This window comes from Mastigoproctus giganteus, chromosome 7 (assembly GCF_048544385.1).
Source record: "Mastigoproctus giganteus isolate SK-2022 chromosome 7, ASM4854438v1, whole genome shotgun sequence".
NCBI classification, from domain to species: domain Eukaryota; kingdom Metazoa; phylum Arthropoda; class Arachnida; order Uropygi; family Thelyphonidae; genus Mastigoproctus; species Mastigoproctus giganteus.
The window spans coordinates 25,880,143-26,117,088 of NC_143581.1; the positions used below are offsets into that span (position 1 = coordinate 25,880,143).

Here is a 236,946-nt window from a genome sequence, read left to right on the forward strand (position 1 = left end):
GCTTCAAATTGTCCAAAGTGATGTTCTCGTAACTCGTGTTTTTATAGGCCGGAACAAGCTGCATAATGTTTGGCTCTATAAGGTGGTAGATCGATTTCTATTGGATATTTGGAATTTGCATGCCATGATGCCTATTATATCAAATATTCGACTTCGGAGGCACTATTCTAAAAAACATATTCATGAAACATCGTTTTGTTTGTTTTTTTTTGTATCTGAAATGATATTGTTGAGGGAATACGAAACTGTCAACGTCTGTTGAAGTCTTAAGCGTTGGGAGAGTGGTTAACGATCACAACCAGGTTATACTACTTAAAAAGGATTTGGACCGATTTCATGTATGGTCTGTAAAATGCAAAATATTGCACTTGGGGAGCAGAAATGCAGACGTATTTTTAGATTGGAGGAAGCAATTAAAGGATGTTCAGGAAGAGAAAGACTTGGCGAATATGATTTAAAAAGATCATGCAGTGCCATAAGGCGGCGAGAGGGGCACTTGGTAATCTGCCTGATTTATTAGAATTTTGCATGTACAGAAGAGGTAATTATCCCTCTGTATAAGACGATTGTCCAACCTCAGATTATTTCGCTAAGTCTGCATCTAAAGAAAGATATAAAACGTCTGCAGAATATGCAGAGCATGGCAACTAGATTGGTGAAAGCATATAAGGACCGTCTTAGGAAAGGTGGACTGCAGAGCTTAGCAATTCGATACCTCAGGGGAGGTGTCTGAATGAAGTGAATGCCCTGAGGGGATCAGTAAAATGAACGAGGGAAACATTCTCGCGGGGGAATGACACAAGCCTTCGTGTGGGTGTTAAGCTCCAAAAGAAACTTGTGAAGTCTGTGAGGTGTCAGTATATTGTGTCTGTAAATTGTGTGTATTCTGAGGTCGATTTTCCGTCGCCTCAGATCGAATAACTGAATCACGTTGTAGAAAAAAAATCACGAAAGTTTCTCATTGACGAGATTCAAACTCGGGTCTTTTCTACCTGGTGTGGGGAGGAGAGTGATTAAATTCACTGTGTTACTGGCGAGGGTAGTGAGACAAGAACCAGAGGGCACAGCTATAAAATCTTGGACATGCGTTGTGACGTATGTTAGGCAACTCCTCTTGAACATTAGTTCGAATCCGCTGCAGTACAATGTGACTATACAAAACTATAAAATGGTCAGAAATGAGTCTAGTGCTACATTTGTGCGATGTGTGTACGTGTCTGTTGTTGTGTTATTCAGTTGTTTCTTCCCGGTAGCCCCTCCCCCATGTTCTTTCATGGGTAATAGTTCGTTGAGTTCGCACTAAACTTACGCCGGCACTGTTGTGGTTGTTGCATGGTTTTAGGCGCTGATGCGCAAAAAACAATACAGAAACCACAACATCTAAACAAAGACGACCAAACAACAATCACTACATCCAAACAAAGATGACTATGTGGTGAGGGACAGAAGGGGTTTGAGCCACACTTTAAAAGTTCCAGATGGAGACTGCAAGGATTTCCATTTTATGAAGAAATGATTTGCAAAAGTTTGAACTCTTGAAAGTTGTTTTGGTAATCAAAGAAATTAGTTTCGTTTCCAAAGACAAAAGATAAAATTCAGAGTGATAAAATGTCAAACGGAAGCCCTTATAAATAGAATAGTAATACATGATATGTGACCGCCGTCCTTTCTACTGCAGATACACAGATCGAACTTTTCAATTCCGAATTCAAATAGTTTTACTTTTAAAGAACAGTGTCCGGTTAGAAGGTATGTAGTGGAGACTTATTTAGTATACATTGGTAGAAGTATTTCATCTACTGTGCAATAAGTTAAGGAGCTTGTTCCAACAGCGAATCTTCTCCTGATTTACGTCACTCTTTATGAAATTATGGTAATGCGGAAAAATTCAGTGGGAATGTTGTGCTTAATTCGATAACATAATCCGCTGCAAGCTAGGTGATGGTCAAGGGGCCAAAACCCAGCAAGAATCCGTAAGGCAGCGACGGATACGGTCCTACAGGCCTGGACCATGGCTAAGAGTATGAAACTTTACAGTCGCACAAATCTGAGCAATGTTGACTGAATTTTGACTTTATTAACCCTATGAAACCATGCGCCAGCTGTCTACGTGACCAACTCCCTATGCAAGAAGAAAGATAACCTTTTGGTATATAGTACGGAGGGTTTTTTTGTAAGCTCATAATCTTTCCAGGAAATTTATTAACATGCCAATAATTTTTTTTATTGTGTATTTTTATCATCAAGTGATTAATATGAGAGAAAAATTTAACGATCATCTATGATAAGACCTAAACATTCAATTTCTGGAACAAGAGGGACTTTGAAGTTGTTAATCTTTTGTAAACTATTACAGGCTGTTAATCTATTACAGGCTGTCTTCCGGAAGCTTGTAATAGTCAAGTTTACCCTTTAAAGATATGCAACTTGTTTTAGTGGAAAATGCATGTAATTTATTGGCTAAGTTATGTCACAATGATGCAAGAAATTATAATATTAGTATTTTAGTGATAAATAATGCAACGATGCAAGTTTATGCAACACCAGACGAAAAAAAAATGCCATCCACTTCATTTGTCCATCTCTATATCTCTCTAATAATTAGTCTGATCCTTAAATATATTCAACCTACCCGCTTCCAGAAACACACGGAAGGTTGTCCCAATAATCAATTACTTTCTAGCTGAAAGCAAAATTTTGGACCTCTATCTGGAAACTTTTTTTTATTTCTAATTAAAGCCACAAACACTTCAGTCATTTCGATCAGGTCTAATCGCAGGTGCCTGGTCTCCAGACGCCGCAATTTGCATCTCCTTGCAGCAGCAGTCAGTAAATTATAATTGATCAGGTCCAACAATGACATTTATAACAGAAAAGCCTCGAAAGATTGAGACATGATTATTCTCAAGATGAACGATCACGTCCACGAAAGGCTACACCTAGTTAGTGAACATGACACGCGACCTGTTCATAAGTGATTCCTTAAACATTGAAAGCTGCGTTGTAGAATGATTTGGATCTGGCGAACGTTATATTTACCTTAGTATGTTGTTTCAATTGGGAAGTTTGGCAGAGGGATTGTTTCTCGTAGTTTAGGGTTGGATCATTAGTGGTCGTCCCTGGAGCAGTGAATGCCAAACAGTACATTGATATTCTTTCAATTCGCTTTTTTTTTTACGGTGGCAGCATTATGGAATGGCCTTTTCTGTTTCAGCAGTATACAGTGTATCATATTAAACACAAACCTGCTTGTAAGAACTTGGTTTGAAGATTTGGGCGTAAAACACTCCAGTGAGAAGCCTTTGCAAGCTGCTTAGAGCTCGAAACTTAAGACCTCTTGATCATCATCACGATGAACTGGAACTTCGGTTTCGGGACAGACCAACATGGCCGCCATCGGCAAACGAATAGCCTCTTAAGGAGGAATGACTAAAATACTGCCTGCTGTTGTTAAAAACTGCTTTGGAATCTACCTATGAGAATTACGCAATTAAAGGCAAAAGTGGAGTGACATGTTATTAAATATTGTGATAATAAAGGCTTTTTGAAACAAGAGAGTACAATCCGCTCTAAATGTTTGTCCAGTTTCTCCTTATCCAGCTAATTTTGGCAATATGGCATATGCTAAATCTGGAACAACTGATGCTCAGGTTCATCAACTAATAAGATTCAGAGAATGCATACATGACTTCCATTACTTTTTCAGCATCCAAAACATTGCTTACTAACTTGAAATGGTGATGTGAGAAGAAATTATCTACTACTCCTTGATGTCCTAAAGCAAAACACAAAAATGAATGCCACACCATCACATGCAGAAAATTGGCTGAAATTGGAGAGTTGATCTATTTTAATAACATAAAAGCAGGCAGTTTAATAACATAAAGCTGACAATTATCCATGCTGATAACGAACAGACTCTCAATACTTTACTTATAAGATAAGAAACATTATTGAATTACTAGTTTGCTAGCAATTCAATAATGTTTCTTGAAGTAATGGTGATGTGAACGTAATGGTGAAGTTTACATCAATAAGATCATAATAAAAGCAATCGCCAGGCTTCTATACACACCGGTGATTGTGGATGACCACAAGTTTCCCACAAGGCGAAAAGGAAGAGGCACTGAACCTTATGTTATTATTTTATATGTATCACAAAGTAGCGAAAAAAGTAGCCAGGTAGTCCAGGATTATATTTAGTTGTATGTTTTTTGGAAGAGGCGACTAGAAAACTAAGGTAATGAGGTATCAATATAGCATGTGTGTAAATTCTATGTATTCTATAATTGGTATATCTATTTCGCTGGATGAGAGAACTCGCCGAGACCGATTTACTAGACTAACGTTGTTATAAAAAGGCCGCAGAAACTCTTCTTTGAAAAGAAGATTCAAAACCACTTTTTTTCACGCATTCTGAAAGGATGGTGATCCAAGCCCACTGAAGGAGGAATGAACCTTTCCAGAAAGTTTTGAATAGCACTCGATGTCGCCCTGCTAGCCGTGCTATTCACGAGGGCGATGTAGTAGCAGTGGCATGTGATGCAAGAAAGCAAATGTATGAGCTTATGCAGCATCAGCAAAAAAAAAAAAAAAAAAAAAAAAAGCACACCATTCCCTCCAAATGCTTGTCCAGTTCCTCCTTAAATCTATTTAACCTATCAACCCCCACAACGACAGAGGGAAGCCTGTTCCAGCAATCAACCACCCGCTGGCTAAAAGCAAACCTCCGCACATCCACTCTACATCCGCCCTGTCCTAATTTCAATCTATGCCCCCTCAGGTTCGTAATCTGAACAAGTGGAAGGATCCCATCAGAATTCAGCGTGCTCAACACATTCAAGGCCACTAAGAAGAAATTTCATGTCCTTAAAATTCTGAATTCCTGTTTGCCTTACTTTATATCTTTATCTCACTACCCAGTATGACTAGGGTCTCATAAGAATCCAGTCATATTAGTTATCATGGTCAGTTGGGTCGGTTCTATATAATGGAACCATGTTCACTTGAGCAGTGGGGAAACAATAAATTTTGGTTCCCCAGCAAGTTTTCCGAATGGCCCATGTGATCTTTACAACCATATTAAACGAGCAGTCAGAACCCCTGATTCTTCAGTCCCTCGCAGTTGCTGCCTGGCAGTATGGTAGTTTCACCACTGACTTTGAGCCTGATTAAGGTTTGGAAATAAATTTTCATTTTGTAAAACATCACTAAACACTCTTTAATGGAAGAACTCTTGTAAACATGAACTATCTTTTGTCAATGGTGACAAAAGATAGTTCATGTCTTACAAGAGTTCTTCCATTTCTGGAACAAGAGGGACTTTGAAGTTGTTAATCTGTTGTAAACTTGACTATTACACCAACTGGAGCAGAATGGGAGGCGACTAGAATAAAATTATCCTGATTTGTCAGCCATTTCTGATGGATGGATGAATGATTAAGTGGAACATTCTGAGTGTGTCTTTGTGTCTTAAGCACTAAAGCATCTAAAAAAATTTTATGGGTCTTTTTCACAACATGGCTGAGTTAATTAATCTCAGGCGAGAGTAGCATTGTTTTTTCTTCCAGAAAGTCGGATTTTTCGTCCAGCAAACAGCAAATCGATCAAAGAACACACACAATTTACAGACATATTAAACTGAAACGACAGAATTCATGGGACACTGGATACCTGGTTCCTGAGCAACGGGACGCTGTCACTGCTCTCGCTAGTGGACGACCCCACCGCTTGGCAGGTATATAGTTACACTGCATCATTGCATTCATGTAGTTGGTAATTCGATGTCAGTATGGATAAACGTCATGAGTTAACTGACTTTGAAAGAGGGATGATAGTGGGTTCCCCACGCATGAATCACTCGATCGCGGAGGTGGTACAGAAATTGCACTATCCCTGTTCCACAATAGCAAGAGTGTATCGGCACTACGCCATTTCGGGAATAACATCTCATCGTGGACAGCGCTATGGGCGGAGAAAAGTGGTGGAAGAACGTGGCCCTCGACGTCTGTCTCGCGTTGTTTCAGCGGAGAGCGACAGTGGCACAAATCAACACCGACTTCAACGAGGGAGGTGCCAGAAACGTCTCCACCAAGACCATCAGGCGATCATTAGCTTCAATAGGATATGGGAGCTGCCGACCCACCACAGTCCCATTGCTAACACCATGACACAGGACTCCACGACGCCTCAACTGGGCGAAAGAGCATCGGCACTGAACCTTGGATGATTGCGGACGGGTATCTTGGTCCGATCAGTCCCGTTTCCAGTTAATTTGAGTGGACGGGAGGATGCGTATCTGGCAGAAACCGCATGAAGCTATGCACCTGTCATGTCAACAAGGAACTGTTCAGGCCGGTGGATAGTCGGTAATGATCTGAGGCGTGTTCAGCTGGCACACGTTGGGATATCTAATATGTCTAGACGCATCTCTGAACGTCCAGGTTACGTATCCATCCTTGCAGTATCCATCACGGTCATCGTGCACCCACAGGGCAATGGACTCTTCCAGCAGGACAATGTGCCATCCCACAGAACCGTGGTGACTAGAACGTGTTTCGAAGAGCATTCCGATGATTTTACCACCATGGAATAGCCTCCCCATTCACCAGACATGAACCATGTGGAGAATTTTTTGGATGCTGTGGAAGGGTCTGTTCGAGCTTTGGATCCTCCACCCAGGAATGCGACGGAATTATGGACAGCAGTGCAGCAAGCATGGATGGAAAAAACCTGTGGAACGCTTTCATGAAGTAGTGGACTCAATGTCTCGGCGTGTTACTGCCCTTATCCGGACGAAATGTGGGCCTACCAGTTACTAGGTAGGTATCTCATGATCTCTGTCCACTCAGTGTACATACGGTTCAATATGGACTAAGTGTGATCTTTACAACCATATTAAACGAGCAGTCAGAACCCCTGATTCTTCAGTCCCTCGCAGTTGTTGCCTGTGTTAGGTGGGTCGTAAAACTGCTAGCTTGGGGGGAGACAAATACCAATAGATTGACAGTAGCCACTGGCAGAGGTGAAAGAGATTCTTGCACTGCTTCTATTGGAATGAGTAGAAGCCTGAAAAACAAGATGCAGGATATTTCAGAGACTGCTGGGAGCCATTGCGGTACAAGTAAACACATGGGTTGTGTTAGGGTAGCTAAGAATAGAAACAGGTGCAGGTATACTTGCGTGTACACCAATGCTAGGAGTTTAGTAAATAAATTTGATGAATTTGAGGTATTGCTCAAAACATCAAAGGAAGATATTGTTGGGATATCAGAGACTTGGTGTCACACAGATATAAGGAATGCAGAACTGGAATTTGGGAAGTACAACGTCTACAGAAAGGATAGACAGGATAGGAAGGGGGGGGAGGGGTTATGCTATTAGTTAAGAAACACATAAAAACCAAGGAAGTGAAGCCAGTCGACATCGCTGGACAGTGCAGTGTTGAGTCAGTTTGGTGTGACATAAGCATTGGGAGATCAAAATTGAGAGTAGGAGTGTGCTATAGGCCTAATGACTCTGATGAGTATAATAAGAAACTGTACAGGGAAATAGAGTGGGCCAGTAAATCAGAGAGTCTTATAATGGGAGATTTTAATTTCCCAGATATTGACTGGAATTTGGGGGCTGGTCACTCACAACACTAGCAGGGCTTTTGTGGATTTATTGGATGATTGTTTTCTACATCAGCATGTTCGGGAGGCAACTAGAGGCAGTAATACTCTTGATTTGATTATCAACAGTGATTCGTCATGCATTAAGAATCTGCAGATAAATGAACCACTAGGTGGCAGTGACCACAGTGTGCTGAAATGGGATTTACTCAAAGAGGTAACTACCATTAGGGGTAAGGGGAAGGGTTATTGCTTCCGTAAAGGCGACTACGATGGACTGAGACAGTATTTAAATTCTATACAGTGGGACCAACTGATGATGTTACCAACAGCAAATTCAAAATGGGAAGCATTCAAAGAACTTATCTTGGAAGCTACTAGGCTTTACATACCAACTAAGAAATATTGTTCAAGGTTTAGGCCAAAATGGATGTCAGATGAACTAATGAGGCATATGGAAGAGAAGAAAAATGCATGGGATACTTACAAATTAACACATGACACAGAAGCCTATGATAGATACAAGTTGATATGCAACCAAGTTACAAAGGAGGTTAGGCAGGCGAAGGCAGATTACGAGAAATCCTTGGCAAGGGATGCAAAGAAAAACAGCAAAGAGTTCTTTACTTATGTAAACTCTAGAAGGAAGGGGATGAATCAGATTGGTCCACTTGATATTGATGGGTCAACTGTTGATGATCCTGCTCAGGTAGCTAACAAACTAAATGAATATTTTGCATCGACATTCACACATGAGGAGTTATTCAGCGAGGGGAATGCCAGAGGTGTATTCAACTCTAGCAGTAAGCTACAGAATCTTGAAATAACTGGGAGTAAAGTGGAGGAGAAACTGTTGAAGATAAACACAAGAAAGGCACCCGGGGTGGATGGGATCTATCCAGTTATATTAAAGGAGGCAGCAAAGGAAGTAAGCAAACCCTTAGCCATAATTATGACAGCTTCCTTGGACTCAGGGGAGGTACCCATAGACTGGAAATGTGCAAATGTGACCCCAATTCACAAAGGAGGATCAAAGGCTGACACAAGTAATTATAGACCTGTGAGCTTAACTTCTGTTCTAGGAAAATTAATGGAGGCACTGGTTAAAGCAGCACTGCAGGATCATTTAGACAAGACTTCAGTTATAGCTCAGACACAGCATGGTTTTGTTAAGGGGAAGTCTTGCCTGACCAATTTGATTGGATACTATGATGCAGTCACAAAAGAACTGGATGCAGGAAATAGCTTTGATATTATATACTTGGATCTTAGAAAGGCTTTTGATACTGTTGTACATGGAAGACTGCTACACAAATTGGAGCAGTGTGACATTGGAGGCAAATTGCTGCTATGGATAAAGGGGTGGTTGAGGGGGAGAAGACAGAGAGTGGTAATCAATGGACACTGCTCATCGTGGACTAATATTATTAGTGGAGTCCCTCAGGGCTCAGTGTTGGGTCCAATATTGTTTTCTGTATTTATAAATGATATTGATGATGGTATATCAAGCTTAATGTCCAAGTTTGCAGACGATACAAAGGTTGGCAGGGTTGTCAAGGACACTACTGACACTATGCTCCTGCAACAGGATCTGGAAAGGTTGAGCAGATGGGCTGAGAGGTGGCAAATGAAGTTTAACATTGACAAATGTAAAGTACTACACATGGGAAACAGCAACCCCAGAGCAACGTATCAACTCTGTGGTACTACACTGATAGTGGTAGAGAATGAAAGGGACTTGGGGGTGGTTGTGCAGGCAGATATGAAGTTCTCTGAGCAGTGCAGACGGGCTGCAAGAGTAGCTCATGGAGTATTGTCAATGATATATAGGAATTTTTCTAGCAGGGATAAGGAGGTGATTATTCCCTTGTATAAGGCAATGGTCAGGCCACACATAGAGTACTGTATACAGGTCTGGAGGCCTCATTTCAAGAAGGATGTAGAGCTGCTGGAACGAGTACAGAGAAGGGCAACAAAATTAGTGAATGGAACAAAAGGGTGCTCTTACGAAGAAAGGCTTAAATTTTGCAAATTACAGTGTCTGGAGACTAGGCACCAGGGAGGTGATCTGATAGAGGTGTATAAAGCCTTGAATGGTTTGAGCATGCTCCATGCTGATGGGATTCTTTCTCTAGCTCAGAATAATCACCTGAGAGGGCATAAATTAAATTGAGGAAAGACAGATGTAGGATAGACGTGCGGAAATTTGCCTTTAGCCAGCGAGTGGTTGGTTGGTGGAACAGACTTCCATCCCTTGTAGTGGAGGTTGATAGCCTAAATAAGTTTAAGGCTCAGCCGGACAGGTATTTTGAACGAACAGAGGGGTGAAGTGGAAGTGGGTTTTTTTTTTTTGGCTGATGCTGCATAAGCTTGCTTTCTTGCATCAAATGCCTCTACTAATGCTAATGCTAAAAAATGCTAAGTTGCCAATGTGCCTGAAACCCCACACCAACCAACCAACCAACCAACCAAGAGTGTTAGGAGACAATATATTGCTTTATGCCTGTTTGCTGGAAAAAAAATACGAGTTTCAGGGAGAAAACTTGAAACTCGTAGGCAAACCATTCATCCATCCGATCAAAAAGCCCATAAAAATTCCTCACTTCATTGATTTGATTCGAATTGGGAATTTTTCAGCTGGTGTAAGTATGACGGTGGTTATATCCACTGTGCAACACGCCAAGGCACGAACCTGTGTAGTAAAGTGATCTTATTACAGAGGTTCTCTTAGAACCTCTGTAATAAGATCATTTTATTTTTAGTTTATTGTCCACCTGTTATATTGCATCTATTGGATAATGACTTCTGTTGTGAGGAATGAAAAATCAAAGTTTCTAACAAAGATTTTGAAATCCCGCGACAGGCTAATTGGCCACAGTGACCAAGAAAAATGAAGATGGTGATAGAAATCAAACCAAGATTTTACCATAGAGTTTTTAAGAATATTATTTGAAGCCGCTCTGCCAGGAAAGGCTTAATTTCTGCAAATTGCAGCGCCTGGAGAGTAGGCACCTCTGAGGTGATCGGATTGAGGTGTATAAGGCCTTGAATGGGTTGAACAAGCTGAATGCTGATGGGATTCTTCCTCTTTTTCAGATTAAGAATCTGAGGGGGCACAGTTTCAAATTGAGGAAAGACAGTTGTAGAATAGATGTGCGGAAATTTACCTTAAGCCAGAGGGTAGTTGATTGTTGGAACAGACTTCCATCTTTTGTTATGGAAGTTGATAGCCAAAATAAATTTAAGGCTGACCTGGACAGGCATTTGGAACGAATGGAGGGGCGAAATGGGAGGTTTGTTTTGTTTTTTTATTTTTTATTTTTGGCTGATGCTAAGCTTGCTTTCTTGCATCGTATGCCTCTATTATGCTAATGCCAGTCGTGAGGACTTAATATTGTACAGTACTTGCTATATGGGTATACAATATGGAATGGAGGACTCAAGATTCTAAAGCCTTTCAAAATAATTTTGTTTCATTTCATATAATTGCACTATCATACACTGACTTTTAAAAGCTACCAACGTGGAACGACCTTTTGTATGTATGCGCATCTACTAGTATAGGATAATGGTGCTTAATGTTAGTGAATGTAGAATAAAAACTGTATACTTTACTTGTTATTTTTATTTTATTGTCTTTTTTTTTTAAATTTTGACGATTCGATTCAATCAGATGCAGCTCTTTAAGAATCATAGGCGTAGTCAACAGCATATCATTTGATGGTGCAGTGCTTACACCTGCACCCAGGGGCATCAAGAGGTATGACTACAGATAGAGCAGCTGCTCTTAGTCTGGACATAGCGTGTAGGACTCGATCTTTGAAAAGCACTGTAATAAGTTATATAAAAGAAGAATTCTAAGGGAAAAGTAGTCCCCACGAAGCTTTCTTGGAGAATTATGCTTCTTCTCGACACTTATGGTAACCTTAGGCCAAGAACCAGAGGGTGGAAAGGAACAGTGAAAAATTTGCCTTTTTATTTACACAAAAGAGACCTTAGCTCATAGGCACACACACAAACACACACACACGCACACACACACGCACACACACACACGCACACACACACACGCACGCACGCACGCACGCACACACACACACGCACGCACGCACACACACACACACACACACACACACACACACACACACACACACACACACACACACACACACACACACACACACACACACACACACACACACACACACACACACACACACACACACAAGCAGTCCCAGGATTTTGTAAAGGGGTAAAAGGGAGAACTAAGCAGTTTAAGGGGTTGGCTAATGAAGTGATCCAGGAAATCGTTGACCTTTAATGATCATGTGGCATTAAAAAGTCCACATTATACCCTTTTAGCCTCTACCCCCAAACCCTCGTGGGTAGCACAGTTTGAAGAATCGGCGTCCTACGAACACCGGGCGGAATTTTTATAGGCCTTTTTTACAAACGTGGCTGAGGTAGTCGGTCTCAGGAGAGGGTAGCATGGTTTTTTTTTTCCCTCCCAAGAAACTGGGGCTTTTCGTTTAGTAAACAAAAATTCGACCACAAAACAAACGCAATTTACAGAGTTTATACATGGAGTAATATGATCTTAGTCGCTAATGCTTCTGAAACTCAATAACAACAACTCTATCCCCCAAACACACTCAAAAGGAAAAAATAAAAATTACGCGGAACCACAGAAATTTTTTTATTATTATTATTAGCTATATGGTGAAAGAAAGCCTGAGGCTTATGCTGCACCAGCCAAAAAAAAAAAAAAAAATTCCCTAGTTACCCTGAGAGAGAGAGAGAGAGAGAGAGAGAGAGAGAGAGAGAGAGAGAGAGAGAGAGAGAGAGAGAGAGAGAGAGAGAGAGAGAGATCAAAAGTAGAAGGAATCACCAAGAAAAAGAAGCATGATGATATCCAGCTCAGGACCCTGGGTGTGCCAAGCCCATACTCACCAGATGTGAGCCCCTATTGTGGAATGTTTGCTTTTTGATTAGAATCTTTATATCCAGAACTACTTCGCTACACGTCAGTTATATTTTATCAGGAAAAAACAAACTTTAGTATTGTTGTAATTTATAAACGATGAAAAACTTCAATTACAGTATTATGAATAATACTTGCAGTTTTTCCTGTTTATTAAGTTTTATTATCTTTGCGCGTTTTGAAAGATATGGAGAGATTGAAGAATACTGCCCTCTTGTGACGGGTTGAAAAATACACTTCAATAAATATTATTCATTTTAATTGTTTGAAAACAAACTTTTAGCGAGAGTTAATAATTAGTAGTTATCAATATTTTCTAGATATCGATAGATTAAATGTGAGAAAATATTTATCTTTGTTTACAGATGCTACTTTGTGACGTCACACAAGAAGATTGAGCAACCACCTTAAAATGGCATAAATGTTGTCTGTGTGTGTGCGTTTAGTTGTGGTTGTGTAATTTGTTAACCGGTGCCGTGTGTTTAGTGTTAAAGTGACTGTGGGCGTTGTTTAGATTTTTCGGATGCAGGAAGAATGGATCTCTATGATGATGAGCTAGAAGAAGATGCCTCCCGCATTATGAAAGATTTAAATTTGTTTGAAGTGCCTTCCCGAGAATATTTACTAACTACTTCTACTACCCCGAAACGTTCAGAAACATCGGCTGGAGAAGACTTTGAAAAGAAAAGGGAGCTCTATGCAAACTTAAATTTAAATAGTAAGAATTACTGTTTAGGTAAGTCTGCTCCTACGGAGTGTAATTATGGAAAATTGCTTTCAAGTGCAGCGAGTCAAGCCCAAGTTGTTGCCAATATTAAGAACAATAATACAAACACTCAGCAGAAAAGTTGTTCTGCTCTTCGCAGTGAGTTTCCTGCAACCAGCTTTCTAGCTGGAAGGCGGAATGAAAGTGTCATTGCCAGAAAACTAAATACCAACGCGGTTAGTTCTAAGATTTCGGATAATAAACCCGTGGGAGCAATAGAAAGCTTTCTAGTGCCAAGTGGAATGAAGCCTAAGGAGCCGCCGGTATATGCAAAAATTGACCGAGCTAGTGTTATAGCAGCTTCGCGTTTTGCTACTCCCAAACAACCTGTTTCTGGAGCAATTCATGGAATTCCCGTTAGTATTGCACAAACAAATAGTATGAATTCAAATATTAATAATGTCGGATATATACCAGCCGTTCGTGCTACACCTACAGTGGTTGCGACTTCCCAAGTGGATGATAATGCACTTTCACGATTATCACTTGGTGCTAATAAAAGTATCCCACTCTCTTCAACACTTTTAGTTCAGAGGACAGGAGGCGGTGGTCACGATTCTACCCATTCTAGCCCACGTAGTAGTCTTAGCAGTTCAAGCAGGGAGTCTCAGCATTCTAACTCGCCAAGAGCAAGTGTAACTGGTCCAATATACGAAAACCTACAGAGTATTCAAGCAGGCAGAATAAGTTCAGTAACCGAACATCGTCAAGTAAATAATATTCATCCTTCAACACATATCACTTTGGAACTTCAGCAGAGTCCCAGATCCTCCATTAGTTCTCAAGATTCAAAGCACTCAAGTCCAGGATCAAGCATGGTGAATGTTCCAAAATCTGTTAGTGCCTTAGCTGACCTTCCACCACCTTATCCACACCCTTCGAGTGCAGAATATCCAATCTATGCAAATATTCAAGACTTGCAACAGAAGCTACATGTAGGGAACACTGGGGCCTTGGGTGTTGGTTCGAATGTTAATTCCCTACCAGTTGAAAAAACAGTACATAGTATAGAGAAACCAAGCATAGTTTCATCCACACCTCATCCAGTGTCATATGCTACATCTCTCAATACCATGTCTGCCTTAACAAAACCAGCAGTACCTCACTTACAGACAAGTGGAGTTCCTACTCGAGTTCTCAATTGTAATGCAGTTCCTCTCTGTGCTGGTTATAGTTGCCAAGTTGTTGGTTCTACTAATACGTATAAAATTTCAAGTGGTGCGACACCCTACGATAGTAATCATCCAGTGCAAACACTGACACCAGGGGCCCCAAGAATTTATCATCCCACAGCTACCATCACGACTAGTCATCAGATATTACCTAGCTCATGCCCACCATATACGACAGCATTTCACCCCCAAGCAGCCAATTCCAATACTTATTCATTAGCAAGAGGGCAGCAGATCCATCCCCAGCTGCCAAATATTACTGTATCTAGTTCAGTGTTGCCAGGAGCAAACGAAATGTCTCCCCATTTTCCTGTAACCACGTCACATTCCTTACATTTAAGAGGTTCACCACATTTGCCACAGCCTGTTGACTCTCAGGTATTAACATCAAATAATAATATCAGAGTGCAGCCTTTGGGTAATTGTTCACCACCACCACCTTATCCAGGCCTAGGATATAAACCAAATACCCTGAACAGCAAAACTTTGTTACCATATAATGTTACGCCACCAAGGCCTAAAGGTCCTACAGAGGCAGAAAAGAAAGTTGAAGCACTAACAAAACAAATAGAGGATGACCTAGAATCTAACCCAGAAGGGGAATTTTTTGGTAAGTCTTTAGTAGTCGTTTGGTTTATAGAAATAATTTAAGTCTTTATTTCAGATATCAAAAGAAAAATTTTTAGTTGAAACTTATGTTATTGTGCAAATATTTCATTCAGTTTTCCAAGGAGTGGATTTTGGAAGACACTTGTATCTGTTAAAATGTTTTCATACAAACAAATTAAACTAAGACATTTATTTAGTTATGTGAAAAATATACTATTCATATTTATTATATGAAAATTATTATTATATAATTTGCTGCATTGAAAAAAAACATTTATTTTTATATATAGATGTAACGACTTCCTTCAATTTTATGCTTTCCAAATCATTTTGAATGGAAAGCATAAAATTTAACTTTGAAGTATTTGTTATAATTGTTTCTTGCTTGAATAGTTTGTGCATGACTGCGACATATTTCTCTTTAAAGCATTAGATATGAATGATGTGCTTTTTGTTGATTTGTAATTTATTCTGCACTATTTGACACTGAAGTAGGTATTTTTCTTTTATTTTTTGTAAACTTTTATTGTAGATTTTTCATTTATTTATTTTATTTCTTTCCAATTTATCCTCAGATTTGCTGTTTGAATAATAATACTTTGAATTGTTGCTGCAAGAACGAAGCTGGCAAATGGATTAGTTTTTGTTTCAAAACACAATTTTGAACTTTGTTCTGATGTTAGTATTTTATGTGGGTCCCCTTGTTTGGAGATACTTTAAACTTGGAAATTCGGTGGCTATACTACTGTAAATTTTGCAAAGAGACATGTGACTGTGTCGAAAGTGAGTGCACATAAATTTCTTATTTTACTCCTTGCCCTGATAACAGGCATTTATAGTTTATTCCAAATTGTGAAAGTAAGGCTGACCTTGAACAATCCCTTCGAATATCTAGATTAGCGATATCAATGACACTTTCCATATTACTGAACTCTTTTTAAGATTTCCTTTTAGCTTTAAACCTGTCTTTAAATGTGATGTGTTCTTCATGAGTGATATGAAGAAATGAACTATTTTAACACTTTATAGACCACGATACTTATTTTAATAAGTGAACATTATTATAAACACTAAGCTAGTTTGAAAAAGACATTTGAACTCCTTGTTTCTCATTTTGCAAGTGAGCAATAACCTGTAATAGGATTTTTAACATGATGCTAATTTATTATAATATTTATCATGGTGTATAAAGGTTGGAATAGTTAATTTCTTGATTTTCTTTTAATTTGCCAGTGCTAAGAGGAAAATGGGAAGGCTGACTGCTTAGTGTTTGTCTAGTGGTGACCTTACTTGGCTTTTATAAATAGGCAGTTGCTTATGGCACCAAAATTTGAAGGCACTAGATAAGTTCCACGAATTTGCCTAGATGAGTCTAGAGTAGTGCAACTCATACCGGGGATTGGAATGTGCACCTGTCATAATTTTATCATCCTGTAATAGCAGATGTTTGTCTACCCTATTACACGGCAATTTCCTGTGGGGGAAGATTAACAAATAACTGTTCTGTTGAAATGCTTCTACAAATGAGGGAATTTATAATGGCAAAAAAAATTTCTTTCATTACCGTACTTCCTTCGCTGTTTCTCACCCCTTAACTCCTGCATTCCATTTTGACATTTCACAGAGCCACCAAGTGTCTTTGGCAAGTTTTTTTTTTTATATTCTACTTGCTTCTGTGGAACATTGCCTTAGGTATAGAAGCTTGACTCTACAGTTAGCGCTGGTGGCTTTGTCAGGTATGGCTGTTTCCTGATTAGCAGCAATTTGGAGAACTAAAATGATGTTGCAGGACATTTGGTCAGAAATGCTTTGGGTAGCTTACAATGCATGCAATATATAATCCATGCCAAGGATTGGTTAACTCACTAGAAAAAAGAGAAAAAGATATTAGAAAACCAAAATATTAAGTTACTGGCTATGGGAAGCTCCAATGTAAATAAAAGATATTACTTTAAACTCCCCATAAGTTGATGAGAATTCGTACTTCTTGGAAGATACAAAAGTACAAGCAGTTTGAGTGACTGGTTCAAGCTTGCATAACTACTAAATATGGCAGTGTTCTTGTATTTCTCTATCTTTGTATGGTTGCCCAAGAGTATAAACAGAATTTATTTTAGACCTCTGCAGCTGAGTTGTCAAGTATGAAGGTACATAAGTACACTTGCTTGAGTGACCTTGGTTCAAGCCATGTGAATACTAAATATGGTTGTGTTCTTGTGAACTCTGACTTTGTGATCATCCCATAGCATAAAAAGAAAATTTTTTATATTTTTTATTTGCATGTTGTATGGACTGAAAAACCTGGAATAGTTTGGAGGCTTTGTCTCCCCCTGCCTGAAATCAGCTAACTACAGCCCCATTGAAGATGCCTTTAGAAATTCTTTCAGCCATCAACAGGAGGCGCCTCTGTAACCAGGTGGTAAAGAGCAGCAGTGCGTAGCACACGCTTCTTGATTAGACCGGGGTTCGAGTCCGTCACCACCAAATACGGAGGATGCGGAAAGGTCAGGGAATGACCACCCCACATCCCAGGAGCAATATGGCCTTAGTTGCTAATGCTCCTAAAAACCAAATAACAACAACCATTAACAGGATTCAAACCTAGATCTCCAAATGAGTGATAGATGTCAAAACATCTATGCTGCCATGGAGGACACTAACAAGAGAGTTAAAGCTCTGTTTAAAAAAATAGTAAACAGTGTAGTGTATTTGCTTCCACAGTATGTATACAGTGGATGCCACTTATTGCAATAACTTTGAGATAACAGCTAAAGTGAAAACAATAAGAATGCAGCTGTTTGGTATTGTTTATTGATGTAGTGCAGAAATATGTATATAAAAAATAAGTGGATAGAAAGAAAACATGAAAATCAAGCAATATGATATATTTTAATTTGACTGTCCCTGTCTCTCTAAGAAAGTCATCAGTAAAAGTGAAACTGTCATTATTTCTGGAAATCCATTAAAATCAAATAAAGAAAACACATACACTGACCCAAAAAATACAAACCTTTTGTATTAAGACCGTCACAGATAAAAGAGATGCAAAGAAAACTGACATGGGGTGATGTGTTGCCTTGTTGAGTATAAACACTGTATAGGCTCTTTGACTGCAGTAACCTGAAGCCAAAATGAGGAAAAAGTGAAGTCTATCAGACTTAAAAAAAGGTCTTATGAGTGCATATTTAGCAGGAGCCATGATTCAAGAAGCAAAAGACATAACTGATTTCTCAGAAGCATCCATCTCAGAGGATTTTAATGACTAGAAGGCAAGAAGTTTTTCTACATCTCAAAGGCATAAATGTGGAAGAAACATAGTACTTCAAGAGAGAAACCGTAGTACCCAAAGGAGGACTTTACAGGAAAAATAGGACATTCAATGTGCAGCAAATAACTTCCGAATTCAACCAAGCCCAGAACTTCCCAATTTAAACCTGTAACGTGTATAGGGAATTGAATAAATTGGGTACTGGCAGTCACCTGCCTATTCGGGAGCCACTTTTTTTTTTTTTTTTTTAAGAGAAAAATAGAAAAATCTACTCTCAGTTGTGCTGAGAATATAGTGATTGAACAGTGGAAGAAAGTCATGGGATAGATGGGGTCAGACAAATCGCACTAAACTTTATTTTATTTTGCACTGATGGTAGTCTAAGAGTATGGGGAGAACCTCACAAAGCAATGTATGCTGTTTGCCATGTTAAGACAATCCAAGCTTCTGGAGGTGGTGTGGGGAATGTTTTGTTGGCATAGATTGGGTTTGTTGATACTGGCGGAAGGCTGAATGTCACCCAGAGGAGTACCTGAATTTTATCAGTTCTACTGCATCCTGCAATGTTACACTTTTATCCTGATGGTGATGGCACTTTATGAATGACAATGCGACAGCATATCATAGTCACCCAGAGGAGTACCTGAATTTTATATCAGTTCTACTGCATCCTGCAATGTTACACTTTTATCCTGATGGTGATGGCATTTTATGAATGACAATGCGACAGCATATCATACCAGAATCGTGCAAGAATGGATCAGAGAACATGATACAGATTTTTACCATCATTCCTACTCCCCGCATTCACCCAATTTCAGTCTTATTGAGAATGTGTGGGATATGCTGGAGAGAGCTATTCGGCAACAAAGTTCTCTTTCTTCAACTCTGATGCAGTTTTGTGATATTTTGCTGGAAGAATGGTTACAGTAGACCAAAATGCACTAAAACACCATGCTGCACTGCACACTTGCTGTTATTCAAAACAAAGGTAACCAATTCGATACTGAATAAGGGTTCATTTTTTTTTTTGGCCAGCATGTATGTTAAGATCAGGAATTAGAAAAGGCTTAATGCTCTACTGTAAAACAGTCAGATTGATAGGAGTACAAATACAGTACTTTCCTTCATAGAGTAATGACACTGGCAACCATACAAACAGCACAGAGCAACGGTAGTAATTAGCCACATAACATATCAGTTTAAGAATAAATCTCAGTGTACTTGCATAAGCTACGCAAAAAATTAATAACATAAACCAATGTGCTGATTACAATGAACAGCTTTTTTTTTTTTTTTTTTTTTCTCTCTCTCTCTCTATATATATGCTAATATATCTCTGATCAAGGATATCATAAAAATGGTAACATTACTAGTATTGGTCATATGTTGCAAGGAAGCCTAAGGCTTATGTTGCACCAGCAAAAAAAAAAAGGTTATTCTACTTGTTGCAAAATCAAATATTCATTCCTTTTCCTCTATAATTCTTTGTTTCTTTTCCATTTCTCACAGTTTTCTTTTATATTCAACCCATGTTGTGAGAAAAATATCCAATGATTCCACCAAATGTGGCATTATTTGGATCAGTGGTCAGCAGCTTTTTTAGATCATGGATCAGTATATATGGTTTCTGCAATGTGTTGGGTCAATAAAATGTTTAATGGAAAATTTTAACTTTGAAGCATATCATCTTGGCTGTTAGTTGAACCTAAACAGTGATTCATGCACCAAATCCCATGTATAGTGCACATCACTTATTTTAAGTATGGATAATGTATTTGTTTAATTTTATAGTTTAGGATAGTCATGTTGGGTTGGGCATGACTATTTTATAGTGCATGGTGTCAAAACTGAGAGATTTTACAAACATGTTTTATTGATTTACCTGAAATAGGTGGGTGACTTGTTTTTAGATTACTCAGTTTTAAAAACAATTGTTTTTGCTTGCACTGAACCACATCTTGTGGTAAGAGATAAGAACAAAATTGCTGGTGCTAGTTTATCTTTATAGCCTAGATTAAATTCTCATAATATGTCAAGGTGATCTTGTAAATATTCTTGAAGCTAATCAACAGCAGTTTTTTTTTTTTTTGTGTAATCCTTCAGTGATGCCAATATGGTTTGGCTGGTATCTAGCATAAATTTTTGGGCAGTGGAAAAATTTCCTAGCTATTTTGGGAGTTTAAGCTTAGCTTTAAGAATTTAAATGTCTGCTTAAAAAAAAAAAAAAAAAAAATGCATAGTGAAAGATCCCAGAAATTTTTCATCCTCTGGAAGAAAGGGCTTTTTTTGATGATGCAACAAACTTCACAACCTTAGTCAATAATATTATGTTTTGATGTACAAATGGGTTTAGAGAAGCTGTGAATATGTGCAATGACTCTTTAGTTTAGCAATCTGGAGGAAAGTTGTTAATCTTATGGCCATCCTTAATATAAGATATATTTATTCTTTTTTTGGAGTATTTTCAGTTTAGTAGCCAAAAGATGGTGCAGTTTATTTAGAATTACACAAAATTGCATATTACTTTACTTAACTCTCACTATTATCATTTCATTTTATATATATATATAATTTATTTGTAAAATAATAAGAGAAGTTTACCTCAATATAATACAACACTTGTGTATGATACTGTCCAAGCCAACCAGACTAGCAGGGTGGGTAATCAAAAATCTTACATTACAATAAAAAATAATTAATCAATTAAAAATCAATTGAACACAAATTAAGCTAATGCAATTAATTAAAATAAATTTAATGAAAAAATTTGCAAATTACGTATTAATGTTTGCCAGCCATTTCTAATCTGATTCGTGGGCTTTTACACAAAAACAAATAATCCCTATTTAAGTTTCATGCTCACCCCTATTTGGTAATTTTCGTTCCTGTGATCATGACATATGGTCGAAAAGCGTTGTCAGCTTCAGGAAGGAAAATCGTTTTTGCAAATTTTTTTTTTTTTTTTTTAATTAGTTGCGTTAGATTGATTTTTTTTAATTGTTTTTATTTTTTACTGTAATGTAAGATTTTTGATTTTTTTTTTCGTTTTAATTGCTGGAGAGTATCATACGGAAGTGTTCTACGTATTATTATATTGAGGTAAACTTCTCTTGTTATTTTACAAATATTGATATCAACGTAGGACATATTGAGCATTACAGCTCTGGTTCATACTATCAAAGTATATACAGTATATATTACATGTTGGAGCACTTGAACAACTTTTTAGAATTTCATTTGTGAGTAGCAGTCTTTCTTTTCTGATAAGAAAAATCAAAGATTAAAAGATGTTACCTGTTAATCTTCCATTGCTAATATGCCACTTAATTTTTCTGTTATTATTTTAAAAACTTGTAAACTAAGTCATTATCCCATGTAACTTTGCCAAGCAATATTCTCTAACTGGTTATACAGCATTTTCTGTTTTCATACCAATATGCTCCAAATTATGAGACATTTAAATTTTTCTGCAGTGTTTAACAGATTCCAGGTGAGAAAAAGCATCTACTTTTTTTTTTTTTTTTTTTTTTTCTAGGCAATTCCCATTCTCACGTGCTGTCTGTGAGATGCCAGTAATTGGTGTCTAATTTTGCTTCTTCAAAGATAAACACAAACAGCTAACGAAAGTAAAAATATACGCATTGCATTTGTGTCTCTCAGATGCCAGGCATGAGTCTGGGTTTCGGTGGGGTAATTGGTGACCTGGAAATATTCAAAAAAAAAAAAAAAAAATGATAAAAACTTTTATTATTGGTTTCTCACTTATTTTCATTCAATATTTTTAGCAAATGGTAATTAATGATTACCATTTTGAATTTGGTAAAAAAGGCTAAAACGTAATGTTTTTAAATTAAAACAAAAGGGGATCAAACAGATGCCATGTGCTTTCCGAAAACTGAGAGTAATAGTTATGGAAGGTTAATCATTTCTATCAAAATACATTATCTCATAAACTGCTTTGCAATTTACTGATTGCTAAGCTGACCGGGCTAGCCAGGTGGGTAAAGTGCCTGCCTGGAAACCCAAAGGTCGCGGGTTCGATTCCCGCCTCGGGCTTGGATCAATGTACTGCAAAAATCTTGGGAGGTGCATTATGGCCACAGAAGCCTATGCGGCAACAACTACCAAAAAAAAAAAAAAAACTGATTGCTAATATGCCTTATACCGAGATAAAAAAAAAAAAAAAAACACTTGTCTAGAGCAACTTAACTAGCAGTTCAGCTGGGAATTATCTGGAGGATGGGGGATGACCTTTTTAAGAATAAAAATTCTTCCTACATGGAGATAAAGATCATTGAATCTCTGGCTGGGTCTGGACTTGCCTGTGCCACAAAGCAGGATGTTACTGGATCTGTTGAAACGTAAGAATTTAATAAAGTTAGAAACTTGTATAAATTTTTTACTAAACACCAAATTATTTCAGGCAGGGTCAGATTAAGGATGAAATAGGCCCTCATCCATATTTAAATTTGAGACCCCTTTAAATATATATGCTAAGAATAACTAAATTATTGAATCTCGTTTCTGTTATTGGTAGATAGGGAGGGTGGAAACAGGTGTGAAATTCCTGCTGAAAAACTCGGACAATTTATCTCGAACAACATTCCTTCATTAAAACTTGTCGGATAATTGAAAAAACTTGTTTTTGGAGAGCTTTATTCATCCATACATTGATACATATTTTTCCTTATCCGTAAAAAATTATTATTAGAAATTTTTATCACTACTTTAGAAAATATTTACACTGAAAATGAGGCCCCTCTTCGGGTGGGGTCCCCGGCAATGGCTGGTTTGGCTGTACCATTAACGCGGCCCTGATTCCAGGTAATAAAATATACAGTTTCATAATGTTAATGAATTGAAAAGACATATGTCAAATCATGGGAGGGGGAAGGAAATGTATTTCTGAAAAAAAATGTGAATGGTTCCAACAGTACCATACTTGTATTTTTATTTATCCGGTATGCTACAACTAAGCCTTTTTAAGTGTTCTTGACTCTGTGTACTGAGTAATTAGTAATCACTGGCTCTCTGTTCTTAATCTTGCAGACATTTTTTTTTTTCTGCATGCTTTTTTTCCCTTGGATATATTCACTAATCATGGTTATTCTGAATTTATCTGTAAGGCCTTTTTCTTTCTTCTCTGTTATATCAAATCTCAAGAGCTTGGTTTAGTCTCACCTTCTTAAGTGGAAGGGAGTTTCTTTTCTAACTAGTGTATCTTGTTACATTCTCTGCAACGTCCCAGAAAGGGACAAGTTGATGGTTGTAAATTGCATATACCCATAAGTTTGTTTATGGAATAAAGAACATTGGATATATTTTGTTGGAAGCAGGCTCTACCCTTCCCAGGAACTAGTTATATTGCCAGACTACCAGTTATTTTAATGTATTAAGATGCGACTTCATACTCTCCAAACTAACTTTTTTTTCTTTATTCATTTTCTTTAATTTTGTTCTCATATTAATATTCTTCCTCAATGTACATTCACTTAAAATTAGGCTTTGGATATTAAAATATAATATCAGTTAAGTTTCTTTTCTTTGCAATCCTCTACCCATCTGCAGTACTAAGAACTAATCAACCTTTTGTATTTGAGGTTGTCACAAAATATATGGCAATAGAGTTCTCGTGCATTTTATTTCTTCTTTGTAACTTTATTTATAATTATACAACTTTTATATTTGCTTCAATTATTGTGGATATGCACATATGAATGAAAATTAGACTAGAAACCAGAAATAAGTTGTTGCAAGTTTTATATTTATTCACTAAAACTTTAAAAAAAAAAAAAAAAAAAAAAAATCATTGATTGTTAGGTCTTTTGATAGCTTGTGATTCATACATAATATAAAAGTTATCTTTAATGTTTTTAATTAATTTTAAAAAATAGTGTAATAAGAAAGAAACCATTTCCATAACTTAACTTTTGAAAAACTAGTAAGCTATCAGACTTTCAGCAATCCAAGTTATAAAATTCAATATAATCCAAGTTATGTTCTTGTTTATAATCCAGAAATCACTGGAGTATAAAAAAGTACATAACTCACAATAGAGTACAATTGTTAATCATATTTAGGTAGTTCCTATTTAGGTAGCTTAAACTACCATTCACTCAGTGTATGCTAATGCATTCTTGCTTAACTTAAATTTATTTTAATTAAACTTACTTTCATATAAAGTCATTATTACATCTTGGCAAGTATTTAAAATATGTTAAAATTCTTCTGTAGTATTTACTGCTGCCATTAAATTTTAGGCTTTGCCTGCAAATTATGAAAATCCTTGAATTTGGATCCTGCTGAAGTTTTATGTCCCACAGGAGACGCTGTCAAACCTAAACAATATTCATATACATTCCTAAGTTAATTTGAACAACCCAACCTTTAAAAGTTTCCACTGGTCAGAGAGCATAATTTTGTTGCTAATATTCTATGACAGTAAACTTTTCTGATTTGTTAGTAGAATGGTAATTATTAGGAAGTAGCTTATTTCAACAAAATTTAGTCGAATGACAGTTGTTTATTACTTCTACCAGTCTATGCTCGCTATCATTATTATTGAAGGCCTGGCTCTGACTGACTATAATTAGTTATCTTACCTTTTATCTTACAATTGGTGTGGGCAGGAGCAGCAGTGCATAGTCACACGCTTCTTGATTAGACCGGGGTTCGAGCCTGTGACCACCAAATACGGAGGATGCAGAAAGGTCAGGGAATGACCACCGCATATCCCTGGAGCAATATGGCCTTAGTTGCTAATGCTCCTAAAAACCAAATAACAAACAATTTGTATAATTGCCGTCCATCCCACACAGAGTGAAAAAGACCCAAGTTTGAATCCCATCAATGATGCAAGGAATTTTCAAAAGCCTTTTTCACAGTGTCTGAGTTGGTTTCAGGTGAGGGTAGCATGGTTTTTCTCCCAGAAACTGATTTTTTTTTTTTTGTCCTGCAAACATCAAATCAACCACAGAACACTCAATTTACAGATGTTATATACGTCGCAAATATAATCTAAGCTATTGATGCACCTAAAAATCCTACAACTTATCTGTTGTCATTTCAGCATCTTTCTGGTTTGATAATTGACTAAGTAATGAATAAAATAATTTAGTAAATGTTTTTCACTACTACATTCATTTGCCTTTTGATGTTTTCTACAAAGATGCCCTCAAACTTTACTTTTTATATTTACAAAAAAAAAAAAAAAAGTGGACCGTTAGACCAATAAAAATAAATTCCATAAACATTTTTATTTTTTCTCACTAATTCTGCAGTAATTTTAAATCAAAACTTCATAAAACAATACAGAAATGATTAATATAGCTTAACTACAAAATATAAATTAAATAATATGAAACGTTTCATATAAAATAATAGCTACTAAGCAATGAACCTAGTATTATAACTAGGCAGTAACAACATTCTTTGAGAAGGATGGGTTTCTTTTATCTAATAGAACTTTCTAACTTGTTTTGTTTCTAACTTGTCGAAAAATTTGTCTTGCATAATTATGTTTTTACAAAAGAAATTTAATATTTTTAATCAACTTTTCTCATGTAGAAAATGGTATTGCCTGGACCAACTAGAAATCAGTTAGTTAAATCTAAATTGCAGAGAAGAATTGGTTGATCAGTTTTCTCCAGTCACTGTTATTTAATACATCAGTTTTAGAAAAATATTTATGAAAATATTTTTTCAATGACAAGTGATCAAATTGCAGTCATTCACCAAAAGAGGAAGTTCACAGTTTTATTATCATATAAGACTTCATTGTCAGAAGGATTAAGATTTTGTTATTATTAACTCCTCCTAACCACAGATCAAGGTTTTGGAAGAGCATGCTAGTTCTTTTGTTCCAAAGACAAATTTTCTTCCCCAAATCATGGCGAAGAACTTGGAATGTTTAGCTTGTGAAATGGCAGTTAAATAAGAAACCTTGATGAGGAAGTTGACATATAAGCTTACATAGTAGTAATTTTCTTCTTTCAAAAAGTACTATAGTTCATTTCCAACTTCATGCACGAGCAACACTTTTTTTTCCTTTGGATAACCATCTTGCAGCACTGTTGAATAACAAAAGCCCAGATGTCTGGTCCCATTTTTTTATGGTTCTTTGAAAATTGCCAATGGCCAGGTTTTGATTTAAATTTTTATAATGGTTTACTAGGGGGCTTTGCCCCCTGCTTGCTTTGGTCACCAACCCCCATGCACACATTTTCTATGTAAATGTAGAGGTATGACAGAATAAGTGATATCTTTTCTATGTAAAAGACACCTCTCAAAATGCAGTGATGTTCTTCCTCCCCCTTTTTACTCCCATCCTTTAGCTATCTCCCTCACTCATGCTTGCTTTTTTTTTCTTTTTTTCTTTTGTTCTCTGTGAGGAAGCTCAGGTGACCCCTGATGGAGAGCAGCCAAAGTACTGTGGATAACCTGGCTCACCTCCCAGTGCTGGACAATGTAATGTCCCACTAGGGGGGTCTTGCAGCCAAGACGTTAGCACAAAAAACAGAACCCAACACTAAACTACACATGCACCACAGAATACTTTTCTGGCTTTGTACCACGTGACCCACATCATTGGCTACCCCCCCATGCGGCATTCTCAAGGTCAAATAAATATTACCATGTAATTATTTACATGCGTTTACGTAGGTCACTTGGGAAAAGGCCTTTGCTTCGGGTTCCATAATGCATGAGGAATATTGTTGCATCCAAAAGAGCAGGACTAAAATATTTAGCTAAAATACAGTATTTACAAACTATACAAATATTTAAAAAATACTAAATGATTTACAAATATACAAACTTGTCTGGTCTCTTCATCAGCTGATGTTATAATGGAACATCAAATGATGCCATGCGTGGTCGTGTATTACAGAGTGAAGCATGTGCACGAAGTTGGTGAATGTTGTGCGGATAGTTGTCTTTCAATGGATAACAATGTAATTATTTACCTGCGCATTTGTAGTGATGTAATTGCCTCGCCCTAGTCTCCTATTGGCTCGAATAAATATCACTTCGAGGAAAACTTTTAATGTATAGAGAGATGAATTCAATTCTTTTGGTGCTAATGCTTTGAGTATACCACCCAGGTTGTCCACATGGTATCAAGAGCTAAAATACACTGGAAGAACAAGTTTAGTGTATGCATGTATGATATTTATTGTTAACACAAGGTCAAGTAGAGCTATGAATGTTAAGATTTATGTTTTTTGGTGGCCTGGCCTGTATCTGGGGTAATGTTTGTGCAGCCATATGAGCTTCACAAGGTGAAGCTCATATTGCTGCACAAAAAATTTACAGGCCATGTATGACTGTTACGCTGATATATTGGCAGCAACAATGCCTAACAATGAAAATGTAAACTTCGCTGGTCTTGGTGTGGGGGGGGGAAATCTATGGAGTATAAATAAATTTTATTATGTACTTTGTAAGCTAAAATTGGTCTCCCATAGTGCCCAGATATTGAGAATGCTGTGTTGGTGCATAATTCCCCTGTAATTTGACCAGAATTAAGTGTTCTCTTTTCTGAAGGAGTTACTATTTTAATAGTGACTCCTTTTTTTTTTTGTTTGCTGATTTTTTTTGCCAAATTGAGTGTAAAACAGTAAGGAATTCTCAACAAGGACCATCAGATTGTTATACAGCACACCTAGATAACCTCAATTATATCTTCCAAATAGCAACCAAAAAATGACTGCAGGCACGTGCATTAACCCTTCATGCCATTTTACCCATTTAATATTGCAAAAAAACTAGTGATAATAGATTGTCACAATTTCCTTTTTTTGTAATGACTGAAAATGATGCCAAATAAATAACCTGTTTATGAAATTTAGTATTCCAAAACAGGATTCTGTTTAGTAGGTAAATATAAACATAAGTTTTTAGATTCAGAAGTGTGTATGTAACAAAATATAAAAGCAAAACATTACAGATGATCTGTAAGAAAAGTAATTGTATTAGTATCACAAATCAGTACATTTTATACTGACCAGCAGTGCCACACAACTCCTGTATTAGACTCTCTTTACTAGGTATTCAGGTGACTGGAGCAAAATAAATTTTGCACTGGTTAGGCCAGCCCCTATTAATAACAAACATAAATATAACAATGAATAAATCCATAATGAAATACTACAAAATGTACCTTGTTGTCATTCAATTTTTTTTTGGCAGAATTTTAAAATTTTTCATTTTCAATTTTTCATATTTTTGAAGTTAGAAAAGTAATAGTAAATAAATAATCCCATGTTTTTATTTCCCCAGTTTTGATATGCCCTGGGCAGGACCACATACAGATTTTTACAAATAAAAACAAAGGGATTTTGACCCATTAAAAGTTTGGGGGGCTGGGATTGTGATCTATCAATATGGGTTATCGAGTTTTTCATCCAGTAAGATTCAATCATGAAACTCTCAAAAACCATTCCTATCATATTATTAGCCATATGGTGAGAGAGAGAGAGAGAATAGGCTCCAGCTCAGGACCCTGGGTGTGCCAAGCCCATACTCACCAGATGTGAGCCCCTGGGGGTATGGCCCTGTATGCACCCTGCTTATAGGCTCAGCCTGAAGTTAAGATTCTCAGAAATATCCAAAATTTGCTGGGATTTTCTGCCATGTTAAAAGTTGTCTTGCTGCATTAAGTTTCAAAACCCTCAAACTGTTGGTATTTCAGAGTTTTTAAATAAGATCATAGCAGAGTTCACTCTTAACCTGTAAACTTTCCACTCTTTGAGAGAAGGGGGGGGGAGTCATTGCTTACTGGACAGGTCAGCATGTTTTGCTTCTAAATAACATTAATTTCGTTTTTGCATGTGCGCAACTTTTGTACCTTGCAATAAGCACGCTACCACGCAAAATAGAGCACTGTATTTTTGTCATTTTTAAAATGCTTTCCATAGTTTAAAAAAATACACTTTTGGGTTCCACACAAACACTGAGGCAAATATTATGGAATGTGATGACCTTATTACGTTTGAACGAAAGCAGTGTTTATCGATTCTTTCTGTTTCATTCAAGGTTTCACTGCGCGATTTCGTTACGTCTATCGACCTCATTTTTTTTTTTTATTTATTTTTTAAAATAACATATTAGGAAAGTGATGGTTTGTTTGAACAGGTTTATTTCTATAAGGTTTACTGGAATGCGGCTTGAATGTTCACAAATGGGTATGCTTTATTTTGAGGCTTTATTTCGAAATATCTCTATGGAAATTATGAAAGGAGCGCATGAGTCATGCAGGTGTTAAACTGTCGCGACGTGTACGAAATGTATATGTATGCTTAGGAAAGAACGAAAAACAAAATGTGGCCATTTCTTTTAGAAGAAATTAAAGGGATTCAGTACAATGGATTGACGTCGGTTTTAATACTAAAAAAAAAAAAAAAAAAACTGAAAAACTCCCCGATTTTATGAATGGCATTTGTGATAATCAATTTGATTGCCAAAAGACAGGATTGGAACAACGAAGCTCTGAAACAGGATCATATTTCTAATTATTCAATTGGGGTTGGGAGGGGAGGATTGCAACTTCCTAGCTGTACGTCTAGCACAGATTGTGGTGGTCACTGACGCCGTATTTTGTGACGAAACTGCAGTTTAGCTTTCTTTCACACTGAAAGCGCAGCGTATCTCTGGAATTTGATAATGGTATTGTTTTCAGTCTGCGTATCTGAGTGCATTTTAATTCTTGTTGGTCTCACCAAATTCCACTTGCATTAGTTTTTACACACTTCGAGAAAAAAAAAAAAAAAAAACAAAAAACGGGTGAATGTCACTTAGATAACCGGGAGGGAGAGGAAGGTTCAGTGCACTGATTAGTCCCTGAATAAAATGAATTAGGTAATTTTGTTTTTCTTTTATAAAATTATTATTGAAATGTGACCTAGTAAAATGTAAGTCGGTTATTATTTTCCTGTTCATTTATTTAAATCTCGTATTTTATTCACAAAAATATCGTTTATATAATCCTGAATATAAACAGAAAGTTTAATTTTAAATCGAAGTGTAGCTAGTACAGGAGATAGCATCATCTCTCTATTATTTTGATTTTTCATAAAGTAATGGTGTTGTCGAGGCCTCCGTATCCGAGTGGTCAGGAGCGGGAGTGCAGCATCACACGCTCTTTGAGTAGACCGGAGTTCAGCTCCCTGACCGCTAAATACGATCGATCTGCCCACCCGCACTGGACCAGCGTGGTAGATTACGGTCCATTTCCCTCAACATGAATTGTTGTGGAGGCTTCCATCCTACAGTGGGTTGATAATGGCTGCAGTTTTAATGGTGTTGTCTTGAACATAATGACGGCAAAAAATAAGCGAATGCATTTTTCAATATACAGGGTCAGCATCGGGAATGATGGCTTGGGGAAATGGCGAAACTACCATACTGCACGTCTACATTTCTTTGTTTTGTGATGTTTATAATGGATTCGCTGTGTCTGAATTCGAATCCTGTCGGGGTCAGGAGGAACTTTCAAAGGTCTCTTGTCAGGCAATCCTGTAGTTAACCGATTTTGGATTAAAGGAGTAGTACAACAACATGCGAATCATCGCACAATGAACAACCAGTTATGCAGATATATGAAAAATATTTTTCTTTTCCTTTTGGTATTATCAAAACTGACTCTGACGAAAGTAGCGGTGACAATAAGGAATTCCCCCGACCAACCGTCATTTATTTCATGGTGTTTCAGGTCTCAGCCTTGCGCCCAATGATTATAATCGGTGGCTTCGACAACGTGTGAAAAAGGTCTGCGTTCAATTCTCGTTTAGATCGGGAAATAGGTTTCTTAAATTTATTTTTTACAAAGTGTCACATAAAATCATGGAGATGAAAATCTGATTTTTCATCCAGCATACAGGAAAACTTATCGAAGAATATGCACTTATCACACATACATTAGCAGAAATGTTATCATACGTTTACTTGTAATTGCATAGATTTTAAAGAATATTCTTTGTAAGCATGATTATTGTTGTTTAAAAAAAAAAAAAAAAAAAAAAAAAAAAAAGACTCCGAAGTGAAACACTAAGGAAGCAAACTATCACACCACCCCTGAAAAAATAAAAATTCTCTTTGCTGAGAGTTTAAAAATTTGTAGACATCCAATAAATAGGACCCTTTTCCCTCTACAAAAAAAAAAAGCCCGAAGCCCAGAATTGAACACTTCGATCCCACCATTTGATTCTACCATGTTAGCCTTCCTAATAGTGAAAAGGAACCGAAATCGAAATCGCTGTTATAACGATAACAAAATTCTGCCACTAGTGAATTGAAGACCATTCTACAAAAATGGTGAATAAAATCAGGAGTAGCTACATTAAATTAAGTGGGTAGCGGGTCATTGACCACAGCAGGTTTTTTGTTGTTGTTTTTTTTCATGGCCAATTAGACACAGCTTCTTGGTGTTTAGTTGGACTACCACCGAAAGGCTCCCAAACCACTGAGGGGAAAAATTTAGCTCATTGTATAGCGATCGTGGATAATAGATGCACTTCTCTTGATTATATTATGCAGTTTAGTATCATTTATTTCATTCAAGTGGGCTACGCTTGGCGAGCTATATTTTTCATGGTAGTCGAGCAACCACTAGACCTAGTTAAAAATTAACTGCTTGAGAGAACCACTCTGATAAATCATTTTTACACTGCTGACACATCAGTGAAAACAATACGCAAAAAAGACAGTACAGTTACTGCTGCCGTATAATAGAGTTACTTTGCATGTAATGAAATAAATTTTATGACAAAATATTTGCCAGTTTTATATTCACTTACATATGTAAGTAAGAGCTTCCAAAGGCTCAGTATATTCCACGTTACATTTAAGAATATACAAAGGAATGTACCTTTATTCTCTCTTATAGGGATTCTTATTCTACTCTCCTGTAATATTGATGAATTAACGAATGATAATTTAAAACTGAAAATGTGTTCCTTATCTTCAGCCCATGAATGATTCAGTACCCCAGGATTGCAGCTGAAGATCCGAACCCGACCCCAGAAATATCAAAAATATACGTCTTCACTAAAATTCACTTAATCCACTAAAATTCCTCCCTTTTGAGCAGGAATTCTAGTGGATTATTATTTTATTATAGTAATTTTAACGTATATTTTTAATGTCGCGGTTTTTCTGACATAATGGCTTCCATTACTAGAAGTCGCATGGGGGTTGATATTTCTGGGGTCGGGTTGAGGTCATTTGCTGCGATCCTGGGGTACTGAATCATTCATGGGTTGAAGGCGAGCAACACATTTTGAGTTTTAAATTATCATTCGTTAATTCATCGATATTTCAGGAGAGTAGGATAAGAAGAATTACTATAAGACAGAATAAAGGTAAATTCCTTTTGTATTTTCTTAAATCACGTGTGTATACGTGTATGACTTCAAACAAATTTGTTTGCTTTGTTCTTCATATTATACATTGTGGTACACTGTAGATGTATAGTTAATTTCATTTGTTGGTGAAAAGTTTATTTACAGTGTTTGAAGTTGGCGTACCAAACTATTCATTGTCTTTTGCTTTGCTTTCTTGTAATGCCCACTTCGGTATAAGAATGGCTGTTGTAGGGTTTTAGGCCCATCAGCAACTTAGGCCATATTGCGCGTATATAATAAATCTGTAAATTGCGTGTTCTGTGGTCATTTGCTTAACGAAAGCAAATAGACCACAGAACGGCAGCATGGTTTTTACCGGGAGTGAAAACCATGTTGCCTTTGACTGAGACCGACTAACTTAGCCACTTCTTGAAAAAGACCTATGAGAATTTCACGCGTCATTGACAGAATTAGATTTCCAGTCTTTTCCATCCGGTGTGCTGAGGACGGTGATTTATACTAACTGAGCTACCACGAGGGTGATAGATGTCTAGACATGTCCAGAAATGATATTTAAGTTAAAATTGAACTCTCCAGTTAAAGATTTTGCCCCGTTTCAAAGTATTACCTTGGGCAGTTCTACATGAAATCGGACTTTTTTTTTTTTTTTTTTTCTCTCCATGATTTTTGAAGATATTTCTGAAACTCGTTTACTGATATCGAATTTATGCCATAAACTACTGGACTTCCTTCTAAGGCACTGTTTTGTCCCTTTCAGCGAAGGATTGATAATAGAAGGAATTTAGATGAAGCCAAACCGGGAAGTATGGAGTTTTTTTGAGAGAAGTTGCCTTACTGATAATGTAGTACAAATCTGTCGTGTTCTCGGTGAGGCAGTTTCTCTCGGTTACACAGACCCCACATACTTTCGCAATTTGGCTTCATCTGATCTCTCTATTCCCATATCAAAAACTTGTTGAAAGGAATCTGTGTACTGTTTAGTGGAAATTCAGTATGTTTGAGAGAAGTGAAAATTGACATCAGTAAATCGATAAGGGAAATTCCTCTAATAGGGGAAGAAGAGAATGACTTCTTGTGGAGCGGTCCAACGGGGAAACAAAAGCAAATAATTGGCAAGCGCAAATTAACTTGCATATAAAGTCATTCTTTGGACTTTCTAGCACATCACGCATTCCAGGTGCTTGGTAATAGAAATCATTCAAGTTGTTCTTTGTCATTTCTATTAATCAGAAAATAAATCTAATTTAAGAAAAACTTAAAACATTGTCCAGCATCTCCAACCTGGGGATCATGTTCAACGACTATAGTCTATAATAATAGAATATAGGGCGAATCCTGGACGGACGTACGTCTTGTTCTTGGGCGAAGCGTAATTCACGTGCGACACTCACCGACACCGTTAGTGATTGCTGTGCCTCCATTTCGCTATGGAAGTGTCAGTGTGTGGTGCGGTATTTTCGACGACAGTTGATTGGCTCCTTTTATTTTTTTGAATGTCTTACAGGTGACATTTACTAGAGGAGCTGATTGCGGCAACTGTTAAATAACGTGCCTTTGGCTACACACGACTCCGTATGTACTTTGACATGATGGGACTCCTCCACATTTTCCCATGCAGTGAAACTGCATCTAGATCCTTTTCCAGACAGGTAGATCGATCGCATGGGCCACAAATTTGGCCATCCAGGTCGTCAGATCTAATCCCCTTTCGATTTTTGTATCTGGGATTGGATGCAGGAGATGGTGTGCTCGGTAAAAGTGGAAACACAAGCGATTCGAGCCGTTGTGCATTGAGGCCGAAGGTGAACCTTAAAACTTTATTCCATGTTATTCCAGATCTTGTAAACAAAATTTAAAGAATAAACACTTTACTAGATTCATGTTGCCTTATTCTTATTTTGTAGTAGTATTGTAATTGTTAAATTTTGAACAAGCATAACTCCAACCTTTTAGAATCGCACTCATTGAAATAACTTTTTTTTCTTTTTTTTTTTTTCACTCTGATTGACTTCAGAAATCACATCTGAATGAATTCAAGTAAAGCTTGTCATTCTTTCATGAGAAAAAATCAGAGCGAAATTAGCAGCTCTAAGTATAAAAGCTGTTTAAGATAATTTTTATGAGACTAATTAAAAATGTCAAGGACGTGGTAGTCCTATGAATTCCTTTATACTAGGTTACGGTCTCAGGAGATCACAGGAGTTCATAACATTTACAATCTACTATGATCACCGGGTCAGAGGACTCACATGGCCTCAAGTTCATATTTCTTCGCTGGTAATATGATTCATTTAAAAAAAAAAAAAAAAAAAATCAGTTTTGTTTTTTTCGCTTTTGAACCGCCTGGGGTCAGAGTAGTTTACAAGATAGATATGACGATAATATTTCTTCATTTCTTAGTATCTGGCGTGTGAAAGGTTTCTGAATTTTTTTTATCATAAATTGAAAATGCGAGCATCGTATGAGACGAAATTTTTAATGCTTCTGCTATGATTTGCATTTGCCTAGAATTGGTTCTCGTTGGGACATTTGGACGCCATGATTAATCACGGAAGTGTCCAAACTTGTAATCGGCAATGTCCATCTTAACATTTTCAAAAACCTTTTTCTGCTAAGTTTAACAACTAGAACCCTGAGGTAATTTCGAAAAGTTGAACTTATTAACCGAAACAACATACCAACAGATTTTCATCAAAGTCGTGCTGATAGAAATTTGACATTTGTGTTATGCATACAGGTGTATTTTAATTTAAACTCCTCCTGGTGTTTATCTCGCTTATTTTTAAGTTTAGATATCGTTAAATACACACTGTTTCTTATTTCGGACCTCTTTTTGTCACATTTGTGCTAAAATTTGCACCGTTCCAAAATGTATCGTTTAGATTACGATTTTTAATTTTAAATCTTGCCCAATTAAATTTCAATTAACTCTTTCCCCTGCTTTTCTCTGATTGGGAAAGTTGTTCCCCGTCCTCAGTTTAGCCTAAAATCTCTTCGGTGTACTTCTGAATCAGGCGTTAACCGATTTAATTGAGGGGGTGGAGACATAACGGGCGTGTGTAACGTCATTCTTCACTGCATTCGTTTATCTTCACTGGAGTCCTGCATCGGATCAGGTACCCGAGGGTTACCGGCAGTGAGGGTCGATTGCGGTTCCAGGTTTTGAATGTAAATAACGTAATACAGTAATGATAAAATTAATATATTAACTTATTTATTTTTATTTTTGGTAGTTGTTGGCGCATCGGCTTCTGTGGCGATAATGCACTTCCCAAGGTTTTTGCAGTACTTTGATCCAAGCCCGAGGCGGGACTCGAACCCGCTACCTTTGGTTTGCCAGATGTGAAAATAAGACGAAAACACGACACTCGTAGACATCGTTTTTCGATTACTGAGTTAGTTCTGATTATGACGGTTGGTTGTTGTAGGGTTTTAGGCGCATCAGCAACTTAGCCATATTGCGCTACACACACACACACACACAGTCTAGTTACAATATTATGACCATCCCCAATGCAGACATCACACACGCCTAGCAAATCATACAGCGCACGTGTCGAGTTCACACACCGCAAGCATATAAGACTTGATGTTCGGCATCTATAAACACAGTAACAGGCTCTGTCATGGGCAAAGCACGCGACCTACCAGACCTGGAAAAAGGCATGATCATCGGCTATCTTGCCAGGGGTGCTAGCATTTCCGAAACAGCGGACTTTATGAAATGCTCACGTGCTGCAGTGGTGAAAGACTGGACGAATGGGACAGTTTTGACGACCCGATGTGCCAATTGTGGAGCCCCATGCGCCATTGATACCAGAGGTGAATTTCGGCTGAAACGGTTGGTCAGGACATCGGCGCGCTACTGTTGCTCAACTGGCTGTCCAAATGAACCGTGGGGCTACCAGAAAGGTCTCCAACATGACAGTGCAGTGAACCCTGTTACGCATTGGGCTCCGGAGCAGACGCTTGGTGACAGGATCCATGCTGACGGCCGTCCATCGCAATAACGCCATCAGTTTGCACAGCAATACTGACACTGGACCCCGGCCGAGTGGCAACGGGTGGCCTTCTCCGGTGAGTCACGGTTTCTGCTCCACCGAGTGGATGGATGGTGGCGTATTAGGCGTTAAACCTCCGGACACGATTATTGGCAGAATTCAGGTTGGTGGGGGCGGCGTTATGGTCTGGGGAATGTTTTCATGGCATGGCTTGGGTCCGCTGATGCCTCTGGAGGGCACGCTGAACGCAAATGGTTACCTATCGATCGTGGACGATCATATACACCCGTACATGTTGACAGTGTTCCCTGGGGACGATGGTATCTATCAGCAGGACAATACGCCATGCCATATCGCCAGAATTGTCCGTGAGTGGTTTGAAGAGCACGATGGAGACTTCAAGCTACTCCCTTGGCCACCGAATTCTTCGGATCTTAACCCAATTGAAAGAATCTGTGGGACCACCTCAATCGATACATTAGACGGATGGATCCTCGACCAAGAAACCTACAGCAACGCCGGGGTGCCCTGCAGTCTGCATGGTCACGGATACCCGTAGCAACCTTCCGCGGATTTATTGAATCCCTTCCACGGCGGCTGGCTGCGGTGCATGCTGCGAAAGGTGCATATTCTGGATACTAGGTAGGTGGTCATAATAATGTGACTGGACCCTGTATATACAAATGTATGTAATTTGTATGTCTGGAAACTGCATGTGTACAGTGGTCGATTCACAGTTTCCTGGATGAAATACCAGAATTTCCGTGAGTGAAAACTATGCTACCCTCTCCTGATACTAACTCAGCCACGTTGTGAATAAAGACCCATAGAAATTCCTCCCGTTATTGATTGGATTCAACTCTAAGTCTTTTTCACCCGGTGTGGGGAGTTCGACCGTTTATTTCAACTGTGACTCCCACGAAGGCTCTAAATATGAAGTTATTACGTAATATTGCTTCTTATTATGAATTTTGAATTCAGTGCTTCAGAATTAGAAATCAAATCGACAATAAAAACGAAATCTCTCAGAACAAAACCTAAAGAAGAATATCATTAAAAGTTTCCAAAAAATGCAGATATAAAGAATACTAACGTATGATTGCATTCATAGTGGTAAATTCAAAATAATTTAAGTAGATTATCATCATATATACAAAATTATCTACATTTTCACTTTTTGCCGCTCCGGTTAAATTCTTGTCAAGGTTGCCAGTGCAGTAAGCAAAAGAGTTTTCTCTATCTGGATTTCTCATCCAAGGAGTAAAGAGGTTTAATTATAATATCAAGTTCGTTCTCTCTCTCTCTCTCTCTCAGTGCAATGAATATGCAGACAAGCAACATCCACAACTCTGCTTTACTGTGCTGTAAGACATGTGTTAAAGTTTACGCAAACTCTTTCTTGGTCTTCGCAGCAAGATTTCCCGATATCATCAACCCTCTCTGGCGTTCTTAATGACCGTCGGTCTGTATAATTTTTCTTTTTCGTTTAAACACCGCCTGTTCTCTCAATTGATTCACCAGTCACTTCGCTGACAGTGCCGGATTAAGGGACGGACGGGCTAGCAGCGCCCTTACTCGGGGCGCCATCCTTTAAGGGGCGTCAATTTACAAATCATAAAAAAAAAAAAAAAAAATATATATCCTTATGGGGCGCGGAAAAATCTTTCTGCCTGGGGCGCAAAAATACCTTGGTCGGGCACTTCTCGCTGAAGTGTTTGTTATTGGTCTTCTTTGACCCAAAACAGTTGAATTCCCACTTCTCTGATTTTCTTTTCAATAAGCACTTCCTCCTAATGCTATGTGCCGCCATTTTCTTCATGTCAGCCGAAAAGTGTTCAGTGTTGCCAGCCAAAATAAAGTATGTTATGTGACCATCACCTATTTTAAAAGGTGACGGTCACTACTTTCACGATGTCCGGAGAGGAGGGGGGGTGAAGTATTGCTGGAAATCTTAAGGTCCACGGTGTTCCTAATTTAGCACTCTTATGTCAGCTGCTAAAAAAGTGATGTAAACTCATTTATGCAAAATTTCTGCATGTAATGTAAAAAGGAACTTGCCCAGAGTAAAAGTGTTTTGCTTCGATTATTTAATAATTTCGGCCACACTTTTTTAAAATTAAAAACAAGCTTATTGTTAAAATATGGATAAAAGTAATGATTTTCAAGAGTATTTTTTAAAAATAAAAATTTAAATTACAAGTTACAAGAATTTTTTTTTCAGCTTTCAAAAGTGGCATTAATAATGGTTTTTCACAGCTCTCATTCCTACAGGTATTATTATGTCTACTTAAAAGTCCACTCAATTAAGTGGGCGATGAAGACGACTCACTCCCATTGCCAATGAGTCAGCCGACCTAACAACCAGTTCTGTTTTGTCGAGAGGTGGAGCACCAATTCCAGAATCGTTGCACCCACTTATTGCTGACATTACTTCGTAAAAGGAGTCATATTCGGATACTGTAGTCTTTTGAAATATTTCCGGTCTGAATTTCTGGTTGGCTTGTCCTTTTATAGAACTTTTCTAAAATAATAATTAAGCACCAAAAATAGTGCGCCATAGTCTATGGAAAATGTGGAATTTAAATGAAATACCTAGAACACGTGTTTATCAGGTCACTGACCAGCCTGGAGTATTTAGTAGTGGTGGAAATAACTTGTACGAACACTTTTTTTTCTTTATTTTAACTCTTAAGCTTCATTGTAATAATTTCCTTTCTTCTTTTTGGATTTTGTTCTTTCAAGAAACTTTCTAGGTGAAATGTTGTATCCTTGAAATGGGCTAATTCGATATTGACAGGCGGAAGTCTGTCCTGACGGCAATACTGTAGTATCTTCCCCTACCTCTTCACTAAACAAAGGAAGACTTTAGCTCAGTTGTTAGCCCCTTTTTCATGCAGTGAACATTTCAATGAGCATATACTTTCTATTATTCTTCCTCTTTGGTTTGAAATGCGAGACGAATTTGTTCCCCTTCCAGCTGTTAAGTTGTTCAGAAGACAGATACCACCATAGCAGGCACTCCACAGCAAATGCTAAGTTGGTTTTGCTTTTGTAATTGCAGTGTCATTACAAAAACAACTGTGACTAGAAAGTATTTGTGCTTTTCTACCATAAAATACCTTTTTTATTTTTTTATATAAGAGATGCACAAGATGAGACAGACAGAGCCAAAGAAGAATCTTTAAATTTATGTATTTTTAAATATCAACGTAGTTTAGAAAACGTAGCATCTATTTCTAAAATATCAGAAAACAGTGGCGCCCTCTGATCAAACGACTATACATATTGGTGTATCTAAAAGTTTATTGGCTAAGCAGAGCATAAGAAAATCTTTTGTATTTTAATTTATTATTATTTTATTTATTTTTTTTTTTTGCTTTTAAAATTCGTGTATTAGTACTCGTAAATGCTATACCATACCATATTATACTATATATTCTATTAACCCCCCCCCCCCCTTTGTATTATCATAGTACGGGATACTTTTCTTACCAACTTGATGTCGAGATTCATTCCGAAACCTCTTATGATACCGTAGCCGAGTAGCTAAACGGGTACAGTAGTACACGTCTTTGTGCCGACCGGGCTAGCCGGGTGGGTAAAGTACCTGCCTAGCAACACAAAGGTCGCGGGTTCGAATTCCGCCTCGAGCTTGGATCAAAGTACTGCAAAAACCTTGGGAGGTGCATTATGGCCACAGAAGCCGATGCGCCAACAACTACAAAAAAAAAAAAAAAAGTCTGAGTGGAACACGGTTCTAGGTCCGGTTCAGTGGATAGTCTGTTGGCGTTCACAGTAGAATTTACTTAATCCTTCAAAAATTCTTGCATCAAATTAAGATTGCTGAAGACAGATAGCAGTCATGTAACATGATGCTATGTTATGGGAGAGGTGCTGGGTGCATGGTTTTAAACCCCCTTTTGTATCGGCTTCTTCGTGTAGCACAGTTGGTAAAATCGCTGTCCTCCCCACAGTGGGTGGAAAAGACATGAGCTTGAATCTCGTTGGTGACGTGAGAAATTTTTATAGGTCTTTCCCAACGTGGCTTAGATAGTTGGTGTCCGGCGAGAGCAACATGGTTTTAACTCCTTGAAACTCGGGTTTTTCGTCCGCCAAGGAGGAAAATCAAGAACAGAATAGATGCAATTTACAGATACAGGGTGAGTCAGGAGGAACAGTAAATGTTTTGGGAGGTTATAGTATCGATTATTCTGAGTAAAAAAGTTCATATAAACATGTGGAATACCGAGATACATCTGTTTGAAACTGGCGCGCACAAAGGCATTATGAGAGGTATTAAAGAACGATAAATTACTTATTGTTTGTATTTATTGACTTTTTGGATGATACAAAACACAAATAATTGACAATTTTTTTTTTTTTTCACAGTTCACAATAAATGTTCGAAATTCCACCGCCAACCTCAATGCACTTTGCAACTCTTGTGGTAATATATGTTGTTCCGAGGTCTTCTTGGCGTTCCTTTATGAGGGCAGCAGTATCCAAAATGCTAGCGAGCAATTCGTCTATTGTATTTACCTTTTCTTTGTATATTGCGCTTTTCATCCATCCTACAAACCAAAATCTAACGGAGTGAGGTCTGGAGACATTGGTGGCCAGTGAATGGGACCACCGCGGCCGATCCATCGTTCAGGGAAAGTTCGATTTATATATTGGATCACCAGACGGGTATAATGTGAAGGAGCTCTGTCATGCTGAAAGTACATGCCAATCCTTGTAGCCAAGGGAACATCTCCAATAATAGTGGAAGTTCGTTTTGCAGAAGTTCTAGGTAAATGAGCCCTGTAAGACGATTTTGTAACACAACAGGCCCAATCAACTGGTTGTCGATGATACCGCACCACAGAGAAGCGAAGTTGAAAATTTGTTTCTACAGTGGCATGTGGATTTTCGTCTGATGAGAGTTACGGGTGTTGTTGATACCGTCACAGGTGAAAGTAGCTTCATCGCTGAACAGTATTAATGGAATTAATCGGCGATTAGCATTTACCCACCGCTGGACAAAATTCCAATCGTCTCCTGGTTGAAGGTGTTCCACCCGCTGTATGTGAAATGGATACAAGCCGTGCTCACGTAATGTTCGCCATACTCTTGCCTGTGGAACACCGATACGCTTAGAAATTCTTCGTGTGCGAATAGGACTACGTTCTACCTACTGAAGAATGTGTTCTGTTTCATCCACATTTTGTTCCTTTGCACGTTCCGAAGAAATATGAGCGCTGGGAACTGTACTAGTCTCACGCAGTTTGGTGTAAACACTCTTGAATGCGGTGAGGAAACCATCGACGGTATTCTCTACAAGCAGCAGTAGCACTTCTACCACAAAAACCGTAGACAAACACCATATCCGCATGTGTGAAGATGTGCGCCATTTTTAACAACACTTCTAACACCAAACAGCGTCAGGTTTTAAGTGTTTCTTGGTCACATCCGATTCAGGGTGCTGTATCTCCGTATCCATTGAGAATTGGACACATATGAACTTTTTTACTCAAAATAATCGATACTATAACCTCCCAAAATATTTTGTTATTCCTCCTGAATCACCCAGTATACAGCGTAATATGGCCTAAGTCCCTGATTCGCCTAAAATCCTGCAACAAATAAAACATTCTGAGTAGGGGTTCGGAGTTTAGCAATCAACGTACTGCCATTTGCACGGTCCTCTCATGAATACTCGGGTATACTTTCGTGCCGTTTGAATTATTATTATTTTGGTCCATACTAAAACATTTTTGCAAATTTAGAATATTAGAATATATACCCCCACATAATTCGTTAGTCATAAGATATGCTGTATTTTCAATCAACAATGATAAACCAAAACAAAAAGGAGGGAAAACTGAATAACAATGAAGCAGATGCCTATCATTATTCGTTCAGCAATGACTGAACGAGAAACGGTCGAGTACAATACGTTTTTGTTATTTTTCCTTGCATTTGCACTCGCACTCAACAAAAGCATAGTAATTCCTAGGCGTTAGATCGTATACTTCCCTTGCGAATTTTCTTGCATTCGATTTCAGATGGGACAGCGTCTTGTCAGAGGACACTAACCCTTGGTTTTGCTTTTGAGCTAGGAAATTGTCAGGCGATGTAATGGAGTTTCGCTTGGTTCTCTCTCTCTCTCTCTCTCTCTCTCTCTCTCTCTCTCTCTCTCTCAACGCACCACTGAAGTTCTTGTTTCTGTTTACGTTTGCTTGCCCATTTAATCTCTTAAGTTTTTATCGGCCAGACCAGTTTTGGAAATTTGATCTGGAGAAGTGGGGCGTGTGGTGGCGAAGGGAAGAAGTTTGCCTTGGCCTGCTCTTCTACCCTATTGTTGTTCGCAGGAAATGCCACAGATGCTTTTTACAGTCTAGAGAACACGTGGTAGAATTGTAAGTAAACATACTCGCGGATCCAGTCATTGTCTGGCTGTCACTAAGAGATTACCACGTAACTGTAAAAGAATGATAGTTTTTTTTTTTTTTTCTATTTATTATTATTTTTTTTCTTTTGCTACACAATTGGTTGGAACTTAAAAGAAAGGGAAGAATATAGTCTTTTGAGTCATGACATGTGTCACTATACTGAAATGGGTTAGCTCGGCGAAGATGATTACATAATTAGTTCTAGACTGTATTCCTCCTCCCACCATTATTGGTGTTTTCAAAAAAGAAAATAGACGTTTATTTCGTTCTTTTTTAAAAAGTATCCGTCCAGTGTTCCATATTTGAGAGCTCGCAGTTAATTTAAAGTAAAAATACGATCGAATAGACAAATATAATGCATATTTGTCCATTCAATCGTCTTTCTAGAAACCATGCACGCTTTGAGAATTGAATCTATCCGGATTGGAACAGTAGTTTCAAATTGTCAGCAATTTTTTTTTTTTTTTTTTTTTGTTTTGTTTGTGCTGATATTTGTAGGAGAAAGTCAACAGGCGTTATTGATAGAGCACGCAGTTGCTGAGTGGAAAATGTGCTTCTGAGGTCATGGCGTTTCTTAAAGGTTTTTTTTTTTTTTTTTTTCTTTTCAACTCTTAAAGAGCAGTATTCAGTTCTAAGTGTCACCAACTCCTGAAAAAATATTTATAGCTAGAAAATTTACCGACAACTAAATTTTAAGGACCTGATTTTTAGGTAATATCAAGATAGGTCAAAATGACATAAATCGGTGAAATTTTAATTAAATAAAAAAAGAGGGGGTAGATTTTTAAAATCTACACTTGATCATACGCGCGACTTTCAAACAAGTACTGTATAATCACCTGATATATGAGGGGAAGTTGAAGTTTCTAGTGTCTCATAGAACGAATGCTGGGAAGTTGTGAAAACCAGTTTATTTTTCAACATAGCCCACACTTCCTTAAGTCAACATACTTTCTGGCACGACCCACTAGCTTTTATAAAAAAAAAAAAATAAAATAAAATAAAATTCAGAATATTTTGACCCAAACCAGTTGATTACATTCATCGCACCATTGCCAGTGTCGAATTTCTGTCCTTTCAAGTCCTCAAGATCTAGCGTGTTTTCCCATTGTTACAGATTGGCAGTATTGTCTTTCCAGAAAACCTTTGCGATCTATATTTTGATTAAATACTTTTCAACCCCACCCCCGTAGATGTATTTATTAAAGTGCTGGGGAGCCTAGAAGTAGTGGAAAAATACCACCTCTAATATCCACTGTGTATAAAGCAGCCTACAGCTTCAAGACGAGATGAAAACTTTTAATGCAAAAAAAAAAAAAATAATAAAAAAATAATAATACATTTTCTTCGTGTACAGTTTTAGCTCTTTTCTTCCGATTGTCCGTAAATTTGCGAACAGACAGCAACCCAGACTTAGCTCTGAAGTGGTATACCACCGAAGCAGCAACTGTCAGCCCAGTGACTTTTTTAAATACGTGTATTGAACTTTCTCGTCATCGGGAGTGCTGTTTATTCGAAAGTATCTTAATATCTAACTCAATTGATAATCGAAATTTGGCAACTTATGAGAGAGAGCTAACACCATTAATAATAATAAAATCTTCTTGCAGACTTTGGAATGGTAAACAAGCTAGATAACGGTTCACATTTCTCGAGTGTTTTCGTTTTTACTCACGTTAAATTAATTGAATGTTTCCATTGAGTATGCCCTGTTCATTTTTAAGTAAGTCAATCTTGGTAGCCCAAAGATTCATCATCAGCCATTTTCAGTCCACTGCAGGATGAAGGCCTCTCCAGGAACTTTCCAGTTCCTTGTGTTTTGTGAAAGGCTATCCATGCACTGCCCACGAACTCTTGAATTTCATCTGTCCATCTCTGTTTTCTTTCAGCTCCTCTTGGGTACCGATATGTTACTTTCTTAGTCCATCTGTCACCATGTCTTCAAGCTGTGTGTCCTGCCCAAATCCATTTCAGTTTTTTAGTTTTTGATAAGAATGTCCTTTACTTGAGTTTGCTGCCTAATTCACGCGTTTCTCTTCTTATCCAACGGTGATTCCAAAGGCCAAAGCTTAGGCATTCTTTAATAAGGTTTTATTTTTTATTATAGGCTACCAGACTTTCAGTTTTACAAATATACTTCACCATATTAATGTTCTAAATATTTTTAATTAGAATACGATTATAATTACATAGAAACCATTTAATGTGTTATGCAGGGCAGATGGCTAAAAGTGCCGTTTAGCCACTGCACTGCCAAAATAATACTGAAAAAATAAAACGCCTTTTGTATTTATTACTGATTTATATATATTTTTACTGATTCGTGTTGATTTTGTATTTGTAACAACCGATGCTCTAAATGATTGAATGTTACTTAAAGTAGTCGTATCCGTTAGTCAATCCCTAAAAGGGACGTGCTGATATATCAGATAACCCACACATACAAGTAGCCACTATCTTAACTCTTCGTTCATTCGAAGAACGAATGAAAGTGCCACAGCACGACTTTAGCAAATCTCCACCAGATTTAAATATTATGAAAAAGTAGTTTATAATTTAAAAAGAAAAAATCTGTTATGTAAAAAGGCCCGAAATCGGAAATACCTTAGGATTTACCAATTCTGAAATTTGACTTTTACCACAGTGAACTGATGGAAGTTTTGAATTTTTTTTTTCCCATTATCTGACTGAAGTTGTATGTGAAATGTGTTTATTTTGAACTTAAAAGCCCGAAATATCAGCACATTCAAAACGAAACATCGCTCAGTACAAATCCTTACATTAATTGTGCAAAATAACGGAACCAAAAATAGAAAAAAATATTACAGAAATTTAATTCAGTATCTTAAAAAAAATAAAAAAAATAATATAATACAAGTTGCAGTGGAAAAAAAAAAAGTTGTACAATTGCACTAAATTAATGTACTACTTTCTTCTTGAAATAGGTGGAGTTCTGTTATTTTTGGTTTTTAGGAGCATTAGCAGCTAAGGCCATATTGCTCCGGGGATATGCGGTGGTCATTCCCTGACCTTTCCGCATTCGGTGGTCACGGGCTCGAACCCCGGTCTAATCAAGAAGCGCGTGCTATGCACTGCTGCTCCTGCCCACCTGGCTACGGAGGCGCCCAGGTGGAGTTCTACAATTTGCTAGGATAGCTAAATTCTCAGATGTCTGCCCGTCTGAAGGCTGCTTAGATACAGGATAAAAATAAATTTCAGTTATTGGAATTGGATCCAGCATTGAAGTGGAGAAATTATTGAATTTGGAATTAACATTGTTTCTCTTACCTGCTGTAGTTCTGGGGTATTAGACATATTTTAGGCTCGCTGGCAAATGCTTCAAAAGTGTTTTTGATTCGCCATGTCCGTCAGTTCGCATCTAATAATAATTCTATTTGCAGTGGATCGATTTTTTATATATATATATATATATATATATATATATATATATATATATATATATATATATATATATATTTGCCTCTCTTAAAGGTTTTATACTATTCTAAATTTCATTAAATTTGAATGAATAGAAATCCGACATTTAAACTTCTTTTCCCCATACATTTCACATATACAGTATATACATGTTATCGATATGTAACGTCTCGCAGTCTACCATAGGCCAGACCTTCAACCTTATAGCGTACTTCAAAACCATTGGCTTTAAGTTAAATCTCACCAGCCCACTCACTTTTGCTTTATTATTTATTTATTTATTTTGCTTTTTTTTTTTTTTCAAACAGAAAGCAGAGAAAACAGCATTACAACCCTCCTAGATTGCCTCCCTATCAACGGAGTCGCGCATCACTCTGGTTTAGGGATCACCTGGGATGAACAATTCTTGTTCTCGCACTACTTAGCAAACACCAAGAAAAAGGACCTTGCAGCCCTCTGGAGAACAAAACAAGATCTTACCGGTGTTTAAAGAGAACTCCGTGTCTCTTAAAGAAATATATGTTAATGAGATACATCTCTCCAGTTGCCCTCTACAGGTCTGTAGTTTGGTTTTCCGCGTCTTCCACTCTACTCTAGTTTCCTTGCATCGGATACTGGATCCTTTGGAAGCTAAACAGGACAGTTCAGTCGGTAAACGCCTCTGTACCACCAATAACCGGATCTCCCTCCGAATTAAACATAATCGGAACCGCCATCATAACACTGGCGAAATGCTCACATCGAGGATAGATGCGCCAAACATTTTTGGAATTATTTATCTTTTTCGCAGCCAAAGAATTACTACAAAACTGAAGTGAGGCTGCTATGCTCCAACTTTGACGAGCTCAAAAGACTAAAGGATGTTATTGTCCAGTAATCTAAATCTGAACCAACTCATATATTAGATAACGAGCATCTATATAAGAATTAAGAAGTATAGAGCTGCCATTTTTCAGCAAACGAATCAACCGATTTAACTCCTGTAAACCTAGTGATAATTCTGGTATCGTTTCTGCTTTAAAGTTTAGGATATTATTCCTAGGAATGAACATCCTAGTACCTGCTTGACATTCGCCAGTTAACTTGTCACCAAACTTACTTTTAGTGGCTGTCATTGTCTCTATTCCACTGCGCCATGTATATTTTTGTTTCAATATGAGCTTTCATCATCATCAGCTATTTTAAACCAGCAACTTTCCGGTTCCTTCTGTTTTGTGCAACGGCCATCCATTTACTGCCTACGAACCCTTGAATTTCATCTATCCATCTCCGTTGTCTTCCAGGTTTTCTTTTAGCTCCTCTTGGGTACCATTGTTTTTTCTTGCTTCTATTTTCTGTTATTTCTTGTTTTATAGCTCCCCTACTGGGACTATCGTGCTAGAGTGTAATTGTAGACTTCGAATTAAGTAAAATAAATTTATTTTTCCGATATATATCAGTATTGGAAGAATGAATGGGCAACATGGCTAATGCCCAAAATAGAAATTAAGTCCAGTCACTTTGCATTAAAAAAAAAAAAAAAAAAAAAAAACTAACTCGTTTGAAATGCAGATTACCTAATTTGTTTTATGTACATATATTCGATGGTCAGTGTCATCTGTGACGAATTATATTGATTAGAACTGAAATGAGAGGTGTTTATTGGAAGAAAGTGGAAGATCTAAACTGGACGTATTTCGTCGGATTAGTTCGGATCATTATCGTGGAACTAATTTAAGGGGAAAATTTTAAAAACCGTGATAGTTGCAAACGTACCACAGAGCATACTAATGCTTCATATCATGGCATCTATTAGCCATTAAGAAACGAAGTGATTGAGTGATAAGACTGTAGAATGTCTTATAAGTACACTAGAAATTTGATATTGTGATCTTTACAGAATTCAGTGGTTTGGCCTTGGACGCAGTGTAAAATCGAGGAGTGGTGCACAAAGCGAGATAGCGCTTTGAAGGACGTACAGAGATAATCTTTCTCGATCTCGCTAACAAAATAACATATTCCATATGGAGTTCTTAACGTAATTGTTTTTATATTTAAATATGCGAAGAAGTGGTTAAAACCATCGTTACCATTTTTGTTTATTCTCTGCTGGACTTTCTGAAAATCGAAAGACTTGGTACATGACCAAAGAAATCATTTTGCAGTGTTTTATTTTCCTGTTTCAGACGAACCGCTGGTTGACAGCGACAAACCACTAGAAAAGGGTAAAGAAATATAACTGCAGTTAATGTGTTATGATTAATCGGTAATGTTACGCTTGTCCTGAACCATTTATCTAATTAAACCTACAGTTGCATCCTTCCAGCTCGTAGTGACGAAGTCGGTGCTCTGAAATAACTCGCTTTATTGCTTGTAATAGCTGCAGGAAAATTTTGTTATCAAGTTAGGAATTTTCACAGCCCCTTTAGATTGTATATATTTCCTTCTTAAAAACCTAATAATATCGCTCAATTGTGAAAAGTATACGCAGTGTTACCCATTTTAATTCAGGAAAAATCAAAGTTTAGATTCGCTGGTAGTTAAAAAAGCAAAGCCCAATTTTTCCTTTTTATCGGATGTATTGGTGTCTGTTGCTGAGTCAGGAAATCGAGGGGGCACTTAGGGTATGGGAAGCGATATCTGCTTGTTCGTAAATGTCCTGTCTAGCCTTGAAGTCTCGCTAGCTTTATAATAGAAATGGCATTTTGTATTCCATATTTTCATCAGCAGACGATAGTTTATTAGAAACAGACAATTTTTTAAAAAGGAATATTTAAGGATCATCCGTCGTATGCTAGTACCAGCTGTCAGACGATAGAAGATCCTTAAATATTTTTTTTTCTTGTGCACCGAATTTTTGACAAGTCTTTTTTTTTTTCCATAAACTGTTAGAAAGAACTCAAGTACTTCAATTGCAAAATCATTTAGATACAAGAAATAGTTTTCTATGTTTAAAAGTGATATTAATAATAATAGAGTAATTCAGTCTCTCGTAAACTAGAACTGAATTCGGTGAATGATTTTATTAAAGGGTGTCCAGTATCAAATACCGTAAAAAATCTGACGCTGTACGCGTGTGGACGGCTATGGCGAAGCTAATAGACGCTATTGCGTTGCTGTGAACTGCGCCTAAAGAAACAAACGAGCAGAAAAATATTGTTAATCAATGGGATACGTGGAACATTTTTTTTTTCCCCTTTGCTGTACTAGTCTTCATTTCTGCCAATTATACAAAGGAAGGTCTACGTCGGAATAATTTCCGCTCTTTGCAAATAAGAAAAAGAAGAAGGGAAAAAAATATTGTCAGTGGCGCTCCGATGTGTACTGATGATGAAAAGGAAGCCTGCTGATTCACTTTGAAGTCGAACCTTTGACACCGAGTAAAAACACCTCTGGCTATGGGAAAGTGTTTGTCTTCTACCTCGGAGCACTTTCCTGAATGTTTCCCGAGCAAAATCATCAGCAGCTTGTCGTGCATTCCGCGCTTTAATGACTGACACCAAGGTCGCGGTTTGCTGACCCGTGGAAGCGTTCATTGCGTGTATAGTTTGTTGCTCAGCAGCCACGTGGTTGAACCGAGCAACAGATGGTGTGTAGTAATGGGGAGTGTTACGGACTGCCATGTGTAATCATAGATGGCGTTTTCAGTGTGTAAAGGATGATAGGAATTTTGTTTATTCGTGGAGGCCTAAATCTCGTTTGCTTTATTTCAATTGAGAAATGTTACATTTATCTTTCTGGAATGCCCGGCATTGAACAGTGCATCGTTCGTATAGCGTTCAGGATCGATCCTTAATTAGTGTTTAATTGTTATTTAATGTTTGTGTGTTAACTTGGGTTGAGACATTCGTGTACGTAAAAGAATTACATTTGAATTGAATTTAAATTAAAACTTGGGATAAACAAAAACAAAAAAACATACTACTAAGGGTGATCTTTATAAACTTCAAAGAAGAGGCATCTCAGTACTGTGTGGCCGGACTATAAATACCTGGTAACAGATGTAGTAGAAGATGATAATTTTAAAACAGTATCATGATTTTGCGAATAACTCCAAGTAAAAGAGTGCTAGAAACAAAAAAAAAAAAAGAAAAGTATTTTTTTATTTTCTGACGTTACTTAACTTTTTTTTGAAATATGTTGGAAATGATCATCGTGTGCATGATGACATATGTTCGAAAACGCTTCATGCACCATGTCGTAAGCGTTTATGTTGCTTTTCATTTCTTCCAGAGTGCGTGGATTATTGGCAGTCGCTTTGACATAGCCACATAAAAATTCTAATGGTGAAAAATAGGCGAGCGCGTTTGTAATACTGTATTACTTTCGAAATTTGCGATCTCCAAACAAGAGGGGTATAACTCGGCCATAGATCATGAAGTGCGACTTGTTGTGCTGTCTTGCTGCAACCATGCTTTAACAACCTATGACATCCTCCCAATTGACATGTCGCAGGAATTCATGGATTATGTCAGTATATCGCTGAGAGATCATGGTTTCTGTCACAATCTTCACAGGATGTAAGAGAGATTCATGTGCTATATGGGGATTTTCCGTACATAACAGATGAGTATTCTGAGAGTTTACATAACCAATCAGAATATAGGCAAAAAGTTGCTGCAAGACATGCACTTTGTATGAAAACAGTTTAATTTCCTCAACCCTGCATGAAAACTGCTGTTTGACATTTCCCGTTTGTTGTCTCAAGTTTTCATACTACAGACTTTGATGGTGCGTTACGACATCGAAATTGTCTATAAAAGGCGACGTTGAGTAGTTTTTGAGGTGATGTTCCACCAAATCACACCGCCCCTCTATACTGTACTGTACTCAGTGTTATTGCTTTCGCTGCTCACCTGCATTTATAATTCTACAAGTTTTCAACAGATGGAGAAACCATGAATAGAACGAAGAACGTTATGCAAATGACATATTTCTGGCACTCTTTTATTCACAGTTATTCATATTTTCACCTGCTCATTTAAAATGACCCTATGTTATTGTAGTTATGCTCTCTGTCCTTCCTGAAATTTTTTGGAATGATACAAACCAGGCCGCTGTTTATAAAGATGGCGTCGTGGGTAACGCATTACGAGGTTTAATATTATTTTCAAATATAAAGTTTCAAGTCCCCCACCAGTATGCGTACCACTGGTTGAAAAACAGTGATTTAAAACTGATATCTAAGGCTTTTCTCGAGAAGAATGAAATCGCGAGCTATATGTGTACTTCATATATAGTAGACTCCATATATTGAATTGTAGGGAAGTTTGAGTAGTCTGAAGAAAATTTGAAAATTACTCTTTGGGCAATTTCCCTCTGAACATTATTTTCAGGTCTTACTCTCCAAACATTGTCTTCTGTAAATGAATTGCTGTGATTTATATTGTATATGAATGGCTCTCTGAGACTTAGGAACCTTTAATGTGATTACGATTTTTCAGTACAAACAACAGTGTAATATGCTAAGCACTCATGTTACGGTATTTAAAATATAAGGTGACGGTGTAATGGTTTTGCCTCTTATTCTTTTGGAGAGGTCTGGATTCGAGTACCCTCGTAGACCGGAGAAATTTTCTAATGGCTTTTTAGTCGGAGTTGTAGTTAGCCGGTCACAGGCAAAGGAGGTGATGTTTCCTTTGTGAGTAATTCCGGGTTTTTCAGCCCGCACAAGATGTAAATCGGCCCGTGAACACTAAATCTCTGATGCGCTTAATACCTACAACAGCTTTTCGATTTCGAAGAGGTAATTCAGACAGCCTACAACTCATTCATATCACGGCCTTGTCTTCAACAGCACTTCATAAAAATCCTAACCAGACCAGTGCTTGACTTCAGAAGATAAACTGTTGTGATATATAATCCAAAAAGCAAACTGAAAACATACGATCTGTCATCAAGGGATTTTTAACATGACGTACATTTATATACGTTGACAACACTTGAAATGTAGATTTTCAGGTTTTTTCAGCGAATCTAGATACGCATATCAAACGTTAAAGATAAATATCTGCCAAAAGACCGAAAAAAACCAAAAGACATCCCGAACTTCATGCAAACTTTCAAAAAAAAAAAAAAAAAAAAAGAAGAAAAAAAGGAAAAGTTTTGCAATTGCATCTGACGCTGACTTTTTCCTCCCGAGTCAAAGCTGGATTGGTGGCTGTACTTTGATGGTTGAAATCGTTCCAAAAGACACGCTGTGCGCGCGTTAATTAGCTGCCGAGTGCAGCGACTAAAGTTCTCTATTGCTCTGAAGTGCTCATTTGCTGATTATACTTCCAGTACTCTTTTCAAAAAGGGCGTTAAAATTGTTATTGTCGGATTAACTCGTGCCACTTTACCTCCGTAAAGTGCGCAGCAGTTTTTTTTTTTTTTATTAAAATTCAAACATAGTACAGCCAAGAACTGTGGTTAAAGTAAAATTCTATTTGAAAGCAACTATCAAAAATTGAAATAATTAAACATAAATCAAACGTTCGGTTTATGTAATGCATTTTCACACATGCAGTGTGACATTGTGCAATTATAAGCACTTCAGTTCAAAACTAGAACCGAGATGTTATCTTTACATCTTATTTTCAAATTAAGTAAAAAAAGAAATAAAAGGCAATAACATAAAAACACGCCATAGGCGAGTAAGAATGATTGTCCCAGATACGCTTCTAGTAATACGCATAAATATATGTTATCTGTACAAATTCTTGGTTTTTTTTTTTTTTTTTTTTTTTAAGAACTTTTTTTCCTGCTACCTCCCTAAGACTGTAGTCTTTATGCAGCAGCTTCCTACTGACTTGCTTAGTAAATGCTACTTTATTAAGAAAGTCTGTCCTGTTAAAGGATCTCATTACCCTATTAAAGTATTAATGAATACAAATGGTTGGTACATGGAAAACACGTTTTAAAAAGAACAGGATTTCTTTCCTGTCGAGGTTAGCAGTAAAATTTACTTATTCCAGAAGTACTTCATTGGATCTCATTATTCGTTACTTTAAAAAGTTGAAGTGTAAAAGTATTCTTTCCCTCTAATGTAAGAAGTTTTAAAGTAGGCGCACCGTTTTTTACAATGCTTAGCGTGGTAGTTTAGGTGTTTTTTCTGATAAAGGCATCGGTAAGAAACTTCTGTACTCTTTCGATATCTTTTACAAGTCCTTAGTGCTTATCGACAAAATGATCGAGACATACTCCAGGATTGGAGCTATGACAATCTGTTAATTTTGATCATGTAACTGATGTTGGAGAAATTTCTGATAGAACATTTAAGTACGCCTAACATTCTGAACTCTTTCTGACAACTTGACCAATATTCTTGGCTGGACTGGTATGATTGACGAAGGTTATCCCGAGATCAATCACCCTATTTGAACGTGGTATCAAGTTGCCACCCATTTTGATCAAAACTTATAGCGTCTCTTTTATGGTAGTCTGTAAACGTAATTATTGCACGTTTATTGATGTTTATAGTTAACCTATAGCTAATAATCCAGTGGTTTGTTTGTTTATTTATTTTTCAGTTGATTGTAAGATGCAATCACCCCTTGTACGGCGTGCAAGCCAGAAGGGTATATTTACAATGCTGAGGATAAATTTACAAAAATATTTACAGTTTAGCAATAAAGGAAATGTCTATTAATATAAAAATTGTTCCTCATTTCTGGATGTCTTCGTAGAGGAGCATTCGCAACACTAAAATTTATTAACTTCGTACTCGCATGTCGTGATGACGGCATAACTCAGAATACTAAAAGACTGTGGATTCCAGCTAGTAGCGTTGCAACTCAGTTGTTTTTTTTTTTTTTTTGGTAGATTAGTCTTTCTGTAGGCCTTATTGGAGCACAGTTTTTCACAGTTAACCTGAAATCGGTGTAGAGTTTCTATGGTATTTAGTGGGATCATTCTGTTTAAACTTTTCAAAGAGTTTAGATTAGAGCGAGCGACGTGGCTTAATTTGCAGGCTGCATGATTGCTTCTGACTTCTTGGGTGCGAGATGATGCCTGTAAGTACTGGCGCATCATATCTTCCTGTCAATAGCTTGGCCAGTATATGAATATTTGTACAAATTACAAACATCCACGGTGTCCACTCCATATTTGCATACAAAATGCCTCTGGAGACAGTGAAGGGGAATTGGAAAAACATGTTTAACCACCTGAGTATTCAATATTCTGTGTTTTAAGAAGGTTTTAACGTACGTTTCAGGAGCTGAGGACCAGATGACCGAAGCGTATAAGGCCACTGGGGCAATGTACCTAACAACAATTTCCTTCACCATTTGAGCATTTTGAACCCCATCTAATCCTTGTCTTGAGCACCAGATGGCGAGTAGTGTTTTCTTCCTGGTAGTAGTGAAATGCTCAGTGAAGCATAACTTGTTCTCCCAGGTAATTTACAGATCCTTTTGATGATAGACTATTTTGGATGGGTTAGCCATTTAAGAGAATGGTGATGTTATGTATTTTATGCTTTCTGGAGAAGGACATCTGTGCAGTTTTAAGAGGATTAATTTCAAGCCCAATCGAGGAAAGGAAGTTGGCCAGATTAGTTAACTGCTGTGTAGCTTGTAGAGCAACGTTATGCTCACTGTCATTACTTCAGGATAGGAAGAATATTTTCAGGTCGTCCGCATAGGTTAGGATGTTATTGCAGGTTGAGAGGAAAGGATCGAGGGCTGTGGCAAATAGTGTTGCAGAGAGCACCCCTCCTTGGAGAACTCCTCTATTTACTGTGTTGTTTGTTTGTTATTTGGTTTTTAGGAGCATTAGCAACTAAGGCCATATTGCTCCGGGGATATGCGGTGGTCATTCCCTGACCTTTCCGCATCCTCCATATTTGGTGGTTACGGGCTCGAACCCCGGTCGTCTAATCAAGAAGTGCGCACTGCTGCTCCTGCCCACCTGGCTACGGAGGCGCCATTTACTGTGTAATTGATGCTAAATCTTCATGCTTTACTATTATGATCCTCTCTGTAAGTAAATCTCGCAATAGTGTGAGTAAGTTTTCTGTAATGCAAAAGCGAGATTCCAGAGAATGGAGGAGAGGTTGGATCGCTATCCTGTCATAAGTGGCTTTGATGTCCAGGAATAGGATATCCATCTGGCTTTTACTGTTCAGGGCGGTTTGGATCCTGCAACTTGTCTCTAGGACTGAGTGAAGATAGGATGGATAATGGCTAAAACATTGATTATTTGTTTGATTATGGATTTCTCAAAAATTTAATAGGTTGCATCCTATAGAGATAGGTCTGTAGCCTTTCCAGGTTTTAGGTATTGGTTTTGTGTAGTACGTTTTCCAGGCATTAGGGAGAGTGGCTGTTTCAGTGATTCTATTGAAAGTATGGGAGGCGCCTCCGTAGCCAGGTGGGCAGGAGCAGCAGATTAGACCGGGGTTCGAGGCTGTGACCACCAAATACGGAGAATGCGGAAAGGTCAGGGAATGACCACTGCATATCCCCGGAGCAATATGGCCTTAGTTGCTAAAGCTCCTAGAAACCAAATAACAAACAAACAAAGAATGGGATAGTATGTCCACCAGGTAAGGACTACATTTCTTAATAATGAAAAGGGAATTTGTCTGGGCCTGAGGTGCACGTGTTTGGTAGGCCCCTGCTGACTGCTTCTATTTCTTTACTAGAGATGGATAGCTTCTCCAGGGGGCTCTGATTGGCTATTGGGTTAAGAGGTTGGCTTGAGTTGGTTAGTTACAGTCATTTATATTGTTTATGCTCATATACAGTTTGATATCATGCATAGGTTAACAAACCTATGTCGCTGTTGAAAGGGTTATCCACATCGTTAAAAAAAAAAAAAAAAAAAAAAAAGCAAACAGCAGTGGGCCAAGAGAAGAGCCCTGAGGAACATCTCTGCTGATGGCAATTGGAAAGGAAAAATCTCCAGAGTTGAAGACTGCAGCAGTCCTTTCAGTTAAAAAGCTGTTTAGCTAGTCAAGTGCAGAGCCGGCAGTTCCAATGTTGCTGAGCGTGCTCATGAGTGCTAAAATGTGGACAGAGTCAAAGGCTTTGGCTAGATCCATGTATATATCTGTCTGTTTATTAGTATATAGTTTTTTTTTTTTTTTTTTTCTTTTAGCTCGATATCAAGCATTAGTAAGTTGGTGGTAGCAGCCTTCTAGGGGAAAAAACCATGGTGGCATTCACGGAAGGCTACCATGGTTTTTAAATGCCGCTAAGAGTTGATTGTGAACAGTGAACTCAATTTTGGGGCAATGCATTTAATTTACGAATAGTTCGGTAATCTCCAGGATTATACTGGGGACAACCCTTTCTTTAAAGGATATACTTATGAGATGGAAAAGTTATGACTGCAGTGCAATAAAACAATACTTAGAAAGCCATAGGAATACCGTTTGATCCACAACTGTAGCTTAATAGAAACTTATTTATTGCATATAATAGACTTTCAGAATTAACTTTTCAAAATTAGTAAGGTAGTATTCAGCACAGCATCGGTACCTAGCAAACATGAGGAGGTCATGTTTGCTAGGTACCGATGACCACAATCAGTCTTTTTGTACCAACGATTTTTAGTCTTTTTCTTTGCTCTGAGAAATTAATATAGTAAAAGCTGCTTTTATTCTTTTTATATTTGTTATGCTATTGTAATTTCATTCTTAGTGTCCTTTTTTTGCAGAAAGTGAAAACAGATTGGAAAATTTTCCTGTTTGTGTTGCAGCGAGATACATTCATCAATTACATGTACTGCGTTAATATTTTTGTACAACAACTTTGACGCTGTTTCAGTCTCATTAGATTTAAAGTATTTATTCCGCTATATTTCGCCAAGTTTACATCTGACAACAGCGTATATCACCCTTTGAAAGTCTCTATGCAGCGAATGTTCTGGTAGAGAAGTCATTTCTACCTGCATGGTCAAATTCTAAATCGAACGTGGTTACTGCGTGGTCTCAGAGTTAAATAATTAAAGTCTCTCAATGTTAATTAATTTCTTAGAGTCAATAACGCTAACAGATTGATGAATAATAAGCGCCACTCCTTTTAACTTCTATATCCGCTGTAATTACACGAAACCTTGGACAATATCACTACCTTAGATTTCAGCAGACAGCTATGTTTCCGTTAAGCCAAATAATCCAATTTGGTAACTTCTACTTTGAACTTGTTGAGCGAGCCCACAATACTCGAAGATATCTTCAATAAGTTGTTTAATGAGAACTGTAAAATGCATGGTTACAGTTTATTGTCGTGACGTGTAGTAGTTTCAGGACCTCCTCAGCGGCCACTTACGCATAAATCCGCGAAGCTAAACGAAGTGTTTCAGTACATACGCACTCATCCCACGCACACTTGTTAATTTTTCCCCATCGTCCTCTTTTTATAGCGACTGTCACTTGTACTCATTTCAAATGAGAAGGACAACATCTGTTCGTATGTATCAGTATCATTAGTCTTTCCCATGCTTAGGCCACCTGCGCATATTTGTGTCAGCTGGATTGTATCCAAGGTCTTTCTTCCCGCTGCCCCTTCCTTTCCTCTTCTCTGTATATTATTTTAATTTAGGAGAGGGATGGCGAATGTTTTGGTACGCTGAAACACAGGGATGAAGGCAAATTGGAAAATGTCATATTGAGGTGATACTCGTAATGACTTACAGGTGGCCTATTCTGTATTTTGAAACCGCTGCTATCTTTTATAGGTATTTGAAGTAGTGGTGATTACTTTGAATATTAAAACCAACAAAATATTAATGATAAAAATACCTTCGTTTGGAGTAACATTTACTTTAATAAAAAAATAATGTCATCGAAATATAACTTTAAACACGTATAGTATCTTATGTACAGTGGCTCCAGAACGTTAGTTTAAATCTGCCGAGTGTTTGTAGTAGAGTTTTAGGAGCATCAGCGACTAAGGCCGTATTGCTCTGTGTATGTGGTCTGTAAATTTTTCCGGAAGAAAAAACCACGCTACCCTCGCCTGAGGACCGACTTACTGTGCCACCTTGTGAAAAAGTCCCAGAAAAATTCCTTTCTGCAAACTCGAATGCCTTTCTGGCCACTTTAGTCCCCAAAAAGGCGATCACCTGGAAAGCCTGTCCAGTGTCCTTCTACACCACGGGGAGGCGGGCCACAGTTAAGTGTAACCTAACCACCAGGTGGGCCAACTTATACTATCATCTGACGTCCTATAGTAGGACAGAATCTGGAGGGAGTGCAATACCAGTGGGGACAGCAAATCCCGTACCCTTCGAGGCCCAATTCAAGACTATCAGAAAATAAGAGTAAAAAAAAAAAAAAATTATAGAAGTGGTCTTCAATTTTATTCAATCTTATCTGGGTAAAAAAAAAACTATAAAAGTGATCTACGAGAAACTAAGGTTTATTAATTTTGATTAAAAGATGGTTGCAAAACAATGTGTATAGGATAAAGATAATTGACAAAAAACAAAGGTATATTTGACTTGCGCGCTCTCTCTCTCTCTCTTCCCCCCCCCCATTTGGGTATAAACTTTTTTCAATTATAAGAAAAGGTGTAGAGCAGAGAGATTCTACCGTTCTTGTGCACTTATTTTGGATGCTTCCAAATATCCTGTTATCTATGGTTTGTTGATAATGCAAAGCAAAATGAACTCGTAATTAATATTCAGCTGGTGCCCGTAAAAAAAAAAAAGAAATCATAATCGATATTTTAATTGAGAATAAAAGTTAGAAATAGTTCAAACTGTGCACTCATGCAGTGGAGTTAACCACATTTAAAAGATAGTAACATAACTAGAAAAAATGGTTGCACGAACTCAATTTTTTGCTTAACAATGATGGCTGACTTGGCGGATCAAGAAGTGTTACTTTAGCAGGTGCTTGATGTATTTTGTACAGCATCCAATACGTTTAAAAAAAACAAACAAACAACAAGAATATAGCAATTTGAAATAAAGGAAATTGGACGTTCTTTATTATTTTAATATTTAAATTTTTCATTTGTATTAATTTTTTTATTAAAAAATTAAGTGGATTCATGTCAAAGTTGCACAGGTTCTTGTTTTTTTTTTTTTTTTTTTTTTTTTTTATGGCTATACTTCTCAAATTCTAAATTGCAGATTGAAATTCAAACCTCTGTTCTTTCAAACACAAAGCATAGGCAAGAACTGAACTCGGAATGGAACAGAAAATACAGAACAGAATGAATTACTATAGTACCGGGATTTTTTTTTTTAAATTTAATTTTATTTTATTTCTTAAGTTTGAACACTGTTGGTTTAATATACAGTAGTTTTTTTTTTAATTTATTCAAATTTATTTATAATTTATAATAATATTTGCACTGGTGCCAAAGGCGGTACCCTAGACCGATCCGAATGCCACCACGAGACTTTCATGCAATCATCCCAAGGTATTACCACGAAAGTCATTACAAACACAGACAGGCGTTACCTTGTCCCAGTTTAATTTCAAAGTCAAGCACCCTTCAGTATATCTCAAACTCCCACGCAGCATCCATTTTTGCAAAATAGAAGATAGCTTCCTTCCCATAATATGGAGATACCCTGTTTCCAAAAGTTCACCACTGGAATCAGAGGCTTCGTACCACAGTGAAGCCTGCACCCAAGTCCCCATACTAGATAGCAAAATGGATTTACTCATTGTCCTGCCCACATTGGGTGGAAAAGACCTGATTTCGAATCCCGCAGTGTGCATTTTTCACAGCGTAGTCCAGTTAATCTGTCTCAGGCGAGGTTTGCATGGTTTTATCTCCTGGAAGCTTGGGTTTCTCGTTTAGGAAACTGGCAATTCCGAAAAGTATAGTGGCAAATGGTAGAAAGCGGTCGAGGCAGGGCTGGCCTATGTGAAAGGTACACTGTTTGACTCCATGCATTTGGTCTGTCCCGCACTCGTAATGAAAATTCTTTGTGTTTTTTTTTTTTTTTTTTTTATCCGGCAAAACAGGCGAATCGACCATGGCATTGAAGTCGTGAATACTGGTATTAGAAAGTCAGATAAGTATCATTAAAAATTTGTAAATTTCTGCAGAATTAATCCCGAAGAGATCATCACATAAATGCATTATTTTAATACGTTGCAAATTTTCAGTTGTGTGGTTCTTTTTTTCTTCTGTATTTGTCGAAACCATTAACTTTTGTAGAATAAGTTAAGATCTTCAGTACTGTTAATACTAGTCCTACAAGTGGGCAGTTGCGTAAGTCAGAAGTTGGATAGTTGTTGGAGTTCTGTTTACTAGCAAATATGCATCTTCAACATGCAGTAAGTCTTCCCCCTGATTTTACGTCTTTCCTGTTTCGTTCACACACAGGCAAAGCGATTCTGTCATGCAAAGTGTGGCATGCTTTACGTGCAACCTTGTATTACCTCATTGGTATGGAATGTCTTCATTGGTGCCAATACGTGTTCGTGACTGCAGCCTATTTCCCGGAAACATTCACAAAATAAAAATCGTGTCCTGCTTTGTGGCCTTGACATCAATTTTTCCGCTTTCTTAGCAAGTGTGTGAAACTGAAAGTGTTCTGGCAAACAAATCCCAACTTTCACCAACATACTTTGGGAGCAAAGCCGTCTTTCCCAATCGGCCTAACTGCCTGTGCCCAGGGCCACCGATTGAAGAGAGCCCTAAAGTAGATGGCGTAGTTGACAGTTAACGGACTAGCCAATATAGCGAACTTCCGAAGGGTAGGAGTTTGGGGGGGGGGGCACTTACTGGAAAATATTCATTTCATTTAAATGTTTTCAAAGGTCATAATCAAAAATTATATTTATAAAATGTGCTTATCCATAACCCCTGATCCTCCCCATCTCGGCTGCGTCCATGAATGAAATCGTTGAGATCTTTTAATGAATACCGTGTGTGTGCGCATTATTTTTAATGTCTAATAATAATAATACTTATCGTAAACTTAAAAATGCATACATATTAACACAGATTTCTTACCAAAAAAGAGTTTGGCCATCAATTGCTCAGAGTGCTGGAGACCCCAATGGGATACATCCCTTCGTTATAGCAGTAGGATTCTACTTTTCCTATTTTCTTTGTATTTGAAATCATAGCCCCCAAAATTAGCCCGGTCTACAATTTCAAAGTTAGAAAATTGTGAATAAATAATGGTAATTGTAAAATATCCATGTGGAGCGAAAATCTCTTGAAGGGTAAAGTACCGGAATGTACGTGTAACTTTACGAATAATGAGTACAGTGGTGTGTACTATAGATATTACTGTTATGAAAGTAATAATCCATAAAATTAGTTAATAAAGATAAAATTCACCAAATGTAAGCTGTAATTTTTAGAAGCAACACTGCTTCATCATTATATTTCAGGCAGTAAATTGGTTCTTTCTGTTCCGATACGATAACATGTCTATGACGCATATCATTATCATATGTAAGGATTGTATGTAATATGTGGTCGTGTTGAATGAAAATATCTGAGGTTATACTATTTATTCTCTGCCCAATAGTTTTTGAAAACAGATATATTCGTGTATTTTCATCCCAATTTAATGGTGTTTCTAAACATCGGATATGCAACGATTGCAGTCATTTTCAGAAAATAGTAGTAATACGAGGGTGAACCAAATGGAAACAAGATTGGTTGCCTAAATTTAAATTACGCCCCTCCATGGGTCGTAAACTCAGTGATATGACTTTCACACTGATGTGTATACAAGCTAGTGGAAGGCTTCTTTTCATCAGAAATTCTTCGGCTTGTGGAAAAAGTTGTACTTCTACTGATACTTCATGCCCACGATGGTACGGTTGGGCAGTTCGTTACCGTTTAACGGGAAACTGTAGGGTGACGCTTGCCAGGACAAGCTTACATAGTTTTCACAGAATAAAATGTCTTGTTAGGCGTCTTCATCGGCGATGATGATATGGCCAGGGAGATAGATATCAGTCATTTTGCGAAACGTTTGAGTGGAGTGATAGGCACGACTTTTGAATTTTAGCGAGGCGGGGGCGAAATTCAGCCCAAAAAAATATTGAGAACCCATCAGAGGATAGCAATCCAAAGAACGTAAATACAAAAATCAGAAAATTGTTAAAAGTGAAAAAAATCGGGAAACTGTAAAATGGATAAAATCTGATGTGGATGGATAAAATGTTAAAGAAATGGCGACCCATAGGCAAACAAAGTACGGAAAGCCAATAAGATGGACTGATCATTAATCCTAAACCCAACAGCAATATGCTTAAGGAAAAAGAAGACATGAAAATTTAAAAGAGCATTTCAATAAGCGAATTGTTTCATAACAGAAAAAAAAAAAAAAAAGGTTAAATATGGTTAAATTAGACTACATACGCAAAATCCCATACTAATAGCATATGCATAAAGTGGTATACAACAACGATCTTCACCATGAAGGATAAGTTTTTAAAAAATAATGAAGGTCAAGGTTCGATTAATTAGTTAAATGAAATAGTTTAATAATGGGACTTAATCTGCAATGGTCTATTTGATATTTAGAATAAGATATAGTGGTAAACCTGGCAAGGAATATGCAATATGATTTAATATGAAAATATGAAGACTGAAATTTGTTATCAAGACTTAAATCGGAGGATAGTTGTAATCCTTGTCGAAATAAGTTGAAGCTTATATTTGTGAAAATGTTCTTATCAATCTTTATAAATTTCTGTTGTTATCAAGAAATGTTTATGAAATTTCGCCAAAACATAAACATTTCTGTTGTTGAATAAGATTTTCAGTTGTGATTTTGTGTATGGGTCGGAAGGATAAAGAAAAATCGCCTGTGAATCTCAGTGGCCTATGAGCAAGGCCGATAGACAATTCTGCTCTGTGGCAAAAGCTTCCTTACGGGTTTTTGATTATTGCAGCATAAATGTCCAAGAGTTTGCTCTTCCATAAGCATCTTCGATCTTCTACCTTTTATAATATGTGGATACCCCGGTGTTTTCAATTTATCCTGCCATCAAACTCTTGCAGCCATATTTTTCTGTCAGTCCCTTCTGGTGGCTTTATAATATAACTGTGATATGTAGTTTTCTAAAATTAATATTCCTTTCTACAGGCTGTACGCCATTCTTGAACTTGATGATTTGAAACCGGAAGAAACATTAGACAGTGGGTCGTTTCTTTTTGAACGTACTGTAGTTACTACTTAATATTTGTTAGCTTTAGTTCCCCCCCATAGATGATATGTCGGGTGTTACGTACAGAGGAATTTTTATCAAATGGATTGATTAAATGCTAGATAAAATTTTATATTGTCAGCAGGCATCGGGAATCTGGCATCCGTTTGGTTCTGGAATGGCAGCTGGTTTAAACTATTAAACACACTAGCAAGAAGTTGGGGAGGGAGAAATAATTCTCGTCAGAGTGAACTTTGATCATTTTTGTATGAGAAATTCGTGAGGTGAAACTGCTTATTAGCAAACCCTGAGCCGTAAGGAGCAAAAAAACCATCTCCACTGCAGTTAACATGTAACTTTATAATGAATGTATATAAAACAGGACTACAGCAGAGTAAATGACCGGAAATTACAACATACCTGTAGCTCGTTATCTTTGATACTTGCGTCTCTGTTGAAGAGCAAGAACTTTTGAAAGTGGTAATCATTATTATATGCTCTTAGCTCTTTAAAGAGCTTCTTGTAAAGGTCAGTTTCAATGTATACTTCCATAGTAATAAATGTCGTTCCTATAGGCCAGTAAACATTCAAGTTCTATTGAATTTAGGTTACAAATTAAGTAATATTACCGAAATGAAATTTCGGTAATATTACTTAATTTGAATTTGCAGTGGGCCATGCAAATGAATGGTCAATTGGGACAAGTCGTCAGAAAATTCTCCATCCAACCCTTTTGAGAAGTGTTCAGTTTTAACTGTGATTTATTGAACTTATAATTTTAAGGCATATAATACAACCTTCAATTCGAAGTTGTTAACCTCTTTCGACATGAAACATAGCTCGGCATAAAATAGCCAAAAAGAGATTAAAGCAATTCGTTTCATACAAGAAAATCTAAGTCCTACTATGCAGCGAATTGAAGAGTTGTTAGTTTTCCTCAATTTCCGAGAGTGATGATGCAAAATTTTCCCCTCAGAACTTTTAAAATAATTGTGCACTTCTAAATCAACATTTTCCCAGAGGCTGATAAAATGCGCTTTTCGATAAAAAAATAAATATTATGGCTTCCTAGCTAATTTGAACATTTTAGACCGTAGCCTAGCGATAATAAATATATATTAACAAAGTTCGGTGAGTCAAGTTCTCAAGATGAGAAAAGTACCGAATGTGCGCAATGAGGATTTAAGTACCTCAAGCATATGTAGGCTGATGACTTTTGCCTGTTGACTTAGACTCATAACTCGGTAAGCAATCGAGATTTTTAAAATTCAGAAAATAAACGAATCTTTAGAATGGCTCCTACGCATCCACAAGACGCTGAGACTTGGTAGCATTACCAAAACTCAGTCAGTAGCCATTAGACTGACTGCTAGTGCAGTAGGTATGTCAACGCGCTTAAAACAGCGTGCTGTTATCGAATTCTTAACCGCGGAAAAGGTCATTTCTGCTGAAATTTATCGGCGAATGAAGGCTGTTTATGGCAACGAATGTGTCGAGGAAAGCACCGTGCGTAGGTGGGCAAAGAAATGTGGAGATAATGAACCAAGAACAGCTGATATGAACGATAAACGTCGCATCGGAAGACCGATAACGGTATCCGATGAAAAACACAAACAACTTAAAATGACATGATTCATTGTGACCGTCGCTTAACCTAAGGTCGCATTGCTGCCGAGCTGAACATTTTCCTTTCTTTGTGGTCAACCTTTTCTTTCGAGAAAGAAAGGGTTGAGGGTTGACCACATTATTAGACTTTTCGGTTATCGAAAAATTTGTGCCGCATGGGTTCCTCGAAAGTTGACTGTGGAGATGAAAGCCAAAAGAGTTTGGATTTCTCAGCAGTTGTATCGCAACGAAGGGAATGGTTTGGAATATCGTCACAGCGATTCCCCACGACCAAAAAGTTTTAGGAAAGCATCTGCCATCTTCATTCAGGGTTATGGTTACCGTTTTTTGAGACGCACATCATGTTTATCTGATCGATTTTCTTGAGTGGGGATGAACAATCAACTCACAGCGGTACATCGAGACACTACACTCGGCCACACACTTCTCGATCAACACGCCACGCGTGGGAAGACAACAAGCTCGTTGTTTTTCCCCACCCTTCCTACAGTTATGATCTTGCACCTTGCGGTTTCCACTTCTTTCCAGTCATGAAGTGGAACATGAAAGGCAACCATTATGAAGATGATGCAGCAGTGAAGCAATGAATCAAAAAGAGACCTGGAATTCCTCATTGATGGAATGAAAAAAAAAAAAGAGAAAAAAAAGGTTTTATGTTGGGAGAAGTGTATTTCGGTTTGGGGGGGGGGGGATTTTATTGAAAAAGGGAATATCAACCGAAAGAGGACATTGTGGAGATTCCGTTTTTTTTTTTTTTTTTTTTTAAAAATATCTGAACTGTTTACCAGTCAACAAGCAAAACTTATCACTTTCAATAAAAGAAAAAAAACAACAGCATTTCCTCATATTGCATGGAGTGAGAGAAGGATTTTTACAGCATAAAGTTTGAGATTAATATTTTTCCCTTGAAATTGGAAATTTATTTCTTTCGTATGAGCAGGTCATCTGCCAAGAATATACAAGATTCAATAGTTACTCTTCTTCTAATTAGCCGAAATGGCTGCTTGATCTCACCAGGAAAGTGCTTTGTCATCTTCCACACTCGAGTAAGATCTTCCCAACACTTTTCCCTTTGCTTAATCACGAACACATCCATCCGGGAGCGATCCTTAAGTATCTTAAAGTTCCTCTAGGGAAAAAAATCTTTGGGTAAGAGAGAAACGAGTAACATAATCGCAGTTTTCACAACTACAGTCGTGACCTCACTTAACTGCAAGTTGCGATGGTATGCTAAAATAGGTTTCCACAACTTGTTCTTGAGTAGCGTAGCCACTTCCCCTGCACATTTTTCTGCGAGTTCATCTCTACAGCGAAAAGGACACGGTGCCTGCAGCTCATCTTACGCTGCAGGAGAAATAAAGCTATATAGTTAATTGTCTCCCGGATTAATTGGAGGGAAAATTATGCTGTTTTTTTTTTTTTTTTTTTTCAGCTGGAAATGTGTAGCCAGAGTTAATCAAGATAAGTTATTATCCTGAATTGTTATTTTTATTATTGCAAACATCATATTTTGGTGAACATGGGAAACCTTGTTACACAGCTATAACTAATGCCGATTTAGGTAGTCTGGAGCCCTGGTTTGCATATTTTTAGAGAACCTAGAAATAAAATCTCGGACCAAAAATAATTGCGTTGTCCTTGGATCCACCGTGATCTTGGAGCGTTTGAGCGACTATTCCTCTGCACCTCAGTAAAACTGGCCTTGGTTATAAATGGAATTAATTCTTCTCCATCTGTTATTTCATTTTCTTCCTATTTCATCTGTGCATATGATTTTTGTCGAATTAAAATAGCAGAACGAACATATCAACTCGATAAGTTTTTAGAGGCGTCGGATACACGACCATCCTTCTCTTGCTTCTATGGGACATTATTGATCCACGCGATCTCAGTCCTCTCAGCTCCATTGCAGTTACTTTTTTATATTCAGACTTGCAGCGACATCCCCAGCACTTATCGTTTTGTTCATCTATTTGAGTATACTGTACATAGTTACCCGCTTCTGTTTTGAGATTTCAACATGACATTCGTAATACGAATAGGTTGCAGTTTGCTGATTGATGACTAGTTGTTGATATTAACTTTATAATGTGGGAAAAATAGTAAAAATTTCAACTCTTTCACCCACTTAATTTGTGTTCAGTATAACAACATGTGACAATGACTGGTTGCTGTTGTTTGGTTTTTAGGAGCATTAGCAACTAAAGCCATATTGCTCCGGGGATATGCAGTGGTCATTCTGACCTTTCCGCATCCTCCGTATTTGGGGGTCACGGGCTCGAACCCCGATCTAATCAAGAAGCGTGTGTTACGCACTGCTGCTCCTGCCCACCTGGCTACGGAGGCACCTGACTGGTTGCTTACACCCACCTCCTCCCCTTTTGATTTCAAGATGGTGCCAGGCGCTCTATAACAGAATAAACCAAGAATCTTAGCTCTCATATCCACAGCAAATTTGGCACATCATTTCCGAAAGCTTTTTTTAAAAGCTGATACAAACTGAAAAGTCTGCTCCAGATCTTGTTTACTGCTGTATCAGCAGTAAACAAGATTTGCGAGGTCTTGTTGTATTGCGAGGTCAACTTTGACTTAGTCAGTTGGATTAGATGAACGCTTGACCACTTGGAATTAAGGCAGGTCCTTGGAACCTCTGTAGTTAGATATCAATACTATGGAACATTTTGTAATTAGAGCTGCAATTTTTTAGGAGAAAGCATGATGTATTTAAAAAAAAAAAATACATATGGCCTTACTTTGAAAGGCAAATCGGGTAAATCCTAGAATTTACCAGTTATTGTTGGTAAAAGTCGAAATATCAAGCTAGAAGGCTGCTGTAGCAGAGTGGTCCAACACCAGGGTACATTTGTGTGACCGTGGCTCAATCTCGCGTGACTACTAAGTACAGTGACTTTGTATTCTCTCAATCTTGTGAACTCCTTTGACCTTATGTGGTTGTCCTCGAGTATAAACAGAATTTATTTTTATCAAATATCAAAAAAATAATAAATAAATAAAGCTCCAATGGTTTATAACTTTCCGAATTTTAAACACCGGCATGCGTGATACAGACAACCTTGTAAGGATACCCTTGTTTAAAAATCGAAAAAGTGATGATCGTGCGTAAAGGGAAGCAATGATAATTTACTGGCTCTCCTTCACTTTTTCGATTTATGAACAAGTGCATCGGTTGATATATATGCTATCTCTGGTAAATTGCCTGGATAGAATATTTACTATATTCGGAGCGCCTAATATACAGTACCTCAATCAGATTGTTGTTGTATTTGAGATTTTTTGGCACAAGGGCCTCTTGGGCCATATTGTGCCTGTTCACGATTTACTAATCATGATTACCTCAGTCAGATAATGGAAAAGAACTTGCCAAAGCGATTATCAAACGAGCTTTTACCAACGCGAACTATTAAATACTAGGATTTGTTGTACCAGAGCGGTAAAAGTCTGAAATCGCCATCTTGATGTGGTAAATCCTAATATTTACCGCCAGAGCAGTAAAAAATCTGAAATAAACCGAACGTTTCAGGCTTTTACCAAGTTAACTGGTAAATCGTAGTATTTACCGGATATAGAATTTCTATAGTAAAATTTTTAAATGAATTTTTTTTTTTTTTTTTACTTGTGTAGGCGTAAAACTTTTTCCACTAAAATTGGAGTTGCGAAGATGCCATTTGAAATTGTCATTCTGTTGTTACCACAGATATCACTGTTAGTCCTACGCTATTGTTACATGCAGTTTCGTGGTACCATGAATGTCGCGTGCCCACGCGTTAAATCCTTTGCTGCCATATTGAATAAAGAGTCTTGCCATCGTGGGAACTAGATGTTACTGTGGCAACGCCAACCGCTGTCTCACCTGCGTGACTGTGCCCTCGGTATTCTGTGCTGCCTGCAGACATCCGGGTGTAGACGAGGTTCTAGACCTATTCGATGAAGGTAGCCGACGTCGCGGTCGAAACAAAATATTGCGAGGTCAACTTACGTTGTCGTCGAAATCCAATTTCAGTTTGACAGCACAGATTTCTAACTACTTGTTTGTGCTTAAAACCGCGATGGAGCCCCGTGTCTCTTCATCGAAAATAGATTAGGCATTTCATCCTCCAACTAATAGGAATATCATTCTACCATAGTATTTACGGACGCTTGTCATTGGCGGTCTCTTTCACTAGAAGCGAAGCCATTTCATCAAAAGTGCTGCTGGTTGTGTTTCGACCTCTGAGGTCAGGGCAGTGAGGCACGTTGTTAATTGTTAGTAGGTCATCCTGTTATTTCTTGAAAGTTTTCAGAGACAGTGCGAAAAAAAACATCTGACTTGTAGAAAGCTAAACTGTTGTATGTATTAAAATAAATTGTGAAACTGCTCAAGTGGAGAAGATTTCCTTTGGAGTGACAAAAGTTGTTTTTTAATTTTGAATATTTGTTGTAATGATTTTAATATTTCGAACGATGAAAGCCAAGCAAGTTATCCAGTACTAAGTATGATTGTCTCGGGTCACAATTCCAGTTGATTTTCTGTTTAAAGAATTTATTGTTCGGGGTAGGGGGAGGGAGTATTTAGAAAGCAGTTAAAACGATTTATTTATTGGCCAGAAAATAAGGACGCCGGCTATTTCTTCGAATTCCTTTGTCATGAATCCTAACCTAAACGCGAAAATGATGTCAGCCAAGTTAAGTCATTATTCAGTTTAGAATAAATTATTTTCTACTGCTTGAACGTTTTGTTCGTTGAACCATAAAATGTCTGGAGTAGAATATCAACAACAGAATTCGGGGTATTGTTATTGAGTTGAATACAAAGATTTGCGGTACTTAAAGTATTAGCTGTGTCAATAGGTGAAGTCTTGCCGTGGTGTCATCATTGGTAATGTTCAAGAAAGTCCTTGTGATAACTACCATGCATTTTGCCTTCTTTAATAACCAGAAGGGAGAAGAAGAGATAGCAGGCAACAGGAAGTGGGCTTATTGTTCGAGCAACAATATCTGCGAGACTTCACATCCGGTTCTCACGTAGTCAGAAAAACTGAAAAGAAAAGGGATTTTCGTTCTTTCATTGTGCCAATTTTCCTATTTCATTGTTAAAGGCCGTTGTGAAATACTTCATATTTATAGGGAGCACAAGCCCATGTTTAGCTCTTGGAGATCGGGGAATAGGAACTGGATGGTGGTTAGGTAAACATTGATATCTGTTTTATTTATGATTGTCCCTATAGAATGTTTGGCTTCGTGCCCTTTTGTTTGAATTTTATCAGTTTCTTGTCCACTGTTGTCTAGATGTAATAGATTCCATCAGGTTTTTTTTTCCTATATTTTTTTAGCTCATGAATACTTGATATTCTGTTTTGAATGAATGCTAAAATCATGTGGGTTCCTCTCAAACCTTTTTTAAACTCTGTTAACAACGGTCTCGAGTTTGATATTCCAAATGCAACAATAAAAATCCAGCTTGTATTAGTTACTGTTTTCAAAGGGGAGTTGTTATACCATGTGAGTATGATAAACGCATATTTGGTGGAAAATAAAAACGTCAAACTAACGTCAGTAATAATTTTACTTTACAGTCTCCTTAAAATTTCGGGTGTAATTGTAAATATTCGTATACTCATTGTGTTTAAGTTATTGGGCAGAGAGTTTCTGTACTAATGTTTTCTTATCTTCCCTAAGTTTCTGGACGCCGATTGCATTTTTTTTTTTTTTTTTTTTTCTTTTCTTGTATCACATAAGAATTTAACAGATTCAGTAAAAGGAAACGGGTTCATCCTTATTTTGTAAATTTTATTTAATTTATCCAAGTAGTAATTTTTACATTATTTATAATAAAATAGATAAAAAAAACTCAATTAAAGGGGAAGAAAATAGAAGAATCTGTTATATATTATCAAAAACAGCTACTAAATGTTTGTTCACGATGTGGCTTTGTGGGTAGCAGTTGGTATTATCACTGCCCTTCCTTCACTGCGTAAAAATGACCCGAGTTCGAATCCCGTCAATGATACGAGGAATTTTTATGGGCCTTTTTCACAATGTGGCTAAGTTAGTCGGGCGAGGGTAGCATGGTTTCTTTTTCCCCCTTCCGGAAACTCGGGTTTTTCGTCCAGCAAACAGCAAATTGGCCACGCAATTTATAGACATATTACATACAGAGCAATATATATGGCCTAAGTTGTTGAAGCGCCTAAAACCCTGCTACTATAACAACAATGCTCACGATATTTGGTCCCGAGTTTTGCATTTGTAAATAAATCGTATCATTCGAAAAGTCTCTTATCCAGGAATCGGGCTTATGATATATATTAATCGAGTAAAAGGTAAACTGCAGCCATTATCAACCCACTGCAGGATGGAAGCCTCCACAACAATTCATGTTGAGGGAAATGGACCATAATCTGCTACGCTGGCCCTGTGCGGGTTGGCAGATCTGCCGTATTTAGAAGTCAGGAGCTTGGATCCCTTACGCCAGACAAACGCCTTTAGTAATCTGTTTATATTCATCTTCTTTCTATCGCATTTTCCTGTGGAAATGCTCTCCCTGTCCCTTGTTGGTAGAATTAAGATTTTCTGGAAAAATGTTGGAAGTACAGCAAATGAACTTTTAAGCTAATCCTAATCTTGCATCTTAATTTTGCAAATTTTATTGAGTATATTTTCAGCGATACTTTTAAAATTCGAATCTTTATTGTTTCTCAGCTACTTATGAACACTATTTCCGAAGCCAATTAATTCTCCTTTTTCGCTGCCGTTTCATACCTTAAAATTGCTCGTCTGAAGTTGATTAACTTTTTTATCGGTGTCCCAAAGAAAATACCGTCAGTTCGCATCAGATAAACTTGAAAGTAGATTGAAAAGATATCTAAAACAATTACAATCATTGTCCAAATCCTTTACCAGAGATCTTCATTAACCCATCGATATGAAATTAAAATAAAACTAGTTTCGTTAGGTCTGCCGGACTTTCTTATTCAATATGCGTTTTGAACTCAGCACAAGGTTGTCTCTGCGTGGTCTTGCTTCTTTTGTCTAATGTTAACATGGTGCTGCGCTGTCCCATTCACATTTGAAACATAGCTTGTAGTATAGTGTAGTGTGATTTATGACTGAACAACATGTAAAACTTTAGTCTTCAGAAAGTAGTCAATTATGTTTCAATATTTATTAAGAATTTTGAGATTTTCATAGATCTTCTTTTAAGTGAACCGAATACACAGTTGGAACGGAAGCATAAATGTTCATTTCCACTCACTCGGTTCACATATTCTGGAGCTCCTAAGGCAGTCATTAATCCAGAAATATTGCTGCAATAGACAAGTGAATATTGTTGAGAAAATCATAGAGTGAAATCCTCAGTGTCCTGTACCCACAAAATGATATCCCTGCTGGAGTCGGATTTTAGCTTGGAGTCTTGATCCCAAGATCTCTGTTAAAAATAAATAAATAATTAATAAAAAATTGCCTGTGCTTTTCCCTGAGAACATAATGTCGGACTGTACAATTTTCCCTTGGTCTTTTTCTTTTTTCACTACCTTGAATGTATTACCACTCAACTGGGCTTACTGCTGCCAGTATGCAGTACCTTGCATTTCTCAATGTTAAACCTCAATTGCTGCTTCTTAGCCCACTGTCCAATTTTTCTAGGTCTTGTAGTTTCTCCCATAAGAGAGGAATTCGACTCAAAATATAAATTCTGGTTTCGATACCAGGACGAAGTGTCAGTGGTTGACATGGAACAAAAAATGATGCGAGTTTGGTCTGTTGTAATATAAACGATTTACTAGCAGAAAAGGTCCCGCGGAACTTAATGGATTCTTCTCATACATAACATTGATTGGTTCAGAGTCATGAGTGGAGTACTTCATGCACGTTAAATAGACAGTTTTCTAAATAAATCATTTCTAGTTAAGGTTTGTTCATAGAAAAATCATTTTATATCGCGATATTAATGAATATCGGAAACCAATAAATGTCTGTATAAGTTTGGTTAATATCTTGAACATGTGAATTTCCTAACACCAACTCTTCATAGAAATTTCTTCAAAAAGCGGTGTCAATTTAAAGTAGTATCACTGTTACTAGTGTACCAAGAGCCATAGGTAGCCTATATTACTTATAGTAGTAGTAATAGTGGCATGTGATGCAAGAAAGCAAGTGTATGAGCTTATGCAGCATCAGCCAAAAAAAAAAAAAAAAAAAAAATCACACCATTCCCTCCAAATGCCTGTCCAGTTCCTCCTTAAATTTATTTAACCTGTCAACTTCCACAACGACAGATGGAAGCTTGTTCCAGCAATTAACCACCCGCTGGCTAAAGGCAAATTTCCGCACATCTATTCTACATCTGTCTTTTCTTAATTTGAATTTGTGCCCCCTTAGGTTCGTAATCTGAACAAGTGGAAGGATCCCATCAGAATTCAGCGTGCTCAACCCATTCAAGGCCTTATACACCTCAAACAGATCACCGCGCAGGTGCCTAGTCTCCAGCCACTGCAATTTGCAGAACTTAAGCCTCTCTTGGTAAGAGAATCCCTTCATTCCCCTCACCAGTCTTGTTGCCCTTCTCTGTACACGCTCAAGTAAATCTATATCCTTCCTAAAATGAGGCCTCCAGACCTGTACTCAAGGCGTGGCCTGACCATTGCCTTATACAGAGGGACAATCACCTCCTTCTCCCTGCTAGCAAAATTCCTATATATCATTGACAAAACCCCATAACCTGCCCTGGTAGCCTGTCTGTATTGCTCAGAAAACTTCATATCTGACTGCACAATTACTCCCAGGTCTTTCATTTTCTACCACCTTAAGTGTAGCACCACACAGTTGGTACGTTTCTCTGGGGTTACTTCTACCAATATGCAGTACTTTGCATTTGTCAAGGTTAAACTTCAGTTGCCACTTCTTAGCCCATCTGCCCAAATTATCTAGATCCTGTTGCAGTAGCACAATGCCATTACTGTCATTAACAACCCTGCCAACCTTTGTATCATCTGCAAACTTCGACATTAAGCCTGATATACCTTCATCAATATCATTGATAAATATACAAAACAGTGGACCTAACACCGAACCCTGTGGGACTCCACTAATAACATTAGTCCACGAAGAGCAGCACCCATTGATTACCACCCTCTGTCTTCTCCCACTTAACCATCCTTTTATCCATTGTAGCAACTAACCCTTAATACCATTCTGCTCCAATTTGTACAATAGTCTTCCATGCGCAACAGTGTCAAAAGCTTTCCTGAAATCCAAATATATGATATCAAAATTATTTTTTGCGTCCAGTTCCTTTATAACCACATCATAATATCCTATCAAATTTGTCAGGCAAGACTTTTCCTTAACAAACCCATGCTGTGTCTGAATTATTGCTGCAGTCTTGTCTAGATGATCCTGCAATGCATCTTTAATCAGTGACTCCATTATTTTACCCGGAACAGAAGTTAAACTAACTGGTCTGTAATTACTCGTGTCACCCTTCGATCCCCCTTTGTGAATTGGGGATACATTTGCACATCTCCAGTCCGTGGAAACCTCCCCTGAGTCCAAGGATGCTCTCATAATTATGGCTGAGGGTTTGCTTAGTTGCTTTGCCGCCTCCTTTAATATAACTGGATAGATCCCATCCACCCCAGGTGCTTTTCTTACGTTTAACTTCAACAATTTCTCCTCCACTTTGCTTTCAGTTATTACAAAATCATTAAGTATCCTGCAACAATTTGATAACCTTCTGCCATTTTCATACAAAATCAGACCTTTAAATTTGCTAAACGTATGGGATTTTTAGGTATTTGTACATTGGGTAATGAAAACATCACCTCCATTTTGTGTTGTGATGGGACAGTTATGGCTAAACCAATTTTTTTTTTTTTCAAACTATCGGAATAACCAACTCTGCTGCAAAGAATTCTTTCGAGTCATTTCTATCCAGTTCGGTCACGTGTTACTTAGGAAGCCCCATCCTTTTGGCACCTCTTTTTGACTCTTGTGGGAAACATCGATGATTTGGTCCAATTAAATTATTGTCATTGCTGCTTTATGATACAGAAATTGTAATTGATTTTCTTGGAAGCGATTATGTCCAGAACTTCATAAGTGCAATCATTTTCTCTGCATAGGGCAGTGCGGTCGTAATTCGAGCACACATCATCTTAAGATAGTGTTGATCATCCCAGTAATTACTGTAATTCTTGAAGGCAGGGAGCTAAATGAAACTGCTGATGCCTTTATGTGATATACGCCGTACACATAACTAATTAGCAAGTTGTTGGCAACCGACCATGACGTGTTTGGAGAATGTTGCTTCTGACGTCAAAAGTATTTTATAAGCCAAATGCGTGGCATCCTCTGTCAAGGTTAGCGGGATTAGTGAATTTCCTCCTCCTCCCGACATTCATTATATTGTTAAAATTGCGTTGTCAGTGTTATTTTATGAACGGTGCCTTGTCTTGAAATCAAAATGAGTGAATTAAGTTTTTTTTTTTTTTTTTTTTTACGTCACAAGGAGAAGCTATATATAAAATTTCTTGGAAGGTGGCTTTATCAAACTGATGCACATGAAGTTCCAGGTAGCGTGTGGGGAAAGGGGAAGATATCGGTTTACGGAGCTCATTTCTTGTTTAAAGAAACCGGAAGATTGCGCCGTTGTTTATTTTTTTTTGTCTAAAATTGATAGTTCATTCAGTTTTTAATCTTTTATTTTATTTAAGCAGCTCATTTGGGAATAAATGTAATAATGGAGAATTATGAAATATGTTATATATAGATTTAATATGATGACCGGTTTTACTTCCTTTCACCTAATAAATTCAACATAATAAAGAGTTCATGATCTTCTATAATCGGTTCGATACGTTGGAGTTATAATTATTTGTGTTTTTTTTTTTTTTTTTTCTTCCTTCATAAGATTTCAGTATTTTTGTTGAATATTTTGAATCCTGAACGTATATAAACTTGTTTATGTACTTACGTATTACTAATGACCCTAATTAAAGTGTGTGTGTGGGGGGGGGGAATAGATCTTAAAGCCGTCCAGCTTTTCGACTTCAAGTCTGGAATTTACATAGATTCCTGCAGGGCCTAACTTGAAGATTGCGGGCCCTAGGCAAAAGTATTTATGAGGCCCCTGCAAAAATGTTAATTATGAAATGACATTTATTGTTTTTGGATTAATAATAATAATGATAAATGGATTGGTTTTGGTGGCATTTTGTGAAGTCATGGCGCATTCAAAGACAAATATATGGTGTCGCGTGTGATTGTCAGTACAGTTTTGGGATCGCTTGTAGGAAAAAGTTGGGATCCCTGTGCTAAAGTCTGATAACGCCACTGGTGTATACAAGCACAAGTAGCAATAACTCGGTTCGTGCACTAGGCTCCAGCGGACTCGCCGATGGCAAAAGCAAAATTGTGCGGAATGAATACGAAGGTAACTCTTAAAGATTCCTGAAGGCGTTTTGTGTGGCCCTAATCGACGAGGAAGAACAGTCGAGTCTCCTTATCCGTAGTTTTAAGGTTCTCGCAGCGGCAGAGAGCACTATGGTAGATTTTTGAATTGTAAATAAAAAAAATATATATATATATTTTATGATTCGAGGGGACTGTACCCCATGATTTTACAGGCCCTAGCAATTGCCATTTTTGCATAGGGCTAAGATAGGCCCTGAATTCCAGGGAATGCTGGAATACTTGTACAGATGCCAAGAACAAGAGGTGACAGCATTAATCCGAATGTAGCGAACCTAATAGAGACATTGCGCAAAAATGCTGTGGTAGGCGTTGCGGCAATCTCCCTCTTACCGTTTGAAGGTCAATAAACCAACGATGTATTTGGACTTCAAATAAAATAAATAAACAAAATAACTGAAAGGACGTTGATACCAGTGGAACACTGAAGTCAAATAGGTTGTCTGTGATTGTCTTCATTAATAGTTTAAAGTATCCTACGAGCAAGTGTCCTGTCATTGGCGAAACTACCATACCTCCGGGGGAAGGGTAGAATTTGTTTCGCTTTTGTGTCCTGTGCATGGTGAAACATTTGAATGTTGTCTTAATGCTAAGGTTTCGTGATCTCTGGTGAATTAACCGTCTCGCCACGTTGTGGGAACAATCAAAACTTTTTTATTATATGTGTAAAACGTTAAACTGACCATGATATAAGTGAATTTATTCAGCAGATAGCCATTACTAATTGTTCAAACTGGTTTGTTCCTCATAGCGTGAACTGTGGATACAGAAAAAGCGAATAATCGTTTTTTTGTTTTTTTTCCTCTCAATGAAAGCGCTTTGTAGTACGGAGTAATGAAAAATTGCCAAAACTGTCAAATGTGTAAATGAATAGTCAGTGTGTGGAAGCGTTCCATTTGGTGGTAATTTCCTTGATCGATTTTCAGGGATTTGTAAAAATTTGATGCAATTGACTGTTCTTTCATACCTGCCGAAACAGCTGTTGGCTCAGACATTGAGCCGTTGACTAAAACAGCGATCGATGGGTTAAGTTGGTCGATATCTGGAGACTTCGAGAGATGAGAAATTCACCAGAAATGGCGTGCATGGTGACCCCGCAGCCTAAGAGTGACTTGGTATTGGCTAAACTGATTCCAGCCAAATGTCCAACTGGTTTCTATCTATTGAAACCTCATTTAATTCAGTTATACTGCAGTTTAAATGACTTGAAACGAAGATGTAATATAAAATGGTGGAAAACTAAATATTCCTTGGAGCTTCGAACTGATGTACAGGTTAAACAGAGTAGTGTTAACTTTTTTTTTTTTTTTTTGTTAACAATTCAAGGATATTAGATGTGTTATCCGGTGCTATTCATAAATAATCTTTCCTTTACTGAAATTAGTTAACAGTGCAAGTATAGGAGGCGTTTTTAATTTTTGCAACTTGTTCGTTTTTTCCGGCACTGGCAAAGTCCCTTATTAGTCAGCTTTGTTTATCCAGAAACATTTTAAGTTTGTTTGTTAATTCTTCTTCATTGCACGTTACAGAATTGGTGCCAACCAGGTATACAAATATCAAGACACACCAGCCTTATTTCCGATGATGCACGCATTTAATTTGAATCATATTCGATAACAAAATGTTTCTTTCTTTATTAAATGATTCAAGTACATGATAACCCTCGCCTTTCAAGATTATTAAAAAAAAAAAAAAACACCCACATCTTGAATTTTTATCGCTTCGAATTTTTAGTTACATGGACATAATTTGATTTCTCAGTAGTAAATGTACAGTTCAGGGCACTGGCCTGACCTGACTTATCTCGTTCAAGTGGATGAAAGTCCACTTTCTTGCCCTTAAGAGAATACACTATTACAGACCTTGAATTCTTGCAACTGATATACAAGTTAAATGGAGGAATCTAAATGTTTTTAATTCTAGAGTATTAGATGTATTATTCAGTATGAATTTGCTGTTTGTTGTGGACACTGCATGTATGTCAATGATTCTTATATCTGGTATGATTGGGTAACCATCCTTTGCCTTTTTTTCCAAACTAAGGTTTGTGCTACTGAAACTAAAGTTATTTTGGATAAAAAAAAAAAAAAAAAAAAGAGTGCGTACCCTTAGTAGTACAAATACGTATTCCTTAGTAGTGCAAATCGGAGCAACTATAGAAATGTCGTGTGTATGAAATACAGTGTGTTGTCTCAAAAATATTGGTACAAACGTTTAGGGGAGGTAGGTAACATCTACCCCTACATACATGGCTTGTAGCCATGAAGGGTGTTTTGTACACAATAAAGAGTTCTTCTCTCTAAAGGAATGTGAATCGCATAGGAACCCATAAACGGAAACGCCACTGAAGTAGTAGCAGAGGCACAAGAAGCAGAAATGACAAAGACAGTAATTAGTGGCAAACATTTATTTGACATAATATCAACAATGGAGTACGAGATGGATGCATTTCATGATGTTACAACAGATGTTCGAAGGTTCCACCATGAGACGCGATGCATGCGTGACACCGACGCAGCATGGATTGTCGGACACGGTCGAACACACCTGGAGTTTCTTTGACAGTAGCAGCAGCGCAGACGAGATCCATTTCCGTCTCCACAGGCGAGTCATACACGATAGATTTGAGGGCCCCCACAGAAAGAAATCGAGGCTCGATAAATCAGGTGAGCGTGGGGGCCAGGCAATGGGTCCACCACGGCCAATCCATCGACGCCCAAAACGCCTGTTCAAATGGTCACGAACACACCTTCCATAATGGGCAGGCGCCCCGTCATGTTGAAACCAAATGTTGCGTCTCACATTTGCTGGAACATCGTCAAGTAACCCTGGTAGAACTTGTTCAAGAAAGATCCGATATTTAGCGGAGTTCATGCGGGATGGTAACAGGTATGGGCCGACTAAGCAGTCACCGGCCATACCTGCCCACACATTTATTGCGAAGCGATGTTGTGCCGCATGGGGGCGCACACCGTGTGGGTTGTCGTGAGCCCACAAATGAGCATTGTGCTGGTTGAATAAGCCTTCCCGAGTGAAATAAGCCTCATCCGTGAACAAAACATAGGCTGGAAAATTCAAGTCTTGAACACTTTCTTGGAGAAACTACTGCGCAAAAGCCACACGTGCAGGATGATCTTGGGGGAGCAGTAACTGAACCCTTTGGAGATGAAAGGGGTGTAAGGAATCGTCGTGCCACACGCTGTACACTGCAACGAGACACTCCTGAGGCAACGGCACGTGTGCTGGTAGCAGGATTATTCTGGACGGCATTCAACATACTTTCTTCGATGGCGGGAGTTCGCGTCGAACGTGGTCTGCCCGCACTACTTCTATTACCTCTAAATGACCCATAATTTCACAAATTTTGATGCACATGCGCAAACAAACGGTGGTCCGGTGCATGTCTGTCTGGGAAGCGTTCTCCATAAATTCATTGAGCGGCTCGTCCATTGCTCTCTGCTAATCCATACACTAGGTGCATGTCTGCCAGCTCACAGTTTGTATATCAATGCATGCTCTTCGTGCGACGACTACTGCTTGAATGAGTAAACCAGAAATTTTTTCTCTCGCGAACCGATAAACAGCGCCATCTATCAACTTACGGTGACGTTTCCGGTTATGGGTTCCTATGCGATTCACATTCCTTTAGATGTTACCTACCTCCCCTAAACGTTTGTACCAATATTTTTGAGACACCCTGTATTTACTTTGAAAGAGGAATGTATATATCACGGATTAAGTTACCCCGTAATAGTATAGTGGTTTCGCCACTTGGTTGGATTCGAATCCCACGGATTCGAACCCTCATCTGGGTTCGAATCCGTGGGATTGAAAGTCTCTTTACTCAGGGCTGTAGGTAGCTGATTTTAATTGAGGGTAGGATTATTCCGTATTTTACTCCCCACACAACATCAACCAGAAAATATTTGTACAGACAGTGTCACATACACAGCAGCCTCTAGGACACTGAATGAATTCAAAAGATTTCCTTACTTACGCTAAAGCAGACAAAATAGGCATTGGAATAGATTTTTTACAATATTGTTTGACTAACCAAGTCAATGCATTCAACTCGTACATTGGCGTACGAGTTTAATGCATTGTTAACGTCATGTGTTACGCCATACGTGACGTGCCTTGTTTGGACGTCTTAGCGTATTTCCCACAGTCCGTTTCATCGATTTGAAAATCTGTTTAAAACCAGCTGTTGTTAAACTAAAAAAAAATATATATAGCGAGAGTTTTTAGCATTATGAGGCATGTGAGTAAAAATTAGATTGCACGTGATCCGTAATGACCATACGGTTTTGGTGTAAAGTCTTATTATACTTTATAATAAATAAATGTAACCACCAAATAATAAATAAATGTAGACAGTTATTTTGATATATTTTATGATTAACAAAATACATTTTTGGAATAAAAAAAAAAAAAAAAACAACTATGTTCTAACACCTAAAAAAAAAAAAAAAATTACCAGAATGTTTTATCATTTGTTTCTTATAATTTACAGCTGAATACGAATTTTAAAAGATAGTGTAAGGGAATAGTACCCTTTTATTACTTTTTATAGTAAAGTTCAAATAAAAACAAGAATTTGTGTTTTTGATTTTTGCTTAAGTATTAAATTTGTAAACTCCAGATGGTTTCCCCCTTCCTATTGTACACTTTTGGACAGTGCCACATACCTATACACACAGCTGTGAATTTTTTTTTTTTTTTATACCTCTGTTTTTGGTATTAGTAGTGGCAAATAATGCAAGGAAATGGGCATATACAGCATTAGTCAAAAAAACTAACCACCTTATCTGTGGCTTCTATAATTTGTCTAATGCTTCCTTAAACTTATTCAGCCTAGCCACTTAAAAAAAAAAAAAAAAAACATGAAAAGTTTGTTCTAACGATTAATTACTCTCTGCTGAAAGCAAATTTTTGCACATCTACTTTGCAGCCATCATTTCTCAGTTTATATCCCCTTGTGTTGTCTGAGTCTGAGAAAGAGTAAGGATTCCATCGGCATTTAGTTTACTCAATCCATTTAAAGTTTTAAATACTTCAACAAGGTCTCCTTGCAGTTGCCTAGTTCCATTCAGTTCAATTTGCAGAGTTTGTCTTTTTGGTAAGAGCACCTTTTTTATGACTTTGATTGAATGATTTCTCTTCTCAGTAACCATTCCAGTAGATCCACCATCCTTTTTAAAATCAGGTTTCCAGACCTGTACTGGTACTCAGGATGTGGCCTAAACATTGCCTTATGCAATTAGATAATCACGTCATTGTCTCTGCTGGCAAAATTAAACAATAAGCGTCATATGCTTTCGTCAGTATTATTAATAAATATTGAAAACTGTAAGGGACCCAATACTGAATCCTAAGGGACTCCACTAAAACCATTCTTGCCAGAAGACAGAGTGCCCATTGATATTCTGTCTTCTTCCATTCAACCATATCCATCCATAGCTGTAACTTGTCCCTAATGCCATACTGCTCCAATTTGTACAGCAGTTGTTAAGGTGGAACAGTGTCAAAAGCTTTACTGAAAGCTAAGTATACAATGTCAAGATTATTTTTTTCATCCAGTTCCTTTTTTACTTCATTATAGTAACTAATCATCTTGTCCTTCGATTCCTCCCCCCCCCCTTTGTGATAGGAGAGAAATTTGCTTATCTTCAATCTGTTGGAATTTCCCTTTATTCAAGGACACTCATAATTATGGTAAAGGTTTGCTTACCTCTTTTGCTGGTTCTTTTAATATAATTGGATAGATTCCATCAGCCTCAGATACCCTTTTTTACTTTTAGCTTCAACAATTTCCCCTTCTACTTTCCTCTTATATATCACAAATCATTTAGCTCCCAGTTATAACTTGGTATAATTTCTGTGTTACTATTCCTAAAGCTTTTTAATGTGTGAAGAAGTTTTTTTTTTTTATTTATTTAACACAAAAAGTGAAGGAAATTATAAATGAGAAATAAATGAAACAAAATTATTGCTAAAACTTTAATCATTATTATTAATTATGTATAAATATAGTGCAAGTGCATCAGAAATACATAGCTATATCTGAATAAATCAGAATATTAGTAAAATGGCATCGTTTTAAGTTATATCTCACATTGTGAATACCTTCACAACGAGTTGCCATGATATTGCACTACTTCGAATAAGTAACGCTTCACCTAAGGAGAAGACTAATGTTACTTATTCTCAGATGGATACCACCACCGAGACGGCATCATTTCAAGGCTATTTGGCCCTTGAAACGGTGCCGTCTGGGTGGTGGTATCCATCTGAGATGAGAATAAGTAACATTAGTCTTCTCCTTAGGTGAAGCGTTACTTATTCGAAGTAGTGCAATATCATGGCAACTTGTTGTGAAGGTATTCACAATATGAGATATAACTTAAAACGATGCCGTTTTACTAATATTCTGATTTATTCAGATATAGCTATGTATTTCTGATGCACTTGCACTATATTTATATATAGTCTAGACTCCTCCATAGCTTGAGGCTTATGCCCTAAACGCTTGAGTCATTATTATTAATTAATATAATAAATACATTATATAAATAACCTTTGCAAAAGTTCTAGATGTGTTTTAACTTGAAATTGCTTACTATCAAATCAGCCCTCTTGTGAAGGCATAAATTCTCTCCCACAAGATTACTGAAAGGTCCCATATGTACAACATGCCCCAGTGTGCCTGGTGGTATTTTAATCTTGCCACTGCTAGTGCACATTAAAACTAATCACAGCATTAGATTAGTTGCATGCACACAAGCAATTTTATATTTTATCCAGTATTGGTTAATGGTGGTAAATTCTCTTCTATCTTTGAATGTTTCATATCATGTCGGCTTGTTATGGAGTTAGCACAGCGATTGATAGCTGTCCTTCCACACACTGTGTAAAAAGCATGAGTTAAAATCCCATCTTGAGAGGAGAAATTTTTATTAGTTTTTTTTTTTTTTTTTTTCATCATTGCCAAGTTAGTTGATTTTTAAGGTTTCTTGTTCACCAAATGAAGAATACGTGTTATTGTAGACACAATTAGTAGCAAAACTAAATTCTTATTACACACTTGGTGCTGTTAAAGAAGGCAGGAAGACAGCATTTTTTTTAATTAGGTAAGAAATTGCAAATTATTGGTACCTGAGCTTGTTTTACTTACCTATATATGTATTTTGTCTGTAGAACTGTTTTCATGAGCCAATTTGCATTATGTGTAGGCTGGAATAATCTAGAATAACTCATTGGAGGGAAAGCCTATTCCCTCCACCACCTGAGATAAGCTGACTGCAGTTTTGATTGAAGAGGGTTTTGGAAATTCCAAATGAATAGCAAACAGTAACACATGCTGCAGTGGAGACAAGCTGAGGAATTGCATTTCTTATTAATCATATCTGGCTTTCATTAGTATAGTGCAAAAATTAAAGTTACCTGGACAGCATTTCATAATTAGTTTTTTTTTTTAGCATGGATACACAAATTTTACCGTTTTCCTAAATAATATTGGGAAAAAGAAATAAATATTGAAAGGTTAGCTTTGCTGTTTAGTATTAAGCTACATGCATGATTGCAAGCTTGGTCTTTCTAATTCAGAATAACTTGGCAGTTTTTTTTTATGTAAACCCCAAACACGAGAGGTATTAGAACCTATAGTACTTAGTACCATGCTTGGGTTGGAGGTTGAGAAGAGAAAGAAGATATTTGTTGACAGTGGACTTGAACTTCTGTAGACTGTAATTTTCAGGAAATACGTATGAAGGAAGGTTGTTCCAGAAAACGGCAGTTGAATGAATAAATGAGGAAGATGAAAAGTTGGTTCTGTGAGTTTGAAGTTGGACAGTAAATGGATGTTGGCTGGTGGCAGCACATGTTCGGACTGTTTTGAAAGAGAGAGTGGGAATTATAGAAGCCAATTCAGAAGAACAGTGCCCATGGAAGTATCTGCAGAAGAGGCATGCAGCAGAAACAGTACGTCTATGAGACAGCGAGTGGAGAGACTCTGTTAGAGATGAATCATTAATTAACCTAACTGCCCTCTTCTGAATGGAATCAAGAAGCCTGAGAGAGGTTTTGGGGGTAAAACCTCAGATGTGGGAACAATATTCCATGGCAGGGCGGATTTGGGATTTATACAGAGTGAGCAGCTGTTTGGAAGAAAAGTAACGCCTAGAGCGAAAGAGAAAACATTTTTTTTTTTTTTTTTTTAGATGCAGAAGAAGCAATATTTGTAATGTGCTTGTGCCCTGACTTCTAATAGTCAGGGATATATCATTTTGCCTAGAAATCGGAGTGTCACTAAAGATAAGCATAGGAGCAGAAGAATCCTTTTTGCAAGATATAAGACAAGACTGAGTTTTAGAAGGGTTGAAATCAAGTAAGTTGTCTTTGCCCCACTGGAGAATTACCTGAAGATCGGCATTTAAGGAATTGGTAGCAGATTTTCGAGAAGTTGAAGGTGATTGAGCAGGACAAGGTTTCTCAAAATGGAAAGTTGAATGCAATGTGCTATCATCGGCAAAACTATGGATAGGATTTCCAGTCAATGGAAGAAGGTCATTGATATTCAAGAGGAAAAGAGTGGGGGAAAGAACTGAACGTTGGGGGACACCGGCATTAGTGGAGAAGTTAGAAGACAGAGAGCCATCTACCATCACCCTCAGTGAGCAATCAGAGAGAAAACTGGATAACCAATTACTAAAAACAGTTGAAAAACCATAAGATGGAAGCTTGTTTAGAAGACCTTTATGCCAAACATGATCGAAAGCCTTTGAGATGTCAAGAGCAACTACTTGTGTTTCACCGAACCTTTCCATTGAATTAGTCCATAAATGGGTAACATAAGCCAAAATATCACCAGTGGATCGACACTGACAGAATCCATACTGGCGATCTTTGATCAGACCGAAGGTTTCTAGGTAGTTTAAGAGTTGGTAGTTAATTGATTTTCTCCATTACTTTAGAAAGAGTAGAAATAATTGCAATAGGACGATAATTGGATTGGTGGGATTTGTCACCCTTTTTAGGAACTGGCTGGATATGAGCAAATTTCCAAGCAGAAGGAAAAACACCGTTGGAATAAGAAAGTGAAAAAAGGTGGCAAAGAATAGGAGTAAGTTCAGGAGCACAGGTTTTGAGAACAAGTGGAGAAATACCATCGGGATGTGGAGCTTTCTTAGCATCAAGATTCGCCAAAATCCTTCTGACATCCTTTTGATGGAAGACCACAGGAGGCATTGAATGAAGCATGTTGGGAATGGTGGGAGGTGTTTTACCAAGATCATTAATATATGAGTTGGAAGAAAAATGGGATGCTAGCAGGTCAGCTTTATCCTTGTCTGAAGTGACAACAGAACCATCTGGTTTTGACAGAGGTGGGAGCAGTGATGGGCAAAAGTTGCAGCCAATATCTTTGGCAAGAGACCAGAATGCTCGGCTACCATTAGGGCAAGAAGCAAGTTTTCTACTCTTAGCCTGTTCAAACTCTAGTTTGGACTGATTAATAACTGCTTTACAATTGTTGCGAGCTTTGGTGTAGGCAGAAAATGAAACTGGAGAATTAGAAACAAGCCAATTGCGATATGCAACATTCTTCTCTTGAACAGCCTTAGCACATTTATTGGAAAACCAAGGTTTAGATAAAGGACGAGATTTTAAAGTGGAGTGTGGGATAAAGGATTCCATTCCTGCAAGAATAATTTCACTGACACAATCTGAGCAAACGTTGACATCAGAAGTTTTGAAACAGTAATCTGACCAAGCAAAAGAAAAGAAGTCTTGCAGGTCATCCCATTTTGCATCTTGGGAGGTTTAGATCTTTTCACAGATAAGCTTGCTCTATTAGTTTGACAATTCATGGTGTATTCAATAGTAAGAAAAGGTGGGTGGGACATGCTGTATGAAGTAATGAAATTTTTGGATATGGCATACACATGGTAAGAATATACCCAGATCCTTGACATAACGTGGCCTTGACAATGCTCCCCACATACACACTACTCGGACTCCCTCCAATTACTATCTGGCAGAGTAGAGGTAGCAAGATTATACACTAGCTGATCCGGAAGCCTCCTAGAGAGTTACCAATAGGTTCGGTCCAGTGTACTAATTAGCGACCGGCCTGCAAACACGTTTTTCGAGCTGTACCCTCGAAATGTAAGGAATATTGGATCTCGCCACAATGTTCATCATAACCTCAAAAGTCATCAATCATACTGTATGATGGAAGAGATAGGGAAGGATTGACCGGAACTTAGCCCTAGAGACTAAACATGGGTTCAACCACTTCATGTGCCTCCGTAGCCAGGTGGGAAGGAGCAGCAGTGCGTAGCACACGCTTCTTGATTAGATCGGGGTCAAGCCCGTCACCACCAAATACGGAGGATGCGGAAAGGTCAGGGAATGACCACCGCATATCCCGGAGCAATATGGCCTTAGTTGCTAATGCTCCTAGAAACCAAATAACAACAACCACCACTTCAAGCCTCCAATAAGCAAAGTGGTGGTATTGCACAGTTTGATGAGAGTCATCTACCACCTAGTACTGTCTGGTAACATAGAGGGGCAGCGTTCCTCCATGTGGTGTGGGTGCCACACCTCGACCTCTGCTTACGTTGGTTTACACCTGGGTGATCAACGTTTTAGACTCCCAGGTAGCAAGTACAGCTTGTCTGGCATATCTGAGAGAATGTCTGTGACAACCTCAAGGACCAATTCTGGTAATATTTAACTTATAGATAACAGTTTATCATTAAAAGAAATTAAAGCTTTTCATTTTTACATCATTTATTTATAAATGGGCTGTCCAGTACCATAGTGTGGGATTGATTATTAGCTGTGTTGGTGAGTTGGCAATTATACAAATTTAATGCTAGCCAGTAAGGTCAATACTTGTATTTTGACCTCATCATGTGGGTGAAATTTACTTGCTGTTATAAAAGACTTTTTTAGTATGCTGCCCCCCTCCTCCCCAAGCTGGCAGAAGACTGTTATTAACAATATTGTTGTAGCTGATAAAATTACCATATAAAAATTCTTTTTTTCTCAATAAAAGAATGTACTTTAATCCCATGTATAAAACTGAAATTGGATTATTTATTTTTTTTAAATAGGAATATGTCATACCTGTGGGGAAAAAGTAACTGGAGCAGGACAGGCATGTCAAGCAATGGGAAACTTGTATCACACAAATTGCTTTATCTGCTGTTCTTGTGGTAAGTCCTAGAGGAAAACATTTTTCTTTATTTGAAGTGTTAACAGTGGTGGTAAGACTTTAAAACATGTCCCAGTATTTTCATATTTTCAGTGTTTCTGGTGATTTCTAGTCAATGAAAAACCAAATGTAAATTCTAATTTTTTTTTTTATAGAGTGCAGTTTTAAGCTGGCAGCAGGTATCTAGGATAAAAAGTTTCCTAATAATTTTTAAGCAATTCTTTGATCCCACTGAAACCTTTCTTGCCATTGAAGACTTAATTTGTAGCAATAAAATGTGGTGTGGCAAGTCTAGTTAAAAGTATTACTAGGACTACAGTCCTAGTAATACTTTTAACACAGAATTTTTAGTTATACAGTACAGTGAAACCTCTCTATAGCGGACACCACTGCGACAGAAGGAAGCATATAGCTTGTAGTACATCTATACTTTTGCAAAGTTTTGAACAACTTTTTTGTTCATCAAGTTTTGAAATCAGGTGTTTAAGAACCATTTATCAATATTTCACCTTAAAGTTTGCAACTATTCCTTGATCTAATGGATGTGACATTGGGAGGAAAAAAACATCTTTTCAGCGTTATTCAGGTTAACATGTGGTTGCGATGTGGCATTATTAAGAAATAAAATAACTTTTATATTTTGGAAAATTATTCTTTTATCCAACTGGATCAGCCATTCTGTCATTATCTCTAGTCATCCGAGCCTTATTGTTTTGTTTCCAATTAACATTGAGTTTGCTTAATCTAAACCTTTTAAAACACCTTGCTTTCATAGATTTGCTTATAATAAGGTATTTCACGACTGCCTCTCATGCTTGTATACAAAAGCACAGTTGGATGCTCCTTTGCTACTTTACCTCTAGTACATGTTTCCCCTCTAAAGCACATTGTTTTATATGGAAAGAAAGATCCATTTCATTAGCAGTTAATGTTTTCTGTTTAAATAGTCAATAAGTATTGACTGCAGCTTTTTTTTTTTTTTACCCAGCAATGATTTCTAAATCAACATTAGTAGACTCCCTGCAAGTTGCTTTGAAGGAAATATTTCAACATCTATGGAACTTACCTAACCAGCCATTAGATGCCTTAAAGTCAATGGTGCCAATTTCTTTAGCAATTTCTAAAACTTTGGTTTGAATTATAGGCCCAGAGATGGGAATTTTTTTTTTTTTTTTTGACTGCGTACCAGACTAAACCACTCAAAAGTCAAATTATTCACCAAATCACTTTTTGCCATGAGAAAATGTATGATATACTGCTTTCCATTTTCCTGCCACTGTTTTAACTAAGTTTCTTGATTTTTAATAATTGCTGCTGAAGTCTTTCCAATTTTAAAATTACCAGCTAACTTTCGAACTCCACACTTTTTTATTTTCTAGAATATTCTGTCACTTCTACTTTTTCTTTCAGTGTTAACTGTGTTTGAAACATACTGTAGTACAGTATGAGATTGTAAATTCTTGCCTAGAACTCTGTACATAATTTTACAATCATCTAGATTCTGTCCACTTGAAATTTACTACAGTACTGTAACAACCACACACACTCTGAGGAAACAAAACTGAGCCTTATGGGAGTTTAATGGTGCATAAGCTACTATGGCTATAATGCACTGAGCTTTAAAGAATAGATAGATGGTAGTGCCAGATATGAGTTTTTTTTTTTTTTTTTTAATTTTAAATTTTAAAGATCTTCTTAATCGATGTCCAATTAAGTTTGTTGTTATTTGGTTTTTAGGAGCATTAGCAACTAAGGCCATATTGCTCCGGGATATGCGGTGGTCATTCCCTGAACTTTCCGCATCCTCCATATTTGGTGGTGATGGGCTTGAACCCCGTTCTAATCAAGAAGCGTGTGCTACACACTGCTGCTCCTTCCCACCTGGCTACGGAGGCGCCCTTCCAATTAAGTTTGACTGACAGTTTTATTAATGTAGCATGCATTTGTAAGGGACTCTAATATAAATGCATTAGTCAGTTTGTAGGGTGTTAAATTTTTTTTAAAGAAATTTATTGTACAGTACTGTATTACAACTGTATTCACACTGAAATTCTCCCCTTTCTCTCTCAGCAACAGTGTCTCTTGGGTTTTATAATTTTATTGCATTGCTAAGTGCTGCAATTTGTAGTTATCAGAAGTCTAATTAGTGTCACTATTACGACCTTGATTTGTGGCTAAGTGCAGACATGAAAATGTGTATGTTACCAGGAATGAACATGTTCATCTGAAATGGTACCCTTGAAAAGATCTTAGTGTCTGCTGCAGGGAGGTTGAAAAATCAAAAAGGACAGTTCTCAAAGTGTCCGAGAGAGAGAGAGAGAGAGAGAGAGAGAGAGAGAGAGAGAGAGAGAGAGACCCCACTTTACAGTGATTGCTTAACATATAACTGCTCTCTGTTAATATATAGGGTAGGTATAATTAAAGCAAACTGTTTCATCTGGCTGTAAGTGGAAACTCATTAATGGTAAAAGGATAAAAGTTGCACTGGACATTAACCAGTGCAGAAATGAAAGTGTGTTTAAAAAAAAAAAAATCCAACTCCCACCAGTGGCAATTTCCAGTGTGCTACTGGTAGAGTTCTGTTTAGACAAACTGCTAGGTGTGAAGTTAGAAATGCTCAGTATGATAACCATTTGTATCCACTGTAAGTTGGAGGTATATGACATGGTGTTAGCAACAGTCCTTTTGATGCTTTTCATCAAATCAGCCAGAGATTGCATATATCCTTGAAACACCCCATCCTCTTGACACTCCTGTGACAAAAAAAAAAAAAAAACTCACAATAAATATTCACAGATCGAAATAGCCAGATGTTCAAAAACAATGGGGCGCATCCGTAGCCAGGTGGGTAGGAGCAGCAGTGCGTAACACACTTCTTGATTAGACCGGGGTTCGAGCCCGTGAGCCACCAAATATGGAGGATGCGGAAAGGTCATGGAATGACCACCGCATATCCCCGGAGCAATATGGCCTTAGTTGCTAATGCTCCTAAAAACCAAATAACAACAACCAAAACAATGGGGTAATGATGTCGTCATCAAATATATTATGAAGCATAGACGCTTTGCAATACACTGGTTAGCCAGTAGCTTAGAAAATATTGGCCAACCTTTGTGCAGAGGAACTCCATCCTGCATAAAAACAGTTGTTTCCAGAAATGCTTTCTTCTGAAGAGTAGGAATTGCACCATGATGGAGACAGTGAAGTAAGACTTGGTTGCTGTGGTATATGTTTCAGGACCACAAGCTCAAACCTCATAGAAGTAAAATAGTCTAAACCCACGCTAAACAGTAACATGTGGAGAGGCACGTCATTGGCAACACTTGAAGGTAATCCCTAATGATCCCTATGCTTGTTGATTATGGATATTTACAACCACTTCACTGGAAATGGATCTTGTAAGTCCACAACATGTACCCTGGTCACTTGTTATCAACCTCCATCATTACCACAAAGTCATTTTGTTGATGCAAATCAATTCACGTTACCTGTTGAACCATGTGGATCTTATAGGGGTGATTACGGGATGCTAAGCCATTGTGATATCACCCTAACGCTAATGAGCAAATGTTGATTTTGTGTGCTGCACAATTGCCTGCAGCAATGGTTGATATCTTCAACAATGCAATGACTTGGTAAAGGATTAAGAAAGGCCACTTTGGGAAAGCGGCCTTTCTTAATCCTTTTATATGCTGGTATTTTTTAAGTGCAGCAACAAAGTTACTGCCAATTTGGTAAAACAAAAAAAAGCATGACCTTTCTTTTGTAGTACCGTTTTGAGAGCTGCTGACTGTATTCATCATTTCCATTCTTAAACTTTTTGAGGCATCAGTAATGCTCATGTGATGAGGATTTGTATTGTAATTTGTGTTGTGGTGCACGCAATTCTAGTTTCAACCTAGTAATAGTGTTTGGATTTTTTGATGTGAAAACATCTTTGGCAGCACCTACTGAATTTCGGACTGAAGTAAAACCAATTTGGCCGACCGGGCTAGCCGAGTGGGTAAAGTACCTGCCTGGCAACCCAAAGGTCGCGGGTTTGATTCCCGCCTCGGGCTTGGATCAAAGTACTGCAAAAACCTTGGGAGGTGCAATATGGCCACAGAAGCCGATGCGCCAACTACCAAATCAAAAAAAAAAAAAAAAACCAATTTGTCACGAAAATGTGAAATGGAAATAACGCAAATTATGTCTCTTCCTAAATGATGCTAATGCTGTCAGTAACGTTGATTCGGTAGGGTAAGTAGTGGTCATGAGCATAAAACGTTACACCGTTCGTACTGAATATTTCGGACTGAAGTAAAATCAGTTGGTAACGAAAATGTGAGACAAAATTTAGGAAGCATGCGAGACAAAATTTAGGAAGTAGCAGGCGTGGGCTTATGCTCACGCCCACTACTTCCTAAACGATGCTAATGACTATAACTCAGTCACTAACATTGATATGGTAGAGTACGAGCAGGCATGAGCATAAAATGTTACATCGTTCATAACTTCTGTTCGATTTTAAAACGGTTCTGATTTTCCTCAAAGATGTTTTCACATAAAACATCTTTCGTGCGTTCAGGTACACAGTTTTTTTTTTCACTTTCCATTCTCACATACATTGGATAGTGTCCATTTCAAATTTCATCTTTGTGCATTAATGGTTTTCTGCCTACAGCCAGCTGAAATGACACTTTTATTATAATTATCCTGTGTTTTATCAAATTCTAATTAAACAGATGTTGCTTCTGTGTTGTCAGGAATATTACATTCAAAGGATCAGTGAAGACATTAGGGTGAAATTAATACTATGGACGAAGGGAGGGTTAAGCAGTGAAGACATTTAATTCTAAATGGCCACTCTTCTTTAAGGACTAATGTTATTAGATCCCACAGTGTCTGTTGCTGGACACCATACTGTTTCTAATATTGATTAATGATATTGATGTAGGTTTAATGTCAGAGTTTTCTGATGATATGGTTTGCTTAGTGATAAATTACATTAATCAGGGTTTTTATGCTGCTACAAGGTCTAAATAATGTGGATAAGCAGAAAAATGGTAAAAGAGGCTTTAACGTTAAGTTAATAAATGCAAGGTAAAAAATCCCAGGATGATATACCATTTGGATAGCACCGAACTGTGATTAGTAGTTGATAACAAAAAAGACTAAGTATAATGATGTGATATACAGGAAATTGGTTACCAGGGACGATGGTGATTGTTGTGTACAGGGAGCATTCTTAGGATTGTGCATGGAGGTGACTGTTTATTGAAACATGGTGGCACATCATATTAACATTTTGAGAGGTAAATATGCATCTCTGTGCATCTCTCTCTATCAAATACTTGACACCATTTTATTCAGGAAAACATTTCTCTAACTGGTCCTTTGACTCTTTAGTAGGTGCACTGAAAAATCTTTTATGTATGGGTACCTACCACATTTTGTTTGCCATTTGTTGGAATTCACATATAAACTTTGGTCCCACTTCCTGGTTTAACTGCACTTCTTTAGAAACACCTTCCCTAACATAAGATGTCTTGACAAGTCATTGTGTGAGCCCTCCACACTTGGTGGCCTTGGAACCCCCCTTCGAATACTTGTAAGTGCTCTAAATAGGTTCTATGTTGATTGTTGATTTTTTCTTGTCTCTCTGACCATCATTCTTGGGTTCTTAATATTTTGAAAACATGGCAGATAGTTTGTGATTGTTAACCCTCTTACTTTCATCAGCAGTTGCTTGCCTCGAGGGTAATCATCAATTGTCATTAATTACCTATCAACCATCATATTTGGCATCACCCATACTCATATAATACTATTATCTGTGCCTCCAACTGCCTACCATCAAGATTCTGATTGCCTTCCATGACACTTTGCATACTCCTGTTACAACAAAATTGGGCATTAGCATTAGTAGAGGCATTTGATGCAAGAAAGCAAGCTTATGCAGCATCAACCAAAAAAAACAAAAAAAAACACTTCCACTTCACCCCTCTGTTCATTCAAAATACCTGTCCAGCTGAGCCTTAAATTTATTTAGGCTATCAACTTCCACGACAAGGGATGGAAGTCTGTTCCACCAACCAACCACCCACTGGCTAAAGGCAAATTTCTGCACGTCTATCCTACATCTGTCTTTCCTCAATTTGAATTTATGCCCTCTCAGGTGATTATTCTGAGCAAGAGGAAGAATCCCATCAGCATTGAGCATGCTCAAACCATTCAAGGCTTTATACACCTCTATCAGATCACCTCGCTGGTGCCTAGTCTCCAGACACTGTAATTTGGAAAACTTAAGCCTTTCTTCGTAAGAGCACCCCTTTGTTCCATTCACTAATCTTGTTGCCCTTCTCTGTACTCGTTCCAGCAGCTCTACATCCTTCTTGAAATGAGGCCTCCAGACCTGTATACAGTACTCTAGGTGTGGCCTGACCATTGCCTTATACAAGGGAATAATCACCTCCTTATCCCTGCTAGAAAAATTCCTATATATCATTGACAATACACCATGAGCTACTCTTGCAGCCCGTCTGCACTGCTCAGAGAACTTCATATCTGCCTGCACAACCACCCCCAGGTCCCTTTCATTCTCTACCACTGTCAGTGTAGTACCACAGAGTTGATACGTTGCTCTGGGGTTGCTGTTTCCCATGTGTTACATTTGTCAATGTTAAACTTCATTTGCCACCTCTCAGCCCATCTGCTCAACCTTTCCAGATCCTGTTGCAGCAGCATAGTGTCAGTAGTGTCCTTGACAACCCTGCCTACCTTTGTATCGTCTGCAAACTTCGACAATTGGGCTCAAAGGACAGCCCAAGAGAAATAGGGTGCAAGGTATCTAGGAGCAGCAATAGACAGCATGCCTTTACTTTTTCAATTTTTTAACCCTTGGCATTCTTTTGCTATAAACCTTGGTATTCTTTTTGCCACAAACTTTTAAATTGTGCTCCTTTTATGGCATTCTTTATTTTAACGTTTTAATGAAAAAAGTTAATTTTTTTTTTTTTTTTTTTTTTCATTATAATGTACCAAAAGTTGAAATCCAGTATTCAGAAATCTATTAAATTTAAAAAAAAGGAAAATAAAATCTGGAAATTACTCTGAAGCTTTCCATTTTGTGGAGTAAATTGTTGTTTTGATTATTGTAAATTACGTATGACTGAGAAATTTTGCCATTACTTCCTTAATTAGGGTTTTTATGTTTTTGATGGGGAAATAATTATTGTTTGTATTTTTAAAATGCATATAGTTTAATGAAGAACAAAATTGTTACAGAAAAACAGATAGAAGTTGTTGGAATAAGAAATATTTCAAAACTGTGAGCAAAGGAAACAAATATATAGAAATTAGTCTACTTAGATGTCACGCAGCATAAATAAAAGCCTTTCAGCCCAGCCCTTTGGTATATTATGGAGGTTATTGAAATGCTATGTTCCTTGGCTGGTTCAGACATCGGTGTTTTGCAGTTTCTGAGAAGATGAGGCTCTTGCAGATAATTCTTTGTTCCATCATATTTATTTTAATTATATTTAATTGTTTATATTTTGGCATCTTAGTTTACAGATCCAGCAATATGAAAGCATGTGCTTTCATATAAGTGTAATGTAAGTAGATTGAAATAAGAACAAAATCATCCCAGAAATACAGTCATAAATATCATAATATTGCATAACTTATTATATTATTGTATAACTTGGCACAAGGCCAGTGTCAAGAGTCCCATTTGTTGTATTATTCCTCTAAGTGATTCCTTTCTACTTTTGACTCTCTTTTATTAATAATAATAATAATAACTGATATGGAATATCGTTTACATTTGGAACCTTTTCAGGGTTAAACAAATTTTAGACAATTTCAGAAGAAGAAAATTGCGAGTGGTTAGACTGTAAAATTGTCATATTGAGTAATAATAATATTTTGTATAGGTGATATTTTAGCATTAAGTTTTTAAATTAACATATTAAAAAAATTGAAACAAGAAAATATGATGTTACTTAAAAGATTCTTTTGCCTTTGTGACTGATTTTTTTCCATCAACCAAAGTGTACTTCAGAGTCATTGTATTGAAAATGGCATACTACATTTACTTGCACTATGGAAAGCCTAAAAGTTGAATTTTCTACAGCGTACATATATTGAGTTAATGCAACTGAATCATTCCCAAAAATGGTCCTAAGGTTCAGTGTATCACAGTGAAGCCATTGACTAAGAAAACATTTTCGTAAGTATTCTTAATGGCAATGAATGCATGTCTTTGTAGACACAAGAATATTTATGGAGCAGGAATAAATTATTCTGAAACATTAAATTAAGACTCTTCATAATTAATTTAAATTTTTAATAATAGTTTAATTCATTTCTTATTTGGATAATGTATGCAAGATTTCTGTGGAGTTTGTGAGTATCACAGATGTTGTTATTATGGAATTGTGTACTAGAATGAGTGTGGACATATTTCTCATTGTTTTTCCCATTTTCTTCTCAAAAAAACTAGGAGGGCATGGATGGGAGAAGTATGTAGTGTGTTTTTTTTTTTTTTTTTTTTTTAATTTTTTGCTGATGCTATATATAGCATCAGCAAAAAATTGATGTAGTAGTAGCTAAGCTACTACTACATCAATTTTTGTTTACTACTACACTCATAAATGCACATCAGAATCTTGAGTTGGCACCTAATTCCTTCACACTCTCTCTGCACTGAACACAGACAGAGACATCCTCCTACATCAGGTCTTGTTCCAGAAAGGTCTGCAAACATTACACATTTATTTAAGTAGTGATTTGTTTGAGAATCGCCCCTTTGGTTCTCCTCTGAGCCATAGCGCTCCTGCTACTTTGCGCCGTTGCTTTGCTGCTCTAGTCTTTGTCACGATTTCTATTTAAATGCAATCTAATTGATCACCAATGAAAATTAATAAAATTTTCATTGGTAATCAGTTTAATTGATTAATTGCTCTAAGCTAATAGATTCCTAAATGCAGTGATGCATATTGTGCTATCAGATTTATGTTATACGTTATGCTATACCATTCTGTCTGCAGAGTTTTAAGCTAGTTATATCCTTACTAAAAGTACAATTTCTTAGTTTAAAAAAAAAAAAAAAGCCAAACTATGTGATTAGAACCTTTTGAGGTTCTTATTTATCATAATTAAAACCCTACTATTCCACAGCACTGCTAATTATGTGCTAAGATATTCACATGAAAACACTGATAGAATAGCTTTATGAATATCAGGTTCTAACTTACAACATCACTAGTTAATTTTAAAAATAAGCTAATGAATGTGACTAAAACAAACTATTTGTCAAACACGATATGTTAATTAATCAAAAAGATGGTAATAATTTCCAAAAAACTTCTGTTCCCACAAGCTTAAAATTCTTCATTTGCACCCTATGTGAATGTATTGCTAAAATTACAAGTATTTTTGTTTGCAAAGAACTGCTGTTACCTGCGTACAAGAAAAAAAAAAATATATATTGGAAATTGAAAAAGGGGGGGCGGGATAAATAGTACAAATAAAAAATTGTCAGGTATTAGTATAGTAAAAAATAGTGAAAAGAAATACCCACCACAGGAATAAAGCAATGTAGAATTAAGATCAAGACAGGTTAAAAGGCATTCAATCTTAATCATTTTCTTAATAATGTTGTTTGTATTTTTGTTTTATTTAATTAGGTAATGTTTTTCCAAAAACATCCTGTGTAAATTTCAGATGTATATAAAAACATGTCATTGCTATTTGAATATATTTCAGAACTTTTTCATTTAATATGAATTGATTTGAATTTGTATGTGCAATTTTTATTTTTTTGTTATTTTTTTTATTTTTAGGTCGTGCTTTGCGGGGCAAAGCCTTTTACAATGTTCATGGTAAAGTTTACTGTGAAGAAGATTATTTGGTAAGAGTCTTTATTTTTGAATTTTGGAAATTATTAACGAGACTGTATTGATTGTGAATAAGTTTTTGAAGCATATGTACAGTGGTAATTATTATGTACTTCTGGGAGAGCACATCCATGCATGCACGCAGAATTTGAACTTGCTATTATTGAATTAAAAAATAATTGTTTATTTGATATTTTTTATCTCTTTTCAAACACTGACCTTCTCCATGCCCCCTAAAACAAAAAAACTGTATGGTTAGGATTTTTGACATGTTAAATATCAGAAATTGCACATTTTGCTTTTATAAAAATAATCAAAATTGTTATATTATAATATTAATTAATATTTTAAATTAATTTCAATATTAAGTCATTAAATTATAAAAATGATTATTAAATTATCCATAAGGTTGTACTTTTATTTAAAAAAAAGCTTTTGTTTAATTCCATTCGTTTTGTGTGTGGCAGTGTATCCACACTTGCCATACCCTAGTTGCACCTCTGGACTAGATCTTTTTTTTTTTTTTTTTGTTTTTATTGTAATTAATTTTTTTTTAGCTTTTGTTTTGTTGAATGTGCCTTTCATTCCTTTTTCTCAAAAACTTTTTTTGTGCTTTATAATTTTTTTTTTTTTTTTTCTCTCTCTCATTATTTATTATATTCTACTTTTCCGTAGCCGAGTGGGCAGGAGCGGGAGTGCAGTAGCACACGCTCTTTGAGTAGACCGGGGTTCAAGCCCCTGACTGCTGAATACGGTCGATCTGCCAACCCGCACTGGACCAGCGTGGCAGATTATGGTCCATTTCCCTCAGCATGAATTGTTGAGGAGGCTTCCATTTTGCACACATACATGAAATGTAATTTTCAGAAAAATCCACACAGGCGATACAGGGTAAAATTTTTTAGAGCCATATGTTTAGGGATAATCCTTTTATTCATTCATATAGGTACCTTGGATGAATTATGAAGGATGCTTATAAGTTTAACTAATTGCAAAAAAAAAAAAAAAAAAAAAGGCTTGCATCATGTCTGTAGATATTAACTAAACAGCTAACCTCTTATAATGTGTAGTAAATGAAACAAAAACAGAAAATGCATACTTTTTGAGAAAATAGTTGGAAAAAGTACATGGAAGATTGTATTTCTACTCCTGAAAGCAGAAACAAAAACAATTAAGAGTGTTAAATGTTACTGGCAAATACTGACTTTTATTTGGTGATTATTCTTAACATTCTGTGAACATATAACAGATTTTATTTTTAGGCAGATGGGAAAAGAATGTTAAATAATAATTATAATATTCTGGTTAAATAAAATGCAAAACTCACTGAAAATAGTAAAATACTTATTTTTAACTGTTTTTTGGAATAATAAAATTTTAAAATTGCATAGGGTGACCAGATTTTGAGGGACAAAAATCAGGACAAATGGTTTTCTAAAGATAAGAAAAAACTTTGACCCAGCTATAAAAAGCAGACTGATTTGTAATTTTTACCTCCTTGACTTCTTTACAGCAGAGTAATATTAGCAATCTAATATTAATTCATGAACCAGTGCAAAACCAGAACTGTAATTATATTTTTTCTTGAAGTATAATTTCCAATCGGTGAACCGCAGAAAATCAAATCTAAGTACAATTATCACATTTTAACAAGATAATGTTAACTATAGGAACAAGTGAAATTTTTTTGGGGGAATGTACAAGGGGAAGCAATTATGTGTTGAACATACAAGTTCAACACATAATAGTACAATTTATGCTCTGGTTTCTGTACAGTCCACTGCTCTTGCTTTCAACTGGAAGAATTACTCTGTCTCCTTTCACTTTTTTTCAAACACGTGATATTCAGAAATCCTGAGAGCTGTGCCTAGCTACGAATATTTATAGTAATGATCCCATATATAACTTTAAATACATTAAGGGAAGTTATTCTGGAGTGTAGCTTTTTACATCTTTCAAAGGAAGATCTGTACTGAATTGGAAGACCAAGGGGTGGCTGCTGCCAAGCATATTTGAATACAAGTGTGAGCATGTATCCCAAATCCTCTAATATATGGGACCTCTTACATGTCACAAATTAAGAAATTATCTAAGAACTGAAAGGTCAATATCATAAGGTGAGTGAATTCTTACTGAAAGAGAAGGTGTACTTATACTATACTAACTCCAAATATCGTATGCTCCTTCAGTTTATTGAATCCTACATTTCCTGTAAAAGTAAGGTATCTAAATAGTCTAGTTCAACAATATATCCAAAACCATACCAGATGTTTCAAATACAAATAGTTTGGCATTTCTGGCAGTCACTAATCCTCTGCATGTGGCATTCAGAGGGTCAGTGATACATATTGTCTGAGAGTCCAAAGAACACATCTATGCTGCTTGTCTTACACAAACCTCATAGTCTTCAAAGTGTAGAGGTAATCTCACTTCCTACTCAAGTGCCTATGACACATGAAAAAGGGAGAAAAAAATACCATTTTTTAAAAGCAAACAGAGCTAATGGTAAACATAGGTAATATGTACATTTATTTGGTGGAATCAGTTTTCTAGAGTAACATAGACTATATTTGTGACCCTGCTGGCCAGTATAATCCTCTAGGAACCTATCTTGAAGAATAGACAGGATTGAACCACTTCAGTGGCACTCATTTGGAAGCATTTGTTATTCATCTCATTATTTGCTTAACATTAACATTCCTATATCTTTCTTGACTCTTGTAGTTCTTGGTTTACTGATCTTAGGACTGATTTCACAAGATATGATTTAAAAAAAAATAATAAAATAAAATAAATATGGCAGTACTCCAATGCCCCACTTTAGAATTTCATTATTCATATATTTTACTATGTGACGCAGAGCAGAATGGAAAAAAGTAATAAGATGCAGTCAAAATAGGTATTAATATCAAAATACATACAGTAAACAGTAATACAAAAGAGCTTTCGGGTAGTATGTTGCTTTTCATCAGTTTTTAATGGTCTAGAAATACAAAACCTATGTGTGTGCGATGGCAGTCGTGTATGGTGAACTGCGTATAGCAACTAGTTGTTACGTTGGGGAAACTTCCAGAAGACTCAGCAATTGTGTTTCAGAACATGAAAGAGCCATTCGTTTAGTGGACGTAGAAGACTCAGCCATTGCTGAGCACTTCTGGTTGACCCAACACGACATTGACCCATGTTGCAATGTCATAGTTATCGATCAGTCCCGCAATTACTGGTGCCGTCCCTGGTTGGAGTCACTGCACATTTCTTGCTCTGATACATCCTTTAACAGAAACAGGATGTAGAGCCCATCCTGTTTCTGTTAAAGGATGAGAGAGAGAGAGAGAGAGAGAGAGAGAGAGAGAGAGAGAGAATGACTGTTTACCTAATACACAGGGCCGCATTAACGCTACAGCCAAACCGGCCATGGCTGGGGGCCCCACACAAAGAGGGGCCACATTTTCAGTGTAAATATTTGCTAAAGTAGTGATAAAAATTCTAATAATAATAATAATAAACCAAGAAAACGTGTAATATAAATGCATTCTTGAACTTAACTTGTTAAGTGTTTAAATTTTATTCTTGTACCTTTTTTATTGTATGATAAATAAGTTTAGTTTCTATTAAAATTGATTTTATTATTACTTTATTTTTCAAGTCAAAAAACAAAACAGTTTCGACCTTAATTTACATTTTTATCAAGGAATTATTATTTGCAATATAAATATAAAAACCTATGTAGTATTTGTATTTATATTAGCATTAGTGGAGGCACATGATGCAAGAAAGCAAGCTTATACAGCATCAGCCTGGGGGGGGGGGGAACCTTCCCATTTCACTGAGCTATTCATTCCAAATGTTTGTCTAGTTCTGCCTTGAATTTATTTAAGCTACCAACTTCCACAACAACAGATGGAAGTTTGTTCAATCAATCAACTACCCGCTGACTAAAGGCAAACTTCTACACATCTATTCTACAATGGTCTTTCCTCAGTTTGAATCTGTCTACTCAGGTTTGTAATCTGAGCAAGAGGAAGAATCCCATCAGCATTAAGCCTGCTCAATTCATTCAAGGCCTTATACACCTCAATCAGATAGCCTCGCAGGTGCCTAGTCTCCAGAAGCTGCAATTTGCAGAACTTAAGCCTTTCTTCATAAGAGCACCCCTTTGTTCCCTTCTCCAGTCTTGTTGCCCTTCTCTGTACTCGTTCTAGCAACTCTACATCCTTCCTAAAATGAGGCTTCCAGATCTGTACCCAGTACTCGAGGTGTGGCCTGACCATTGCCTTATACAAGGGGATAATCACCTCCTTATCCCTGTTCACAAAATTTCTGTATATTATTGACAAGACCCCACGGCCTACTCTGGCAGCCTATCTGCATTGCTCAAAAAACTTCATATCTGACTGCACAATTACCCCAAGATCTCTTTCATTCTCCATTACCCTGAGTGTAACACTACATAGTTGGTACATTCCTCTGGGGTTACTGCTACCCATATGCAGTACCTTTGCATTTGTCAATGTTAAACTTCAGTTGCCACTTCTCAGCCCATCTACCCAACTTTTCCAGATCTGTCGCAGCAGCATACTGTCATTACTGTTATTAACAACCCTGCCAGCCTTTGTATCGTCTGCAAACTTTGACATTAAGCTTAATATACCTTCATCAATATTATTGATGAAGGTATATCAAGCTTAATATAAAAAAAACAACAATGGGCCCAACACCGAACCCTGAGGGACACCACTAATAACATTAGTCCACATAGAGCAGTACCCATTGACCACCACTCTGTCTTCTCCCACTCAACCATCCTTTTATCCATTGTAGCAACTTGCTCTTAATGCCATACTGCTCCAATTTGTACAGTAGTCTTCCATGTGCAACAGTATCAAAAGTTTTCCTGAAATCCAAGTATATGATATCAAAATTATTTTTTGCATCCAGTTCCTTTTGTGACCACATTATAGTATCCAATGAAATTGGTCAGACAAGACTTCCCTTGACAAACCCATGCTGTGTCAGAATTATTACTGCTGTCTTGTCTAGATGATCCTGCAATGCTTCTTTAACCAGTGACTCCGTTATTTTCCGTGGAACAGAAGTCGAACTAACAGGTCTGTAATTACTTGTTACCCTTTGATTCCCCTTTGTGAATTGGAGATATATGTAATACATGTACATTAAATATGGCCGTGGGTCTATGTCATCCTTAATCCGATCCTGCTAATACATTACTATCTGTGTTAGATAAACAGATTGTCATTTCCCACTCTGTAAACTTTCATTTCCCACTGTTGTGGCACATAGCAAATGAGATGCTAATGGCAGCAGAAGCTGATTCCATAAAAATCCATCAGTTGTCTCATTAGCATACACATTAACATTCAGCCAGAATTGTGTAGTAGTAATTAGTGTCTTTCAGATCACTGCATAACTCTTGCACAAGCCTTTGCATCTAACTAGTATTATTGGAGACTAGGCCAATTTATCAGTTTTTTGCATACCTAAAAATGATCACCTGATGTACACACTTCTAGATCTGTTTCATTCTGTATGTTGATCAACACTCCAACGTAACAGGTGAAATTTGGCCACAGTAGTCCATGTGCCAAACCCCCACCCCAACAACAAGTGTCAGTTGACCCAAGTGATGCATACTGGTGAGATGGTGAATACAACACAGCAAAAGGAAAGTCTTCTGGAATCTGAAGTGCTCCAGATTTAATATTGTTATTTATTATTTGTGGGGCCTTTTGAAAGGCAAGGTTTATAAAAAAAAATAATTCTCACACATTTGAGGATTAAAACAAATATGCAGGAGGAAATTTTGAATACAGATATGCAACGATCACTGTTACTGAATGTAATGAAAGAGGTCTGTACATGTATTCAAAATGTTGAATATTTTCAGCATTTATTATAATTTTTTTTTTATAATTACTTAATCATGGTTATTATAATTATTTTATTTTATAATCTGGTAATAAAGGAATTAATAAATTTTAAATACTGATATTTGGGTTGCATAAAATTTGAATCACACTGTATAAAGTGTTTTTTATTAGAGGCAGCAATAATGTTCTTGTTATATCATGCAATTGATTCTGTTCTTTCCTTTGCATTAGTTCATTGTAACTTATGACTGCTAGAATTTATCATAGATCACTCTTATTTTATATTTTCTCCTGCTCTAAACCTATTAATTATTCCTTTTATTTTTTTTACTTAATTAACAAAGGAATAAGAAAAAAAGTATTTCTCGGTTTTCACTCATGAACTAGAGCAGAGATTTCCTGAGGGTTTGCAAAGGTACTACAGTAGACTGTTGAAATAATGGCACATTGAGATCGAATGTATAAATACAGCGCAGATGTCTTGCAGTGGCGAAAAAATAAAACAGCAAGTCACGTGATTGCTGTATTTGTTTACATTTGCCATTTTCAAAATGAATTCTGTACTGATATCACAGATTGTACCACTGTTTTACCTTTATTTTAAATTGTGTTAGAAAACGAAATGCACAAGGCCTAATTTCTCATGGGTTTAGGTAATTAACTATATAATATCGGTGTAGATACACCATAGTTTACCCATAAATTTGAACCGTATGTAGTGTAAAGGCATTGTTTTAATTGTATCTCATTTATTTGAAGTAGTGCAATACCAGCTATCTCGTTGTGAAGCACCCATAATATGAGATACAATTAAAACAATGCCGTTAACTACATATGTAGTTAAAATTTATGGGTAAACCATGGTGTATCTACACCAATATTATATAGTTAATTACCTAAACCCATAAAAAAATTATGCCTTGTGCATTTCGTTTTCTAATACATTATTATTACCTACACCATTTGACATCTCTCATATTGTGGAAGTAACTTCAACTGTGATGGCATGTTGCCTTACCAGGGTAGCTGCCCACCCACTGATATGAAGCCCACTAGCTTTGAAACGATCGTCTGGGTGGTGGTATCCACTGAAAATAAATAACAGTAGTCTTCTCTACTAGAGAAGTGTTATTTATTTGAAGTAGTGCAATAGCAGCTATCTCGTTGTGAAGGCACCCACAATATGAGATACAATTAAAACGATGCCTTTGCACTACATACATAGTTCAAATTTATGGATAAATTATGGTGTATCTACACTGATATTATATAGTTAATTTATTTTAAATTAAAAACCCCTCACTATGACTCTTACAGTTAATAAACCTCATACAGCGAAGCAAAGAAGAACAACATTTAAAGCTTAGTGACAAACTTGATATAATCCAAACTATTACGTTAAGGTCACCCAGAAAGTTATTCATATCCCCATGTGTACTGTGTCTGTAAATTATGTGTTCTCTGCTTGATTTGCCAGTTTTGCTGGATGAAAAACCCCAATTTCTTGGGGTAAAAACCCTACTATCTACACCTGAGACCCACTAGCTCATCCACGGAGTGAATAAAGCCTATAAAAGTTCCTCACGTCATTCATCGACGGGATTCAAACCCATGCTTGTTTCACCCAGTGTGGGGAGGATGGTGATGATACCATATCAAGTGACGGTATCATCACTTGATATAATAAAGAAAATAGAACGGGGCATAAGCAGAAGTGTATCAGTGGCAGAATATAACATTGGATCATCAACATGTTTGTTTTTTTATATGCAGTTAATAAAATTGCATTTTTAATCATTATTTCTTATTTGGCCTCATTATTTCTGCATTAAATATATTAAAAATAAAACTTTCTAGATAATGGAAAAATCGAAATAACGGTACCTCGAATTCCTGAAGATGCCGTTATTCTACTGTCTGCTGTAGACTTTCTACTGAAAGTCTACTTGTATATATGTAAAGTCTATGAACTTTTCAGTTCAGTAAATTATAATTTGAAGATTATTGGCGCATAGTTTTAAATTTTTTTAAAATTTTCATTCAATTTTAAATTTTTTCTGCTGTATATTATATCTGGAAGGAATTTGGCACTTCGCTAGTGATAAAGAAGAAAATGAGTTCATTATTGGTTTAATAAAATCTGGCTTGTGGATAGACAGAATATTTAAAAAAAAACAAGAGGTGTCATGGAGAAATCTATATAATAATTTTCATATGTCCTTCTGTCCAGAACACTCTTTGAACTTGAATAACTCAAAGACTAAAGCTTTTGACCTGATTCCTTCTGCAATAGGTTTTATTTAGCAAAAAAAACACAACACAATTTGACTGTAGTAAAATTTTCAGAAATATTTTCTGACTGATTTTCAAAATTTGTTATTTTTTAAGTTCTCTGATATGGAACTGTTGAGCAACCATTTCATTAAAGTTTTGGAAAAATATTTGCCACGGGTACACTAGAATAATTGTAATTTTGTAACTTCATCTGTGCATTAATTTTTTGTAAAGGACAATATGGTGATATACAGCAGACTCTTGATTAACTGGGATCAGATTAACTGGGACACTTCAAGACTCCAAATTAAAAAAAAAAAAAAAAAAAAATCAGCCAGAAATCAAAAAATTCAACTAATAACTAGAATAGGTATAAACAGATATTTTGCAAGTCGTAAAAAAGTGACAAGCGGCATTATAAGTCGTCATTGGGAGATTAGTGTACCTATTATCTTGCAATCGCTGCTGTCTTCACACCCGCTGCTCAAAAAAAAAAAGACCAAATGTTCGGTTTGTTTTAGTGCATTGCTTCTTTTTTTTTTTTTTTTTTTTTTTGTTCCGTTTGTCAATAAAACTCAGATTTGTCAATAATAATATAGTAGCAATATGTTATTAGTCATTCCCGAGTTACTTAAAACTCGACGAAGTAAGAAGTCCTGGAACGTATCTCTTACGTATGTCAGGGACTTTGTATTTTTGGATTAACCGGGAAATTGATTATTCGGGATTTGTTTTTTACCATCTATCCCGGAAAAATCGAGAGTCTATAGTATGTAAAAAAAAAAAAAAAAAAAAAATTTATGATCAAATTGCAATTTTAGTAATTTTTTAAAATATATTTTATTATTTAAAAAAAAAAAAGAGTCCATCCTACTGGACTCATTTTTTAGCTAGCAGTAAAGGAAATTGAGGGAGAAATTTTTGTAATTATTTCAGTATTAATCTTTACTTCTCTGAAACAGTTTTGAAGAAATATTTGCCACGGATACACTAGTTAGAATTAATAAAAGTTGGCAAACCACTGAATTAGAGCAAAACCTTTTTTGAATTGTACACAGTTATCCTATTAAAATGCAACCCAGTTTGCAACATAACAAAATTTTAACAATGGAAATGGAATCAAAACTGTTATGACATGCATTCACTCTTTTTAGTGTAGAATTAGTAGAGGCATATGATGCAAGAAAGCAAGCTTATACAGCATCAGCCAAAAAGGGGGGGGGGACTTCCCATTTTTTAATTTTCTCCAAAAGTTTGTCAAATTCTTCCTTGAATTTATTTAACCTATCAACTTCCACAACAACAGATGAAAGTTTTGTTCCAGCAATCAACCATCCGCTGGCTAAAGGCAAATATCCACATATCTATTCTACAGCTGTCTTTCTTCAGTTTGAATTTATGCCCCCTCAGGTATATAATCTGAGCTAGAGGAAAAATCCCATCAGCATTGAGCTTGCTCAAACTATTCAAAGCCTTATACACCTCAACCAGATCACCTTGCAGGTGCCTATTCTCCAGATGCTGCAATTTTCAAAACTTAAGCCTTTCTTGGTAAAAGCAACTCTTTGTTCCCCTCACTAATCTCGTTGCCCTTCTCTGTATTTTTCCAGCAGCTCTACATCCTTCCTAAAATGAGGACTCCAGACCTGTATACAGTACTCAAGGTTTGACCATTGCCTTATACAAAGGGATAATCACCACCTTATCCCTGCTAGCAAAGTTCCTGTATATTATTGAAAATACCCTATGAGCTGCTCGGGCAGCCTGTCTGCACTGCTCAGAAAACTTCATATCTGACTGCAGAATTACCACTAGATCTTTTTCATTCTCCATTACCCTGAGTGTAGCACCGCTCAGTTGATACGTTACTCTGGGGTTACTGCTACCCATATTCAATACTTTGTAGGATAGATGTGCGAAAATTTGCCTTTAGCCAGCGGGTAGTTGGTTGGTGGAACAGACTTCTATCATTTTTTGTAGAAGTCGATAGCCTAAATAAATTTAAGGCTCAGCTGGACAGGTATTTCGAACGAACAGAGGGGTGAAATGGGAGTGGGGTTTTTTTTTTTTTGGCTGATGCTGGCATAAGCTTGCTTTCTTGCAACATATGCCTCTACTAATGCTAATAGTTCTCTCTCTCTCTCTCTCTCTCTCTCTTTTTTTTGAGAGAAATTTCTTCCTTGCCTAAATTGCCTTTTGTTTTGGACGCAGTTTTTGCGTCTTTTTTCTGGAGACTTGTTTCAGGTTTCTCCTGGCCGAGTGGAAGAGATGGACCTCCCCTCTCCCACTTCGAACTCTGTCTGGGTTGCCTGAAATGATTTTCTGTGTTAAATTGTATGTATTTTGTAAACACTGTAATTATCTTGTTAATATCATGGTGCTTTTGTTTGATTTGCTGCTTGCTCTCAGAATTGAGAGTAACTGATTTTATCAGCAGTTGTTAATCTTAAATGTTTATATTGTACATTACTTGTGTAGTTAGCTCATTATTATGTTGAAAAGACAGGTTTTCTCTTCTTACGTTGTCTGTTTGGCTCTGAGGAGTGGGATGGACCTCTCCTTGGTCCCTCAGATCCAACCTTCAGTTGGCTGTTCTGGTTGAGTGAGATGATTTTCCTCTCTAGGCTGTTTTACTGCTGGGGCTGCTGGCTGCTTCTCTTGCTGCTTGTGTTTTGATTTAATTTTGTTTTCCTGCGGCGCTGATTATTTGTTGTATTTTTCTTTTTCCTGCCTGATTGCAGCTGCAATCAGTTAGGTTTTTGCTAGTACCATATAGTTCTTGGTCTAGCATTTTTAGTTGTAAATGGGTTTTGGTTCTGAGGGGTGGGATGGACCTCTCCCCACCCTCTCAGATCCAATTGCTTTGTTGGCTGACTGGTTGGAGGCGTCGTTCTCCTCCTCCAGTCTTGCCATTGTTTTCTTTTCTACTGCCAGTTGCAGTGGAAATGTATAGTTTTAGCTTTTGTTCAGCCCTGCAGGTTGAGTTTTTTTTAATGCTTACCTATGCATTATTGTTAATTCTACGTGTCTTGTTATTTGAAACAAGTTTTGTTTTCGCAGCTTGTGGTAGCAGCTTTGCACTTGCTGGTTGTGTACATATGTTTATAGATTAGATTACTTGTGCAGAGACATTTTCTCTGCATATTCATTAATTATTGTTTAATACTTAACTTATTATTTTGATTTGTTATACTTAGATTTAAATTTAGAATTGCTTTTGATTTGGTTAACTAATTTATTGTACAGTATTTATTGGTTTTGCCTTTGGCATATCTTTGCCTTGAGTGAGTTCTGCTTGTCTCTTTTTGTGTTTTGTATATATGTTTCTGCATTTCTTCTGGTTGACTATTTCTGTTAATTTCTTGGTTGACTAGTTTTCAGCTAAGATTTTAATTACTTATTTTGTAAATATTGTATATTTTACTCTCTGCTTATGCAGTGTAATTTGTTAATGTTTACTGCTATGTTTCATATCGGTGACATAAGTATTTATTATTTAACTTAGTTTATTCTTTTAAGTGGCTATCTAATAGCCACTTGTACATTACCTATGTTCTTTCCTTGAGACTTTTCTTTTTCCCCTTGTCGGTGCAGGTTGGGCTTCCTTCCCGGCTAGGAGAATCTTTCTTTCAAAATTACAAGCCTTCAGGCTTCAAAATTTTACCTCTTCAAGCTCTCTCGCTTGTTAGATTTTCCAACTAGTGTTTTCCTCTTTCCTATTTCTTCTTTTCCTGAGAGAGTGTTTCGCTCACTTTTCTTCTTCTACTTTCTTTTCTCCTGCTTTATCCTCCCTATTCCTTATTTATTATAACTGGGATTCCACTTGTTGGAATCCCACTTAGTGTAATTTAGATAGTTCCTGGAGCGCCTCCACGTGGCTAGGGACGGGAGTCGGGACGCAGGTAGCTTGCTCCCTGCCTCCCCGCTGCTAAGACTCCAGGGCCGGCAAACAACAACCATCATAACACACATATATACTTACACACACACACACACACACACACAGTTACACACACTTGCCGGCTATAAATAACCTACAGATGCTACAGCGGTATATAGGGGTAACCCTGGAGGCCGCAAGTCGCAATCAATACAAGAATACCTTGTCTCTCTCTCTCTCTCTCTCTCTCTCCCTCTCTCTCAGGGTAATAGGGAATTTTTTTTTTTTTTTTTTTTTTTTTTTTTGGCCAGTGCAGCATAAGCCTCAGGCTTCCTTGCACCATACGGCTAATAATAATAAAATAATAATAAAATTTGTCAATGTTAAAATTCAGTTGACATCTCTCAGCCCATCTGTGCAACTTTTCTAGATCCTGTTGCTGTAACATACTGTCATTGACAACCCTACCAACCTTCGTATTTTCTGCAAACTTGGACATTAAGCCTGATATTATTATTATTAGCCATATGGTGCAAGGAAGCCTGAGGCTTATGCTGCACCAGCCAAAAAAACCTAAAAAAATTTCTATCTCGAGAGAGAGAGAGAGAGAGAGAGAGAGAGAGAGAGAGAGAGAGAGAGAGAGAGAGAGATGATATCCAGCTCAGGACCCTGGGTGTGCCAAGCCCACACTCACCAGATGTGAGCCCCTATACCTTCATGTATCTCTCTAAAAATGTTTGTTAGCAGTGTAAATGCAATTTTTTGCTTTGGGAAAAATAACCTGTTTACTCACTGTAGTAATAAATGCCGTATTGTGTTTCTGTACTCTTTTTGGTTAACACTTTCACAGTGAAACTGCTTTTTTTACAATATCTGAAAATATTTTGCTCCTTATTCAATTAGTGCTCTGTTGCTATAGTTACCTCCATGCACACCAATGAGTCAAGAATATATTGTGGATTATTGCTTTATGTTGTATGTAATTGAAAAGAAATATGGTTTTATAATATACCATGAAAGTATTTATGTATAAATATTTTTGCCATCACAGTTTTTTTTTTTTTTTTTGTGAACACGGTGCTTATTGAGTTACATGTCACTTTTTTTTTTTTTTTTGCATCTATTTTATTGTAATATAATTTATAGAAATCCTGAATGTAGACAAAATGAATTAATATTATTTCCATGTAGTATTCAGGATTCCAGCAGACAGCAGAAAAGTGTGCAGTTTGTGGCCATTTGATAATGGAAATGGTATGTATTATACTGACATTATTAGTTTTATGAGAGAGGTGTTAAGATTTCAGATTCTGATTAAATAGCATTGTCATGTTAATGGTATCTGCAGAATTTATATAGTACTGCAGCTACTATTAGCTTTAGTATTGGAAAATGGAGGATAGATTTATTGAACACATAGCATGGTGTACTTTCTTGTGACTCTTAATTCCTGCTGAAATGGATTAGGCCAACAGCACAAATATAATTCCAAAATGTATAAGTTGTAATTTTAACTTTCTCTAAGGAAGCACTTTTAGTTATGCAAAGGATAGTCACTGCTTCACATCATATTGGTATGAAATAGCGGCTGTGAATGAGTAGAATTGAGAGGGGGAGGGAACTTGGTTCAATTCTTATTACTAGCCAAAGTTGAAGAGTACTTCTGTCAACAGAACTTCCTGTAGAGAGACTGCCTGTAGAATATACATTTCTTAAAGAATAATACAGGTACGAGATCTATTGATAGTGGATGTTGGCTAGTTATAACCCCTCCCTCAGTACTAATAAATCGTAAAAAGAGAAAAGACAATCATTCTTATTGAAATACAACTAGATTAATACAGTATTATTGCCAATAAATGACTCCAAATTCAAAAGTGCTTATATCCACAATTATTTTATAATTGTGGCCAGAAATAACTGAATAATGGGGGTTTTTTGTTTTTTTTTTTTAATTAATTGTATATCTTAAGAACTATTGTATATAGTGTATTATATTGGAATTTTCATGTACTGGAGGCACAAAAGGACAGCTATTTTTTATTATAATCATTATTTGTGTGTTTACATTACTTAAAGCAGTTGTTATCTTTGTGTCCATCTATTTGGCTGTGTAACAACTTGATCCCTATTGGGTTGATTTTCATAATTTTTTTTAAATCAGTAGTGGCTAAAATTAAGTTTGGTGGTGGTGGTAGTAGTAGTAGTGGCAAATGATGTAAGAAAGCAACCTTACATATCATTGGCAACAAAAAAAAAAAAAAAGTTTAGTTTGTTTTAGTTCTTCCTTGAATTTATTCAAACTATCCACTTCCACTACAACAGATTGCTCAGTCCATTCAAAGCTTTAAATATCTCACTCAGATCACCTCGCAGGTGTCTAGTCTCCAGATACTGCAATTAGCAGAACTGGAGCTCTTTCTTGGTTAGAGCTTCCCCTTTGTTCCACTAACCAATCTCATTGACCTCTGCACCCATTTCAGCAGCACTGCGTCCTTCATAAAATGAGGTGGCCAGACTTATCTGCAGTACTCAAGATGTGGCCTGACCATGCATTAAAGAATGGGATAATTATTATAATTTTGGATTTGCTCGGATTTCCATATAATTATGAAATACAAAATTATATGCAAATGTATTCCAAAAAATATGGAATACATTTGCACATCTCCAGTCAATATGACCACCTCTGATTCCAACGGTGCTCTCATAATTGTGGCTAAAGGTTTGCTTACCTCTATTGCCTGCTGCTCTTTATATAATTGGATATATTCCATCTTACCAGGTACCTTATTCACATTTAGCCACGTCTGCAACATCTCTTCCACCTTCCTTTCACTTATCACAGAATTATTTAGCTCCTTGTTTTGTGTATTCTGTTTGTATATCTGGTATTCCCATCCCTAAAAACTTCTTCACAGGCAAAATAGATGTAGATATAAAATATTTATTGTTTTTCAGCAAACTGAACAGGATCATCACCAGTTATTTATATCTGGTAGGCCTATGTGGTTCATCCCTTTCCTTCTAGTGTTAACATAAGTAGAGAATTATTTTATACTTTTTCTTTACATTCTTAGACAGACTTCTCATAATTTTCTTTAGCTTGTCTAATCCCCTTAGTAACTTGATTGCAGACTAGTTTGTGCTTATTGCAGTTTTCTGTTCTCTGCTAATTTATAAAGATCTCATGCATTTTTCTTCTCTGTCACTTCTCATCAATTCATATGATATCCATTTAGGTTTAAACTTGGAACAATATCTCTTAGCTGGTATAGAAAGCTTAGTGGCTTCTATGTTTACTTTCCCAAATGTTTCCCATTTAGAAATTGGAGTTGGTCCCACTGAAAATAATTTGAAAACTAACTAAGACCATTGTAATTGCCTTTATAGAAGTAAAATTCCTTCCCTTGATAGTAGCTATATCCTTAAGCAGATCTCACATCAATGTGTAATGATAATGGCAACATAGTGGTTCCTTTATTCAGAAATTCTTAATGTATGAATTTCTGATAATCAGATCATGTGTATTGCTTTTTCTTGTTGCCCCTCTAACATGCTACTGTAGAAAACAGCCATCCAGAAATCCATGAAAGTTTTGATACTGTGAGTGACCAACCCATAAGTTCCATATCTGGAAAGTTAAAATCCTCCATTTATAAGACATTTTGATTTGCTATTCCATTCTATTTGTCTGTAGTTAATATATGTAGTTATATATGTAGTTATATATATATATATATATATATATATATATATATATATATATATATATATGAGTTTTATTATGTGATAAGTAGAAGGCAATAAGGTGCAAGCTAAATAGAAAAATTTTGGATAGGAATTCACATGGGAGCAGTCCCCCCCCCCACCTCCCTACTACAGGTTATCCAGCCTGGGATGCTATTATCAGAACAGCTCATTTCACTTAGTAGCTGTAGTGACAAAATGAGGCAAGCTTATATAACGTCAAAAAAAAAAAAAAAAAAGACACCACTACCTACTTCATTTGTCCATCTCTTTCAATAATTTGTCTAATCTTTTAAATTTAATCAAGATGCCCATTTCCACACCAGATGGAGGATTGTTTCAACAATCAGTTGCACTTTAACTGAAAGCAAATTTTTGTATATCTACCTTGCAATCAGGATTTTCTGATATTTTCAGTAATCCAGGTAAGTTTTAAAAATGCAAGTTATATACACTCTCAAAAGTTCTAATTAAAGTTCTAAACAGATATCACAAATAAACAAATATTGAATTGAAGGGCAGTCAGCATTTTGCCTGGAAACAAAAAGAAAAAAAGTCTGCTCCTTAGGAGGTATTTGAATTGTCAAATTTCGAATTTATAACAGAAAATGAATTGAACAATGCAACACAAATGGACTCAGCAAAGTAGTGATGTTAACATGTAGGGTTTCCAAGTGAATTTATTACTTATCTTTCAAGGAACGATGTGGTTTAATTGTCATTTAATTGGTATAAGGGATGTAGCCATGTTGATAATTTGGCAATGATTTGATTATAGTGAAGACTTAGGATTTATTATCATGAGGAGTTAATGCATTGGAATGTTAAGGAAGATCAGGGTATATTATTAAGGAAGATATTACACTGATTTTTGTTTCACTGAAATTTCAGTTTTGGAAGTTTATTTTCTTTGTTGTTATTGCATTTATGGGGCAGGAAAATTAAATTTTTAGGGAATTTAGAAAAGTAGTTTAATTACATAGGATATTAAAGTAAGAAAATGCAGAGATATGGAGATGAGAAGAGTGAATTTTGACTGATATGAACATTGTTTTAATATATGTATGATTTTACTTTTGTTAAATATACACAAATCAATAAATGCAAGGAGATTACAATCATTCGTACTTGCACTGCATTCCTTATGAAATATTTTGAAGTCTCCATTGAAATGTCATTTAAATGCATCAGTCTTTTCTAAAGAACACATGCTTCAGCACTGCCACTGGAGAGACGACAGTGTTCTCTGATGGTTGATTGCAAAAGTTAATGCAGAGAATCATTATATTTAAGCTATTTCAAATATTGCAATTACCTGCATTTTAAACAGTTCCTCCCCCCTTATTGATTTTTATTTAAATTAAAAAATAAAATGTCACCTCTCACTTCATTTTCCTGTTTCTTTCAATTATTTATCCAATCCCTCCTTAGATAAACTTTCAACTTGAGTGTTAGAATAAATTCCTGTCGTAATTTATTCTAACACTCAAGTCATTTGTTGATTAATGGAAAATATTTGGACATCTAGTCTACAACTATCTCTTTTCAGTTTCAATTTATGTCCCTTTATGTATGTTGCTTAACTTGACCATCTTGTTACTCTACTCTGTACCCCTTATAACAGGTCCATATCTTTCCTGATATGATCTCCAAGGAATGCTTAGGCCCCATTCTGAATATTGCACCTGTATGCAGCATTTCAAGATAGGACTTAATTTTTGCTTTATGTAATGGAATAATCACCTCTAATTTTTTTATCTCCTCTGGCAAAGTTCCTATATATTGTTGACAACTGTACAGGCTGTCCTAGTAGCCTGTCTGCACTGTTTTCGGAAAACGGATCAGATTCTGTAGTTACTTCCAAGTCATTTTCATTATTTACAATCTGAGTTTTGTGGTAACCGAGTGGGATGTTACCCTAGGATCACTGCTACCCAGATGCAAGGCCTTGCATTTTCCGGTATTAACCTCAGCTACCATTTCTCAGGGGGTTCATGTCAGTTCAGTGCATGACAGTTCGATGTATGAGACAATTTGGTGAAGGACAGTTGGTGGCTATGACAATTTGGTGCATCACCCAGGGATCAAAAATTAACAAAATCAATGAAGTAATGGGTAAGGAAACAAGAGAAATTGTGGAATGCAGAAATTTAGAAAAAAAGAAAATATATTTTTAATCCATTTATTTCGTATAAAATGAGTCATATCATTCCTTCTCATAGGCAGAAGAAAGTGAGTACATACCTATTTCAGCATGACTCCATCCATATTGTAACACCTTTAATCCAGATAAGATGATTTATTAATGGCAGTTTACTTTAGAAAGTACTTTGACCTCTCTCTGAGAGCATAATATTTAACATATCTATAGCACTTCTTTAATAGGATCTCCTAAAAAAAAAAAAGGTAGAATTGTGCTTTAAGAAGTGAAGGTGGATAGTACCCTCCATATAAAATATCAAGAACAGTGTTGTGATCACTAAATTCACCATTTACAGCACAGCATGTTAAAAATTTGCACTTTGTCTTGCTTTGCCATACACTGAATTCTCCCAAAGAATTCAGGGTTGTCATAGTCACGAACTGTCTAACCAAATTGTCATTTGCCAAATTGTTGCATACAGCAAATTGCCATGCACCAAACTGTCATACAACAAATTGATGTGATCTCATTTCTCAACCCATCCGTATAATTTATCAAAGTCTTGTTGAAGCAGCATACCCTGATTACTGCCATTATTTACTCTGATCGCCTTTGTATTATCAACAAACCTAGACATTAAAGTTGAAATACATACATTAATATCATTAATGACTATTAGAAACAGTGTGGGGGGGTCAAGAACCAAATCCTGTGGGATCCCACTCATACTATTAGTCCATAAAGAGCAGCAGCCATAACACATCTTGGTCATATGTGCCTATTACAGAGTTAACAGAGCCATGCTGTGAGATTCTGTTATAATTCTATACCTGTTGAGATGACCTTGTATTGCATCCTAAAGTGGACTCCATAATCTTCCCTGCCACAAAAATGTCAACATGAGAGGTATGTACTTGCTCATTTTGTACTTTGAGCCAGCTTTGTGAATAGGAGAGATTTGCACATTTTCAGTATATAAGGATGTTGCCTGAATCTAAGGAGTACTCTCATGCCAGCTAAAGGTTTACTTGCATATTTTGCTGCTTCCTTCTGTATAATTGAATAGATTCCTTCAGCTCCTTGTGCCCTGTTCACTTTTAATTACTTTGCTTCTAGTGATTTCTCAGTTACCATAAAATTATTGAACTGTCAGTTAGCATTGGCTAGATCATTGGTACTCTTTAAAAACTTCCTCATATGTGGAAGAAAAATACTCATTCAGGCTTATCAGCAATTGGTTCAGGACCATCTATGTTGTTACCACCAGTATCAGTTGGACAAATGTGGTTGATTCGTTTCCTTTTACTGCTAATGCAAGCAAAGGAATTTTTGTTACCGTTCTTTGTACTCTTATCTGAGGAACTCTCATCTATTTTACATTGCCTCACCTCCTTAGTAATTTTATTAGAGATCTATATAAATAGATCTCTAATAAATAGTTCAGGGTCTGATAATTTATAATCGTCCTATGCTTCTTTTTTTCTCTGTCACTAAAAGTCATCAGTTCCTTTGTCATTCATTTTGATTTGTATCTTCAACCCCAAGATAACTTATACTTTTAGTAAAATTTCCTTAAACATTTCTCATTTGTATTAAAGCTATCATTTGGTTTCACTGAAAAAAGCTTTGTACAGCAGACTCGATTTACCGGGATCGGATTAACCGGCATACTTGAAGACTCCAAATTAAAAAAAAAAAAAAAAAAAAGACAACCAGAAATCTTATATAAAATTCAAGTCATAAATAAGCGACAAGAAGCGGCATTATAAGTCTTCATTCGGAGATTAGTGTACCTATTACCTTGCAATCCTCCACTGTCTTCACACCTGCTGCTCAAAAAAAGTGACCAAATGTTTAGTTTGTTTTAGTGCATTGTCAATTGTTGTGTTCCGTCACACCGCAAAAGGGAATTTTGTTTCGTTATTTATGTCTGGGATGTTGGAACTTTTTTTTTTTTTTTTTTTTTTAAACAAAAAAAAAAAAAAAAAAATTCACCTAGTAGCCAGACAAGTCTGGCTACTAGGTGAATAGCCAATCAATCTCTAAAAAATCATTCTCCCATTATAAGACATTCTGATTTGCTGGTCCATTTTATTTGTTTGCCAAGTTCATTATACTCATCACAGTCATCTAATTATAAAGCACTCCTGCTCTCATCTTTGTGTTCCCAGTGCTTATGTCACTTTATGCAGATTCAGTATAGTTGTATACTGTATATGCTTGTCTAAAGTTGGTAATACTCGAAAATATTCTAAGATGGATTGCAGGGTGGCTGCAGAGCAGAAGGGTTGCAATTAGTCTTCAGTTTGGTGTAACGTCAGAGGTGGGGCCTCTCAAGGATTGGTTCTTGGACCACTGTTGTTTGATTTTCATAAACAACATTGAAAAAGGAATAGAGCACAATATAAAAATTTGCAGAAAATGTAAAGATTGGGGGGGCAAGAAAGTCATCGTTAATGATCAGTGCCAAGCAGTGCTCCTTCAGGGTGACTTTGAACAGGCTTCAAGGATGGTCAGAAAAGTGGCAACTATGTTTTAATGCAGTAAATTGCAAGGTCTTGCAATTGGGAAATAACAACCCCAAGATAACTTATACTTCATGAAGTTGAATTAAAAACAGGAAGAAAGGGATCTGGGAGTTATAATATGGGTAGATATGAAGTTCGCTGAACAGTGTAAACAGGTGGCTAGGAAAGCCCACGGTGTCCTATCGATGATTTATCGAACATTATCCTGTAGAGATAGGAGGTCATAATCCCACTTATAAGGCAATTGTAAGACTGTATTTGGATTATTGTGTCCAAGTATGGAGACCTCATCTGAAAAAAGACTTTCAGCTTTCTGAAAGGGTCCAAAGATGGGCAACTCTCATGTGAGATCAGCAAAGGAGCAACTGTATGAGATAAGACTAATTATGTGCTGCAGAGCTTGGCAACCTTAGTAAAATGAATGAAGGTGGAATTTTTACTGTTATAAAGAATTCCAGAACTAGGGGCCATAAATTTAAATTACAGTGGAAGAGGTTTAGACTAGATTGTATGAAGTTTTCTTTTAGCCAGCAAGTCAGTTAATTACTGAAACAAGTTACTTCCACAGGTAGTAGAGGCTGACAGTTTGAAGAAATTCAGTGGTCAACTGGATGGTTATCTGTGTGTGTGGGGGGGGGGAAGAACTTTTTTTTTTTTTTTTTTTTTTTTTTGCCAGTGCAAAAGCCTGTGGCTTATTTGCAGTATATGGCTAATACTAATATTAAATTTGTGCTAGGCAATTGAAAGTTTTATCCCTCCTGTACCTCAATTCGGTCAAATTTATTACCTATACTCCTGGAATCATTGCAAACGTGTGAAGGTTGCTTTATGTTCATTGTGGCTCTAACATATCCATTTATTTGTTTATAGTGGTACTTTTTCCAGGAATTTTGTTTCTTGTATTTAAAATATTGCTGCCATTCAGTACATCTTCCCACCATTAGAAGGCCCTTTCTAGGAGAGAAGCCTTATAAAAGAATTGTTGGGGTTTATACAAGGGTACAGTGGTTATTTTGACCTTTATTGTCAGATAAATGCATGCGTATTGCCTTTGGCACTTCCAGTTAGCAGTTTCTTTGAACCACTAAGGCATCTTAAATGATATTGACAAAGAACTTTGTTATCACCTTTGTTTAAATATATTGTTACTACACAGTATAATTCTTTCTGCCTGTGAGTGTGGATCATGCTGATTTAAAAAAAAATAAATAAATAATAAATAAAATCAAAAAAATTCCCCCAAAGGTTTTGCCAAGTCCTCCAAGTTTTGAGTTAACCAGGTTTCCAGCTTGATCCTCCTATTGTGCCTGAGCAGAATTTCAGACACATACATTCTGACTCAACTCGTGGCACTTTTTTTCAGCATGGTCCTTGGTTACTTTGTTTTTTCCCCAGTTATAAATTCTCAAAATGTAATTAATTTGACTTCTTCCTACTTACAAGTTCTTGGAAATTTCCACTAATACAACTGTGTCTGTGTCACTGTCTATAAAATTAGTGTCTTGATAAATCTTGTAAAAAAAAAAAAAAAAAAACGATCATTAAAGTTTATATCATATACTGTATTTAAAACTGAGTAGAGTATACACAAAAAAGCCCAAAAGTTTCAATAAAATTTTTCATTGCTTAAGAACTTAGAAACTAACATTTTAATATTCCTCAGAATATTAAAGAGTTATTCTGTTATTATAACTTGACAGTTTGGTTCATAATGCAAAAATAATTACATCTCTCTCAGGTATTTGTTTATAAATATTTTACATTCCTTGTGCAGTTTACTACTATTTTTTGATTTTTTAATTCCTTTTATTTTGCTAGTTGCATGCATGAAACTCAAAATTATGATTCAGTGCCTTTTTGAAATTGTATCTAAAAGTTTCAAATATTTTTCAGAAATAAAGATTCTATTTTGTTAAGCACAAAATGGAACCTTTTTATTTCTATTTCAAACTTGAGCCATTTACTTTTACATAGTTTTTTGTTTTTAATGACTTAATTCCCACAAGAATTATAACAGCATTTAACTGTTTGCAGCTATTACTTTAAAATAACCATTAACTTCTAAACAGACAACTGGAGTGAGTGATAATTGCCAAAATTTTTTTGGATCTACAAAGTACATACAGAAAAATTTACAGTGAGTAAAGACTTTAATGAGCTTTCTTCTCTCTGTGATCATGTTAGATGGCCTTGGACGAGGGCACTTGAACAAAAAATGTCAGCTAATTTTTCATCCACCTGAATGAAAAACAACTTGATGCTGCTGCAGTTCTTTGCATCAAGGTGAATGTGTTAATTAACATGTTTTAACTAAAATTTCATAATTTTCATTTTTTTTTTTTTTCCATATTTAGATTCTACAAGCAATGGGGAAGTCCTATCATCCGGGTTGCTTCAGATGTTGTGTTTGCAATGAATGTCTAGATGGGGTTCCATTTACAATTGATATGGACAACAAAATATATTGTGTCAATGATTACCACAAGTAAGTATTATTTTTTTTATAATAGAAGAGCAATTTGTATGCTTGAGATGCTCTCATATGCTGTTTTTAATATCCTCCAAATCATCTTGCATTATTGATGAATTGCTGCACAAACACCATATCATCATACATGTGAAGGTTGACAAATCTATTTTCCAAAATACTTATATTTTTGGAAGACAGATTAATTATTTTTTACAATATTTAGCACAGATTGAGTTGAAAGCATATACAATCGATTCCGGTTATTTGGGACACGTCGGGACTAGTGCATTTTAGCCCGATTAAGCGGCTGCCCCAATTATCCGAAGTTTCACTTAAATAGTTAAAAATACAATGAGCCCCCACTTTATAATTGGTTCACTGTACAATCAAATCATGTTACGATGGACTCACCATAGTAAAGTACCGTTCACTCTACACGTAGTAAGCGCTGGTCATTGTGATCACATTTGTGAATTGAATTTTAATTCTATTAAACAGCGATTCTAATTAGCAAAAATAGGAGGAATATTATCCACAGGCTATTTACCCTTTATTACCTTACCGACTAAAAAATTAAATGATACATGAAAATCGGAAGAATATAGGTGATAATCGGAATAATTAATACATACTGTAATATGTACATACTAACTAGCTGACATTGCTGTTTGCTGACATTTGTGGGTGGAGGTTAAATTTTAAAACAGTAAAAAGATAAGTAATCAGTAACAAAAACACGGCACACACAAATTGCAAGTAACATGATACACGTAAGTCAGAACAGAGTAACAAGTTACGAAGCTTTAAAAATAGGAATGAAGAGAAGATTCTGAAAATTTAATTTTTTATATGATTGAAGATTTCATGGAAGTGTAAACACATTTCACCATAATAACCCACAGAATTCCAGCTGTCGGTATTATCGCAAATTCAATAAGATCGAGTTTACTATCCGTTTATGATAGATTGCACTTACAGAAAAGCCCAATAAACAGGTGCCTGCTAATTGTTTTATGGTTGTGACCTCCAGAAATCAGACCAAACTGTACGGTCAGAGACAATCATAGGATAATCTCCGGTGCTGCGGTCTCCTGCCCTGATTAAACGGCATGTTGTCTCAATTAAGCGAAGTAAATCCTGGCTATTTTCTCGATTGGGTTCTGTTTTTTTTAGATTTGCCCCAAATAAACGGCTGCCCCGATTAACTGGTGGCCCAAATAACCGGAATCCACTGTACTTAGTCACTAAAGTTGGACAATACCAAAATATTTTTGATATTATTCAGATTTTTTGTATGGAATACATCTTTTCTCTTTCAATAAAACTGAAAGAGGAAGAAATATTTACAAAAAGAGTAAACCTTTCAGTTTTACTGAAAGTCTTTTTTTTTTTTTTTAATATTTTCTGTGTGTTGATATTGACCTACTGAAGGAAGTTTTGACTAATATGTTTATTGGTAAAGATGCAGTGTGTATGTTATGGCTGAAATTGTTTCAGTGGTTACATTATAGTGCTTATGAATTGTATTTATTACTTCAAATACAAACAACAAAGGTAGGTCACAAAAAAAATAAGAATCATTATTTAATGTGCACATATACTGCTGTTCCTTTGTGTTAGTAAGTCAGAAAAGGAAATAGGTTTGCATTGCATTATTCAGTTTGCACCACTGTGATTGTGTGACAGGAAAAATATTTCTAATCATAGCATCAATAAGATAACAAAAAAAAATATATATTTTTTTTTTTGTTGTTGAAAGTGGGCATGCTGATTTGATGTTATACAAGAAGTTATTCTTCTTCTTTTCTTCCAGTTTTAATAGAACATAGCCTTCATCTTCATACAACTGCAGCAGATTACACAGATTTTAAAAGACCATCACTTTTTTAATACTCCAGTAGGAGTAATGAATAGTCCTTTGCTGTTGTAATAAGGCTTTCACTTATTAAAGGGTGATTAATGGCTTTCATATATGCAAATATTTTCAATCTGACGTGCTAGCTGAAGTTTTCCTTGTTGATATTAATTCGGTTTTCTTCCTTTTTATAATTGTATTGATATGGCTGGCATGTATGCTGGAGCAGTTTGCATCACTAATGACCTAATACAAATTTTTACTACCTAGAATATCAGATAATTCTAATCATGAAAACTAAATATGCAATAATACTTTACCATATTTATCAACATTGTTTAACTTCTGTACAGAAATAAAGCATTAATCTTTGCTATGAGTAAACAAAAAGCTAAAAAATCATAAATTAAAAGTAGAAACCCTACTTTGGAGTATTCAAAAAAAAATTTCCTTAAATGTGCATTTGAATGTCTTTTGTGGTTAATGTGATCATTCTGAACCAGATCCATCCTTTTTATTACTTCTCAATTGACTGCATGTCCTTGTGGAATCTCTTCCTGTGCTGTTCACTAATATTTTCCCAGATTTTATCAAAAAAAATAGAGGTGTATGTGCAAGTAATGGCTTTTGATTGATGTTCTGCATCTTATTTTTCCATAATTTTCAATCAACTTGGTTCTTTGCAATTTTCACTCTCAACTTTACTGAGAAAGTCAAACCACAAGGTGAAACAACTTCCAGGCATGCTGCATAGCATCAGATATTGTATTCCATTTCTTGTGAAACAAATGTCTGCAGATTTTATCAAAAAAAAATAGAAGTTCATGTGCAAGTAATGGTGTTTGATAGATGTTCTACATCTTATTTTCCCATAATTTTCAATCAACCTAACAATCAACTTGGTTCTTTGCAATTTTCACTCAATTTTACTGAGAAAGTCAAACCACAAGGTAAAACAACTACTAGGCATGCTGCATAGCATCAGATATTGTATTCCATTTCTTGTGAAACAAATGTCTGCTTAAATTGTGGACCATTAAACATGCCACCTTTCACTTTTATATCAGACAATTTTAGAAACACAGATTGTATATTCTCAAAGGTGTCACCTTATGCATCCATTGCTTTTAAAATATTGACTGGTACAAGCTTGATATGTAGTGATGGAAGCAATACTTTATTTCTTGGAACTAAGAGATTTTTAAGCATGTTGTGGGTGTGCTGAACTGCAACTCAGTTCTGTCAAATCACTCTCTTTTGCTACTGATCTACTGGCCTGCTGCCCCAGAGGCAGAAAAAGCAAGAGGCACAAAAAGATACCTAGTGAAATCACCTTACAAACCCAGAGGGAGCCCCAGCATTATGAAGTCCCCACAGACATCCCATGGCGCCTCCGTAGCCAGGTGGGAAGGAGCAGCAGTGTGCAGCACACGCTTCTTGATTAGACCGGGGTTCGAGCCCGTCACCACCAAATACGGAGGATGCGGAAAGGTCAGGGACTGACCACCGCATATCCCGGAGCAATATGGCCTTAGTTGCTAATGCTCCTAAAAACAAAAAAAAACAGACATCCCATTTATACTGGTTATATATGATCTTCTCTATCACATGCATCATATTTCCGTAGTCTTCTTTATTAATACAAACAGAGTATGCAACAAGAATTGATGGGTGTATGTTCCCATTGAAAAGCAACACAGCTTTGAAGATTTCATTTGAACTATGAAAAGATGCCACTGTTCTGGATTATAACTGCCAATTTCTTCTTAAAGACCAATGAGATCAATATAACAGCACTGGGACTCTGAATAGTATAAAAACATGCATTAGTAATGTCTTTTTCTATGTGGAAGTCTTGCAGCTAGGATCTGATAGATTCCACTCTTTTTACATGTTTTCTGCCACTTATATTTGAGAGCGGGTACATTCAATGTAGCGGCCTCTATAGCCGAGTGGTCAGGAGCGGGAGAGCAGTAGCAGACACTCTTTGAGTAGACCGGGGTTCAATCCCCTGACTGCTAAATGCGGTTGATCTGCCAACCTGCACTGGACCAGCGTGGCAGATTATGGTCCATTTCCCTCAGCATGAATTGTTGAGGAGGCTTCCATCCTGCAGTGGGTTGATAAGGGTTGCAGTTATCAGTTACATCCAATGTGCCATAATTTTTGTAATGTTGAAAAATAACAGCATTCCAATTTAATTTTTGGCTGAGCTGTAAATCAGAAGAGAACCCCATTTTTATCAAAAGTTTATTCTGTGTACAAAAACTAACCTTAGTACAAGCAAAAAAATAAAATAAAATAAAATATGTACCAAGCTATAAACAGAAAAAAGTGTTGCTGCTAAATAGTCTAGAGTTCATTCGGTGTGCTGACAAAATTGATTAGTTAATTTCATGTGCCTTTACGCTTATACCATTTGTATATAATTGACCACTAAAGAATGTTAGCCTACATGAATTATTGCACAGCATCTGGGTGTTTTATGGATGCTTATATGCACCATACTCAGTGACTGTGTTAAATGAGATAATAGGAGCTTTACACTCTCATAGAGCTCTCAGGAGCTCTAAGAGATCTTTCATATGATAAATCAAGCAATGAAAATATCTTCCCAATCCTAATGTGAAACACACAACAGCTGTGATATGGAAAATTACAAGATGCAATTAGAGAGGCATATTAAACTGAAAATCAGTTCTTTGAGAAGAATGAATAATCTTAATAACATTATTTTATGGTTTATAAAAATTAATTAATGCAATCTTACACAATTTTTTTTTCTTCTGGAACAATATTTCACTTAGTACTTGTCACGTTAGCATTAGTATTGACATGCGATGGAAGAAAGCAAGCTTATATAAGCATCAGCCAAAAAGATTTTGCCGATGCTTATATAAGCATCGGCAAAAAAAAAAAAAAACATGCATCCCATTTCACCTATCTCCATTCCCTCCAAAAGTTTGTGTAGATCTTCCTTGAATGAATTTAGACAATCAACTTTCACAACACCAGATGAAAGTTTGTTTCAGCAATCAACCACTCACTGGCCAAATAAATGCTACAACGATCTCTCCTCAATTTGAATTCATGCTCCCTCAAGTGTGTAATCTGAGTAAGAGGAAGAATCCCATCAGCATTGAGCATGCTGAAACCGTTCAAAGCCTTAAACACCTCAGTCAGATCATCTTGCAGGTACCTAGTCTCCATATGCTGCAATTTGAAGAACTGAAGCCGTTCTTGGTAAGAGCAACCCTTTATTCCCCTCATCAATCTCATTGCCTTCTCCGTACTCATTCCAGCAGCTCTACATCCTTCCTAAAATGAGGCCTCCAGACTTGTATACAGTACTCAAGATGCGGCCTAACCATGGCCTTGTACAAACGGATAATCATCTCCTTATCTCTGCTAGCAAATTTTCTGTATATAATTGGCAAAACCCCATGATCTGTCCTGGTAGCAGGTCTGCACTGCTCAGAGAATTTCATATCTGATTGTACAATTACCCCAAGTCTTTCATTTTACCATTACCCAGAGTGTAGTACCACATAGTTGATAAGTTACTCTGGGATTACTGCTACCCATGTGCATTGCCTTGCATTTGTCAATGTTAAACATCAATTGCCATTTCTCAGTCATCTGCCTAACTTTTCTAGATCCTGTTGCAGCAGTGTACTGTCACTGCTGCAACAGGCATACTGTCATTAACAACCCTGCCAACCTTCATATTGTCTGCAAACGTGAACATTTAAGCCTGATATATCTTCATGAATCACTTATAAGTTTATCAAGTGGAAATCTGCTGTACACTAATGGAAACAGTGAAAGGAGTGATGGTGGAGTTGGGTTTCTGGTCCATAAAGATTTTAAAAACAACATTTTGGAATTCAAAAATACATCACCAAGGGTGTCAAGATTTCTAAGAGGTACAAGCTAAAGATTATAATGATTTATGCACCAACATCGAGCCATGATGATGAAGAGGTTGAAGAAATGTACACCGAAATTGAGTCTTCTAGATGAGCAGAAAACCCACTACACTATTATTATGGGGGACTTCAATGCTAAGGTTGGAAAAAGGCAAAACAGCGCAGAAAGAGGAACTATAGGAAATTTTGGAATTGGTGAAAGAAATAAGAGGTGAAAGACTTGTGGAATTTGCAGAATCTCAAGGACTGTCAGTAATGAACCCTTTTTTCAAGAAAAGGGTGAACAGAAAGTGGACATGGAAGAGTCCAAATGGATTAACAACTAATGAAATCGACTTCATCCTCACTAACAGAAGATATATTGTGAATGATGTTACCGTCCTGAATAAGGTAAATGTTGGAAGTGATCACAGAATGGTAAGATGTACACTTGATATAGATGTAGGAAAGGAAAGGAAAAAACTGACTCAAGTAGATAATACAAAGGTCTTTGAGATAACAGAGGAGGAGAAAAAGCAGTATGTACTGGAACTTAAGAACAAGTTTGAGCTTCTGCAGACTGCTCAGGACCAAGATATCGACGAGGAATATTACAACTTTCTGAAAGTGATAAAGCCCAAGAAACCTATAGGGAAACAGAAATCCAAAGAAGAAAAAATTAGTCAAGAAACACTTGTCATGATGAACCGAAGACGACAAATGAAGAGCAAGAAAAACATTGACACGGAGAAAATTGAGTATACTGAGTTATGCAAAGCCATTAGAAAGAGACTCAGAGAGGACATAAGAAGATTTAACACAAGAAAAGTAGAACAAGCATTAAGGGAAAACAAAGGATTTGAATCAGCAGCCATGAGCAGTAATACAGAAAGACAAATGATACTGAAACTGACGAATAGCGATGGTGTACTTATAAACAGCAGAGAAGGCATAATTCAAATAGCAGAAGACTACTATAGAGAATTATACAAGGAGCGAGGGAATGATACCAGCAGTGGGGAAGATGGATTGCAAAGTAGCAACACATACAACATACCCGATATTCTTCCTGATGAGGTAGAACATGCATTGAAGAAAATGAAGAATCGGAAAGCCCCGGGGGAAGATGAAGTTACTTTAGAGTTGTTAAAATCGGGAGGAAGAGACATAACACAAAAACTGGCAAGGCTCTTCACAAAGTGCATTAGAAAAGGTGTGATGCCTAAGCAGTGGAATAATGCAATCATAGTTTTGCTGCATAAGAAAGGAGATAAATCAGAAATTGGAAATTATAGACCAATTAGCTTGTTATCCCACATCTACAAGTTGTTCACAAGGGTCATTACTAACAGATTGGAAAAAATACTTGATGAGAATTAACCGAAAGAGCAAGCTGGCTTTAGGACAGGATTCTCAACTATGGATCGCCTTCACGTAATATCACAGCTAATGGAGAAAGCAAATGAATATAAAACACCATTATGCCTGGCATTTGTGGATTATGAAAAGACATTTGACTCCATACAGCATAAGGCAATGTTTCGGGCACTAGAAAGACAAGGCATAGATACCCCATATATTATGATTTTGAAGAAAATATATGAGAGTGCTACCTCCTTTATTAGACTAGACAAAGACAGTAGGAAATTTAAAATCGAGAAAGGAGTTTGACAAGGAGACACAATATCTCTGAAACTGTTTACTGCTGCCCTTGAGAAAGCTTTCAGAAGATTAGACTGGTCGCAGAAAGGAGTCAATGTGAACGGAGAGTACCTAAACCATTTACGATTTGCAGATGACATTGTGGTCATAAGCCACGATCCCAAAGAATTAGAGAAAAATCTTAATCAGTTATGCACAGTTAGTAAGGATTTTGGACTAAAGATGAATATGGCTAAAACAAAAGTAATGATGAACAAGTATGCCATGGAAAGGGAAATAATGATTGAAGGAGCAGTAATTGAAAAGGTGGAGTCATATACTTATCTGGGACAAGTTATTAGCTGTAATAATGATAAATGGCTGGAAGTCAAGAGAAGAATAAATTTTGGATGGATAGCATTCAGGAAATATAGTCACATACTGAAGAGCAATATCCCAGTTTGTCTGAAACGTAAAATAATGAATCAATGTATACTCCCCACCATGACTTATGGAAGTGAAACTTGGGCACTCACCAAAAGAATGGAAGAGAAGCTGAGAACTACACAGCGAAGAATGGAACGAATTATATTGGGAATCAGACTGTTAGATAAGAAGAGAAACACATGGATTAGGCAGCAAACTCAAGTAAAGGACATTCTTATCAAACCTAAAGAACTAAAATGGTCTTGGGCAGGACACATAGCTCGAAGACATGATGACAGATGGACTAAGAAAATAACAGAATGGTACCCAAGAGGAGCTAGAAGAAAACCTGGAAGACAAAGGCGGAGATGGATAGATGAAATTCATGAGTTTTTGGTTAGTAAATGGATGGCCAGTGCTCAAAACAGAAGTAACTGGAAAGTTGCTGGAGAGGCCTTCATCCTGCAGTGGATTGATAATGGCTGATGATGATGATCTTCATCAATATCATTGATAAATATTGCAAACAACAATTGACCCAACACCAAACCTGGGGGACTTCACTAATAACATTAGTCCACAGAGAGCAGTATCCATTGATTACCACTCTCTCCTTCCACTCAACCATCCCTTTATCCATAGCAGCAATTTTCCCTTGCTCCAGTTTGTACATAAAACACTGGAGATCTGCAAATGTATCCCTAATTCACGAAAGGGGATCGAAAGGTGACATGAGTAACGGACACTGCTGTTCGTGGACTAATGTTATTAGTGGAGTCTCACAGGGTTCGGCGTTGGGCCCACTGTTGTTTTGTATATTTATTAATGATATTGATGAAGGTACATCAGGCTTAGTGTTGAAGTTTGCAGATGATTCAAAGGTTGGCAGGGTTGTTAATGGCAGTGTGCTACTGCAACAGGATCTAGAAAATTTGGACAGATGGGCTGAGAAGTTGGCAACTGAAGTTTAACAAATGCAAAGTACTACATATGGGTAGAAGTAACCACAGAGAAACATACCAACTGTGTAGTACTACACTTAGGGTGGTAGAAAATGAAAAAGACCTTGGAGTAATTGTGCGGTCAGATATGAAGTTTTCTAAGCAATGCAGACTGGCTGCAAGAGCAGATTGTGGGGTTTTGTCAATGATATACAGGAATTTTGCTAGCAGAGAAAAGGAGGTGGTTATCCCTTTGTATAAGGCAATTGCCAGGCCACACCTTGAGTACTGCATATAGGTCTGGAGGCCTCATTTTAAGGAGCATGTAGATTTGTTTGAGCATGTGAAGAGAAGGGCAACAAGATTGGTGAGGGGAATGAAGGGATCCTCTTGCCAAGAGAGGCTTGTTCTGCAAATTGCAGCGGCTAGAGATTAGACCAACAAGGTGATCTGATTGAGGTGTACAAGGCCTTGAATGGGTTGAGCATGCTGAATTCTGATGGGATTCTTCTGCTTGCTCAGGTTAAGAGCAAGCAGAAGAATTGAGGAAAGACAGTTGTAGAATAGATGTGCAGAAATTCGCCTTTAGCCAGCAGGTGGTTAATTGCTGGAACAAACTTCTATCTGCCATTGTGGAAGTTGATAGCTTAAATAAATTCGAGGAAAAGGACAAACTTTTAGAGGGGACGGTTGCGTAAATTTTTTTTTTTTTTTTTTTTTTTTTGCTGATGCTACATAAGCTCATACGTTTGCTTTCTTTCATCACATGCCTCTATTACTATTACTGCTCCAGTTTGTACAGTAGTGTTTTATGTTCAGCAGTATGAAAAGCTTTCCTGAAATCCAAGTATATGATATCAAAGTTATTTTTTGCATCCAGTTCCTTTGAATGTTCAAGTCAGTACATGGATAGGTTGATCGGCAATAATGTTTGTCATTTCATTGTTTGTTGTCGTTCTGAGGAATACAACCACAAGGAATTGTTTCATTAATTAGATTGTTATTAGCCAAGAATATCTGCTTTTTTGATATCCAATGGAGATAAGCTTGGAAACCATTGTAACAGTATCTTCCAATCTTATAAATAACTAAATTTTTTTTTTTTTTTTTTTTTTTTGTTCTACAGATGCTCACAGGAATTAGGAGTGCACAGTTACTGTAGTCATCTACTAGGATAACATCATAGTGCACCAAAGGCACAAAACTGTATATAACATTCAGTTATATGTATGTATATTGGACAGATGGTATCAGTATGGAATGTGTATTAACCAAATGTACAGTAGCCGAGCATTAGGTGTGTGTTTGTTCATGATATTGCCCTAAAGTTTTGTATCCATAAAGACAAATTATATATCATTTGAAAAGTCTCAGCCAGCAATTGAGTATAAACCAGAATTTGAGTTAATTTTTAAATACAAAATTGAGTAATTCCAAAAAGAAAAATTCATTGGGAAGGAAATACGTAATGCAAAAAATGTGGGTTTACTTTTAAAATGAACACCCTGTGTTTTCACTTGTGCCTTTCATTTGAAACTACTCAATCTACACTAAATCATGAAATTTTTGCTTATGTAGGGGATAACAGCAGTAAACAGTTTTAGTAGATAAATAATCAGCTATTGAATTAATTTTTCTCTCTGAAGCTTGATTATATACCAGTAATAGAAATAAAACTTAACAGTGAGAAACCTACAAAACTTAAAATTAAAACAAAGAAGGAAAATATGTTTAAATGTTTCCTTTAAACTTCTTTAATATAGAGAAAAAATGAATTGTAAAAGCTTTCCAAACAGTAAATACTCTTCTAATGAATTATTTACTTCTCAAGTAAATGATTTTATGTAATTATTAAAAAAAAAAAAAAAAAAAAAATGCAAGTAATTTTTTTTGTGGAGGAGGAATAACAGGTAAAACAAATCTAGGAATTATTGAGCTTTTTGTCTAAGACTCCTACATACATACATACATACCTAATGTTTGAATTAGAGTATTACAAGCTGTCTTTACACGCCATGTTTTTGGTTTGAGGGATATACTAGGAGCAAAGAGTGGGAGCAAATTTTGAACTCTGCTAAGTAGACTTTTTTAATATTTCCTAAAAATTATTGGTTTCTGTTATCCATTTATTTAAAATTAATGCTTCAGTTATTATTTCTATTTATCTGATAGTTGGTGTAATCATTTACTACTTTGCCTTTGAAACTGCTTAAAAAAATGAAAGTCAAAATGGGAGAGAATTCTGCCATTGTTATTCATTGAATTGATATAAGAATATTAATGCTATTTAGTATTAGTATTATTCCATATAATCCCATAGAAGTATAAATAATATTAACTTTTTTTTTTTTCGGTTTTTTTTTTAGAGTTTTTAATAAGTGTATCCTATAAATGTATAATAACAAAAATGTGATTTTTGTTATTATACATTGCCTTATACAGAGGGACAATCACCTCCTTCTCCCTGCTAGCAAAATTCCTATATATCATTGACAAAACCCCATGACCAGCCCTGGCAGCACAATTACTCCCAGGTCTTTTTCATTTTCTACCACCTTAAGTGTAGTACCACACAGTTGGTACGTTTCTCTGGGGTTACTTCTACCCATATGCAGTACTTTGCATTTGTGCGGAAATTTGCCTTTAGCCAGCGGGTGGTTAATTGCTGGAACAAACTTCCAGCAATTAACCACCTTTTTTTTTTTTTTTTGGCTGATGCTGCATAAGCTCATACACTTGCTTTCTTGCATCACATGCCACTACTACTACATAGTAAATAACATAACAAGAGCGTAGTATGTGCAATTGCATGATCTGAGAATAGTGTAATGATATCTCTTAGTTGTATTTGATATTTTTAAATTCTTTGTTTGTTTTCAGTGCAAAGAGTGCAAGGTGCAAATTCATTCTGATGGGCCTGTATGATAGCTTGAAAAATAATCAGTGTCCTTGAAGGAATTGAAACAAGGGGCCCATCAAGCACTTGGCTGCCAAGTTTGCACAAGCAAGGTCTCTAGCATCTAGCCATGCTTCTGTGTCAGACAGCATATCATCATTCTTCTCTTTCTTGATGAATCCCCTCTACTTCTCTCTCTCTCTCTCTCTCTCTCTCTCTCTCTCTCTCTCTCTCTCTCTCTCTCTCTCTCTCTCTCTCTCTCTCTCTCTCTCAGGGTAATTCAGAAATTTTTTTTTTTTTTTGGCTGGTGCAGCATAAGCCTCAGGCTTCCTTGCACCATATGGCTAATAATAATAATAACAACAACATGGAACCAGAACTCTCTGTGGCAGAGAGTTCTGGTCCCATAGGAAGTAGCTATTGTCAGGGAAATAGGACGTCTTGTCTAAAAAGGATAGGTAGAATAGGACTAGGGTATGTCTGCCAGAGGCAAAAGTTAATGATGCTGCAAAACAGCCCACATATTTTAAGGGCACAAAAGGTGACATTGTTGTACACATTAGTATTAATAATATTATAAGAACAGATCTGAGGATTTATTTAATAGAATAAGAGAAAGCAGTGTTCTTGATGTCATTGTCAGCAGAAGATCTTCATTCGTTAAGAATCTCTAAATAAAAGAACCAATAGGTTGCAGTGATCATAATATATCAATGTGAGATCTATTTAGGAATATAGCTACTCAAGGGAAGGAATTTTCTTCTGTAAAGGCAACTACAGTGGTCTTAGAAAGTTTTTAAATTACTTTCAGTGGGACCAATTGAGGTTTCCAATTGCAAATTCTAAATGAAGAAACATTTGGGGAAGTATTTGTATAGGCTACTAAGCTTTTTATACTAACTAAGAAATATTGTTTTGCTGCCTCTGTAGCCAGGTGGGAAGGAGCAGCAGTGCGTAGCACACGCTTCTTGATTAGACCAGGGTTCGAGCCCATCACCACCAAATACGGAGGATGCGGAAAGGTCAGGGAATGACCACTGCATATCCCAGAGCAATATGGCCTTAGTTGCTAATGCTCCTAAAAACCAAATAACAAACAAACAAACAGATATTGTTTTAATGTTTAGACCTCTACGGATGTCTGCTAAACTGATGAGGCTAATGGCAGAGAAGGAAAATGCATGGGGTGTTTATAAGTTATCACGAGATGCACAGGGCGCCTCCGTAGCCAGGTGGGAAGGAGCAGCAGTGCGTAGCACACGCTTCTTGATTAGACCGGGGTTCGAGCCCGTCACCACCAAATACGGAGGATGCGGAAAGGTTAGGGAATGACCACCGCATATCCCGGAGCAATATGGCCTTAGTTGCTAATGCTCCTAAAAAAAAACTAAATAACGAGATGGAGTGGGCCATTGTCGAGGCCATTTTATGTCAAGGATCTGAGTATATTCTTACCATGTGTACGCCATATCCAAAATTTCATTACTTCATACATCATTCCCCCCCCCCCACACACACACACTTTTTCTTACTATTGAATACACTATGAATTGTCAAACTAATAGAGTTAGCTTATCTGCGAAAAGATCTAAACCTCCCAAACACTTCCTAGTCCATTTCACAAATATACTTGATCTCAGTTCTAATCTCCGCAATGTCCATTTCCACTTGCAATCTGCCAAACTCCCTGTACCTTCTGACAGAATCTCAGTTGCCCAAAATTATTCGCTGTATGATTCCTTTCGCCTCAAAGGTGGTACTTGTGCATATGTCCGTTCTGATATTCCCTGTCAGAGACTTGGCAATTTGGAATCTCCTCTCTTTGATCTTCTCTGGCTTAAAATCTCTCTCTACCTCATTGTGTCAAATTCATCTGTTGTCTCTACCGTTCTCCCTACTCCACTAATCACTTGGAGCTCTTTGACTTCCTCTCTTTGCAACTTGACTTTCTCCAGTCCAACTTTCCTAACAGTGAGGTAATTTTCCTTGGTGATTTTATTGTTCACAATTCCAGCTGACTTCCATTCTCTAGTCACACAGACCCAGCTGGTTGAGATGCTGAGACTTTTGTAATTACTAGTGACCTCGCAGATATTGTTTATTTAACTACAAGACTCCCGGACAATCCTAACCATACAGCCAACACGCTTGATCTTTTTCTCACAAACAACCCTTCTAAGTACACAGTTGAAGTGAGTGGTCTTTTAGGCACCTCAGATCACAACTTGGCGATTGTCTCTTCTCCAATGGAGCCTTTATCTCATGGTTATTCCCAACTTAGTGTTTGGCATTACAAGAATGTAAAATGGGATGACATGCGAGATTTCTTTTTTTATTTTCTTGGTCGGATTACTGTTTCAAAACTTCCTGATGTCAATGTTTGTTCAGATTGTGTCAGTGAAATTATTCTTGTAGGAATGGAATCCTTTATTCCACACTCCACTTTAAAATCTTGTCCTTTACCTAAACCTTGGTTTTTCAATAAATGTGCTAGGGCTCTTCAAGAGATGAATATTGCATATCGTAATTGGCTTGTTTCCAATTCTTCAGTTTCATTTTCTGCTTACACCAAGGCTCGCAACAATTGTAAAGCAGTTATTAATCAGTCCAAACTAGAGTTTGAACAGGCTTAGAGTAAAAAACTTGCTTCTTGCCCTAATGGTAGCCAAGCATTCTGGTCTCTTGCCAAAGCTATTGGCCGCAACTTTTGTATATCTCTGCTCCCACCTCTGTCAAAACCAGATGGTTCTGTTTCACTTCAGCTAAGGATAAAGCTGACCTGCTAGCATCCCATTTTTCTTCCAATTCATGTATTAATGATCTTGGTAAAACACCTCCCACCATGCTCTATTCAATGCCTCCTGTGGTCTTCCATCAAAAGGATGTCCGAAGGATATTGACAAATCTTGATGCTCGGAAAGCTCCAGGTCTTGATGGTATTTCTCCACTTGTTCTCAAAACCTGTGCGCCTGAACTTACTCCTGTTCTTTGCTGCCTTTTTTTCACTTTCTTATTCCAGAGGTGTTTTTCCTTCTGCTTGGTTCTGTTTGCTCATATCCAGCTAGTTCCTGAAAAGGGTGACAAATCCTTCCCATCCAATTATCGACCCATTGCAATTACTTCTACTCTCTCTAAAATAATGGAGAAATCAATGAACCTCCAACTTTTAAACTACCTAGAATCCTTCCATCTGATCAACAATTGCCAGTATGGATTTCATCAATGTCGATCCACTGGTGATATTCTGGCTTCTGTTACCCATTTACGGACAAATTCAATGGAAAAATTTGGTGAAACACAAGCAGTTGCTCTTGACATCTCAGAAGCTTTCGATCGTGTTTGGCCTAAAGGTTTTCTGAACAAGCTTCTGTCTTATGGTTTTTTGTAATTGGTTATCCAGTTTTCTCTCTGACTGCTCAATTGAGGGTGATGGTAGATGACTCTCTGTGTCTTCTAACTTCTCCACTAATGCTGGTGTCCCCCAAGGTTCAGTTCTTTTCCTCTTGTATTAATGACCTTCTTCCATTGACCGGAAATCCTATCCATAGTTTTGCCGATGATAGCACATTGCATTTCACTTTCCAGTTTGAGAAACCTTGCCCTGCTCAATCAGCTTTAACTTCTCGAATATCTGCTATAAATTCCTTAAACGCCGATCTCCAAATAATTCTCCAGTGGGGCAAAGACAACTTAGTTGATTTCAATCCTTCTAAATCTCAGTCTTGCCTTATATCTCGCAAAAAGGATTCTTCAGCTCCTGTGCTTATCTTTGGTGACACTCCGATTTCTAGTCAAGATGATATATCTCTTTTGGGGATTACCCTGACTTCTAATCTCTCTCTCTCTTGGCACAAGACATTACAAATATTGCTAGCTGGCCGCCGTAGCCTAGTGGTTAGGCGCGCGGGTGCATAAGTACACGTGCCTTGAGTGACCGGGGTTCAAGCCCGTGACTACTGAATACGGTGCTGTTTCTTGTATTCTGTCTATCTTGTGAACTCCTCTGACCGTTTGGTCGTCCCGGAGTACTATAAACAGAAAATTTATTTATTTATTTATAGGCCGCCGTAGCCTAGTGGTCAGGCGCGCGGGTGCATAAGTACACGTGCCTTGAGTGACCGGGGTTCAAGCCCGTGACTTCTGAATACGGTGCTGTTTCTTGTATTCTGTCTATCTTGTGAACTCCTCTGACCGTTTGGTCGTCCCGGAGTATAAAGAGATAATTTATTTTTATTTATTTTTATTTACCTCTGCATCTAAAAAACTTGGTTTTCTCTTTTGCTCTCTGTGTTTTCTTCCAAACAGCTGTTCACTCTGTACAAATCGCAAATCCACCCTACCATAGATTATTGTTCCGAAATCTGGGCTGTGTCCCCAAAACCTCTGTTAGGCTTCTAGATTCCATTCAGAAGAGGGCAGTTAGGTTAATTAATGACTCATCTCTAACAGCCACTCTTCACTCTCTGTCCCATAGATGTTCTGTTTCTGCTGCATGCCTTTTCTACAGATATTCCATGGGCACTGTTTTTCTGAATTGGCTTCTATAATTCCTGCTCTCTCTTTTTCAAAACAGTCCGAATACGTGCCGCCAACATCCATTTACTGTCCAACTTCAAACTCACAGAACCAACTTTTCATCTTTCTTGTTTATTCATTCAACTGCCGTTTTCTGGAACAACCTTCCTTCATACATATTTCCTGAAAATTACAAGCTACAGAAGTTCAAGTCCAATGTCAACAAATATCTTCTTTCGTTTTCTCAACCTCCAACCCAAGCACAGTACTAAGTACTATAGGTTCTAATACCTCTCGTGTTTGGGGTTCTCATAAAAAAAAAAAAAAAACTCTTGTTAGATCTCAACTGGACTATGGTGTCCCCATATACAACTCTAAAAGAATGCCATTTAGTAGCTTAATCCAATTCACTATTGTGTCTTATGGATAGCCTTTGGAGCTTTCCAGACATGTCTTGTTCAGAGCTTATACGTAAAGCAAATGAACATCATCTCAGGAGAAAATGCTCCTGAATTATTTAACCAAAATAAGTGCCTACCAACTCGTCCTATGCATTCATATCTCTTTGGTCTGCAGTGAAAAGTGAACTATAGCAGAACATTAGCAAAAGAAAAAGCTAATGCAACATTGGCAGCTTGTGCACCATTAAACACCCATACCCCACACACACGAAACATTGGAATGTGCACTTAAATGTCATATTCCAAGAAGCTTCCGAACTAAATCCTCCATAGGCTTAATATTCAGCATCTTGTGGTGATCACCTTTTGTAAATAGGAAAAGCACTGTATTTCAAATGTGAATATCAAACAATTACCTGTGGTTTATTTATCAGCAAATTACAGCTGTATCCAGATATATACTGATGGATCTAAAACTGACTTCTACAAGAGCAGCAGTCTTTTTAAAATTTACCATATCTACATCACTTCCAATTGAATGCAGTGTGTATTGCCAAATTGTATGCAATTAAATTTGCCTTTGATCTTATTAGCACCTTTCTTACACCACAGATTGTAATCCTAAATTCTTTGAGGGCAATTACTGCCCTCATAGAATTTAAGAATAGCATGGGGGAGGGGGAAGAAGACCTGCAATGCAAGTCTTTCTTCTGTTATTCGTTTATGAAACAAATTCTGATCTTGATTCAGCATAATGCAACTTGCCAATCATTGAAGCTCTGCTGGATTTCAATATCCACTGGAATTTCTGGGAATGAAACTGCAGATTATGCTGCCAAGCACTCAGTCAACCAGTATTATACACAAGCACGGGTTCAATATTCAGACTACAAACCTCTCATCCAACGCGCATGCCCCAATCAGTGGAAACAACTATTGCAATCTCAGACTAACAATAAACTGTTACAGAAACACAAACCACAACTGTGGAACTGTAGTTTTTGAAACAACAGATGTGAAGTTGTTTTTACCAGAAAATGGATTGGATAAATCCATCTGATGCACATATTTCTCTTCACCGGGGGAGGGGGGGAAGAGATCCTCCACAGTGCATTCACTGCCACTGCTTTTTAACCATGATACATGTCCTCACAGACTGTCCACATTACCAAACTGACAGATCTGCAGCCTTTGTATCCATTAGCACCACACCACATTGTAAGAAATAATTGCCAACTTTATTGAATTATTCAATTACTTGAAACAAACTCACATATACTATATGATCACCTTTAATTCATATATGTTTTCCATCTATAGTATTTGAACAAGCACAGTATGGCCATAATAGCTATTGAGTCATTAAATCCCAAAAATAGTGGCCCTTTTAGAATAATTTGTAAAGCCATCTGAAGTTTAATTAAAATTAGATGAATAAAAATCTGCAAATTATTATTCTTTGTTGGGCTGCATGTAATACATCAACTGTCAATGGATGAATTTTCATGAAATTTTATATTTGACTCTTTTAGAACTATTTGCTGAGCCTTTCCAAATCTTATTGAAATTGGACCAAAAGAAATCCAGTCTCTCTCTCTCTCTCTCTCTCTCTCTCTCTCTCTCTCTCTCTCTCTCTCTCTCTCTCTCTCTCTCTCTCTCTCTCTCTCTCTCCTGTTGCATAGGCTACGCATATACAATGTTATCAATCGCAAATTATTACTATTTGCTAAACATTGCCTGAAGTGTAACACACTTCATAACTTGTTTTGTTGATATAGTTCTTCAGTTCTGACACAGTTGATCACATTGAAGGTCAAAACCATAGTGAATGAATACTAATTTAATTTGTATTGATGTTTAATGAACATTTATAAATTTAATTTTATTTTTATTTTATTTTTTTTTTTGCAATATGCAAAGTGATTTTTCCTGTTGTTGAATCCTAATAAGTTTGTTGCCCTTTGCACGAGTCCAGAAGTTCTCAGTAGGAGTGCTCATGTTGGTACAATTTTCTAAATTTCATTTAGAAGACTCAAATACATGTTTTTGTGAGTGGCTTAAAACAGAATGATGTTCTGAAGGGAATTTGAAATTAATTAAAATTCCAAAAAGCAGTATTCAGTACTATTCATTATTTTTACGATTTTTAACTTAGATTTTAAGTTATTGTATTTTGAGGCTTTGGTTATTAATTTCTTTGATATTTAGTGTTGATATTTCTTTGATAATTTTATTGAATTGGTAGTTGTAGTACCAAGTTCATATTTGAATATTTGTCAACCCTGAAGTCCCATGGAAGTTGGATAGACAGGATAAACAAAATGTTTATCCTATAACTGCAAGATTTTCTTTGAGGTTGAAGATAAAACTGCAGTGTTTCAAATTGATTTAATTAATGATTCATTCTTTTTATATTAGTGTGCTTTTAAACTTTTTCACCTTGCCTGACCACAGCTATTCTTTAATTCTTAAATTGTTATAAGCTGAAGCATTTTTCTTCTTCTTCTTCTGGTCTGCTTTGTGCTTGCATTCTCTTACAGTATACAATATGTATCTACTGTCTAAGCTAGCTCCAGTTCTTTACATTCTGAGAAACATTAAACGTTTTTGACACTCTTGTTAACTTGGTTTCTTTTCTTTTTACAGAATGTATGCTCCAAAATGTGCAGCATGTGGTCAGGCAATAACTCCAGTTGAGGTATTTCCTAATTTTTGTAATTTCTTGTTTCTTTGTCTGAGAAAAATATACAAAAATGAAACTTAATGAAAAGTGATTTTTTTTTCATAACTAATTTTATAAACAAACTAAGCTGTAATAAGCTTGCTAAGCAAGCAGTCTTTATGCAGTTTCATTGTTTAGAGCACGTATCTATTTGTTTTAAAATGTTATCAGCAAAAAGATTTTGTTAATTTTCACGGATAGTTTCATGTATGGTCTAGTGAAATCAAATCTAAAGTTTAAAGAAAGATGCTCTTATATCAGTTTGTTATTTAACAGCAACATGAAATTAATAAGTGAAACAAGCAATGTCAAACAGTGTTCAATCAAATGCATTCTTTTGAAGTATTGAACTTTGATTATGAGGTAAGGTGATTTTGCTTCTTTTAAAAAAGAAAATAGTTCAGGTAGGTGGGGGGGGTAGGGTTTTGGGTTTGGAGTAAAGAAAGGTTCTTGAGATAAACTAGAATTGCTATAACACCTGATAAAATTTAAATAATAAGGAAAGGAATAAAGGGACTAATTTATTTACAATTCCGGTTCCTCTCCCTCTCTTATGAACAGTGTCTCAAAGGAGACACTGTTCATAAGAGAGGTTAGCTATATTTTGATCTGTTAAGAAAAATAATGAACTGTTTCAGTAATTATACAAACAGTACTATTATATAATTTCTAAATAATATTATATATAGGAGCTTTCAAAGTATTTTAAATGAGGAGATATTTAACCCACCTTGGGGTAACAAAGTTTCAGTTTTATTGAAACATTAATTATTATGAATATATTAAGTTCATAATAATGAAATATGAAACATTATTATTATGAACATATTATGAATTAGAAGCTCAGCAGCTTCTAATTCAAAAATTAGACTGTTTTGAGTCCTCCATGGCAGCAGTTCCTAACCATTCTTTACTTATATATCAATTCAAAATTTTACCATGAAGCTGTGGATCACCCTGAAAAAATTGCATATTAATTTTAGAATGTATTTTTCATGAGAGCTTCTAACCAAAAATACAACAAGAGAGTGATGTATATTTGAGTTAAATGAATATGTTGTCATATGAATATGAAAGCTTGATTCACACAAATGTAGAACTGAAAGGTAAAAGCAAATGAATAGCTCATGTACTAAGTGTGGGATATTGATCCATGTTGTGAATCCAAAAACTGTTCATTTCAGGTGTATTTTGTTTTAAAATTTTTGAAGCATTGTCTTAATACATCTATCAGCAATTCTTTGTCTTGACGAATAAGTTTATTTCCAAATGGGCCTGGAGTACTGGGGTCCATAGTTTAACAGATATTTATTTAAAGTATACCCAGTAAAATAAAATAAAATAAAATATTTCCAGAAGCTTTCGGAACTCGTGTCCCTTTCTCAACTGACAGAATTTTTAAATACATTACAAGCAAACTGTGGCACGTTACTCATTCGTCATTGTTGTAGCACGGACGTGTGCTGCCTTGCGCCAGTGATCATCCATCAATAAAACGGTTGTCTCCAGGATTGGATGTATACGCATGCCTTTCTGGCGATTTAATGCCTTAGGGTTGTTCATTATGTTTAGTGACTCTAGCCATAGGCGGTGGCGAAAGTGTCGCGCGTGGTCCACTATCTCAAAGTCGCGCTTGGGGTCAAGATCGTGGTTGGTAGCCCAAAAATGTTCTGCAAGCGCGGACTGGTCAGTTTCGGCAAGCCGGATTGCTCTGTCGTGTTCCGTGAGGCGATCCTGGAGACGTCTCGATGTCTCACCTACGTAGCAACTGTTACAGGCCCTACAGGTGATACGGTACACTACATTGCTGCGTAAGACAGGTGTGACAGGGGTCTTCACACTGGAGACAAGTGAACGTAGGTTCCTACCTGGTAATTGTACACATTTTATGTTGTAACTTCTCAGGATCTTCGAGATACGTCCTGACACTCCTGGATAGTACGGAATGTAGGCGGATGATATGCCGACTTGCTTCGGAGGTCTTGGGTTGGAAGTAAGCTCTTGTGCCTGTAACAAGCATCTGTTTAGTACATGGGATGGATAACCGCATCTGGTTAAGTCCGCCTTCACACGGGAGATCTCGTTACGTCTAATTGTGTCGGTGCTGGAATGGCTCCAGGCCCTGGAGAACAGGGTGCGGGCAGTGCTATTGAGATGGCTTGGAGCGTGGCCGGACCCGTAGTTGGTGAATTGACCGCACCACATGGGTTTGCGGTATACTGAGGTCTCTAGATGTGGGCCTACGCGATGCACTAGCACGTCCAGAAACGGGAGCGAACCGTCCACCTCTGATTCTACGGTAAACTTGATGAAATTGGATAGAGAGTTGAGGTATTCTAGTAGTACCGTTTCAGAACCACGTGGTATTATGGTAAAAATATCGTCGACATATCTACACCACGTTGTAATAGGTGTAGGTGGGTTCTGGTGTATCTGCTTCTCCAGATCTTCCATGGCGATGTTAGCTACTACGGAACTGACAGGGGCACCCATAGCAGTGCCATGTACTTGTTTGTAGAGTGAGTCTTCAAAGGTGAAGATGCTGCTAGAGAGGCATAGGTTGAGGGCGGTACAGATGTCATCAGTGGATAGTGACGTCCTGGATTGGAGGCTTAAGTCGCTCTCAAGGAGCCTTCTGGCGCAGTGCACGGCCTGTTGGACGGGAATCGAGGTGAATAAAGAAACCACGTCAAATGATGCCATGACAGAGTTATCAGGGATTGAAATGTCCTTAATGGTGTTAATGAATTCACTGCTGTTTTTAACGGTGTGAGATGTATTACCTATAAGAGGCGAGAGGAGGCTCGCGATGTGTTTGGACAGTTCATACGTTGGGGCACTGCAGCAAGACACTATAGGTCTGAGAGGAATACCCGGTTTATGGATCTTTGGTAATCCGTAGAATTGTGGTAGTTGACAGCCAGTACCACGCAGAAGATGGTGAGTCGCGGTCGGGATCTTCTTATCTTTAAGCCATGCGTGGACAAGTTTATTAACATTTGCTTCCAGACGTTTCAAGACTTTAACGGGAGGATCAGGTAGAGGTTCATATACGTTAGGATCGAGTAATAGGGCCAAGGCTTTCTCTCGGTAGGCTGATCGGTCCAGCACAACAGTCCGGCGCCCTTTATCCGCAGGAAGTACAACGATGGAGTTGTCTTTTCTTATAGATGACAGGGCGGCACGTTGGCGGTGGTTGAGGTTTGAGCACGTTTTTCGAGTGTTGCGGAGGACTGCGGCAGTCTTGAATCGGATCTCGTTGGCAGTTTCTTCGGGAAGCCATCTCAATAGCACTGCCCGCACCCTGTTCTCCAGGGCCTGGAGCCATTCCAGCACCGACACAATTAGACGTAACGAGATCTCCCGTGTGAAGGCGGACTTAACCAGATGCGGTTATCCATCCCATGTACTAAACAGATGCTTGTTACAGGCACAAGAGCTTACTTCCAACCCAAGACCTCCGAAGCAAGTCGGCATATCATCCGCCTACATTCCGTACTATCCAGGAGTGTCAGGACGTATCTCGAAGATCCTGAGAAGTTACAACATAAAATGTGTACAATTACCAGGTAGGAACCTACGTTCACTTGTCTCCAGTGTGAAGACCCCTGTCACACCTGTCTTACGCAGCAATGTAGTGTACCGTATCACCTGTAGGGCCTGTAACAGTTGCTACGTAGGTGAGACATCGAGACGTCTCCAGGATCGCCTCACGGAACACGACAGAGCAATCCGGCTTGCCGAAACTGACCAGTCCGCGCTTGCAGAACATTTTTGGGCTACCAACCACGATCTTGACCCCAAGCGCGACTTTGAGATAGTGGACCACGCGCGACACTTTCGCCACCGCCTATGGCTAGAGTCACTAAACATAATGAACAACCCTAAGGCATTAAATCGCCAGAAAGGCATGCGTATACATCCAATCCTGGAGACAACCGTTTTATTGATGGATGATCACTGGCGCAAGGCAGCACACGTCCGTGCTACAACAATGACGAATGAGTAACGTGCCACAGTTTGCTTGTAATGTATTTAAAAATTCTGTCAGTTGAGAAAGGGACACGAGTTCCGAAAGCTTCTGGAAATATTTTATTTTATTTTATTTTACTGGGTATACTTTAAATAAATATCTGTTAAACTATGGACCCCAGTACTCCAGGCCCATTTGTCACTATTCGATCACTTTATGGCCATAATACCTACAACGATTGTGCACAGTTGCAAAAATGCTTCCTCTCAATAGCTCGCTACAGGCAACATTTACGCTTCGCCCACAGATGCAAAAGCAATCGAATTATACCTAAAGGGTTCCGATACAAAGCCCCGTTCCACAACTCTCATATGGATCGTGCCTGCTTTAACTTCAGCCTGCGCACGTTAAATTTATGGATATCCCATCTCCACCATGAAATCAGGAACGCTGACTACAACAAGTCCAGACTGTTACAACATATACAAGGTAAGGTCTCGCCTATTGTATTTACAAACCTTATACATACCATCTGCCATCGGGCTAGTCAGACCTCGGATACCTACCGTTTACGCCAACAGCGCAAGTTCATAAACTTGAGCATAGAAACTAACTCCTTAAAGACGAACACTCGTTCAGACGACACGACTTCTTTCGTCTTGAATCTAAGTAACAAACAACTGTCCAACGAGCAGCTGAGTGTTTTATCAAACGGTATGAAATTCGCCGTTATACCATCGAAACCTCCCATCACACAGCTCACTATGGGCATAGAAGCCAGTATTACCAACCTTCCCGAAGAAACTGCCAACGAGATCCGATTCAAGACTGCCGCAGTCCTCCGCAACACTCGAAAAACGTGCTCAAACCTCAACCACCGCCAACGTGCCGCCCTGTCATCTATAAGAAAAGACAACTCCATCGTTGTACTTCCTGCGGATAAAGGGCGCCGGACTGTTGTGCTGGACCGATCAGCCTACCGAGAGAAAGCCTTGGCCCTATTACTCGATCCTAACGTATATGAACCTCTACCTGATCCTCCCGTTAAAGTCTTGAAACGTCTGGAAGCAAATGTTAATAAACTTGTCCACGCATGGCTTAAAGATAAGAAGATCCCGACCGCGACTCACCATCTTCTGCGTGGTACTGGCTGTCAACTACCACAATTCTACGGATTACCAAAGATCCATAAACCGGGTATTCCTCTCAGACCTATAGTGTCTTGCTGCAGTGCCCCAACGTATGAACTGTCCAAACACATCGCGAGCCTCCTCTCGCCTCTTATAGGTAATACATCTCACACCGTTAAAAACAGCAGTGAATTCATTAACACCATTAAGGACATTTCAATCCCTGATAACTCTGTCATGGCATCATTTGACGTGGTTTCTTTATTCACCTCGATTCCCGTCCAACAGGCCGTGCACTGCGCCAGAAGGCTCCTTGAGAGCGACTTAAGCCTCCAATCCAGGACGTCACTATCCACTGATGACATCTGTACCGCCCTCAACCTATGCCTCTCTAGCAGCATCTTCACCTTTGAAGACTCACTCTACAAACAAGTACATGGCACTGCTATGGGTGCCCCTGTCAGTTCCGTAGTAGCTAACATCGCCATGGAAGATCTGGAGAAGCAGATACACCAGAACCCACCTACACCTATTACAACGTGGTGTAGATATGTCGACGATATTTTTACCATAATACCACGTGGTTCTGAAACGGTACTACTAGAATACCTCAACTCTCTATCCAATTTCATCAAGTTTACCGTAGAATCAGAGGTGGACGGTTCGCTCCCGTTTCTGGACGTGCTAGTGCATCGCGTAGGCCCACATCTAGAGACCTCAGTATACCGCAAACCCATGTGGTGCGGTCAATTCACCAACTACGGGTCCGGCCACGCTCCAAGCCATCTCAATAGCACTGCCCGCACCCTGTTCTCCAGGGCCTGGAGCCATTCCAGCACCGACACAATTAGACGTAACGAGATCTCCCGTGTGAAGGCGGACTTAACCAGATGCGGTTATCCATCCCATGTACTAAACAGATGCTTGTTACAGGCACAAGAGCTTACTTCCAACCCAAGACCTCCGAAGCAAGTCGGCATATCATCCGCCTACATTCCGTACTATCCAGGAGTGTCAGGACGTATCTCGAAGATCCTGAGAAGTTACAACATAAAATGTGTACAATTACCAGGTAGGAACCTACGTTCACTTGTCTCCAGTGTGAAGACCCCTGTCACACCTGTCTTACGCAGCAATGTAGTGTACCGTATCACCTGTAGGGCCTGTAACAGTTGCTACGTAGGTGAGACATCGAGACGTCTCCAGGATCGCCTCACGGAACACGACAGAGCAATCCGGCTTGCCGAAACTGACCAGTCCGCGCTTGCAGAACATTTTTGGGCTACCAACCACGATCTTGACCCCAAGCGCGACTTTGAGATAGTGGACCACGCGCGACACTTTCGCCACCGCCTATGGCTAGAGTCACTAAACATAATGAACAACCCTAAGGCATTAAATCGCCAGAAAGGCATGCGTATACATCCAATCCTGGAGACAACCGTTTTATTGATGGATGATCACTGGCGCAAGGCAGCACACGTCCGTGCTACAACAATGACGAATGAGTAACGTGCCACAGTTTGCTTGTAATGTATTTAAAAATTCTGTCAGTTGAGAAAGGGACACGAGTTCCGAAAGCTTCTGGAAATATTTTATTTTATTTTATTTTACTGGGTATACTTTAAATAAATATCTGTTAAGTTTATTTCCATTTGTAGATAAATGGATCGAATACTCAAATTTCACATGGGTCCAAACTTTCTGGGAAATATTCCTCAGATTTTTCTTAACCTTTCAGTATGGTTTTTCATACTTTGGTATAAATTAAGCTTGTTTATATTGCCAACTTGATCATCCATGATTTCCTATTCTTAAGATATCAAAAATAAAGCTTTTGTGGCATTGTCATTTTGATTCAAAATTACCGAAGAAGGTTTTATTTTATTTATTTTTGAGATGTTAGATTTTGCTATTTTCTCTTGAAAAAGTCCATTGATTTATTTATGCAATCCTTGTTTTTGATATCTCCTGTTTTGAAGGTTTCATGGCATCATTACTTAATATCTCAGTGCAGCACACAAATGATGTAATGTAACTGTCAACAAAGTAAAACAATATTTTATACGGTGTGTTTCAAAAGTGATGGTCAATAATTTAAAGGTGAACTGTACAGACTACGATATGCAAAAAAAGCCTAGTAAACATGGGTCCTTAAGTGAATTGTTTTCGAGATATTGCACATTTCTAGTTGGGATCCACCACTGACAAGGTGAACTGTACAGAGTTGGGATCCACCACTGACTTGTTTATTTAGGTTAGGTTATGCTCATTCTCCCCATTTCCCCTCTCTCAATGCTCTGAGACGTAGCAGGCATATTAGTACTTTTCAATGGATACTCAACATGGAAAGAGGTTACAGCAACAAAGAGTATGTGGACATGCACTTTGTGTATGGTAAAGCCAATGGCAGTGCACTTGAGACTGCACATTGTACTAAGAAGCATTACCCTGCCGAAGGCAGCCCAACAGGCGCACATTCAACAGGGTACATCATCGCCTTAGAGAACATGGGTGCTTCGCACATGGAGTATGAGCAGGTAGGCCCAGAAGCATAATACCTGATGTTGAGGAAAGGGCGTTAGAAAGAAGTGACTGCACTCCAATTGAACTAAAGAAAGGCATTCATATAGGACATGAAATTTAGCCTACAAAGTTTTAGTAAATTGAGCATACTGGATCAAGGTCTTGGAACGTTTCAGTAAAACTGAAATTTTGTTACCAATATATAGGTTAATTTGGTTCTGGGAGACTTTTTAGGGACATTGGTCCCATGCTGCCAAGTGCATCCACGGGCTGCAGATAGTGGAATGGCCCTCAGTTGAGGGCTTGCTGTGAATAAATGCAACTGAATAAACAGTCACAGACAATGGGATGGAATTCATCACAAGGAAGTGGTGGAGTAGACTGTCACAGGTCTACCTCTATAAAAAGCTACACAGTTCTTATGACGATGGATATAACATGGCAAGGGTTGGCTGCCATAAAATAAGCTGACAACAGCCTTTGTTGGGGCAGCAACAACATTCTTCCTGACCAGCAGAAGATCACAGAAGTGACAATGTGAAATGGAAAAGTGGCAGGCGGAGGATTTAAAAGTCTGAGAAACGGCTGGTGCACCCAACTCCGCGCCTCCATAGCCAGGTTGGAAGGAGCAGCAGTGCGTAGCACACGCTTCTTGATTAGACCGGGGTTCGAGCCCGTCACCACCAAATACGGAGGATGCGGAAAGGTCAGGGAATGACCACGGCATATCCCGGAGCAATATGGCCTTAGTTGCTAATGCTCCTAAAAACCAAATAACAAACATAACAAAACAAGCACCCAACTCCATAGAGGGCCATTGCTGACAAGGAAGGCAATGGGAAACCACCTTGTACATCTATCCCTAGTAGCTTCATGACATCAGATTAAAATATTAGCAGAAATGTACTCAACAGGCAGATGCTGTGAGTGTCATTATCAGTAAAAGAAGTAACAAGGCTGCTCAGGTCATAAACCAGCTAAATCCTTGCAATAAGTATGCATGTGTGAAGATTGGCACATGGAATGTAAGAACAATGTTGAGGAAAGAGAAACTCAAAAGTGTGAAGAGAGAAATGAAGAAAAATAGATTGAATATATTAGGTATAGTAGAGACTAGATGGAAAAATGTGGGAGACTTCATGACTGAAGATATAAGGGTAATATGCAAAGGAGGGAATGACAGCCAGTGATAAGTAGCTATACTTCTAGATAAAAATGCACAGAAAATCCTCAAGAAAGTGATGCAAGTCAGCAACAGGATTATAGTTATAAGATTAAAGGCCGAGCCAATAGATTTATTGATTATGCAAGTACATTTACCAACAAGCAGCCATACTGAGGATGAAGTAGATGAGGTATATGAACAGATGGAGGAAATAATGGAAGAACTGGGGAGTGACAGATGCCTGTTCATTGTGATAGGAGATTGGAATGCTGTCTTCAGTGAAGAAACAGTAGGAGATGAATAGAGGAGGAGACTTATAATGGGGGATTTTAATTTCCCAGATATTGACTGGAATTTGTGAGTTGGTCACTCAGACACTAGCAAGGCTTTTGTGGATTTATTGGATGATTGTTTTCTAAATCGGCATGTTCGGGAGGCAACTAGACGGAGCTTGTTGTTGTTATTTGGTTTTTTAGGAACATTAGCAACTAAGGCCATATTGCTCCGGGATATGCGGTGGTCATTCCCTGACCTTTCCGCATCCTCCGTATTTGGTGGTGACGGGCTCGAACCCCGGTCTAATCAAGAAGCGTGTGCTACGCACTGCTGCTCCTTCCCACCTGGCTATGGAGGCGCCACTAGAGGGAGCAATACTCTTGATTTGATTATCAGTAGTGATTCTTCATGCATTAAGAATCTGCAGATACAGGAACCACTAGGTGGCAGTGATCACAGTGTGCTGAAGTGGGATTTACTCAAGGAGGTAACTACCATCAGGGGTAAAGGGAAGGGTTATTGCTTTCGTAAAGGCAACTATGATGGTCGGAGACAGTATTTAAATTCTATACAGTGGGACCAACTGATGATGTTACCAACAGAAAACTCAAAATGGGAAGCATTCAAAGAACTTATCTTGAAAGCTACTAGGCTTTACATACCAACTAAGAAATATTGTTCAAGGTTCAGGCCTAAATGGATGTTAGATGAACTAATGAGACATATGGCAGAGAAGAAAAATGCCTGGGATACATATAAATTAACATGTGACACAGAAGCCTATGATAGATCTGTAACCAAGTTACAAAGGAGGTTAGGCAGGCGAAGGCAGATTACGAAAAATCTTTGGCAAGGGATGCAAAGAAAAACAGCAAGGAGTTCTTTATTTATGTAAACTCTAGAAGAAAGGGGATGAATCAGATTGGTACACTTTATATCGATGGTTCAACTGTTCATGATCCTGCTCAGGTAGTTAACAAACTAAATCAATATTTTGTATCTACATTCACACGAGGAGTTATTCAGGGAGGGGAATGCCAAAGATGAAGTAAACACTGGCAGTGAGCTAGATGATCTTGTAATAATTGAGAGTAAAGTGGAGGAGAAATTGTTGAAGATAAATACAAGAAAGGCACCTGGGGTGGATGGGATCTGTCCAGTTATATTAAAGGAGGCAGCAAAGGAAGTAAGCAATCCATTAGCCATAATTATGAGAGCTTCCTTGGACTCAGGGGAGGTACCCACAGACTGGAGATGTGCAAATGTAACCCCAATTCACAAAGGAGGATCAAAGGCTGACACAAGTAATTATAGACCTGTGAGTTTAACTTCTGTTCCTGGAAAATTAATGGAAGCACTGGTTAAAGAAGCACTGCAGGATCATCTTGACAAGAATTCAGTTATAACTCAGACACAGCATGGTTTTGTTAAGGGAAGGTCTTGCCTGACCAATTTGATTGGATACTATGATGTAGTCACAAAAGAATTGGATGCAGGGAATAACTTTGATATTATAGATTTGGATCTTAGAAAGGCTTTTGATACTGTTGCACATGGAAGACTGCTGCACAAATTGGAGCAGTGTGGCATTGGTGGCAAATTGTTGCTATGGATAAAGGGATGGTCGAGTGGCAGAAGACAGAGAGTGGTAATTAATGGACACTGCTCATCGTGGACTAATGTTATTAGTGGAATCCCTCAGCTTTCAGCTTTGGGTCCATTGTTGTTTTCTGTATTTATAAATAATATTGATGATGGTATGTCAAGCTTAATGTCCAAGTTTGCAGATGATACAAAGGTTGGCAGGGTTGTTAAGGAAGCTACTGACACTATGCTGCTACAACAGGATCTGGAAAGGTTGAGCAGATGGGCTGAGAGGTGGCAAATGAAGTTTAACATTGACAAATGTAAAGTACTACATATGGGAAACAGCAACCCCAGAGCAACGTATCAACTCTGTGGTACTACACTGACAGTGGTAGAGAACGAAAAGGACCTGGTGGTAATTGTGCAGGCAGATATGAAGTTCTCTGAGCAGTGCAGACGGGCTGCAAGAGTAGCTCATGGTGTCTTATCAATGATATACATGAAGTTTTCTAGCAGGGATAAGGAGGTGATTATTCTCTTGTATTAGGCAATGGTCAGGCCGCACCTTGAGTACTGTATACAGGTCTGGAGGCCTCATTTCAAAAAGGATGTAGAGCTACTGGAACGAGTACAGAGAAGGGCAACAAGGTTAATGAACGGAAAGAAGAGTTGCACTTACGAAGAAAGGCTTAAGTTTTCCAAATTACGGTGTCTGGAGACTAGGCACCGGCGAGGTGATCTGATAGAGGTGTACAAAGCCTTGAATGGTTTGAGCATGCTCAATGCTGATGGGATACTGCCTCTTGCTCAGAATAATCACCTGAGAGGGCATAAATTCAAATTGAGGAAAGACAGATGTAGGATAGATGTGGGGAAATTTGCCTTTAGCCAGCAGGTAGTTGGTTGGTGGAACAGACTTCCATCCCTTGTTGTGGAAGTTGATAGCCTAAATAAATTTAAGGCTCAGCTGCACAGATATTTCGAACGAACGGAGGGGTGAAGTGGAAGGGGTTTTTTTTTTTTTTTTTGGCTGATGCTGCATAAGCTTGCTTTCTTGCATCATATGCCTCTACTAATGCTAATGAAGTTGGGGACTATGGACTTGGGACAAGGAATGAGAGGGGTAAGAAGATGTTAGAATTTTGCAAAGGATGTTCGTATCAAAAACGTGGTTTAGATAAGAGAAAAGAAGAAGGTACTCTTGGAGAAGACCAGGTGATGTTGACAGGTACCAAAAAGACTACCTTTTAGTCAACAAAAGGTACAGGAATCCTGTGAAGAATTTGCAAAGCTATCTGGGTGCAAATGCCGACTCTGGCCGCAATTTGATAGCACTGAAAATAAAGATTACACTCAAGAAAAAGAAGGAAATGAAATTTGAATGTACTGAAGACTGCAAAACTGCACTAGCTGGAGATTTCAGAGAGGCAATTGATGGAGATTGTGGAGGATTGGTTTGGTTTTTTTTTTTTTTTTTTTTAGGAGCATTAGCAACTAAGGCCATATTGCTCAGGGATATGCGGTGGTCATTCCCTGACCTTTCCACATCCTCCGTATTTGGTGGTGACAGGATCGAACCCCGGTCTAATCAAGAAGCGTGTGCTATGCACTGAGATTTTGGAGGAGGAGGAGGAAATAGAAGTGGAGAAGAGATGGGAAAGATTTAAAAAGATTGTAGTAGGAGTAGCAAAAAGAATATTAGATACAGTAGATCAGAAAAGGATAAGGAAACCATGGATCACAGAAGAAATGATAGATAAAATAGAGAAGAGGAGAAAATGGAAGCACCAAAGTTCAGAAGAGGCAAAGATTAAATATAGGAGTTTAAATAATGAACTTTAAAAGGGCAACAGATGAAGCAAGAGAAAAATGGTGGAAAAAACAGTGCAGAGAACTAGAAGGAATGGCAGGAAGAGGAAGTGATCTAATGTATGAAAAAGTTAAGAGCTTAATGAACAAGAAGAATAAGACTAGCAGAAAGATAAAAGACGAGTGAAAAAACTCTATATGACAAAGAACACATAAGGAGAAGATGGGAGGAATATATATAAGAGCATTATGATAAAACAAATAAACCAAAAGTCTGTCCTACGACAACAGAAAATGAAGGAGAGACCTTAGGACTGAAATTATTAAGAGAAGAATTCAAAAAGGCAGTGGTCTTGGTAAAATGACTGAAGGCTGCTGGACTGGATGATATCTCAGCAGAAATTATAAAAGGACTTGGAGAAGAGGCAAAGAAAGTACTGTTCAGGATTTGCAGGAAAATCTATGAATGCGGAAGCTGGCCCAAAAACTTTCTAAGATCCATAATTATCCCATTAGAAAAGAAGAATGCAAGAAATTGTACCGACTATAGGACAGATCAGTTTAATTTCTCATTCCTCAAAATTATTATTAAAAATTCTCTCAGAACACATTAAAGCAAAAACAAAGGAGTGCAAATTCATAGAAGATCAGTTCGGGTTCAGAGAAGGATGTGGGACCAGACACGCAATCGGAATATTAAGAACACTAGCAGAAGGAAGCATGGAAATAGGAAAAGATCTGGAAATCTGTTTTGCTGATCTTGAAAAGGCTTTTGACAGAGTGAATTGGATTAAGCTGATTGAAGTACTAAAAAGGTTGGCCTACATAAAAGAGATATAAAACTAATTTGGGAACTTTACATGGGACAGACAGTTATGGTTCGGATTGATGGAGAGGATTCAGAAGAAGTAGACATTGGTAGAGGTATAAATATGAAGTTTTGCAGGATAGTTATGTGGAAATTTGCTTTCAGAGAGAGTTGATTGTTGGAAGTAACATTCATTTTGTACCGTGCAAGTGGGTAGCTTGAATAAATTTAAGAAAGAATTAGTAAACAAATTATTAGAGGAAATAGATGATGTGAGAAATAAATAGGTGATGTTTTAGTACCCACAACAGAACAAAGAATATATTAGTACAGACAATACTAATAAAAAAAAATAGTAATATACAAATTACTATATTAGTATTTTATTTATTTTTTTTCCCTGATGATGCTCCATAAGCTTGCTTCCTTTAACTCATTTGTCATACTAATATACTAATTTGTTCTGTTGTGGGCTAAGACTGTGGTTTCTTTATTCAAATTCTGCATGGAAAAAAAAAAAAAAAAAATTGCAAATTGACAGCTATTTTATGGTCATCCTACCCACTCCAATTATAGTAATGAATGGTTTACTGAAAAACATTTAATAATTATACATGATCTTTGTGCAAAATTTATCATTTTTTTTTAAACAGTAATATCTTCTGCATCTATTTATATATAACTTAATTTGATATCACCAACTTTTGGAATTGAATTCCATTCCAGCAAATTTCTTCAATTTATTTCTGCCTTTGTAAGTGAAAATCTGACAACTGTGGCCAGGGTGCAATGCCCTCATCCAATTTTCAAAACTGTTGTTGCATTGCCATCTATTAAAACTGTGTCCACTGTTAGTTTGAGAGATGACAGGTACTTCTGAATAAATTAAGGCAGTTCATGCTTAAACAAATATATTATTTGAAGTTATCTTAACAAAACATGGATCTAAGTATATACTTGTGAAAAGTTTAAAGGTAGCTTGGCATTTTGGCCAAATAGAGATTTATTGATTTTGAATTTGGAAAATGGCGTTAAACACTTCCAACTTATTGGAGGCCGATTTACTTCTTTCTTTAAAGGGAATTATTTATTTGAAACTGCAAATTACATTAGAAGAATACATGGATTGGGGCCAAAATATTAATTTAACAAATAAAAAAAAAGTAGTAAAGAGCTGTTGTGGGGTAGGAGTGAAACATATACCCTACTGCCCTTATGCTGATTAGAAATAAATCCTTTCTAAGGATTCCTTAATAAATTTAAATTAAAGACTGATAATTTTGGATATTCTGGTGATTTATATATTGTCATATATAAATCAAATATATGTGACACTAAATCTATTTTATTAATATTGTATAGAGATATTCTCTTGCCACATGATATATTCATATCACTCTTCAAAACTAGCATTCTGACTTGACCATGGGATGGATTTTTTTTATAGGATAGAAGATGAGGCATGAAAACAAGGTGAAAAAGAAAAATCAGAAATGAAGCTTGTAATCTCTAATTTAATTCACATATGATTAAATTTAAAAAAATAATTGAATTAAAATTTTTGTAATTATATTGCATATATAGGTGTGGTATAATATATGCATAGTAATTCTGAATCTTGACAAAGATGCTGTCTCTAGACTAGACTTTCACATTTATAGCATGATCCAATTCTTGAAGAAAGGGGAAGTGAAACAAACTTGGAAGCTGTACAGCACACTCACAATTTTTCATGCAATACTTTTGTGTTCAACATTTTAGATTCCCTGATACAAGGGAACAGTCAAGAAAATAAAAATGTGGAAATTGAATATATCATGCAATTCATATTCATTAGATTTATATTTATAAAATAAAACATTTTTGTTTTTTTAAATTTAGGGCACAGACGAAACAGTGAGAGTTGTTTCCATGGATAGGGACTTTCACGTTGATTGCTATGTATGTGAGGTAAGTATCTAACAGTCATTTTTTTTTTTTAAATTTTATTTATTTATTATTATTATTTTATTTTTTGGAGAAAGGTCATGCATTAGTGATGGAACCACTCCTTGGAATGGTTGTTTCTCCAGTGCTTGGAAAGGTATGATTCTGGAGATTAAATAATAATGATCTATAAAAGATTGGCTGAATATAAGACTAAATAATTCTGCAGGTATTTGTACTGTGCAATAAGCATTTCTGAAATCATAGTTATAAAATTATGAGGAAATATATGCACTATGAAAAAGTCTGCCTATTGAAAACATTTTAAAGTGAAGTAGAAAATGAATTTATGATTCTTAAATGTAAATTTTACATTTAACTAGCCCTAATATGAATTTAATGGGATATAGAATTGAAGTAAATAGTAATTGAAGTTGCTTATATGGAATTAAATAACAGGTATTCGATATATAATTTAACATATGCTTTTTTTTTTTTTTGGATGATTCTGCATAAGCTTGCTTTCTTGCATCATATACCTCTACTAATGCAAAAAAAAATGCTAAATTACATAATATTTAATATGCAATATAGAGTTGTAACATCAGGGCATTTGTGTAATATTTCACATAGAAAAACCACAAACAAAACCATGAAACCATACAATAAATGAATACAATGCTATAACTTGAAATTATACCTGAGAATAATAAACCTTGACACTTCTTTGTATTAGACAAGTGTTCTATTAAGTTTCTGTATGATGCCATTCTAAGAATACATTGAAAAATTTTTATTTAAAAAAAAAAAAAACCCTTGTATTTTAAACTTGGAATATTCCTACATTTTTCATGGATTTGCTCATTTTATCTATCTGTCTACATCTGAGTGTTAGTTCAAAATTATTTTTCCTACAATAATGCAGTGAGAGTTGCTTTGGCTCTGTTTGGGTGTGCCTAATTTTATTGTCTTAAGGCTGGCTTTTATTTATTTATTTTTTTTCCTTCTTAGAAACTACTTTTTTCACTGCTCTTGCCTGTGTCAGAAAAGTAATTTAAGAAGTAACATTTCCTTTAAAAATCAGCTTCAAGGATAGATAAGAATTTAAGCTGTAGGGAAAAAAAATATACAGGGAAGGTGATTCTAAATTATTGTCAGAGTTTCTGTGGCCTATAATTTTCAAACCGGAAACAACAAAATAAAACTGCTTACGGAATATGAAAGCGTAACTCAAAAAGTTTTTATTACATATAGAATCAATACTGCAGAATGCTAAACAACTTCAATATTCAATTTCCCTCCAAGTGTTCTCCAGAATTTGCAGTGTGACTGTTTCGATCGCTGCAACAATTCTGAGCTTCAGTTCATTGAGGGAGGTCACAGGGGTCTTTTACACAATGTCCTTCACGTATCCCCACAGGAAGAAATCAAGCAGCGTAAGATTGGGTGAGCGTGGAGGCTGCGGAATTTGTCCACCATGCCCAACCCAGCACCCAGGAAAATGCATGCCAAGAAATTTTCAGACAATAAGAGCCTAATGTGGCGGTGTACCATCTTGCGGGAACACCACATTTGGCTGATGATTTTCCAACTGGGGTAACAGCTACAACTGTAGCATGTCCAGATAGGTCGCCGCTGTCACTGTTTTTTCTTCCAAGAAAAAGGGGCCCCCTAACTTCCGAACATGACAAAGCACACCAGACCTTTGGACTATCTCTTTCGAATTCCCGAATGCTATGAGGATTCTGATCCCCATATTCTGCAGTTATGACGATTTACCCTCCCTGATACGTAAAACATTGCTTCATCACTAAATCTCCATCTTCAAAGGTAATTTTCATCAGCTTCAACATTTGACAAATTGGAAATGGCAGGGTTTATCGTTTGGCTTTAAAGCCTGCACAATCTGCAGTTTGTAGGCATGGAGGTGAAGGTGATTATGAACAACCCTCCAAACAGTCGTTTCTGGTATACCTAACTGCAAAGAAGCTCGTCGAAGTTGATTTTTGTGGGCTTCGAGAAAATGCTTCGTGGATTCGATCAACGTCTTCCTGCTCCTTTTCGGTGCAGAACACTACCAGTCCCTTGAAATTGCTTTAACCAAAATCGGATAGCATTATCTGAAGGTGGATCTTTTCCATACTGAGTTCTGTAACGACGTAGCATTGTGATAATGGACTTTGTTTTGAAAAACAAAAGTACGCACATTGCCTTCTCTTGAACGGTCGCCATTTTGAAGTAATGCTGTCAGTATCTCCCAGACATCAATGCGGCAAGTACAGCATTGCCACATAAAACTTTGAGTTACACTTTCATATTCCATAAGCAGTTTTATTTTGTTGTTTCCGATTTGAAAATTATAGGCCATGGAAACCCCGACAATAATTTAAAATCGCCCTGTATTTTACTGAAAGACAAAAATAAACTTGCAGATGAAATTGGTAAACAAATTGAAATACAGCTTAGCTTATATTAAGGTATTAGAAAAAGAACATACCACACAAACATGAAGTCAATAGATAGCTGCCAGCTCTCCAGATTTACAATGGAGAATCTTTTTTTTTTGATCTTTGCGCATTTCTATGTCTCATTATTGTATATAATTGCAAAAACTCATTTTTCTGTCTTTTCAGTTTTTGGCAAAAAATTAGTGAAACTATGTTAATATTGGAATTTTTTAAAAAAAAAAAGTAGCAAATTCCTGCTTATTTTTATTAATGAATATCAAGTGATATCAAATGAATATCATTATTTTATTAATCAAGTGTGCTTTTCTACATTGCAAAATATAAACACAGGATAATGGCATCGTTCGCTGTATTTCTGTGGTGTGAAACTAATTAAGTGTCTTTCAGTACAATACCAAGGAAATAAAATGTAAAATTTCAGAAGACATATATTCAAGCTTTTCCATATTGTAAAATCTGAAAAAGATTAGAAAAATGCCTTGTGTACTGTATGTAAATGTGATTTTGTAATTTAAAGTGGCAGGAAATGTGATGCAATCAGATAATTGGCAAACAAATTATAGAATAAAATGAAATGCATAATTGTTCCCCCCCCACCATTTTGTCAATGATTTGATACATGTCGAATGTTTATTTGTATCTTTTTTCATAGAACATAATCTCTCTCTCTTTCTCTGAGTTTTGCTGATCGTGTAGGTGTGTGTTGTTCAGAAATGTTTCCTGATAGTGAAATGACAAAAAAAATGGTTGTAAAAGAAGAAAAAGCAACAGGCATTTTTAGTGAAATTGCGTGGATAGAGAGAAAAAGCAGCAGTGATGACTCTGAAAACTGGCCCATGTTCGATTGCTACAGATGGCAGTAATCAGAGTGATTTTAAGCTATATCCTATTATGCTGACCTTTTGTAATAATAACAAAAAAAAAAAAAAATCAAATGCAGTGTGATCTAAGTTGCACACTCTACAGGGTGCAACATTGGTATTTTCTTGTGAACAATATGAAAGCTTGAAGGACTCCTTCAAAACTCTGTCTGGTACTTAATGTTGAAAATGGACCTGTTATGGTGGAGCTGAAAACTGGAGTACGCAAAGGTGTGACTAAGTCAATAACTTGGGGGTTGTCTTCTCTAGTAGTGCTAAATTTGATGCCCATGTCCTTAAAATCACTAGCCAAGCTTTCAAAACACTGAGATTTATCAAAAGGAACACCTACAAGTTCAAAAACTACAGATATGCTGTTATCTTACCTAAAACTGTTGTTCTGCCAATCCTTGAATTCAGCTCACCCATCTCTGATCCTCACACCAAGATTTTAATTAACAAAATTGAAGCAGTCAAAAAAATTTTGTCCGATAACTTGCATTCTGTAACCCTCTATTTTATCACTCAGTATACTATGAATTACTATATGATTACTTTCATCTGAGGCTTCTAAGAACTAGAAGAGTTATTGCTGACATCACCCTTCTAGCCAAAGTAATCACTGGAACCTATGAAGCAACTGATATCTTTAGTAAAATCAACTTCCATGCTCCTCGTAGACAAGTCAAGAATCTTACGCTGTTTCTCCTCGACTCTGCCACCATGGACTTTATGAAGTTCAGTCCACTAAACAGAATCAGCACATGACTCTCTGATTGACTTTTTTGACAATTACCAATCACTGATGAACTCCATTCACAAGTATGCCTGTTCTCTTGAACTGTAAAGTAAACTAGCCCTCATTTAATTAATGTAGTTTATATATTTATTATTTAGCATTAACATTAGCATTAGTAGAGGCATTTGATGCAAGAAAGCAAGCTTATGCAGCATCAGCCAAAAAAATTAAAGTAAAATAAATAAATAAAAAATAACCACTTCCACTTCACCCCTCTGTTCGTTCGAAATACCTGTCCAGCCGAGCCTTAAACTTATTTAGGCTATCAACTTCCATGACAAGGGATGGAAGTCTGTTCCACCTACCAACCACCCTCTAGCTAAAGGCAAATTTCCGCACATCTATCCTACATCTGTCTTTCCTCAATTTGAATTTATGCCCTCTCAGGTGATTATTCTGAGCAAGAGGAAGAATCCCATCAGCATTGAGCATGCTCAAACCATTCAAGGCTTTATACACCTCTATCAGATCACCTCGCTGGTGCCTAGTCTCCAGACACTGTAATTTGGAAAACTTAAGCCTTCCTTCGTAAGAGCACCCCTTTGTTCCATTCACTAATCTTGTTGCCCTTCTCTGTACTCGTTCCAGCAGCTCTACATCCTTCTTGAAATGAGGCCTCCAGACCTGTATACAGTACTCTAGGTGTGGCCTGACCATTGCCTTATACAAGGGAATAATCACCTCCTTATCCCTGCTAGAAAAATTCCTATATATCATTGACAATACTCCATGAGCTACTCTTGCAGCCCGTCTGCACTGCTCAGAGAACTTCATATCTGCCTGCACAACCACCCCCAGGTCCCTTTCATTCTCTACCACTGTCAGTGTAGTACCACAGAGTTGATACGTTGCTCTGGGGTTGCTGTTTCCCATGTGTTACATTTGTCAATGTTAAACTTCATTTGCCACCTCTCAGCCCATCTGCTCAACCTTTCCAGATCCTGTTGCAGCAGCATAGTGTCAGTAGTGTCCTTGACAACCCTGCCAACCTTCGTATCGTCTGCAAACTTGGACATTAAGCTTGATATACCATCATCAATATCATTTATAAATACAGAAAACAATAAAGGACCCAATACTGAACCCTGAGGGACTCCACTAATAACATTAGTCCACGATGAGCAGTGTCCATTGATTACCACTCTCTGTCTTCTCCCCCTCAACCACCCCTTTTTCTATAGCAGCAATTTGCCTCCAATGCCACACTGCTCCAATTTGTGCAGCAGTCTTCCATGTGCAACAGTATCAAAAGCCTTTCTAAGATCCAAGTATATAATATCAAAGTTATTCCCTCCATCCAGTTCTTTTGTGACTGCATCATAGTATCCAATCAAATTGGTCAGGCAAGACTTCCCCTTAACAAAACCATGCTGTGTCTGAGCTATAACTGAAGTCTTGTCTAGATGATCCTGCAGTGCTTCTTTAACCAGTGCCTCCATTAATTTTCCGGGAACAGAAGTTAAACTCACAGGTCTATAATTACTTGTGTCAGCCTTTGATCCTCCTTTGTGAATTGGGGTCACATTTGCACATCTCCAGTCCATGGGTACCTCCCCTGAGTCCAAGGAAGCTCTCATAATTATGGCTAAGGGTTTGCTTACTTCCATTGCTGCCTCCTTTAATATAACTGGATGGATTCCATCCACCCCAGGTGCCTTTCTTGTGTTTATCTTCAACAATTTCTCCTCCACTTTACTCTCAGTTATTACAAGATTCTCTAGCTTACTGCCAGAGTTGAATACACCTCTGGCATTCCCCTCCCTGAATAACTCCTCATGTGTGAATGTCGATGCAAAATATTCATTTAGTTTGTTAGCTACCTGAGCAGGATCATCAACAGTTGACCCATTGATATCAAGTGGACCAATCTGATTCATCCCCTTCCTTCTAGAGTTTACATAAGTAAAGAACTCTTGCTGTTTTTCTTCGCATCCTTTGCCAAGGATTTCTCGTAATCTGCCTTCCCCTGCCTAACCTCCTTTGTAACTTGGTTACAGATCAACTTGTATCTATCATAGGCTTCTGTGTCACGTGTTAATTTGTATGTATCCCATGCATTTTTCTTCTCTGCCATATGCCTCATTAGTTCATCTGACATCCATTTAAGCCTAAACCTTGAACAATATTTCTTAGTTGGTATGTAAAGCCTAGTAGCTTCCAAGATAAGTTCTTTGAATGCTTCCCATTTTGAATTTGCTGTTGGTAACATCATCAGTTGATCCCACTGTATAGAATTTAAATACTGTCTCAGTCCATCGTAGTCACCTTTACGAAAGCAATACCCCTTCCCTTTACCCCTAATCTAATGGTAGTTACCTCTTTGAGTAAATTCCACTTCAGAACACTGATCACTGCCACCTAGTGGTTCATTTATCTGCAGATTCTTAATGCATGAAGAATCACTACTGATAATCAAATCAAGAGTATTACTCCCTCTAGTTGCCACCCGAACATGCTGATGTAGAAAACAATCATCCAATAAATCCACGCTAGTGTGTGAGTGACCAGCCCCCAAATTCCAGTCAATATCTGGGAAATTAAAATCCCCCATAATAAGACTCTCTGATTTACTGGCCCACTCTATTTCTCTGTATAGTTTCTTATTATACTCATCAGAGTCATTAGGCCTATAGCACACTCCTACTCTCAATTTTTGATCTCCCAATGCTTATGTCACACCAAACTGACTCGACACTGCACTGTCCAGCGATGTCGACTGGCTTCACTTCCTTGGATTTTATGTGTTTCTTAACTAATAGCATAACCCCTCCTCCCTTCCTATCCTGTCTATCCTTTCTGTAGACATTGTACTCCCCAAATTCCAGTTCTGCATTCCTTATATCTGTGTGACACCACGTCTCTGAAATCCCAACAATATCTGCCTTTGATGTTTTGAGCAATACCTCAAATTCATCAAATTTATTTACTAGACTCCTAGCATTGGTGTACACGCAAGTATACATGCACCTGCTCTTCCTCTTAGCCACTCTAACACAACCCATGTGTTTACTTGTACCCCAATGATTCCCAGCAGTCTCTGAAATATCCTGCATCTTATTTTCCAGGCTGCTGCTCATTCCAATAGAAGCAGTGCAAGAATCACTTTCTCCTCTGCCAGTGGCACCTGTTAATCTATTAGTCCTTGTATCCCCCCAATCTAGCATTTATTTTTTCTTTAATTAATTTATTATTATTTGTTTTACCAGTAACCTAACTTAATGCATACTTCTTTTGTACATATGATCTTAATGTTTGAACCTATGTCAATGACTTACTGTTGGATTTCTTATTATTGTTGTCAACTCTGCTCTCAGATACACTGTTAATGATTACCTGTTGAGTACCTTGTTATTAATAAAATAAAATAAAATAAAAAATATGAAAAGAGGAGATTGTGCACATAGTGGTAATGGTCTGTGCTTGTTAAAAGGAGAGACTATTTTTTACAGGAATTGGATACAATTAAATAGAAAGGCTGCAAGACTATTTGCAGATGCTAATCAAGGCAGTGCTAGGTGTGTCAGAGAATTGCTAGTTTGTGTGGTTCTTCTGTTGGGACAAACAGCAGCTAGGAAAACAAGGTGTGGGGGATTTACAATGCCTGCTATTGGCCCTCATGGGACAAGCAATTACATGGGATGTGTTAGTGTTACTAGGAGGAAAAACAGGTGCACGTATGTGTTTGCTTGTAGACTAACACTGAGTATAGTAAATGAATTTGAGGAATTTTAAGTATTGGTTAGGCATCAGATGTGGCCATTATATGGACATTAGGACGTGGAATTTGAATATGGGGAATACATTCGTTACAGAAAGGACAGAAGGGAAGATTATGCTTTTTGGTTAAGAAGCACAGAATCTAAGGCAGTGCACCCAGTTGATATGGTCAGTTCAATTTTGAGTCAGTTTGGTTTGTCATAAGCACAGCAAAAACAAAAATTGGGGTAGGAGTGTTTATAATCCAGGTGACTGTGATGAGTATAATGATTGATGTAACAGTCATCATTAAAAAATAAAATGTGCATCTTGTCGGTGAAATTATTTCTAGTGCAATATGTGCTTTAAAAAAATCTTCTGTTTTTTCTGTTTACAGTTGTGTGATCTCCAGCCTTTTCGAAAGTCCAAACTTATGCAGCTATGCTTAGCATAGTAATTACAAACAATTTAAATAGCATTGAATATTTAATTGGTAAAATCCAAACTGAGCATGATAAATTCACACACAACTGTGGTGAAATTAGTCATTTAAAAGGTCATTTACATTAATCCAAACTTTTAAGAATATTTTTTTTTATATTGTTATTCTTTAAAGTTTCTTTAAGCTCACTTGAATTCAGCGATTAAGTTTAATGGGAAAATTACAATACTTGCATGTTCCTTTATATGTAAGCTAAGCAAACAAAAACTTTCTTTTTATAATTTGGCAAGTGGAGTTTATACTGAGTGGAACTTTCAACTTAGCTGTTTTTATAGAGCTAATAATAAGACCAGTCTGCCATGTTGCACACTGTTTATTTGTTCGAGCTCTGCAAAATGGCAGATGCCTTCCATTGCACATTGTACCATACAGGTGTTTCAAGTAGCCTGAGGAATCCAAATATGATTTTTATCCTTCAGTTAGATGAAACTACAGTAAACCCCCCCGCTATTCGCGGTCGCTGATTTAATATAAAATGAAACCTAAAAAAATGTGAATTTTAAAGCGCTGTTAACATTTTCCGCCATTAAAAAGCATGGGCATGGCTAAAATTATCTTTCCTGGTTAAAACAGCACTCAATGGGTGGGGGAGAGGGGTGACAAAATCGCAGGCGTGGATGTTTCTTGCTAATCCTTGTTCAGTATGTGTTATGTGCTTCCCATGGAAGGTTTCGTCGTTTGTTTTTAATTTTATATGCTTATAAATTTATCAATTTATAAATTGATATGCTTACAAAAGTGACAAATCTACCGTTTTTTAGTGTAAAACAGACTTTTTCAAGTGTGTTAACGGAAGAAAGTGACTTTATTAGGACAAGTTCTTTCTAACCCGTACAAAAATATGGCTACAAATAACAAGGGAATGTGAAATGTGAAAATATCAAAGAAGGTGATGACATTAGCAAATAAAATTGAGTTATTACACAAAATTTCTAATAGTGAAAGTGTCTCCTCAGTGGCAAAACATTATAAAATCAATGAGTCAACAGTACGATCAATCAAAAAATTGGAAGAAAAAATCCGCCGTAGTGTCTGTGAAAACATGCTAATTGCTTCAAAAATTTGCTCTGTAACTCGTGATGTTAAATTAGAAAAAATGGAAAGGCTTTAAATCTGTGGATAGAAGACCGAACTCAAAATAAAACTCCGTTAAGTTCACTCATCATTCGTGAAAAGGCAAAACTCCTTTATCAACACTTGAGTGAAACTGGCGATAGCACTGGCGAGATAAGTTTTTTTTAGCTATAGCAAAGGCACTGGATTGAAAGATTTGTTTGAAATTTCTAATAAATATTACATTTAATATTAAATTGTTTCTTATTTTCATTTCGATGCCATATGCTTGCATTTCACTATGTGCTGTCTATGTACATAGTCATATTATGAAGGTACGTATAATACATACATAGACAAAATTTTAATAAGAGTTTTTCTTATATATTTCATACTTTGGAACGGAACCCCTTTATTACTATGGGAGCTATAACTCAGTATTCGCGGCATTTCTCAGGAACGTAACCCCCACGAATAGCAGGGGTTTACTGTATATCTATCTAATAGATCAGCATTTCCCAAACTGAGGCTGGTGGACCCCTGAGGGTCCGTAAACTAGTTCCAGGGGGCGTCCGTGAAACGTTCAGAACTTGCTTACTCCACAGTGCTATGGTCCCCATAGAACCTTGGGTTCCTCAATTATTTTTCTCCAGCTGTCTCTTTCCCTGACCATTGTTCTCCATTCTCTCACCCTAAGCTGTTATAGGTTGTTCTCTGTGTCATCCACCCACCTTCTCAGTCTTCCTCTCATTCTTCTTCCTCCCAGTTGCCCTTCCATTGCTTTCCTTGGCCATCTGTTTTCCTCCATTTGTATCATGTGGCCTGCCCATCTAAGTCTTGAGCTCTTTATCACTCCCACTATATTCAGTTCTCCATACAGTTCCTTCAGCTCTTGGTTTGTCCTTATTTTCCACTCTTCCATGACTTTTACTAGGCCAAAGATTTTCCTTAATATCTTCCTTTCCCACACTTAAAAGATTTTTCATCCTTTTTATTAAGCACCCATGTTTCACTAGCATAAGTCACTATAGGTCATACCAGTTTTATATAATACTAATTTCGTTCTTCTAGAGAGCAGCTTTGATAGAAAGTGTTTCTGCAGGGAAAAGTAGCATCTATTACCAGCATTAAGATGAGCCTGAATTTCTGGGGGGTTACTACTGTCACATTGAATCATAGCTCCCAGATATTTGAAGGATTCTGTTCTATTGAAACTATGCTTCGCTGTTTTCCAGATCTGTTGGGTACTTTGTCTCTCCTTCCTACTTGTAATCATAAACTTTGTTTTGTTATCATTTACCTTCAACCCAACCCTTTCTGCTTCTTTCTCAAACCCTTCAAAAGCTTCCTCAGAATATGTGGGTTTCTGGAAGTCATCACTACATCACCACCTTTGTTCAAATGAATGCCATCATATAATGTCAGGTTCTGGCTCTAGGGAGTGCACTGCACAAATGCACTGTCGCAAACTGAAGACACCATTCTTTTGCATCTGGTGTTAGAGGCTGGCTGAGCTGAATTTTTTAGGGATATGTAGACAAGTCGCTTCAATAATCTTCCTTACTGTGCTGTAAAACATCTGTTATGAAAGTTTAAGCACTCCCTGTCTTGGGCTTAGTAGCAAGATTTTACAGCTTCATCAACTTTCCCTGCCATTGTTAATGACAGTGGGCCTGTATGACCTTTCCTTTCATCTAAAACAATGCCTGTTTCCCTAAATTAATGCACTGACCTCAACACTGAAAATAGTGTGAGTATATTCTTTCAGCAGAAACAATTGAATTTTTTTTTAATTTTTTTTTATATTTCTTAACAATAAAAACTTTTTGTTCAGTGTTGCATGCTGTCATTTTCTTATTTTATGTCAGCTGGAGAGTATTCAATGTTGTCAACCAAATCCTGCAACTTTTCCCTATGTGATGTTGGTACAAAAAGATTTGAAGCTTGTGAAACTGAAAAGAAAAGAAATAGTATGATGAATATATATATATTCGTAACGTACATATGCGTTGGCATATGTACGTTACCTGGGTGTTTGACGCACATGGCGTCCACATATTGCACCATATCTCACCCATAACTGCTACCGCTTTACCAAACTGACATTTTTTCCATCATATCTAGTACTTATCAATACAGACCGATGTAATGCATAATCTTACTCTTAGATGGCATTAATCGGTACTGATCTCAATAAACGATCTATAACAACAAAATTCATAAACAATACTTCGCCTAATACTAATATATATATACAGATATAAAAACATCTGTAGAAATCTTATTTCAAAAGTTCTGTTCCCATGCTCTTCTTTGATAATACTCTGATTTTCAAACAAGATCCATATGTCTATTGCAGATTATCCTGACCTCTATTCTCTTTTAGAGAGATTACAGGTCTACAAATACAAATATTGCTTCTTTGGCCTAAAAAAAAAAAAAAAAAAAATTGTTTTTCTGTTTTGCTTACAGCATTACTTTTCTTCTAAACAGTTACTTACTCTGTTCAAAATCTCAAACTTGCCCTACCATAGAATATCTGGGGTGGTGCTCCAAAACCTCTCACCCCTAGACTCAATCCAGAGGAAAACAATTAGGTTAATTAACTTTCATTCACATCTTATTGTTACAGATTTGATAACGTTTAATTTTAATGACACTGGGGTAGTCGCAATTAAAGTTTAACCATTTTACAGCATCCTCTGGTTTCCATATATTGTCTTACTGAAATACTTTCACTATGACATAATGATTGTGATTTGTTTGATGGTTTATCGACACAACAGCTACAGTGATGGTGTTGTTTTCTCTTCTAACTTGTATGTCCAAGAACAGTAGTATTTTTTGTATTCTAACTCTAATGCAAATTTTCTGTTGGTCTTTTTTTTGATGTGCCCTTTAATTGTTCAGCTTTTCTTCTCCAAGGGGTAAGATTATAAAAGGTATCATTAATGAACCTATTCTATATGGTGGGATTTAGATGATCATCTAAGTTTGCAATTTCAGATGTTTCAGGTACATTTTCTGATAATGTATGGCAGCCTTTTTTTTAAATTTTTAAAAAAATTATCTGTTATTTAACATATTAACAGATATAATTTAACAATGGGCCGTGCATTTTTCATGGCAAAATTAAACTGTACACCATTCACAAATGTAGCCACAGACTACGCAGGGCTATATACTATATGTTGTTCTATAAATATATAGTAAAATATTGAAGTACTTGCTAAAAATTGCCATTGTACTTACTACAGATAAACAGTACTGCAAACAATAACTCTAATTCAAAACCCACACTATAGTGACCACCCAGGAAAAAAAGAAAAGTATGGAAACTAGTTAAAAAAAAAATAAATAAAATAAAATAATAGGAACAGGATTACATTTATTTCTCCAGTTGATATGGCAGCTCATATCAGCAAAATGTACATTGCAGAATTTGAAATCAGAGCTCATAAACCGATCCCCTATAAAATCAATTGAAGAAAATCCAAAGGTTGTACCAAATGAGTGAGAGATCCCATTAAATTCAATGTTAATTTATATTTAAAAATAAATAACTCAATCTGGCTAAGCAGTGCAGTTTTACTATACAGATTGATGACAACCTGCAAATAAAATCAATCATTTTCCAGAGAACCTGGGTGGTCACTAGCCACAGTTGTTTTGATGGGAAAATTAAATAATCAAGATTGTTTGTATTGCATGAATATCTATACCCTTGCTTACTATGTTATAATTAATATTAGAGAAGATAATAATAAGTGTTTTGCTTTATTTTGAAAAGCAGTACAAAAGTTAAGAGTAATTCCAATATGTTTTATTTAAATTATTATAGTTTCAGCAAACATTCTATTCGTAATATACAATAAACAGATTGCAGCATAAGATTCAGCACAGAGTGCATTTGTATCTTTTCCTCTGAACAGTATTTTGTAAACTGAATAGAAGACCTGCTCTTGTTTTTTTTTTTTTTTTTTTTTTTTTTTTTTTTTTTTAACTAGTTTCCATACTTTCCTTTTTTTCCCTGGGTGGTCACTATAGTGTGTGTTTTGAATTAGTCAGTTATTGTTTACAGTACTGTTTATCTGTAGTAAGTACAATGGCAATTTTTAGCAAGACTTCAATATTTTATAGAACAATATATAGTATACAGCCTTGGGTAGTCTGTGGCTACATTTGTGAATGTACAGTTTAATCACCAAAGTTGCTTGCGACGACTGACTAACTGGTTAAAATAAATTTATTAAAATAAAAATATAATATATACGTAAGATATTATATTTTTAATAAATATATATTTAATAAATTTAATATAAATTTTATAAATAAATTTATTAAAATAAAAATATAATATATACGTAAGATAACACAGAAATAAAATAAAAGTGTTAAAGTACAATAAGATACAAGCGTTAAAATATATAGTAGCTTTCAAAGCGAAGTGCCTCTTCATCAGCTAGTCTGTGACTGGTGTACTTCAATATATATTAAGGGTTACAATAGAAAAAGTCAGCTGGGCATAATCATGTATCACGAGTCTGGTGTCGGTAAAGCAGAATTACGTACATGTGATGATCGTCATCGCACCGCAATACAGTACATTCTATAATAGGGTGTAAATGTACTCCCCTCGTCCGATTCATAGTACAGGTGACCCCCGCTTAACGCTGATAATTCGTTCCGGAAAAACAGAGCGCTAAGTGAATCCATTCTAAGCGAGCGGCGCATTCCCATAAGGTAACATATGTATTTGTGAGTTGCAGTCAGTGCCATAGGATATTTCCTAATCAATGATAAACGGTAGTGAAAAGATGCACAAATGTTGGTCAAAATATTTAATATTGAAATATTTGTACATATAAAATATTCTGCATTACATACGTATATAATTATGTGGTAACTACTTACGTATCAAAATTAAACTTAAAATTCCAATTAAAATCATGAATTTAATCAAGAAAAATGTCTATTTTGGGTTGAACTTTGGCCCTCTTCCAAATAAACTAAAAGTGGTATTAATTTTAAATCCCCCCGCAGCGTTACCATCCAACAATAAAGTCAACCGATCCTTCGCTGCTTTGACACCTGAAATGTTTTTTTCTTCTTTCATTATGAAACTTCTTTTAGGCATTCGTTTCCAAAAAAAAAGGCCTGCTTCATCTATGTTAAAAACTTGTTGAGAAGTATAACACATAATACCTCTCTTCAATAATTTTAACAAGTTCTTTTTTTGAAAGTTTCGGCTCCTTCATCTGCACTTGCGACTTCTCCCTGGATTTTAAATCTATTCAACCAGCCCTTACTAGTTTTAAATAGTTCCACTTTTTTTTTTTTTAGGTGAGTTTTCTTCAGATCATCATATTGGCTAATCTCTCTCTCTTTTTTTTTTTTTTTTTATTATTATTATTTTTTTATAATATTTAACTTAACTGAATTCTACATTGGATATTATCTTCAATAAGATCCTAATAGCCAGCCTAGCCCTAGTTGCTTGCAATGGAACAGCTATCTTTCCCGCTGCTAAAATTAATTAATTTTTTTTATAATTGTTCTTACAGTTAAACTTGCAAGTCCTAAATTATGGCACACATCTGCTTGTCTTTGACCGCAACCGTTACACACTATGTCTAATACTGTACTGAGTGATGATTAGACTTCAGATAAATGCATATAATGCAAATATTACAGGCGCCTCCGTAGCCAGGTTGGAAGGAGCAGCAGTGTGTAGCATACGCTTCTTGATTAAACCATGGTTCGAGCCCATCACCACCAAATACGGAGGATGTGGAAAGGTTAGAGAATGACCACCGCATATCCCCGAGCAATATGGCCTTAGTTGCTACTGCTCCTAAAAACCAAAATAACAAAACAAAAACAAAACAAGCAAATATTACAACAATATACTTGATCATTTTTTAAAATGTTGATCTCAGAACTACGTAACAAGTCGCTGTACTGAAATTAAATTAGCGTGCCAGAAAATATCACTGAGAGTGGGAAAATTTCTCAAGTTGGCGTGGGAAACGTTTTTAATGCTATTTTGATATTCATTTTCAAGCTATCGACTCCATCAAATGAAACAATTTTGTTAAATATGCCAAAAATGCAATCTGTAAAAGAGCGTTATAGTGATCTGAGACAGCATTATAGCGAATCAGTGTAAAGTGAACCGTGTTATAATGAGGGCCTGCTGTACTATTATTGGTGGCTATCTGTAGTGCTTCAAACCCTGAGCACTGGCGGTAATCCCGCTCGGGATCAAGATTGTGCTGCTCAACCCAATAATGTTCGGCGACTGTGGAGCGTTCAAAATTAGCGGTTTGCAGAGCCACCTCATGTTCAGAAACCCGATCTTTCAATCTTCTACCAGACTCACCTACATAACACCCCCCACAATCAGAACATGTAATACGGTATACGGAACCACTCCGTAGGAAAGGAGGAACAGGTGTTTTCACTTTAGAAATAATGGATTGTAATTTCCTCCCCGTAAGTTGCACACATCGTATATGATGGAGACACAAAATCCTAACAAGACGTTCTGATACGCCCAGATAATAAGGGATGTAGGCAGTAGAGATAAATTGATTTTGGTTAGATTTTGTAACAAATTCATGAGCCTGAAGCTCACATCTATCTAGAACATGAGGTGGATAGCCGCAATTCGAAAGCTCCGCCCTAATTTTTGAAATCTCCACTTGCCTGTCACCAGCCGAACTAGAATGCATCCAAGCACGGGAGAATAATGTACGGGCAGTGCTACGTAAATGACCAGGGGTGTGTGCAGAGCCATAATTGGTAAATTCGCCTGTGCACATTGGCTTCCTAAAAACGGAAGTTACTAAACGCGAATCCACGCGTTGGACTAACACATCCAAAAAAGGAAGGGTATTCAACCTCTAGTTCAATCGTAAACTGAATGACGGGCGACAAGGAATTGAGATACTGCAGCAGCCCAGATTCTGATCCCCGGGGTACAATTGCAAAAATATAGTCAACATAATGACACCAGAGAGTGATAGGAATTGGTAAGTTCAAGAAATTCTGACTCTCAAGTTCTTCCATGGCAATATTGGCCACGATAGGACTAACAGGGACACATTAAACAGAGGTTGACTCTGTTTAACAGGGGGGTGTGATCATGTTCAATGACCCTCTGTTTCGCCAAATACAGGGCACAGCTATGGGTGCCCCTGTTAGTCCTATCGTGGCCAATATTGCCATGGAAGAACTTGAGTCAGATTTTCTTGAACTTACCAATTCCTATCACTCTCTGGTGTCATTATGTTGACTATATTTTTGCAATTGTACCCCGGGGATCAGAATCTGGGCTGCTGCAGTATCTCAATTCCCTGTCGCCCGTCATTCAGTTTACGATTGAACTAGAGGTTGAATACTCTTCCTTTTTTGGATGTTGTTAGCCCAACACGTGGATTCGCATTTAGTAACTTCCGTTTTTAGGAAGCCAATGTGCGCAGGCCAATTTACCAATTATGGCTCTGCGGATGCTCCTGGTCATTTACGTAGCACTGTGCGTACATTATTCTCCCACGCTTGGATGCACTCTAGTTCGACTGGTGACAGGCAATTGGAGATTTCAAAAATTAGGGCGGAGCTTTCAAATTGCGGCTATCCACCTCATGTTCTAGATAGATGTGAGCTTCAGGCTCATGGATTTGTTACGAAATCTAACCCGCCTTGCGACAATCAATTTATCTCTACCACCTACATCCCCTATTATCTGGGCGTATTGGAATGTCTTGTTAGGATTTTGCGTCTCCATTATATACGATGCATGCAACTTCTGGGGAGGAAATTACAATCCATTATTTCTAAGGTGAAAACACCTGTTCCTCCTTTCCTACAGAGTGGTTCCGTATACCATATTATGTGTCTAGATTGTGGGGGGTGTTATGTAGATGAGTCTGGTAGAAGATTGAAAGCTCGGGTTTCTGAACATGAGGTGGCTCTGCGAACCGCTAATTTTGAACACTCCTCAGTCACCGAACATTATTGGGTTGAGCAGCACAATCTTGATCCCCAACGGGGGATATTGAAATCGTTGACTATTCACGTGATTACTGCCAGTGCTCATGGCTTGAAGCACTACGCATAGCCACCAATAATAGTATTATGAATCGCATGAGGGGAGAACATTTACACCCTATTATAGAATGCACTGTATTGCAGTGGGATGAGTGCTGGCGATCATTACGTGTACATAATTCTGCTTTACCAGACTCGTGATACATGATCATGCCCAGCTGACTTGTGCTATTGTAGCCATTAATAATATACTGAAGTACACCAGTCACAGACTAGCTGATGAAGAGGCACTTTGCTTCGAAAGCTACTATATATTTTTGTTATATATATTTTAACTCTTTTATCTTATTGTATTTTAAAGCTTTTATTTTATTTCTGTTTTATATTATGTATATTTTTATTTTAATAAATTTATTTTAACCAGTTAGTCGGCCGTCGCAAGAAACTTTGATATACTGCAACCCTACGCACAAGGGCTGTTTTCTAACGTACAGTTTAATGTTGCCATGAAAAATGCACTGCCCATTGTTAAATTATATCTGTGAATAAATTAACAGATATAATTTTTAAAAAAAAATTTATATGTAGGGCTACGAACTTTGTTTATTATTATTATGGTGCCTAATCTATGCATTCAACCACTTATATGAAAAAATGAAAAAAAAATAAATAAAAAAAAATGAAAAATTGATTTTGCGACCTCTACATGTCATGAGGCACAACTGTAAAAATACTGTCGCTTTCTGCCGTGAGATGGGTGTTTCTTAATGATTGTCGTGTATCACTTGATTATGTTTATTTCTCCAGTTGATATAAATTGATGAAATTGCATGGTGTAATACATACAATGTTTGCTTACCTTATCAATTTGAAATATTACACTTCATTATATTTGCATCGCTATATTTTTCAGTATGAAATAATATTCTAGCTCCCCTCATTGCCTTACTTCAAACATCCATAAGAAACGATGGCCAGTGAGAACTGCAACTCCTCTCTCAGCACAAACTATTTTGATTCCAACAAACGGCAAGCAAAATGTTTTGAGAGGGTTCTGTGATAAATATAAATAAACACACAAAGGTTTTTTACAAAGATGTTGATCTAACATAACTATTTTAAAATTTTTTTTTCAATGTAAAATTTTACAGGAATGCAGTAATAATAAATTAGAGTATTAACACTGTATAATTGAATATAAAAATTTTTATAAATTTAAAAATTTTTTTTTTGTTATCAGTTTTTTTTTTTTTCTTATCAATTCAAAATATTATGATTTATTATATTTGCATTACTGTATTTTTCATAACTTTCATTTAGTTCTCGGGTAGTATACAAAGAGGCATTCTGTATAACATCTCAATTATCTATTACAGCGGTTCCCAAACTATTTAGATTTACAGACCCCTTTAAAAATCAAAATGTTTGCAGACCCCTACGCATAAATAAGTTAATCAATACACACACCCACCCACCCACAGCGTAGCGAGGTGGGCAGGAGTAGCAGTGCGTAGCACACGCTCCTTGATTAGACCGGGGTTAGAGCCCGTGACCACCAAATATGGAGGATGCGGAAAGGTCAGGGAATGACCACTGCATATCCCCGGAGCAATATGGCCTTAGTTGCTAACGCTCCTAAAAACCAAATAACACACACACACACACACACACACACACACAATAAATTTGCTCTAGGTAGAATGAAAAATTTGAAATATGCATACAGTTTTATATACTATTGTATCGAAAGTAAGTAATGTTCTATAACGAAACTTGTGTGATTCTATCAGTACTGTGTGTGTGTGTGTGTGTGTGTGTGTGTGTGTGTGTGTGTGTGTGTGTGAACACGGTTTTCTTAAAAAAAAATTCGGTTATGTGTGAAACAACTCAACTTTATTCTTATTTTTATACAGATATATAATAATAACTTTATTTATCATCAATTTGCTATACACAGAACAAATAATTTGAAATATGTATACAATTATATATACTAATTATGTCGAAAATAAGTAATGTTCTATAATGGAATTCATGTGATTCTATCAGTATATTTTTTAAGAAAATAAACACATATTACTTGATACCTTCTGAAGGTATCTCCACTTTGTCGTAGTGGTGGGACTTGTGTGGCCAAATGATCCTATGAGCTAAAACAGCAGTAGTCTTACTACCAGCAAGGCCTCCCATGCCGGACAGGTTACAGGTGATGACTCAGACTAAGAGAGATACCCTGGTCCTCCGGGTTGGGCATGGGGCCAACAAACCCACCCCAGAAAACAAACATAACATTACAAAACCTCAAGGAAATAGCCAGACTGTCTGAAATGGAATAAGACCCAAGCATGCCAAAAGCATTAAAGAGATTTTTGTAGCTACATAGAATGTCCGAAGTTTGTACCAAGCAGGAAATTGGAGAAAGAATTGAAGAGATATAGCATTAGCATTAGTAGAGGCATATGATGCAAGAAAGCAAGCTTATTTAGCATCAGCCAAAAAAAAAAAAAAAAAAAAAAAACGCACCACTCCCATTTCACCCCTCCGTTCGTTCGAAATACCTGTCCAGTTGAGCCTTAAATTTGTTTATGCTATCAACTTCAACAACAAATGATGGAAGTCGGTTCCACCAACCAACCACCCGCTGGCCAAAGGCAAATTTCCGCACATCTATCCGACATCTGTCCTTCCTCAATTTGAATTTATGCCCTCTGAGGCGATTATTCTGAGCAAGAGGAAGAATCCCATTGGCATTGAGCATGCTCAAACCATTCAAAGCCTTATACACCTCTATCAGATCACCTCGCCGGTGCCTAGTCTCCAGACTCTGTAATTTGCAAAACTTAAGCCTTTCTTCGTAAGAGCAACCCTTTGTTCCATTCACTAATCTTGTTGCCCTTCTTTGTACCCATTCCAGCAGCTCTACATCCTTCTTGAAATGAGGCTTCCAGACCTGTATACAGTACTCAAGATGTGGCCTAACCATTGCCTTATACAAGGCAATAATCACCTCCTTATCCCTGCTAGAAAAATTCCTGTATATCATTGACAAGACACCATGAGCTACTCATGGTGTCTTGTCAATGTACACTAAGAATATGTACACTAAGGCTCAAGTGGGGTCTTTAACACATTCATGATCAGTGTACATGCCCCGACAGAGGATGAAGCAAAGGATGCCTTTTATGAAGCACTGGAGAGAACATTAGATGAAGCACCAAGACATGATATTAAACTCGTCCTTGGAGATTTAAATGCCAAAGTAGGGAGAAAGGAAGTGCACATACCAACTATAGGAAGAAACAGCTTACATGAAACAAGTAATTAAAATGGGGAAAGGCTAATAGACTTTGCAAGAGGGAAAGGCTTGAGCATTAGTAGCACTCATTTTCCACATGAGAATATCCACAAAGAAACTTGGATATCACCTGATGGTGTCACATGTAATCAAATAGATCACATCCTCATTAATACCCATCATGCTATGAATGTAATGGACATGAGGAGTTACAGGGGGCAGATTGTGGTTCAGACCATTTTATGGTACGGTACCATCTGCGAAATAGGCTCTCAAAGGTATCTATAGGGAAAGGAGAGACAACAAAGAAAAGATATCAAAAAGATAAGCTTAAAGAAGATGAAGATACCAGAGAAAGATTTAGAATGAAAGTTGGGGAACAACTGGAGAAACACCAGCAACAGGATGGTGAGCCCATCAATAAAAAATGAGAAGAAAATTAAGGAAGTACTGAGTGTATCAGCAGAAGAGGCACTTGGAGTGGAACAAAAAAGAGCGAGAAATGACTGGTTCGGTCAGGACTGTGAGAAGATCCTGGAAGAACGAAATCAAGCCAGGCAGAAAATGTTACACAGAGGAACTAGAAAGAATACTGAGGATTACAGGGTCAAAAAAGCCAAAGCAAAGTCAGTATGTAAACAAAAGAAAAGAGAATGGGAAAATAAAAGAATAGAAAAAATTCAAGAAGAATACGACAGAGGGCAGATCAGGTAGGAAATTCTATAAAGAAGTAGGAAACATAAAAAAAAGCTTTCCAGCCCCATCTTAACCTGTGTAAGAATAAGAAAGGAGAAATAGTGGGGTGAGTAGTGTAGATCACAGAAGTTTGGAAGGAGCATTTTAATTCCTTACTTAATAAAGAACAGGCACACCCAGAAGAAATTGTAGAAGAGAAAGAAGAAACAGATAATGTTGAAGGTATCTTGGGCCCAACAATAGAAGAGGTATGGGATGCAGTCCAAAAGGCTAAAAATAATAAAGCACCCGGAGAAGATAACATCCCACCAGAACTCAAAGGCAGGTGGTGAGAAACTGATCCAAAAATTACATCAGCTTATATATCAGACATATGGGAAAGAGAAGAATTGCCAAATGACTGGAAGACAGCGTAATAAAGAATAAAAAGAAAAGCAGCAGCAAAAACTTATTTCCTTTTATTAACAGTAAAAGGAAGAGGTTGAATCACATTGGGCTGCCTAATGTCATTGGTTTAACTGTTGATGATCCTGCTCAGGTTGCTGACAAACAGGATAGATATTTTGCATCTAGATTCACACTTGAGTTATTCTTTAGGAAACAGGATGCCAGAAGTATACCAAACTAACAGGGAACTAGCTGGATATCATTTTTCTCTTTCTTGGTGATTCCTCTCTCTCACACTCTCTCTCTCTTGGGGTAACTTGGGAATTTTTTTTTTTTTTCGCTGGTGCAGCATAAGTCTCAGGCTTCCTTGTACCATATGGCTAATAATAATAAATAAATAAATAATCCACAAGAAGGGAGATAAACTATTGTGTGGAAACTTACAGAGGGGTTGCCTTACTTAGTACAACATTTTATATATAACTTAGACTTTATCCTTCATCAAGTCTAGCAGAAGGAATAGTTGGTGAATATCAAAGTGGGTTCCGTGCAGGGAGGTCGACTGTTGACCATATTTCCACCTTCAGACAGATCTTGGAAAAGTGCTACGAATATAACGTAGCTCTGCACCATCTCTACTGATTTCAGCATGGCATATGACAGTGTGGATAGATTGCAGCTGTTGGAAATGATGGGAAACCTGGGCATACCAAAAAAGCTTGTAAGACTGACAAAGATCATGCTGGAAGGAAGCAAGTGTAAGGTTAAGATGCAAGGAAATCTCTGAGCCCTTCGATTTCTAGTCTCATTTGAGGGTTCAGGGAAACTGCTAGTTAGAAGGGAGAAGGGTAATTTAGATCCATGTTTATCTGATGGTATGGGTCAAAGTAATGCTTGCACTCGCTTCTGAGAATTCTTGTTTGTTGCCAGAAAAGTCTACGTTGTAAGATGTTCTGAGACTAGCAGTATTTAAAATGAGGGGGAAGATAAGACTTGGGATACAAACCTAAATAACTTCAAGGGGGTAACAACCCTACAGTAATGCCAGGATTGTTGTCAATAAAATGGCTGAATTTGAACTCCTAATTAGGACAACTAATTGCTGATATAATAGGGCTAACAGAAACTACGGTATGTCTAATGTACTTAGGGAAAACTAGAGGGGTCATGCTTCTTATCAACAGCAGCCTCAGCACAAAAAGAGCTTTTGCTGAGTCTGAAGTTATGTCTGCCAGAATAGAATCTGTGGTGCAAGTTAGTTGGAAGCAAATGTATAATGAGAATGGGAATAATCTACAGACCAGAAGATTGTGAAGAGTATGACGAGAGTTTACATGCAAATGGAATGGGCAAATAAGTGTGAATGTCTTATTATGGGTGAATTTAATCTGTCCCAGATTGATTGGAATGAATGTGAGGGGAAACACCATGGAGAAATATTTTTTAAAATAAACTAGATAAGTGGTTCTTTACCAGTGTGCACGACCCTTTTCAAGTATGACATGATATTAGGAAAAATTCCATTGAGTTCGAAGGGATGGCAGCCAATATTTCAATGTGCCATTAATATTCGTCTTTTAACTTAGTGTTACTTGAATGACAAATGATTGGGAACCACTGAATTAGATAATTAAAAAAGGGGTTTGGGACTGAAAAGCATCAGACTACAGGGAAATTTACTAGAGGAACAAGTTAGTGGAGGAGCAAAATATCATTTTAGTTTGTAGTAAATCACCGAAGCAGGTGAAATGGCATTGTTTTTGTTAAACCTCATATTGGGAATGCCTTCAACAAGTTGCCATGATATTGCACTACCTCGAATAAGCAAAGTTTTGCCAGTAGAGAAGACTAATGTTACTTATTCTTGGCATATACTACCACCTAGATGGCACCATTTCAAAGCTTGTTATCTTCTCATCAGTGGGCGGGTAGGTACCCCATTGATACAATGAGTGACAACCCAGTTATGAAGTATAACCATGCAATATGAGAGATGCCAGGCATTGTGTGATAGTAAAGACTTAAAAAAGGTGTAGGGCTGAAAGCCTCAGAATACAGGGAAATTTACTAGACTAACAAGTGAGGTTCACCTACATTGGTAATTTATTACAAACTAAAACGATGCTTTGCACTAATTTGTTTGCCTGGTAAATAAATTATATACTTGGTGGGATCAAATTAAAAACATTGGAGGAGGAAAGGGATTTGAGAGTTACGGTATAGGCAGAGATGAAATTTTCTGAGCAGTGTAAACAGGCAGCCGGGAAAGTCCATGGTTGATTTCTATTGATTGATTTCTTGAAGGTTATCCTGTAGAGATAGGGTGGTCATAATTCCACTGTATAAGGCAATTATAAGACCACGTTTGGAATACTGTGTTCAAGTATGGAGAGCTTATCTGAAAAAAAGACATTGCACTTCTTGAAAGGGTCCAAAGACGGGTAACTAAAATGGTGTGGCGACTGTGCGAGGAAAGACTACAATATGTAGGCTACAGAGCTTGCCAACCAGATGGCTCAGAGATGATCTGATTGAGATTTATAAGGCTCTTAGAGGGATAAGCAAAATGAATGAAGGTGGAATTTTCATTGTTATAAAGAATTACAGAATTAGAATTCCATAAATTCAAATTACAGAGGTTGAGGTTTAGATTAGATTGTAGGAAATTTTCTTTTAGCCAGCGAGTCATTGATTGCTGAAAAGTTGCCCTCACAGGTAGTTGAGGCTGACAGTTTAAATAAATTCAAAGGTCAACCTGTATGAGGAGGGTAGCATATAATTTTTATTCTCTTATCTACTTGGTGGGGTTTTTTTTTTTTTTTTTTTTTGCCAGTGCAGCAAAAGCCTGTGGATTCCTTGCAGTATATGATGAATACTATTACTAATAAACAGTGTTTATAATGTAAAACTTCAAAATATTTTCTGTTGAAGTGCACTTTCATTTATATGGGTATGTGAGTATGCAAAATGCAAGGTTTTGGTCTCTGGAAACTCCATGTTATTATGGACAATCCATGACTGCACAAAGGGTCATTTGTGTGGTGCATGTTCTCTGCATTTGACATTTTTGGGCCAGTTTTTATCCATGGGAACATCACAAATGGCATTTATCTCAGTGTCATCAATGATGGTTATGGCTTTGAAATGGATGACAACTTCAATAGGATGGTGTTGAGTCTCCATACTACAGGAGTTGTCCCAGGGTTCCTGAATGAAATTGTTGATAATAGGGTCATGGGAAGCCACAGCCGTGGCTTTCACTATCACCTGATTTAAACCCACGTGATTTTTATCTCTGTGGTTATTAATAAGGCTGTGTTTCAAAAGAATTCTAAAGCATTCCTGAGCTGAAGAAAGCAATTAAGTGTTTTTGTTGTTGTTGTAGGAAGCGGAGCACAACCCACACTCCAACTGTGACACATCATTGATAAATATGGAGGACACATTGAACATGTGGGGACATGAATTTCCCATCATTGCTAAATATAGTTCAAGTGTCAGTTTCTTTTTCTAAACAATACTTTGTTTATTCAGATGAATAAAATGATATGATGGATTAAAAAAAAAAAAGAAAAAAAGTCACTCTGTATATACAAGCATTTCTATTTTAAATCTTAAGAAATATAAGAATTTAAAGTAGTAACCATAACCTTTTCTTTAGTTTTTATTGCTGATTACTGATTAATAGGGTTCTCTCTGGGGAAGGGTTTGTTGGTTTGAGATTGAAACACCAGTGCACCTCACCCAGTGTAAGAAACCATGGGATGGGAAATGGCAACAATTCAGGACAGGTATTTACAGAGTTCAATTACTGCCTTATTATAATCAAATCATCAATATATTCAAATACATGGAACATATCACTTCTCCACACTCCGAGCGGGGTATTCATGTGTACTATTATGGGTTGTGTTAACTGTTGTAAAATAAAACAAAAAGCTGAAATAGAATTAAAAAGTGTTTAAAAAAAAAAAAAAAAACACTAAAATAAAATCATTGTAAACCATAGCACATACTGTCTTTTTAAGCATCCTGAGTCACAACATGGCCATGATTTATGGAAGTAAAATATTTTGATGGCCACACAATTCATTGGATTGAATGTAATTAGTATATATTAATTAAATAAAACTATTTAACATCTTATTTCTGCTTTAATTTTTATGAACTGAATTGAATATCAGTGTCTTTGATACATTTGCTAATGTTAAACAAAAAAAAAAAAGCATGCTGCAAAGTATTTTGGACAAGCCACATGCAATTCAGAATACAAGATTGTTACCAACTGCTTCCAGACAGTCCGTGTGTATGCAGAAAATTAAACTGAGCATGTTAGTGCTGTCTATGTCATAATGGATTATAAATGTCCTCTGGTGTTTGCTCGTAGATCCAGTAAATTAACTTTGATAAAATGTCAGAGATCAGATATATAAATACATGCACAATTATATATTCAAAAATAAATAAATAAATAATGAACAATAAAATGTTTGAAGAATTCGATAAAATTAATGAAATAAAAAAAAATTAATAAAATTGCAAAATTCCTAAAACAACCAACCGGATTTATATTCATCTTCTTCCAGTCACATAGCTCCCTGAGGAGATGTTGTGACCACCAACAAATTCCTCCAACTGCATCGATCATGTGCTATACCAGCAGCATCGCAAAATGTCATGCCTAGAAGTTCAATGATCCCTTTCTTCCACCTAGTTGCAGGTCTTCCTCTGCACCTCTTCCCCTCGGTTTTTCCTTCCATTATATTCTTCAACAGGAAGTTTTCCCTTCTTACTATATGACCAAAAAACTTGAGTTTTCTTTTGTTGATGCTATGAAGAATTTTAGGCCTGCCAATTTTATTCAATACCCACTCATTTGTTCTTCGATCCAAGTAAGCAATATGCAGTATTCTTCTGTAACACCACATTTCAAATGCCTCAATTTTCTTCCTGTGAACTCTTTTCAGATTCCATCCTTCACATCCATAAGTGGCAACTGGAAAAATTAACGAATCAATGATTCTCAGTTTCGTCTTTAGGGGCAGATCATGATCTCTCCATAATTTTATCAGATCAGCAACCAACATTTTAGCAATTGCCTCTGTCATCTCATGGAAGACTGCTGCCCAAATTGGAGCAGTGTTGCATTGGAGGCAAATTGCTGCTATGGATAAAGGGGTGGTTGAGGGGGAGAAGACAGAGTGGTAATCGATGGACACTGCTCATCGTGGACTAATGTTATTAGTGGAGTCCCTCAGGGTTCAGTATTGGGTCCATTATTGTTTTCTGCATTTATAAATGATATTGATGATGGTATATCAAGCTTAATGTCTAAGTTTGCAGACAATACGAAGGTTGGCAGTGTTGTCAAGGACACTACTAACACTATGCTGCTGCAACAGGATCTGGAAAGGTTGAGCAGATGGGCTGAGAGGTGGAAAATGAAGTTCAACATTGACAAATGTAAAGTACTACATATGGGAAACAGCAACCCCAGAGCAACGTATCAACTCTGTGGTACTACACTGACAGAGGTAGAGAATGAAAGGGACCTGGGGGTGGTTGTGCAGGCAGATATGAAGTTCTCTGAGCAGTGCAGACGGGCTGCAAGAGTAGCTCATGGTGTATTGTCAATGATATATAGGAATTTTTCTAGCAGGGATAAGGAGGTGATTATTCCCTTGTATAAGGCAATGGTCAGGCCACACCTAGAGTACTGTATACAGGTCTGGAGGCCTCATTTCAAGAAGGATGTAGAGCTGCTGGAACGAGTACAGAGAAGCGCAACAAGATTAGTGAATGGAACAAAGGGGTGCTCTTACGAAGAAAGGCTTAAGTTTTCCAAATTACAGTGTCTGGAGACTAGGCACCAGCGAGGTGATCTGATAGAGGTGTATAAAGCCTTGAATGGTTTGAGCATGCTCAATGCTGATGGGATTCTTCCTCTTGCTCAGAATAATCACCTGGAGGGCATAAATTCAAATTGAGGAAAGACAGATGTAGGATAGATGTGTGGAAATTTGCCTTTAGCCAGCTTGTGGTTGGTGGGTGGAACAGACTTCCATCCCTTGTCGTGGAAGAGTATAGCCTAAATAAGTTTAAGGCTCAGCTGGACAGGTATTTCGAACGAACAGAGGGGTGAAGTGGAAGTGGTTATTTTTTATTTATTTATTTATTTATTTATTTATTTTTTTTTTTTGGCTGATGCTGCATAAGCTTGCTTTCTTGCATCAAATGCCTCTACTAATGCCAATGATCTCTTTACATCATTTGAGCAGCCACTATTTTTTATTCTTGACCCTTAGTAATCAAATTCATCAACTTCTTCGATATCTTGCCCATTAACCTTCACTTTACTGGAACCGAGATTATCACCAATCACCATAATTTTAGTTTTACACACATTCAGAAACAATCCTTTTTTCTTACTTGCCTCACATACTGTCCTCAGAGTTTCTTTAAGATGATCCTTAGAATTACAAATTAGCACAGTATCATCTGCATAACAAAGGTTGTTTATCTTCAGTCCTCCAATTTTGATGCTAGTCTCTAAATTTTTTAAAGCTTCACTCATGATATCCTTGGCATAAAGATTAAAAAGGTGAGGTGACAAAATACAGCCCTGCCCGACACCGCTACCTATTGTGAAAAAGTCCATTTTCCCATGTTCATTCTCACAGTTCCTTCCTGTTCCTGGTACAGTAGCTTAATAAGCTGAATTATGTGGATTGGGAAACCCATAATAGTCATTGTTTCCCATAGTTTCTCATGTTGAACAAAATCAAATGCTTTTGCATAATCTATAAAACACAAAACGACTGAAACATTTAATTCTTTGCATTTTTCAATAATCAGTCTTAGATTTAAGATCTGATCTCTGGTTCCTCTACCCATTCCGAAACCTGCTTGCTTTTCTGGCATTTCTTCAAGTTTTCTTGAGATTTTGTTTAATATGATTTTAAGAAGAATCTTGCTAGTGTGAGAAATTAGGCTAATAGTCCTGTAATTTGATCAAATTTTCAGATCTCCTTTTTTTGGTAAGGGGATGAAAATTGATTTCTTTCAATCTGATGGCCATCATCCCATTTCCCAAATTTTTATAATCATTTTATGAAAAAACTTGGCACCCTTCACACCTGTAGCTTTAATCAATTCCACGGGGATTTCATGAATTCCAGTTGACTTGCCACACGTTATTCTCTGATGGCTTTTTCGACTTCTTCCTTTGGTGGTACTAGTTCATGATCACACTCTTGAAGGGGGGGTGGCAGATCATTAGTGCCAGCAGGTGCTCAGCATTCTTTCCACCTTCCTTTGATTGTGTTCTCCTCTGTTAAAATTTCCCCTTTGGAGTCCTTAATTACATTAAGGACATTATATTCATTACCAGTAGCAAAAATAGCAGCTGCTACAATTCCAGCAAAAAAAATTGCTTTTATTCTTAGCATTGCTTTAAAGAAACTAAACAATTCATGGATTATAAAGAGCAATAAAGCCATTCTTGGATGCATAAATTCTAACAATGAGAGCTATATAGTAGAGACTTAACTTCCAAAATCTTCTTATCTTGATTCCATGTGTAAAGCTTAAACAAGTTGAGCAAACAAACTTAAACAACTTCCAGGAATTGACGATAAAATGTAGAATTCTGTTATGTTCAGGTAACTGCATTTTGTTTCATTGATGACCTGGCTGTCTTCAACAGCAATTTAAATAAAATATTTAAAGAAATTTACCCCACAGTACCCATATTAAAGAAGACCGGTGACAATATTTACACCTTTATTTTCCTGGACTTAGAAATTATACCAAAAGATGATAAATTTGCAGTCAATTTTTATGATAAATAAAATATATTTAAATTAAAAATTGTACACCTTTGTCACTGGGATTCCAATATTACCCAAAAAGTCTATAGGAATATTATTTTGTCACCATGTATTAGATCTGCATAATTTGCATAACCTCCTAATCCATGCAGTAAAAAAACTTCATCAAAAACTAGCAAACAACCAAATTCCTCAAGATTTTATCAAATTCTATATGAAAAGCAGTTTGAAGATTTTGCTATCTTTTGGTTACAAAATTGAGCTGTAAAATACAGTTATAATATTAGTAGTGGCAAATGATGCAAGAAAGCAAGCTTAAACAACATCAGCCAAAAACCAAATCTCCCCATTTCACCTATCCACCTCCTCCAATACTTTATCTAGTTCTTTCTTGAATTTCAAGGTATACACTTTTACATCAACAGATGGAAGTTTGTGCCTGCAATCAACCACCTGCTGGCTAAAGGCAAACTACTGCACATCTATGCAACCATCCTTCCTCAATTTGAATTTATGCCTTCTTATGTGTAGCCTGAGCAAGAGGAAGAATCAAATCAGTTTTGAGCTTGCTCAATCCATTCAAAGCTTTAAACAGTTCAATCCGATCACCTTGCAGGCGCCTACAATCCAGATGCTGCAATTTGCAAACCTGAAGCCTTTCTTGGTAAGAACATCCCTTTGTTCCCCTCGCTAATCTTGTTGTCCTTCTCTGTACCCACTCCAGCAGCTCTACATCCTTCCTAAAATGAGGCCTCCAGAACCATATGCAGTACTCGAGATGTGCCTGACCATTACCTTATACAATAGGATAATCACCTCCTTATCCCTGCTAGCAAAATTCCTGTATATCATTGACAAAACTCTGAGTTGGCCTGGCAATATGTCTGCACTGCTCAGAGAACTTCATATCTGACTGCACAATTATTCCCACTTTTTTTTTTTTTTTAACACCATTTTCTACTACCCTACTTTGCATTTGTCAATGTTTTTCCATTTATCTTTTGTTTTTGTTCTTCATTTGCCATTTCTCAGCCCATCTGCCTAATTTTTCTGTATCTTGTTTCAGGAGCATACTGTTATTACTGTCATTAACCACCCTGTAAACCTTGGTATCATGTGCATACCTAGACATTAAGTCTGATATACCTTAATCAATATCATTTAATAAATACAGAAAACAACAATGGGCCCAGCACTGGACTCTGATGGAATATACTAATAACATTATTCCACGAAGAGCAATGTCCATTGATAATTATTTGCTGTCTTCTCTCACTTAACTACCCCTCTATCTATACCAGTAACTTGCTCTTAATGCCACACTGATGAATTTTAAATGTTTATTCCAAGTATTGTATAGTTATTTAATTGCAATTACAACACTATATGGCCGACTGGGCTAGCCAGGTGGGTAAAGTGCCTGCCAGGCAACCCAAAGGTCGCGGGTACGAATCCTGCCTCGGGCTTGGATCACAGTAAAATGCAAAAACTTTGGGAGGTGCATTATGGCCACAGAAGCCAATGCACCAACAACTACAAAAAAAAAAAAAAAAAAAACACCACTATATATGTTGGCTTAGTGCCACCAGTGGTGGCACTAAGCCAACTGTATTGATATTTTCAGTAGGGATAATACACTTATTTTTAATTTTTTTTTTCTCAATATTTTTTTAATTTCATTCATTCCTCAAAAAGGTTGTTTTGGTTGGTGTTCATTGTTTTTTATTGTATTTTTTGAGTTATGCATATATAGTTGTGCATACACTTATCTATGTTTTATATCTAATTTAACCTTGGATCTTTTATTAAAATTAACTGGACCTGTTAGCAAAACACAGGGTGCCTGTAACCTATTATACCATAGTAGTCAGCACTAGCATGATCAGTCTTATTTTCTACATACATGCAGTCTGGAAGCTGTAACACTCTTGATTTTTCAGTCGCATGTGGCTTGTCCAGATGAGTTGATAATGTGTCTGTGTTTCATTCAGCATTAACAAAGTATTGAAACCACAATGTATTAAATTCAGTTGCGCAAAAATTAAAATAGTTTTATTTGATTTATGCTAAATTACCATTCAATCTATGTACTGAATTGTGTGGCCATCAAAATACTTTGCTTCCAAGGCCATGCTGTGGCTTCTTGAAACGGTAGCATGTGTTATGGTTTAATTCTATTCTATATATATATATATATATATATATACATACACACGCGCACGCAGACACAAACAGTATTATTTTGTTAAATATATGTATTAGTTTATAAGGAACAGTATCGTAAAAGACATACTTCGCTACATCAATGGAGAACATAGATATGTTCTCCATAGAGGTATAGCTACATGTAGCTAGTTCTATGGAGATTGTTCTCCATAGATCTAGCTATGCATTCTCCATTTATGGAGAATGTGTAGGTAAAGTATATTATGTAGTCACAAAGGATAACATACAAGAAGGATAATATACAAAAACTTATCACTATATATCTACAATTTGGGTGACTTCTTCTGGGTTCACCACCCAAATTGAAAGGAAAAACAAGGACAAGGGGTTCTCTGTTTCTGTATCAGTACTTAAAATTAATGAATATGCACTATAGCAAAATCAATTTTGAGGTTATATAACAAATAATAGAATTTAGGATTACATAAAACATAATAGAAATTTTGAATTTATATAATGTATAGTACACATTGATCATTGTTCACCCAACAGAGTCAGAAGGATATAAAGTTTAAAAACTAAAGTAAATGTAAAGCATTAGCATTAGTAGAGGCACATGATGCAAGAAAACAAACTTATTCAGCATAAAAAAAAAAAAAAAAAACCTTCCCATTTCACTGATCCATTCATTCCAATTCTTTGTCTAGTTCTGCCTTGAATTTATTTAAGCTGTCAACTTTCACAACAACAGATGGAAGTTTGTTCCAGCAATCAACTACCTGCTGGCTAAAGGCAAACTTCTGCACATCTATTCTACAACTATCTTTCCTCAGTTTGAATCTATGCTCCCTCAGGTTTGTAATCTGAGCAAGAGAAAGAATCCCCTCAGCATTAAACCTGCTCAATCCATTCAAGGCCTTATACACCTCAGTCAGATCATTTCGCAGGTGTCTAGTCTCCAAAAGCTGCAATTTGCAGAACTTAAGCCTTTCTTCATAAAAGCATCCCTTGTTCCCTTCACCAGTCTTGTTGCCCTTCTCTGTACTTGTTCTACTACATCCTTCCTAAAATGTGGCTTCCAGACCTGTATGCAGTACTCAAGGTGTGGCCTGACCATTGCCTTATACAAGGGGATAATCGCCTCCTTATCCCTGCTTGCAAAATTCCTGTATATCATTGACAAGACCCCATGGCCTACTCTGGCAGCCGGTCTGCACTGCTCAGAAAACTTCATATCTGACTGCACAATTACCCCAAGGTCTCTTTCATTCTCCCTGAGTGTAGCACCAAACAGTTGGTACATTTCTCTTGGGTTACTGCTTCCCATATATAATACTTTACATTTGTCAATGTATTTGTCAATGTTCATTTGCCACTTATCAGCCCATCTACCCAACTTTTCCGGATCCTCTTGCAGCAGCATACTGTTATTAACAACCCTGCCAACCTTTGTATCATCTTTAAACTTTGACATTAAGCTTGATATATCTTCATCAGTATCATTGATAAATATAAAAAACAACAAATGGGCCCAACACTGAACCCTGAGGGACACTGCTAGTAACATTAGTCCACTTAGAGCAGTACCCATTGATCACCATTGTGTCTTCTCCCACTCAACCATCATTTTATCCATTGTAGCAACTTGCCCTTAATGCCATACTGCTTCAATTTGTACAGGAGTCTTCCATGTGCAACAGTATCAAGAGCTTTCCTGAAATCCAAGTATATGGTATCAAAATTATTTTTTGCATCCATTTCCTTTGTGACCACAACAAGTATCCAATCAAATTGGTCAGACAAGACTTCCCTTGACAAACCCATGTTGTGTCTGAATTATTGCTGCAGTCTTGTCTAAATGATCCTTCAATGCTTCTTTAACCAGTGACTTCATTATTTTCCGTGGAACAGAAGTCAAACTAACAGGTCTGTAATTACTTGTTTCACCCTTTGATCCTGCTTTGTGAATTGGAGATACATTTGCACATCTCCAGTCTGTGGGGGACTTCCCCCAAATCCAAGGATGCACTCATAATTATGGCTAAGGGTTTACTTACTTCCTTTGCTGCCTCCTTTAATATAACTGGATAGATCCCATCCATCCCAGGTGCCTTTCTTTTATATTAACTTCAACAATTTCTCCTCTTTGCTCTCAGTTATTACAAAATCATTTAACTCCCTGTTAGAGTTTGATAAACATCTGGCCCTCTCCTCCTTGAGTAACTCCTCATGTGTGAATGTAGATGCAAAATACTCATTTAGTTTGGCAGCTATCTGAGACTGATCATCTACAGTCAAACCATTGATATGAAGTGGACCAATCTGATTCATCCCCTTCCTTTTAGAGTTTATATAAGTAAAGAAGTCTTTGCATCCTTTGCCAAAGATTTTTTATAATCTGACTTCTCTTGCTTAACCTCCTTTGTGACTTGATTACAGACTAGCTTGTATCTACCATAGGCTTGTGTGTTGGCTGACAATTTATGTGCATCCCATGCATTTTACTTCTTTGCCATGAGTCTCATTAGTTCATCTGACATCCATTTGGGCCTGAACCTAGAGCAGTATTTTTTTAGTTGGAACAAAAAGCCTAGTTGCTTCCAAGATTACTTCCTTGAATGCTTCTCATTTAAAATTTGCTGTTGGTAACATCATCAGTTGGTCCCACTGTATAGAACCTAAAAAATCTCTGAGACCACTGTAGTCACTTTTAGAATTGGAATGAATAGATCAGTGAAATGGGATTAGGAAAGCAAAAACTCTTCCCTTTACCCCTGATGGTAGTTACATCTTTAAGTAAATCCCCCATCAGTACACTATGATCACGGCTACCTAGTGGTTCCTTTATCTGTAAATTCTTAATGCATGAATAATCACTACTGATAATCAGATCAAGAGTGTTACTCCCTCTTGTTGCCTCTCCAACATGTTTCTGTAGAAAACAATCATCCAATAAATCCACAAGAGCCTTGCTAGTGTGCAAGTGACCAACCCACAAGTTCCAGTCTATATCTGGGAAGTTAAAATCCCCCATTATAAGACACTGATTTACTGGCCCGCTCTCTTTCTCTGTATAATTGTTCATTGTACTGATCAGAGTCATTAGGCCTATAACAAACTCCTACCCTTATTTTTCGCTTTCCCAGTGCTTATGTCACACCAAGCTGACTCAACATTGCACTGTCCATCTGTGCCAACTGGATACACTTCCTTAGATTTTATGTGTTTCTTAACTAACAGCATAACTCCTCCTCCCTTCCAATCCTGTCTGTCCTTTCTGTGTACATTGTACTCCCCAAACTTCAATTCTGCATCCCTTATATCTGAGTGGCACCAGATCTCTGATATTCCAACAATATCTGCCTTGGATGTCTTAATCAGCACTTCAAATTCATCAAATTTGTTTACTATACTCTTAGCATTTGTGTACATGCAAGTATATATGCACCTGTTCGTACTCTTAATTACACTAACACAACCCATGTATTTACTTGTTTCATGACTCCCAGCAGTTCCTGAAGCTCCCAGCAACTGGCTTTCTGGGTTACTGTTCATTCCAATAGGAGCAGTGCAAGAATCATTTCCACCTCTGCCTGTGGCTACCTTTAACCTGTTAGTCTGTGAATCCCCCTTCCCCCAAGCTAGTAGTTTTCCAACCCACCTAACATTGCCTTGATAGCATCAGCAAATATTCTTGCACCCTTTCTATTTAAGTGTATCCCATCCCTGTAGAAGCAATTTCTCCTGTTAACAAGCACAGACCACGCTGAGAAAAACTCTACCCCACGAGCTCTGCACAGTCTCTCCAGGGCTTAATTGATTGACAAGGCTCTTATCATATTCTCCCTCCTATCATGTCTGGGCAGGATTGCAGACACTTTCAAATTTAATCCTAACTCGCAACTTTTTTTTCAGCATTGACCTGTACTTGCTTAGTAAATCTGCAGATCTCCTACACTTAATGTCATTAGTGCCAATGTGTACAACGATATCACCTTTTGTGCCCTTAAAATATATCTTCTTTACGTTATCAACTTTTGCCCCTAGCAGACATACCCTGGTCTTATTCCAACTATCCTTTTTGCACAATATATTTCCTGTTTCCCTGACAATTGAGTCACCAACAGTAACTAGCTCAGCTCCTGTGAAACCAGTGCATTCTGCCCTGAAGGTTGCTGCTGTGTTGCCTGGTGTATAAGAGTGTGCTCTGGCATTGAGTTGGGCAGCTGAGAACTTGATGGGCCCCCCATTTTAATTCCTTCGAGGGCATCCACCCGACTCTTCAAGCATCTCATAGATGCCCATCAGAATGCTGAGTTTGCACCTAATTTCTTAATGATTTTAATTTATTATCATTTATAATTGGTTATTATCAGTTATATATGCATGCCCAATTTTTTAAAATTGGGCTATAGGTTGTTATTGACTAACATGTTTGTGAAGTTTTTGTATGCATATGCATGTCTCACTAAAATTCTTTTATTTACAAGGGAAAAAAACAACCAATGGAAACCTAGTTTCTTCTAAATCCTTAACTCTTTCAAGAAATGTGGAATCAGCAGTGCTTTTGGTGGCACTGAAGATGTACTCATTAAAGAAAGTGAAATTTAGATAGGAACACTAGTAATTATTAGTATGACAATAGCTAGTTTTTGGGATTCTAGTAAGAGTAAATTCATTTTTTACTGAAATTTTGTCCAGTAAACACATGTGAATTTGCATTTTAGATATACAGTAGATATAATAATTTGAAACGTCAATTATCTGAATGATTATGCTAGTGCCATAAAATAATTACAGTATGTGCCAGTTATTGTGATCATGTTTGCGAATTGAATTTTGATTCTATTAAACAAATTCTAATAAGTGAAAATCGGAGGAATATTATCCACAGGTTATAAAAATGAAGATATAAAGCACAAATTAAAATTATTACCTTACCAATTAACAAAATTAAACGATACATGAAAATCAACAAACAAACTGAATGCTGAATTGACAAATGATCAATAAACTGAATACTATCTAACTCAACTACTCTTGCTGTAAAGAGTGAGAGATGTGGCAGCAAAGAAACAAAGTTCAAAAATGGTACAGCAAAAAATAAGTAATTTTTTTCGTTAAAGGCCTGTACATATGTGTTATTGTTTGTTCCATTTGTTTTGTTACCCATGAATAAAAATGCATAAGTACAAATTAGTTTTTATTTCTTAACTTACTAAACATTTTTTTTTCAGTCTCCAGAACAGAATTTTTGATAAGTTCGGAAGTTCGAACTACCCCCCCCCCCCAGTCCCAATTAGCATTAGTAGAGGCATATGATGCAAGAAAGCAAGCTTATTCAGCATCAGCCATAAAAAAAAAAAAAAAAACCTCCCATTTCACCCCTCCATTTGTTCCAAATGCTTGTCCAGCTCAGCCTTAAATTTATTTAGGCTATCAACTTCCACAACAAAAGATGGAAGTCTGTTCCACCAATAAATTACCTTAGACCGGGGTTTGATCCCGTCACCACCAAATATGGAGGATGCGGAAAGGTCAGGGAATGACCACCGCATATCCCCGGAGCAATATGGCCTTAGTTGCTAATGCTCCTAAAAACCAAATAACAAACAAACAATATATTACCCGCTAGCTAAAGGCAAATTTCCGCACATCTATCCTACAACTGTCTTTCCTCAATTTGAATCTCTGCCCCCTCAGGTTCTTAATCTGAGCAAGAGGAAGAATCCCATCAGCATTCAGCTTGCTCAACCCATTCAAGGCCTTATACACTTCAGTCAGATCACCTCACAGGTGCTGCAATTTGCTCAATTTAAGCCTTTCTTGGTAAGAGCACCCCTTAGTTCCCCTCACCTATCTTGTTGCCCTTCTCTGTACTCGTTCCAGCAGCTCTACATCCTTCTTAAAATGAGGCCTGTAGACCTGTATACAGTATTCAAGGTGTGACCTGACCATTGCCTTGTATGACAGGATAATCACCTCTGTGTCCCTGCTAGCAAAATTAGTTCGGATTATCGACCCTCTAATGTGTGTGTGTGTGTGTGTGTGAGATAAAATATTTTTTCTCATAATCCCCTTCAGAGATGTGATTGCATCCGAATGGTCTGGAATGTATTAGTCTGGAAAATATGATAATATGCTAAATTTTATTTATAAAGAAAAAAATACTTTAAAAAATGTTGTGATTATTTACTTGTACAGATTTCTAGTTTAGACCTTAGCCAAGCCATAGTTTAAAAAATATTGTGGTACATACCACAAGTATTAAATAGTTTTGTAAGTTACACTCTGAAAAAGCATATAATAATAATATATTTTTCGCTTCAAAAATGGAATGAATTCCCCCCCCACACACACAATTCTATGACCCAGAGAAATGACACCAGAACCCATAACCCAAACATGGCATGCTTAAATCCAAACACCAGGAGAGGTGGCAACTATATACCCAAGATGCATAGGTCTGTTCATGGTGATTGTGCACAGGTGCCATAAACATAGGAGAAACTTCATGTACTGCTGTGATGTTATCACTAAGAAGTGTATGAACAGATACACTAAGTAATTAGTGTTTATCATATGTTATTAAGTTATAATGGTACATGATTCTTATGGATAATCAAGGTTTACAGGGCTCCATTTAAAGAATATATTTGAGGGACCTGTTAATATGTACCCATACCTCATATTTCCACAGTGTGAAATATTTGCCTTCTGCATTTTGCAATCCTTGTGTAATTGTGCTAATATACAGTGTGTTCGTAAATGATGTTTCAGATTTTGATATTTTTTTTATTTAGAATTGCTTCAAGCACTCATAAAACACATACCAGCTGAGATCAATTCAATAAGTTTTATGAAGGTACATAAAGTCATTGGTAAAGTTCAATGTTGGCACCATGAGTAACTTGAACAGTATCTTAGCGATATTCAATTTCCAGCCACATGCTGTGCTTCAATTCATGACCAATTTTACCAAAGGCCTCTGTGATCTATACCTTCAGCTCCTGCAGTGTCATTGGTAGTGGAGGGATGTACACATTGTCCTTCACATAACCCCACAAAAAGAAATCCATTGGCATCAGATCAGGATTCATGAAATTCTAATACATAGAATGCTTTCTCCTGCCCAGTTGCTCATTTGCCAGAATTTTTTTAAATATAAAAAATACTAATTTTTTGTTAAAATTGTTCACGTTAGGTAGGTGGATAGTTATCTAACAGTATCTTTAAAGAAAGCTGCGTTATAATCTTGCATGTTATTGTTTGTTTGTTTGTTTTGGTTGGTTTTTAGGAGCATTAGCAACTAAGGCCATATTGCTCCGGGATATGCGGTGGTCATTCCTTGACCTTTCCGCATCCTCCGTATTTGGTGGTGACGGGCTCGAACCCCGGTCTAATCAAGAAGCGTGTGCTGCGCACTGCTGCTCCTTCCCACCTGGCTGCGGAGGCGCCGCATGTTATTGAAACAGTGGGTCAAAAAAAGCATTTCGGGTCCAACTTTTTTTTTTTTTTTTTCAATAACGTGCTTGTGGATTTTGTTATTCAAAAGTAATGATTTTCTAGGAGAAGGTACTTAGTAGTGTTCTTGAAGACCTTTCACCTCATTAAAAATTTAGATTTCTAAAAATTAATGTTACTATTTCAGTCATAAATCTATTTGAATTTATAACTGATAATTTTATTTGAGCTCTAATAATGTGCAAATATTAGTTCTCATTGCCAATCAGACTTTATATAAGTTGTTGGATTATCTTGTAAACAATGTCCAAAAGTTCCTCTTTACTTTTAGATTCATTTACTTTTTGAAAACAAAATTATTGTGAAATCTTTTGACCATTTTTGTGTTTGACAAAAAAATAAAGTAATAATAAAAAATTCAATGTAAAATATTCATCTGTGGACACATAATAACAAATCCACAGATGAATGTTTGGAAGCATATATGCTTCCAAACTTAATTTTTCTTTGACTACTTAGGTTAAGAAAGCTTTTATAAAAAAATAAATAAATAAATAACCGCTGCTGTTACAAATATTATATTTGATATTTTTTAAATGTATATGGTTGTTTATTGATCAGACAAAAAATTAATGGGAAAGTAATCATTACATGTCCTTGCTATAAGCCTCTCTGTTTCATCACTCAAATAGATCCACTGCATAAACACTAATGTTATAAAAATGTGTCCATTAACCAGGTTATTATTAGGCTCCTCATTTAAAAAAACAAACAAACTTGCATTTAAGTGTGTTTTCAGTAATAATTAAACTTACATTTTTAAGAATTAACTTTTCTGCTTCACCCCAATCTGCAAAATACAGCTTGATATATTCTTGAAAATTATTAGATGTGACTTAGGTCATTGTTTTGTATTTTAACCATTATATATTTCAGATCAGTTTTTCTCAAACTTACAAATAATTGCTCAAATTTCTCAAATAATTGCATACACCTTTTCAAGAGTTTAGTCTTACCAGCGTACTCCCAAATTATCCCTAAAGATAATTTGGGAGGAGTTTTCATAATATCATTTTATCTGGACTAGAGCAAAATGGTACAATATACTTCTTCTTGGATTTTTCCATTGTATCAACAGTTATCCTCGACCTAACTTTTTTTTTTTTATAATTTAATTTTTTTCCTCCCCTCTTTTCTGTCCTCCCAATCTCTATTCTTCAATTACCTATTTTCTATAGCTGTCCTCACTCTCTCTACCCATGTGCTTCTCTGTCTTTCTCTCTTTTTCCTTTTTGAGGGTGTCCACTCCATTGCTTTTTTTAGGTAATCTCTCTTCCCCCATTCTCATAACATGTCCATACCATTCTAATCTTTTTTGTTCTATTTTGTCGATGATGTTTATTTGAGTGTCCATTGCTTTTCTTATGCCTTCATTCCTAACTCCTTCTAGTTTAGACCTTTGGGCTGATCTTCTCCAAAAATCCATCTCGACAGCTACCAGTTTCTTTCTTTGCCTTTCCTTTATAGTCCAAATCTCAGATCCATATAGTAAGATTCTCTAAAAAAATTGCATTATATAGTAATCGTTTGATTTTTGGGAGAATATTATTGCTCCATAATATTGGATTCAACATTCCCAAGACCTTTCTTCCCTTATTAATTCTCCTTGTAATCTCATCTTAAGATGAACCATCCATCTGCACAATAGCTCCTAGATATTTAAACTGCTTCACATTCTTTATCTCTGCTCCATTTACACTCAATGTCCCCTGTTGAATTCACCTATTCCGTCATATTAAAATTTGTCAGACCCCATTCTCTATATTGTTCCAATAGCTCTCTGCACATATAATCAGCATCCTGTGCAATCAGTACCTGTTCATCTGCAAACAAAAGGTTTGAAAGGTAGATGTTTTGAGCCACACATAATCCCATTAGTCTGCATCTTTGGGACCCAAGCCTCCAGAGTCACTTCCAGGTACAACTTGAATAACATGGGGGATAAACAGCACCCCTGTAGCAAACCTTTTGATGTTTTGAATTTCCTTGATAATTCTGACCCAATTTTAATGCAGCAAGTGTTATTTTTGTATATTTTTCTAATTATGTCAATCAGTGGTTGTCGTATTGATATTTTTCCTCTGGCACTCCACAGCATCTTTCTTGGGATGCTGTCATAAGCTTTTTCCAAGTCAATAAACACTAATCCTATATCCTGTCCAGAAGCTTGGCATTTTTCCAGAATCTGCTTGACCATGAATAAATGATCAACATAGGACAGTCCAGCTATAAGTCCACACTGCTTCTCCGAAATTCTTATTTCTTTCTCTAGTTTTCAGTATCCCACTAAAAAGCTTTGCAATTGGGTTTAAAACACAGATTCCTCTGTAGTTTGAGCAATTTCTTCTATCCCCTTTCTTAAACACAGAAGTGATATATCCCAGTGTCATCTCTGATGGTATTTCTCCTTTACATATTTTAGCAGCTCCAGGTCCAGTTTCCTTTCCATTTTTTCCCTTTTTTTACTTCTATATCCACTTCATCAAAGCTAATCCTTACCTCTACTGTCCAGGAAGTTTCAACTTCATTATCTCTAAATTCTTCCCTATTTTCACTCGGTAGCTCTCCATAATATCTATACCATTCTTCTATTTTATTACAAGTTGCAAGCTCTTCAGCACCTTCCATGCTGCAGCAGATCTCTCACATCCTATCTTGCTGTTTACTTCTGTGCAGGTTCTATCCCATGCCTCATCTTTTGCTTTGCCAATTTTATCCTTTATTTTTCTCCTTATAGATGTTCATCACTTTTAGAGCTAAGCCATCTGAGGTATGCATCCTTTTTTTTCCTTTATCAATTCTTTTAATTCTGAATCCAGGTACTTTGCATGTTTTTATCCATTCTGCCCAGTACTTCTCCTGCAATCTTCTTTAATGTTGTTTTTAAGTGCTCATAAATGCCATTTGTATTCTTTCTGTAGCTGTTATCTAATTCATGGTTTAGTCTTCTTCTGTAGAGATTCACAATACTCTCCTCCTTTAGGGATTCAACATTAAACCTATTATCATCAATTTGTTCATTTTTGGATTTGTAATTATTTCTTTTCCTTTCCTTTTTGGTAGATCCATGGAAACAGCAATGCAGCCTTCACCAGAAAGTGATCAGGCCTGCAGTTTGCTCCTCTTTGGACTCTAACATCTTTAACGTGGATTATACTTTGCTGTTTAAAAATTATGAAGTATATCATCGATTTCAGTTTCCTTGTTTCTTGTATCCATGTATACTTATGTATCTCTTGGTGTTGAAAAAAAAGTACAATATACGATATTAATTTATTAACATATAGTAAGAGTTACACATATACTATATATAGAAATAATAACTTAAAAAATGAAGTAATAATAAAAATCAACAAACATTCTGACAGGACAGCGCCGACCGGGCTAGCCGGGTAAAGTGCCTGCCTGGCAACCCAAAGGTCACGGGTTCGAATCCCGCCTCGGGCTTGGATCAAAGTACTGCAAAAAAAAAAAACCTTGGGAGGTGCATTATGGCCACAGAAGCCGATGCACCAACAACTACAAAAGAAAAAAAAAGAAAGACAGGACAGCATAGATATATGGCAGATTCATGCTAGTCTGAAATTAAAGTACGCATGTTAGGTAGTTAAGAAAGCACGTTTTTAATACTTGCTGTTTTGATATTAAAATGTATAAATTTAAATGAAGTTTAAATTGTTACGTATCAAGCACTTTTTTCTTTTTATGTTTCATATGACAGCATACAACATTCACTGAGTAATAAAAGATTATTTAACATAGTACACTTTTTGAAAACACTACTGTCACTGGCATTCTAAAATTAACCCAGTTATTGTTCATACATACAACACAGTAGAGTTCAGTTGCAGAAAGGGGAAACAGCAAGCAATAAACAAACAACACTGAGTAAAATGTTGCTTGGGGCATGTAAACAACATACACACAAAGAACTAATACGCATAGGCTAAATCACGTTAAAAGTATAGTTCAATAAAATTAGATGAAAGGGGGAAAAAAGAAAAAAAAAGAAAGACAGGACAGCATAGCTATATGGCAGATTCATGCTAGTCTGAAATTAAAGTACGCATGTTAGGTAGTTAAGAAAGCACGTTTTTAATACTTGCTGTTTTGATATTAAAATGTATAAATTTAAATGAAGTTTAAATTGTTACGTATCAAGCACTTTTTTCTTTTTATGTTTCATATGACAGCATACAACATTCACTGAGTAATAAAAGATTATTTAACATAGTACACTTTTTGAAAACACTACTGTCACTGGCATTCTAAAATTAACCCAGTTATTGTTCATACATACAACACAGTAGAGTTCAGTTGCAGAAAGGGGAAACAGCAAGCAATAAACAAACAACACTGAGTAAAATGTTGCTTGGGGCATGTAAACAACATACACACAAAGAACTAATACGCATAGGCTAAATCACGTTAAAAGTATAGTTCAATAAAATTAGATGAAAGGGGAAAAAAAAAAAAAGAAAGAAAAGAAATTGTATCAATGGCTCCAGATTTCCAAGTTTCGATTCAATTAACCACTGATTCCTGTAAGTGGATCCCACTGTATGAAATTTTATTGAATTGTTTTCTGCAGCTAAAAAAAAACTATGATAAAGTAAAATAAAAAAAATTCTGTTGCATACCCTTTAAAACCTTTTTGCACACTCCTGGGGGTAAGCATACCACACTTTGGGAAATGCTACTTTAGATATTAAATGCAAAAAAAAAAAAAAAATAAAAATAATAAGCTGATTAATAAACATATGCTGGTATGCAAAATAAAAATATTTTGAATGCATATTATAAGTGCATTCAAAAAGCACACTTTTTGAATGCATCAAAGTGTGTATCTGCAATTGTTCATAGCAAATAAAATCCATCAATGAAATTACTGAATTCATTCAAGTGCAAGGTTTAGTATGGCTGCACCACTGAACTTCCCTTTGGAAACCACCTAAAAAAAATGAGATTTCTAATTTGGTCAACAGCATTTATTTCATTATACAAAGTAAATTTATTTATTTTTATTTTTTTTCAGTTAAGTTTTTCCCATTCATTTAACTTTCAAAATGATTTTTCTTATCATCTGTTGCTGCATCTTCTGCTAGTGATGATTATGGTTATCAGTGCATGCCCATCACATCATTCATTAAACATACCCATCATTGCCTTAATATGTTAATTCTGTGTTGGCACCTATGCATGAAAGCATTTTTAATCCATTTGGATGAAAACCATCTGATTTTAAAAACCATTTCTTCAGATTTGATGAAATTAAAAGTGTATATTTTTGTAAAACAATCATCCCTAGTGACTGACTAATTTAGTAGCCATAGTGAGAAGAAAACCGAAAAATGTCTAATTTTTAAATTTGTTTTGTAACAGTTATACATCAAGCCAGCAGTGAAGGTATTAAAACTTCAGTAAAATGAGAAAGGGTGGGAGACTTCACACTTTTTTTCTCTCTCTCTCTCTCTCTCTCTCGGAGAAAATATTTCTTAACTCAGTTTTTATATTTAATATCTACATAAAAAAAGTTCATGGGAAAAAAAGTTTTGTTTCATTCATCATGCTTATAAACCTAACTAGTGAAATAATTGTTACTGTCACCACTGTGCATTAATATTTTATTATTTATTCAGGATTGTGGAATGCAGTTAACCGATGAACCTGATAAAAGGTGTTATCCTCTTGATAACCACCTTCTCTGTCACGATTGCCATGTGGGAAGACTTCAAATTATGAACCAAAGCTTAGATCTTCATCCTCCTTATAGAAGAAATGATATGCAGTCTCTTTCTTCATAATTAATAATTTCTTGCGATTCATTGCATGTATATTTTTTATAAATTGTAACACTTTTCATGTCAGAGATTTTATTTTTAACATGCTATATTAGATGCAAAAAATGCAAGTTAATTCTTGCATATTTTATTTATGCAATTCAATAATACTAATAGGAAGGTTGCCATATGCAACAACTGTGTATAAATGTGTTACTTATTGAGATTATTGATTGCAGTAAAGGAAGTTTGAGTATTTTGATATGTACATAATGTGTTTTTTTTTTTATAACGCAGAGAATAAAGAATACATGTATTCTTTACCAGTGAGGATTTTATATTGACTGACTGAATTTTTTTATTAGTTATAATGTGATGATGATTATAAGTGGCTTTTATACACAATTAATATGTTGTAGGGCATTGTAATGTATTATCTTATGTTATTTTTAGGTTTGAAAGTACATGTAATTTTTAGGTAAGACAAACATTCTTTGCAAGAAAAGAAAAATTATGATTGGTCTTTGATTAGCACATCTAAATGTTCTCTTTTTTTATTGGAAGTTTTTAATCAAACCCTACTGACTATTAGAATATTGTAATTTTCATTTAATGTAAGTGCTTTAAGTTTACTATGATTTTTATGTTGTCAGTTGTGCTGTATTTATTATTTACAGGACATATTGTGTGTATAAGTATATCTTAAAACTATTGCAGAGTAATGCTTATTTTATAATAATCATTTAATTTTTAGATAAAACTGTTGGATTATTACAGTTTCAAAGTGCCTGTCATATATACACACACACATACATGCACGTGCACACACATTTTAAGTTTTATTGCTTTTTGACAAATATATATTAAACATTTTAAATTGTCTATTATGTTATGTTCTTTGTATGAACTGTGCATTATATTTTCCTGGACCAAAGTTGCCAGTTATTAATTTAATTTTAATTCTTGAAGTTTGTAATTTAGTCCATTCCAAAATTTATACTGCATGTATGGGTAGAAAGTTATACAAAATATGGAATATTTAAGTTATGTATGTGAGCAGTGAAATATTTACAGTGTATTGCTTCAAGGTGTTTCTGAGAATATTAATTGTATAAATATTCTTTAATTGCATTTAACATACTGTTTGTTTTAATTTATTTTGTGCCATAATTTTTATTGAAATTGGCATTTAATTTGATAAGTATATTTTTTGATAAATAAAAGCCAAATGTTATGCCGCAAATAATAATTTAAGCGATGGCATTATATTCCTTCCAAAGAAAACGGTAACGACTGGTTATTTAAATATAGAAACTGACTGCAGTCCAAGCTAAACTAGAGGAAAAGCAATTTCAAATATTTTCATGAATAAAAATGAAACATCATATTTAGTGCTATAATCACAAATTGATTTTGCCATTATAATTAAAATAACCACTACTCTTAGACGATTTTCTTAACAGTGGATTAATATTTTTGCCGCTTCCCTATGTTTATTATACACAGTGTCCAATAAGGCATCTAAAAATTATTGCTAAGACATCTGATATAAACTTTTTTTTTTTTTTTAATTCTATATTTAGACAGAAGTTATAATATAATTACTGCACTGGTTTCAAAACAATTCAAGCTTTTTATATGAATTCAAAGAATTGACACATACCTAATTTCCTTTTAAAAAGATAACTTGGAAACAACTTTAGTTTTCCAAACTTTTGTTTAAGTTTTATCTGAACTGCTTAAATCTGAGACTGTCCCACATAATCCAGGTCATTTTAGATTTAAGTGATGTTTTAATTACAATTAATTTTCTGTAGGAGTCAAACAACCTTTCCTTGATATTAAAAAAGTATTTTTCAGATAACAATTGGCAGTTAGCATTAGTAAAGGCATATGATACAAGAAAGCAAGCTTATGAAGATTCAGCCAAAAAAAAAAAAAAAAACACTTCCATTTCACCCCTCCATTTGTTCGAAATACCTGTCCGGCTGAGCCTTAAAATTTATTTAGGCTATCAACTTCCACAGCAAGGGATGGAAGTCTGTTCCACCAACCAACTAAAGGCTAAAGGCAAATTTGCCTTTAGTTGGTTGGTGGAACAACTATCCTACACCTGTCTTTCCTCAATCTGAATTTATGCCCTCTCAGGTGTTTATTCTGAGCAAGAGGAAGAATCCCATCGGCATTGAGCATGCTCAAACCATTCAAAGCTTTATACACCTCAATCAGATCACCTCGCAGGTGCCTAGTCTCCAGACACTGTAATTTGCAAAACTTAAGCCTTTCTTCATAAGAGCAACCCTTTGTTCCATTCACTAATCTTGTTGCCCTTCTCTGTACTCATTCCAGCAGCTCTACATCCTTCTTGAAATGAGGCCTCCAGACCTGTATACAGTACTCAAGGGGTGGCCTGACCATTGCCTTATACAAGGGAATAATCACCTACTTATCCCTGCTAGAAAAATTCCTGTACATCATTGACAAGACACCATGAGTTACTTTTGCAGCCCGTCTGCACTGCTCAGAGAACTTCATATCTGCCTGCACAATTACCCCCAGGTCCTTTTCATTCTCTACCTCTGTCAGTGTAGTACCACAGAGTTGATATGTTGCTCTGGGGTTGCTGTTTCCCATATGTAGTACTTTACATTTGTAAATGTTACACTTCATTTGCCACCTCTCACCCCATCTGCTCAACCTTTCCAGATCCTGCTGCAGCAGCATAGTGTCAGTAGTGTCCTTAACAACCCTGCCAACCTTTGTATCATCTGCAAACTTGGACATTAAGCTTGATATATCAATATCATTTATAAATACAGAAAACAATAATGGACCCAACACTGAACCCTGAGGGATTCCACTAATAACATTAGTCCATGATGTGCAGTGTCCATTGGTTACCACTCTGTCTTCTCCCCCTCAACCATCCCTTTATCCATAGCAGCAATTTGCCTCCAATGCCACACTGCTCCAATTTGTGCAGCAGTCTTCCACATGCAACAGTATCAAAAGCCTTTCTAAGATCCAAATATATAATATCAAAGTTATTCCCTGCATCCAGTTCTTTTGTGACTGCATCATAGTATCCAATCAAATTGGTCAGGCAAGACTTTCCATTAATAAAACCATGCTGAGTCCGAGCTATAACTGAAGTCTTGTCTAGACGATCCTGTAGTGCTTCTTTAATCAGTGCCTTCATTAATTTTCCTGGAACAGAAGTTAAATTCACAGGTCTATAATTACTTGCGTCAGTCTTTGATCCTCCTTTGTGAATTGGGGTTACATTTGCACATCTCCAGTCTATGGGTACCTCCCCTGAGTCCAAGGAAGCTCTCATAATTATGGCTAAGGGTTTGCTTACTTCCTTTGCTGCCTCCTTTAATATAACTGGATAGATCCCATCCACCCCAGGTGCCTTTCTTGTGTTTATCTTCAACAATTTCTCCTCCACTTTACTGTCAGTTATTACAAGATTATCTAGCTTACTTCCAGAGTTGAATACACCTCTGGCATTCCCCTCGCTGAATAACTCCTCATGTGTGAATGTCGATGCAAAATATTCATTTAGTTTGTTAGCTACCTGAGCAGGATCATCAACAGTTGAACCATCGATATCAAGTGGACCAATCTGATTCATCCCCTTCCTTCTAGAGTTTACATAAGTAAAGAACTCTTTGCTGTTTTTCTTTGCCTCCTTTGCCAGAGATTTTTCATAATCTGCCTTTGCCTGCCTAACCTCCTTTGTAACTTGGTTACAGACCAGCTTATATCTATCATAGGCTTCTGTGTCACATGTTAATTTATATGTATCCCATGCATGTTTCTTCTCTGCCATATGTCTCATTAGTTCATCTGACATCCATTTAGGCCTAAACCTTGAACAATATTTCTTAGTTGGTATATAAAGCCTAGTAGTGTCCAAGATAAGTTCTTTGAATGCTTCCTATTTTGAATTTGCTGTTAGTAACATCATCAGTTGGTCCCACTGTATAGAATTTAAATACTGTCTCAGACCATCGTAGTCACCTTTATGAAAGTAAAAACCCTTCCCTTTACCCCTGATGGTAGTTATCTCTTTGAGTAAATCCCACTTCAGCACACTGTGATCACTGCCACCTAGTGGTTCCTTTATCCACAGATTCTTAATGCATGAAGAATCACTACTGATAATCAGATCAAGAGTATTACTCCCTCTCGTTGCCTCCCAAACATGTTGATGTAGAAAATAATCATCCAATAAATCCACAAAAGCCTTACTAGTGTGTGAGTGACCAACCCACAAATTCCAGTCAATATCTGGGAAATTAAAATCCCCCATTATAAGACTCTCTGATTTGCTGGTCCACTCTTTCCCTGTACAGTTCCTTATTATACTCATCAGAGTCATTAGGCCTATAGCACACTCCTACTCTTAATTTTGATCTCCCAATGCTTATGTCACACCAAACTGACTCGACACTGCACTGTCCAGCGATGTTGACTGGCTTCACTTCCTTGGATTTTGTGTTTCTTAACTAATAACATAACCCCTCCTCCCTTCCTATCCTGTCTATCCTTTCTGCAGGAAACAAAATTGCAGATGATGCTGCCAAGCATCCATCCAGCACATCCCCAATGAATTTTCTGGTCCCGTTCAGTGATTACAAAGTACATATACGAAATATATGTAAGGAACGATGGAAACTACAGTGGCAAATGCACGTTCATAACAAACTCCTTGAAATTATGGGCCTCCAATTTTCGCACAAACAGACAAGAGGTTGTCCTGGCCAGAGCCCAAATAGGCCACACCCATTTGACCCATCTATTCCTGTTATCAGGTAATGACCCTCCACAGTGTTCACATTGCCATAAGCCACTCACAATAAAACACATACTCCTGGAATGCATCTTGTATAACAACTCCCTTCTAATTTCATTCACTTCTCTCTCAAACTTACAGGAATTGTCACTTAGCCATATCATAGGTGAAAATTCAAACCTTACAGAATTTTTTTTCTTTCTGAAACGAAAAGGTTTATATAACTGTTTCTAACTGCTTCCATAGAAGCCAATAAAATTAGTACTAACTACTATGATAGGTGAAATATGGCCTAAGTAGGCTTTGCACCAGAAAAATCCTAGCACAACTATCCTTTCTGTACACATTGTACTCCCCAAATTCCAGTTCTGCATTCCTTATATCTGTGTGACACCACGTCTCTGATATCCCAACAATATATGCCTTTGATGTTTTGAGCAATACCTCAGATTCATCAAATTTATTTACCATAGTAGCAATTTGCTATGGTAAATAAATTTGGTGTACCCATCACCAATGTCCTAGCATTGGTGTACACGCAAGTATACATGCTCCTATTCTTAGCTACCCTAACACAACCCGTGTGTTTACTTGTACCGCAATGACTCCCAGCAGTCTTTGAAATATCCTGCATCTTGTTTTCCAGGCTGCTGCTCATTCCAATAGAAGCAGTGCAAGAATCACTTTCACCTCTGCCAGTGACTGCTGTTAATCTATTAGTCCTTGTGTCCCCCCCCAAGCTAGCAGTTTTCCGACCCACCTAACACTGCCTCGATTGCATCATCAAATATTCTTGCACCCTTTCTATTTAAGTGTATCCCATTCCTGTAGTTATTAGGTTGTTAGCAATTTTTCAAACAGAATGGATGTTAACGAAGTGCTCTTCATTTAGAATGGATTTTTGTATGGTCAGATGGGTACCATGTTTAAACAGCTGACTTTATATGTTATGTAATATGCTTCACTTTAACACATTTGCTACCACCTATATTTGAGGGAGTGCATTCACTGTGTTGTGATTTTTGAACTGAGAAATAACATTCCAAAATTTGTAAATAATGATTGAGAGGTAAAAGTCTGGAATTCAGAGTTAAAAGTGAATACTTAATTTTGGGCTGAGCTGTAAATCAGAGCAAGACTCAATTTTATTGAAAGATTATTCTATGCACATATCTCAAGCCCAGTGCACAAATGAGGCACTTGCCACAGGTGGCGTCTAAAATGGGCACCATGCCATTAATAAAATATGTTTTACATTTAACATTCAATATCAAATTTCTACTTTCTCTCTATCCATTTTACAACTCAAAATTTTGAAAATATGTCTAATAGGGATTATTAAGATACTATTTTGCTAAGTGATTTCTTTAATGGTTCTGCCGAGTGCAGATGCTTTTCTGTGGGAGAATGGGTAAATTTGTGAGGGCTCTTTTTTTTTTTAAGTCATTAGTAATTTCACCAGGTTAACCCTGCAAATTGAAATGCTAGCTGCGTTACTGTATATATATGCGTGTTAAGATAGTCTGAATTAGATTAGGCGACATTACAAGGTTTTCCTCAGGTGCCACAAATGATATTGCCGTTCCTGACAAACCAACCTCAACACAAGCAAAAAAAAAATGTGTACCAAGCTATAAACAAAAACAAAGCATTTCTTCTATGTCCTAGAGTTCATTCAGTTTGTGCCAACAGAATTGAGCAGTTAATTTCACATGCTTTTATTTTTACTCCACTTGAACGTTGACTGCTTAAGAATGACACCTATATGCATTACAGCATTTGTAGTACTGTTTGATGCTTATTGTAAGATGCAGTAAATGATCTAACTCCTTGTAGATTAATTAAATTTGCCATCATTACTTGCTGATATATCTAGAAATATTTAAGCAAACTTGTATAAATTGACCTATTTTTTTTTTTTTAACATTCTTAAATGTAAATGGTTTCACTTCTTTTATGCACAGCATTTTCATGATTAGTGATTCTATTATTATATTTGTTTATAGGTAATCATTGAATATTCATTTCAAAAGTTTATTCATCAAATAATTGAAATTGCTTTATCTTGAATTTAAATTCTTGGAAAAAATTCAGATACGATAAAAAGAATGCAATGCATGCATGTAATTTCAAGTGTTATTTTAATTTGCTTTATTTATGAGTTGTGTAATGTAAGACAGATTTGAATGACAGATTATGCCAATAGTGCCTGTATTAAATACTGTAATGAAAATGTACAAGTTATGAATGCTATGTAAAAAAAATCCATATTATTCAGTGTGGGAATAGATAGCAAATGATTGCCACCTTGTTTAAAATGGTGCAAAGTATTTTTGTAAGATCATATATCCAATTTCAGGAATACATTTTAGAAGGATATACTTGATATTTTTTTTTTAAGCAACATTCCCACATTGATTATTTTTAAGATGTACAGTTTTTCTGTAGGATAATTTTTTTTATTAACAAAGCTGGGCGCTGGAAGCTCAGTCACTCGTATTCAAAAGTGGAACAAGGAGGATTGAGTAGTATATGTGTGTGTAATCTTCAGATAATTAACATCATAACAGATTTCTAATTAAACTCCTTGCATCTATTTTAACATTTGTTTTGAAATTTACATTATGGTAATTATTAGTATTTGTTGTTTAGGTATAACTGGTGGAGATTTCTGTGATATGAATAGTGTGTGCTTATTTTGCAATAAGTAATTCTTAGGAAGAGTTCTAATTGCTTGCCAGTGGTTCCTATCGATTCATTCTCATTGTTGTGAGATGATAAAATTTGCACTGTGACATTTTTATTATGTAGTTTTTAGATTAGATTATGGTTTTTATAATTTTATCTGCAAAACAGGAAAGGGCAGAAAAAACAGTTAAAATATTGGGTTGGTTTCCCCCCAAAGTTATGACCTTCATTAATGTATTTTCAATTCTGTTTATTTATGGAATGCCACTTTTTTCTTTTCGTTGTTGGTCTTACTTCCCAAGTAGAAGTTGAACACTTGGAGCTTAAATTTCACTGAAGAGTTAGGTGGTGCGTGACAGTTACCATTTAGTTGGATGAATGATAGACAATTGTCCTTGTTTTTATCCGTGTTTATTATGAACTGGTTACAGAATTTTTTCTTGGTATAATGAAAAACAGTTACTCTCAAATGATTATATATTTTTATTCTTGTGTGTCATTGGTGCCCAGATATGAAATTATAAATCCGACAATCTAATCATTGAGAAATTACTAATACATTGTTGATAACCAAGATTCAGAAAAGCAAGAACTGACCTTAAGTTATGTGATTATCTCTTGTATTGTAACACAGTGCAAAATTTGTAAAATATTGGTGAACTGATGCGGAGAATTATGTGGTAGAGATGTATCTGTTACTTGCAAGGTGTTACTGAAGGAAGGCAATGCATTTGAAACTTAAGAAAAACATTTTCTAATAAACAAATCTTTTTCTTTATTGTTGAGTCTAATTAATGCAAACAAAAATATTGCAGGCTATATATTACTAAGTGTAAAAAAATGAAACCAACATTCAGATTAAATTACTTGAAATTTAAGCACTTTACCTGTATCAGATTTAAAATCCATTTGTTACTAATAGCATAGCCATCAACTCCCTGGATTTAGGACAGAGAATCAGTCTTTTTTTACTCGATTTGATTCTTCTACTATTCATTGCCATAATCCACTTTGTGACAAATAGTTTCTTAGCCTTTTTTGCAATGACTGTTTTTCTCCATCTTTTCACAAAAAAAAAAAAATTTCTGCTTATTTTCATTAAATAATTGGCTGTCAGGTGTGCTTGGTAGTCTACATTACAAAATTAGAAAAACATGATAATGGTATCATTCTTTGTATATGCAGTAATTTCATAGTACTTGGGTAGTGCGAAGCTAATTAAGATGCCATAGAAATATAAAATAACATTTTAATAAGATATGCTCAAGATTTTCCATTTTGTAAAATTCGAAAAAAAGTAACATTTGTCTTTTTGTACTTTAAGTATTTATGGGGTTTTTTGTTTGTTTTTTTTTTTAATTCCAAAAGGTAGATAATGTGATGTAATCAGAGAATTTCAAACAAATAATGATAGTGTGCAGTGCATAGAAAGAAATGCAGAAATAGATGTTGGCAGTTATGTCCAGAAGCTGAATGTTTGCATCTTTTAATCTTGCTGTATTGAATAGGCAGGTGCGTTGTTCAGAAATATGTTTCTTGATAGCAAAAAAAAAAAAAGAAAAAAGAAAAAAAAAAACTGAAGGCAACTTGCTCTCAGTGCCAGCATTGGAAAGCAACAGTGCACAGGACGACGTTGCAAAAAACTGTGCCACTCAGTATTGATAATGTGCCTGTTATGGTAGGCCTAAAAACTTGGAGAAGCAAGGGTATCAAAAGAGGAGATAGGCATTTGGTGATTTTTATTAATTTGTATACTGAAAAAAGGAATATGAAGGCCTTTCTGTAAAAGTGAATGAATACATGTGGAAATTTACTACTACCTAGAAAGAAATGCTAAAAAAGAAAGATAAATTTAAACGAGTACACTGTGAATTAAAAACAATGAAACAATTACACTGAAGTAAAGATTTTAAAGCATGTGTGTGTGTGTGTATACACTTTTACCATCTGTGGTTAAATGTGCACCTAGACTAGTTGAACTGTGACAACCTTTGACAAGTCTATAAAAGAGGTTAGAAGTGGTGAGAGAAAAGTAATGAGCACTTTCAGAGATATCAAATTAAAAAAAATAAGCAATCACTAAGTGATTGGCACTGACTCACGTTCAAATACTGTTTGTGATCCAAAAGTTTTGAAAGAAGGCACATTGATGAAAGCAGAAGAAAAACTTCAGAATTGCAAACTTGCAGTAAAAGCTATTGTAAACAGGCCAAACAAACTGATAATTTTAGGTGTGTTACCTTCACTCTTGCAGAAAATCTGTTCATGTTTCTCTTTTAATGGTTGAATAAAGCAATTTGCTTGTTTCTTTTAAATGTTTTTTTTTTTTTTTTTTTTGGTAGTTGTTGGCGCTTCGGCTTCTGTGGCCATAATGCACCTCCCAAGGTTTTTGCAGTACTTTGATCCAAGCCCGAGGCGGGATTCGAACCCGCGACCTTTGGGTTGCCAGGCAGGCACTTTACCCACCTGGCTAGCCCGGTTGGCTCTAAATGTTATGCTAGAGTTTAAAAATCCTTCAGGTCAACATACCTCATATCCATGTGCTGAAGTCACTACTTCTAGCATGTTGAAGAATATTATGTGAAGATTTATTTTATGAACAGTTTTCAAACCTTCCACTTTATTTTGGAAATTGATTACCATATCAATCTATAGCATATCATCCTTCTGGATGACCATAGGCATTTCGACTGCCTAGGTTATGGAGAGTTTAAAACAAGGAGTCTGCTCTTTTACTCAGTGATGAAGTACTCTCTGCATGTGACTACATGGTGCACCAATTTCCATTGAAACATTATTTTTTATAAATGCTAAGGTAGCACAGTTTCATCAATTTGCTGTGCATTATTTCCAAATTTTCAATTTTTTTGAACAAATTTCCGTTACTTCTTGATAATTTAAAGATAGATGAGGTAAAAAATGTTTTTTAACATCAGTTATGACGGTTTCAGTGGGAGAATGAAGCCTGTCATGAAAGATGAAGAATTAATGTACAGTGTTCCTTGGTTGGAAAACTGACGTGCACAATAAAGCATGAGATATAACAAGTTACCCAAGTAATGCTTGCCATTTTAACAATTTCTCATAGCAGTGATCATTATGAAAGAATGTTCAATCAACTTAGGAAAACAAAAACTGAATTCAGGGCTTTTTGTGGTGAGCTTTGGAAATGCCCCTGGCAGCCAAGTCTAGACAGTAAGGCCATTGTTTTGAACAAATCTTTGTTGCAGCATTTTTGAAGAGGGAAAATTCTGTAACAGTATCTTTCTTGAAGCAATTTATTTATATATACAGACTACTCATGCATAGGGTACGTACACGCACACAAACCCTAAATAATTATGAGAATGCTAAGAGTTATAGAAAATGCAAGATAGTAATACAGTTCAAGAAGAGATGGAGAATCGATAACAGAATTTATGAGACGTAAACAAAATTAGTTTGTCTAATAGTATATTCAAACAGAAATACTGTTTAAATGTTATAATGTTTAAATAATGTTTTTTAATTTTTTGCTGGTGCTGTATAAACCTTGCTCCTTGTATCAAATTTCCAATAATACTAATACCAATTTCCTCAAGTGACTAGTGTCATTTATCTAAAGGTAGCTTATTCCAGTTTGTCAACCTGCTGGGCTAAAGCACAACTATCTACAATCTACAAATCTAGTATAAGAACTTATTTATACTAGAGCATTACCATATTTCATCTTTAAAATCTGGAAACAAAGTGGCTTCAACATATATGGAAAATAAATATATACCATTCTGTGTTTCTGGGGAAAAATTAAATAATAGAAAATATTAATGTAATAATTCAAATAAAAATAGTTAATGTTGATTAGATAAAAATAATTGTTATCTGCAGTTAGGACTCTTGCTCTCTCATTTTTTAAACCAGCTTAGTTGGAACTGTTGAATGCTGATGACAACAAACTTTGCCTTTATGAATTACATAAGCAGTGTCATCCTTTTTGTGATTAATCTGTGATTTACTTAAGATGAATCATTGGCTAAATACTGGATTAACCTTTGGGTAATGAAATATGTTTGAACACAGGACAACTTATGAAATCAAATGCTAAGTCTCTGAGTGGACAGAAATCATGGGATACCTACCTAGTAATGTGTAAGGCCCACATTTTGCCTGGATAAGGGCAGTTGCACGGCAGTCCACTAGTTCATGAAAGCATTCTACAGGTATTTCCCTCCATGCTTGCCGCACTGCTGTCCATAATTCCTCTGCATTCCTGGGTGGAGGATCCAAAGCTCGAACAGACCTTTCCATAGCATCCCAAAGATGCTCCACAAGGTTCATGTCTGGTGAACGGGGAGGCCATTCCGTGGTGGTAAAATCTGCGGAATGCTCTTCGAACCCTGTTCTAGCCATGATGGCTCTGTGGGGAGGCGCATTGTCCTGCTGGAACAGTCCATTGCCCTGTGGATGCACGATGACCATGAAGGGATGCATATGGTCTGCAAGGATGTTCTTATTTACAATGGACTCCATTTTTGATTCATTTTCACCCCTTCACTGTCGTGCTAGAGGTGCTACCATAGAGCTTCTAAGTTGGTATGTTTATTTCCAAATTGATTTCGATAATATGTCACTGCTATCCATAAACGTTTTGTGGTATTTTCTTACCACATCTTTTTTTTCCCAAAGATGGTAACTAAAGGTAACTTATTATTATGGAATTAAACAGTTGATTAAAAGTTTTAATCAACTGTTTAACAAACATTTACCAGCTGTCATTGCAATCAACTGTGAGGAAGAATTTTGTGCTCATCCAACGGATAGGTTATTTGGAAATTTTACTGCCTTTTTGATTAATTAACATATTAAATTGTGTTTGACATGTAGTTTAAAGTCTTAGTCACATTCGTTAGTCTCTCTCTCTCTCTCTCTTTCTGATTGAGCTGTTTAAGGACTTGAATGGATTGAAGATGTTAATGACATTATTCCTCTTGCTGAGACCATGCACATGAGGGGCCACAAATTCAAGTTTGAGGAAGGTTGGTTGCAGGATAGATGTGGAAGTTTGCCTTTAGCCGAGTGATTGATTGTTGGAACAAGATTTTATCTGTTGTTGCGGAAGTGGATGGTTTGAAAAAATTCAACGGAGAACTTTTGGAGGATATGGATGGGAGAAGTGTGTAGTGGTTTCTTTTTTTTTTTTTTTTTTGGCCGATGCTATATAAGCTTGCTTTCTTGCATCATTTGCCACCACTACTACTACTACGCGAAAAATCACTTTGGTCACAACTTGTTGATTTGTTTATGGATAAAGGGCCAATAATGAAGAAATAAATGTCTCCCACCCATAGGCAGACCTTTCCCACAGCAAAGTGGAATCCCTGAAGAGAACCCAAAATGGAAAATGATCCTTTTCATCTTCCAGCTGGAGTAAACAGTTTGGAAGAAAAAGGAGACTCACAGCCATTAGATGGATCCTTTCACTACCTGAAACAAACAAGGAATCAAGGAATGCAAAACAAAGAGTTCTTTGTCAGTGTTAACACTAGAAGGAAAGGAATGAACCACACATTAGCCCACTAGATATGAATGGTTTAAATGTTGATGAACCTGCTCAGGTTTCTGAAAAACTGAATACGTAATTCGCATCAATCGTATGTGCATGAAGAAACGTCTAGGAAAGGGCATACTAGAAGTATGTCAACTTACAATTGAGAACTAAATGATTTTGATGTAACTGAGTTGAAAGTGGAAGATAAGTTGTTGATGCTAAAAGTAAATAAGGCACTTAGGGAAGATTGAATCTGTTAAATTATATTGAAAGAACCAGCAAAAAAGGTAAGTAAACCTTTAGCCATAATTATGGCTAAATCTCCTTAGATTCAGGTCCCTATGGACTTGCTATGTGCAAATACCTTTCTTACTCATGAAGGAGAATTAAACGGAGAAGTGAAATTGTAGAACTGTAAGGGAAAATAGTGGAGTCGGTGATCAAGAAGTGATGCAGTATCATCTTAACAGGAAGTTGGTTATATGGAAATCACAGCGCGGATTCGTGAAGGGAAGAGCAGAACATAGGTTTTAGTAGCTAATCAGGTTAACTACAAAGAAACTGGATGTGAAAAAAATAATTTTGATTCTATGATATACTTAGATTTCAGTAAATGTTTTAATACTGTTCCACGCGAAAGACTTCTCTATAAATTTGAACAGGGACAGGGAAAAGTTACTGCTATGGTTAAAGAAATAGTTGAGTGGCAAAAGACAGCAAGTAGTTATTAATGGACGCTGCTCTTCTTGTGCTAATATTGTTAGTAGATTCACTGAGAGTTCAATGACGGCACCTTATTGGTTTCAATATTTATTAGCGATATTGATGAAGATATATAACAAATTTCATATCAATGTTTGCAGATGATACGAAGATTAGCAGAATGGTTTATGATAGAAATCAGGATATGGTGCTGCATCTTATGGATATTGTGCTGCATATGGTGCTGAAAAATTAGACAGATGGGCTAAAAAGTGGCAATTGAGATTGAGAAATTTAAGTGCAGTACCACCCAATTAGGTGTTATTGTGCTAGTAGAAAGAAAGAGCTAATTGTACAGACTGACGGTCTGCGTGGGTAACACAGTGGTATCGTCACCGTCCTCCCCACACCGGGTGGAAAAGGCCCGGGTTCGAATCCCGTCGTTGACGCCAGGAACTTTAATGGGATTTTTTCACTCCGTGGCTGAGTTAGTCGGTCTCAGGCGTAGATAGCAAGGTTTTTTTTCCCCCAGAAACGTGTTTTTTCGTCCAGCAAAATAGGCAAATCGACCAGAGAACACGCAATTTACAGTCATAATACATATATGGGTATATATAAGAGATTACGAGTGGCCCTAAAATAATAATTGGGTTTTGATTTGTACAGTCTGACGTGAAGATTTCTGGACAGCATGGGCAGGTTATTTTGACAACTCAGGGTTCTGTCGATGATATACAAGAATTTTTCCAGCAGAAAAAAAGAGGTTTTGTTTCTGCTGGCAATTTTGTATAAGCAATGTTTAAGCTGCATCTTGAGTCCTGCATACAGGTCTGGAAACCTCATTTTAGGAACGATGTGGGAATTTTAGAGTCTGTTGGAATGGAGAAGACGAGGGCAAAGATGTTAGTGAGATGAACAAAAGGTTACTTTTAACAAGAAAGGTCTCCGTTTTATAATATCTGCTGAGAAACAATTTAGGGTACCCCTAAATTGTTTCTCGGCAGATAGATGCGCGAGAGATGAGAGATGCGCGAAAATTTGCTTTCAGACAGAGAGTGGCTGATTGTTGGACCGAACTTTCGTATTGTGTAAAAGTGGGTTGTTTGTAAAATTAAGGATGAATTAAACATTTTTTTTATATTTCTTCATTTTATCAGAGGACGGACAGATCAGATGGATAGGTTTTTATTGGCAATTGCTATATAAGCGTCCTTCTTTGGATCATTTTCCATTATTAATACTAATAACTATTATATGCTTCAGAACTTGTTATCGCTCTTTAACTACCCCTATGATCTCTTTTGCACTATTAAATTAGCCAGCTGAAATCATGCAGCCTGGTGTCATTTGCTTAATGGTATACAGTAAACTACTGTTTAACGCTTTCGATGGTTCTGTCCCCTTTAGAGCATATAACAATTATTAGTCATTGGCTATAAGAGAAAAACTGTCATATTAGAGACACCCGAGAGCCAAGTCATATGCCCATATGTAATATGTTCGTAAGTTGCGTGTGTTCTCTAGTCGATTTGCCTGTTTTGATGAACAAAAAACCCGTGTTTCTGGGGGAGGGTCTTGCTGTCCAGTTATGAGACCCGACAACTCATCCACGAAGACAAAATGTTGGAATGGAAGGGTAGATGTTGTAAATCTTGGGAATGGTCTCAAATTTTTGGACGGTGGATAGTTGCTTTGTCGTCTTGAAAGGATCCATTGAAATTCAGGTAAAAATGAAGAATTGCAGAGTGAAGGTCCGATAGACGAAGAATTCACTGGGGGTAACACGATCGTCTGACGATATGAGCGGACCTGATCTCAAGCAACAGAACAGACCCTGCACCATGATACCATATCCAGCAGCTTGAGTAGGTCTGGATGCAAGGCGTTATCCGATTTATTCCATACTCTCACCTTACCATTGGTGCAAAAAAAAAAAAAAAAAAAATGTAAATCGAGACTCGTCAGACCATATGATCTTTTCCCGCTGTTTCCATAGCCCAGCCTTGGTAGAATCCCTTCAGTCGAATCCCTCGTTAATTATCTGTCAGCCTCCAATTGCAAAAGTTTTTAAATTTTCAGGCTGTGAGTGTATAATGCTATATTTCAGGCAATTAGAAGCTTTACGAAACAGTTTTTAACTAATCTATAACGAACTGCTTTTAACTATTGTTGCCACTATTTAACTTAATGTAGCGAGTTGATAAAAATAGCGATTACTGCCCTCGTGAGTAGTCCTCGAGTCCCGTCGATGACGTGAGGAATTTTTATGTGCATTTTTCACAACGTGGCTGAGTTAGTCGGTCTCAGGCAAGGACAGCATAGTTTTTTTTTCCCGGAAAAGTCGGGTTTCTCGTCCAGCAAAACAGGCAGATCACACACACACACACACACACACACACACACACACACACACACACACACACACACACACACACACACACACACACACACACACACTTTACTGAAGATGAGATTGGCTTTACAAGAAATGTCGTGATCAATTCTCAAAACGCTCACGACTGGGAAAAAATCTGCTGTACAAATTGGGGTGGTGTGATGTTAAGAGCAAGTTACTGTTCTGGATAATGGGAAGGCGTATGGGAGAAGGCAGAGAGTGGTTATCAATGGACACCGTTCTTCGTAGACTAATGTTATTAACGGAGTTCCACAGTGTTCGGTATTGGGTCCATTCTTGTTTTATTGATTTATCATTAATAAATCAATATTATTTATTAATGATATTGATGAAGTTACATCAGGCTTATTTAATGTCCAAGTTTGCAGATGATACGAAGATAGACAGGGTGGTTAATGACAGTAATGAAGGTATATTGCTGCAACATGGAATATTGTTCCCACATCTGGGGCGGTGGGAACAATATTCCATGTTGCAACAGAAGAGGGCAGTTAGGTTAATTAATGACTCCTCTCTAACAGAGTCTCTCCACTGGCTGTCTAATAGACGTACTATTTCTGCTGCATGCCTTTTCTACAGATACTTCCATGGGCACTGTTCTTCTGAATTGGCTTCTATAATTCTCGCTCTCTCTCTCTTTCAGAACAGCCCGAACACGTGCCGCCACCAGCCAACATCCATTTACTGTCCAATTTCAAACTCACAGAACCAACTTTTCATCTTCCTCGTTTATTCATTGAACTGCCGTTTTCTGGAACAACCTTCCTTCATACGTATTTCCTGAAAATTACAGTCTACAGAAGTTCAAGTGTAATGTCAACAAATACCTTCTTTCGTCTACTCAACCTCCAACCCAAGCGCGGTATTAAGTACTATAGGTTCTAATACCTGTCTTGTTTGGGGTTTTCATAAAAACCAAAAAAAAACAAAAAAAACAAAAAAAAAAAACAAGATCCATAAAAATTAGGCAGATGGGCTGAGAAATAGCAATTGGTGTTTAACATTCACAAATGCAAAGCACTGTACCTAAAGTATATTGGGTAGCAGTAACCCCAGAATAATTTATCAATCCTGATAAGTAACTTATCAGGATTGATAAGTTACTGTGGGGTTGCATAACATTCACAAATGCAAAGTACCACATATGAGTAGCAGTAACCCCGGAGTAACTTATGAACCATGCAGTACTGCACTCAGGGTAGTGGTAAAATGAAAAAGACCTGAGGTAAATGTGCAGTCAGATATGAAATTCTCTGAGCAGTGCAGGCATGCTGCCAGGACAGCTCATGGAGCTTTGCCAACGATATACAGAAACTTTTCTAGCAGGGATAAGGAGGTGACAATCCCTTGTACATTAATCATGAGTAGCCTCATCATGAGTATCGAAGTCTGGAGACTTCATTTTAGGAAGGATGTAGAGTTACTGGAGCGGGTGCAGAGAAGGCCGACGAGATGGGAGAAAGAAACAAAGCAGTGATCTTACGTAGAAAGGCTTCAGTTCTGCTAATTGCAGCGTGTGGAGACTGAGTACCTTGAGAGGGATCTGAATGAGGTGTTGAAAACTTCGAATGGCTTGGGCAAACTGAATGCTGATGAGATTCTTCCTCTTGCATAGACTATGCACATGAGGAGACATAAATTCAAATTGAAGAAGGATGGTCGCAGAATAGATGCGTGGAAGTTTGTCTTCAGCCAACACGTGGTCGATTACTGGAATAAAATTCCATTAGTTGTTATGGACTTGGATAGTTTTAAGAAATTCAAGGAAGAACTGGAAAAAATATTCGAGGTGAAATGAAATTTTTTTTTTTCTGATGATCCTGTATAAGCTGGCTTTCTTGCATCATTGCTACGACTAAAAAAAAAAAAAAAAAAACTATTTATTAGGTCGCCGGAAAGTTATTTCATCTACCCATGTGGGAATCACGTGTAGATTACCAGATCTATCTGGTAGATAAAAGACAAGAGAGTGGTAATCAATGGACACTGCTCTTTGTGGACTAATGTTATTAGTGGAGTCCCTCAGGGTTCAGTGTTGGGTCCATTATGGTTTTCTGTATTTATAAATAATATTGATGATGGTATATCAAGCTCAATGTCCAAGTTTGCAGACGATACAAAGGTTGGCAGGGTTGTTAAGGTCACTAATAACAGCACACTGCTGCAACAGGATCTAGAAAAGTTGAGCAGATGGGCTGAGAGATGGCAAATGAAGTTTAACATTGACAAACGTAAAGTACTACATATAGGAAACAGCAACCCCAGAGCAACGTATCAACTCTGTGGTATTACACTGACAATGGTAGAGAATGAGAAGGACCTGGGGTTAATTGTGCAGGCAGATATGAAGTTCTCTGAGCAGTGCAGACAGGCTGCAAGAGTAGCTCATGGTGTCTTATCAATGATATACGGGAATTTTTCTAGCAGGGATAAGGAGCTGATTATTCCCTTGTATAAGGCAATGGTCAGGCCACACCTTGAGTACTGGATACAGGTGTGGAGGCCTCATTTCAAGAAGGATGTAGAGCTGCTGGAACGAGTACAGAGAAGGGCAACAAGATTAGTGAATGGAACAAAGGGTTGCTCTTACGAAGAAAGGCTTAAGTTTTGCAAATTATAGTGTCTGGAGACTATGCACCGGCGAGGTGATCTGATAGAGGTGTATAAAGCCTTGAATGGTTTGAGCATGCTCAATGCCGACGGAATTCTGCCTCTTGCTCAGAATAATCACCAAAGAGGGCATAAATTCAAATTGAGGAAAGACAGATGTAGGATAGATGTGCGGAAATTTGTCTTTAGCCAGCGGGTGGTTGGTTGGTGGAACAGACTTCCATCCCTTGTCGTGGAAGTTGATAGCCTAAATAAATTTAAGGCTGAGCTGGACAGGTATTTCGAACGAACGGAGGGGTGAAGTGGAAGTTTTTTTTTTTTTTTTTTTTTTTGGCTGATGCTGCATAAGCTTGCTTTCTTGCATCATGTGCCTCTACTAATGCTAATACCCATGTGTACTGTGTCTGTAAATTGCGTATGTTCTCTGATTGATTTGCCTGCTTTGCTGGAAGAAAAACCCCAGGTTCCCGGGAAAAACCTAGCAGTCTACGCTTGAGAACGATTAACTTAGCCACGGAGTGGAAAAGTCCCTCGCGTCTTCGACAGAATTCGAATACAGGCCTTTTCCACCTGTTGTGGGGGAGGGCTGTGACGATACCACTGCACTACCGTGGAGACGCTCCTAACACTAAGTCACTCATTCATCTAAAACGCCTACAACAACAACAGGGACTCACATCTGGTGAGTATGAACTTGAGAAACCCAGGGTCCTGAGCTGGATATCGTCATTCTTCTCTTTCTTGGTGATTCCTCTTTCTCTCAGGGTAACTCCGAAATTTTTTTTTTTCTTCTTTTGGCCGGTGCAGCATAAGCCTCGGGCTTCCTTGCACCATATGGCTAATAACAATGCCTTTTCATACGCTCTCGAAGGGAATGTGTTTGGCAATGGCTTCTGCCTGTAAAGTGTTGTTCAGCCATAGTGCTGTACAACACTTTACTGCCGAAAAAAATAAAAGTAAACGCCTTTTTTGTATTTATTACTGATTTCTGTTTATTTTGTTTTTATAACCAGTGTTATAATTGATCAAATGTTACATTAAAATTATTTATTAAAATAATAATATAATTTTCATTGTGAAAACCAGTGTTCTGATGAAGAGAAATTATACTGAAAATATCAGTTGTCATCACTAGCAGGACTCTTACTGGTACGGATACATATTATGAAGACGGTGAGGCCTCGACAGTGATAGAATCCACCCGCTACTACATTCGAAAAGTAGGTGCAACGTGATCGATCTTCATGAGGATCCTGCTGCAATGTAATTAATTTTTTTATTTCCTTTTGGGCCTTCTGAGCTCAGCACTCTGACGGCTCTATAACAGACCACCTAATATTATGACCACTACCTAATACTTCGCAGGCTCTCCTTTTGCCCTCAGTACAGCACCTATCCGACGTGGCATTGATTCAACAAGATGTCGGAAGCGTTCAGGAAGTAGGGCCAACCAAGCTGTGTGTAATGCGGTCAGCAATGCAGATGGTGGTGTATCCAAACGCCTGATATGCCTTTCCATAGTGCCCCGCAAGTGCTCTATGGGATTGATATCGGAGGAAGTTCGGAGACCAATTGATATGTCAGAAGTCAGAACTGTGTTCCTCAAACCATTCCTGCACAACAAGTGCCCGATGGCTCGGCACATTGTCATCTTGGAAGACACCATCGCCATTCGGGAAAAAGTGTAACAAAGCGGGGATGTACACAGTCAGGAAGCAGTTGACGATAGTGGAGACTGCTGATACATCATTCCATATACACCAGGGGTCCAAGTTCCTGCCAGTGAAACATGCCCCACACCATACAACCGCCTCCACCGGCCTGCACTTTTTATACCATGCATAATGGATGAAGAGCCTCATGTTGTTGGCGCCAAATCCGTACACGACCATCCACGGTGTGGAGTAAATAACGTGACTCATCCGACCAGCATACCTTCTTCCAGTCTTCTAACGTCCAACTTGCATGCCCTTTGCACCAGGCGAGTCTTTCACGCCGATGAACTTTGGTTAGGAGAGGATGCCGTAGGGGTCGTCTGCTGGTGTAGCCCATACGTGCGATCATGCGACGCATGGGCATGCCAGATATTGTTCCGCGTTGGCCCATGTTGTATTGGGTGGTCAACTCTTCAACAGTGCTGCGCCTGTTCACCTGTACGAGTCGTCGGACCCGGAGCTCACCTCTAACATCAACCTTTCGCTGACCTTTGCAGTTTTGCCGTCAGGTCGTTGTTTGACCATTTTAACGCCAGTCCTGGTACACTTTAACTACGGCGGCTCTCGAACATCCCACGAGTTCAGCCGTTTGGGAAATCGAGGAATCAGTTCCTCGAGCACCCACAATCTGTTCTTTATCAAAGTCCGATAAATCCTTCCTTTTACCTATCACGCTCGGAATTTTACTACCTACTGAACCACTGACACCTTATTTATGCGTAGGTCGACTAACTCCGCACTCTCGTACCTCACGTGTTCAACATGCATTCATTGATCACTCAGTGTACATCTCTGGTTGCAGGAAAATTGTGTGTTGAGCGATGAATACCTAAAATGAGTTAACAGGGTTTCAGAGGGAAAAAAAACGTATATATGATCGTTGGATGTCATCTGGGGAAAGTGACTGTGAGTGTCTTTAAGGAATTAAACATTCCCAAATCGACAACTGCGAACACACTTAAGAAATAAAACTCCAGACGTACTTTTGAGAAGGCCGATCACGTCACCTCACCACCAGACCCGAATGGCCACAGACAAACCTGTATTTTTGTTATAGAGAGCTTAATGCCTTGAATTTTCACCAAAGAGATGCATCCTACAAGGCATCAATACCAAGAAAAAAATGCGCACCTTTGATTGACATGCTTCAAGGCACACTGACCATGAAGTGTGGTTCAGTAGAAATCAGCCTTGTGGAGCGACAAGTTACTCTACACATTGTAGTCCATCTGTAAAGTTCAGAGGAGGAAATGTCATAGTTTGAGGATGTTTCGCATAAAATGGAACAGGCCATCTGGTTGCTGTACATAGGAACTATAATAATTAGTCCTACTTTGTTTTGTAGAGTTCTATGCGGCGTACATTATCTAAGTTTTATGGAAGTGGCTCCAACACCGCAAAGCTTCATCGCACAAAACAAAGATTGTAAATGTGTTGTCTGGGTAGAATAACATTGAACATCGGAAAATTGCAGTGGCCAGCACAAAGGACCGACATCAAACTTGAACTTGAACGCAGAATTAGATTCAATTCTAAGACGCCCTTCTTCGTTAACGGAGCCCAAGAATGCTTTAGAGGAGTGCTAATTTACCACCAATTAGCAGAAAGTCTTCCATCATGCACTGAAACTAAAGGCGATACAACATACTTCAAGCTCCTTACTGCACAGTCTCACGCCGAACTCACAGAGGATGCCCACAAGGGTATGTCCTGGGTCCACTCTTCTGGAATGTGGTCCTCGACGGATTCCTCAAGCTGGACCTTGGTAAGGTCGTATCACAAGCCTACGCCGATGATCTGGTCCTGATGCTTGCAGAAGATTCAAGAGCACAATCGGTGACTTCAGCAAACCATGCAATCGTCATACTACAAAGCTGGGCAGAACAAAATAACCTACAAATATCCCCTAACAAAACTTGCTCCATCCTACTGAAGGGAACGCTGGACATCAGGAAACCTCCCCAGATCCGTATTCATGGAACTACAATAAAGCTTTCCACTCAACTAAAACACCTCGGCATTATTTGAGACAAAAATCTGTCTTTTACACCACACTTGGCCTACCTCCGAAAGAAAGTCAGGAGCTACTCTGCACTATTTGTGAGGATTACCCGCAAGGACTGGGGTCTCAGAAAAAGGACGCTGGAACTCTTCTATAAGGCTGCCTTCTTACCCATCATCGCCTATGCAGCTTGGGTCTGGTTCAGGAAGGCCATCACCGCTGTAAATAGAGCAACGCTTGAAACAATCCAACGTTACATGCTTCTAACAACTTCGAGAGCCTGAAATGGTGTGAGTACCCATGCTCTCCAGGTTATGGCCGGGGCCCTCCCCCTAGACTTCAAGGGCTGCTCTTCTGCCTCTCCAATGAGGCCGGGAAACCGACTCTCTAGATTTCACGGCAAATCCTGCAAAACTAGAGAAAAGACGCCTTATCGAGCTTCTCCAAAACACGTGACAGACACGCTGGGAAGCCTCAACGAAGGGGGAAATCACAAAAAAATTCCTACCCAACATACAGATGACGTATCCCAAGAATCCAAGCTGGCTTTCACCGGGGCTCCTAGTCACGTATTTACTTACAGAGCATGGTGCTATCAGGGAAAACTAGGGGTTTGGGCTCAGTGAACCCTCCCTTTTCTTCTGTGGTGAACCCGAATCATAGGAACACCTAATGTACAACTGCAGCTTGTATGACGACCTTCGCTGCCGCCTGGTGACCCAGATCCAATACTCACCAAGAAACCAGGAACATCTAATCCTTATGGAGGAGAACGACTATAAAGTATTAGCACAATATGCTCAGGACCCCTTCATCAGGAGACGGACCTGCCTGCAACTTTAGAAGCGTCAAAACTTCCACTAAAACAACCTACCACCACTTACAAACCTGTTCTGACCACAACTACCCTTGATGAGATTCAATGATTAAAAACTACCCTGGACGGGACTTTGTCTCACGGGTAGCCCATAACACTGTGTGCTGGGAAAAGGTTACTCTTCTATCCACCACCATACGGCAACCTACCCTGGACAGTAAGTGATCCTCAGTACTGAGCAACCGAAAACTTGATGACAAACAGCTAGCCGCAACCTCAACAGCTTGAACTGCAAGGACGGGACTTGTCACAGGAGTGACCCACAACCCTAGCCGTCGAGAACCATTGCCAATGACCAACCTGTAAATAGAACTACCACGGACCTGATTCTATCGGACTTGACCTCAACGCAGCTCTGCTACCAATGCCATAGGCGATCCTATATCTATGCTCTCTTGCACGGGACTTTCTTTCCGCTTCTCCCCCGGGGGTGGAGAGGAGATAGTTTCACTGTCTTCCCCCACCCCCTTTTCCTCCTGGTGGCACATGAGTCTGCCCCACTGACCACAGGGGTCACCTCCTCTATCGACCCCTTACTTCCTGTTTCCAGCCCCCAGCCCTCAGTCTACCCCCTACACTCTTCATTTTCACAGCATAAGCCCCACACAGTATGAATTTAAAACTTTCAGATTCATAGTACAAGTATTCCTCTTGGTCTCTAACCCTTCCAGCGCTCAATCCTACCGCGTTTTTTTTTTTTTTTAAGGTCCTAGCTACTGAAATCTCATGAAACTAGGTGGCAGCACCTGCAAGAGTACTTACTTAAAAAAACTGTTTCCACGGAGCTAAATGTGCGCAACGGTGGGCCCCAATAGGGATCCAACGGCTAAATGGCCAGATGAACAACGGCACATTACACTACACTTAACAATATCCATACACTTTTAAATCTTTGGCCTTTACAGTGTACTGTAACACACGACAATGTATACCACGCGGATATGGGGGATACCCCTGGTGCCGTCAGACCCTAAACACACTTTACAGCATACTGCTACTACCAACACCAACCTTGCAACCGTGAAGAAATGACTCTCGTCTGAAGTTTCCAGCCTCTGGCAGTCCCGCTGGTCCGCAGGGCTCAAGGGCGAGACCACCAGAAAATTCATTCCGGATATTGCCTTCCTCACTAAAAGTACCCTGCATTGGTTCACCCCCAACTTAGAGACTACCTTTATGCTCACTGGGGACGGATCCTTCAAAGCTCGTCTTCGTCAATTTATGCGGTGGTCGAAGACACTGGCATCTGTGTTGAAACAGAGAACTGGGATCACCTTTTGCTCAACTGTGTGGTTTATTTGGATCTGAGACAACAACTCCTCTTCCAGAGCAACTTGCCTGCTCTCCAGCCCCTACACTCGTTGATTGAAACTAATAAAATATTCAACACTACTGCTGCTTCTGCTGTCCCATTAGAACCTGACTAGGTTTCTCTTGTGTGTACCCTCCTGGCTGTCCTTTCTCTCTCTTCGAACTTGGGACCATCCTCATGCAAACCCGACGTTGGGTAGGAATTTTTAACATTCCTGCTGATGCACGCACTGCTATCCAAGATTCTTCCACCAAGGTTCTCCTCTGGTGTTCTGCTAACCCGTAGGGATAGGAGTTAAAAAATATATAAAAAAGAGAGAATAGAAAAAAGGAGAATTTTTTTATTTTTTATTATTTAAAAAAAATTTTAATATTTTATTTTTTATGATTTATTTATTTCTATTTTTATCTATAATTAATTTTAGTTTTATTTTATTATTATGTTTTATTTATTTTATTATTATTATTTTTTTTTTTTTATTTTGTTTTTATTTCTATATTGGGACCTCCCTCCCTCGAGGTCCCAACTTTTCCTCTTCCCTTTGCCCCATTTCATTTTTTGAGTTCTCTCCTTCCTTGCTCTGCTGGGAGGACTGGACTCCAACAGGCGTTCCTCTACTGACCTGGTCTGACTCCTCATGCCGTGGATGGATGATGGAATGCCTCTTCCAGGTGGCGGGGTCTTCCAGTAACTGAGAGGCCAGATGAATAATACGAACAACACTATATCCACGGTACATGTACTGCTCACACGTTCATCTGTCCTTGGTATATGTTGTTTCTTCACAGTGACAGATTTACGCGGTTTTGTGGGGGACCACTGACACCACTGACAGATACACACTATGTCCACAACATACCGTTCTTGTCTTGCTGGTTGTTGATGACTCAAGAGCCCAACTCGAGACACGCGCTAATAACGCCCTGACCATCCTGCAAAGGTGGGCTAGAGACAACTACCTCCGAATATCTTCAGACAAGACCACATCGATCCTGCTGAAAGGCCCCCTGGATCATAGAGGCCACCGCAAATAAAAGTACACGGAACTACGATCAAATTCGACACTGAAATGAGATACTTCGGCGTTGTATTCGACATCAAACTTACCTTCCGCCCCATCTACAACAACTTCGGAACAAAATCAGGAGATGTTCTGCAATGATCGCGCGAATCACGCGCAAGGATTGGGGATTAAAAAAGCGAACACTCTCGCTATATTACAAAACCATGTTCATCCCTGTGGTCAGGTATGTGGCCGCTGTCTGGTATCACAGGAATAAGATTGCCACAAACAAGAGAATTGACTCAATCCACCGAACAATCCTCTTAACAATGACGAGAGCATGTAGCACAGTCAGCACTGAGACGCTTCAAGTGCTGGCGGGGACTCTCTCCTTGGACCTGAGATCATCAGACCTGGGCTCCACTACTACGTCAAGAGGATTATCACCATCGCCTTCCTAGGATTTGCTGCAGAACAGACGTACGACAGGAAGACGAAAAAAAACACGCCTCATGATCCACCTAAGACGGGAATGGCGAAACAGATGGACTACCTCAACAAAAGAGGATGTCACAAGAAAATTCGTCCCCACAATCGAAAGGATGTATCCAAAATCATCATCCTAGTTCAACCCGGGACTCAGATTCATATACTTGCTCAGGGGGCATGGTCCTTTCAACGACAAACTTACCACCCTTGGAATCTTTGAAAACCGGCTGTGTTGCTACGGGAAAAGAGAAACTTGGACACACCTTATGCATCAGTGTACACAGTATGATGACCTGCGAGGACTACTGATGACGAGAGTGACTTACATCCCGAAAGATCAGGAATGCCACCTTCTGGACACAGGAGAGGAGTACCTGGCCTTTATCACCTTCACTCAGGAACTTTTCGCTAGAAGAAGAACCCTGATTGCAATCACGAACTGACAAACGGTCCACAAATGTAGGACAAGTCAAGCCTTCCTGCCTGCAAATCCAAGAAAATGGGATGAATCCTACGTACAACAACACCTATCAACAACCCAAACTGGGAGGCACTTGGGTGTGACTGTTAGACCCGGACCAGACCGCTTCCCATGTTTGACTCCACTACTGGACTCCTGATTCAGAGTGCTGAAAGGAAATGAATGGTCTGGACTTGCCCCATGAGTGAAAACTGAAAATAATGACGAGACCAAGCTTAGCTTAGCTGCCGATAGCCATTGGCGATCTGAAGACGGCACCCTAGCGGTGTTCATCTTTAAATCCTACTTCCTTGGGGGGGCGATCTTCCGTTCCCTCCCCTCCCCCACCACCCCCACGTTTCCTCGCTGGTGGGACATGGGCATTTCCAACTGATATCTGGGGCTACATTCCCTATCGGCCCCATATTTCTATCTTTCTCCCCCCTCTATCTTTACGCTAGCGGAAACCCACGCACCAAAAATTCAAACATGTCAAAATTACCTTTCTCCCATATTTCGGTCTTCCAAATTCAAGCGACATACCCCTACGTCAATGCCAAATCTTTTTTTTTTTTTTAGGTCCTAGTCGCCGAAATCTCACGAAATTAAGCGGCAGGACCTGCCAGAGTAAATTTAAGTCTACTGGCTCCTGGTCTGCCTCCATGAGGCGAGGGTGGGCAAAAAAAAAATTGAGCCTCAACAGGGGTCCAGCGGCTAAAAGACTAGAAGAACAACGGTACAGGACACTACATATGTACAATATCCACACACTTTTAAATCTCTAGCATTTCCAGCGAACTGGTACACCCACAATGAAAGCTACGCGGAGATGGGGGAAACCCCTGGTGCCGCTTGACACTAAATATGCTTTACACTTTACAACATAACGTTAATTTTATTTGATGTTTTTTTTTTTTTTTTCATAACTTCAAGTGAGCTATGACTTACTTTTGGTGGGGTGATTATATCTCCTTGTTTAACGGAGATTAGGCAGGCAAAGGCAAATTACGAGAAATTTTTGGCAAAGAATGCAAAGAAAAACAGCGAAGAGTTCTTTACCTATGTAAACTCTAGAAGGAAAGGGATGAATCAGATTGGTCCGCTCGACATTGATGGTTCAGCTGTTGATGATCCTGTCCAGATGGCTAACAAACTAAATGAGTATTTTGCATCTATATTCACCCATGAGGAGTTATTCAGGGAGGGAACGCCAGAGGTGAATTAAACTCTGGCAGTGAGCTGGATGATTTTGTAATAACGTAAAGGACAGTGGAGGAGAAATTGTTGAAGATAAACATAAAAATGGCACCCGAGGTGGATGGGATCTATCCAGTTATATTAAAGGAGGCAGCAAAGGAAGTAAGCAAACCCTTAGCCATAATCATGAGAGCTTTTTTGGACTCGGGGGGGGGGGGGGGGTACCCATGGACTGGAGACGTGCAAATGTCACCCCAATTCACAAAGGAGGATCAAAGGGTGACACAAATAATTATAGACCTGTTAGTTTAACTTCTGTTCCAGGAAAATTAATGGAGGCACTGGTTAAAGAAGCACTGCAGGAACATCTAGACAAGACTTCAGTTATAGCCCGGACACGGCATGGTTTTGTTAAGGAAAAGTCTTGCCTGACCAATTTAATTTTATACTATGATGTGGTCACAAAAGAACTGGATGCAGGGAATAACTTTGATATTATATATTTGGATCTTAGAAAGGCTTTTGATACTGTTGCATGTGGAAGACTGCTGCAAAAATTGCAGCAGTGTGGTATTGGAGGCAAATTGCTGCTATGGATAAAGGGATGGTTGAGTGGGAGAAGACAGAGTGGTAATCAATGGACACTGCTCTTTGTGGACTAATGTTATTAGTGGAGTCCCTCAGGGTTCAGTGTTGGGTCCATTGTTGTTTTCTGTATTTATAAATGATATTGATGATGGTATATCAGACTTAATGTCGAAGTTTGCAGACGATACGAAGGTTAGCTGGGTTGTTAAGGACACTAATGACAGTACACTGCTGCAACAGGATCTAGAAAAGATGAGCAGATGGATTGAGAGGTGGAAAATGAAGTTTAAATTTGACAAATGTAAAGTACTACATATGGGAAGCAGTAACCCTCCAGAATAAAGTATCAACTCTGTGGTACTACACTGACAGTGGTAGAGAATGAAAAGTACATGGGGGTAATTGTGCAGGCAGATATGTAGTTTTATGAGCAGTGCAGATGGTCTGCAAGAGTAGCTCATGGTGTCTTATCAATGATATACAGGAATTTTTCTAGGAGGGATAAGGAGGTGATTATTCCCTTGTATAAGGCAAGGTCAGGTCACACCTTGAATACTGTAAACAAGTCTAGAGGCCTCATTTTAAGAAGGGTGTAGGGCTGTTGGAACGAGTACAGAGAAGGGCAAGAAGATTAGTGAATGGAACAAAGGGTTGCTCTTACGAAGAAAGGCTTAAGTTTTGCGGATTACAGTGTCTGGAGATTAGGCACCTGCGAGGTGATCTAATTGAGGTGTATAAAGCCTTGAATGGTTTGGGCATGTTCAATGCTGATGGAATTCTTCCTGTTGCTCAGAATAATCACCTGAGAGGGCATAAATTCAAATTGAGGAAAGACAGTTGTAGGATAGATGTGCGGAAGTTTGCCTTTAGCCAGCGGGTGGTTGGTTGGTGGAACAGACTTCCATCTTTTGTTGTGGAAGTTGATAGCCTAAATAAATTTCAGGCTGAGCTGACAGGTATTCGGAACGAACGGAGGGGTCAGATGGGAGCGGTTTTTTTTTTTTTTTTTTTTTGGCTGATGCTGCATAAGCTTGCTCTATTGCATCGTATGCCTCTACTAATGCTAATGCTAACTTCGATTTTGAGTGATGAGTATCTTTGATGATTTTATGCCCTTTAACAGATAACGAGTATATATTTGCCAACTGAATGAAAACAGCAATATGAACATCCTGATGAAAATTCCCCGCTCCTTGCGATACTTACAATATGACTTGTCTGTGAAAGTCATGCTACCGAATAGACAGAACAAGAGATCTCCTTTGAACAAGGAAAATTACAAAAGCTGTGAAATCGCCGTTGATCTCATAGCAGGTAGTCTGTAGAAACTATGATAAGTAGAAAAATAATAGGTGACCTGAGGTTATTCACTAAGCATAATAATCTCGCACTGTTAAGGGAATGCAGAGAGGAAAGCCGAGTGAGTGACCCGATTAAAAATTGATTTTTTCCTTAATACAAATAAAAATGAGTATACTTACACGGTCGTGTCCAGTTTCCAGATCAATGTATGCGAGAGAATTTCTGCTTTGATTTAAGAGGTTTGCTTTATTTCCAAGATGTGCTTCATTGTTATAGGCACTTGTAATCTTCTGTGAGATAGGAATACTTCTAGCCTTCCTTGATGACAATAGGAGCAGTCAAGTAAAATATGCTTCACTGTGAGAACATCCAATAGTCCTTGTAGTTCTTGCAGGAGCGTCCAATGCGTGCTCTTGCAAGAACTACTTCTTTTCAAACTTTCCTGGTGGTGGAAGTTCAGAAGGACGGCCGGGTCTAAAATTCCATAAGTTTATTGTTGCTATGTCCTTGCCATATATTTTTCCATTGGGAGTAGTAGGCTTTAGAATAATGGTTTTGTAGTCTTGGACAGGGATCGTCATATTAATTACATTTGAATTTACTGGTTGTTTTACTGCCTAATCTGAGTTTTCATTTCCGAACCAAGGCATATTCCTCCCCGAAGTGGGAGGAATGTACCTTGGTTCGAATCCCATTAAGGATGCAAGGAATTTTTATGGTTGGTCTCATATGAGGGATGCATAACTTTCTTCTCCCAGAAACTCGAGTTTTGAGTTCAGCAAATAAGCCAAATCGATCACAGAACCCATGCACGTTCCATAATCACATGCAAAATTAAATCTCAATGATCCAAGAAAATAAGCCCTCGCGGATAGCCCAGTTGGTAGAATCGCCTGAGTTCGATTCCTGTCAATGACATCAGCAATTTTTACGGATCTTTGTCACAACGTGGCTGAGCTAGTCGGTCTCAGGCGAGGGAAGCATGGTTTTTCTCCTGGAAACTCGGAGTTTTCTTCAGAAAAACAGAAAATCGACCACAGAACACTCACAATTTACAGAGAGTATACACGGAGCAATATGACCTTAGTCGCTGATGCTCCTAAAACCCTACAACAACAACAACAGCAACAACCAGGAAAATAAGCGAAGGGAGATGGCGTCATGGAAATTAATATAGTTAACAAAGGTAATAATCGCAATATAAATATAATAATTGGTAGTTAACTACCAATTAATAGTGAGGGAAGTTGAAACTACAAAGACTCATTTCGAGCCATAATTAGGGAAATATATGAATATTGCCAAACTCTGTTAACCTTCTAACCTGGGCGGCATAAACAGAATTTAAAAGAAAAAAAATAGTTTTTCGGTACAGCAGACAGTATATATGTGTTCTCCCTGCAAGAGCCATCAATAGTGATTATACGAAATGTTACTTCATGTTGCTAGGTAACTGTTTACTGTCTCTCTTCGCTCAATCAATGAGAACGGGAGATTTTAATAGGGCAAATGTTATTAGTTATAGAGTATAGTATCCGTTGAAAAATTTTTTGAGCAAAAGAATCATTTTTAAATATAGAAAAGGAGCTTGTCAAAGTTTGCAACTATTGTCCATTTAAATTTAATTTTAAGTAAATTAAGAAATTATACAATTAATCGTACTTTACTGAGAAGAAGATAGACAATACTGTATTAATTTACATCTGTTTATAAATGTAGAGGAATGGTAAAGTTCTTTAGAATTCGTCACTGAAAGTGTAACCAGTAGTTTGAGTGCATTGCTGCCATATCTTCTAATTAACAACTTAGAAAAGGTGGTTACCCTATCCTGAACCTTGATGAAACATTTGTATAAGACGATGATATCAGCTTCAAAATATCATCAATAATACTTACAATTTGTACACTCGAAAGGGACTGCTTGAACTGAGTGCTGTAGATGACTCATAACGTGAATCACAGATGCACCTGCTTGTCTTACTGTGAGTAAATAATGAAATCAAGTCTGGAAGTGAGTGGAGGTGGGAGAAGTTGAAAGTACAAGCCCCCAATATCAAGATGGCTTTAGCTACAGCCTTACATGCGATGTTTATATTGCATAGTTCCGGGTTTGTTTTGTGCTGGTTCACGCTTTCAACATCTGCAATCTTTTGATTAATGCAGGAATTTGCTTTGCAATTGCGCAGAGGATCGCTTGGATTTCAGCCTTTATGAGATATTCGGGGAAATTATTTTATTGAAAGAGTATTTTATTCAAAACTTAGCAGGAACCAGTCCTTATTATCAACTGCCGTCTGTCACTGTTCTATTGTGATTTTAAAATAAAAATTTAAATTAAAAAAAAACTTTCTTTAAAGTAGTACACAACGGAAAATATAAACCGAAACTAGAACCCTAGACTTGTCGAAGGTGTAATGAATACCCAAAGAATCATTATAGCTGCTGAAAAAGTCTTATTGGGTAAGTTTATTGATTATGCTCTTCTGTCACGCTGTGCAAAAGATATAAGACCAAGTTCTGTACCTTAAAGACGAAATCACGAACTACTTCTTGCAAGGGATGCCAAAATAATCTTCTGTGGATTTTTCATTAATTGGACCAGTTAGTAGAATTCCAGAGGAGCAGGAGGTTCCATGGTTTTCCCTTCCCGAAATAAGGGTTTCAAATTTCCCAAACAGATAAAACAGCCCTGGAATACCCACTGAATGTCTAGGAAGGAAATACTGCAGTAGGTAACTGTATTAGCAAATAGAAAAGTTATCTATAACTACTAGAATTGGCCAGAATCATCGGTAATGTAGAGGGAAGAATATATGATGCGATTGAACATACAAGTAAATGGCCGTGGCAAAGGAAATCTTTAAAAATTCGTTTAAAAGTTTTCAGCATTTCGCCTCTGGTGAATAATAACTATCCTCCTCCTCACACCGGGTGGAAAACACCTGAGTTCGAATCCCAACAATGAATTTTTATGGGTCTTTTTCACAATGTGGCCGAGTTAGTCAGTCTCAGTCGAGGGTAGCATGATTTTTTATCCTGGAAACTTGGGTTTTTCGTCCAGAAAATAGCAAATCGACCACAGAACGCACGTAATTTACAGGCATCATATACGCCGCGATATGGCCTAAGTGATATGCATAAAAAATGGTGCAACAACCAACCTCTGGTAACTCCGATCATGACGATAAAGTTGTTTGGCATAACTATCTATTTAGGTATGAATGTCCTTCATTATCAGTCACGTAAAAATATTTAGTACGACAAAGAGGAAGATTGAAAGGGAAGGTACCTCCCTTTTATTCTTCCTGTTAATTAGCGCGTGACCCGCTATTTATTCGATAAATTCCAAAATGGAAGAATAAAAGCAAGTCAAGCGAGTCAATGAAAGAGTTAACGATTTTATGGTTGAGTAGATCAAGTGGAGGGGCAGGGCGCAAGGGTCAAGGTTTAAGAACACTTGCTGCATAGATATGAAGCATGAATACTTCATTACCTAAATTATATTCTCGATCTCACCTCTTAATGTCTTTGTATGAATGTTTCAAATTTTGAATTCTTCATGAAGTTTTCAGAGACCCATAGCGTAAAGCTGTGGCAATAGACTCTCTCTCTGAGACATGGAGAGGAATCCATTGTCCAGCCATCATACTAGTAGAGAATGCATAGCTTTGAGAACGACCATTCTTTAACACTTTTTTGTAATGTTTGCAATTTTTGTACTCAAATTGTTTGTAAAAATTGCTTATGGTTTTTTTAATTGGGAATTTTATGTAAAGACAGAGGAAAGCTTAGATGAAATAACTATGGTATTTATAGCCAGACTGATCCTGAAGATTCATCCCATTAATTCTTACAATAGTTAGTAGAGGCTTTGCATTCACTGCATAAAATCACAATTAGGATAAGTCAAGAACTTCGTTCCCACAACAACATATGCAGTTGATGTACCCATCATATAACAACAGTGAAGCTGTAATCAAGAATAGCACTGCTCAGGAAATGTAACTCAATCCATATCCAAGTCCATGCAGTAATAGAATGAACAGGGGGATGCAGCATCTTTTCATTATCCGGAAACCGTATTCATCTACGAATGGGTTCTTCCAACAGGATGAGACGCCATGTCACAAAGCCAAATTAATACAGAATACATTCTAAGAACACAAGAATAAATTCAACTTACTGTGGCGGCCCTTCTCAATCACCAGATTTCAATTAAGCAATTATAGGATAAGTTGAAACAAGTTCTTCGGAGTTGAGGTCCGCAACCATTCAATTTGCATTAACTGTGAGAAACAATTGAGTCAACATGGACCAGCATCTATGCGGCATGCTTTCGACACTTTGTGAATTTCTTGGCACAACAAATCTAATCTGTTCTGACAGCTGAAGTGACAGCAGCTATGGTCCTACTTGCTATTGAGCAAGTGTGTCCGTCTGGGTAGCACAGTAGTTATAATCACCGTCCTTCCCACACCGGGTGGAAAAGGCCCAGGTTCGAATCTCGTCAATGATGCAAGGGATTTTTACGAGCGTTTTCAATCCGTGACTAAGCTAGTTGGTTTCAGGCGTCGATAGCAAGGTTCCTTCGCCCCCGGAAACTCGGGTTTTTCTTCCAGCAAAACAGCCAAATCGACTAGAGAACACGAGCAAATTAATTAGTTTTGGGGTGACCCTAATATGACACTTTACTTTTTATTAGTTAGGTGTGCCAAATAAAGTGGCAATTCAATGTACAGTATATTCTGGTTATGGGTAGATTAACGCATGAAATGGCGCTCCACGGTTGAGGTGAACCAGTGGGTCCACCTTGGAGTGAGTTAGAAGCCGATTGGCTTGATCAGTGGCTTCATAGAACTCCGAAGCATATCGCTGCTACATCAGTTGACATCTCTGAGGTTGCGTTGTGATAGTTCACTAGGGTAGGCTTGACCAGATTTGTAAGCAACAGATATCAGTGATCTACTTCCTCGTGGTTGGAATGGTAACTCGTGTTGTGAGGCGTGATATCTCCATCCCCGCCACTAGGCTAAAGGTCGCTCACCAGTTAAATCTCTTTTTCTTTTGTTGTTTGTTAAGTTGAGCTAAAAGTGATGGTTTGTTTATTTTTTTTTCATGTAACCAACTGTTTGTTTATGGTTGAGAAACGGATGCAGATGAGCTCTAGATGCATATGTGAGAGAGCACAGGGGGATGATCTAGCTTACTGGTTAACTCAAATGACAATAACACTGACCGTCAGTAGTTTCTGGAATGGTGCAATACACTGCCGCCTGGACACAAAATGACGTCAAGTGGTCTTTAGCAATGAATCCCGTTTCTGCTTAGGGCCCGATGATTCCCGCATACACGTGGCAATGAAATGGTGAACGCAATTATTCTAGAGCCATCGTTGAACGCCATACTGTATCCCCTGCTGCTGCTGTGGCGTGGAGAGCGATCAGTTTTGATAGTCAGTTGTGGCTGGTGTTCATCAACAGCAATCCGACTGCTCGCCTCTATGTGCCGAGAATCTGGAACCCGTCGCTCTCCCCTTTCTTATTGGGATGCTTGACACCATTTTTCAGTAGAACAGTGCTAGAAAACATATCGCGGGGTATCCTCTCAGTGTCTTCATTATGCGGACGTACTGTCTTGGCCAGCCAGGTCCTCGGATTTCGCCCCCATCGAGCACGTATAGATCATGATTGGACGCCATATACAAAGCCACACTCAGCCAGCAGAGACCACGGATGTTCTGAGGTACCAAATTTAAGAGGCTATTCAACACCTGTACGACTCAATGCGGGAGAAATCCGAGGACCTAGCTGGCCAAGTACGCATAACGAAGACACTTAGAGGAAACCCCTGAGAATCCGCAATGTATCCGCAACTGCGGTGAATTTACATCATATTTATCTATCCATTACAAGCATCGTTTTGCGTCATTGTATGTGTTCACATGCACATTAAGTCTGCAACTTTCATCGTGTGTTCCTTAACTCCTTGGCTGTTATTACTCTAAATATCCTCACTGTATTCATGTTCCTTCATCGTACTGCAACTTCAATATCACAGAGTGCATTTACAGAAAGTTGTAAAAATGAGGCGCCCATAGTTTCAAAGTAGAATGATGTACCATTCTGAAATTATGGTAATTTTAAATGTATTTTTTATCTCTTAAAGTCAATGTTTTATTCATCTCATAAGATAAAATGACTAAGATAAACATTCGGACCTCACACAACTGAAACAAAAGCTTCCAACTATCAGAGGGAAACCTCTAGAAATACTTACCATGATGCAGAGAAATAAGATAGTGCCACTTTTCATAGAGCAGCATATTCTGGACCTTATTTATCTTGTTTATGGCTTTATTCGAAATGAACTGATGAACCAATGATTGTATTTTAGGACAATTTTATTGGAGTTGAATTAGAACAATTTAACTCCAATCAAATGGAGTTGAATTATTTTCAATGGAAGACTGCTCTCCACCGTGAGCGTAAACCTTTTTGAAACGTCTTAGAGTAGAACATTAATGGCCACCAAGTTTCCAGATTAATGGGAATAATATATTACTTTAATTCATATTTAATTAATAATTATCAGGAACTTAGCCTCATCTGTATTAATAATGGACACAAGAGGTTTATAAAATTCATTTTTATCTTCAAGCCTATTACGCATCAGTGCAATGGTTCTTATTAGCTTCTGCATATATCTTCCTCCCGTCCCATCAGGACAATTTGCATGAATTATTTAGAGTTGCAGAAACGGGTGCAGTCATTTAACCAAGAATTGGCTGAATACCAAGCAAAGAAATAAAAAATAGAATTTG

The 236,946-nt window shown here is 37.2% G+C and overlaps 1 protein-coding gene across 1 annotated transcript; it reads left to right on the forward strand.

Annotated features, from left to right (window-relative positions):
• Positions 1-13,022: 13,022 nt before the first annotated feature.
• LOC150082700 (uncharacterized) lies at positions 13,023-200,461 on the forward strand. The gene is made up of 8 exons (XM_090378245.1): positions 13,023-15,142; positions 87,911-88,012; positions 97,839-97,906; positions 111,126-111,188; positions 120,710-120,840; positions 140,055-140,106; positions 155,286-155,354; positions 200,297-200,461. Exons 1-8 carry the CDS (start codon positions 13,129-13,131, stop codon positions 200,459-200,461), a joined length of 2,664 nt encoding a protein of 887 aa, XP_090234371.1. The 5' UTR covers positions 13,023-13,128.
• Positions 200,462-236,946: the final 36,485 nt, after the last annotated feature.

Bases quoted from the DNA above. Each gene is read 5' to 3' on its own strand.
- LOC150082700 (XM_090378245.1), top strand. From the start codon at position 13,129: ATGGATCTCTATGATGATGAGCTAGAAGAAGATGCCTCCCGCATTATG. The intron at 15,143-87,910 runs GTAAGTCTTTAG...TTTTTTAAATAG, and splicing joins CCCAGAAGGGGAATTTTTTG to GAATATGTCATACCTGTGGG. The intron at 155,355-200,296 runs GTAAGTATCTAA...TTATTTATTCAG, and splicing joins TTGATTGCTATGTATGTGAG to GATTGTGGAATGCAGTTAAC.